The sequence below is a fragment of the Salmo salar genome, chromosome ssa09 (genome assembly GCF_905237065.1).
Source record: "Salmo salar chromosome ssa09, Ssal_v3.1, whole genome shotgun sequence".
NCBI classification, from domain to species: Eukaryota; Metazoa; Chordata; class Actinopteri; order Salmoniformes; family Salmonidae; genus Salmo; species Salmo salar.
In genome coordinates, this window is record NC_059450.1 from 70,005,394 (window position 1) to 70,257,788 (window position 252,395).

Genomic DNA, 252,395 nt, shown 5'->3' on the forward strand with positions numbered 1-252,395 from the left:
GGGCAGGGAGGAGATCTAGGCCTCAACAGAGAAGAGGGAGAGGCAGTGGGAAGCAGCACAACAGAGGGAGATGAAACTGATGACAGGTGGCATACATTCCTTGAAGATGATGAGGAGCCATAACAATTTATGTTTAAACCCAAATGACCTGAAGGCCTAGTTGGTTAGTGATGAAACATACACCCCCTTACAGCTGTTTCTCCTCTACTTTACCACCTCTGTACTAGGAACACAAATTAGTAATACCAACAAGTATGGGGACAAGAAGCATCAGGGGGGAAGGAAGATGTCCTGGAAACCTGTCACCATGGGTGACATGCTCAACTACATTTCCTTGGTGATTTACATGGGACTGGTAAAGGTATCAAGACTAGTTGACAACTGGATCAAGTCCCCACTCTATCGGTTCCAGTTCCCCACCTCCATCATGAGTGAAAACCGATTATTGGCCATCAACCGTACTCTTCACATGAGTGACACTCAAAAGGATCAGGAGAATGACCAGAAGAAGGGGACTGCTTAAAATCTATCTATCACACCCACTGGTATGGGCCTTAGTTATCTCTGTCATGCAGCTGATGGACTTGCCCTTACTTGGAAGTAGGTACAAGCTCTTTGTGGACAATTTTTATACTCCTCCCATGCTTTTAATAGACCTCTTGAAAAAGAAAATAGGGGCTTGTGGCACCATTCGTCCTAACAGAACCGGTTTCCCCAAGACCAAGGTAAACAACATGACACAGACATCGGAGAGGGGGACCATACGTTGGATCAGGACTGACAAGCTGCTTTTTGTGAAATGGAATACTTTTTTTCTTTAACCATTTTGTGGACATTGCTACAGCAAATTCAGTAGGGCTCCTGAGTGGCGCAGTGGTCTAAGGCATTGCATCTCAGTGCTAGAGGCATCACTACAGACACCCTGGTTCAAATCCAGGCTGTATCACAACCAGCTGGGATTGGGAGTCCCATAGGCCGGTGCACAATTGGCCCAGCATTGTCTGGGTTTGGCCAGTGTAGGCCATCATTGTAAATAAGAATTTGTTCTTAACTGGCTTGGCTAGTTAAATAAATCTCCACAAGCAGATGGCCAAAGCAAAAGGTCAAACCCCTCTCTCCCAGTTGGCCTTCTGAGAGCAGCTGGTGCTGGAAATGGCTGAATTGGGGGCCCAAAGCAACCTCACAAACATCACAATACCCCCAATCAAGGTGAGTGCCACTATCCAACACACAAGCCAAAGAAAGAACTGCAAGTATTGCACAAAACACAGGGGTAAAAAAATGGTGAAATGCCTGTTTGCTTTTGTTTCCTGGCAGAGAGGGACTGCTTCAAAGACTATCACGACGTGCACAAGCTATGGTGAAAGTGAAATCTAATCATCTACACCTGGGATGTAAAACCAACACGAATGCCATTTGTAAATAGTTCAGCTCATTTCTATTTTCAGTGAGGGACACAAGGCGAGTGTGTAACTATCATGACACAAGGCGAGACCCAGATTCAGACACAGGAGGCAGATGGTTTGAGTATTACAATATTTATTAATCCAATAGGGGAAGGCAAGAGAATGGTCGTGGACAGGCAAAACGGTCAAAACCAGTTCAGAGTCCAAAAGGTACCGAAGGGCAGGCAGAATCAAGGTCAGGGCAGGCAGGATGATCAGGCAGGCGGAAAGTAGTCCAGAGTCAGGCTGGGGTCAAAAGAAGACTATCAAAAAGAGAATAGCAAAAGGAGTACGGGAAAAACACGCTGGTTGACTTAACTAACATACAAGACAAACTGGCACAGAGAGACAGGAAACACAGGGATAAATACACTGTGGAAAATAAGCGACACCTGGAGGGGGTGGAGACAATCACAGGTGAAACAGACCCAGCACCTCTCCTCTGGGCCATAATCCTCCCAGTCAACCAGGTACCCCTGCCCCGTGGTCGAACCTTCAGGAGGCGTCTCACCGTATACGCTGGCTGGCCACCGATAACCCAGGGGGGAGGGATGGGCCTGGAGACAGAAGACAAAGGACAGTGAGACACAGGCTTAATCCTAGACACATGGAAGCTAGGGTGAATACGGAGGGTACGGGGTAACACAAGACGGACAGCAGTGGAACTCAGGACTCTGGAGATGGGAAAAGGACCAATGAAACGAGGGGACAGTTTGCGGGACTCTACCCGAAGGGGCAGATCCCGTGTGGACAGCCTTACCCTATGCCCAATGTGGTAGTGGGGAGCTGGGGTCCGGCGACGGTCCGCTTGTCGACGATACCTGGAGTTGGTCTTGAGAATAGCCGCCCTGGCTCTTCTCCAGGTACGTCGACATCGGCGGACAAACATCTGGGCCGAGGGTACACTGACTTTTTGCTCTTGTTCAGGGAAGAGTGGAGGCTGATACCCCATGGAGCACTCGAAATGGGAGAGTCCCGTTGCAGAACTGGGAAGAGCGTTCCGGGCATACTCCACCCAGACCAGTTGACAGCTCCAGGTAGTGGGGTTGATTGAGACCAGGCACCTTAAGGTGGTCTCCAGGTCTTGGACTGACCGTTAGCTTGGGGATGGAATCCGGATGACAGGTTGGCCGACGACCCAATAAGGGTGCAGAATGCCTTCCAGAACTGAGACGAGAACTGAGGACCCTGATCAGAGACCATGTCGACCGTGAGTCCATGGATACGGAAGACATGCTGCACTGTAAGCTGGGCCGTCTCCTTGGCAGCAGGTAGTTTGGGGAGAGGGATGAAATGGGCCTTGGAGAACCGGTCGACTACCGTCAGAATGACAGTGTTGCCATCAGACGGAGGGAGCCCAGTGACAAAGTCCAGAGATATATGAGACTAGGGACGATGAGGAACCAGTAGTGGCTGCAGGAGGCCAGAAGGAGCTTGCCGTGGAGTCTTGTTTTGAGCACACACAGTGCATGCGGTGACGAAGGCAGAGACGTCAGGGACCATTGTGGGCCACCAGAAATGTTGTCGAAGGAAGGCTAGTGTACGACGGGACCCTGGATGACAGGTCAGCCTGGAGGAATGAGCCCATTCCAGGACCCGGGACCGGACTGGATTAGACAAACAGCCGGTTAGCCGGACCCCCTTCAGGTCCAGGCTGGGAGCGTTGTGCATCGTGGACCAGGTTCTCAATACCCCAATCCACAGTGGCAGCAAGGCATGAGGTAGGGAGAATGGTTTCAGAGGTTGAGGGTGTGGCAGAGGAACTGTATAGGCGGGAGAGGGCGTCAGGCTTCACATTCTTTGACCCTGGGTGGTAGGAGATGGTGAAGTTAAATCTGGTGAACAGGAGGGCCCACCGGGCCTGCCTGGGGTTGAGGCACTTGGCTGTACGGAGATATTCCAGGTTTTTATGCTTGGTCCAGACCAGGAATGGCTGTTCTGCTCCTTCCAGCCAGTGCCTCCACTCTTCCAACGCCATCTTCACCGCCATTATTTCTCGGTTGCCAACATTGTAGTTCCTTTTAGCAGGATTGAGACGATGGGACAGGATGGCACAGGGATGAAGCTTCTGGTCCTGGGCAGATCGCTGGGACAGAATGGCTCCAACATCCGAAGCATCCACTTCCACCACAAATTGACGCGAGGGGCCAGGATGGATGAGGATGGGTGCTGTTGTGAACCGATGCTTCAGGTCTACAAAGACTTTGTCGACAGCTGGAGACCATTTGAACAGTACCTTGGGAGAGGTGAGAGCCAAGAGGGGGGCCGCCAGGGTGCTGTAGTCCTGAATGAAACAGCGGTAGAAGTTTGCAAAACCAAGAAACCATTGCAACTGCACCCTGGACGTTGGTTGAGGATCCATCTGAACATTGCCCTCAGCAATGACATATCCCAGAAAGGTGATTGTAGAGAGGTGGAACTCACACTTCTCAGCTTTCACGAACAGCGCTGAAGGACCTGTCTGACATGAAGAAGGTGTTCTTGTGCAGATTGGGAAAAACCAGGATGTCGTCAAGGTACACGAACACAAACCGGTTTAGCATGTCCCGAAGCACATCATTGACCAAAGCCTGGAAAACAGCAGTTGGTGAGTCCAAATGGCATGACCTGGTACTCATAATGTCCACTGGCTGTGTTGAAGGCTGTCTTCCACTCATCCCCCTCGCGTATCTGAACCAGGTGGTAGGCATTTCGAAGGTCCAACTTGGAAAATATGGTGGCCCCCTTGAGAGGTTCAAACGCCGAGGAGAGGAGAGGTAGGGGTAACGATTCTTGACAGTAATGCCATTAAGTCCCCGGTAGTCAATGCACGGACGCAGGGTCTTGTCTCTCCACAAAGAAAAACCCTGCGCCGGCAGGAGATGCAGATGGACGGACGTACTCCTCCATAGCTTTTGTCTCTGGTCCAGACAGAGAATACAATCGCCCCCGAGGTGGTGTAGTGCCTGGGAGAAAATCAATGGCACAATCATAAGGATGGTGCGGGGGAAGGGAAGTGCCTTACTGAACACTTCCAGGAGGTCATGGTATTCTGTGGGGATAGCAGAGACATCCACAGTTTTGCTAACATACTGAGGAAGATGACTTGAGGAAGGCAGTGAGAATGGCAAAATGGGCTCCAACCAAGGATGGAGCTTGTGGTCCAATCAATCATCGGATTGTGCTTTTGAAGACAGGAAAATCCCAAAACAACCGGAACATGGAGAGATGTAATGAGGAGGAACTGTATTGTCTCACTGTGGTTACCAGAAACCCATAATTGAATGGGCACAGCACTATGGGTGACTTCCCCTATAGAGCGGCCGTCCAGTGCCCTAGCATCCATGGGCACAGAGATAGGCTGAGTGGGAATACCAAGCTCCGAAGCTATTGTAACCGATGTGAAATGGCTAGTTAGTTAGCGGTGGTGCGCGCTAATAGCGTTTCAATCGGTGACGTCACTTGCTCTGAGACCTGAAGTGGTTGTTCCCCTTGCGTTGCAAGGGCCGTGGCTTTTGTGGCGCGATGGGTAACGATGCTTCGTGGGTGTCAGTTGTTGATGTGTGCAAGGGTCCCTGGTTCAAGCCCAGGTTGGGGCGAAGAGAGGGACGGAACCTACACTGTTACATTGATGCTGTTGACCCGGATCATTGGTTGCTGCAGAAAAGGAGGAGGTCAAAAGGGAGGTGAGTGTAACCGATGTGAAATGGCTAGTTAGTTAGCGGTGGTGCGCGCTAATAGCGTTTCAATCGGTGATGTCACTCGCTCTGAGACCTGAAGTGGTTGTTCCCCTTGCGTTGCAAGGGCCGCGGCTTTTGTGGCGTGATGGGTAACGATGCTTCGTGGGTGTCAGTTGTTGATGTGTGCAAGGGTCCCTGGTTCAAGCCCAGGTTGGGGTGAAGAGAGGGACGGAACCTACACTGTTACACTATCGTGGCATCCAAGGTTTTCATCAGCCCCAGAGTCAATGAGTCAATGAGCACTCGGAGAGACATAGATTGACAATTGGCCCAGCGTCGTCCAGGTTAGGGGAGGGTTTGGCCCGCAGGGATCTTCTTGTCCCATCGCGCTCTTGCGACTCCTGTGGCAGACCGGGCGCAGTGCACGCTGACATGGTCGCCAGGTGTACTGTGTTTCCTCCGACACATTGGTGCGGCTGGCTTCCGGGTTAAGTGGGCATTGTGTCAAGAAGCAGTGCGGGGGGGTTGTGTTTTGGAGGACGCACAGCTCTCGACCTTCGCCTCTCCTGAGTTCATACAGGAGCTGCAGCGATGAGACAAGACTGTAACTACCAAATGGATACCACGAAATTGGGGAGAAAAAGGGGTAAAAAATGTATAAATAAATAAATAAAGACAAAATAAAACATAACAAAATGTAAGCTTGAATGACACTGTATTGTTACAGTTAATGCTGGTTTGCCTGAGGCTGATGCCGTGCAGGTGTTTGTACACATGCTATATACACACACTCTCATTCAAATGCACACATGCGCACATTTTATTTATTTATTTATTTCACCTTTATTTAACCAGGTAGGCAAGTTGAGAACAAGTTCTCATTTACAATTGCGACCTGGCCAAGATAAAGCAAAGCAGTTCGACAACATACAACAACACAGAGTTACACATGGAGTAAAACAAATATACAGTCAATAATACAGTAGAAAGAGAGACGGCCAAAGGAGGAATTGGCTTTGGGGGTGACCAGAGAGATATACCTGCTGGAGCGCGTGCTACAGGTGGGTGCTGCTATGGTGACCAGTGAGCGGAGATAAGGGGGGACTTTACCTAGCAGGGTCTTGTAGATGACCTGGAGCCAGTAGGTTTGGCGACGATTATGAAGCGAAGGCCAGCCAACGAGAGCGTACAGGTCGCAGTGGTGGGTAGTATATGGGGCTTTGGTGACAAAACGGATGGCACTGTGATAGACTGCATCCAGTTTGTTGAGTAGGGTATTGGAGGCTATTTTGTAAATGACATCGCCAAAGTCGAGGATCGGTAGGATGGTCAGTTTTACGAGGGTATGTTTGGCAGCATGAGTGAAGGACGCTTTGTTGCGAAATAGGAAGCCAATTCTTGATTTAACTTTGGATTGGAGATGTTTGATGTGAGTCTGGAAGGAGAGTTTACAGTCTAACCAGACACCTAGGTATTTGTAGTTGTCCACATATTCTAAGTCAGAACCGTCCAGAGTAGTGATGCAGGACAGGCGGTCAGGTGCAGGCAGCGATCGGTTGAAGAGCATGCATTTAGTTTTACTTGTATTTAGGAGCAGTTGGAGGCCACGGAAGGAGAGTTGCATGGCATTGAAGCTCGTCTGGAGGGTTGTTAACACAGTGTCCAAAGAAGGGCCAGAAGTATACAGAATGGTGTCGTCTGCGTAGAGGTGGATCAGAGACTCACCAGCAGCAAGAGCAACATCATTGATGTATACAGAGAAAAGAGTTGGCCCAAGAATTGAACCCTGTGGCACCCCCATAGAGACTGCCAGAGGCCCGGACAACAGGCCCTCCGATTTGACACACTGAACTCTATCAGAGAAGTAGTTGGTGAACCAGGCGAGGCAATCATTAGAGAAACCAAGGCTATTGAGCCTGCCGATGAGGATGTGGTGATTGACAGAGTCGAAAGCTTTGGCCAGGTCAATGAAAACGGCAGCACAGTATTGTTTCTTATCGATGGCGGTTACGATATCGTTTAGGACCTTGAGCGTGGCTGAGGTGCACCCATGACCAGCTCTGAAACCAGATTTTATAGCGGAGAAGGTGCGGTGGGATTCGAAATGGTCGGTAATCTGTTTGTTGACTTGGCTTTCGAAGACCTGAGAAAGGCAGGGTAGGATGGATATAGGTCTATAGCAATTTGGGTCAAGAGTGTCCCCTCCTTTGAAGAGGGGGATGACAGCAGCTGCTTTCCAATCTATGGGAATCTCAGATGACACGAAAGAGAGGTTGAACAGGCTAGTAATAGGGGTTACACGAACACACATGTAAATAGTGCCATACATGCAGTCAAACATATTCAGTTGGCCTTGCTGTTATGATTTTTGTTGTCCTTGATGTCTTTTGTTTTTTGCATTGTTGTTTTCTGTTTTCCCTTTGTCTTTCTCTTTTGTTCATTTTGTTGGTTGTTGGTGCATTGGGGGCGGTCTTGGGGGGTGGGGAATTAATTTATTAAAAAAATTCAAGGGGAGGGTGGGTCTCGGATGGTTGAGGGGCACCTCTTGGGGAACTGTGAGCAGGATCTTGGAGGGCTGGTGGCCTGGCGGTTGGGAGCTTGGGCCGATGGCTGCTGGATCGCTGGTTCGGGTCCCTGTTTTTGACCTTGTGGGAGATCTGTCGACGTGCCCTTGAGCAGGGCGTTGAACCTTGTTGCTTCTGTGTGTCGCTCTGGATGGGAGGCTGTTAGATGACTAATGTGATGTAGTTGTTGAGCGGCTTCACTGCAAGTATATTGTATATTTTAAATATTCAATAATATATATATATATATATATATATATATATATATATATATATATATATATATATATATTTTTTTTTAAAGATGACGTACAACAAGGATTATTTTTTAAGTGACATTTTCACACACCTAATGTAAAATGTCACTTTTAGTTAAGAAATAAGCCTAACATTGTTGTACGTGTTGGATTGTGAATCCATCTCTATTTTACAGACTCTTGATTAGACATAACTCAAACCAGGTCCTTCTCCACATCTCCTTTCGATGTGTTGATGTCTGACCCTCCATCGCCTCGGGATGTAAGTTGGCTGTATAATGTCTTCAAACTCTGGTCAAATAATGTTATGGAATACATTATGTGAATTCAGTATTATGGCAGAGTGTTATGACAAAAATTTAAGAAGATTATCAGCTCTCTTATCTACTGTAGTCATCATAGGTTATAGTTTGACATATTCAAGTTTACTTTGATAGCAAGACTTATGTAGTTATCAGCTAGCTGGGCTCTTTTTTCAATCTAGCTAAGTTCTTCGTGTTTTGCTGGCCATCTGTAAAGATAAAAGAATTCGGAGTTTTAGTGTAATTACAGTAACACAGACGTATGCCTTACAGCGCAGCGGTTTATTTCATGTGAGACGATTCACTGACAGGATATGTTTGCGCATAGCGCCCTCTATTGGATTATCAGGCTCACAGGAGCAGGGTTGCCATGTTCGCGGTTTTCCTGAAATTGGGTTACTTTGAAAATTATGTCGCGGGTGAAAATGTATTAGTTGCAGGTTTTTGGGCTACTTATATGTTGCCGTTTCTCTTAAAAAATAAAAGTATTCCACTGTGACCAGCTGCTGCTGACTATCAGGCAAGTGGCTATTTCTAATGGAAGTTATGGAACTCCCTCTCGTGCTTCTGTTATGGTGGAAAGTCCTCAATGAAACTGACCTTAAACGTGGAGAATGATACATATGCATCTGTTGGCCATCAAGTAACCTATTAATTTATATTCCATTGTAGGCTACTGTAGGCTACCATTTGATACAATAAATATGTTGAAATGACAATATCACTGGAGTCATTGCAAATCAATTTGGGCCACTTGTGTATCCAACCTGGAGCTGGCAAACTGATCAAATAAATAGCCTATAACTTCAATGTATTGCTGTTGTAGCCTTGTGTTATTATGCAATTATTAATGGCTACGTTTAGTTTATTAAATTGGAAGTTATCAAAGCTCTATCGCAATTGCCGATCAGTTGTTAATCCAACACATACAACAATGTTAGGATTATTTTGAACTAAAAGTGACATTTTCACACACCTGTGTGAGGCAGAAAATATGTATTACCCAGCTATAAGAGCAAATGTATTTTCTGTTCACATATAGCTTTAACTTACTGATGTACTGGCACTGGGTCAAGATAACTATCTCTCTCATGCTATAACTTTGAAGTGGATTGTCCTACAATCTGTAAAAATGTGAGGCCAGTTCCTTTTGGTTGAGATAAATAGCACTGACTGTAAATCAATTACATTACTACACATAAAAGGAGGCATTACAGAAGTTCAACATCTGAAATACATTACTTATTTTAATTACAGTATATGATAAATATCTACACAGTTTTCCAGACAGAGTTATGATATAGGGAAGATTCATATAAAATAGTCCTCTGGTGATGAAGTGCAAGTAAGAGAGTACTGCAATTTATACAATGTATAGTTCTTTCACTAGTACTTCCTGATTATTAGAAACAGCAACAGTTCCAATGTTTCTAATTAGTCCTTAATTACAGTGCAGTAAGTTGCTGAATGCTTTCCCTTAGTCCAAGGTCCTGAGGCTCCTTGTCACTGACTATCTAGAGTAGGGCTCTTGTTGATACTCTTTAATATTAAGCTAGATTCTTTGGCTTTCTATTAATACTTTGCAATTTGACAGGAAAGTGTGAATCCCTCTGGCCTCTAGCTCGAGATCAGAATTCTACTCAGATGTGGGGCTCTGGATGATCACATAAGAGCTGGTGAATAGAACATTACCCTGCTTCTCTCTCTTTCTGCTCTTGAATGGCTTAGGTGTGAGTTTTATATCAATTTAAGGACTCCAAGTACTCCATTTACACTACTATATAATGCATTACCATTTCATATTGCTGTCTCCACTCAGGGGTGACATAGCTGCTGGAGTCAGAGGTTCCTCTGGAAGCCTCAAATAACTTTGGGTACAGTAGAACTGCTGAAAAAAGTGATATGTCATAGTCTGTTTGTGTTGTGATATAAGTAATTTTCCTGTTCCAGGCTAACTTCTCAGAGGCTCTGGAGTGGTATTACTACTCTATGAGTTTCTACAGATGGAGTCCAACCTGGCTAAGCTTCCTGCACCTGCTGGACAAGGTGACTCAATACTGTGACAACACATACACACAGCATGTTGTAATGGTTACGTAAGAGATCATCAACGAGGGGCAATGCGTTCTATAGAAAAACATTCACGACGTGGAAGGTGCTTTCCACAACGTGGTAGCGTAGTGGAAATAACCTTCCACGGAGTTGCTGCAGTGGTTGCCGTGGTAACCAAACAAACAGACTCGCTAGTTCAGATAACCAAACCATCAGTCAGTCCTAGCTTGCCATTATGATAATTGAATTCAACAATGCCAATAATGTTTTCAATTCGACTTTTGCTTTCAAAAGCATCTCAAACATATGTAACAGTGTAGGTTCCGTCCCTCTCTTCGCCCCAACCCGGGCTCGAACCAGGGACCCTTGCACACATCAACAACTGACACCCCACGAAGCATCGTTACCCATCGCGCCACAAAAGCCGCGGCCCTTGCAACAGGGGCGAAAATCTGATATCAACTTTGGAGGGGACAATTACATTACATTTTCTCAAGAGCAATTCCTGAGGGGGACACCAAAAGTAGTGCTGTAACACATAGCCTACGTTTAATATGGTAAATGTATATTGAGGAACCAAAGAAATAAGGTGTTTGCCGTACTCCTAACTACCGGTACCCAAAACTACACAACTAATCACAACAGCAATACCATTGCCTTTAACAAATCTTAGTTCAGTCACCAGTTTAAGTTGAGAGTGGGGGTATCCATGTCATTTTCCAATTATGTTCCTATTTTACAAGTAACATTTTTTTAGAACCTTTCATAATGTTGCCAAACAAAGACTCAACAAACTTACCTGAGACTCCCTGTCTCTGCCAGTCTGTCCCTGCATATCTGTCCCCAACTCTGCTGTCTGTGTGCCATCTGTTGCCTGCTCTGCCTAATGACATCATTGTGAAACATTCCCATTAGAATTACATTTCTTTCTTATGAACATTTTATCAACTAGTCTTTGAGATATTAGGCTACTAGGGTTCTTACTTTGCGTTTTGGTGTACTGAAAAATACTCTGATGTCCGTCTTTTTTCTGCCATTTTTCTGCAATTTTTCTACCTGGTTGGCTACACACACACAGTATGTAGGTTATTTACAGTAGGAGATGGGCTTCTATCATCTTATCTTCTATCATTCTATATGGGCTTCGATCTAAAAGGTAGCTAGCAAATGTGAAACGGATTGCAGTGACAAGAGTTGACAGCTGTATGAGTTCACCATTTACACAACATATGCTGCAACCTTTTGTAATTTTAATAGTTTGTTTCATATTGGCTGGCTTCTAACAATAGCTGAATTTGCAAAGCTAGCGAGCACCAATTCAGTGGTGTTTGCTATAATCTTTGCTACCCGGGTTAAATAAAGATGAAATAAAATATATAAATAAAAGTTCCCTTGCGACAATTTAGCTTTTGCAACGAGACCGTTAAATATATTTAAAACAATGGTAGAAGAGAGTGTAGTTCTGTTCAGTTTATCGCTAACCTTATCACAGGGACTTTGAAGCACTAACTTACATGCATGCAGATCTTGGAATAAATTAACGATAGCAAAGATTCCATCTTTGACGACGCCACATAAATGGAATAGGTACTAGCTAGCTTAATAGTTCATATTTGCGCGCTAGCTCTGCATATTCAGCTAGTGTGTGCGCGCGATTGACTGGATTAACCTCACGTCAGTTACGTGCATTGAGTGCCTTTCAGACAGTAGATACGACCTCTACGTTACCTCGCAAGCTAAGGAACTGGCAGTGGATCAAACCATTGTGAGGCAAAGGGTGGGGGGGGTCGCAATCTTTTGAAACTTAAAAACAAGCTATTAAGTGTCTATAATCAGCACAATTGCTTTCATTGCGTATTATTAATATTATTTAAATTACATAGTTATGTTTCAGTGATATATTGGGGGGGACAAATCATATTTTTCCCAGGATGGGGGGGTCGTGTCCCTCCCGTCCCCCCCGGGATTTCCGCCCCTGCCTTGCAACGCAGGGGAAACCCTACTTCAAGTCTCAGTGCGAGTGACGTCACTGATTGAAACGCTATTAGCGCGCACCACCGCTAACTAACGAGCCATTTCACATCGGTTACACATAGAGCATGTAAGAAAGAGCTATAGCCATTGAATTCTACCGTGCAAATATACCGTACATTATAGGGAAATAATGCACATTCTAGAATGCCCTTCAAGTCAATCAGAAACGAGTATTTAACAATGCCATGATATAAATAAGAAATAAGGCCAGAGGGGGTGTGGTATATGGGTCAATATACCACGGCTAAGGGCCGTTCTTAGGCACGACGCAAGGGAGTGCTAGGACACAGCCCTTAGCGGTGGTATATTGGCCATATATCACAAACCCCCGGGGTGCCTTATTGCTATTATAAACTTGTTACCAACGTAATTAGAGCAGTAAAAATATATGTTTTGTCATACCCATGGTATACGGTCTGATATACCATGGCTTTCAGCCAATCAGCATTCAAGGCTCGAACCTCCCAGTTTATAATGTATAGTAATCTTTCTGTGTGTACTTTGTGCATTCCTAAGTGTGCGTGTGTGTCAGGCCAAAGAAGCCATAAAGGAGGCAGAGAGACGTGATCCAAACAGCATCTTCACTCAGTTCAGTGTTTACAAGATTGCTGTCCTGGATAACAATGTGGAGGAAGGTTACAGCATATTACATATGTGGTGAGTTTGGGAGTTTTGGGATTGACTACATGTATCCAGGCCCTCTGTACTGCTCAGTCTGAAAACCTGTTTCTATCAGCTTCAGGGGCAGTGAAGGCCATCGGGACTCTGGCCCAAGGTCCTGTGACTAGCGAGGACAGACTGCTGGTGGCTGAGAACGCTGACTCCAACCACCATCAGTCTGGCTGTTCAGATCGCTCTGGAGGTGGGTCCCCATTACTGACCTACCTCTGGGAAGTATGGCGATAATGTTGGCGATTATGGTGATGATAATGATGACAATTCTTGTAGGAGAACATACCCATCATCATCATGAACAACAGAACACAGCCACGAAGGCTCTGGAGAGTTTGAGTGAAAACTCAAAAGATGAAGCTCAGGTCGTCACTGCTCTCAGGACAGTTACTAACACACAAAATCAGTGAACTCTTGTCCAGCAAGATCGGAACACTTTATGTGAATGGTAATACATACATTATGCTATCATAAACATGAGATAACCTACAATGACAGTTGATTATGGCCATCTGTGTCACCAGTCTCCCACCATAAATGCATTATAAAGAATGCAAGCATTTCGCTACACCCGCAATAACATCTGCTAAACACGTGTATGTGACAAATAAAATGTGATTTGATGACACATGGTGCTGTGTAAGGTTTCAGTGAGGTTTCACTGTCTCCCAGATCCACTGACCTACATCTTCTAATTTCTCCTGTGAAATATGTGCCTCTCAGTACAGTGTTAGTAGGTGAAAGGAACTAGGTCCCCAGTCCTCATCATCGTTGTCTTTTATAGGCATTTGGTTCGACTGGTGCCATCAACAATAGAAGCCAGTGAGGAGACAAGGCGAGATTGATGAGATATCGTTAAACCTGATGAATTATATAATGGTGTTTAAATGCTTAATTTCTACCAGGAGTGTGACATTTAAATACATTTGGGATTGTTAACATTTAGAAATAATCCCTAACCCCAAATCCATTTTCTTATTTTTTTAATGAAAATCAGTGCCAAAAATCTAACTACCACTAACAGGTCCCGATCATCATCATAAAGGCAAAACATTTTTTTAAACAAATAATGCAAAAATTCTGTAAATAGGAGATGTGCATCTTTCAAATTATTTGCCAAAGATATAAAGCATTCCGCACGTCCTCTTCGTTAACAGTTGGAAAAATGTCAGAGAGTGAGACAGGGCAGCGACAGCAGAGAAGTCCTGTAGGGAAATACTTTGAGAAGTTAAATGAGAAGAAGGTGATGAAACGCAAACTTTGCGAGGTGGGATTGAGCTACAGTGGCAGTACAGGCGCAAACGTGAAACGGAGGCACAGCGAGACCCAACCCGTTGCTGGCACCAGTGCGATAAGGGACGGAGTGAGAAAAGCACATCGCTGATTACAGAAATGATTGCAGTTGATATGCAGCCATTGTCAATGGTAGAGGATGTCGGCTTCAATACCCTAATGGCATATCTAGAACCAGACTACAAGAGGCCATGTCGAAAAAAACCGTGAAGGCCCTGGTGGAGAAATTGTACAATGATTGCTCTGAAAGTACAAAGTGCAAGCTCTCAAACACCATAAGTGGTGTTAACAACAAACTGTTGGATGTCTATGAACACACTGTTCATACATCACTGCAACGAGCCAACACATTGATGAGAACTGGGACATGAAGTCCCATGGACTGACAACTGAGAACATGGAGGAAAGGCATATAACAGAGAACCTAAAACAGCATTAATACCATCACTGCTGAATGGGTGGGGGACAGCAGTAGGTAATGCCGTCAGGTCCTCTACATATAGACATGCAAATCTGGATGTTCTGCTGTCAAATCTGAAAATGGGTGAGTACAATGTATAACAATCCCACAGCTACATTTTTCTCTTAATAAAAGAGTTGCCTGAGGTAATGCTTTAGCACCGATTCTATTTTTATCTGCTGTGCAATGCTTGGTTTTCACCACAACCAGTGTTTGTTGTCACCAGCACAGAAATGTAGAAAGTATCACAGCTCATCCCTGGGCCTAGCATGGCTGTGGAGCAGCAGCGCAAAGAGAGAGGCCAACTGGTTCACTAGCATGGCTGTGGAGCAGCAGCGCAAAGAGAGAGGCCAACTGGTTCACTAGCATGGCTGTGGAACAGCAGAAAACAGAGGGAGGCCAACTGGTTCACTAGCATGGCTGTGGAACAGCAGAAAACAGAGTGAGGCCGCCTGGTTCACTAGCATGGCTGTGGAGCAGCAGAAAACAGAGGGAGGCCAACTGGTTCACTAGCATGGCTGTGGAGCAGCAGAAAACAGAGGGAGGCCAACTGGTTCACTAGCATGGCTGTGGAGCATCAGAAAACAGAGGGAGGCCAACTGGTTCACTAACATGGCTGTGGAGCAGCAGAAAACAGGGAGGCCAACTGGTTCACTAGCATGGCTGTGGAGCAGCAGAAAACAGGGAGGCCAACTGGTTCACTAGCATGGCTGTGGAGCAGCAGAAAACAAAGGGAGGCCAACTGGTTCACTAACATGGCTGTGGAGCAGCAGAAAACAGAGAGAGGTTCACTAGCATGGCTGTGAAGCAGCAGAACATTATCTGGAGATATGCTGTTATCTATCTTAATGTTGTACATTTATCTGGATCATCTCGCTATTTTACGAGTTACAGTGGCACCGTGAAAGCATCATAGTGCACTGTGCATTTTGTCTCGTTTTATTCCCGTGTGTGTGTTTGCGCCGACGTGCTTGTGTGTGCCCATGTGTGTCTTAGTTTGGAACTCTGCGCTGCAGTGTGAGAACAGCTCTGACAGGATGAGGGATTTCTCTGTGTTACCAGACAAGTCCTCTTATTAGCATCGCTGGGAGAATAGGTCTGTATCTGTGCAGGTGTAGATCAATATAACCCACAGGGAATGAGTGTTGCCATAGATAAAGAAACATAAAGCCCTGCAGCTTCAGTACAAAACAACTTGGTCAGTCATTATATCCTCACTCCCCCAAACATGAAGATATCAAAACTATGAAATAACACATATGGAATCAGAATTAGTATTATAAATATTCTCTTACCTTTGCTGATCTTCGTCAGAATGCACTCCCAGGACTCCTACTTCCACAAGAAATGTTATTTTTGTTCGAAATACTCCATATTTATGTCCAAATACCTCCGTTTTGTTCGTGCGTTCAGATCACTATCCAAAGGCATAATGCGCGAGCGTAAATCCAGACACAAAAAGTCAAATAGTTCCATTACCGTTCGTAGAAACATGTCAAACGTTGTTTACAATCAATCCTTAGGGTCTTTTTAACATAAAACGTCGATAATATTCCAACCGGACAATCGCGTATTCATTACAGAGGAAAAAGAAGGAGCGGCGTGCCAAACGTGCCCACGCAGTAAACAACTCACTGGTCCCAGGCAGTCCACTCATTGACTGAGCTCCTATTTTCTGCCCAGTAACAGGAGAAGGATGAAACACATTTCTAAAGGCTGTTGACAGCCAATGGAAGCCTTAGGAAGTGCAACGTGACCCCACAGACACTGTAGTTTCGATAGGGATTCAAAAGAAGAACTACAATTCTTAGATTTCCCACTTCCTGGTTGTATTTTTCTCAGGTTTTTGCCTGCCATATGAGTTCTGTTATACTCACAGACATCATTCAAACAGTTTTAGAAACTTCAGAGTGTTTTCTATCCAAATATACTAATAATATGCAAATATTTGACTCTGGGCCCGAGTATTACGCAGTTTACTCTGGGCACGCTTTTCATCCGAAAATGAAAATACTGCCCCCTATACCTTAAAAGGTTAAGGAGAAGTGTATCTATAATTCTTTCAATAACTGTTGTAAATTTTATCAACATTTATGATGAGTATTTTTGTAAATTGATGTGCTCATTCACCGGAAGTTTTGGGAGGCAAAACATTCCTGAACATCACACGCCAATGTAAAATGGGTTTTTTGGATATAAATATGAACTTTATCGAACAAAACATACATGTATTGTGTAACATTGAGTCCTGGGAGTGTCATCTGATGAAGATCATCAAAGGTTAGTGATTCATTTTAGCTGTATTTCTGGTTTTTGTGACGCCTCTCCTTGCTTGGGAAATGGCTGTGTGGTTTTTCTTGTCTCCGCGCTGTCCTAACATAATCTAATGTTATGCTTTCGCCGTAAAGCCTTTTTGAAATCGGACAATGTGGTTGGATAAACGAGAAGTGTATCTTTAAAATTGGATATAATAGTTATATGTTTGAGAAAATTGAATTATGAGATTTTTGTTGTTTTGAATTTGCTGTTCTGCTATTTCACTGGCTGTTGAATAATAGTGTGTCCCGCGGGTGGGACGCCAGAGAGGTTAACCAAATATGGCTATCTTCTGTATACCACCCCTACCTTGTCACAACACAACTGATTGGCTCAAACGCATGAACCTGTTATGGATAGGGGGCAGTATTTTCACGGCCGGATAAAAAACGTACCCGATTTAATCTGATTATTACTCCTGCCCAGAAACTAGAATATGCATATAATTATTAGCTTTGGATAGAAAACACTCCAAAGTTTCTAAAACTGTTTGAATGGTGTCTTCCCTGTGGCTCAGTTGGTAGAGCATGGCGTTTGCAACGCCAGGGTTGTGGGTTCGATTCCCACGGGGGGCCAGTAAGAGAAAAAAAAGAAGAAAAAAATGCATGAAATGAAATGTATGCATTCACTACTGTAAGTTGCTCTGGATAAGAGTGTCTACTAAATGACTAAAATGTAAAAATGTGTCTGTGAGTATAACAGAACTCATTTGGCAGGCCAAAACCTGAGAAGATTCCTTACAGGAAGTGCCCTCTCTGACCATTTCTTGGCCTTCTACACTCTCTTTATTGAAAACTGAGGATCTCTGCTGTAACGTGACACTTCCTACGGCTCCCATAGGCTCTCAGAAGGCGGCAAAATGGTGAATGATGCCTTTGGAGCCCCTGGCTGAAAAACAGTAGCGCATTTGGATAGTGGTCGATCAGAAAACAATGAGACTGGAGGCGCGTGCACGAGCCGACACCATGTTTTTATTTTCAGTCTTTGAACGAAAACAACGACTCCCGGTCGGAATATTATCGCTTTTTTACGAGAAAAATCGCATAAAAATTGATTTTAAACAGCGGTTGACATGCTTCAAAGTACGGTAATGGAATATTTTGAATTTTTTTGTCACGAAATGCGTCGGGCGCGTAACCCTTCGTCAGCCTTCGGATAGTGTCTTGAACGCACAACAAAACGCCGCTATTTGGATATAACTATGGATTATTTGGAACCAAACCAACATTTGTTATTGAAGTAGAAGTCCCGGGAGTGCATTCTGACGAAGAACAGCAAAGGTAATCCAATTTTTCTTATAGTAAATCTGACTTTGGTGAGGGCTAAACTTGGTGGGTGTCTAAATAGCTAGCCCGTGATGGCGAGCTATCTACTCAGAATATTGCAAAATGTGCTTTCACCGAAAAGCTATTTTAAAATCGGACATAGCGATTGCATAAAGGAGTTCTGTATCTATAATTCTTAAAATAATTGTTATGTTTTTTGTGAACGTTTATCGTGAGTAATTTAGTAAATTCACCGGAAGTTTCAGTGGGTATGCTAGTTCTGAACGTCACATGCTAATGTAAAAAGCAGTTTTTTATATAAATATGAACTTGATTGAACAAAACATGCATGTATTGTATAACATAATGTCCTATGAGTGTCATCTGATGAAGATCATCAAAGGTTAGTGCTGCATTTAGCTGTGGTTTTGTTTTTTGTGACATTATATGCTAGCTTGAAAAATGGGTGTCTGATTATTTCTGGCTGGGTACTCTGCTGACATAATCTAATGTTTTGCTTTCGCTGTAAAGCCTTTTTGAAATCAGACAGTGTGGTTAGATAAAGGAGAGTCTTGTCTTTAAAATGGTGTAAAATAGTCATATGTTTGAAAAATGGAAGTTTTCGGATTTTCGAGGACTTTGTATTTCGCGCCACGCCCATCATTGGATATTGGAGCAGGTGTTCCGCTAGCGGAACGTCTAGATGTAAGAGGTTTTAAGAAGGAAAGAAATTCCACAAATTAACTTTTAACAAGGCACACCTGTTCATTGAAATGCATTCCAGGTGACTATCTCATGAAGCTGGTTGAGAGAATGCCAAGAGTGTGCAAAGCTGTCATCAAGGCAAAGGGTGGCTACTTTGAAGAATCTCAAATATAAAATATATTTTGAGTTGTTTAACACTTTTTTGGTTACTACATGATTCCATATGTGTCTTCACTATTATTCTACAATGTAGAAAATAGTAAAAATAAAGAAAAACCCTTGAATGAGTAGGTGTGTTAAAACTTTTGACTGGTACTGTATGTATGTATGTATGTATGTATGTATGTATGTATGTATGTGTGTGTGTGTGTGTGTGTGTGTGTGGTAACCCTAGCTGTCCCAGTTCTGCCCCCTGGAACGGGCTGAGTAGATGGACTAGAAGACGTGCCTGTTGATAGCTGCTGCTGCCTGCGGAGCTCTGTAGGAAGTCTCCACACTCTGACCAGGTGCCACCCACTCTCCCTCAATCTCTCTCTGCCTGTCGTCCACATTTAGCTCCCTCTCCATCCACATGGATGGAAATTTACCAAGACCAACAAAGAGGAGAGGTGACTAACCGTGTTATCAGTGCCGGCGTAGGTGGTTATTTTAAATCCTGCTGTTACTGGTAGCGGCCACCATGTGGCGATGATGAATACTGAATGACAATGTCACTGTGTCTTCATGTTTAGACCGAGCAGCTGACACAAGTCCTGAAGATCCGCTGGGAGGTCCGGAAGACTCTTAAAGCCTCTAATTATCCCTCCTCTTTCCATTCCATGCTATGCTTAGTTCTGGCATGATGTTGGATTACGTTGTGCGAGGAGAATAATCTGACATCATCTGACATGCACTCCCAGGGAACTTGTCCAAAGACCCTACAGACATCTTGCTGCTGTTGTATGAGTTTGAGGCTCATGCCAAACTCAACGACCCCAAGGTGGAGACCGTGCTGGAGACAGTGCTGGAGCTGGATAACATTGAGACCAAGGTGTTGGCGACGATGGCAGGTGAAGAGGACACACCGTAGCTGACCGTCTCCTTACATGACTTGTTCTCATCCAGGAGTTGTTTGTTGTGATGAGTTTCTTCTGTTATGGACCCTCCTGCCCACTTCCCTCTGCTGTGTAAGAAGGCCTTGAGGATTGCTCTGTCTCTGTACAGGTAATGGCCACAAGCAGACCTGGCCCGCTGCAGGTGTGCCCATCTCATCTGCCATTCCATCACAAAAAAAATAAATAATAATAATTACAAAACAAAACACCTCACAATTTATAATTGGTCCACTAAACAGGTCCATCAGATACTGGTATAAGATCCAGTCAGATATTTGCTGTGACAGAGCTCCAGTGTGTCCGTGCATAGGTTGCTCTCTCTCTCTCGCTCTTCCCCTCTCACCCAGCGTGTGCACAGCCTGATCCAGCTGTCGCTGCCGAGCAGCGTGTCGAAGGCGGAGGCCTGTGTGCTGGAGGAGGATATGAGGGCTAATATGAGGATGGCCTGTCCATCATCACAGCCGCAGTGAGTCAGCACCAATCACGCCCCCTCACCCCCTCCCCCAGCACCCCCGCACTGTCATTACCACCCCTCATCCCTTCGCCCCCCTCTTCCCACTGCTGCTGCCCTGAAAGCATCTCCTGTTTGTTTTTATCAATGGGCTTTCAGCACCACTTCAATTAGCAGATGCTTCCATTCACCATCCCCTTCCTGCCAATTTGAATGGTAATGTGCTGTACAAGCCATCACTCTGCTGTTGAACAAGCCATCACTCTGCTGTTAAACTAAGAGCTTTATTGAATGTTATTGAAGCATTACCAAGCTTTATGTGCACAGGCACATTTTCATATGCAGTTGCTACTCGAAACCACTGCCATGCAGATTTTCCATTACACCACCTTGAAATTGATACATTAAAACAATGGATGGACAAGTGCCTAAAAAGGACAAGTTTACCCAAAATCCAGAAACTCCCAAGTGATTCCATACATTTAAACTAGTTCAGTGGAGTTTGCCCTCTCCCTCTCTCTCCCTGTAGTGCTGTCACATGACTCGTGACGTTGCTGGCTGCAGGCCTCGCTCCGCTCCATTGTCAGTCAATTCATGATTCAGAAATCTGCGAAGTTTGGACAAATTCATTGTTTTTATAAAGCGTATGGCCGAATTAGCTATTTTTCAGCTTTGAGTCAGGAAATGTGTACATTTCCACCTACGACGTGTGATTATTTTATATCATTATTTTATGTAGCCGACTGCCACAGCAGTAGAGATGGGTAACAACTGTGCATGTGCGCTCTCGGGGGAATCAACGCTACGTAGAAACGGCACGTAATGCCCTAATTCGCAGATCGACAGAAAAGTGAAGACAACTTTACACATTATAAGTGGTGTAAAAATACTTACAAGTACCATTTCAGTAGCTCTCTTTGGTAGCTGTACTTCACTATTTATATTTTTGACAACTTTTACTTTTACTTCACTACATTCCTAAAGAAAATAACGTACTTTTTACTCCATACATTTCCCTGACACCCAAAAGTACTCGTTACATTTTGAATGCTTAGCAGGACAGGAAAATGGTCCAACTTACACACTTATCAAGATAATATCCCTGGTCATCCCTACTACCTGATCTGGCGGATTCACTAAACACAAATGCTTCGTTTGTAAATTATGTCTGAGTGTTGGAGCGTGCCCCTAGTCAGTAAATTAAAAAAACAAGAAGTTGGTGCCATCTGGTTTGCTTAATATAAGGAATTTGAAATTATTTCTACTTTTACTTATCAGACTTAAGTACATTTTAGAAATTACATTTACTTTTGATACTTAAGTATATTTAAAACCAAACACTTTTAGACTTTTACTCAAGTAGTATTTTACTGGGTGACTTTCACTTTTACTTGAGTCATTTTCTATGAAGGTATCTTTACTTTTACTCAAGTATGACAATTGGATACTTTTTTCACCACTGCACATTATACAAAGTAAACAACAACCTACAAATATGTCTGACGATGAAAACTTGTGAGTGATGAAGAAAACTACTGGAGGGGCGCCCAGGTGTTATTGAACCATAATTATTTGAGCCTGAGTATTCAGACGAAGAATTGAGGCAAATTGAGCTTCAGACATCTAGCCACCATAGCAGTAGCTAGACCACAGCCCCAACCCATCCCCAGGATCACCACCCTTACAAAAAGCATTGCAGTTTTGAAACTGCAGTAAAAGTGCAGTAACTGCATTTGACTGTGGTATTTTGCACGCTGTAATTGCAGTTATACTGCACTCTAACTGCAATAACACTGCAAAAGTACTGTTATTTTGGACGCAGTATTTGCAGCATACTGCAGTTATACTGTAATCTTTTTTCGTAAGGGCAAAGACTGGTGGTGCAGTTGTGGCAATTGAGCTCCAATGCCGCGAATGAGGAATCTTTGTGCTGCAGATTATTCGAATATGTGACTACAATTCTTACATAAATGGAGAAACGTGATGATGAGTTGCAGTTAGTTTGCTTTTGTGACGACAGGGATATTGCTGCCCACATAAACCCTGATGTCCTGAAAACATGTTTACATGTTGGAGACAGCTGGGCCAAATGGACAGTTCCCTACCGGGTAAGTAGCTAAATTTTACTTTATAGAATGATCGCTTATCATAAACCTCTATGAACGGGACGTTAGTGGATTTTATGTTTTCATATTAGCCCAAAACACTGAGTGTTCAAAACATTAAGAACATCTGCTCTTTCTTGACAGACAGGGGGAGAGGGGAGTTGCAACTCAATATTAAGAATGTTTGGTAGCCTATGTTAATTTATCACAATGTTTCTCCCCTCGTCATAAATACATAGGGCACATACGCTAACCTGTAGAGCGCCTAGGCCTATGTCTACACGATATGGTGCAATGGTAATAACACAATAAGAACACCTCGAACTTCAAGAATCAGGCTAGGCTACATACCTCCGCACGCTTGCTTTGTCGCTTTCTCTTCTCAAACGACTATTTGTATTTTGCCACAGCGCCAGATCCAGTCCATGGATCCAGTAGCAACATCTGTATTTTTTTGTATCCTTCGGTTTAGTATCCTTCGGCAGGTGGGGCTGTTTTGAGCGCCACATTTTTAGCAACAACAAATATATATATATATTTATTTGGAGCGGGCTTGCCTGTTTTGCATGTTATATTGGCATTAATACGTGTCACATATCAGTTTGCAAACAATTTAAAGAATATATAATTGAGTTAATAAAGCCAAATACAAACATGGACTCTTTTTTGTTTTCTTGAGTAAGGGAGCTCCAAAATGCAGGTGTTTCAGCCTACCTCAGTGCTTTCTGTGGTGGTGAGGCAAGCCAGCAGAAAATACGGAGCGCTGCGCCGTGATTGGCTCAGTGTTCTGTCACTCATGGAGACACTACGTTACCACCAAGTCTAAGGCTAGAGCTTGAAAATGCTAGCCCCTTGGGGCTGCCATATAGTTATATTAGAAGTAGCCATCCAAGAAGTCTCAAGGTCATTGGTCACAGATAAAATGACATTAAATCACGTTATATCTACAGTAGCTTTGATTGGACTGAGGTCAATATCATACTTAGCTAGCAGTCATCATCATGAATCAAGTCGACAAATCTACTGGCAAATCCTTTTTTAATCCTTGTCATATGAAGAGAAATAATGAAGAGAAATTATGGATAAAACGTATCGGTGCTCATCAGCCATTAACATTACACAACAAGTTGGAAATCATAAATTCAACAATGAGTGGTTTGGAAGGAATCAGTGGCTAACTGCAAGCATTGCAAAGCAATCATTAGCCTGCTATTCAGCAGAGTGGCAGTGTGGTCCCAAGTCTAAGATTAAGGGTCTCTTTTCCTAGTTTAAAATGATAAACATTCAACATTGGCCATGTTGTCAATGAAGCATGATTTGTGCCGCGCTCAAAACAACTGTTAACTCGGAACTGCAAAATCTGACTTTCGTGAGTTCAAGACAACTGAGAACTCGGGGAAAAATGAGCTACGACTGGGAAAATACGTTTTGAACTTTCATCCAACTCTGAATTGTAAATCGGGAACTCTGGCCTCTTTCTAGTGCTACGACCTGAAGATCACTGACGTCATCATGATTTGACCTTTTTTTTTCTCCGAGTTCCCAGTTGTCTTGAAAGCACCATAAATCCAAAGAATGCCAGACTTTGATGACAAAGTTTGATGACAAAATTTGCCCACAAAGGACCGCTGTGCCACCTTCCTGTTCAAGTGAGCACATCACAACAAGGTGAGTCCAAAAATGTATTGTATGCTACTGCATAAATTATGTAATATGCCAGCTACTGTAGCTAAGAAAGTAATACTGAGTGTATGTTGTGTAGTAAACTGTTAGTAGCCCATGTACCCCACCCTAATAATTTGGTTTATTTTCACATCTTAATTTCGCCTTCTGTTCTGACTTGGTGGTGCACATGTAGCCTATAACCAGTTTTTGAGAAATGTAATCATCAAATATTGTAGCTTTCATTGTCTGCTTATATGCCCTCTTTATTTATTTTACGGTTCTGACTTGGTGTACATGGAGAACACTGTAAGAACGGCCCATGTTCTGAATGCTGTCGCTGTACATTTCAAAAGTGATGAACAAATACATATATTGACTACGTCGGTCCTAGCTCGCTCATCAATGTCTTAATCGAAATTACGGATGGCCTCTTATCCGCTTGTTTTCCCCTTATGTCATAGTTTGTACATCTCAATTGTCAGTAGAAACCACATTTGTTTAAGCAAGTCAGCCATATCTACTATGTTTTTTTAAATGGCAGTAAATGAGGCTGAATGAACTGTTTCACTGCCAGACAAGGCTCCGCTGATATCTAGGTGTAGAAGTGGTAAGGTGTTGGGACTGCTGTTGGGGCTCTGCTGTTGGGACAGCTTTGTGTAGGCCCTAACAGTTTGTGGGCACCGTTTGTCACCATTATAGTGCAATTAATGTATTGTTTTGTGTTGTGTAGTGGCTTTGCTGGCATGCATACCACTTTTTTTTTTTCACCCCACCAAGATTTACATGCTAAAATCGCCACTGGGTATACCTAATTCTATCAACATTCACATCAGCTCGTCCCTCACGAGCTCCTATAAGGGAATACCATGACGTTTCTAAGTACACATTCAATTACTCAAAACAGGTAATACTTTTGACAAAAATAGTTAATTCGGCCATATGCTTTCAATAATACAACGAATTTGTCCACACTGCGCGGATTTCTGAATAATGAATTCTTTGTCAACAGAGCAGAGCAACGAGTCGCGTGACCCATTTTTTCGTTGTCCAAACACTTAAAAGACACACCCTATCCCCTCAGCCCTCAAATTAAGTGGACACTTCTGATGACGTATCATGACGTCTGAGGAGTATACACTTGCCAGGTAAGGGAGGAATTAATGTTTTTTTTTGGTTTTTTATTCAAATACAGATCAACAATTTACATTCTTACATCATACAAAACAGAACGCAGGTATTAATGAGAAATACTGGAAAAAACTAACAACAAAAAAATATAAAATAAAAACAATTCTAATGCAATTGTAATCACTCTGAAAAAATCTTATTGTAATGATTTAGGAAAATGTTATTCTTGTTATTGTTCACTAGGGTTAATGTTTTAATAAAATAGTTCAATTCAATCAAAAAAAATTGTAATTTTGGTATAGAATTTTGTAATTTTGTTTGTGTATTAAGTATTTGGCAACAAGAATAAAAAAAATTACAATCATTTCAGTGGTCTTGTTATCATTGCAATAGTAACATATTATATCTTTCATGTCAAAAACATGGGCAGTGTTCATAATGGTAAATAAATATTTTGCAAGGTTTTCCCAAAATTCTGACACATTTACATTCAAAGAACAAGTGAGACAGATTCTCACCTTCTTTTTCATAGAAAACGCAGATATCATCAACAGCCACAAATTTGGATATCATAGAATTACATGGATATATCTTATGTAAAATTTTGAAGTGCACTTCCTTAACTTTGTTTGGTATACAATATTTGTAAGGCCTTAACCATGCATTTTTCCAGACAATGCCAAGAATAAGCATGTTCCAGAAAAACATTCCTCTCGGTGTAAGTTGGTTTTGTGAATGAAGAATTTGTCTTATATATTTATTACAACAAGATTTCTCAAGTAAGCCCACACCTTCCAATCTGAGTTCTGGATAAACTTTGTGATCGTTACCAAAGCTAAGATGAGTTTTCATTCATGTAGTTAGACCACTGGGAACGGCTTTGATCACAGAAATAAACTCTCTGAAAGGTATTGGAAACTCTTTCAATGTTATAAATTGTTCATATGTGAGAATATTACCCTGGTTGTCGAAAATATCAAGAACAAAGTCAATATTCCTCTCATGCCAGCTGGGGTAAAACAATGACTTATTCCTTATAGTTATGTCTGAATTATTCCACAAAAGAGTTTTATGTGGGGGAAAATTGTGCAGGAAACATATTTTCCAGGCCATTAAAGCTTGTTGGTGAAACCTAGCCAATTTAGCAGGTAATCTATCAGGAATATAATTACATTTCAGTAAAAATTGAAGACCTCACCATTTATCAAACACATTATTTGGAATGAAATACCATATTGAATCAGTATTGATCAAACATTTTTTCAACCAGTTTATCTTGAGTGTGATTTATGTCAACAAAATCCAACACTTCTAGACCACCTTCAGCTCTTTTGTTAGAAAGAACAGATTTTTTTAGTTTGTGAGACTTTATTTTTCCAGATGAAGTCAAGAAAGGTCTTATCGATCTCTTTACAAGTAGTAGGATTTACACATAACGATAATGAGGGGTACACAAAACGAGACAGTCCCTCTGCCTAGGACAGAAGTACTCTCCCAAGTATAGAAAGATCTCTTTGTAGCCAATTATTAAATATATTTTTAGTTCTCTTAATTTTAGGAGAGAAATTCAAATGTTGTCTGACTAAGTGATTTTTGACAGAGGTATTCCTAAATATTTAACACAGTCCTTTACAGGAATATTTTATATTTCTTTATCATCAGAGTCAAATAAACATAAGATTTCACATATAGAAACATTCAGTATTAATCCTGATGCAATAGAAAATGCAGTTATAGCATTAAGGGCATGGGCGACCTGGTCTTTGTCTCTTAAGAAAAGACTAGTATCATCAGCCAGTTGGGAAATTTTGATTTCTTTGTTAAAAATGGTTAAGCCATACAAATTTGCATTATTCAGAATATCTAGAGATAGAAGTTCCACAACCAAAATGAATAAAAATGGGGAAATTGGGCATCCCTGTCGTACACTTGTTGATACTGAATCTTTTGGAAGTATTAAGGTTTAGTAGCACGGAACTATTTATATCTTTGTAAAACATGTTAATTACTTTAATAAAATGTTCACCAAATCCAAAAAGTTTAAGAGACCTAAAGAGAAATGCATGTTCAATTGTGACAAAGGCTTTACAGAAGTCCAAAAATAAGACAACCGCATCTGAGTCAATTGCATAAAAGGTTTTCATAAAAGGAATTGACAAATTATGATATTCCAATGGGATCTTTGCATAAAACATCATTCATTTTGAGTGCAGTTATTTTCTTTTGTACTTTCTCTTTTCATGTGCAAAAAAGCAACTAGTGTTTCTTTCCCCCTCTTGAATGCATTTTGTTCTTGACCTTACAAAGGCACCCTTTGCCAGATCCGTGTAAAGCTGTTCTAATTCTAGTTGTAAAGACTTGAATACAGACTCCTCTTCTTCAGATATATTATCTTTCTTTAGAAAACTGTCAAGCTTGCTCATCATCTCCTTTTCGTTAAGGTTATTTAATTGCATCAGCTCTTTGGCGCGTTTAATGACTACCACTCTGACTTTATATTTTAAAAATTCCTATCTACTTCCATGACCCAAGTCTTTTCTTGTAAAATGGCGGAATGATTTGTAAATGGGCCAGCCTTGGCCGGAAATTCGTCACTCGTTCATCCCGCGATGATTGTGTTTCTAGCCACAAGTAGCTTGTATTTGCTTTATATGCGCTAGTCAATTATGAGTGCATGTCTATATATAATTCTTAATATACGCCTACTGTATGATAGTTAGAAAACTAACGTTAGCCCGCATAGCTGGAACTTCTGAAGAAGGAAAATTATTTATTTCTACAATTTCCAAAAGATAACCAAACAAAAACATGTACTTTTTACGAGATGTGATTGTGCCGTCATGTGCATTAGAAGGACAATGTCTAACTTATTTGCATTCGTTTTTACTTACACTTGTATGTTGACTTCTCCATTGATGTTGTTTTTAAGTTTTCGCGGATTTTTCATAGCGGATGTACAATCGTCGCAAATTGAATTATAGGGTGTTTCAGGAACCGGAGTGAACACAATTGTACACCTGCAAAACCGACTAAAACGAGGGCTGAGGGGCTTACGTTGCAAACTTCCCTTGCTTGGCTAATCGTTTGGACCACCCGCCAAGATGGCGACGGGGATTTCCCCAAGGGCATAAGGCAAGGGTAAATGGACGTGGGTGTGGCTTTTCAGTGTTTGGACCGCAACCCGGTGTTCCAGCACGGCACTACAGGGAGATGGGGAAACTCCACTGAACTAGTTTCAATGTATGGATTCACTTGGAAGTTTCTGGATTTTGGGAAAACTTGACCTTTAAATCAATATACATCAAAATCACATTTGAGTCTTCCTCAACAACTCTAACACGTGTTGTCGTGTATAAAATCCTATATTTTCTCACATTGTGTCATTCCCAGACTGACTATAGACATTAAAAGCCCATTCATATGCATTCCTGGACTCTGAGGCCATGTAGGTTATCATCAGTCCACCTGCTTCTAGACAGGTGGACTGCGGCAGCATGAATGTGTTTGTTTGTCTCCTCTCCAGCCTGAGGACTTCCCTGAGATGGAGATCTTGTGGCAGCTGACCTGCGCCTGGAACACAGGCATCCTGCTTTACAGCCTGGCCGAGTACCCTGAGGGGTGGTGTGGCCTGGGCATGAGCTTCCTCCGCCACCTGGGCTCCCTGCAGGAGAGCTACCAGACACAGGTACTACTGACTGACTGACTGAGGGAGGGGACAGCAGTGGAGCGTCAAATGAGAGGCCCATGGAATACTGATTTAAAAATAAATAAATAATGTAATCTTTATTTAACTAGGCAAGTCAGTTAAGAACAAATTATTATTACTGATAAGATGTCTTAAGAAAAGTTTGGTTGTATACCTGTAAACGAAAAGAGATATAGACGTAGTCATTTGTTTCTTAGATTGCTAATATCCAGTATTGTTTGTCCACAGATGTCAGATCTGTACACAGGTCCTGGATAGTCTGGACAAAGCCAAGAAGAACCTCATCATGGAGGATTGATTTGAGCTGGTAGAGCTTTGCAGAGCTCTTTTACTGTCTGGTACCTGATATTATTAATGTGGTAGCTGGGATGGTAGTTTACTGTATGATGGGTTGGCGCCCCCCCTTGGGTTGTGCCATGGCGGAGATCTTTGTGGGCTATACTCGGCCTTGTCCCGGGATGGTATGTTGGTGGTTAGAGATATCCCTCCAATGGTGTGGAGGCTGTGCTTTGGCAAAGTGGGTGGGGTTATATCCTACCTGTTTGGCCCTGTCCGGGGGTTTCATCGGATGGGGCCAGTGTCTCCTGACACATCCTGGTGTCCTGTGTGAATTTAAATATGCTCTCTCTTATTCTTTCTTGCTCTCTCTTGGAGGACCTGAGCCCTAGGACCATGCCTCAGGACTACCTGGCTTGATGACTCCTTGCTGTCCCCAGTTCACCTGGCCGTGCTGCTGCTCCAGTTCCAACTGTTCTGCCTGCAGCTATGGAACCCTGACCTGTTCACCGGATGTGCTACCTGTCCCAGACCTGCTGGAACCCTGACCTGTTCACTGGACGTGCTACCTGTCCCAGACCTGCTGTTTTAAACTCTCTAGAGACAGCAGGAGCGGTAGAGATACTCTCAAAGATCGGCTATGAAAAAGCCAACTGACACTTACTCTTGTGTTACTGACTTTTTGCACCCTCGACAACTACTATGATTATTATTATTTGACCATGCTGGTCATTTATGAACATTTGAACATCTTGGCCATGTGCTGTTATAATCTCCACCCGGCACAGACAGAAGAGGACTGGCCACCCCTCATAGCCTGGTTCCTTTCTATGTTTCTTCCTAGGTTTTGGCCTTTCTAGGGAGTTTTTCCTAGCCACCGTGCTTCTACACCTGCATTGCTTGCTGTTTGGGGTTTTAGGCTGGGTTTCTGTACAGCACTTTGAGATATCAGCTGATGTAAGAAGGGCTATATAAATACAATTGATTTGATGACTGACTGGTCTCCAGTTTAGTCAGCTCCTCCAGGATGTCAGTTGCATCCTGCCCTCCCCCAATATTTCCCTAGGGAGAGTTCAGATAACTGTTTCTAGTTAATGTTTTGGTACTTCTGTACATGAATGGACTTTATTTTATGCCTCTCGCATATATTACATTCATATGAATTTTACATGTAAAATTGTATTTGTCTTATTTAAACAAATCATCTTAAACTGCCAATACCAGTGGACTCAAATAAAACACATCAAAATCATAACCGAGTCACATATTTTATTATTTTCAAACAAATAAACTCTTGTCCAAAACAAAACCCCAAACAAAATAGGCTGCAGGACTGTTCCCTCATGACTAGGACAGGGAAGACCGTTCGGCCCAGCGTCCTGATAGGCTCTACCACCTGTGGTGTGACAGGAAGGAAACTACTGTACAATCAAAGGGTTCGCAAGCACTTACTGCACAGGTGTGCTGTCAAACAACTCATCACCCAAAAGGACAAACCATAACCTGACCGACCCCACCCCCCAGAGCTCATGTCTCTCTCTCACTGGAACAAAGACCCTCATCAATTATACAAACACAGAGGCATTTCGGTTCAATCTTGTTCTACCGCAACCGCAATAGAAATAATACAATTAAATCTAGTTCTTTGGGCTTTATTGACATGGCTGACCGAGAGGTATAAATACCAGACGTTAACAGTCTGGTGTTTAGTTGAAACACAGCTGAGGAGCAGTTCTAAAACTTCTAAATGAGATAATGATCAATGCACCTCATGGTTTCTGGAATATCACCTTGTAGGTTGCTGCCTGGGTCTCATCTTCATTTTTTACATAATTGTTTTAATCTATACACCCAGACACCATTTTCCACAAGAAATAACATGTAGACAGGCCCTACTTGAGGGAATTACATTCCCAACTGACAAACATTTTTCCAATAGGCAGCTGAAGATTTGTCTATAGAGAAATACCAACATTACAGCACATTTGTATGGAAATTATATCTCAGAATAGCTCAGTTTACTTACCTGACATTTGTGATCTATAAAACATGTTTTGCCCCAGTTTGTTTCACACATGCATGAAGCACAGGTGAGGGGGATCTGCTGGGGGCATATTTACATTTGACAGCTACCACACCCTTTGAAACAGTCTGTATGCAGTTTATAAATGGCTCTGTTCCCTTCGGTTATTCCCTGAACTCTGGTTTTGACACAGGTAATGACAGCTGGTTTAGCAGTGGTGCCTGGCAGGTGGGCACACCTGTTCAGAAAATGCCTTCAGGTACAGGTGCTTTAGGGGGAAGTAGGGGACCCAGAGGGCTAGGTGACAACTTCCTGTGGGCATATAGAAGATGGTCTGGCTCTCAGGCATCTGAGGAAAATCCTTTCCCCTCTACCAAAAAAAAGGTGGAAAATCAAAATGTTCACAGGGTAGGGGGCCACAGCATTCCTTATTCTTCAACAAGTCCCCTCACATGTACACAAACACAGTGCCAAGATCCGCAAAGGGAGATGGGGCAGGTCATTTCAATCCTGTTGAATCCATACAGCCAACTCAGGCAAGGGTTTACCACAGAAGTGGTCTTCACAAAGCTTCACCGCATCATAAGATAGACATTTTACATTCGCTTATTAAATGCAAATGCCTTTAAAAATCGCTCAGATCGTTCAGTCAATTACTCTCATTCACATTTAACAGCTTTGAACTCTCCATGTCTCCTTTCAAACATGGTGTTTCAGTCACAGGGGAAATTAAATCTGTGTGTTAGATTCCTGAGCTGACCTAGCTCACCCCAGACATGCCATTGGGTTCATAACACAGTGGTTCAACACATGCCCAGAACTAATTCAAAAATGATTTAAAAACTTTAGATACACAGCGCATATACAGTGTATTCGGAAAGTATTCAGACCCCTTGACTTTTTCTACATTTTGTTAAGTCACAGCCTTATTCTAAAATTGATTAAATACTTAAATCTACACACAATAACCCCATAATCACAAAGCAAAAGTTTTTTTAATGTTAGCAAATGTATAAAAAAATAAAACTGAAATATCACATTTACATAAGTATTCAGAACCTTTACTCAGTACTTTGTTGAAGCACCTTTGGCAGCGATTACAGCCTCGATTCTTCTTGGGTATGACACTACAAGCTTGGCACTCCGTATTTGGAGAGTTTCTCCCATTCTTCTCTGCAGATCCTCTCAAGCTCTGTCAGGTTGGATGGGAAGCGTCACTGCACAGCTATTTTTAGTCCGGGCCATTCAGAGACTTATCCCGAAGCCACTCCTGCGTTGTCTTGGCTGTGTGCCTAGGGTCGTTGTCCAGTTGGAAGGTGAACCTTCGCCCCAGTCTGAGGTCCTGAGTGCTCTGGAGCAGGTTTTCATCAAGGATCTCTCTGTACTTTGCTCCGTTCATCTTTCCCTCGATCCTGACTAGTCTCCCAGTCCCTACCGCTGAAAAACATCCCAAAAGCATGATGCTGCCACCACCATGCTTCAACGTAGAGATGGTGCCAGGTTTCCTTTAGATGTGATGCTTGGCATTCAAGCCCAAGAGTTCAATCTTGGTTTCATCAGACCAGAGAATCTTGTTTCTCATTCAGTCTTTAGGTGTCTTTTGGAAAACTCCCAAGTGGGCTGTCATGTGCCTTTTACTGAGGAGTGGCTTCCGTCTGGCCACTCTACCATAAAGGCCTGATTGGTGGAGTGCTACAGAGATGGTTGTCCTTCTGGAAGGTTCTCCCATCTCCACAGAGAAACTCTGGAGCTCTGTCAGAGTGACCATTGGGTCCTTGGTCACCTCCCTGACCAAGGCACTTCTCCCACGATTGCTCAGTTTGGCCGGGCGGCTAGCTCTAGGAAGAGTCTTGTTGGTTCCAAAATTCTTCCATTTATGAATGGAGGCCACTGTGTTCTTGGGGACCTTCAATGCTGCAGAAATGTTTTGGTACCCTTCCCCAGATCTGTGCCAAAACAATCCTGTCTCTGAGCTCTACAGACAATTCTTTCAACTTCATGGCTTGGTTTTTGCACCGACATGCACTGTCAACTGTGGGACCATATATATACACACAGGTTTGTGCCTTTCCAAATCATGTCCAAATCAATTGGATTTACCACAGGTGGATTCTAATCAAGTTGTAGAAACATCAAGGATGATCAATGGAAACAGGATGTACCTGAGCTCAATTTCAAGTCTCAAAGCAAAGGGTCTGAATACTTATGTAAGTAAGGCATTTGCACAACTTTCTAAAAACCTGTTTTAGCTTTGTCATTTTTGGATATTGTGTGTTGATTGAGAAAAAAAGTATTTAATCCATTTTAGAATAAGGCTGTAATGTAACAAAATGTGAAAGAAGTCTGAATACTTTCCGAATGCAATGTAGGTTTTAATCAAACCCCTCTTTAGTGTTATTTTGGGTGGGTGGGGGGGGGGACAATCCAAAAGCAGGTTAAATTGCCTCTTTGTTAGGACATCCAATACAAGTATTGTCTTGTTCTACACGTTTAAGGCCACCTTCATGATGGCATATTCAGGACAGTACCATGTGACCATTCAATCAGAAGAGACACTCCTCTTGGAAGGTAGAGAGTGTAATAGGGTGATCTGCTGCTCAACGTGGGTCAGGGAGCTATGGCTGCCTAAATTGGAATCCAATCAAGTCTTAAATTACAACAGGAAAAGGGTCAAAAGAATACATGGGGAAGATAGAAATCCACAGAAGTGCAATGCGTTCGTCTATTGCACTCACAAGTTAGGCCTCCTGGAAGTCAGGAGACAACGCAGAAAAATTGAACATTTAAAATAAAAAGTTCCATCTGTTTTTTTCGTTGTCAATTATTTATAGCTTCCCTCAAAGTACAGGTAGTAATATAACAATTTGTATTTGATGTAAGGCAGTTTGGTGTTTTGCAGAGAGCCCCGTTACACTTCTCTACCCCCATCCTTTACACAGAGCAGCTAAAAACCACAAGCAAAAAAATCCCCCCGCCAAAAACAATATCTAACAGCCCTCCAAGTAGACAATTCTAGTGAAGTGTAAAACGTGTAGTTTTTAATATGTAGTAAAATCGCAGTAGGATTTGATAATTTACCTTGTGATTTCATTATATAAATGTAGAGATTCATAACTAATTTCTTCCATTGGTTCTGCCTCCCAAGAGGTCTGTATCAGCTGCAGCACCAACAACTGGCAGCTGATCAAACAGCAAGCTGGTAGATCACCAGTCTGTAGGCTTCTCCACCAATTTCTTCAGTAATTACAAAGAAGAGCGATAACTCCAACAGTACCATCAGCTGGGCTTGATATTATCCAGTCCTTGTAGAAAAAAAACAACCTAAGTGGTCTTTGCTTCTCATCTTGCGTGTCTTTTTTTAAAATGTGATTTGATGAACATTTACAAAGTGTTCCAACTTGTATGATTGGGCTCCGTTCCCCTGCAACTTCTCCTGAATCCCTAACTCCTCCTCACTCCAGCGTCGTCTGTAAAACATTCTGATCTTCAACTGTCAGTCCCATTTCACAAAGAACGATTCATTTTGCTTTTCCCTTGTTTTGTTTTAAAATGACAAATTCATTTGAAATGGCATTTCCAGTCTTGAATGGATTTGCTGAGAAACTCATGCAGGGGTGTGCACAGTCACAGAAATGGTGATAAGACTTGTTTTCATTTGAGATTAACATAATGATGACACTAAAACTTGATATGAAACATATCTGCAAAAAAGGGGGAGGGAGGAGCTCTTCGGGGGATGGGCGGGGTGTGGGGGGGGGGGCTCTGCGCCGACAGAGGGTTACAGCTGGGGAGCTCAGAGCTTCTCTGAAGAAGGTATCCAGATGTAGGGGCCCGACTGTTCCTCGATGATCATCTTGATTTTGTTGTAGATCTCCTCTAGCGAATCACCCTGTACAATGGCTGGAGAGAGAGAGAGGGAGACGCACACAAATATCATGAGTGCATCAATGCATTAAGGTTCCTACTCGCACTACAATACAAGCTCATCTAAAATATTTAGCATCTGTGAAAAAAAAATGTAATAACTAGTGGACTTACCTGTGAAAAATTCTCCAAACTCTTGTTCAAGCTTAATTGCTTTATCAAAGACTTTATTAGCTTGCTCGTAAGTCTGTCTCTTATTCATGTCCCTGCAACACAAGACATGATTGTGCAGTACAGGAAGTGATTGTTGTATGGAGTTAACAGTTAAGTGCAATGCTTTTAACAGTATTAGTTCCAAGAACACACACTTACATAAGAGCTTCAATGGATTTTGGTTTGATGAAAATTGCAATCGAATAAAGTTGTGCTTGTTGCAGTCGCTTTATAGCGTTCCCAGACACGTCCAGGATACAATGTTTTCCCTGCAGGAAGAGGAAAGAGAAAACAAACAGGTAAGTATGAAAATACCACATACTCTATCAGGCTCTACATCCATTAAGAATGAATCAGAAATTAACCCTTGATGCAAACTTGTGAGGACCCAAAAAGGTGAAAATTTTTCCACACAGAAACATGCAGAAATTGTGTACGCTGTAAGAATTTCCCTATTTTCAAAGTGGGGTTATCACAATACCGGCATTTTACTAACGATGTGATCCCAGGCCAAGTACCACAATACCAAGTAGTATTGTGATACCAGATTCTGCTTAAAATTAAATTGATTAAGCATACAATTTGCTACCTTTGAAGCATCTTTTTGAGTAGGCTATCACTTTTCTGTTTGTCCTGTGCCATCCAAATTTGTGCATAGCCAAGGTACCATGTTGCTAGCTAGCCAGGTAACATAACTAAACAAGGGTGTTTGTTATCAAACCAAAAATAGCCCGCGACATGGTTCCTTACGTAAAATACGCGCCAATTCGCAGTAGAAAGGGGAGAAGGTAGCTCCGTTAATATGGAGCATAACTTCTGAGTGGTTTGGCCTAGAAACTTTCAGTGATATAAAGGCCAAGCATTACTGTCACTGTGCTCTGTTTTTACTCTATGGCTGCGTGACAGCAAAGCCTAGCAGACTGGCCTGCTTGCTCGAACGGGCGAATTTAAAGGTACGTGTCCACTTCGCTCGCGCTGCGAGCCGCTCCAATAACTAAACAAATGTAACAGAAGCTTCATCACCGTCTGCACACCCCAGCTCGCCATCACGGCTAAATAACATGTCAACCTGATGGAGATGTGCAGACAGAATGGACAGAGAGAAGCAGCTGAGAAGCAGGCTACTCACAGAAGTCACCGGTGAGACTGGATGAAGCATTCTGATATAATCTCTCGTGGACCGACTAAATGCCAAACTTTCGCGTGAAGATTTTACTTCTGGGTAACCAAGATTCATTCTGATGACATATCGGACATTGGGCTCTGAACTTGGTTTGATATTCTACTTGTAGGACGCGTAGGGATGCTGTGCTCAGACATTCATTTATTTGAGAAACGATTGTAAAAATGTAATGTAAATGTGAGTCATTTAGCAGACGCTCTTATCCAGAGCGACTTAAAGTCAGTGCATTCATCTTGAGATAGCTAGGTGGGACAACCACATATCAAAGGCAAGTACATTGTTCCTCAATAAAGTAGCTATCAGCAGAGATAGTAATGGGGAGGGGAAGTCATATTTATTTAGTGATCACACAGGGAGAAGGCAAGATCTGTGTCTCTCTTTTATATCTCAATCACGGATACTTATTTTATTTTGAATACGGATCTACACGATTCATGTGGATTACCTATTTTGAGATCAAACCGGCGAATATCGCAGAAAAGTGACGAGTTTGCATCCCTGTATGCTGTACATTTATGGTGTGTGTGCCTCCATACCCTCTCGGCCACTGCTCTGACAGACAAGATGCTGGTCCCATAGAGGTTCTCGTTGAACTGGCCCGCCTCAATGAACTTATTATCCTGAATGTCCTTCTCCATCTGCTCCCGCGAGCCCACAAAGTGGTAGTCCTGGCCGTCCATCTCGTTCTCCCGCTGCGGACGTGTCGTGTCTGCACAGAGAGAGGGACCAGTTCAAATGGCGGTTAGACAGAGAGTGGTCACTAAAACACAGCGTTTCCATACACTGCTGTGATAATGTGATGCATGTTGCGGAGTGGTCTACTCACGAGGAACGCAGGAGCCAAACTTGTGAGAGAACTCTGAAATCAGATCATCGTTAACTCGGTCTTTCATTGGGCCTAAGATGATCACAGGCCTCGTGTAATGAACTGCAAACGAGAGGAGAGGAAGCAGGTCAGAACTAATGTCTGCAAACACTGGAATAAACATAAGCATGAACCGTCTCCAACCCTCTTCTACACAGAGAACAAATATATACACGTATATTATACTTACTCTCCTGTCGAATCACTGGCTCGTATGAGAGAATTGTGTCTTCCTGGCCCTCTGAATAGCAGAAAGGAAGAAAACAGGGTGCCATCTTTATTATAATCCCATGACAATGGATGACCAGATGTGGATGAGAGTAGTTTAAAGTAGTCTTTTCATGCAGTCACATTTTCCTACTAAGTGCTTGGTACCACCTCAGTGGAATGCCAGCTAACTACAGCACAGAGGACTGAAATAAGTTCTGGATACGGGCATAATGACGTGCAGCATGCTTTTCATTTCGGTGGATTGTCTTAGAAACAAGGCATTAACATTTTCTTTTGAAGAAAAACACGGTTGCTTACTTGAGCTGCTTTCACTGTCGCTGGTGTTTGACGTCAGGCATTCTGCAAGGAGAGGAACATGTTTAGGGTGGGGAAAGTTTAAATCCGTCAGTGGTTGTAGTAGCCACAATCATTTTGGTGAGAAAAAAAAGATATGTTCACCACCGGTCTGAGACATCAAGAAGAAAAAAAGGAATCCCCGTTGTCCCACTGCTTAACCCCAAAGAAAACAACATCCTTGTTCAGAGTGACATCACTCTCTATAGGGGGAAGTGGTTGGAGGTGGCAGCAATAGGAAATGAAGTGTTTCCTTTCACAAAGTCCCAATTGACCCTGCGGTCCCTTGCCTACGTTTCCTACGGAGGGGCCTGAATCTGTGACGACACATATAACGTCAGGGACAAGCAAAAGAAAACAGTGGAGGTTAGCCTGTTAACAAGGATGCATGGGCACTGGGCAGTCAGCTCGGCTGGCTAACAGGGAAAAACAAAATAGGAAAAACAAACCCTGTCCAGTAGGTTCTTCCAAGTAATCACTCTCTGACAATGCCCTGCTAAACTTTTACAGTCAAATCCCTACAGGGGAGGAGGAAGTCAGACGAGGTCTAACGCTTGTACTCTTACCCTAGGGGTGTGTGTGTGTGTGTATGTATATATATATATATATAAGCAAGAGAGAGCGCATGTGTGTGTTGCAGCCATTGCCAGTCGGGTCTGCATTGAACAGGCATTTAGCTCGGCGCTCAGGGGACAGCAGCTGCAGCGTGCCAGTCCAACCACACACTTACTCAAACTCTTTGATCCATAAAAGTCATCGCTTAACCCTGGGAAGTCCTGAGTGTCCCGACAGGTGAGAGCAGAAACAGAGAGAGAAGAGGCAGACAGGAAGAAGAAGAGGAGGTTAGTGAGCGCTGGAACAGGCCGAGAGCAAGGGAGGTGTGCTGTGCTGCTCGCTGGGAGGCAGGGAGATGGGGGGGGGACCAACACAAGGCACTGTGCTCCCTAAACCCTACTCTATTCCCAGTGAAATCCAATGCCCTTTTCAATTGGACACAGTCAGTCCCATTAAGAATGGGATTTTGACCCGTTGGTCTTAATGCTTTTTAGTGCTGCCATCCAGTTAATGTGATTCTAGTTCTGTGGGTCAGTGACTGTGTGGATGAGGATTGACTGGGCAGCAGTAAATAGTGGGGGTGTATCAAGGCCTCTAGAAGCAGTACACTGTTACTGTGTTAGTGCAGCCAGACACACACATGCCCTGGCAGCCAGCAGAACACACCTGGAGTCTCCACCAGAGGACAGACAGACGGACACCAGAGAGAGGCCGACACCTAAACCACAGGCCTGGGTCTGTGTGGGTCCTCTCTGGGTGATTGAATGAGAGGCGAAAGACAGCCACGGTCTGCTCCCAGAGGTGAGTGGAGAGATGAAGCGGAGAGGAAAAGCGCGAAAAGCAAAACCCTCTGTTATCACACGTTGGGTACTCACGTTCAGACTCCATCTCCTGCACAATATTCTCCTTGCTCTTGTAAAACGGGAACTTGTGTGAGAGGTTGAAGCTTTTTTTGCGCTTTATTTTGATTGACTGCTTGGAGATGTGCATGATGATGGGGGGGGGGCGATGGGGGGGGGTGAAACAAAAAACACAACAGAATGTTTTTGTTCAACGAGGACACCAAACACACACATGCAAAATGAAATAAAACTGACAAAAATCTAAAAATGTTAACAATAAATTAAGGCAGATAACCAGGGTGAAATGAATGGAACACTTATGCAAAGGAGAGATGCTACTTCCATTTTTATCCTAGAAACGGTATATAGAAGCTGACATTGCTTTCTTATATCATTACAGGAGTGTGAATGACAGGGTCAAAATATTACATGAACATCATTTCATAACACTTAGCCAATCAATAATTGACCAACGAGAGCCTAGATTTGTGAACCAGCGGTTTCGTACATTGCCTGATTTACACAGATTTTATATCAAAAACACTAATGCACTTAGATAGGACAGTTCTTATTAAGCGTTATAAACTGGGTGGGTCGAGCCCTGAATGCTGATTGGCTGACAGCCATGGTCTATCAAACTATATACCATGGGTATGACAAAACATTTATTTTTACTGACCTAATTACATTGGTAACCAGTTTATAATAACAATAAGGCACCTCAGGGGTTTGTGGTATATGGTGGTATATACCACTCCGCGTTGCATCGTGCCCAAGAACAGCCCTTAGCCGTGATATATTGGCCATATATCACACCCCCCTCGGGCCTTATTACTTAATTATTAAGCATGAGCTGGTTTGGTAGCCTGTCTGCAATGTGAGTCTTTAGTTTCCTGCACTAGTTCCAGTGAGTAGCTTGGTCCCTGCTACATGCCCCTGTTCCCACATTGCCTGCCTCAGGGAGGGGAAGTTGGTCAGCTCCCTGGGTCCCCACTGCCAGGCAGGAGAACCAGAGAGCCGCCCTCCACACTCACCCGGTTGGACTCGATCATGCCCGTCCTGGCGTGGAACTTGACTGTTTTTAACCTCGCTCGCTCTTTCTTCTCCACCCTGCATAGAAAAGACACATTTCAAATCGCTTACTGAGGCACTTTGAAAGTCACAACAGCGGCACATTTTGGGTAGTAAATGGGGGTGCTGAGGTTACCTTTTCTTGCTTGGAATGACCCCGATCTGCTCGCTCTCCCCGTGGGGTGTGACCAGGCGCGCCTGCCACCACTCGTCATCGGAGGCGTTGATGACATGCAGGATGTCCCCATACGAGAAGCTCAGGCCCTGGCTGGGCAGACAGCTGTCTCTGGTCCGGTCGTAGTCAAACAGAGCTCTACACACACACACAGAGAGCGAGAGACAGGGGAGGGGTGTTAGAGTCAATCACTCAACAACATATTACTGCACCATACTAGTAACAGGTTATCAAGTTTAAAACCCACTGCTTCTCATGATGAAACTTGACAATGTTATTGCAAAACAGACACTGGCTTCTTTGTTGCCACAGTTTCTATTGAAGACAGCTAGGCGGCTGCGGGCTGTCTGTTCTCTGTCAGACAGGTCATCCACTGCTATTTTACAGGGAGGAATTCCTGCTCTACAGGTCCCACTGCTGCCACCAATCTGACCTGGATCTGCAGGACACTATGTGGTCCAGTGTGGAGTTACTATTACCAGTGTGTTCTCCCTACTGGTTGCCTGGTCTGAAGGTCCAGTATGGAGTTACTATTACCAGTGTGTTCTCCCTACTGGTTGCCTGGTCTGAAGGTCCAGTGTGGAGTTACTATTACCAGTGTGTTCTCCCTACTGGTTGCCTGGTCTGAAGGTCCAGTGTGTTCTCCCTACTGGTTGCCTGGTCTGAAGGTCCAGTATGGAGTTACTATTACCAGTGTGTTCTCCCTACTGGTTGCCTGGTCTGAAGGTCCAGTATGGGTTTTTCCAGTGTGTTCTCCCTACTGGTTGCCTGGTCTGAAGGTCCAGTGTGTTCTCCCTACTGGTTGCCTGGTCTGAAGGTCCAGTATGGAGTTACTATTACCAGTGTGTTCTCCCTACTGGTTGCCTGGTCTGAAGGTCCAGTATGGAGTTACTATTACCAGTGTGTTCTCCCTACTGGTTGCCTGGTCTGAAGGTCCAGTGTGTTCTCCCTACTGGTTGCCTGGTCTGAAGGTCCAGTATGGAGTTACTATTACCAGTGTGTTCTCCCTACTGGCTGCCTGGTCTGAAGGTCCAGTGTGTTCTCCCTACTGGTTGCCTGGTCTGAAGGTCCAGTATGGAGTTACTATTACCAGTGTGTTCTCCCTACTGGTTGCCTGGTCTGAAGTATTCAGACAACCCTGCTACTAGCTACCTGCAGGTAATGGTATTGAGTCTCACTGCCAGGTTGCATGACTGCCTCCCCTCACACAGGCATTCAGACACACCCTGGTGTGTGTGTGTGTTGTTGGAGTGTGTGTGAGCACTGGAGAGGCCTCCTCACATTCCAGAGGCTGCTGCAGTGGGCTAAAACAGACAGCCTTTTCCTCCATAACTGTATGCTTAGTCACCCACACAGATGAAAGGAGAAGATGGTTCTCCCTGGCTGACAGGAGTCTTATGGAGCATTAGTCATCCTGGTTTATGCCATCTACAGGTGGCCCAGTGAGCTACAGTCTTGCTGGGGGACAACACGAACAGTCAAATCACACAGCAGAAGAATCCTACTTTTTTCATGTACCTTTCCCCCCCCCCCTTTAGGACATTGAACTGATTACACTTCAAGTATTTTGATCTGGCTTGTGTTCATAGTAAGATGCTTCTTTCTCTGTCAAGAATCTCCATCAAATAGGATCTGAAAGTGTTCATATTATTGCAGGGGTTGTAGCCTACATATTGGGCTCACGTGAAGCTGCTACACAGCACTTAACTTGAAATATGGTTCCAGTACTTAGGACATGAGTGTTACATCATAGATGAATCCTTTTCACCATGACCCACCCAGAGCCCTTCCTGTCCTGAATCAGGCAGCTGCACTCATTATAGCAGAGAGAGCGAGAGGCCTGCCTGCCACCTGTTGCTCTTCCTGACTGACTGGCTGGTTGGCTTACTGGCTGGAGTTCCATACAGTTTGGCTTCATGCCCACAGCGTGATAACATTATGATACCGGCAGAACTTTCGCCAGTCATAGGATGTGCTATTTGTAAAATAGTTCATGTGTGGCATCCAACAGAAAAGCTTGCTCATCAAATGAAATCAGATGAGCAGATATTTGGCATCTGATAGTCTAATGATGACCTACTTTGTGATTATGAAAAATCGTAGTATTTGTGAGTGATGTGCTAAATGTGATGAGTTTGGGAGGTGTGTTCTGGTACCTGACGTAGAGTTTCTCGCTGGTGCGCAGGGAGGTTTGTGTGTTCTGGTACCTGACGTAGAGTTTCTCGCTGGTGCGCAGGGAGGTTTGTGTGTGTGTGTTCTGGTACCTGACGGAGAGTTTCTCGCTGGTGCGCAGGGAGGTTTGTGTGTTCTGGTACCTGACGTAGAGTTTCTCGCTGGTGCGCAGGGAGGTTTGTGTGTGTGTGTTCTGGTACCTGACGGAGAGTTTCTCGCTGGTGCGCAGGGAGGTCTGTGTGTGTGTGTGTGTGTCTGTGTGTTCTGATACCTGACGTAGACGGAGTTTCTCGCTGGTGCGCAAGGAGGTCTGTGTGTGTGTGTGTGTGTGTGTGTTCTGATACCTGACATAGAGGGAGCGTTTCTCGCTGGTGCGCAGGGAGCCCGACCCAGAGCTCATGCTGCTGTTCATCATCTGTTCCCTCAGGTCGTGGATCTTGGACTCAAACCGGCTGTACTCTGCAGGGACACACAAATGGTGTCAAGTCAGAATGTCACACACACAGTTTCTCCCCCTTTAAATCTCACACACAATCACATGTACAGTTGATGCACTTGCAGGGACAGCAAAACTGTGTCCATATCCACAATGACACACATTAGGTTTGCAAAGGTAGGGTAAAATACTGGTAACTTTCAATGTTTAACAGTAAACTACCAGAAATGCTTTAACATTGATTTGGCTATTTTCTCTTGAACCATATGGTCTATCCACTAGAAACTCATGAACACAGATATAAGTGAATACTTCATATGAATATTTAAGTTATTCAAATATAAAATTACCGAACACCCTAACACACTCACACTTCCGTGTTTCTCCCCATTTCTTTCTCACATACAGCGCCTAAAAATATCATTGCACCACTTTCCAGCTCGAAGGTTGACAACACTCACAGCCTGCAATAATGTCAAATCAAATTTTATTGGTCACATACATGGTTAGCAGATGTTAATTTGAGTGTAGCGAAATGCTTGTGCTTCTAGTTCCGACAGTGCAGTAATATCTAACAAGTAATCTAACAAATTCACAACGACTACCTTATATACACAATGTAAGGGGATGGAATAAGAAAATGTACATATGAATACATGTACATATGGATTCGCGATGGCCGTGCGGCATAAGCAAGATGCAACAGATGGTATAAAATACAGTATATACACACACACGAGATGAGTAATGTAGGATATGTAAACATTATTAAAGTAGCATTAGTTAAAGTGACTAGCGATACCTTTATTAAATCCATTTATTAAAGTGGCCAGTGATTTGAGTCTGTATGTTGGCAGCAGCCTCTCCATGTTTGTGATGGCTGTTTAGAGAGATTGAAAAACAGCTTCTGTCTCTCGGTCCCAGTCTCTCAGTCCCAGCTTTGATGCACCTGTACTGACCTCGCCTTCTGGATGATAGCGGGGTGAACAGGCAGTGGCTCGGGTGGTTGTTGTCCTTGATGATCTTTTTGGCCTTCCTGTGATATCGGGTGCTGTAGGTGTCCTGGAGGGCAGGTAGTTTGCCCCCGGTGATGCGTTGTGCAGACCGCACCACCCTCTGGAGAGCCTTGTGGTTGAGGGCGGTGCAGTTGCCATACCAGGCGGTGATACACTCCGACAGGATGCTCTTGATTGTGCATCTGTAAAAGTTTGAGGGTTTTAGGTGACAAGCCAAATTTCTTCAGCCTCCTGAGGTTGAAGAGGCGCTCTTGCGCCGTCTTCACCACGCTGTCTGTGTGGGTGGACCATTTCAGTTTGTCCGTGATGTGTACGCCAAGGAACTTACCACTTTCCACTGCTGTCCCTTCGTTGTGGATAGGTGGGGGGTGCTCCCTATGCTGTTACATGAAGTCCGCGATCATCTCCTTTGTTTTGTTGACGTTGAGTGAGGTTGTTTTCATGACACCACACTCCGAAGGCCCTCGCCTCCTCCCTGTAGGCTGTCTTGACGTTGGTAATCAAGCCTACCACTGTAGTGTCGTTTGCAAACTTGATGATTGAGTTGGAGGCGTGCATGGCCACGTAGTCATGGGTAAACAGGGAGTACAGGAAAGGGCTGAAAACGCACCATTGTGGGGCCCCAGTGTTGAGGATCAGCGAAGTGGAGGTGTTGTTTCCTACCCTCACCACCTGGGGGCGGACCGTCAGAAGGTCCAGGACCCAGTTGCACAGGGTGGGGTCGAGACCCAGGGTCTCAAGCTTAATGATGAGTTTGGAGGGTACCATGGTGTTGAATGCTGAGCTGTAGTCAATGAACAGCAATCTTACATAGGTATTCCTCTAGTCCAGATGGTTTAGGGCACTGTGATGGCGATTGCATCATCTGTGGACCTATTGGGGCAGTAAGCAAATTGGAGTGGGTCTAGGGTATCAGGTAGAATGGAGGTTATATGATCCTTGACTTGCCTCTCAAAGCACTTCATGATGACAAAAGTGAGTGCTACGGGGCGATAGTCGTTTAGCTCAGTTACCTTCGCTTTCTTGGGAACAGGAACAATGGTGGCCATCTTGAATCATGTGGGAACAGCAGACTGGGATAGGGATTGATTGAATACGTCCGTAAACACACCAGCCAACTGGTCTGCGCATGCTCTGAGGACGCGGCTTGGGATGCCGTCTGGGCCGGCAGCCTTGCGAGGGTTAACACGTTGAAATGTTTTACTCACATCGGCCACGGACAAGGAGAGCCCACAGTCTTTGGTAATGGGCCGTGTCGGTGGCACTGTATGGCCTCAAAGCGTGCAAAGAAGTTGTTAAATATATCTGGGAGTAAGATGTCGATGTCCACGACAGGGCTGGTTTTCTTTTTGTAATCCGTGATTGCCTGTCGACCCTGCCACATACGTCTCGTGCTTGAGCCGGTGAATTGTGACTCTACTTTGTCGCTATACTGATGCTTTGCTTGTTTAATTGCCTTGCGGAGGGAATAACTACACTGTTTGTATTATGTTATGTTTAAATCATCACAGAGGGTACGACATCTCCAATGCACTTCCTAATAAACTCACTCACCGAGTCAGAGTATACGTCGATGTTATTGTCTGAGGCTACCTGGAACATATCCCAGTCCACGTGATCAAAGCAATCTTGAAGCACGGAATTGGTCAGACCAGGGTTGGATAGACCTAAGCACGGGCACTTCCTGTTTTAGTTTCTGCCTATAGGAGGGGAGCAACAAGATGGAGTAAGATTTGCAGAATGGAGGGCGGTGGAGGGCCTTGTAGGCATCGCACAAGTTAGAGTAGCAGTGGTCCAGTGTTTTGCTCGAGCGGGTACTACAAGCAATGTGTTGGTAGAATTTAGGTAGGATGGTTCTCAAATCAGCTTTGTTAAAATCCCCAGCTACAATAAATGCAGCCTCAGCATATATGGTTTCCAGTTCACATAGATTCCAGTGAAGTTCTTTCAGGGCTGTCAAGGGGGGATATATATGGCTGTGACTATCATCAAAAAGAATTCTCTTGGGAGATAATGCGGTCGGTATTCGATTGTAAGGAATTCTAGGTCAGGTGAACAAAAGGACTTGAGTTCCTGTATGTTGTTATGATTACACCACGAGTCGTTAATCATGAGGCATACACCCCCGTCCTTCTTCTTACCAGAGAGATGGTTGTTTCTGTCTGTGCGATGTGTGAAGAAACCGGGTGGCTGAACCGACTGACAACATATCCCGAGTGAGCCATGTTTCTGTGAAACGGAGAATGTTACAATCTCTGATGTGTCTCTGGAAGGCAACTAGTACCCTAATTTTGTCCACCTTGTTGTCTAGAGACTGGACCTTGGCCAGTAATATGCTCGGTAGCGGTGGATGGTGTGCTCGCCTTCTAAGTCTGACCAGGCGGCCGCTCCGTCTGCCTCTCCTGCGGCGACCACGTTGTTTTGGGTCGACCTCTGGGATTAGATCCAATGTCCAAGGGGAGGTCTGAACAAAAGATCCGCTTTGGGAAAGTCGTATTCCTGGTCGTAATGTTGGTAAGTTGGCGTCGCTCTTATATCCAATAGTTCTTCCTGGCTGTATGTAATAAAACGTAAGATTTTCTGGGCTAACAATGTAAGAAATACATTAAAAAAAAAAAAAAATACTGCATAGTTTCCTAAGGACTTGAAGCGAGGCAACGATCTTGCTTTATGAAGTGATGTGAAGTGAACCCAGTCGACTGCTAGCGTCTCCTGGCCATTGAATGTGTGGCTCAGCACTCGAGTGAGCAGAGTGTGAGAGTGGTGGTTCAGTAGCGGCTCTTTTCAGCCTGATTAATTACCTCAGGACCAGATGGAGCTTCATCATGTCTCTGCCTCACACATCCACTAATATCTCCTGTCAGGTCATTGATTATGCAGATTAATTAAGTAGGTTCAACATGGAACTCAAACATGATTTTTTCCAAAGGAAGCTAGCCACTCCAACATGTTTGAAAGCCAGTCCAACCCGTTTGAATGGATGACCATTTGTCATGGTGTATAATCCACTGCTTCCTGATATATGAATCCACCTAAGCCTCCTCATTTAAAATAAACTCAACAAGATCAAAACCAACAGACGCTGATCGAAAAACAAGTACTCGTGATGAGACCCATGTAAACATCAGAACCACAATGGTGTTAGTGGAGTGGCGCAACCAACATTTGTATCTGGAGTCCCCACCACATGAGATAAGGCAAGATAAAGCAAATATATGTGGAAGCAAAACATTGATTCCAACAGTATTGTGTCAGAGGATCCATTGACAGTAACATGCTGGACAAGATGCCATTCATTCCATTGAGTGATAACCTACCACATACCATTGCCTCTGAAGTCACCACCATCGACAAACTAAGGGACATTTAGTACGTGTCAACTTCAAAAGGTTATACTTTTAGAACAGAGTTGCTTTAAAACAAAATATTGTTGTGCAATGAGTCTGACTCCCATCCCTGTAAGGGTTTCACTCACCTTAGAAATCAGTCGACTGGATGGAAACACTTTCCAATATGAGAATGATCAGAAATCAATGTCCAGATATCGTGCATGGCATTGTTCTAAAGGTAGCCTAACCTCAGAAACAACCTTTCCTCTAATGATGATTTAGGCTACTCCAGTTTCTCCGTAAATAAAAGGTAATTCTCTCTGGCAGTAGGTCCCCAGCCTCAACTCTACCCCCCCAGCCGAAACCCGAAGTAGAGAGGATTCAAAGCAAACAGAAACCACTCCCGAGGCATGATGTGTCGTCTCCGCCCTGCTCCCTCTCTCTGGCTGCGGCTTAACGATACAGGAGGATGGCACAGCAAGGTGAGGTAACCCGACACCACCTGCCTGCCTGCCTGTAACTAGGGGCAACGCCCGGGCACTATCAGGAGCCACAGAGCAGCCTATGCGGAAGCAGCCAGGCAGACTCGTCCACTTGGCTCTCAGACAAGGGAGGGGAGAAAAAAGGAACACTGCCGGAAGCAAGGATATAAGAGGGTGGGAGGGACAAGAAAAAAGACTGAAGGAGAGACCCAGACATTAGTGTCCTATTTCCAAGAATATCAACACACCACATCGTTAGTCAACGCTCCCCAGAGCAATGGAGGAGAGAGTGTAGTGGGTGGGGGTGGTCGGGCCCTCACTCCTAAAGGTCTGTAAGCAGCGCTATATCCGTTGTCAGTCGTCCCTTCAGTCCTAACCACCAGAGAGAGAGACTGAGGGGCAGGACCACCCTGCAGCCCCCCTCCAGCTGCCAGGCTCCACAGGGAACACATGTAACAACAGAGAAAACAGCTGTAGTCTGCAGTTAGCCTGGCTTTCAGAGGGGACTGACGCAGGCTTTCAGAGGGGACTGACGCACCGCAACCTGATATGGAGCTGAGTCCATAACCAAGTCCCAAACACCATAACAGAACAACGACAATCTTCAAATCTACACTACCAAAAAGCACAAACTCTTATCGGAATAAGTACGATAGGAGAGTACATTTTGGAATGATCCCCAAGGAAGAAGTACAGGGAGACAAGAACAGAAACTGGGTCATTTCTGCATCTCGCCATCTCCTACTGCTTGTCCTTATTAGCTGTACTGTCTTTATTTTTTTGTCGGGGGGGCGGAGGGGGGGATGCTGCCTGCTCCGCTCTTGATCCTGTTATGAAACAGCCCGGGCATGTGTTTGTAATATAAGTTTACAGTGCTATGTTGCTATGTTCTCTGGGTTAGTCTAGGTTGGGACTACTTTCCCAGTGCTGTAACATGAACATGTAAACCTGGGCTACCCTCATCCGTGAAATTAGTTGCTGGGGTTGACATTTAACCTAGTCCTGTCGCTGTGAAACCCCTCGCCGGGGCAGGGATAAGGTCTACTGTAATTCTACCCCAGTGACAGAGAGGGAGGGTGGGGCGGGCGTGAGTGGGGGGGGGGGGTGAGAGTACACTATGCACCTCTCCATTCCGCTCCATGTTACGATTGAGAGTTAGAGTGACATTTGGTGGCAGTCCAGTAAGTATGAAAGGGTGCCGTCTCTACTCTCTGCTGTGAGTTCAGCTCATGTATTCTTCAGTGCTGGCCTTCCATCAGAGGTCTGTGGAGTGGACGGCCGGGCTCCTGCCCCTGAGAGAGAGAGGAGTCCAGGCAGTGAGCCCAGCATGAAGCAGCATTTACACTCCACTTACTCCTGACTGACTGTCCTCTACAACGGGCCGGGTCCCTCCTCTCAATAGACCCAGGCTAAGGACATGTCATGTCTGAGCTCAGGATGCCAGCTGAGTTACTGGCCACAGATCTTAGCGCACTCTTGACTCATCCGTCTAGGTCTGGTTAAATATTGCCAGCGCTAGACTTTAACAGATACTGATCAGATTGTCCTGAAGGACACAACAGTAGACAGGCACGATACTACAAAAGGCACTGTTGTATTGTATTGACTTGAGGCATTTTATAAAACAAGAGTTCACTCTGGCAAATACAACATTATTTCAAGATATTGTTTGACCCCTGTACATCAAACATTTAACAGACTGGCTACATTTACTATGGTAGATGGGGCATCATATTAATTATCTACTGTAAAAAGACACCCTTTGCTGTTCTTGTGCATGGAGGCACATCAGCCTAGCAGGCCTGGGCCACTAGCCCAACTGGTTCCAGAGCCAGAATCCAACTCTGATTCAATGAGCTTTTCTGGCCTCCATGGCCTGACCTTTCTTCCCACAGAAATGCCAGACCCGTGGAGAGTAATTAAACCATCCTTGATCCAGGTTGATGATGTGTGTGTTATTGGAGGTATCCGGAATATGGGAGAGAACAAGCTACAACTTAGACTCCTACATTCCTGTCATAGTCCAAGCTGAGAGGAGAGCTGAGACCTAAAGCTCATATCCTTTCAATTGTTGTTACAGCGTGTGCATGCATACCAGATTCTACTTCTAAAGAATGTCATATTTACCTATGACCTGCCCTTTAGGCTTTTGTTATTAGGCTGTGTTCATCTTTGTTACCTGCATATGATAATTGTTCTATGACATTGTATAAACTGCCTTAATTTTGCTGGACCCCAGGAAGTCAGCAGCTAATGGGGATCCATAATAAATACATCAGAACTGCCAAAATGACAATATCAAATCCTACTGACTCATTCACTGCTTTAGGCAGAAAAATGTGTAAACATTATGTCAACGTGACCGGATGAGACAGGTAAATGGTCAAGCCTCACCCTGACATATCAATCAGGTGGTTGAAAATGTTTCCTGATGAGGTCACTTCCTGGAAATGACAGGAAACGTCCACGCACCTGCTCCATTCTGGTCAGGGCTATAAGGATGCAGTTAATGTCAAAGTGAGGTCAACAGTTGCATGTTACAGTCGCGTCCGGAGAATCTTTGCGTTTTAATTAACGCTAAACTAATGATCCTAACCGGCTACGAGAAGCACTTCAGACATTAGCTGCACCCCGTCTACTCTGACCACACCTCTCAGCGTCCACCTGTTTGTCATCTAATGAGACATTTCTTATCGCTAAATCAATAACACTGACAAGAGTAACGTTAGACTGCTAACAATCTACTTTGGACAGTAATTTACTAACTCGTTCACTATAATGCAACATTTATAACTAACGTTACCTAGCTACTAAACCTTTAGAGAACCTCTGACATTATTGGTTGAATAGTAACGTTAACACGCTAGCTAGCTTGATAACGTCCTCAAATCATTTGACTAACGTTACCGTAGCTAGCTAATTTACCTAACTGCATTTGGTGGAAACTGGCGAGCTATGGGCACATAACTAACTACTATAGTTAGTTAGCTACAAATACAATCTAAATTATAGCTAATTCCAAACGGATCCTAGCATCTGGTTAAACTAAGAAGAGTTTACCAAACGGCGCAAACAGGAGCTAATCCACGGCGCAGGTTAAGCTTGGTGGCAAGATAATACTTTGTTTGCCCCGTAACTTGGTTGTGCAACAACAGAAACCCATATAATGGCAAGTTACTGTCGTTAACCGATTCCCCAAAAGCTTGAATGCCGACAAATGTTACAGTAAATGTTCTTGATTCCACTGTATTCTCCACCCTCTTTCCTGTAAATGGGAGCGCGCGGGACAACAACTGCTCCGGTTAATTTCCTCACCTCTGTTCAGTGCAATGCTGTGTTACTTCGCAGCCAGTGGTATCTGATCCTAACATCCAGCCGACTGTGAATTCGTGCCCATCCCCCATGCACATTTGTGTGTAGCTGAAGAAGTTCAAAAGTTCCTCCACCTTTCCGTTCTTCTCCCTAGTATATCCTCGTGCCCCTCTGCCTGCCCTCACTCCAGTTTGTTTTGTTTCCGTTTTCCTTCCCTAGTACAGTGGAAAGAAGGACAACAGCCAGTCCTCCGGTTGCCTGCCGCGCAGTTGTCTCTCCACTTCAGCCTGGCTCTACAGCGAATGTATTCATGTGAGCGGAGCCCCTGAACATGAATCTCGGCCCAGTCAGCCAATCACAAGACGCTCTGTAGTCTACTGTCCTCATTTGCGAACCAAGACTCTCTTCAAGATAACTAAGACAGACCAGGTAAGGGCTTGCATGTAGCCTAGCCTACACTACAGCAGTAGTTTCAACACTTGGGACATTTACATGTCACATGGTTCTGAAAGATTGGTTTTGCTTTATTGTAAATATTTACATTAGTAGGTCTACACTTCAAAGTAAGAAATACAAATACTGTAGAGGCTGGTTTGCTTAATAACTTGATCACCTGTGTGCCCCTCATCTAGCACAGTCCTCTGTAAGACTGAGATGATTATTCAGCACATCTGTTCCACAACAAAGATCAAGATAAAGAAGGAGCTGTTTGTGCGGTTGCCAGCAGCCCCCTTACTGCACATAAACAGACCTTTAGTTGCTTTGGATGACAGCAACTAAAATGTAAAGTGTGTGGGGTAGGTAGGTTTGGGTTGAGAGAGAGCAGAGAAACTCCTACCTTCTGGTCGGTACTGGGCGATGATGGTGACCGTCTGGCCGGCCCTCTTCAGCGCTGCAGCTGCCTGCTCGTGGGTGGCGTTCCGCAGGTTCACACCATTCACCTGAGACACACAGCAGAGGGCAGAACCTCAACCATGGAGCCTTGATTGACAGGTCAATGGACCAACCAGCACTGTTCCTCACAGAGCTATTGAGCCAACAAAGGAATAAGACTACCTGGCTCTGACATAAGGATGTGGAGGAGAGCCTCATCCTGTTTATCCTCTCCTGGATCACCAGCTGGATGATCAGTTTTCAATTAGTGGAGGTATGATCTTGGCATGATGAACAGTTTTGTGACTAGAGAAAATGGCTGATTCACAATCCAATGAGGACCATTGAGCAGATGTGCCCTCCTGAAAGGTACTTATTTGTCATCAATGGGGGGCCTTGCATTAGCTATAAGAGATTATTGGTTTAAATGAGAGCTGTGACCTTGACTGGAAGATGGTCCAATGGTCTCTTTGGATTACTTTGATCCCATGCTGCCCAATTTATCATATTTATCCTGTTACCACTTTGGGTCTACTCCTCTCTCCATTGTTATTGTCTATTGGTAAAGGCAAGTCTTAGATGGTAAATCTTTAGTGCTAAAACACCTTATGCACTAATACTGTATACGCTATGCAACTTGCAATACATTTTAAAGCAATGTGTAAACCCTGCAACAGGTTGGCTGGCTGGTTAGTTAGTTGCCAGGACCGGTAAGCCACTGACCGAGAGGATGCGGTCTCCCCTTCTGAGCTCTCCGCTCAGGTCTGCTGGTCCTCCGGCCAGGATGAAGGAGACAAAAATGCCCTCTCCATCCTCGCCGCCTACGATGTTGAAGCCCAGCCCCGTGGAGCCCTTGTGCAGCAGCACCTTCCGCGGCTCCCTGCCAAACAGAGCAACAGCGTCAGGGCGCGGGGCGGGACTGGGAGAACAGGAGAGAGGCAGAGACAGACAGAAAGAGGGAGAGAAGTGTCTGGTTTATTAATTTGACCGTAAAAATAAGAAAAAAATAACAAAACTTGATGCACATCATGGAGGATAACACACAGTCTGGGACTTATTTACATTGTGGTCCTCTTGAGACAAGATGGCTAGGCAAGATCGGACATGGTTGAACACAGTATGACAGAGAGATAATAAAACATAAAAACAAAGAAGAACATTATCTCATTGCAGTTACATCGTAGGGTACATTCATATGGGCACAGAAGACAAAACTGTTTTTTACTTTATTTTTAAAGCTTCCCAGAGAGGATGTTATTTTTATGGGCAGAGGCAACTCATTTCACTCGGAGGCTCCAATATACAAGAAAGTACCTTTCCCAGCATTACTCCTGAACCTGTATAAGCACACACTAGCAACACCTTGATTTGGTGCTGTGGTTGTGTGCATCCCTAACATGGGGAAAGTGGTCATTCAGATATATGGGTACAGAACCATAAATCCTCCTGTAAACCAGACCCTGTCTAATCTGGGACACCCTGATTAAACCAGATCCAGTCTAATCTGGGACACCCTGATTAAACCAGACCCAGTCTAATCTGGGACACCCTAGCCTGAACAGGCAGCCAGTTGATTCCTGAAAACAGCCTCTGCCTATGTCAGTACATGGACTCACCTTCAATACTACCCTGATCAGCTTATTCTGGGCTATCTGGAGCTTCCCCTTCAGAAGCTTAGATAAGCCTCCAAACCAGGAAGTACTAGCACTGTCTAAATGGTATTGAATAAGGGCAGTGGCTAGCACTCTCATGGAGTCCTTATCAAGAAGCTTGGACATTTTAGCCAGAAACTTGGTCCTGGCATTAACCTTCCCTAGCACTTTAGTGGCCATGGTCACACCCCCCAAGCTTCAATTAAGGATGCATCCCAGGTAGCTAACAGAGGTTTTAGTGGTAGTAGGTTTTAGTAGTGGAAAGTGAGGGAGAGAATGAGAAGAGAGAAAGAGGGGGAGGGAGCGAGAAAGAGGGAAAGAAGAGAGAAAGATAGAATGGGAGACGGAGGTAGTTTAGGAAACAGCCCACACCAACATCTGTTTATACATGGCGCCAACTTGTATTCTGGAAAAGGTGACACATACATCTCTAATTTTGAAGTAAGTATACAATCTTTTGACTATACTGCCGCAGAGCATGAAGAGAAGCGCTTTCTATACATGTTTCAAAGTAAATACTTTCATATACCTTTGCAGGAAAGAAAATCCCAGCATATAAATGAGTAATACACATCATTCCACAAACGGAACCAAAAAAATTGAAAAAGGAAATGAAATACTTAGACGGCACTCTCACGGGTTGAACTACACTGGCAATAGGCATGTAGGAAGAACGTGGTGATTATGATCAGACTTCACCTCGAACAATGCTTTGAATTTCAAGGGACAACTGGGCCCACCAAGACATGCTGTCTGCATGAACAATTTGCCCCCTCGGGCACTGTTCCGTCTCACGCTCATGTGCTCACACACACACAATGAGCAGCCCCATGCTTGACTGCTCCTGCTGCAGCTCTGTTTTAGCTTTAGCTGCTGTGAGTCATCATCAGGCAGGCTGAATTCCAGACTGTGTCGGACTGAGGATCTCGAAGAGGCCAAACCACTGCGAGGGACCATCAAAAACCTTCTGAGAACATGCCTCAGATATAAGGCAAAGACACGCTTTGCAGAGGCTCTGGAAGCTTACACAGACACACACACAGTCGCCCCTCTCAGCAGAGCCCTCCGCATGGTTCCCATTAGTGGTCTTCACTCCCAGTACTCAGCCTGCGGTCCACAAAAACAATTCCTACTCAATCCCTAATGGCTTTGCTCTAAGTTGCTGAAGAGACTCTTTTTACATCAATGGGGGCCAAGACTGCATACAGTATATACTTTCCTAGCATTAGTCTTAGGGCCTGACTGAAAACAACTCTCAGTAAAACATGTGAAGAGGCATGGTAAGTTTTAAATGGTTTCACAAAGGTTGATTAACATTAATAAAAGGTACATAGACTGAATGGTACTTACATAAATACCTCACATTGATCTAAAACCCATATCAGCACATTCTGGATTGTTTCAAGAGGGTTGGAACCAAAATTATTTTCCAATTGTTCCGTTCCGAACAGAAACCCTTATTTTTTATGTTCCATTCCAGTGTTCCAACCAGAAAATAACGTTCTGAACTGGTTCGAACCCCCAAAAAAGTTATGGTTCCTTTGCGTTCTTTTTTAACCTGTGAAATCTACATTTTTACAAAATAGCTCATTAATTTACTTGGCCCATTAGTACAGATAGAGAAGCTTGCTATGGAATGTGTAAGCTACAGTAGTTGTTTGATTGGTCAGATAAGTAAAGGTGTGAGATGCGACTGAAATTTCACTGATGGGGAGAAAGCGAGAGAGAGAGGGGTAGACATGGAGGGGGCTTGGCTTGAAGCGCTGACATGATTTAGAATCTGTTTAGGCTATTACTAGCATTGTAACGTCACCAAATGACAGAATTATATACTAGACATTAGGAATATTTTGGGGATCAAAAAATAACATTATTAACCAGTTCTGTTCCAGAACACTAGAGATCACTTTCGTTTCCCGTTCCGTTTCTGTTCCTCCCCCAAAAATGCTGTTATTTTTCGGTTTTTAGTTCTGTTCCTTGAACCGGTTACAACCCCTGGGTACAATACCCTCCAAATATAATGCATTTCCTCTATTGAGAGTCCCTTAATTTAAGTTCATGCTCATGGCCTCAACCTAGAGCATACTGTATGACTAAAGCTTATTTGGCAGTGAAAGCCTGATGAACAATAGTAGCAGTGGAGTAGGTCTGGGTCTGAATAAGGCAGTATTTTTCAAATGACTGCATTAGGTTTGTTCCCACATGGGAGGGTGAGTCAGAGAGTCATTAAGCCCATACTGACCACATACACACACACTCTTCTTTCGGTCATCCAGCCACAATTCTGCTTAGCAGCGGCTCTTTTCTATATATCTTTCTAAAGGATGAATACCTTTTTGAAAAACGACATAACACTTACATGCACAATTGAGTAACAGACATGAGTATAACACATGAGAAATTATCTTTAAAAGACTTCATAAAATAGCAACAAGCAGCAAAAGAGGACCGTTGTACAAGCAGACCAGGAAGTATTTGATCATCCAGAGGAGCTCTATGTGCTCATTCTGAAAAGTCCCTCCCATTCCAACTCAGACACCCGCATCACCATGGTTACCTGAGGTTCCTATGTTTGCTCCTGATTGACAGTCGCTTCCTCAGCCGCTCGGGGTGAGCTCTCACAAACGACATGGAGGAGGAGATGTTCACCGTGAACATGGCGGCTACTGACTGTGGCACATTATTACTCAAACCCCAGGCATTATTACTTTAACTCCAGGGAGAAGTTACCTATACCTCTAACACCGCTCTCTATCTCTTGCTGGTGAGAGGAGCTCGGGTTGAGTCTCGCTGTGTCCCGACGGAATCGCAGGCTGTTGTGTGATGGGAAACAGCTCCACTTTGGCCTGTCAAACTCCACATCTCATCATCAGCAACAGGACAAGACTTAACCCTCACCCGCCCACACAGAGCAGACCAGAGACATCTCTAAAGAACAGAACCACATCCTACAGGAAACATCCAGGGTAGGTTCCCCCGTGCCAAGCTTCCTCCTCACGTCGCCCAGGCTTCCCTTGAGTGGCTCAGAGGGCTGTGTGTCACAGCAAAAGGTGACGGGAGTGGGATGTTGTCGGGAGGACCTCCAGACTACATGCTGTCCCTCATCGCTTATCTGACGGTGGTGTCCTGGGCCAGCCCACCCAGACGTAGCAACAGCACACCAGCATTCCTGTCCATCAGCCCAGCGCTCTGGAGATTAGGCAGACAGTCTCCCAGCAGCTCCCTGCTAATTTGTGATAGAATAAACAAGCTGAGGAAGTCGTGAACTTAACTTACAAACCCCTGACATCACATCCTCAAAGAATTGATGACAGTCAGGACCCGGAAATAACATAGAGGCCCAAAGTTGTCTTTCAGTAAAACGGCAGGATACAACTGAGGAGAAAATGTGAATAACCAAAGTGACAAGGAGCTTTGATTAAGTTATTTGAGTGTTGGTGGTCTCTAAGTAAAGGTGTGAGTTTGTTTTGTGTGCCAGCACACATGTGTATGGAATCCTGATAACAGAAAAAAGGCTTAGGCAGTGAATTCCAAAGGTTATGAACACAGGGATCAAGCACTCCCTATCATATGACCTCCTCCCCCCCCCGTCTTGTCATCCACGGCAGGAATGTAAACAGTTATGGTGCTGTAAAACCTTTACTCTCTATGCCTGTCTATGGGCCTCTCTCCCCGTTCACCCCGTCTCTCTCTCCTTCTCTTTGGTTGTCTCTCTCTCTTTATATATCACTGCTCCAGCCATCCTCTTCCCCTCAGTGTTTTGGCTGAGGCTGTGAGGCTGAGGCAGCTCAGTCCTAATGCTCTGAATGGAGATGTGGGGTTCAGCAGGTCGTGCCTCCCCAGTGCTGTGCTGCTCTGCTGCTCTGCTCTGGCAGTCTGCCTCTCCTCAGCCCAGTAATTGGCTCTGCTTGGCTGATTAATAGTGGACACTGTGGACCGCCATTTTCCATGAACACAGAGAGACCAAGTCTCAGTGGAAAACATTAGCTCCCTCTCTTTCTCTCTGGCAGGATCACAAGCCCGTTGCGTGCAGGGCTGGCGTATACAGAAAGACTGCTCTCTCGTCCCTCTTTTAGTTCTCCCCTTCACATTCTCCAGTGGATTGTACCACTACTTCCTCCCACTCTCTCTTTCCATTTCATTCGAATTCAGGGGTGTTCAAACTTCTTCAGTGGGGACCCCCTTTTTTCTGCCAGTATTTCTGGGTACCCCATTTTTCCCCAAGGAATTTCTTGCGACCCCACCCCAAATCTAATGACACAACCTTAAATCTGTACATTTAGATTATTAACGACAACAAATAAATCTCAATTAATATAATTTTCATCTCTTATCAAAAAGAAAAATAAATAAATAAATACATTTACTCAAACGTTGTATCTTTCAAATGATCTTTCTCAAAAATGTTTATATTGTCCTATACAATAATCTGTACTCTTAATGTTTTGTTCCCAAAGAAATAAATAAATAAAAAACATTTTGACAACCCCACTGCAGTAGTGGGGCCGCGACCCTGACTTTGAATACCACTGTTCTAATTTGACATTGAAAAGAAAGTCCTCACTGCTTAGGCAACAGATGGTTAAATATATTTCAAGCCTCTCAGAGCAGCTAAGAATAAACCAGACGCAATGAATGATTAACAGTTTAGACTCACTCTGGAGTTCAACTGAACAATTTTTAATGTTTCTTTTTTTATTTACAAGGAGCAATGACGACTTTTTTCTAACCTTCCAGCTGTCTCTGTCCAGACTCACTCCTATCTGTGCTATGAATGGTTTCCAGTGGCCATCGAAGACCCTGCTGCTAATGTGTATAAATCCCTGTGATCCTCTCTAAAAGCTTATCAGGTCAAAGGTTGATCAGAATCCCGAGTGAAGAACAATGTCAAGTTACTGATTAGCTCACCTGCTGCAGGCTCTGTGGATTCCTGTTGTGTTTACAGTAGCTAGTCTCTGGGAAAACAGTCCTGGCCCATAGCATTCTTTACTCTGATAGTACCCAGTTACACAGTTCAGGTGGCAGTATTGGTAAGCTGAGACAAACACACACACATGAGCTGTTCACGAGGTCTCATTTAAAAAATATATTGTATCTCAACGAGGATTAATTCACCTGGATTAATAAAACTCACATAGCCTATAGCAGGGCTCCAACCCTGTTCCTGGAGAGCTACAGTCCTGTAGGTTTCCACTCCAACCCTAATCTAGCACACCTGATTCTAATAATTAGCTGTTTGGCAAACTGAATCAGTTTAGTTACTACTGGGGTTGTAGTGAAAACCTACAGGAGGGCAGCTCTCCAGGAACAGGGTTGGAGGGCCCTGGCCTACAGAAACCAAAGTGATACAGTCGTGGCCAAAAGTTTTGAGAATGACACAAATATACATTTTCATAAAGTCTGCTGCCTCAGTGTCTTTAGATATTTTTTTCAGATATCACTATGGAATACTGAAGTATAATTACAAGCATTTCATAAGTGTCAAAGGCTTTAATTGACAATTACATGAAGTTGATGCAAAGAGTCAATATTTGCAGTGTTGACCCTTCTTTTTCAAGACCTCTGCAATCCGCCCTGGCATGCTGTCAATTAACTTCTGGGCCACATCCTGACTGATGGCGTCCCATTCTTGCATAATCAATGCTTGGAGTTTGTCAGAATTTGTGGGTTTTAGTTTGTCCACTCGCCTCTTGAGGATTGACCACAAGTTCTCAATGGGATTAAGGTCTGGGGAGTTTCCTGGCCATGGACCCAAAATATCGATGTTTTGTTCCCCGAGCCACTTAGTTATCACTTTTGCCTTATGGCAAGGTGCTCCATCATGCTGGAAAAGGCATTGTTCGTCACCAAACTGTTCCTGGATGGTTGGGAGAAGTTGCTCTCGGAGGATGTGTTGGTACCATTCTTTATTGATGGCTGTGTTCTTAGGCAAAATTATGAGTGAGCCCACTCCCTTGGCTGAGAAGCAACCCCACACATGAATGGTCTCAGGATGCTTTACTGTTGGCATGACACAGGATTGATGGTAGCGCTCACCTTGTCTTCTCCAGACAAGCTTTTTTCCGGATGCCCCAAACAATCGGAATGGGGATTCATCAGAGAAAACAACTTTACCCCAGTCCAATCCCTGTACCTTATGCAGAATATCAGTCTGTCCCTGATGTTTTTCCTGGAGAGAAGTGGCTTCTTTGCTGCCCTTCTTGACACCAGGCCATCCTCCAAAAGTCTTCGCCTCACTGTGCGTGCAGATTCACTCACACCTGCCTGCTGCCATTCCTGAGCAAGCTCTGTACTGGTGGTGCCGTGATCCCGCAGCTGAATCAACTTTAGGAGACGGTCCTGGCGCTTGCTGGACTTTCTTTGGCGCCCTGAAGCCTTCTTCACAACAATTGAACCACTCTCCTTGAAGTTCTTGATGATCCAATAAATGGTTGATTTATAGGTGCAATCTTACAGGCAGCAATATCCTTGCCTGTGAAGCCCTTTTTGTGCAAAGCAATGATGATGGCACGTGTTTCCTTGCAGGTAACCATGGTAGACAGAGGAAGAACAATGATTCCAAGCACCACCCTCTTTTTGAAGCTTCCAGTCTGTTATTCGAACTCAATCAGCATGACCGAGTGATCTCCAGCCTTGTCCTCGTCAACACTCACACCTGTGTTAACGAGAGAATCACTGACATGATGTCAGCTGGTCCTTTTGTGGCAGGGCTGAAATGCAGTGGAAATGTTTTTGGGGGATTCAGTTCATTTGCATGGCAAAGAGGGATTTTGCAATTAATTGCAATTCATCTGATCACTCTTCATAACATTCTGGAGTAAATGCAAATTGCCATCATACAAAATGAGGCAGCAGACTTTGTGAAAATTAATATTTGTGTCATTCTCAAAACTTTTGGCCACGACTGTATATTAAGATCTCTGCGTATGATTCCAGTGAGCTAGTAGTGTCAGATGGAGAGGGGAATGGGTCTGTAGCACCACTGAGGGCGACGCATTGCGGCGCGGATGGGCACAGGGCCGACGATACCGGCCCTCTCTCTCACCCTCACACCAGTGGAGGCTGCTGAGGGGAGGACGGCTCATAATAATGGCTGGGTTTGATGTATTTGATACCATTCCAGTTATTCCGCTCCAGCCATTACCACAAGCCCACCCTCCCCAATTAAGGTGCCACCAGCCTCCTGTGCCTCCGCTTTACACAAGAATTCTCAAACTTCAACAAACCCTGAGAATATAACCCTATGGAAATCCACCTGGGCTGCAGGGAGGTCTTTTTACATTTTTTCCCTTTATTTAACTAGGCAAGTCAGTTAAGAACAAATTCTTATTTTCAATGACGGCCTAGGAACAGTGGGTTAACTGCCTGTTCAGGGGCAGAACGACAGATTTGTACCTTGTCAGCTCGGGGATTTGAACTTGCAACCTTTCAGTTATCCAACCACTAGGCTACCCTGCCACCCCATCTCTCTCCTCTGACAGCAGGGAATCTGGATTGATCTGGACGTTGATCTACTCTGACTGGACTGGAAGTCTGTTGGCATGATGTCATCCATGACAACGTCCCTCTGTTTAGGTTTGAAGCAGACGTGACATACTGCAGAGCCCCTGGAAAACAGCGTAGGTCCATGGATGCGTTTGTAGACCAGGTCCATGTGTGTTGATTTATGTGTTGTCTGGGTGGGTATGCATGTATAAGTTGCATCGTGAGGGAGCCTGCAGTAACGTGTGTGTCTATGAGTCAGCACATTATGAGGGAATGTCTGAGTAGATCAGTGTGTTTGATTGGTGCTGGCAGCGTGGGCTGCCTGTGTGAGGGGTGAAGGGGGGTGGTGGACCTGGGTGCATGGCCTGGTTTTCCCAGAGTGCAGATGAATCATGACAGCTGCAGGAATGTCCGGCGTCTGCCGCTCCTCATTTGCTGCCCCGTGCCGGATCAGCCTCTCATTTCCCAGTACATTTATGGTAAGACCACGGCCCAGTGTTTATATTTACATAAGGACAGCAGCAGGCAAAGCATTCCTGTGCTGCAGAGCTGTCTGTGTGTGTGTGTGTGTGTGTGTGTGTGTGTGTGTGTGTGTGTGTGTGTGTGTGTGTGTGTGTGTGTGTGTGTGTGTGTGTGTGTGTGTGTGTGTGTGTGTGTGTGTGTGTGTGAGATAACAGCCTCCAGTTACCCCTCCTCCCAATACTGTCTGTTCACTTTACCCCCACGGTCTATCTACAGCAAAACCTCACAAATACAGTGGCATGCACCCAGCAACATAAAGGCCTCCATGATGACATTGTGATTGATAAGGGAAGTGCAGACAGTGGAGTGGACATGCAACATGAATATACACTAAGTGTACAAAACATTAAGGACACCTGCTCCTTCATTTATATTTGAGTCATTTAGCAGATGCTCGTATCCATAGTGACTTACAGTAGTGAGTGCATACATTTTACATACTTTTTTGTACTGGTCCCCAATGGGAATCGAACCCACAACCCTGGCGCTGCAACTGAGCCATGCGGGACACCCCATTATACTTCCATGACATAGACCGACCAGGTGAAAGCTATGATCCCTTATTGATGTCACTTGTTAAATCCACTTCAATCAGTGTAGATGAAGGGGAGGAGACAGGTTAAAGAAGGATTTTTAAGCCTTGAGACATGGATTGTGTATGTATGCTAGTCAGAGGGTGAATGGGCAAGACAAAGGATTTAAGTGGCTTTGAACAGGATATGGTAGTAGGTGCCAGGAGCACCGTTTGTGTCACAAACTGCAACGCGGCTGGGTTTTTCACTCTCAACAGTATCCCGTGTGTATCAAAAATGGTCCACTATCCAAAGGACATCCAGCCAATTTGACACAACTGTGGGAAGCACTGGAGTCAACATGGGCCAGCATCCCTGTGGCTTTCGACACCTTGTAGAGTCCATGCACCGACGAATTGAGGCAGTTCTGAGGGCAAAAGGGTGGGGTGCAACTCAATATTAGAAAGGTGTTCCTAATGTTTTGTACACTCAGTGTATGACAACACATAAAACGAATCAACTAAACAAACACAGAGACAGGTAGATGACTTAAAATACACAAACATAAACCACACAGACACACACAAAAATTCTATCCATCTATCCACTGTAGAGGTTTTCAGTAGGGCAGCTAGGACAATGACAGTGCCTTGGCTGGGGACTCAGCTCTGGGTTAAACTCAGCTCCTGACAGATGGGATTGAGCAGCATGTGGGAGCGAGCGGCTCTGTCAGTCATACTCCTGTGGAGACGTGTGTTTCTGTGAAGGGCAGGTAGGACTCTCTCATCTTTAACTCTCAGTTAGCCGACTCTGCCTCGACCTCGCCTCAGGACTGGAGGGATGTTACTGTTTCTAATTCATATACATGATCAGTTTGATGACTGATCACATTTATTTAACGCTATTAGCACGTAGTATTTTCACTCTTAATTCACGTGAAATGGTATTTATGAACATTTGCAATAATTGAGTGACATCAGCAGAGTGCTTATACAGAAACCCAGCCTAAACCCCCAAACAGCAAGCATTGCAGATGTAAAAGCACAGTGGTTAGGAAAAACTCCCTAGAAAAGCAGGAAGCTAGGATGAAACCCAGAGAGTAACCAGGCTCTGAGGGGTGGCCAGTCTTCTTCTGGCTGTGCCCGGTGGAGATTATAAGAGTACATGACCATTAAGGCCAGATCGTTCTTCCAGCTATTCAAACATTCATAGATGACCAGCAGGGTCAAATAATAATCACAGTGGTTATAGATGGTGCAACAGGTCAGCACCTCAGGAGTAAATATCAGTTGGATTTTCATAGCTGAGCATTCAGAGGTCGAGAGAGAGAGAAAGAATTTACCAAAAAACAGAGCAAACTAGAATGCTATTTGGCCCTAAACAGAGAGTACACAGTGTCAGAATACCTGACCACAGTGACTGACGCAAAATGAAGGAAATCTTTGACTATGTACAGACTCAGTGAGCATAGCCTTGCTATTCAGAAAGGCCGCCGATGGCAGACCTGGCTCTCAAGAGAAGACAGACTATGTGCACACTGCCCACAAAATGAGGTGGAAACTGAGCTGCCAAATGTATGACCATATTAGAGACACATATTTCCCTCAGATTACACAGACTCACAAAGAATTCAAAAACAAATCTAATTTTGATAAACTCCCATATCTATTGGGTGAAATATGAGTGTGCAATCACAGCAGCAAGATTTGTGACCTGTTGCCACAAGAAAAGGGCAACCAGTGAAGAACAAACACCATTGTAAATACAACCTATATATAGAGCAAACTGCACGCCCACACGCACCATACAGTCATTGCCACGCACATCCCACATGCACACGCACTCTCTCTCACTCACGCACACACACAATAGCTTGGGTATTAAGGTGACTCTGTGCCTCTGGGGCTTTCAAATCAAGCTCTGTGAATGATGTTTCACTGTTTGGCCAAGACGTTGTAAGGCAGAACGAGGGAGTATGGGATGAGAGGGCTTCTTTGAGGTATTTGGGCTATACAGTGCCACCTCAGACAGAACTGAACCCTCCTTGCACAGCTAGTCAACCAGAGACAAACACATTGCCACACCATTGGGAGTCCCACTAAACTACATCTATCTACATACAGCGCCTTCAGAAAGTATTCAGACCCCTTGACTTTTTCACCATTTTGTTACGTTACAGCCTTATTCTAAAATTGATTCAAATGTTGTTATCTTTCTCATCAATCTACACACAATACCCCATAATGACAAAGCAAACATAGTTTTTTATAAGTATTTGCTAATTTATTAGACCCTTACTCAGTACTTTGTTGAAGCACCTTTGGCAGCGATTACAGTCTCAAGTCTTTTTGGGTATGACGCTACAAGCTTGGCACACCTGTATTTAGGGAGTTTCTCCCATCCTTCACTGCAGAACCTCTCAAGCTCTGTCACGTTGGATGGGGAGCGTCACTGCACAGCTATTTTCAGGTATCTCCAGAGATGTTCAATTGGGTTCAAGTCCGGGCTCTGGCTGGGCCACTCAAGAACATTCAGAGACTTGTCCCGAAGGCACTCCTGCATTGTTTTGGCTGTGTGCTTAGGGTTGTTGTACTGTTGGAAGGTCAACCTTTGCCCCAGTCTAAGGCCCCGAGCACTCTGGAGCAGGTTTTAAGGATCTCTCTGTACTTTATTCCGTTCATCTTTGCCTTGATCCTGACTACTCTCCCAGTCCCTGCCGCTGAAAAACATCGCCACAGCATGATGCTGCCACCACCATGCTTCACCGTCAGGATGGTGCCAGGTTTCCTCCAGACATGACGCTTGGCATTCAGGCCAAAGAGTTCAATATTGGTTTCATCAGACCAGATAATCTTGTGTCTCATGGTCTGAGAGTCTTTAGGTGCCTTTTGGCAAACTCCAAGTGGGCTGTCATGTGCATTTTACTGAGGAGTGGCTTCCATCTGGCCACTCTACCATAAAGGCCTAATTGGTGGAGTGTTGCTGTAAGGTTCTCCCATCTCCACAGAGGAACTCTGGAGCTCTGTCAGAGTAACCATCGGGTTCTTGCTCACTTTGGCCAGGCGGCCAGCTCTAGGAAGAGTGTTGGTGGTTCCAAACTTCTTCCATTTAAGAATGATGGAGGCCACTGTGTTCTTGGGGACCTTCAATGCTGCAGACATTTGTTGATACCCTTCCCCAGATCTGTGCCTTGACATAATCCTGTCTCTGAGCTCTATGGACAAATTCCTTTGCTCTGACATGGATTGTCAACTGTGGTACCTTATATAGACAGGTGTGTGCCTTTCCAAATCATGTCCAATCAATAGAATTTATCACAAATGGACTCCAATCAAGTTGTAGAAAAATCTCAAGGATGCTCAATGCTCCTGAGCTCAATTCCAAGTCTCATAGCAAAGGGTCTGAATACATATGTAAATAATGTACTTCTGTTTTTTGTTTTTAATACATTTGCAAACAAATCTAAAAAAACAGGTTTCACTTTGTCATTATGGGGTATTGTGTGTAGATTGAGATTTTTTTTAAATACATTTTAGAATAAGGCTGTCCTGTAATTTTTTTGGGGAAAAAGTCAAGGGGTCTGAATACTTTCTGAAGGCACTGTGCTTATCACCAAAGAAAGCCACAACACCAACACCGGGGAATGCCAGGTAAAGCAATGGTCACCACACCAAAATCAAATAAGGAATATACTAAAGTTCATGACAAAAAGCCTTTTACTGCTCTCTCTGATGGCTCTGTTTTGTCATGAGACAGTGACTAACCCTAGATTGTAAAAAATACTATTAAACCTACATTCACATGGTGAAAACAATATAATACATTTTTGCGTGAATTTTACATGATATATTTCTGTAAAAAAGATGAATGTGCTGTACAAGAATGAGATAATAAGAAAACATGCAAAAATGGTACTGACCTGGTGAAGTCTTCCTCACCCAGCATGTGACGGGGGTCTGGGGAGTACCTGGAGGGCGTGACCTGGGGGGGCTGGCTGTAGACGGGCTTGGGCTCCATAGCTCCCATGTAGGCTATGCCTGAGTTGTGGCTGACGTGGTTGTCCACCATGGTGGGGAAGGCTGGAGGGAGGGCGGGGAGGGCCAGACCAGTAGATGGAAAGGAGGGATGATTAAAACAGTGGTCCACTGAAGGCCGCTGAAGGCCTGGGAGCACTCTTGCCAGGAGGGATCAACTCATACCACTATCATACATGTGACGATGCCTGTTTATGGCCCATAAAATACAGTATTCTCTCTACATTAGATTAGTCAGTGTGGGTAGTGTCTATACCTGAGTCCCCATATTTACATTCCATCATAGGGGGCTACAGTACTTATAACCCATGGGGGGCTACAGTACTTACAACCCATGGGGGGGCTACAGTAGGTATAACCCATGGGGGGGCTACAGTACTTATAACCCATGGGGGGGCTACAGTAGGTATAACCCATGGGGGGGCTACAGTACTTATAACCCATGGGGGGCTACAGTACTTATAACCCATGGGGGGCTACAGTACTTATAACCCATGGGGGGCTACAGTACTTATAACCTATGGGGGGGTACAGTACTTATAACCTATGGGGGGTACACTACTTATAACCCACGGGGATACAGTACTTATAACCCATGGGGGGCTACAGTAGTTATAACCCACAGGGGGCTACAGTCCTTTTAACCCATGGGGGGCTAGAGTACTTATAACCCACGAGGGGCTTACAGTCCTTATAACCCACGGGGTGTTACAGTCCTTATAACCCATGGCTTTAAAAATCAACTGTAGATCATCTGACTATACTGTAGAACACAAGTGTCAATATCATTCCACGGAGCGCCGAGTGTCTGCAGGTTTTCGCTCCTCCGTTGTGCTTGATGGATGAATTAAGGTCACGAATTAGTAAGGAACTCCCCACACCTGGTTGTCTGGGTTTAATTGAAAGGAAAAAACAAAAACCTGCAGACACTAGGCCCTCCATGGAATGAGTTTGACACCCCTGCTGTAGACAAGACTGTCAGAGCTGCTTTAAGTCAGTATGAAGGGCTTGCCCAAACCATGGCAACCATACATACTAAACAACAACCTACTGTGCATTCGGAAAGTATTCAGACCCGTTGACCGTTTCCTCATTTTGTTACATTATAGCCTTTTCTAAAATGTATTTAAAAAAAATCCTCATCAATCTACACACAATACCGCATAACGACAAAGCAAAAACAGTTTTGGTAAAAAAAATTTTTTAGCAAATGTATTAAAATTAAAAAACAGAATAACCTTATTTACAAAAGTATTCAGACGCTTAGCTATGAGACTCAAAATTGAGCTAAGGTGCATCCTGTTTCCACTGATCATCCTTGAGATGTTTCAACAACATGATTGGAGTCCACCTGTGGTAAATTAAATTGATGGAACATGATTTAGAAAGGCACACACCTGTCTATATAAGGAAGGAATTTGTCCATAGAGCTCAGCGACGGGATTGTGTCGAGGCACAGATCTGGGGAAGGGTATCAAAAAATGTCTGCAGCATTGAAGGTCCCCAAGAACACAGTGGCCTCCATCATTCTTAAATGGAAGAAGTTTGACTCTTCCTAGAGCTGGCCGCCCAGACAAACTGAGAAATCAAGGGAGAAAGGCCCTGGTCAGGGAGGTGACCAAGAACCCAATGGTAACTCTGACAGAGCTCCAGAGTTCCTCTGTGGAGATGGGAGAACCTTACAGAAGGATAACCATCTCTGCAGCACTCCACCAATCAGGCCTTTATGGTAGAGGGGCCAGACGGAAGCCCCTCCTCAGTAAAAGGCATATGACAGCCCACTTGGAGTTTGCCAAAAGGCACCTAAAGACTCTCAGACCATAAGACACAAGATTCTCTTTGGCCTGAGTGCCAAGTGTCACATCTGTAGGAAACCTGGCACCATTCCTACCGTGAAGCATGGTGGTGGAAGAATCATGCTGTGGGAATTCTTTTTCGGCAGCATTTACTGGGAGACTAGTCAGGATTGAGGGAAAGATTAATGGAGAAAAGTACAGAGAGATCCTTGATGAAAACCTGCTCCAGAGCACTCATGACCTCAGACTGGGGCGAAGGTTCACCTTCCAACAGGACAATGACCCTAAGCTAACAGCCAAGACAACGCAGCAGTGGCTTCGGGACAAGTCTCTGAATGTCCTTGAGTAGCCCAGCCAAAGCCTGGACTTGAACCCGATCGAACATCTCTGGAGATACCTGAAAATTGTGCCGTGACGCTCCCCATCCAACCTGACAGAGCTTGAGAGGATCTGCAGTGAAGAATGGGAGAAACACCCCAAATACAGGTGTGCCACGCTTGTAGCATCATACCCAAGAAGATTCGAGGCTGTAATCGCTGCCAAAGGTGCTTCAACAACGTACTGAGTAAAGGGTCTGAATACTTATATAAATGAAATATTTCCGTTTTTTATATATATACTGTATATAAATTTGCACACATTTCTAAAAACCAATTTTTGCTTTGTCCTTATGGGTTATTGTATGTAGACTGATGAGGGAAACAATTTAATCACATTTAGAATAAGGCTGTAATGTAACAGAAAGTGGAAAAAGTCAAGGGGTCTGAATACTTTCTGAATGCACTGTACACAGTCCTTTTTTTTGAGGGGGTGGATCAAATTTAATTTTAAAATAGATTGTGGAATTCATTTCAATTAACAGGTATGCCTTGTTAAAAGTTTATTCTTAATTGGGATAGGGGGCAGTATTTTCACGGCCGGATAAAAAACGTACCCGATTTAATCTGGTTACTACTCCTGCCCAGAAACTAGAATATGCATATAATTAGTAGATTTGGATAGAAAACACTCTAAAGTTTCTAAAAATGTTTGAATGGTGTCTGTGAGTATAACAGAACTCATATGGCAGGCAAAAACCTGAGAAGATTCCATGCAGGAAGTGCCCTGTCTGACAATTTGTTGTCCTTCTGTTGCATCTCTATCAAAATTACAGCATCTGAGCTGTTACATGACACTTTGTAAGGCTTCCATTGGCTCTCTAAAGCCGCCAGAAAGTGGAATGGGGTGTCTGCTGTCTCTGGGCAAAGTATAGGAGCAGAGTTTGTAAGTGGTCAGCCTGGGGACAGTGAGACTGGAGATGCGTGGTCACGAGAACTCGCCATTTTTTTCTTTCTCTCTTTGAATGAATACAAAGTTGCCCGGTTGGAATATTATCGCTATTTTACGAGAAAAATAGCATAAAAATTGATTTTAAACAGCGTTTGACATGCTTCTAAGTACGGTAATGGAATATTTTGAATTTTTTTGTCACGAAATGCGCTCGCGCGTTACACTTCGGATAGTGACCCGAACTCACGAACAAAACGGAGGTATTTGGATATAACTATGGATTATTTGGAACCAAAACAACATTTGTTGTTGAAGTAGAAGTCCTGGGAGTGCATTCTGACGAAGAACAGCAAAGGTAATCCAATTTTTCTAATAGTAATTCTGAGTTTAGGATGCCCGACGTTGGCGGGTCTGAATAGCTAGCCTTGATGGCCGAGCTATGTACTCAGAATATTGCAAAATGTGCTTTCGCCGAAAAGCTATTTTAAAATCGGACATAGCGATTGCATAAAGGAGATCTGTATCTATAATTCTTAAAATAATTGTTATGTATTTTGTCAACGTTTATCATGAGTAATTTAGTAAATTCACCGGAAGTTTTCGGTGGGTATGCTAGTTCTGAACATCACATGTTAATGTAAAAAGCTGGTTTTTGACATAAATATGAACTTGATTGAACAAAACATGCATGTATTGTATAACATAATGTCCTAGGAGTGTCATCTGATGAAGATCATCAAAGGTTAGTGCTGCATTTAGCTGTGGTTTGGGTTTTTGTGACATATATGCTTGCTTTGAAAATGGCTGTGTGATTATTTGTGGCTATGTACTCTCCTGACATAATCTAATGTTTTGCTTTCGCTGTAAAGCCTTTTTGAAATCGGACAATGTGGTTAGATTAACGAGAGTCTTATCTTTAAAATGGTGTAAAATAGTTGATTGTTTGAGAAAATTGAATTGTGGTATTTTAGTTGGTTTTGTGTTTCGCGCCGTGCGATGCCATTGGCTGTTGGCTAGGGGTTCCGCTGGCGGAACGGGGTTCCGCTAGCGGAACGTCTGTCCTTTATCGCGTTGGAGCCAATCATTTGTGTTGTGACAAGGTAAGAGTGGTATACAGAAGATATCCCTATTTGGTAAAAGACCATGTCCATATTACGGCAAGAACAGCTCAAATAAGCAAAGAGAAATGACAGTCCATCATTACTTTATGACATGAAGGTCAGTCAATACGGAACATTTCAAGAACTTGAAAGTTTCTTCAAGTGCAGTCGCAAAAACCATCAAGTGCTATAACGAAACTGGCTCTCATGAGGACCGCCACCGGAAAGGAAGACCCAGAGTTACCTCTGCTGCAGAGGATAAGTTCATTAGAGTTACCAGCTTCAGAAATTGCAGCCCAAATAAATGCTTCACATAGTTCAAGTAACAGACACATCTCAACATCAACTGTTCAGAGGAGACTACGTGAATCAGGCCTTCATGGTCGAATTGCTGCAAAGAAACCACTACTAAATTACACCAATAAGAAGAAGAGACATGCTTGGGCCAAGAAACACGAGCAATGGACATTAGACCGGTGGAAATCTATCTTTTGATCTGATGAGTTCAAATATGACATTTATGGTTCCAACTGCCGTGTCTTTGTGAGACGCAGAATTGGTGAACGGATGATCTCCGCATGTGTGGTTCCCACCGTGAATCATGAAGGAGCAGGTGTGATGGTGTGGGGGTGCTTTGCTGGTGACACTGTAAGTGATTTATTTAGAATAAACGAGTTGGACAGCAGAGTGAAGGAAAAGCAGCCAACAAGTGCTCAGCATATGTGGGAACTCCTTCAAGACTGTTGGAAAAGCAGTCCAGGTGAAGCTGGTTGAAAGAATGCCAAGAGTGTACAAATCTGACATCAAGGCAAAGGGTGGCTACTTTGAAGAATCTCAAATATAAAATATATTTTGATTTGTTTCACACTTTTTGGTTACTACATGATTCCATATGTGTTATTTCATAGTTTTGATGTCTTCACTATTATTCTACAATGTAGAAAATAGTAAAAATGAAGAACTACCCTTGAAATAGTAGGTGTGTCCAAACTTTTGACTGCTACTATATATATATATATATATATATATATATATATATATATATATATACTGCTCAAAAAAATAAAGGGAACACTTAAACAACACAATGTAACTCCAAGTCAATCACACTTCTGTGAAATCAAACTGTCCACTTAGGAAGCAACACTGATTGAAAATAAATTTCACATGCTGTTGTGCAAATGGAATAGACAACAGGTGGAAATTATAGGCAATTAGCAAGACACCCCCAATAAAGGAGTGGTTCTGCAGGTGGGGACCACAGACCCCTTCTCAGTTCCTATGCTTCCTGGCTGATGTTTTGGTCACTTTTGAATGCTGGAGGTGCTTTCACTCTAGTGGTAGTCTACAACCCACACAAGTGGCTCAGGTAGTGCAGCTCATCCAGGATGGCACATCAATGCGAGCTGTGGCAAGAAGGTTTGCTGTGTCTGTCAGCGTAGTGTCCAGAGCACGGAGGCGCTACCAGGAGACAGGCCAGTACATCAGGAGACGTGGAGGAGGCCGTAGGAGGGCAACAACCCAGCAACTACCTCCGCCTTTGTGCAAGGAGGAGCAGGAGAAGCACTGCCAGAGCCCAGCAAAATGACCTCCAGCAGGCCACAAATGTGCATGTGTCTGCTCAAACGGTCAGAAACAGACTCCATGAGGGTGGTATGAGGGCCCGACGTCCACAGGTGGGGGTTGTGCTTACAGCCCAACACCGTGCAGGACGTTTGGCATTTGCCAGAGAACACCAAGATTGGCAAATTCGCCACTGGCGCCCTGTGCTCTTCACAGATGAAAGCAGGTTCACACTGAGCACGTGACAGAGTCTGGAGACGCCGTGGAGAACGTTCTGCTGCCTGCAACATCCTCCAGCATGACCGGTTTGGCGGTGGGTCAGTCATGGTGTGCGGTGGCATATCTTTGGGGGGCCGCATAGCCCTCCATGTGCTCGCCAGAGGTAGCCTGACTGCCATTAGGTACCGAGATGAGATCCTCAGACCCCTTGTGAGACCATATGCTGGTGCGGTTGGCCCTGGGTTCCTCCTAATGCATGACAATGCTAGACCTCATGTGGCTGGAGTGTGTCAGCAGTTCCTGCAAGAGGAAGGCATTGATGCTATGGACTGGCCCGCCCGTTCCCCAGACCTGAATCCAATTGAGCACATCTGGGACATCATGTCTCGCTCCATCCACCAACACCACGTTGCACCACAGACTGTCCAGGAGTTGGCGGATGCTTTAGTCCAGGTCTGGGAGGAGATCCCTCAGGAGACCAACCGCCACCTCATCAGGAGCATGCCCAGGCGTTGTAGGGAGGTCATACAGGCATGTGGAGGCCACACACACTACCGAGCCTCATTTTGACTTGTTTTAAGGACATTACATCAAAGTTGGATCAGCCTGTAGTGTGGTTTTCCACTTTAATTTTGAGTGTGACTCCAAATCCAGACCTCAATGGGTTGATAAATTGGATTTCCATTGATTATTTTTGTGTGATTTTGTTGTCAGCACATTCAACTATGTAAAGAAAAAAGTATTAAATAAGATTATTTCTTTCATTCAGATCTAGGATGTGTTGTTTAAGTGTTCCCTTTATTTTTTTGAGCAGTATATATATATATATATAATTTTTTTATGTATTTTCCTTTATTATTTTCCCCTAACCCTACCACCCCTCCACTAATTGGAGTAAACTAATGGATAACAACACTTAGGCTTCTACTTCCAGCTCATACATACTACATACATTTTACGGACACAATATATTTAAATTATATTTAAATTTAAATTAAATATTTTGTTTGTTTTAATGCACAGTCCTACTGTACAGGCCCTTTGATAATAAACCACTGGTTGACATGCATATTGTTTGGTGCCATATAGTATACCTGTAATAATTACATATAGTCAAGTACAGGTGTGTGTGTGTGTTTGTGTGTGGCTCTTCTGTAAATCGATGTGTGTGGCTGGCAAGAGCCCCAGGCCGTGGGTTCTCCTGAGCAGGCATGTGGGATGTGAGAAAGCCTCCCCACTCAGTGGGAGAGAGAGACAGACAGACAGAGCTGTTTCAGTGGGCAGCAGTGTGTGCTCACCATGTAGGAGTCTGGGCACAGCTGCGCTGCGGAGAACACACTGAAGCAGCTCTACCACTCACTAAGATAATCTATAATCATCCCTGTTACAGGGACAATGATGTACACCTAGAGTTAATGCTAATCAACAGAGCATTCTTCACACAACTGTTGCCGGGGTTTGTTTTTGAGGTTGAGGTATGAAATGATAATGAGCGGTGTGAATAGAGAGCCAGTGTTATTACAGCAGGGTTCCTGTGGTCTTCCATTAAAATAAACTGTGGGCCTCCCGAGTGGCACCGCGATCTAAGGTACTGCATCGCAGTGCTAGCGGCAATGAGTTCGATACCAGGCTGTGTCGCAGCCGTCCGCGACTGGGAGACCCATGAGGCGGTGGACAATTGGCCCAGCGTCGTCCGGGTTTGGCCTGGCCGGGATGTCCTTGTCCCGTCGCGCTCTTGCGACTCCTGTGGCGGGCCGGGCGTATGCACGCTGACACGGTCGCCAGGTGTACATTGTTTCCTCCGACACGTTGGTGCGGCTGGCTTCCGGGTTAAGTGGGCATTGTGTCAAGAAGCAGTGCGGCTTGGCAGGGTCGTGTTTCGGAGGACGCATGGCTCTCGACCTTCGCCTCTCCCGAGTGTTGCAGCGATGGGGCAAGACTGGAACTACCAGTTAGATATCACGAAATTGGGGAGAAAAAGGGGTAAAAAGTACAAACATAAAAAAAAATATTAACAAAAAGTGTGTGCTGGTACCATTGAGGCAAGGCCTGGGATATAAAAGTGTAGTTGGATGCATTATAAGCAGTATGAGGGTAGGAGAGTGGGAGTGTTTATGTTTGAGCTACAGTGGACTACAGTTGCTAGCAGAAGAAGGTACGTACTGCTGGAGTAGTCCGGAGGGGCGTACATGTCGTTGAGGTGCACGGGTCCGGGCTTGGCCACCTTGAGGTAGACCATGTCAGAAGTGTTCTTCAGCGCCGCCACCGCTTCCTCGTGACGCACGTCCTGCAGGATGATGTTGTTCACCTGGAGCACACAGACCACAGGGAAATCCTCAGGTCCACAACACCGAGGCTTATAGCTACCTCTCTTAGTTTGCCTGAGCCACACCCAAATCAATCATACACTACTGTTACTGTGTCCTACTAAGATACAACGTGTGATATGCGAGCATTAGATGGCGCCGACGGAGATGGTCCACATCTTACGTGCTCCAACCCGACTGACTCGGTACCGGTACTCCTTGTATATAGATTCCGTATAGTTTTTATTGTGTTACTATTTTAGATTTTTATTTGCTAATTTTCGTACATTTTAACTCTGCATTGTAGGGAAAGGGCTCGTTAGTAAGTATTTCACGGTAAAGTCACCTGTATTCGGGGCATGTGACAAATAACATTGGATATGATTTGAAAATATGTCAAAGGTTTTGAAGAGAGCTGCTTTATATTATAATAGAGATTGTTTACTCCGGGAGCCACCACGTCTGCATCATTGTGTCTACAGATAAAATCATGGATTTGGGAAAACACTTTAATCAAACAGCACAAATGATCAATACGGCCGTCCGCACAGCTCTCCCCCCACAAAGGTTGTAGTGCCTTAATTACTTTGTTTTTATGTAAAACAGCCTTAAACACATCTCATATTCTTCAAACAGCGTTGTCAATCATTCAGCCTGGCAGGCGGTCCAATTTATCTTCTGCCAGTGTGGAATAGAATATGCCCGGTGAGCAGCCGGGAAGTTTGAGCCCGGTCTGCAGCACCGTATCAGTCACACACATGGCCATAAACGCTGAAGAGTGTTGCCTGGCTCTCTTGAGAAACGGCCAGGGAAGGGCACATAGAGGCATGTGTGCAGGGTATGAGTGTAGATCAGTGTCCTGATGTGTGCAGGGTATGAATGTAGATCAGTGTCCTGATGTGCGCAGGGTGTGAATGTAGATCAGTGTCCTGATGTGTGCAGGGTATGAATGTAGATCAGTGTCCTGATGTGTGCAGGGTATGAATGTAGATCAGTGTCCTGATGTGTGCAGGGTATGAATGTAGATCAGTGTCCTGATGTGTGCAGGGTATGAATGTAGATCAGTGTCCTGATGTGTGCAGGGTATGAATGTAGATCAGTGTCCTGATGTGTGCAGGGTATGAATGTAGATCAGTGTCCTGATGTGTGCAGGGTATGAATGTAGATCAGTGTCCTGATGTTTGCAGGGTATGAATGTAGATCAGTGTCCTGATGTGTGCAGGGTATGAATGTAGATCAGTGTCCTGATGTGTGCAGGGTATGAATGTAGGTGGGGATGGAGAGTAAAGATCACATAAAAAAGAACTCTGGTGCTGCTCTGCAAGTGGCCATGGACACGAGTGCTGCTGCTGCCAAACGTTGTTTGTTTGTTTGTTTTGTCACAAACTGGGTAAAGTAATGCGCACTATTTTGCATTTAACGCACGAGTGACTGGCAAGGATTCCTGGACTACTACTAACATAGCTGATTATTTTCAGCATCACGCAATGTTCTACTGCTACGACGCCGCACCTGGCACAGGGTGATCGAGCTTCATGGACATACACCAGGAAGGAGCTCCTAGCACTACGGGACTATGGAGATCAATCCCCGGGCGGCCTGCTGAGTGACGTGCCAGAGGAGCTGCTACACCGGCAGGGAGCAGAGCGATGGCAGCGGCCTCCAACAGCGCTTGCACTTCCTGCGTGGACTCAGGATCTATGGAGTCAACCAGAAGATCATCTCCTCTTCTATAAATCCTCCATTAAGTCAACCCTACACGATGGCATTTTCACATGGTTTGCTAACCTAACAGCTCAAAGCCTAAACCTTGAGAATGACCAAGACAGCAGGGTAGATAATAGGCATGACCTCCAGGACATTTTCCAGGATACCAGAGTTCTAGCTGATGCCATCGAGGAGGCTACAGGGTGTCTATACGCAGGCTGAACAGATATAAACTGTAGGCCTTCATCATGTGGAACTGCCCCCTAGTCACAATTGATTCTATGTACTTATGTGGAAGCAGCAGCATACTTGACGAGTCAAGTTTCTCCTCGGGGACAATACAGTACATCATAACATTACAGTAAGAGAATCAAGAGTGTCCTTGGGCATCCATCAGAGCTCAGTATCTGTGTGATTGACTGTGTATGGAACAAGACTGTGTTAGGCTGCTGAGCTTAAGACAAACCACCTCCGCTACATCAGTTAATGAAGGAAGGACCAGAGTAGATGTGTTCTTACAGCTAGCAGGCGGTCTCCGGTCTGCAGCCGTCCGTCTTTCTGCGCGGCCCCGCCCTCAATGATCTTTGTGATGTAGATGCTGTTGTCTCCAGGGATGTGCTGGTTGCCGATCCCCCCAGCGATGCTGAAGCCAAGGCCTGGGGGTGAGAAGCACACAGAGGACAGTCAGTACTGGTTCACAGGCTGATCTCTAGGGGTTGGGGTCAATTCCACTTCCTTTTAGACAGCTAAGTGAAGAATAGTAACTTAAATTCAGGTTCTCGGAAATAATCTCAATTTATGTTCCAATTTCAGAGTTGAATTGGAATTTCCCAAGGAAACAGGGGTTTAGTTAAGTTATAGGGGCCTAGAAAATCCTGTCCCTCACAATGAGGATTCATTCTTGTATATAGTGTATATCGCTGACCTTTGGGCCCCTTGAGCAGGTTGATCTCCAGGATGGTCTCAGGAGGGGCCTGTCTTCTCCTGACCAGCAGCCTGACCACAGGGCCAGCCTCTTTCAGGGCCTCCACCGCCCGGCTGTGGACCACCTCAGACACATCCACCTCGTTCACACGCAGCACACAGTCATTCACCCTGGGGAGACGAGGGGAAACAAAGTTCATATTTGACAATGTTGCTAGTACTGTTAAAACACATGCATGCTATACATGCAACCCTAGTCAATCCACAGGCTCTACAATACGGACTGAATCAAATACATGCATCCCCAGTCAATCCACAGGCTCTACAATATGGACTGAATCAAAAACCTGTACCCCCAGTCAATCCACAGGCTCTACAATATGGACTGAATCAAATACATGTACGCCCAGTCAATCCACAGGCTCTACAATATGGACTGAATCAAAAACCTGTACCCCCAGTCAATCCACAGGCTCTACAATATGGACTGAATCAAATACATGTACGCCCAGTCAATCCACAGGCTCTACAATATGGACTGAATGAAGTCAAAAATGCGTGCGCACACACACACACACACACACACACACACACACACACACACACACACACACACACACACACACACACACACACACACACACACACACCAGCCCCACACCAAAAGCACTCAATATCATATACATTTTTCTAGGCTTTGGTTTCCCAGTGAATCATAACTTAGTGGAAACACAAACAGAGCCCGGTGGCAGAGAGCTGTAGAGACACACACACACACACATACACACACACACACACAGAGCTCTGGCTGCCAGGCGGGACATGGTAGAGTGACAGAGAGAGAGAGAAAAAGAGAGAGAAGGAAAGAGAGAAGGGGACTAACTCACCCCAGCCTGCCATCCATAGCTGCAGCTCCTCCAGGGATGATCTTGGTGATGAAGATCCCTGGGTCATCTGGGATGTGTGGATTGTCCATCCCTCCAGCGATGCTGAAGCCCAGGCCAGAGTTACCCTGCAGAAGGGTTATGAGGCAGGGATCTTCTTTTTTATCTTTTGTTTGTTGTGTAGTAAATATTTCAGCTCCTACTTTCATTGTTTTTTATTCATTTTTTTTTCCTGTGAAGAACATTGCGCTGCGTTCCATGTCTGAAATGTGCTGTGTAAATAGAGCTTGATTTGACTCGATTACACATACAGTAGAGAGACACAATAGACACACACACACACAAACACGCACATGAGCATTCAGCCGTGCACACGTTCACACGCAGACACAGCTCTACTGCATAAGTGATGGGTTGCGTCCCACTCTAGGAGTGTGGACTCAAGGTCAGTGGGATAAGGGGCTTCTTAATGGTATAGGAGTCTCAGGGGAACATGAGCTCTATTCAGACCGCTCAGGGGAACATGAGATCTATTCAGACCGCTCAGGGGAACATGAGATCTATTCAGACCGCTCAGGGGAACATGAGATCTATGCAGACCTCTCAGGGGAACATGAGATCTATGCAGACCTCTCAGGGGAACATGAGATCTATGCAGACCTCTCAGGGGAACATGAGATCTATGCAGACCGCTCAGGGGAACATGAGATCTTTGCAGACCTCAGGGGAACATGAGATCTTTGCAGACCTCTCAGGGGAACATGAGATCTATGCAGACCGCTCAGGGGAACATGAGATCTATGCAGACCTCTCAGGGGAACATGAGATCTATGCAGACTGCTCAGGGGAACATGAGATCTTTGCAGACCGCTCAGGGGAACATGAGCTCTATGCAGACCGCTCAGGGGAACATGAGATCTATGCAGACCGTTCAGGGGAACATGAGCTCTATGCAGACCGCTCAGGGGAACATGAGCTCTATGCAGACCCCTCAGGGGAACATGAGATCTATGCAGACCGCTCAGGGGAACATGAGATCTATGCAGACCGCTCAGGGGAACATGAGCTCTATGCAGACCGCTCAGGGGAACATGAGATCTATGCAGACCGCTCAGGGAAACATGAGATCTATGCAGACCGCTCAGGGGAACATGAGATCTATGCAGACCGCTCAGGGGAACATGAGATCTATGCAGACCGCTCAGGGGAACATGAGATCTATGCAGACCGCTCAGGGGAATTCAACATTGTTGATGACCACGGCACTTTCTCATACATGTGTGTGCATTTTCCTCCCATTCAGTGTGCTTTATACTATACTGAACACAAATATAAACACAACATCAGAAGTGTTGGTCCCATGTTTCATGAGCTGAGGAGAATTTCTTCTGTAATAAAGCCCTTTTGTTGGCAGAAACTCATTCTGATTGGTTGGGCCTGGCTCCTCAGTGGGTGGGCCTGGCTGCCTAGTGGGTAGGCTTATGCCTTCCAAGGCCCACCCATGGCTGAACCCCTGCCCAGTCATGTGAAATCCATTGATTAGGGCCTAATGAATTCATTTCAATTGACTGATTTTCTTATATGAACTGTAACTCAGTGAAATCTTTGAAAGTGTTGCATGTTGCGTTTATATTTTTGTTCAGTATACATACTGAGATCAGGTCACTTTATTCTAAATGTAAGACAAAGCAGTCCAAATGGTGTGGGTCTAATGTTTTTTTTTCTTACGGACGGATTCATAAGTGGAAGAGAAGATGAGAGTCAGGGAAGTTTCATTTCTCTAAAGACTTGGCACACAACTTTCCTTTCTTCTCTCCATATATCTATGCCCCCCCCCCTCCCCCCCACCTCTCCCTCAGCATGACAAAGCACCCATTTGGATCCAGTGGGGCTAGGCATGCTGTTCTATCTGACAGCTGCAGAGACAGGCTCCAAACAAGACAGCTGAGAAAAGACTTCACTTTATTCTTTTCTATAATTAATGAGCAACGGTCGCAACCAATTAGGACAGAGGGAGGCTGAGGCCTCCCAGTGCGCTTCTCCCAATCCTAAAGGAGTGCACTGGGCCCGACCATCAACTGTTACCCACCCACAGTCCTTTTAAAGTGTGATTTGATCTAGTTTATTTAAGCCTCTGCATGCAGAAATGCCACTCAGAGGGGGAGATGGAGAAAACAGCCCTGCATCTATCTGTGGGTGGAATAACGAGAGTAGGAATATACAGGATGTCTGCCCTCCACTTATTGGCTGAACTCTGCCACTGACAAGTGCAACTGTCAGTGCTTCTGAGAGTGTGTGTGTATGGGGAGAGGACGTAAGAAATATTTAATATGTGTGCTGCTTAAAGATGCAGTGTGAGGCATATAGGGGTCTGACGATGACGCCGCTGTTCCAAAGACTGATGTATACTGACGTCATAATCTTTATCACTCCTACGTATAGAATTACTATATGTAAGATATTCAAAATGTCATATGTGATAGAGAAATCATTTGCTTTGGTTTTCTATAATATATTATACTGAACAAAAATATAAATGCAACATGTAACAATTTAAAAGTTTTTACTGAGTTACAGTTTAAGGAAATCAGTCAATTGAAATGAATTCATTAGGCCATAATCTATGGATTTCACATGACTGGGCAGGGGTTCAGCCATGGGTGGGCCTTGGAAGGCATAAGCCTACCCACTAGCCAGCCAGGCCCACCCACTGAGGAGCCAGGCTCAGCCAATCAGAATTCGTTTTTCCCCACAAAAGGGTTTATTACAGACAGAAATACTCATCAGCACCCCCCGTTGTTACACGTGGTCTGTGGTTATGAGGCCGGTTGAACGTACTGCCAAATTCTCTAAAATGACATTGAAGGCAGATGATGGTAGAGAAATGAACATTCAATTCTCTGGCAACAGCTCTGGTGGACATTCCTGCAGTCAGAGTGCCAATTGCACGCTCCCTCAAAACTTGAGACATATGTGGCATTGTGTTGTGTGACAAAACTGCACATTTTAAAGTGGCCTTTTATTGTCCCCAGCACAAGGTGCACCTGTGTAATGATCATGCTGTTTAATCAGCTTCTTGATATACCACACCTGTCAGGTGGATGGATTATCTTGGCAAAGGAGAAATGCTCACTAATAGGAATGTCAACTAATTTGTGTACAACATTTGACACAAATAAGCTTTTTGTGCGTATGGAACATTTCTGGGATCTTTTATTTCAGCTCATGGAACATGGGACCAACACTTTACATGTTGCGATTATATTTTTGTTCAGTGTATATGCAACATTTATTGTACTGAGAAACCTTCAAGCCAAAGAGAGCTGCTTACTGCCATCTAGCGGGAAAAGCTGATGTGTTTAACAAAAGGCTTTGAAAAGAACACATCTGATCACAAGACGTGAACATAATAAGTGGTTATAAATGTTTTAGTGAACCTCACCCTTTCCAAGATGATCTCGTCATATTTATACATCCCATCACTGCCATTTACCTGTCAACACAGAACACATACATGTAATTTACATCACCATCTTCATCATCATCATCATCCCACATGAAAACACCGTACAAATAATATAAAACAGAAAAGGATAAAAGAACATTGACTGTGATCTTTCATCTCAGTATAATCATTTTTAATTACCATAGACTTGAACACAGACATACAGGTAACTGCCAAAATAAAGGAAACACTTGCGTAAATGAGGGATACAAAGTATATTGAAAGCAGGTGCTTCCACACAGGTGTGATTCCTGAGTTAATTAAGCAATTAACATCCCATCATGCTTAGGTTCATGTATAAAAATCCTGGGCAGGCCATTATTTTGCCTACCATGGCTAGAAGAGATCTCAGTGACTTTGAAAGAGGGGTCTCAAAGGAGCATAGGGGGTTTAAAGGATGTGTGTGTGTGTGTGTGTGTGTGTGTGTGTGTGTGTGTGTGTGTGTGTGTGTGTGTGTGTGTGTGTGTGTGTGTGTGTGTGTGTGTGTGTCTCAGTCACCAGATCTCAACCCAATTGAACACTTATGGGAGATTCTGGAGCGGCGCCTGAGACGGGGTTTTCCACCACCACCACCAACAAAACATCAAATGATGGAATTTCTTGTGGAAGATTAGTGTCGCATCCCTCAAATAGAGTCCCAGACACTTGTAGAATCTATGCCAAGCTGCATTGAAGCAGTTCTGTGTCGTTGTGGCCCAATGCCCTATTAAGACTCTTTATGTTGGTGTTTCCTTTATTATGGCTGTTACAGTGCCTTCAGAAAGTATTCATACCCCTTGACTTATTCCACATTTTGTTGTGTTACAGCCTGAATTCAAAATGAATTAAATAATGTTTTTTTCTCTCACCCATCAACACACAATAACCGATACTGACACATTCATCAAGCTCTGTCACAGGAGGTTGGTGGCACCGTAATTGAGGAGGACGGGCTCATAGTAATGGCTGGAACGGAACAAATAGAACGCTATCAAACTCATCAAACATGGTTTCTATGTGTTTGATACCATATACTTGAAAATATGAAGAGTGGTAGTAGTATTGTGTTGTATTGGATTTGCCCTAAACATTACACTTTATATGTTGTTGATCCACAGTTTTCTCCTATCACAGCCATTAAACTCTGTCACTGTTTTAAAGTCACCACTGGCCTCATGGTGAAATCCGGAACTTATTTAGGCTTGCCATAACAAAGGGGTTGAAAAATTATTAACTCAAGACATTTCAACTTTTAACAAATTTGTAAACATTTCAACAAACATAATTCCACTTTGACATTATGGGGTATTGTGTGTCGGCCATAGACAAAACAATCTCAAATTAATCAATTTTAAATTCAGGCTGTAACACAACACAACGTGGAAAAGGTCAAGGGGTGTGAATACTTTCTGAAGGCCCTGTACCTGTACATAAAACATAGCATTGCTGGTTTGGGCTATTATATCCATATTTTTACAATGAACACAAAAATATGATATTTAAATATGTTGCATTATCATACTAAATGCATAACTGCATCATATTCATGCTGTAGGGACAGTGTCAATAGAAATCATGAAATAGATCCACATGGTGAACACAGCAGGATGCTGCAACTGTGAGACACATCCATTTACAAAGAGAGAAAAACAGAATATATACTCCATCCACACAGAGAGACAACAGAATATATACTCCATCCACACAGAGAGACAACAGAATATATACTCCATCCACACAGAGAGACCACAGAATATATACTCCATCCACACAGAGAGACCACAGAATATATACTCCATCCACACAGAGAGACAACAGAATATATACTCCATCCACACAGAGAGACAACAGAATATATACTCCATCCACACAGAGAGACAACAGAATATATACTCCATCCACACAGAGAGACAACAGAATATATACTCCATCCACACAGAGAGACCACAGAATATATACTCCATCCACACAGAGCGACCACAGAATATATACTCCATCCACACAGAGAGACAACAGAATATATACTCCATCCACACAGAGAGACAACAGAATATATACTCCATCCACACAGAGAGACAACAGAATATATACTCCATCCACACAGAGAGACAACAGAATATATACTCCATCCACACAGAGAGACAACAGAATAGATACTCCATCCACACAGAGAGACAACAGAATATATACTCCATCCACACAGAGAGACAACAGAATAGATACTCCATCCACACAGAGAGACAACAGAATATATACTCCATCCACACAGAGAGACAACAGAATATATACTCCATCCACACAGACCGGCAAAAGAATATATACTCCATCCACACAGAGAGACAACAGAATAGATACTCCATCCACACAGAGAGACAACAGAATATATACTCCATCCACACAGAGAGACAACAGAATAGATACTCCATCCACACAGAGAGACAACAGAATATATACTCCATCCACACAGAGAGACAACAGAATATATACTCCATCCACACAGACCGGCAAAAGAATAGACACTCCATCCACACAGAGAGACAACATAATATATATTCCATCCACAAAGAGAGACAACAGAATATATACTCCATCCACACAGAGAGACAACAGAATAGATACTCCATCCACACAGAGAGACAACAGAATAGATACTTACATAAGGGCCTGCATCCAGTGAGTCTGCGTTGACGATGACGGGGGGAGGGTTCGCCTGCAAAGATAGAGGAAGAGATACAACATTACCTCAGTGTGTGTGTGTGGCAGCTAGGAGCCAGTAAGTGAATGCCATGGGAACAGTCGTTGTGTGTGTCTCGCTGGGGATGGGTGGATGATGGCTACAGTAGGTGTGAGGACTGAGAATGAGGAGCGGGGAAAACAGACCAGTGGTGTTATTATTGCCTGCTTCCTGTGTTAGACTCCATTTGAACAAACTGTGTGTGTGTTGGGACCATTGGGCCATCACCTAGGATATCACAATCACCTCGTCCTGTCCGCTACTTTCACTACCTGTTCTAGATCGCTGGAAATGACAACTTGAAGTCTGGCATCCAACACCACATCTATGTTTTGATGGCCTCCCATAACGCAGACGACGCTGGGCCAATTGTGCGCCGTCCTATGGGAATGAACCCGGGTCTGTAGTAACGCCTCTAGCACTGCGATTTCTTCCAGGGAAGTCCAGATGTTTAAGTTATTAGTTATTCTGAAACACGTCAATTCTGGTCTTCATTTCGACAGTTCGTTGCAAAAGTAAATCTAGCTCTTTTTGCCCCTAGTAGTTCAACTCTATCATTGACATCATGATGTTTACATCATCTCAAGCGAGGGGTTCGGTATGAAATACACTCCCTTCTAGATGTACACTCCCTTCGTAACAAGAAATAAATGACAACGGTGGTCAACTCGTATTTTTTCCTAATGGCTATGAGTGAATTGTGGTGCAGTCCGTTAAGAAAAGTTGGCTCATAGTTCAATGGTTACGAATTCTAATCCCACATGGGCTAGTTATATATTTTGTCTCTCAAATCCTTAATTGACAATATTCATCCCGTGCCCACAAACTTCTAATTCTGAAAAGTGAACGCATACCTGTTGTAGATTTTTATACAGTACCCACGACCAATCTGTCAAAAAAAGAGCTACTGCGTAAATACTGCAGTGCAGGTTGGATTGAATTGAGACCCTAATATTCATTTTCAAGATGATGATTGCACTTTTCTTCCCAACACAATACCGCAATAAATGTAAATCCACACTTCAACGTTTTTTTTTTGCACGGGGGATTCCAACTTACACTGCAAGTGGCAATAGATGGCAGGAACTCGGCGCCTTACCAATGTGAGACGTATATGCTCGCGATGCACATCATTTTATTATCAGAGCATGACAGTGGAATTCTGGTAACTATGCTTTAGTGATAAGGTGTTGGGATCTAATATGTTTAACCACATCCAAAATGAATATCTATGAGCAATTCCCCCCCACCCACAACCTCTCACTTGAAAGCATTTTTTTGTTGTTGATGAGGTTGGACAAGGCTGAAATCGGAGTTGAGAGTTACCCTTTAAAGCAAATTTCCTGCAATTCTAAACATTTTGTCGTGTCTTATGTGTATTCATATAATACCAGGGGTTGAGATCTGACTGAGTTCATAAAGAAATTGTGACCCGTGGCCCGTATTGACCTCATTCTGGGTCTGGATCCGGACCGCGGTCCTCCTGTTGAATATGGCTGGTCTATAGGGTCAGTAAGACACAAAAACTTTTCCATTCCTGGATTTGATCAGAAATAAATCTCTTAGGAAGACAATCCGTCTGTTCAGGCTCCATTACGCCCCCTAGTGGCTGGCGTTCATTTCTCAACATCTCATGCATGTTGTATCAGAGGAGATGTTCTGGTCCTGTGGAGGGGGCACCAGTCAAAACAGAGTGCAGCAGAGGGCACTGCAAGGAAATGCCTGTCACGGCGGCAGTTATCAACATCATTTCTTCTTAGAAAACGTCCCCTCGCAAGGATCTGATGTGAATGTAATTCTCAGTTAAATGTTACGGAAAGACTAGCAGCTCTCAGTAGAGAAGAAGACAGAGGAGGAGCAGGACATAGCACCAGTAGACTGGACTGGACACAGAGCGTAATGGACTCTCCTGATAAGTCTGGAATGCTGGACCACTGGCTGTTCTCTCTATTGATCTGATTGAGCTGTGGGGGTAAGGGGATGATGCTGCTGTGGCAGCTAGGGGACCAAGGCTGCCTGAAGTCCAGCAGAAAGGAGCTACTGGTCCCTGACTACCTCCACATCCCCCTGCCTCCCCTCACTGTCTCCCTCCAGTATTCACACATAACCAGATTCTTGGGGCTTTTTGATGTGGAGTGACTCCTATTGATCCCCTTTGATTCTAATCTTCTTCCACCACACGATGAGCACACATGCATTCTCCATGTTTTGGCTGCGTGATGTGGCAGCCTATGGCCTGTGATATTACAAATGACCTAACTACTTAAAACGCGTCAAGGGGTCGTTGCAGCTACAGGCTGATTGCTTTCGTGGCACAGACTCTCGTTCGTTCATTTATTTCCGTAGTGTCTCTCCACCTTAGTGACGGCATCGAAGGTTCACTTGAGAGAAGTTTTGAAAAAGTTTTTCCCTTACGTACACGGCTCTTGTATTCCTACCTGGCACTTCTTTCACACAGGAGGTGCACGCACGGTGCAACACGCCAATATAACAGGTCACAGCCTGAGAGAAAAGAACCACACAATTTATTACACAGCTCGAGTTATAAATCCTTTGATGCTGGGCCATGGTATATAAATACACAGACATACAATTAGAGGTGTATGTGTGTGTATTTAAGCCTCACTCCCTTTGATTGGCATCATTCATTATCCAACATGCAAGCTGCTAAACCCCAGTTTGTCTCGTTATCGTTCCAGAGCTTCGTTATTTTATTTTCACTCGGTGACTTCTCTTATCACGCAAACGCCACTTAAGATCCAGTGTAAAAGCTACATACTGTAGACGTGACCTCTTCCTCAGATCTGCAGTATAGTTTTATGGCTCTGACGAGCTGTGACGTCCCTCACTCGGCACAAACGTCCCTCACTCGGCACAAACGTCCCTCACTCGGCACAAACGTCCCTCACTCAGCACAATCATGGCTTGTAACCTGCATATGGATGAACAGATGCTCGCGACAGTGCTTGTGTGTGCACGTCTTTCATGTACTGCACACATTTAGGCATTTCCTGTTTATCATAAAAATACAGGGCAGAAATGTTCTTATCAGACCTAAACCAAAAGGTTTAAGGTAGCAGCAGCTCCCTTTACATGCTTTTAGAAGTATGTGTGTGTGTGTTTTAGATATGCACAGTGTGCCACAGCACCATAGACTGTGGGGAGACACCCAGGCCTTTAAGAGGTCTATTCATCCCCCACAGACATAGGTCCCAGTGAACAAGCCGTCTGTAAGGTAGTGGAGAGACGGAGCCTGAGGGCCACAGTGGGGACTATTTCTGCTCTGTCACTGTACTGGACTAAGCTAGCGAACTGAATCCAGTGCCACAGCCAAGGGACCACAAAAGACAAGCACAACAGCAGGAAGAAAATAGTTTATCATAAGCAGCAGAGAGGTTACTTCCTAGCCGGCTAATCAATGATAAAAAAAAAACACTGCATGTTAAAATAATAGCACTATAAACCTCATAGGGTTTCAAGACTGTCCGTCTGAAAATAAAAATGGCATCCTTGTCTGGGATTGAAGTGGGTAATCCCAGTATCTGTATCACCCTTAACAAGCAAACAAAAAGAAAGGGGAAGATAATCTCTGCGTGTGTAATCCTAAATCCGCCATAGACTGGTGTGTTGTCTCTGAAGTGGGAGTTGGGTTGGAGGAGAAGAGGGCTGATCAGCGTGGGGCTGTGGGGCCAGGGCAGCAGCATGGGGCCGTGGGGCCAGGGCAACAGCGTGGGGCCGTGGGGCCAGGGCAACAGCGTGGGCCTGGCCGCACACAGCTTTATGACATAGATACAGTAGCAGACAGCTTGTTCTTTCTGCTGGGACTAAGAGAGCCCTGGACAGGCCACGTCCATGAGAGAGAGAGGCTTACACAGTCTGATCTCTAGGCTCACAGAGGTCAAGATAAACACACATTTACAATACCAGGGTACAGTGCTGTGTGTGTGTGTGTGTGTGTGTGTGTGTGTGTGTGTGTGTGTGTGTGTGTGTGTGTGTGTGTATCAGGGATTGTGGGGGTTAAATGGGGATGGCTGGCGGATGAGGTGAAAGGGCAGAGGGTAACGGGAGGACGTTGGTTAAAAAGGTTGGCGACCGTCCAAATGTGGTATAAGGGTGTGACTGAGCTGCATGGGGGGAATTAACCAAATCTGGATAAAATTATCATAAAATCCCTTAATTTCCTTTTAATTCAAACAGTAATCATTAAGTGCTGTTTTCCCAGCCATCTGTCGCTGTTCACTTTTGTCCACCTGCAGCTCAGGACTCAGGGCAGGCTTGGAGAGGACACACACATATAAAGACACACCCTGCTCAGGCTGCTCTCCCAACAGGACTGACTGTACAACCATTACAACCAACCAATCCCAAATGACCAACATACCAGACAAAAACACTCATGTCTATCTGTATACATCCATCTGTTCACGTTAGTGTCCTCCAAATTGTTATCTATTGATTTATTGATCCATCCCTCCCTCCCTCCCTCCCTCCCTCCCTCCCTCCCTCCCTCCCTCCCTCCCTCCCTCCCTCCCTCCCTCCCTCTCCTCCTCCCTCCCTCCCTCCCTCATTCCTTCCTTCCTTCCTTCCTTCCTTCCTTCCTTCCTTCCTTCCCTCTCTCTCTCCCTCCCTCCCTCCCTCCCCCTCCCTCCCTCCCTCCCTCCCTCCCTCCCTCCCTCCCTCCCTCCCTCCCTCCCTCCCTATTTTCATCCATCCATCATCCCTCGTTCCATCCCTCCCTCCCTCCCTCCCTCCCTCCCTCCCTCCCTCCCTCCCTCCCTCCCTCCCTCCCTCCCTCCCTCCCTCCCTCCCTCCCTCCCTCCCTCCCTCCCTCCCCCTCCCTCCCTCCCTCCCTCCTTCCTTCCTTTCATCCGTTCATCCATCTATTAATCTATGATTCTTGTTTCCTCATGTATTATCTCAAAACAGCACTGCACCTTACAGCACTGAGTTGGCTCGGGACTGCAAAGCTACAAAGACTCCCACTAAACCTTGGCAAGCGTAGGGCACAGGCTTCGTCCAAATTGTTAAATAATCAATGTGTTCCCATGACAACCCGTGCTCGCCCCGCATTGGCTGCGTGGCCCGCTTAGCTGCCTCTCCCTGGTTCACCTCTCAGGACGCTGACTGCAGCTTATGTGTCTCTGTCACACATGCGTGGCCATGGGCTCAGCATCAGCTTGGCTGGCCTACCTGCACACTGCCTGTCTGTCCACATCGCGTTAGGACTATAGCTACAATCCTCCCCCTGCAATGAATGAATGAAACAGCAGAGGGGCCAGCAGGAATGGTCTGACTTGGGGAGAGACTGTCAGTTATGTTGGTTACACATCTCTACTAAATACTGCCAATCAGAGCCCACATGCCCAGACGCCCTCTGTCTCCACTACCTAGCTAGAGTACAACTTCAAAAAAAATCCTCTTTTGTGAATGAAGTGTGAGGCTACTCCTTTAAATTGTTCATCTGATTCCTTCCCGATTTTTCATTACAGTTACGATTCATTCTCTGAATAATTACATGAAAATACCTATTAATTTCATATAAACTCCATGTGAATACCAGTGAAAACAGTATCATAAAATAAAGTACAAACAATATTAGCCTATATATGATGATGTCATATGTTGGCACTGCAATAGATATTGAGGCCACGCCTCAAATGAAATCCAAGCTCCTCCTCTTGCAGCAGTATTTCTATGGTGTTTTTAACTCCTTGAGTTCCCTGGGGTACAGGAGGGTTCGGCATGAGCATAGCAACAAGATGCTGACAAGACAATAACCCTCAGTTCCTTAGCAGACATCTCCATCCTCCTTTACAGAGCACACTGATACTGTATGGCAGCCCTGTACGGCAGCCTAATGGCAACATCCCAGTGAAATATGACAGTGCCTCTGATCCCTTACAGGGTAATGGAGGCTGTTCTGTCTGAAGATATGTGTACCATTAGGAGATGCTTTCCCTCTGCCTTCACTCATTCGTGCTGATTACTAATATATAGACATTGTGTGCCCAAGACCAATAGAGTCAATCTTAACCTTCCCTACAGTACCTAGTAGGCTTGGGCGGTATCCAGATTGTCATACCTTCATACCGACCTTGTGCCATACCGTGATATTCTGTAATACCGGCACTGAACACAAGGGGTGCTGTTTTCAAACCTCACTAACACTATGTAATCTAATGTTTAGTAATGCTAACAAGTACATTAAAATAGTGAAAAAATTATGAAACTATACTGAATATATTCATGTCACAAATAATTGATTAAAACACACTGTTTTGCATTGAAGGTCTACAGTAGCCTCAACAGCACTCTGTAGGGTAGCACCATGCTGTAGCCAGAGGACAGCTAGTTTCCGTCCTCCTCTGAGTACATTGACTTCAATACAAAACCTATGAGACTCGTAATTCCATAGTCTTACTCAGTAATTATGACAACTTCCAGAGGACATCCTCCAACCTATCAGAGCTCTTGCAGCATGAACTGACATGTTGTCCACCCAATCAAAGGATCAGAGAATGAAACTAGCAGTGAAAGCATAAGCTACAGCTAGCAAGAACTGCAGTATTTAAAATGTGGTGAGTAGTTGACTCAAAGAGAGAGAAAGACAATAGTTTAACAGTTTTGAACAAATACATTTCATTAAAAATAAAGGAGAAGCAAGAGAGAGAAAGAGCTAGCTATATTTCATTTCCCCCCTTTCACTTAGCTAGCAAATGCAGCTAGCTAACTAGTTTAGCCTACTCACCCGGCTGAAACAGAGAGGGATGCTATGTTAGCTAGCTGGCTATGGCTATCCAACACTGGAACTCTTCCAAGTCAAGGTAATCTTTTGGTTTTATTAATTTATTGCCACAGGGGCCCACCGGTTTAACTGCTAAACTGCGTGCTAACTGTACACTGTACTGCATGATTGTAGAGGGTTTACTAATGCGTTAGTTCTATTAGCTATGTTGTTGACTTGACGGTAGCTAATATGGTGACAACGATGTAAGTGGTGTGTAGCGGTTATGATATGAAGGTTTGGCTTGGAAAGGTTTTTCGCCTGGTCACAGACCAACAGCTGATGCATTGTGCACTGAAGTCCACAAGCAAAGGGAAAAGGTGAGCGGATGCAAGAAGCAATTATACAATGATCTAGCTGCTATGAAAGTGAACTGTGTTTGCATGTGATCAAGGGTGTATTCATTCCGCCAATTCTGTTGAAAAAATATCTTAAACAGTTGCAAACGGAACATACCTGAATTTGACCAATATATTGTTTGAACTGTTGGACTAATGACTACACCTTAGATCAGCTAGATGCAAGCAAGATTGTGCACGGTGGTATTGAATGTGTCAATGTCTGTCACCTTGATTACTCAAATTTATCTCGACCTGTGCACCTATGTTGTAAACTTTCATTCATAGGCTAGGTTGTAGCAACCTCATGATGGGTATAGGGAAAACGTTTGTATCATGTAGTAAGTAGCCTAAACCTATCATTTTACATTGAGCTGGGTGAATGGAATATGAATGACAGTCATCCAATATGCTGTAATAGAAATAATGCTGTGCTCAGAAAAAAAAAAAAAATCCCTCATCTTAAACAGCCCCGACCACCACTGGTATACAAGTAACAACAAAATGCTACTCACAGTATTCTGCATGCACAAAACAAATATTAGCCAGCAAGGCTCTTGATCCAGAAGGGGATTGTCTGCTGTTACCAAGTGAATGCTTGATTTTGGAAGAAGCTAACCACTTAGCAAATAAAATGCCCAACTGCAGAGCATTTAGCACATTTGAAACAGTTAACTTAATAGTTCTAAGATATCTAGCAGGAAAACATATAGTAGTGAACTCCATACTGTAATTAGATCACCAGGCGCATGCTGCACAACAGTGAGTGACAAGGCTCCGGTCTCTTGTCGTTGTGTGCTTGTAAACAAACACCATGTGACACGTGACTGGGGACCACCATGAGCTTCATAATGATGTGACACGTGACTGGGGACCACCATGAGCTTCATAATGATGTGACACGTGACTGGGGACCACCATGATTTTGTATTGCCCAAGTTGATTGCAGGTATTTCCTTAAAAAGTAATCAAATGTATTAAAACATTTAAAATAAATAGCTTGAAGGTATTGAAAAACCATCCCGTGGCTATTTCCAAATACCCTGGTATCCGGTATATCCTGTATACCGCTCAAGCCTAGTACCTACTGATGTTTACAAAGGTCACACCTGTTGCTGACAGGTGTATAAAATCAAGCACACAGCCATGCAATCTCCATAGACAAACATTGGCAGTAGAATGGCCTTACTGAAGAGCTCAGTGACTTTCACTGTGGCACCGTCATAGGATGCCACCTTTCCACCAAGTCAGTTCGAAAAATGTCTGCCCTGCTAGAGTTGCCCCGGTCAACTGTGAAGTGGTAGGCCACACAAGCTCACAGAACGGGACCACTGAGTGCTAGAGCTCGTAGCGCGTAAAAATCGTCTCTCCTCAGTTGGGACCGCCGAGTTCCAAACTTCCTCTGTAAGAAAAGTAACCACAAGAACTGTTAGTCGTGAGCTTCCTGAAATAGGTTTCCATGGCCGAACTGCCACACACAAGCCTAAGATCACCATGCGCAATGCCAAGTGGTGTGAAGCTCAGTGCTATTGGACTCTGGAGCAGTGGAAACACGTTCTCTGGAGTGATGAATCACACTTCACCATCTGGCAGTCTGACGGACGAATCTGGGTTTGGTGGATACCAGGAGAACACTACCTGCCCCAATGCATAGTGCCAACTGTAAAGTTTGATGGAGGAGGAATAATGGTCTGGGGCTGTTTTTCATGCTAGGCCCCTTAATTCCAGTGAAGGGAAATATTAACGCTACAGCATACAATGACATTCTAGACGATACTGTGCTTCCAACTTTGTTGAAACCGTTTAGGGAAGGCCCTTTCCTGGTTCAGCATGACAATGCCGTGCATAAAGCGAGGTCCATACAGAAATGGTTTGTCGAGATCGGTGTGGAACAACTTGACTGGCCTGCACAGAGCCCTGACCTCAACCCCACCGAACACCCTTGGGATGATTTGGAAGCCCGACTGTAGGCCATACCTAATCGCCCAACATCAGTGCCTGACCTCAGTGCCCGACCTCACTAATGCTTTTGTGGCTGAATGTAAGAAATTCCCTGCAGCAATGTTCCAACATCTAGTGCAAAGCCTTCCCCAGAAGACTGGAGGCTGTTAAAGCAGCAAAGGGGGGACCACTCCATATTAATGACCATGATTTTGGAATTAGATGTTCGACAAGCAGGTGTCCACATACTTTTGGTCATGTAGCGTATCAATACAACATCATCTACAATTACTTGTCTCTGTGAGCTGGTCAGTGTGTTGTAAGCCGTGTTGGGTTTGTGTGTTTTCTGCAGAAGGTGGGATGAGAGGCACAGTCAGTCGGTCGGTGGTGCCTCATCTGTTCCTCGGGCCTTCATTGGCCTCTCGTGTGCCACGCTGCAGTGCAATCAATACCTATTCAATTACCATGCACCCAACATCTTATTCACGCTGAGCTGAGGCCCCGCTCACTATCGGAAGGACCAGGGGAGAGGAGGAGGGAAGGAGAGGAGAGGAGAGAAGGAGATAGGAGGGAGAGAAGGAGGAAGGGAGCGAGAGAAGGAGAGAAAGAGCGAGAGAAGAGACAGACGGATGGACAGTATATAGAACCTGCTCTTGTTGAACCTTAGTGTTGTATTCTCCATTAGTGTTCCATTCTCTCTTAGTGTTCCATTCTCCCCTTAGTGTTCCATTCTCCCCTTAGTGTTCCATTCTCCCCTTAGTGTTCCATTCTCCCCTTAGCGTTCCATTCTCTCTAAGTGTTCCATTCTCCCTTAGTGTTCCATTTTCCCTAAGTATTCCATTCTCCCTAAGTGTTCCATTCTCCCCGTAGCATTCCATTCTCCCTTAGTGTTCCATTCTCCCTAAGTGTTCCATTCCCCCTTATTGTTCCATTCTCCCTTAGTGTTCCATTCTCCCTAAGTGTTACATTCCCCCTTATTGTTCCATTCTCCCTTAGTGTTCCATTCTCCCTAAGTGTTACATTCCCCCTTATTGTTCCATTCTCCCTTAGTGTTCCATTCTCCCTAAGTGTTACATTCCCCCTTATTGTTCCATTCTCCCTTAGTGTTGGAGAGCCAGTAGGAGTCACTATTTTCTATGGTCCAATAAACGGGTGTCCTGACTCTCTGTGGTCACTAAAGATCTCATGGCACTTATCGTAGGAGTAGGGATGTTAACCCCGGTGTCCTGGCTAAATTCCCAATCTGGCCCTCATACCATCATGGTCACCTAATCATACCTAGCTTCCAATTGGCTCATTTCTCGCCCCTCCTCACCCCTGTAACTATTCCACAGGTTTTTGCTGTAAATGAGAATGTGTTCTCAGTCAACTAACCTGGTAAAATACTGTATATGTATTTATTTTTAAACAAGGAAATGAATTACTTCACTCATAAAGCAGGTCTATTAAACAACATGGTTTGCATGGGAAGAACAGATTTGATGCGAATGATTGGGCATTGTGACACGCAAACAGGCATGATGCTCTTTCGCTTTCTCACAGAGTGAGAACAACACGCACACACAGTCAGAGTTTTAGGAAAGGATAATTAATAGGCGGTCACAGCTGTCAGCAGCAGTCCCTCCTCATCTTGATGTAATATCACTAAAGTGTGCTCAGGCTTAGCTTCCTGTTTGGTCACGGTGAACGGCTCCAAATGAGCCTCAGAGAGGTGGCTAGTCTGACCTTCAGCCCAGCAGACACAGCCACACTCTGAAATGGTATTACTTATCACGGGCCCCCCACACTTCACCACTCCCAGTGGATGCTTCAGAATTCATGATCCTGTTATTACGTGGTAATCAAGTTGGGGCATGGGAATGTGTGTCTGATGACTCCATGTACTGTGTCTAGGCTGGTATATAGAGTAGGTGTGTATATGAATGGACTGTGTGTGTGTGTGTGTGTGTGTGTGTGTGTGTGTGTGTGTGTGTGTGTGTGTGTGTGTGTGTGTGTGTGTGTGTGTGTGTGTGTGTACTAAGCCTTACATCTGAGTGTGTGTTTGGGTGTGTCAAATCAAATCAAACCCAATCCTTTTTGCCACATGCTTGGTAAACAACAGGTGCTTACTGACGGGCCCATCCCAACAATGCAGTGTATGTATGCGTGAATGTGTATGTGTTGATGCGTTCATGTAAGCTCATATTTAAACGTGTGTTGTATTGTGGTTGTCCCTGTGTTGTAATAGGGTTGTCCATGTGTTGTAATAGGGTTGTCCATGTGTTGTAATAGGGTTGTCCATGTCTTGTAATAGGGTTGTCCATGTGTTGTATTGTGGTTGTCTATGTGTTGTCAGTGTTTATTTCGTGGGATGCCCAGGGCAGTGGCAGCTGCTGCCTGGTCTGTGGATTACGCTGTGTGGTAAGAGAATCAGCAGAATCTGGGTTAATAATTTAATCTACCCCCCCCACACCTCCCTGTCCGCCTGATGCCTCTGGTGCCAGGTGACCCACCGCCATCCGTCCACACTACTCTAATCATTTCCACTCGCTATTACACGGAACCTGTCGGAATTGGCACACTATTCCCTATGTAGTGCACTACTTTTGACCACAGCCGGACTGCAACAGGCTGTGTCACTCCTTGATTGACGGGTTGCTTACAATGACCACAAAAAGGATGTGCGTCATTACATCGTTACGGGAAATTATGACAAATAAATCGAATTAATACACATTATTATTGCTAGAAATTCGGAGAGAACGGTGGATGACCTTTCAAATCCATTAACATGGCCCACTGATCTGGAGGGGAGAAAACGTGTCATATGTACGCATCATCCTCAGTATGCTTGGTATGATCCCGCCCCCACTGCGCCGTCTACATCAGAGGTCTCTGCAGATTGCTAGCTCGCAGGCAGCCCTCTCTCGGCTGGTTGCTACCCCTTGTTGCTAAGCTGAGAGCAACACGTGTTCCTCTGTGCTGTTTGGGATTCTGCCTGTACTGAGTGAGAGCCAGCGACAGTGTACAGCCCTACACTGCCATTTTGAAGCTATCTGATGATTATAGTGTTATAATATTGTTTTGCCATCCATAGTCAATTACATTACCAAATAAAGGACTTTGTGTTCTGGTCATTGAACATAGTCCCTTTACGCGGGCTGTTTCTCTGGGATGCTAAGTGTCTCGTGATGTTATAGCCTTATTTTGGCAGCTTATTTTGGCACCACAGTGTGACCTTTGACCTTTGATTGTGTTGGTGTGCTGCTTTCGGGGCATTAGCCGAGCTGACAGCTACCAAGCCATCCCTGCCTGAGCACCAACATACACAGTACCACCTATTTAAACACAAAAACACCCTTGGCTCCAAAAAAACCCCACCAAAACAAATGATTCATTCGTTTCTTTAAAAAAAGACCATCATTTGAATCATTAAGCTGAACCTGCGAGCCATGGGGAGATGGGGAGGGAAACAGAGAGAGGCAGTTGTTCGGTAGGGAGAAGTACACTGTACAGGAGAGGCTAAAAGGTGCTGCATGGTCAATCTGAAGTCTGCACTGGCCGTGCAGCATTTACGGTGATACAGCCTCTGCAGAAGTCAAGGCATTCATACTTCTTGCGCTTCGCGGAGCAGCGCAGAGCTGTTGTGAAGGAAGTTGTCAAGGAAGTGAGTTTGTGTTTATACAGGACCTCCCGCCCCCACCTACTGTCAACCAATCAAAGCTAAACGCATTGTTACAAAATTTGGGAGGCGCACGGCGATGCGGTACAGGGCTCAAATTGGCTTCTGTATGCTTCCGGAGGCGCCGCGATTGCGTTACACCCTCCATACGGAGCTTCCAACCACATTTCCAGATTAAACATAAATTGGTCGGCACATACACCACAGATCCCCCTTGAAGAGCCACTGTTAAAACAACCAACGCCGATGACAGAGCCACCTATGACCCTGGCCAGGATAGAGAGAGGATGGAGGGGCTGGTCCCAGGCAGTTCCCCGTGGTACTAGAAACAGCCCAGCAGCCCTCTTCCCCATCCCCTTCCTCCCCTCCAGTCATCATGGCCCACAGAGCTCAGCAGGTCGACTGTGGAACACCCACACGCTGCTCCATTCACCGCCTGCCCTCCCGGGCTCTGCCCGCGTTCACTTTGGCTGGCAAAGAGTGTAGGTGTTGAAAGTGATGAAGAATTACAGTAAAGTAGGACAATGGCGAGGCAACAAAAAGTGTGACACTACTTTCTACTGCGCAATTATGAATACATTCATGAGCACGTTTGTCCATATGCTGGTGTATTTACTGCCAAATGAAAGGGCGGTGAAAAAAGAAATGTCCTTTTGTTTCAAACGTTTGCATTACTTTGGGGATTGCCAAGCCAATCTGCCTCCTGTTGAGGTTCCAGACTTCCCTGTCTCTTCTTCTCCTGTAGAACACCTCAGGTTGGATCACGACACACAGGCTTCATGGAAGACCGTGTCACAGCACAGATCAGAGCACACTCAGAGCAGACATCATTTGGGCATGGACCCATGACACAAACACTGATCAGAGCAGACAGACAAGAGGCTTAAAAGTTGGAACATTTCAGCATCTAGGCCTCAGATCTGATAATAAGGCATTTGTTCATAGAGTCCTTCAGTCAGACCAAGGGAAACGACATTGGAGCATGGGGCAAAAGTAAAACATTCAAATTCAATAATATTCTATGCTTTAAATCAAGATTTTAATATACACTGAGTGTACAAAAAATGTGGAATATAGACTGGCCAGGGGAATGCAGGTGAAAGCTATGATCCCTTATTGATGTCGCTTGTTAAATCCACTTCAATCAGTGGAGATGAAGGGGAGAAGACAGGTTAAATAAGGAATTTTAAGCCTTGAGACAATTGAGATATGGATTGTGTATGTATGCCAGTCAGAGGGTGAAGGGGCAAGACAAAAGATTGAAGTGCCTTTGAACGGGGTCGGGTAGTAGGTGCCAGGAGCACCGGTTTCAGTGTGTCAAGAACTGCAACGAGGCTGAGTTTTTCACGCTCAACAGTTTCCCGGGTGTATCAAGAATGATCCAGCCAACTTGACACAACCGTGGGAAGCATTGGAGCCAGCATCCCTGTGGAACGCTTTTGACACCTTGTAGGGTCCACGCCCCGACGAACTGAGGCTGTTCTGAGGGCAAAAGGGGGTGCAACTCATTATAAGTAAGGTGGTCCTAATGTTTGGTACACTCAGTGTACATACAAGAAGGTTACGATAAACAAGATCATTCCTTTAAGTGTGCTAAGATCAAAGAAGCTTATCGTGGTAATTTAATATCTCCCATGAAGCAACTATGTGGTAATTACATACGGTACATGACTCCAGCTGCTCATCGCTACCTAGTTCTCTCTTGAGGACGCTTAGAGGAGAGAGGAATAAGTGGATGTTTATAATTCTTTATATTGGCACAACACAGAGGAGGGTCGTGACCTAAACATGAATAAAAATACTTTGGTGTATTCAATTGGAGTAGAAACATAATATGGATCTGTTATAACAGACATGAAAAGATGGCTAATACTATACTCCCTATGGCCATTCTAGCTGGGATGAGAGTTTTCATCTCCTGGGCTCAAGAGAGAGCAATCTGGCGCTGCGGTGTCGTTGGCTTCGTTTTGATAATGCGCTGTAAATAGCAGCGCAACCACATGTAACCATGGCATTACCTGGTCAGCCTGCCTAGCGGAAACAGCATTCACGGGAGATGACATTCCAGGGTTCAAAGTGCACGGCCTGATATTGCATCATTCCTCTCACTTCCAAGCTCCCCCCCCCTCCTTCCACCCTCTTCTCTCTCTCTCTCTCTCTCTCTCTCGGCCCATCCGCCCATCCCTGCCAGGCACGTCATCAGGCTCAGAGATATTCCAATGAGCATATGCCTCGCTTGGATTTGTCTGATTACATCATTTGAATTTTAAATGGGGAATATTAATCCACATGAGCCCATATTGGGTTTTCTAAACTGTCTGATCATGATCTGCAGCCTCTCCAGCAGCCTATTCACAGCAAGGCTCTGGGGCTCGGCTGCCTGGAAGACCTCTCTGTGTTACACAAGTGGTACGCTAGGTAACACAGGAGAGGAGAGGAGAGGGAAGCAGCACCACGACTAGAACCAGAATGGCTCCTCATTCCTCCACTATCTGCCTCTACCTAAAACAGCATCCTTCTCTGCCTGTGCAATAGTAGTGGGAGCCTATAGGATTTATACTCTACATCTTCATTTTACATGTTTGTGAAATATATTTTTATATGAAAACATGTATGTGTGTGTACTAGCTACATGTACTCCATATCTAAAGTGGCATGAAAACATATTTCGCTAAAAAGGCCCTTTGCCCTGCTGCATGCTTGCCTGCCTTACTGCCTGCCTACCTTACTGCCTGTCTGTCTGCCTGCCTGCATTACTGCCTGCCTACTTGCCTGCCTTACTGCCTGCCTGCCTGCCTTAATGCCTGTCTGTCTGCCTGTCTTACTGCCTGCCTTACTGCCTGTCTGCCTACCTTACTGCCTGCCTAACTTACTACCTGTCTGTTTGCCTGTCTTACTACCTGTCTGTTTGCCTGTCTTACTGCCTGCCTGTCTGCCCACCTTACTCCCTATCTACTTGCCTGCCTTACTGCCTGCCTGCCTGCCTGCCTGCCTTGCTGCCTGCACGTCAACATTGCAGTCCCTCTCCATAATTAACTGAGCAGCAGAGCTTATGTACAGCTCTGGTTAAGATTGCACCATGGCAACACACTGGCTCCCCTCCTCTCCCCTCCCCTATTCTTTCTTCTCAACTCCTCTCCTCTTCCCTCTCCTCAACTCCTCTCCTCAACTCCTCTCTTCTCCTCTTCTCCTCTTCCCTCCCTCCCCCTCCCCTCCCCTCCCCTCCCCTCCGCAACTCCTATCCCCTCCCCTCAGCTCCTCTCGTCTCATCTCTCTCTCCCTTCCTCTCCTCTCCTCAAGCTCCTCCGCCCCAGCTTAAGACACCTTATGACTTCACATGTGGGAAGGCAGCGCTCAACATACTGCCTTACTGATTCTAACACAGGGATATGTACTAGGATATTATGACATTCAGTTCAACTACAAATTAGGGCCATCTCCAAGATACGGTGCTTAACATCAGTGCTTAGACATCACGCAGTTGCCCTCAGTGAATCTTTGTTTGTAAAAGGCTGGCAAGAGTGATATTGAGACACATGAATGATCAGGCCATTCAACTGATCGTTGATCATTTTCTGGGATTCATTGACACGACTATCCCTGCACATTCAGGGACCAACGCTAGGAGCCTGAGCTCTGTGACATTACCATGGGCCAATAGACAGACTGAGACGACTGAGAGAGCAGGCAACCAACCCCAGGTTCAAGCCCATCCAGCCCTGGCTTTGCTGCTCCGAGTGTAAATGTAGCGAGCAGGCTGAGGCATCTCGCTATTTCGAAGGTTTTCTTTTCCTGTTTCCCGAAGCAGCCCTTCTGAAAATAGCGATCACTAACGTCACATAATAAACGTCTCTTCTTCTTTTATTCTGTTTATGCCAGATGCAACATGAAACACAAAGCAAATATCTATTTTGTGCTTCTTCAAGCATCACAGCCCTTTCCTCACTTGTCACGAGTTTTGGGGGACTCGGGTTTCATCAGCCTGAGGTTAAAGAGTCCACAGTTGACCCTCAATACCCAACAGACAACAGGCCTATACTGCATTCACTAGTGCTGGGCACTAATATCGATAATTTGATATGATATTGATATCGTTTGAGGGATATCAGTTTATCCTTTCTGCATGCAGGAACATGACTGTTCCTGCATGCACAAAACCCTCTCAATTTAGCAAACTTAAAAGGTTAGTGTGACACTTTGGTAACTAAGCCTTTTTTTCTACTTACCCAGAGTCAGATGAACTCAAGGATACCATTTTCGATACTAGCATGCTAGTTGTTCCTGTAGACTTCCAGTCATTGTACTAACGCTAGTTAGCAATGGCTCCAGAAAATACCTTCAACTTCCTTCAAATTGCATGCAGAAACATACAAATGGTATCCATGAGTTCATCTGACTCTGGGGAAGTAGAAAAAATGAATCGCCTAAATGTCGCACTGTCCCTTTAATTGCCTGCTCATGGTGCGTTGATTGACAGCCATTGCATTCAGACTGGTTGGGTAGATCTTAGGCTCCCAGGACATTCACACCTGGTCTAATGGGCAACTAGTGAACAGTCACACAGTGGCAATGTTTTACTGAGGAGGGGAGTACGATATTGATAAAAGGAAAAATGTGACTGATCTCAATATGGACTTTCCATTCGGTGTCCATCACTAGTCCTTACGAACAGCATTCAGAATGGTTACACACCGTCTCCATGGCAAGGATTTTCCCCTGCAGTCTGTGAAATATCTGCCTCCAGAGAAAAAACTCCAAGGCTACTGCTTAAGTGAGGTTCAACTCGAGAGAGAAAAGACAGAATAAAGGTAACATTTCCACAAATTCCATCCGCATGTCACGTGCCCATGCATGCCGCACCATCCCACCATTGTATTGGTAGGAGACTCACAAAAGCCAGTGTTGGAAAGGGAGACGACATACTTGTGGTGTTTCCAGGTGGTAGTCGTGTATAAGCCCATAAAGATCTGAGGCATGGCTTTCTAGTCCAGCAAAGTCATCCCAGTCACAACTCCTCTCTGAGCTACGTCTCATTAAACTAGGTCTTTATACTAGTCACCACTCAGATAGGCAAACATACATAGAATATATATGCAGTCTCTCCTAAGACCAGCTCTTCAGACCAACTCTATAACAGTAAAAAAAGACAGTCAAATCTACACTGGGATTTACAATAATCCATGTTCACACCTCAACTACAATCCAAAACGTATTTATTTGGAGAGTGAAGCTAAAACTTTTCATTTGACTCCAGCATTTTGGATTTGAGATCATATTTTTTATATGAGGCGACAGTACATAACGTCACCTTTTATTTGAGGGTATTTTCATGCTGTTGATGCATCTCTTCCCATGTGCAGCGTAGTCACACTGAGTGCCATCCCCATAATGCATTATCCAAGCAGCCCTTCAGCCATTTGGTCTGTTGGCCTCTCCATTTTTTTCCTTCAGTTTTTCTTTATTTCTGTCATCCTCCTCCTCTGCCGTCTGTCTTTCTTATACATTGTCAGAATCCAAAGTTCCATTTCAGGGTGTCGACTAGCTACACAGTGAGGGTATGTTGCAGCAGGCTGCTTCAGCTCTGTGCTTCTGTATAATTAGCACAGCTTTTCTCTGCCATTTTAAGAGGATGTGCTCAAGCTGCCGTTTCATTAAAATACAGCCGCTATGCCTTTAAAACAATCACGTCTTTAATCTTTCAAGTCGCAACTGAATACAGCTTTTTTTTCTTTCGAAAATGAGGCCTTGACCAAATGTAATACATTAAAGGAAATGTTGAAGGTTGATCCGTAGTTGAAATACGTGAATTACTTTTGACAAATCTAACAATGAAACTGTGGATAGATCTTTCTGAACCTGCTGTTCATTGCACATCTGTTTAACATAGCGCAATTGGTCTGGAATTATTCCTGTTTTCAACGCCATTCCTGTAGTCCACGTGTCTCTGCAAAATCAGTCAGCTCCTAAAGGGATGGACACAGTACAAGCACCATATAGCCACATATAGATGCATATGTTTGTCTGCCACTGCATTCTCCCTCCATCCCTCTCCTCCCCAGTGAAAAGACAGGATGAGTGAGAGGGTGACTGACGTTATCCAAGCATTTGTCTATGCTAGAGCACAGACCACATAATATCCTTTAACAGGCCCTTGGTTCATTATCAGTCATTATTGCCTAGTGGATATATACTGTGTCTACCCATTGACCTTAATGTGCTCAAGATAGTGTCTCTCTCCCCTCCTCTCTCTCCCTCCTCTCTCTCTCTCTCCCCCTCCTCTCTCTCCCCTCCTCTCTCTCCCCTCCTCTCTCTCTCTCTGGGAAATGGAGACAGATATCCCAGCCTAGAGACAGAGAGGGCGAGAGAGATAAAGACAGAAAGAGAGAGCACAACCCAACCCGTTCCTGGTTACAAACAATACAAACAATCCCATCTTAATATCCTACGTCTCATAGCACTGTAGATGGGGTACACCGGCCTTGACATAGCTTATTCTGGATTTATTACATATCTCCCTCTGTTCATCTAGGGTGTCTGTGAATATGCCATATTTGAGTGGAGGTTGGATGTCTGTCTGTGTCTTGTCTACACTGTATGATTCTATTGTTGTCCCTCAGGTACGCAGCTCTCTCCCTCATATTTCCTTTCCTCCCCTGGATTTGCATTAGTTCTGCAGTATTGGTATATTTTACTGTGTTCATTATGACCCCTAAGACACTGTCCTGCCCAATGTCTCAGGACTACAGAGCTGTACTATGCCTACGTAATATTTCCCTGTACTGTATGGGCCTAAGTGTCATCTCTGCATCTCTCCATCCCCTGACTACTGTAGTACTGTATTTAAGATTTAACACAAGCAGAGTCTGTCCAGATTACGTGCTGGATTACCATGGTATGTTATCAAAGTTTGTAAGTAGTACATGGTCAGCAGGCAGCAGTCCAACGTTGGAGCTGGCAGGGCTCAGCGGGCCACACACAGCAAAACAATAAGAACTTCATTGGGCACTGATGTAATTGTCTTTATGCATCAGTGTAGCACCTCTGCTGCTCACTGCTATTGTGATCTTCTTCATGACTGGCGGCCGAGGCAAGGCACTCGTGGGTAATTGGGTGTGTGGTTGATTTCTAAGTATTGGAAGTATAGAGCGTTGGCACCATGACTCAGTGTAACATTATCATGCCATCTTTATACTAACAGAACAGCATCCATTTTGTAGTCATTACTTCAATGTTATGATGTTTATTGTTCAATATCAAAAAAATGTGGTCGACTGCCAATCCTCAACGTCAACCATGGATATACACTCCCCTACGTGTTTATTTGGACAGTGAAGTTGAAACTTTTAATTTGGCTCTATATTCTAGCATTTTGGATTTGAGATCAAATGTTTGATATGAGGGGACAGTACAGAATGTCACCTTTCATGTGAGGGTATTTTCATACATATCTGTTCTACCGTTTAGAAATGAAAGCACTTTCTGTACTGTATTTAGTCCCCCCAATTGAAGGTGTCATAAGAATTTGAATAAATTCACTTATAGTGTATTACATTTAGTCAAAGTATTTGGTCCCATATTCCTAGCACGCACTGACTACATAAACTTGTGACTCTACAAACTTGTTGGATGCATTTGCAGTTTGTTTTGGTTGTGCTTCGGATTATGTTGTGCCCAATAGAAATGAATGATAAATATTGTTTACCATGATTACGGATGCTACCATGATTACAGATAATCCTGAATGATTCGTGAATAATGATGAGTGAGAAAGTTACAGATGCACAAAGATCACGCCCCCAAAACATGCTAACCTCTCACCATGACAATAACAGGGGAGGTTAAGCATTTTATATCATACCCCAAAGACATGCTAACCTCTCACCATGACAATAACAGAGGAGGTTAGCATTTTATATCATACCCCCAAGACATGCTAACCTCTCACCATTACAATAACAGGGGAGGTTAGCATTTTATATCATACCCCCAAAACATGCTAACCTCTCACCATTATAATAACAGGGGAGGTTAGCATTTTATATCATACCCCCAAGACATGCTAACCTCTCACCATTACAATAACAGAGGAGGTTAGCATTTTATATCATACCCCCAAGACATGCTAACCTCTCACCATTACAATAACATAGGAGGTTAGCATTTTATATCATACCCCCAAGACATGATAACCTCTCACCATTACAATAACAGGGGAGGTTAGCATTTTATATCATACCCCCAAGACATGCTAACCTCTCACCATTACAATAACAGGGGAGGTTAGCATTTTATATCATACCCCCAAGACATGCTAACCTCTCACCATTACAATAACAGGGGAGGTTAGCATTTTATATCATACCCCCAAGACACGCTAACCTCTCACCATGACAATAACAGGGGAGGTTAGCATTTTTGGGGGGTATTATATTTATGCCTCTGTAACTTTCTCACTCATCATTATTCACAATTTGTTCAGCATACACATTCATGTAGAAGTGTTCAGAAACATATTCACAATAAAAGTGACTGCAAAATGACAATACATTATTTACCATTAATTTCTATTGGGCACAACATCATGTGAAACACAACCAAAACAAACTGCAAATTCATCCAACAAGTTTGTAGAGTCACAATTTACTCAACTTTTGACTCAATTGAGTACATCATAAGTGAAGTTCTGTACTGTTGCCTCATATCAAACATTTGATCTCAAATCCAAAATGCTAGAATATAGAGCCAAATTAAAAGTTTCAACTTCACTGTCCAAATAAACACGTAGGGGAGTGTATATCCATGGTTGACGTTGAGGATTGGCAGTCGACCACATTTTTTTGATATTGAACAATAAACATCATAACATTGAAGTAATGACTACAAAATGGATGCTGTTCTGTTAGTATAAAGATGGCATGATAATGTTACACTGAGTCATGGTGCCAACGCTCTATACTTCCAATACTTAGAAATCAACCACACACCCAATTACCCACGAGTGCCTTGCCTCGGCCGCCAGTCATGAAGAAGATCACAATAGCAGTGAGCAGCAGAGGTGCTACACTGATGCATAAAGACAATTACATCAGTGCCCAATGAAGTTCTTATTGTTTTGCTGTGTGTGGCCCGCTGAGCCCTGCCAGCTCCAACGTTGGACTGCTGCCTGCTGACCATGTACTACTTACAAACTTTGATAACATACCATGGTAATCCAGCACGTAATCTGGACAGACTCTGCTTGTGTTAAATCTTAAATACAGTACTACAGTAGTCAGGGGATGGAGAGATGCAGAGATGACACTTAGGCCCATACAGTACAGGGAAATATTACGTAGGCATAGTACAGCTCTGTAGTCCTGAGACATTGGGCAGGACAGTGTCTTAGGGGTCATAATGAACACAGTAAAATATACCAATACTGCAGAACTAATGCAAATCCAGGGGAGGAAAGGAAATATGAGGGAGAGAGCTGCGTACCTGAGGGACAACAATAGAATCATACAGTGTAGACAAGACACAGACAGACATCCAACCTCCACTCAAATATGGCATATTCACAGACACCCTAGATGAACAGAGGGAGATATGTAATAAATCCAGAATAAGCTATGTCAAGGCCGGTGTACCCCATCTACAGTGCTATGAGACGTAGGATATTAAGATGGGATTGTTTGTATTGTTTGTAACCAGGAACGGGTTGGGTTGTGCTCTCTCTTTCTGTCTTTATCTCTCTCGCCCTCTCTGTCTCTAGGCTGGGATATCTGTCTCCATTTCCCAGAGAGAGAGGAGGTGAGAGAGAGGAGGGGAGAGAGAGGAGGGAGAGAGAGAGAGAGGAGGGAAGAGAGAGAGAGAGAGAGGAGGGAGAGAGAGGAGGGGAGAGAGACACTATCTTGAGCACATTAAGGTCAATGGGTAGACACAGTATATATCCACTAGGCAATAATGACTGATAATGAACCAAGGGCCTGTTAAAGGATATTATGTGGTCTGTGCTCTAGCATAGACAAATGCTTGGATAACGTCAGTCACCCTCTCACTCATCCTGTCTTTTCACTGGGGAGGAGAGGGATGGAGGGAGAATGCAGTGGCAGACAAACATATGCATCTATATGTGGCTATATGGTGCTTGTACTGTGTCCATCCCTTTAGGAGCTGACTGATTTTGCAGAGACACGTGGACTACAGGAATGGCGTTGAAAACAGGAATAATTCCAGACCAATTGCGCTATGTTAAACAGATGTGCAATGAACAGCAGGTTCAGAAAGATCTATCCACAGTTTCATTGTTAGATTTGTCAAAAGTAATTCACGTATTTCAACTACGGATCAACCTTCAACATTTCCTTTAATGTATTACATTTGGTCAAGGCCTCATTTTCGAAAGAAAAAAAAGCTGTATTCAGTTGCGACTTGAAAGATTAAAGACGTGATTGTTTTAAAGGCATAGCGGCTGTATTTTAATGAAATGGCAGCTTGAGCACATCCTCTTAAAATGGCAGAGAAAAGCTGTGCTAATTATACAGAAGCACAGAGCTGAAGCAGCCTGCTGCAACATACCCTCACTGTGTAGCTAGTCGACACCCTGAAATGGAACTTTGGATTCTGACAATGTATAAGAAAGACAGACGGCAGAGGAGGAGGATGACAGAAATAAAGAAAAACTGAAGGAAAAAAATGGAGAGGCCAACAGACCAAATGGCTGAAGGGCTGCTTGGATAATGCATTATGGGGATGGCACTCAGTGTGACTACGCTACACATGGGAAGAGATGCATTGTCTGCGTCGCCAAATGTCCTCTTCACAAGACACAACTCTCTAGAAAATGGAAGACATCTAAATCTGTGCATTTCAGCTCTTCAGCTTTAGCATCTAGTATTCATTCAGCAGCTAAACGCCTCACAATACTGCATGAATAACAGCGTCCCGTTAATGCTCATGTAGTAGAGTGATGTTGTTCCCCTAGATTATGCACCAAGTTGCGCACAAGGACAGTTCAAGTAGGCCAGGTCAAGAGGGGATGTTAATAAGTTAATAACAATAATAATAATTCAATGTGCTTTCTTTATTTAATTACAGCAGCATAGTTAATGTTATTTTTCGGTGTACAAACATTTTTGATATCTATATTGTAAATACACCTAATTGTAAAAGTTTGTATATTTTGGTTTGGTCCATCGCGGGTTATCCGTACTTACGTACCCTTTTATCGTTCTCTTTTGCCGGACCTTCAGCTAGCAAGGTATGTTGTCCTTGGCGCCGTAATTTGGCAATATAAAACTGTGGTAAAGTTACATAAAGTGCTGTTACGCAACTATAGGTTTTGTTACAATGTGAACAATTATAAAGATTTATGTTAACAACTTTCACCAAGCTCGCTAATTAGGGTACCTATTGTAACTTGGGAGTATTTGGGACCGTGTTTGAGTGAGTTGCTATGTGCTCACGCAGGTGCCCGAGAGCTGTGACTGCACCGAGGGCTAACATATTGTGTGTTGTCTCTTCGTGTGCAGGTATGTCTTTTATTTTGTTCCGAATATGTTGTATATCATTTTAATTGTATAGTGTGCTGTTGGGCGCTGAATGTATGTATGCAGTTCCCGCTCTTTTGCCGGACCTTCAACTAGCATGGTGCCCGAGAGCTGTGACTGCACCGAGGGCTAACATATTGTGTGTTGTCTCTTTGTGTGCAGGTCGAATAAAAATGATTCTACCAACAGAATTCCAGTTGTGGCAGTGTCCTAAATAAAAATACACAACGCAGAACGAACAAAGCTACAAACTGGTGCCGTGACCTGCCGACTGGTCAGCTCAAGCCGACCCCCGGGAGCTGTGCATGTGGCTGAGGCGCACGACCTGCGTATGCGCATTTGTTGATGGTTTGCTGTAAGCTGATATATACTGTGAACAGTGAATGTGAGTGTAGCATACTCATTAGATACAGGTATTCGTGCTTATTTGTATGTTTTTGATGAATTTGTTTATTGCAAAAAAAAATTGTATTTGAATGCAGTAAATTACATTGTATTTTAGTGCTCTGTTGAGCCATGGAAGACTCTCAAGTCCACAAATTTAGTTATGCTGGGGATTTTAGTGTGGGTAGAGGGAGGGGTGTCCTTGCATTTACACCACTTGTACAGTCAGCTCCTGGGAGTAGAGCGTTTGCTAGTCCTGAGTTTGCAAGCGCTGGGAGGGGTAGGCTGTTTGTTCCACCTGACCAGGGTATCCCACCTCTGTCTTTTGATGTACCGTCATCCACAGTCCTCAGTGATAATGGGACGCCTCCGAGTCAGCTTAGTGACATTATTAAGCAGATTGGTTCAGAGATAGGTGAATCGATCAGAGCGAGTTTACTGCAGTCTGGGGTTTCAAGTCTTGCTCCTGCCCGTCCCCCTCACCAACCCCAGCAGTTTCCCCTGCCTGACCAGTGTGGGTCAACCTTTATTGATGCGTCCAAGCTGAATCTGGTTGTGAAGTCCGATGTTAGTCCTCCACCTTTCTTTAGGGGTGATGGCTCAGATAAGTACTCTGTCCTGGAGTGGGAGGAGTTAATGGGAGTCTACTTAGAGAAGAGGGGTTACACTGGGTCTGAGAATGTTGGGGAGGTGATGTCTAGGCTCATGGGGAGGGCACGGGATGTGACCAAAGTCTGGATGCGTAACAACCCTGTTGTCACAGATGTTAAGGCGGTGTTCAGTGTTCTCAAGCAACACTTTGGGGATACTGTCTGCTCAGGTATGCCATTAGCTGATTTCTATTCAATCAAACCATATGCTAATGAGGGTCCAATAGATTTCTGGATTAGGCTTAACAAAGCTGCAGAGGCAGCCAAACAGTACCTTGTGAGTGAGGGCAGGACCCTACCCAATGAGTGCTCAGAGTTGGCAGTCATGTTTGTACGCAACTGTCCTGATAAAGAGTTGGCCCAAGTGTTCAAGAGCAAAGCCCTTCGTGACTGGACAGCCAGTGAGGTACAGAATCAGTTGGATGAACTGTTAAGGGAACGTAAAGCATGTAGAACACAACTTTCACAGCAGGTGGCTGCCGTCTTTGACTCCCCCAGGAGGGAGTGGGTCCTGTGAACAGACCTAAGGTGTCATCCTTTTCTCAATGTGGCCGTGAACCAGACCAGGCACCATCTATATCTGAGGGTGAGACATTAGAGAAGGTTTTGACTTTGTTAGAGAAGGCTCTGGTCAGCAATACTCAGTCTGTGAACAGAGGGCCCCGTAAACAGTTCCACAAACGTCAGCGTGCGCCGTCTGTGGAAGCACTAATCACTGGACCAAAGCTCACTGTCAGATGCACCAGCTGTGCTTCAAGTGCTTCTCTCCGGGCCACATGAGCTTTGACTGTAGTGAGGCTGGGCAGCGACAGAGCCCTGGATGTGGACAGACTGGCAGGTCTCAGGAAAACTAGAATGCCTCCATTCTGAGGAGGGCAATGTGGGGCAGTCTTGTTTTTCCTCCACTGATGATGATATCGAATCTGTTTATTCTTACTTTTGTGAGTCAGTACCCAAGAACAACACAGTCATTTTTCAGAACACAATGAGAATTACTCAGAATGACAGTTTGTTTTACACCTCTGTGCTAGTACAGGATAAAGTTGAGCTGAAGGGGATGTTAGATAGTGGGTCCATGGCTACTACTCTGCGCGCAGATATTGTACCTCGGTTGAGGGAGGCAGGAGTGGTAGAGGGGAACTTTCTAGCTCCTTCAGATATCATCCTGGTGGGTTGTGGTGGGAAGCAAACTAGCCCAGTGGGCATGTGTGATTTAAAAATTCAGCTTTATGGCTTCAGCTATGTAGTCCCAGTGCTTATTGTAGATGGGCAGGTTGATGAACTCATTGTGGGCACTAATGTGTTGAAGTCTTTGATTAGACAGTTCAAATCGAATGACAGCTACTGGCGGGTGGTGGGTACACCAGGTTCCTCTAGCCAGTGCGATGACAGCCACTTCCTGCGTCTCCTGTCAAATCTGGAGAGATGGAGAGGAGACTCCATCCCAGATAAAGTAGGCACCATTAAGTTGAAGAGAGCAGTAACGCTCCAACCCATGAGTGAGCATCTGGTGTGGGGCCGCCTACCCCCAAAGACAAAACTCTCTGTGGGCAGTACTGTTGTTGTCGAGCCCAGCACGTCTCGGTGTGTGAATCGACACATACTAGTGGGGAGAGTAGATACGCCTCTGTGGGGGGATGGATGGCTACCTGTGAAGATAGTGAATCCAACAACATCACCAGTTACCCTGAGACGAAATGCTAAAGTGGCGGATGTGTATCCTTGCATTGCATTAGAGGATTTTGATGATGTCAAGCAGCAAGCAGCTTACCAGAACGTGGCTAAAGTTCAATGTGACAGCTCACACGGCAGTCTGACAGCTAAGAGTTCAGTTGGTGGCAGTGTAGTTCATGGCAACAGTACACTGAGCAATCTTGGACTTCAAGGCCTGTCTGTTGAGGAGTGTCCAGTTTCACAGTTCTGGAAGGATAAACTTGTCAATTTAATTGGGAAGTATGACACAGTGTTCTCTAGACATAGCCTAGATTGTGGTGAGGCAAAGGGGTTCTGCCATCGCATACGGCTGACTGATGACCGCCCATTTCGATTACCTTATTGTAGGCTTTCTCCAGCTCATTACCAAAAACTCAGGGAAACACTGGATGATATGGAGGAAAAGGAAATCGTCAGAAAATCCAGCAGTGAGTATGCCTCACCTTTGGTGCTGGTATGGAAAAAGAATGGGGACTTGCACCTATGTACTGACTTTAGGTGGTTAAATGCACGCACTGTAAAGGACGCTCATCCCCTGCCTCATCAGGCTGATGTACTGGCCGCGCTGGGAGGTAATGCCTTCTTCAGCACAATGGACTTGACGTCAGGGTATTATAACGTGCCACTGCATGAAGAGGATAAGAAATGCACTGCCTTTTCCTCTCCTTTAGGTCTGCACGAGTACAATCGGTTGCCTCAGGGCCTATGCAACAGCCCGGCTACGTTTATGAGAATGATGCTGACCATCTTTGGTGACCAAAACTTTCTAAGTCTCCTTTGTTATTTGGATGATCTGATGGTTTTTGCTAAGACTGAGGAAGAGAGTCTGCAGAGACTTGAGATGGTTTTTCAGCGGTTGCAGGAGCACAATCTTAAACTGTCTCCGTCTAAGTGCAAGTTTTTGAGGAGGTCTGTTAAGTTTTTGGGTCACATCATTTCTCAGGAGGGTGTAGCCACTGACCCTGCTAAAGTTCAAACTATTTTGAACGTGACTGAGAGCGAGATGATGGAAGCTGATGGTGTCACTCCGTCTCCTAGCAAAATCCGTTCTTTTCTTGGTATGGTAGTATACTATCAACACTACATTGAGAATTGTTCCATGGTTGCTAGGCCGTTGTTTCAGCTAACTACAGGTCAGAAGAAGCCTAGGAGAGGCAAGGGTAGGAGGAGGCCTGGTCCCTCTCGCAGGCTCACTGCTGCAGACTGGACTGCCGAATGTCAACTCGCTTTTGAAGCTTTGAAATCAGCACTAGTTGACCAGGCACTGCTGGCTCATCCAGATTTTTCTCAGCCATTTTTACTTTCTGTGGATGCATCTACTAGTGGTTTGGGAGCTGTACTATCCCAAGTGCAAGATGGGACGGCAATAGCCAGGCCAATAGCTTTTGCTAGTAAATCTCTTAATCATGCACAATCCAAGTATCCTGCTCACCGGCTGGAATTTCTAGCCATGAAATGGGCCATTCATGATAAATTCAGCCATTGGCTGCGAGGGCATAAGTTTACTGTGTGGACCGACAACAATCCACTCAAATATATTCTTACAAAGCCGAGACTTGATGCATGCGAGCAGAGATGGGTCGCAAAGCTGGCACCCTTTGACTTTGATATCCAGTACATACCAGGTCCCAAGAATGTCGTTGCTGATGCCTTGAGCAGAGAGCCATTTGTCCGCTCCACAGTTTTGCACCGACTGACAAGAATCCCATATGATGTCCTGCTGGAGGAAGCCAGAGGTCTTCGAGTGGGTGATGTTCAAGACATGTTCCGCCTCTCCTGTGAACAGCCCGAGGCTGGCTGTGGAACGTCTATGGCTCCTGGGAGTGAGTTAAGTAGAGCTGGAGACGATGTCAGTGGGTTGGTTTCCTGTGAAGAGGTGTCTGCTGTCCTCCATGCTCACCGCCGATGGGATGATGGTGCCACGGTGAGGGCCATTTCACATGCGCAGCACCTTGAGAAGTTGATGTCCATGGGTCAGAGCCGTTTACCTGTCTTTACACACAAGGAGCTGTATGATAACCAGTCACTGGATCCTGTCATCAGCAGAGTCATGTTCTTTGTAGATAGAGGCCGGCGCCCATCTAGGAGAGAGCGAGTCCTTGAAGCGAATGAAACAGTTTATACTCTAAGACAGTGGGGAAAACTCACCACGCGGTTAGGGATTCTGTATCGTGTCTCAAAACACCCAGTGAGTAAGAAGAAAATATTCCAGTATGTTGTACCTGTGTCTTTGAGAGGCCTTGTGTTGAAGGGAGTTCATGATGATGCTGGTCATCAGGGTCAGCAGTGCACATTGTGGCTTACGAGACAGCGGTTTTACTGGGACTCTATGGAAAAGGATGTCAAGGAATACGTGGCCCACTGTAAGAGATGCGTGTTGAGTAAAGCACCTGAGCCTGAAGCAAGAGCTCCACTTGTCTCCATTGTGACAACGGCACCTTTGGAACTTGTGTGTATTGATTTCTGGACTGCAGAAGATTCAAACAACAAGTCTATTGATGTGTTAGTAGTGACTGATCACTTTACTAAGCTGGCATGTGCGTATCCGTGTCCAAACCAGTCTGCTAAGACTGTGGCTCGTGTTCTCTGGAATAATTTCTTCTGCGTTTATGGGTTTGCTGATTGTATCCATTCTGACAGGGGTGCTAACTTTGAAAGTTCACTTATTGCAGAATTACTTCAGTTATCTGGTGTTGGAAAGTCCCACACCACACCTTATCATCCCATGGGGAACGGTCAAGCAGAACGTCTAAATCGCACGCTGGGTGGGATGATTAGAGCTCTGCCAGCTAAGTCCAAGGCTAAATGGCCTCAGATGTTGAACACATTGACATTCTCCTATAACTGCACTGTTCACGAGACTACTGGGTTTCCGCCCTTCTTCTTGATGTTTGGACGCACCCCTAGGCTGCCAGTAGATGTTATGTTTGAAAGTGTGCTGTTGGATGGGGACACGGTCGATGTGGATAAGTATGTCCAGTCTTTGGGTGAGGATCTGAGAGAAGCCATGACATTGGCTCAGCAGCATGCAAGTAAGCAACAAAAGAGACAAGCCGAGGTCTACAACAGACGGTCGAAGGGTCATTCGGTAGAGAAGGGAGACAGAGTTCTACTTGCTAACAAGGGAGAGAGGGGCAAGAAGAAACTGGCTGATCGCTGGGACAGTGCGGTGTACATAGTTGTTGCGAAGAACTGCTCACTGAACACATATCGTATACAGCACCCTACCACTGGACGCATCAAGACGGTGCATAGGAACCTGATTATGCCAGTCAACTTTCTGCCTTTGCCTTCTTGGGAGGAACCTGAGAGTCACGGATATCTATCGAGTGGTGACGTGTTCTCTGAGATGTCTGCAGCATCCAGCAAAATGGATGGGAGTGACGCAAGGACTGTCCACTGGGTAGCAAGCCTTCCTGAGTCTTCTGGGAGGATATTCCAAGAGGATGGTGTAGTCCCAGTTGATGGAAGTGAAGTGGAACGGCCATATGACGTCCCCTTGAGTGAGGTGTGCTCAGTAGAAGTGGACCAGAGAGAGATCCCCAAAGCCTACAAGAGTTCTGATGGCGAAACTCCATTCAGTGGGGATGGTGCTGTAACAGATGTTGTTAACTTGGTTGAAGATGCTTTGTCAGTGTGGTCTGTGGCAATTTACCAGGATTCTGATCAGTCGTCTGACACTACTAGTGTTGAGTCTGTAACTGAAAGTGTGCTGGCTCCGGATAGGCCGAGTTGTAGTATTCCCCAACCTGAGGTTAGACCTCTGAGCACGGTTAGTGCTGTCCATGACATTCCTGCTAGGTTTTTGGGTGAGGGTGTTCGGACTAGACTAGGTAGATTTATTAAGCCAGTGAATAGGTTAATCCAAACTATGTCTACACAGGAAATGAAACCGTTCTTGGTTTCTCAGTGACGGTAGGATATTGCCTACCTTTTCATTTTTTGGGGTGTATATGGTAATCTAACTGGGTCTTAGAGTGATTTGTGGGTTGGTCTAATATTTTTGACAATTCATGTAACTTTGTGTGTAGTTCATCAGCATAAAATGTATTTGGCATTTTTTGTATACGGTTGAATAAGGGATTAGCTACCTCTTATTTTTCCTAATCCTTCGCGGGATAGCTTTCCAGCTGATCGACCATTTGTGGGTCTAGACTTAAGGGACTACACTGGGTTACTCCGTCGCTCTGTGGGTGTGAATTTTTTTTTCTTTCTTTGCTTTGTTACCTTCGAGGTAATGTGTTTTGTTTTGTGCCTATAATCTAGTGTAAAACATTGGGGGTTAATGTAGTAGATGTTGTTCCCCTAGATTATGCACCAAGTTGCGCACAAGGACAGTTCAAGTAGGCCAGGTCAAGAGGGGATGTTAATAAGTTAATAACAATAATAATAATTCAATGTGTTTTCTTTATTTAATTACAGCAGCATAGTTAATGTTATTTTTCGGTGTACAATTTTTTTTTGATATCTATATTGTAAATACACCTAATTGTAAAAGTTTGTATATTTTGGTTTGGTCCATCGCGGGTTATCCGTACTTACGTACCCTTTTATCGTTCTCTTTTGCCGGACCTTCAGCTAGCAAGGTGCCCGAGAGCTGTGACTGCACCGAGGGCTAACATATTGTGTGTTGTCTCTTCGTGTGCAGGTCGAATAAAAATGATTCTAACCAACAGAATTCCAGTTGTGGCAGTGTCCTAAATAAAAATACACAACGCAGAACGAACCACGCTACACTCAGATGAACCAAGCGACACCGTACTGCTACAACATTCTAGACGTGCAGGCCCTGGTCCACGCCGCTACAACACAGTACATGCATCCACTGGAGCCAGAGCTGCGTTTCTAAAATTGCGAGCCACGGAACAATAGTGCGAGGGCTGTTGAAAGCACCCACGGACACCCACAAAAAAAGAATTGGAGTCAGAAGGCTTGGGGATAGGCCCACTCTTCAGCGTTATCGATTGTGATGCATGCAGATTCCGTGGCAGCGTGGGGGTGTTCTAGTACGCTCTGGCCAGGATGTTAGTGCTGCGATCTGAAGCATACCCAGCCAAGAGCAATAGGATAAGACTGTAGAAGCACCCTACATAAACCCTAAAGCACTGTTTTCTGTACATATCCTTCAGTATTCATCATAGATTACAGCAGTAGGGGGTGTGACCATGTCCCCCATCATCACCCAATGAAAGGCCTATTCCTCCTCTTTTGTCTTCCTGTCAGAACAAGGGAACGATGGTTCCATTGCTGAATCAGGAAGTACAGTCCCGTTTTCTAGGCCAGTCGCTACTGTGATCAGCAAAAACAGCGAAATAAAACAAAGCAGGCAAGCAAACAAACAGCCCTTCCCCTCGCTCCTATCGTCCCTGGCTGATTGGCTGGCTGGCTGGCTGGGAGAGGCAGAGGGTTGGGCCCAGGCAGGGGCTCTGACAAACAGCATAGAAAGCAGACACAGCTGTGTACAAATACTGTACAAACAGCCCAATAAACATGTCACTCAAATTCTGCAGTATATGTTTTTATAAAGGACTCCACAAGATCGCTATGTTTTCATGATGGTTTGGTTGCATCTGAGAAGCATATTTGTACTATATGCTGAGTACAATATGTATATTTACAGTACGCCTAACGTTGAAACAAAGCAGGTCCACCTCTCTGTGAATGATGTGAAAAAGCAGCAGGTTTTACAGGAGGTATGGGAGGTGAGGTTAGACCGCTCCAGTCCAGGGTCATTGTTAGACCAACACACCTAGCCGCCGTTCAGAGACTAAGCTGCAAAAAAACATAGAAAAAGTTTGACTTTTGTAAAAGTGCACATTAATATTGCAGCACACCTTCTGCCCTCTGTTTCATAGTGCATTTGCAGTGATTCACCGTGCTGCTCTCCTTTATGTGTCTTGTTGGTACATTTGGTTTTAGGCAAAGGTGTGTTACATGGAGGGGTGTGTGTGTGTGTGTGTGTGTGTGTGTGTGTGTGTGTGTGTGTGTGTGTGGGAGAGATCGAAAGAGACAAAGAGGGGAGACATATTGATGGATAAATACAGTATTGGACAGGCAGTATCCACAGGCAATAAGTCATTGTAAAATGACAATTGATACTGCAAGTGAGCATCAGTGTGCAGCCAGCCGCTGACAGGCAAGTCAGACAACATAGCAATTACTTACAGGGGAGAAAGTCTCGTGGCTGTTAACCAGACTAGCAGATTGTCAGAGCTAATACGATTATGGCGTAACTGTGTTACACTGGACCACATCAGCTAGCTGGACGACTCCTCTCCTCTCCCATCCCCTCCTCTCGCCTCCTCTCCTCTCCCCCGTCTCACAGGGCAGGGCACTGCTGACCATCTTGGCATAGAGGTTATACAATACCAATTTGTTTACCCAAATCCAGCTTTATTTGCACAAAGACAAACCGACTGACCTACTGTTCTATGTTGTATCACATCAAAATGTTCAAGGCTGAGATCCCATGAGTCTCACCTATAACGTAGCACTATGTAGCAAATGCATTTCGTAGAAGCTACGATTAACACAAAAGTGTGTAGGCCTACAGTACATGTATTCCAATAACTATCAAACCAAGCACAGAACATCCCACACTGTCTGATATCAAGCGGACTTTGAACATCCAGTTCTGTAACCTCTGAGCTTCCACCCAGCACTCAGCCCCAGTGATTAGTCAGAAACAGGCACACTGAGCTCTGCTTTGAAACAAGCGCGTAGACCTCCATCCATCCCTGTTTCTTCCCTGTTCATACCCCCCTTTTGTACAGACACCCACTACATTTCAAATGACATCATTCTCCCGATGCCAAGCTGTCTGGCCTTTTAGAGTCACCAGAGATAACGGTCAGGGAGGATGGAGGATGTGTGTGTGGGGGGGGTATAGGCCCCTCTGGGATCTACCCCAACCCCATCTCTGTCTGGGGCGGCCTGTGATCAACACTCTCTGTCTGCCACCCCTGTCTCTGTCAAAAGGAGAGGCAGCACCTCACCAATCCACTCCACTCACTGACAGACAGGCTTTACCACCAGGAACCTAGCTGATCCTGATTCTTACGGCTCCCAGTAACCTTCCAGATGTACTGTTAGAAAGCTATGCATTATTACTGACTTTACATGTCCCAGGGGTGACATCTCAGGCCAGACAAATAGCGAAAACCAACTAACCAACCCCGTCTTCTCCTCTGCTCTCCTATCATCTCCCTTCCATCCTATCCCATCTTCTTTCTCTCCTCTCCTCTCCTTTCCTTTCCTTTCCTTTCCTATCCTCTCCTCTCCTCTCCTCTCCTCTCCTCTCCTCTCCTCTCCTCTCCTCTCCTCTCCTCTCCTCTCCTCTCCTCTCCTCTCCTCTCCTCTCCTCTCCTCTCCTCTCCTCTCCTCTCCTCTCCTCTCCTCTCCTCTCCTCTCCTCCATGGAGACCAGCCCAGAGAGCAGCCCACTGCCGAGGCCCCAGTGACAACATGGTACTCTGGATATCTGCTGACATATGTCATATAGATGGGACATATCTTCCTCGTCTGAGAGAGGAATAATAGCCGGCGTGTAACGTTACACGCTATATATGAAAATGACCCCTCCTCCTTGATAAAGACACTTAAAAGACAACCATGAAGGAATCATCTGTAACAATGGCCAGGTTGTACAGCATACATGTAACGAAAAGCCATACATCTGGTCCTTATTGCGTGTTCCTGTAATAAGGATGCTACGACGCTCCGGTCCCAGTCTAGTGTAGCCGTAGCCTGTCGAGTCAACATCACCTCCTCCTTGCTCCCCATTTTCAGATCAGCTCAGAGATAAATCCCTCTTGAGCTGATGAGAATATTGCTGCGTTCAGATGGAGGCTGTCTAAGTCACGGTAGGGGTCTGAGCTTAGGACATTTTTTTCTCCTGTAATAACCCCTGGGCTGGGCCTCCTGTTATAGGCCTGGCAAATGACATCAAAAATGGACCAAATCTCACATGGATGTACAAACACAACAACAACACACAAAATCAAATTGCTTTATCTACACATACTGCATTAAATGTGGTATCATACAAACACACCGATATGTGGATTTAATAAGTATCAAAGAAAGACTTGATCAAAAGCACAAACGTTGGACCATCTGTTAATTACTGTTCCTTTCCTATTCAACTAGATGCAGTTGGTGGTTGGATCATCGAAAATGGAGATACTGAAGAGCGATCCAAACACTTCAGTGAGGGACAATAACAGCCAAGACCACCCAGCGATAGATAGAACTATAGAGGCAAAGGGACATTTCTGATCCAACCCTAAAGGCTCTCGACAGGAGACCACCTATGGGAGTGTTCATGAGGTAAGCCCACCCAATACCCCTGCATTACAATGATCCTGTACGTCCACAGAGCACCAATCATCCGGTAAACAATAGACCCACAACGGTGCATGAGGGATTTGGAGAGCAGTTTGGAAAATATTTAATATCTCGCTCGTAATAAATAAAGTAAAATCCAATTAACATTTAAAGCTAATCATAGGCACAGAGCTGGAGAGCACACACAGACAGATTGGAGCCTGGGGGGGGGACGGAGCGTTCTGAGTGAAGCCCCCCCCCATTAGGCAAGAGTCTCATCTCTCAGATGGAAATTCAACTGCTCTTGTTTAAAGGAAATGCTCCTTTTAATCCCAACTGGCTTCATGAACATCCATCCATAATTAACCTAACCAACCCCCTGACAATAGACCGTTATCTTGCTTTAAAGGAGATATGGTGGGGAGGGAGGTGAACACAGACATGCGGTTAATTGGAAGGTAATATACTGTACTTTGGTTAGTTTGGAACAAGGTCTTGGCCATTTTCGGGGAACACTTGTGTCTATCGAAATCCTTTGGAACAAATATATGATATGAAAATAGGTTACCCGACTGTAATCATTTATTACTTTTGAGAGATTATGTCAGATGACTACTAATGACTATTTCAGTCTCCTAAAAATCTTCAAAAAAATGCATGTATCAGAAAGATCAGTGTGGTTGAGTGGCTGTGTATAATATGAGCATTACACATGTCCATGACCTGGTCTCTGGCCTCTTGTGAGTTCTGCAAAGGTGGTGGTAGAGGGGGAATATTCCCGCCCATGGATGTCCAGTGGGGACCGAAGAGAACAGAGGCTACAGGGTCCATCCAAGGCTATGCTCTGTGGTGTGGGCGGCCACAACAAGCAGGGGGGGACGGTGCTACTGTATGTTGATGCTGTACTAGAGAGAAAGAGGGGGTAAAACCTGACCCTGGAGAGGGCCTGTTAGGAGGCTGAGGCCTCTCTCTCTCTCTCTCTCTCTCTCTCTCTCTCTCTCTCTCTCTCTCTCTCTCTCTCTCTCTCTCTCGCTCTCACATAACCCCTCCCCCTTTCCATGCCGGCCGCCTTTATTGGCTTATTTCTCTCTTTTTTTCGACATTCGTTTTTTTCACCTCTACTATCACCACTTATTCTGTTTCTGTGTTTCCGGTTCTGTTGTGCCGGTTACATGGCAGATTATAACTATTTGTATGTTGTATTTGACACACGTTGAAAGGTTTCTATGCACACCCAGACTACCTCCTAACAAAGCTGTGTGATAATGTGTAACTGCCTGAGCTACAGTACGTGCAGTACGAACCATCCCAAAGATCCTCTGATAGGATGACAGAAGAGGAGCAGGACCAATCATTTTTACCTCCCCTGATTTCATCTATCAAAGGCTGTGGCTATAATGCGATGATGCACGCTGTAAAATAACCCACCCTCCTTTGCATGAATTAACAAGCCGCTACATAAATGAACGAGCGACCGGAAAACATCTCACATGAGATATTGGTTCCAATTCATTTGAAATCGGGACATTCAATATACGCTGGGAACGAGCAGTTGGCAGGAGGACATTTGTACTGATGATGGTAAATAAATAGTAGCCACGAAAAATGCTTACGCAATCAAAACTGCTGTGAGGTTTTAAACGTGTGAGAAGTGAAATCTGTCTGATTGGTCTCTGGGTGCAGCTGAAGGTGGATGAGGACTGGTTAGAATACTGTAGATGATCATCACGGTACTATTATGTCAAGGGTGCAGCAAATCCTGGACTACTTCACTGTTTCTGTTACAGTTCCAACCTCTCCCTCCATGGTTGTAGAGCAGGGATGGGCAACTTTCTGTTACGGGTCAGCAGTTTCTCTCTTCTTATGTCAGTCACTGATAGTTACTTAATTAGCCCATGTCAGCTAGATTTTTATAGATTGGTAAATTAGTCTAGCGGACAGCTATCTAAACTTGTAGTAATGTCGAATTAGAGCCCGGGGGGCCCCCATTGATTTTGTTACTCAGTCTCATTCAGATATCATAGTAAAAACTGCAAACATGTCTCTCCACCCTATGGCAAATGTGTAGAATTGCAAGAAATTAGCTGTAAAACGGCTCATTTTTCTCCCCACCCCCATGGCAAAATGAGTAGAATTGCAGGAACTAAAAAATGTGCATGAAAGTAGTTATAAAATTGCTAAATATTCTCTCTGCTCCATGACAAAATGTGTAACATTTTTAGCAAACTAGCTTAAAAAAAATACGAATTGCGGCCCCTCATCATCGGATTCAGATTTTTTTTGTGACCCCCATCCCTGCTGTAGAGGAAGGCTAGCTAGTAATATCAGTCAGGTTGCTGTTCATCTGTGCTCTGTGTTCAGTAGAATTTCTCCAACATTGCCAGTGAGATTTCAGCCTCCATTTTACCCCCATGATGTTTCTCACTCTCTCACTCTCCTGCCATTCTATGCTCTTTGCTCAAATACACAAACAAACACACACTGACTTCCTGGCTTTAGTCAAAAGCGATATGTCTAGACTGAGACGATAGAGGCCCCAGGAAAATGAAGGAAATGTTAAATGGAGAATATGAAACGTGCCGGTTTAGATGGTCCTAGATACGTATCATATTCACCCAGTAGGATGGATGCTTCTTCCCTTTCGTCAGTCAGCTTTTATCCAACCCTCCATCTCAGGACAAATGAACATTTTAAAGGGAATAACAAGCCGCATACAGAAATAAGACATCTTAATGGAGCTCTTCCTTCTCTCCTCTCTCCTCCCTCCCTCTCCCCTCGCTCCTCTCCATCTCCTCTCCCTTTTTCTACCGTAATTCTGTCTGATGAGAGACAACCCTTTTATTAGTTCATCTGTGAGAAACATGCATCACATATGGGGTGTTCGGGTCAGGCAAAATGTTTTTCTTTGGAAAGCGCCGATGCAGGAGAAAAAATGTCTGTCTACATTTCAGTGTAATGAGCCGGCTTTAGCATCATTTAGCTTTCAACGCATATCTCTCTATCGCCTCTACACCGTGGCTGTAGGATGAAAACCAATGCAGGGCTGTTTTACTCTGTAATGTTAACGTAGGCCTTAGATGAAATAAAAGAAATAAGCAAATTCAATCCCATCTGACCTTTATGTAAGGCATTACATTCTTATGATGAAGTGAATGGAGAATAGTCGGCCTGTTCTGTATAGTTGAACAATGTATAGGAAACAGACCACTACTCCCTAAATGAATGAATGAGAATGACCAGATGAACAGAGAATCTGTATTAGAGCAGAAGGCTGGGATGAAGGAGTGAATATGAGGCATCAGCGCCGGCTGCTCTCTACCACACCACAGCACAACAGGCTCCACCAAGACAGATGAGCACCTCTAAAGATGTACACACTCGTGTCTGTTCCAACCCAGCAACCTCATATCAACTCCCACTCACCCACTGCCTCTCTGCCTAATCCCAGAGGCATGGGACAGAAGGCCATGAGGCCGGCTGAGGAAGTTGAGGTAGTTACCTGGTCGTACCACTCCCGGTTGGAACAGGTGCACTCCGGCCACCAACCTGCTTGACCACCAGAATTGTTGCCATTCACCTTGGTGCCGCCCTTGGATTGGCCCTTGGGGTTTGGGCCTCCGGGACCCCCGGCAGACGTCATCTTGCCCTTACTTCTCCCCAGAGTGCCCCCTCCTCCTCCCATGCCTCCTCCTCCTCCTCCTCCTCCCCCTGAGACTGGAGGCTGGGGTAAGGTCTGCCCGCCTCCGGGCCCGTACCCGGCCGGGTATCCATAGGGCTCGGCCTGCCATTCTTGGTACTGAGGGGCGTCCATCCTGCGCAGGGCGGCCATGCGGGTCACCTCGTAACATTCTGGGCACTTGCAGCAGTGGTGGTGTTTGTGCATGCTGGCTGGGCTGGCGCTGGGCTGGCGCTGAGCGGCGTGGTGTGGCACTTTCTCTCTGCTGCCTCCTCAGATCACACGCAGCACGCTGCGATCGGCTCGCAGACCGCTAATACCGACGGAAATAACACTAATCACAGCAATTCGACAGATTTTCCCTTTTTCTCCAAATCCTGTTACTCTCCTCTCTTCATTCCCCTCAGATGACAAAAAAAAGAGCGAGGAGGGGGGGAAGTAGCAACAGGAAAACAAAAAATGAGTACGTAGTCTTCCTTCCTCTTGACGTAGAAGATAAAAGAAAAGAATATTGAAAATATTGTATACGATCACACAATCAGAGACCAGCCCCGATGGTACATTTTCCTCTCGCCGCTCTTGTTTCACAGTGATATGTATATAAATTCATAGATATATTAATTTGTTTATATATATTTACACACACACACACAAACACATATAAAAATATTAGTATAAACAGACAAGCACAAATACACAGATATATACAGAGATATAGGTATATAAATATCTATATGCGTGTGTACAAATATATATATAAACAATATGTACAGGTATAAATGATATCCTCAGATGAAATCTTCCTCGGTACTTCTCTTCCCTTTTTCCAAACCCGTTTTCTTCCTCCTGTTTTTCCTCCTGCGTTGAGAAGCAGCGTTTCTATGTCTTTCTCTCTCTCTTTTCTCAGCCTGCAGAGAGGAGCTGAGCACTGGATTGCCTCTGAATCAGCTTGCCCTAGATGTGGATTATACAGAGGGAGGCGAGCAAGCGAGATGGAGAGAAAGAGAGCGAGAGGGAGAGAGAAAAGAGCGAGAGGCAGAGAGGGGGAGACAGAGCATCCCTCCAGCACCTCAGCCCTGACAGCCACAGCCAATCAACTGGCAGCACTGCCATCATCAGCAGCAGCAGCAACAGGACTGAGCGCTTCACTGGCTGCTCTTAAAGGGGCCATGCCATCTACAGTACCAGTCTACAGTTTTGACACACCTATTCATTCAATGTTTTTTCTTTACCTTTACTATTTTCTACATTGTAGAATAATAGTGAAGACATCAAAACTATGAAATAACACATATGGAATCATGTAGTAACCAAAAATGTGTTAAACAAATCCAAATATATTCTTCAAAGTAGCCACCCTTTGCCTTGATGACAGCTTTGCACACTTTAGAATTCTCTCAACCAGCTTCATGAGGTAGTCACCTGGAATGCACTTCAATTAACAGGTGTGCCTTGTTCATTTGTGGAATTTCTTTCCTTCTTAATGCGTTTGGAGCCAATCAGTTGTGTTGTGACAAGGTAGGTGTGGTATACAGAAGATAGCCCTATTTGGTAAAAGACCAAGTCCATATTATGGCAAGAACAGCTCAAATAAGCAAAGAGAAACGACAATCCATCATTACTTTAAGACATGAAGGTCAGTCAATCCGTAACATTTCAAGAACTTTTAAAGTTTCTTCAAGTGTAGACCCATCACGCACCATGATGAAACTGGCTCTCATGAGGATCGCCACAGGAAATGAAGACCCAGAGTTGCTGCAGAGGATAAGTTCATTAGAGTTAACTGCACCTCAGATTGCAGACCAAATAAATGCTTCACAGAGTTCAAGGCAACAGACACATCTCAACATCAACTGTTCAGAGGAGACTGCGTGAATCAGACCTTCATGGACAAATTGCTGCAAAGAAACCACTACTAAAGGACACCAATAAGAAGAAGAGACTTGCTTGGGCCAAGAAACACGAGCAATGGACATTAGACCGGTGGAAATCTGTCCTTTGGTATGATGAGTCCAAATATCACATTTTTGGTTCCAACCACCGTGTCTTTGTGAGACGCGGAGTAGGTGAACGCTTAGCGCTTAGTTGGACTATAATTTGTTTTTCAACAGGACAATGACCCAACACACCTCCAGGCTTTGTACGGGCTATTTGACCAAGAAGGAGAGTGATGGAGTGCTGCATCAGATGACCTGGCCTCCACAATCACCCGACTTCAACCCAATTGAGATAGTTTGAGATGAGTTGGGCCGCAGAGTGAAGGAAAAGCAGCCAACAAGTGCTCAGCATATGTGGGAACTCCTTCAAGACTATTGGAAAAGCATTCCAGGTGAATCTGGTTGAGAGAATGCCGAGAGTGTGCAACGCTGTCATCAAGGCAAATTTTTGATGTCTTCACTATTATTCTATAATGTAGAAAATAATAAAAATAAAGAAAAACCCTTGAATGAGTAGGTGTGTCCAAACTTTTGACTAGTAAACCATACCGTTCACTGCATAGGGAGGAAAGACACTCCCTCACACATGTGTCTCCTTCATATGTGTGAACTGTGTTTTGGGGGTAAAAGATAGGCCAGATCATAACCTCTGCTAATCGAAATCCATGTTTTCCCTGGTTCCAATGCAGCCAAAATCCAATAGACAGCCTCCAATTTACAGCCCTGTTCCTGGGGCCGGTCCCTGGGCATCTACGGTCATCTCTGGTTCAATGATAGGAGCTTTGTTGTCTTGGGCCATTGATTGACACCCTCAGGGCTAATGTCATGCTGCGGCGCTGAACATCTAGACGTAATGTAACAATGAAACAGGTGTTATTGCGCCTCACATTCACATGTCAATCCTGTTACAAATGGTATATTATCAACAAAAATACTAGGGGTTATGATACAAAAATCCATTACCATTATAAGGCTTTGCCTTGTAATAAAGGGTGCCTCTAAATCACTATATTATAGATCCCTCCCTCTTCTACCTATACCAATGTATTCCATTTTCAGCAAGCCTCGAACAATATTGAATCACGTATTTCTAAACACGAGATCAAACATAGTATGATGAGCAGAGCCCTGTACTGACAGGGAGAGACTAGTATACCTATTAGAAAACAATCCTGTTCAGTACATCTAAGACTCCATGGTACACTGAAGAACCATGGGGGAAATATCTCACATGTTCACAATGATGACATCAACACATGTGTACGCAACCAACAAGATTACACGCTTGGGCTTCGAGTGGGTGGAGGAAGAGAGCGAGTGAGAGAGGGAGTGAGAATGTGGAAGAGAGACGGCGAGGAAGAGAGAGTATGGATGGACATGTATTTATGTGTGTGGTTACGTTTTTTAGTCAGTGATGACTGCCAGTGTACTATTTATGCAAGCTTATAAGCGTACGTGTTGATAAGAGCTCCATCTAACAGACACCACGGCTCATGGTCTTTTGGATAACTGAAGTGTGTGTGTGTTACAGTATCTGCATTAAAGACCTGCATATGTACATTATTAATTCAATGTGGTGGTGAGATGGAACTGGGTGTGTGGGGGAAGAAGGTATATTTACAGTGTCTGAGTTGTGAGAGAGAGAGAGAAACTATCTATGAAGAGAGTACCTTAGAGCACTGGTTCCCAAACTGGGCTACTAGGACCCTTGGAGGTACTTGGCCTATCTACAGGGGGTACTGGGGGTACCCTGGAGGTACTTGGCCTATCTACAGGGGGTACTGGGGGTACCCTGGAGGTACCCTGGAGGTACTTGGCCTATCTACAGGGGGTACTGGGGGTACCGTGGAGGTACTTGGCCTATCTACAGGGGGTACTGGGGGTACCGTGGAGGTACTTGGCCTATCTACAGGGGGTACTGGGGGTACCGTGGAGGTACTTGGCCTATCTACAGGGGGTACTGGGGGTACCGTGGAGGTACTTGGCCTATCTACAGGGGGCTGGGGGACCGTGGAGGTACTTGGCCTATCTACAGGGGGTACTGGGGGTACCCTGGAGGTACTTGGCCTATTTACAGGGGGTACCGTGGAGGTACTTGGCCTATCCACAGGGGGTACTGGGGGTACCCTGGAGGTACTTGGCCTATCCACAGGGGGTACTGGGGGTACCGTGGAGGTACTTGGCCTATCCACAGGGGGTACTGGGGGTACCCTGGAGGTACTTGGCCTATCCACAGGGGGCGCTTGAGATGACTCATGAGACCATAAGCCTACTGGTAAGGTGCACATGGGGGGGGGGTACTTTGTGGGATCTCCGGATATAGCAAAATGTGATTCGGGTACAGTAACCAAAACAGGTTGGGAATCACTGTCTTAGTGTGTACATGAAGAATATATGTATGTACCTTTGTGTGTGTCTGGGGACATATCTTAAGAGTAGGGTGTGTGTGTGTGTGTGTGTGTGTGTGTGTGTGTGTGTGTGTGTATATCCAAGTGAGTGCTTACAGCCAGTACACAGCTACTGCAGCCCTACCCGGAGGCACAAACAGCAGGCTCAGCCACACTTAATTACATGCAACAGTAACTCACTTCATTATCATGATATTCTATTCCTGTAACTTCTGGAGATTCTGCAAGAGGAGCAGAAAGAAGGGGGAACGTTTACATTTTTAACAGAGAGAGAGGTGCCACTGAGAGCGCCCATCTCGGTTACGAAGACGCAGTCACAACTTCTGTCAAAGCCAATCACGGCTTGAAGGCGCTGCTTGAAGGAGCTGCTTGAAGGCGCTGCTTGAAGGAGCTGCTTGAAGGAGCTGCTTGAAGGAGCTGCTTGAAGGCGCTGCTTGAAGGCGCTGCTTGAAGGCGCTGCTTGAAGGAGCTGCTTGAAGGCGCTGCTTGAAGGCGCTGCTTGAAGGCGCTGCTTGAAGGCGCTGCTTGAAGGCGCTGCTTGAAGGAGGTGCTTGAAGGAGCTGCTTGAAGGCGCTGCTTGAAGGAGGTGCTTGAAGGAGGTGCTTGAAGGAGCTGCTTGAAGGAGCTGCTTGAAGGCGCTGCTTGAAGGCGCTGCTTGAAGGAGCTGCTTGAAGGCGGTGCAAGCATATCCATCACGGCACACATGACCGAGCACATGTTGGAACCATCCTCCCTCTGCCTCTCTTGTCTCTGTCTCTCTTACCCATCGCCTGCATCATATTTACCGTCCAGCGGTATGCAGCGAGGGTGTTTGCAGTATAAAAGGCACAATATGACAGAGGGAATGAAAATAGATGGATACAGTACAGGCAGGAGAGATGGAGGAGAGCAGCAAAGAAACAGAGATTGCCTGCACTGTATGAACACAGATATGGTGTGTGTGTGTGTGTGTGTGTGTGTGTGTGTGTGTGTGTGTGTGTGCGTGTGCGTGTGCGTGTGCGTGCGAGTGCATGTGGGCGTTTGTAGTACCTCTGGGGAAAAGAATCCTATTCCTTTAAAGATTATATAATATGAAATATAAAACATTTTGCTAGTTCTCCTTAGAACCAATCAATGACCAGTACTCTCTGTGTAAGCAGGACAGGGAGATGGAGTGTGTGAGAGAGAGAGGGAAAGAAGGAGAGGAAGGAAGAGGGGAACAGGGATACAGGAGGTTACCAATGGCAAATCAGACCAGATGTTCTATGAAATGGTCTCCAACACGACATAGTGTGCATTATATTAGCTTATACGGTAGCATGGATGTGCCTTTAAGGTTATTATTACTGACTGACATGGATGCATTGTATATACAGTCATTCTAATCAAATGCTTTAGTGGTCCTTGAAGCTTGGGAATAGTGAGTATAGCAGTATACTATCCTAAGAGTGGGTCCATATCCCGGTGCAGTCCCACTCACACGCCGAGGGCTCAGATGCGTCTGGGAACAGATGCCTCAGCTAAGAGGGTAATTTCTAAAAGCTAAATGTGTTCACTGTGTTGTTACCACAGCTGCACTGTCAAACCAGTGGTCAGGACTCTCCTTAGTTTACAGGAGTCAAGTAGGATGTCTACAGAACACTTACACAGAGGAGCGTTTCTACTGAGATGGAACACATCTATAAAGATTGTTTACAGTATGTCATGTTTCATGCTGAGAGGGATATCATAAACTAGGTTTCCATCCAATTGGCAACAGATTGTAATGTGAATATCCTAAAATCAGCATAAAAACAACATGCTCATTTTCCCACCAGAGATGTGTTTCCATCAAATTGACTTGTTACAGATAAAAGACTGTGCGTGATGACGTATGGCACATAAAAACACCTTTTGCGGTGAAAAAAGTGAAATGGGTTTCCATCGCATTTTCAACTCTACCGATGGTTTTCTCACAAAAAATGTTGCGTTATGAAGTGAGTGTGCCCACTCTGGTATGGGCACACGCGCTCTAGCAACAGCATGCTGTTGGCCAAAGTGTATGTATAGTCTACACGATCAGATTATTATGGACTAAAGAGAGAGATTATTTTTACTTGTCAAACGGCAGCCAAGCATCAATGATCATGTCACCAGAATAAGACCATTGATATTTATTGGAAATGAGCATCAAGCTCATCACTGCACTTTTTTTTCAGTTCTTCATAACTTATTTCATCTGTAGTCTAATAAACCACTTGCTTTCCTGACGAGTCGTAATGGGAGGACCTCACAACGTCATCACGTGACTCCAAGTTTACTTTGATATGATGTTCATTATATCAATATCAAATCCAATTGTATTTGTCACATACACATGGTTAGCAGATGTTAATGCGAGTGTAGCGAAATGCTTGTGCTTCTAGTTCCGACAGTGCAGTAATATCTAACAAGTAATCCACCGATCCCCAACAACTACCTAATACACACAAATCTAAAGGGGTGAATGAGAATATGTAAATGTATGTATATGGATGAATCATGGCCAAGGGCCACAGGCAAGGTGCAATAGATTATATAAAATACAGTATATACATGTGATATGAGTAATGTAAGATATGTCAATACTATTAAAGTGCCATTATTTAGATTGGCATTGTATAAAGTGACTAGTGATCCATTTATTAAAGTGGCCAGTGACTGGGTCTCAATGTAGGCAGCAGCCTCTCTGAGTTAGTGATTGCTGTTTAGCAGTCTAATGGCCTTGAGATAGAAGCTGTTTTTCAGTCTCTCTGTCCCAGCTTTGATGCACCTGTACTGACCTCGCCTTCTGGATGGTAGCGGTGAGAACAGGCAGTGATTCGGGTTGTTGTTGTCCTTGATGATCTTTTTGACCTTCCTGTGACATCGGGTGCTGTAGGTGTCATGGAGGGCAGGTAGTTTGCCCCCGGTGATGCGTTGTGCAGACCTCACTACCCTCTGGAGAGCCTTGCGATTGAGGGCGGTGCAGTTGCCGTACCAGGCTGTGATACAGCCCGACAGGATGCTCTCGATTGTCCATTTGTAAAAGTTTGTCAGGGTTTTAGGTGACAAGACAAATTTCTTCAGCCTCCTGAGATTGAAGAGGCACTGTTGCGCCTTCTTCACCACACAGTCTGTGTGGGTGGACCATTTCAGTTTGTCTGAGGAACTTAAAACTTTCCACCTTCTCCACTGCTGTCCCTTGATGTGGATAGGGGGATGCTCCCTCTGCTGTTTCCTGAAGTCCACAATCATCTCCTTTGTTTTGTTTATGTTGAGTGAGAGGTTGTTTTCCTGACACCACACTCCGAGTGTCTTCACCTCCTCCCTGTAGGCTGTCTTGTCGTTGTTGGTAATCAAGCCCACTACTGTTGTGTCGTCTGTAAACTTGATGATTGAGTTGGAGGCGTGCATGGCAGGGAGAACAGGAGGGGGCACACACCCTTGTGGGGCCCCAGTGTTGAGAGTCAGAGATGTGGAGATGTTGTTTCCTACCTTCACCATCTGGGGGCGGCCCGTCAGAAAGTCCAGGACCCAATTGCACAGGGTGGGGTTGAGACCCAGGGCCTCCAGCTTGATGATGAGCTTGGAGGGTACTATGGTGTTGAATGCTGAGCTGTAGTCAATGAACAGCATTCTTACATAGGTATTCCTCTTGTCCAGATGGGTTAGGGCAGTGTGCAGTGTGATGGCGATTGCGTCATCTGTGGACCTATTGGGGCAGTATGCAAACTGAAGTGGGTCTAGGGTGTCAGGTAAGGTGGAGGTGATATGAGTCTTGACTAGTCTCTCAAAGCACTTCATGATGACAGAAGTGAGTGCTACGTGGCAGTAGTCGTTTAGTTCAGTTATCTTTGCCTTCTTGGGTACAGGAACAATGGTAGCCATCTTGAAGCATGTGGGGACAACAGACTGGGATAGGGAGCGATTGAATATGTCCATAAACACACCAGCCAGCTGGTCTGAGCATGCTCTGAGGACACGGCTAGGGATGCCGTCTGGGCCAGCAGCCTTGCGATGGTTAACACTTTTAAATGTTTTACTCACTTCAGCCACGGAGAAGGAGAGGAGGGCAGTCCTTGTTAGCGGGCCGCGACGGTGGCACTGTATTATCCTCAAAGCGGACAAAGAAGGTGTTTAGCTTGTCTGGAAGCGTGACGTCAGTGTCAGTGACGTGGCTGGTTTTCTTTTTGTAGTCTGTGATTTCCTGTAGACCCTGCCACATACGTCTCGTGTCTGAGCCGTTGCATTGCGACTCCACCTTGTCTCTGTACTGGCGTTTCGCTTGTTTGATTTCCTTGCGGAGGGAATAACTACACTGTTTATATTCAGTCATATTCCCAGACCTCTTTCCATGGTTAAATGCAGTAGATCACGCTTTCAGTTTTGCGCGAATGCGCACACATACATGTATGTATGTATGTATGTATGTATGTATGTATGTGTGTGTGTGTGTGTGTGCATATGTTTGTTTAGGTAAACACTGTGTCCAATTAAAGGCTTAGGGACTGCTGGGAAGATTTGTATCAACAATATATGGTGATTTATCTTCTGAAATTAAATCGGTAACCCTTGACCCTCCCTTGACAAATGAAAGGGGGAGACCAGTGATTTACGGTGTCTTTTCCTCTGGCTTATTGGAGGGCTACAGCATATCCTACCTCACAGCCTCACAGCACATCTGCCTGTCAGCGTACTGTCACCTATCGCTCACATCTCCCATTATATAAACCCACCTGGAAGAACCAACACACTCACACACACACCCATTATCACCATAGCAACACCCCCACCCTCTGCACACACAGCATGTGTAATGTGTAGAGAGCATTTCGGTCATTTCTATGCACTCTCCGAGAAGCAATGTGACTACTCCCTGGTCACCTGACAGGATGCATGCCCATGTAAGGGGAGAGGACGTTGAGGCAGTCTTAAAGGAGCAGTCACACCATAACCCATCCGTATCCTCTCCTGTTGTCTTAAAGGAGCAGTCACACCATAACCCATCCGTATCCTCTCCTGTTGTCTTAAAGGAGCAGTCATACCATAACCCATCCGTATCCTCTCCTGCTGTCTTAAAGGAGCAGTCACATCACAACCCATCCGTATCCTCTCCTGCTGTCTTAAAGGAGCAGTCACACCATAACCCATCCTGATCCTCTCCTGTTGACTTAAAGGAGCAGTTACACCATAACCCATCCTGATCCTATCCTGTTGTCTTAAAGGAGCAGTCACATCATAACCCATCCGTATTCTCTCCTGTTGTCTTAAAGGAGCAGTCACACCAACACCCATCCGTATCCTCTCCTGTTGACTTAAAGGAGCAGTCACACCATAACCCATCCTGATCCTCTCATGTTGTCTTAAAGGAGCAGTCACACCAAAACCCATCCTGATCCTCTCCTGTTGTCTTAAAGGAGCAGTCACACCAAAACCCATCCTGATCCTCTCCTGTTGTCTTAAAGGAGCAGTCACACCATAACCCATCCTGATCCTCTCCTGTTGTCTTAAAGGAGCAGTCACACCATAACCCATCCTGATCCTCTCCTGCTGTCTTAAAGGAGCAGTCATACCATAACCCATCCGTATCCTCTCCTGTTGTCTTAAAGGAGCAGTCACACCAAAACCCATCCTGATCCTCTCCTGTTGTCTTAAAGGAGCAGTCACACCATAACCCATCCTGATCCTCTCCTGTTGTCTTAAAGGAGCAGTCACACCATAACCCATCCTGATCCTCTCCTGCTGTCTTAAAGGAGCAGTCATACCATAACCCATCCGTATCCTCTCCTGTTGTCTTAAAGGAGCAGTCACACCATAACCCATCCTGATCCTCTCCTGTTGTCTTAAAGGAACAGTCACACCATAACCCATTCTGATCCTCTCCTGCTGTCTTAAAGGAGCAGTCACATCATAACCCATCCTGATCCTCTTCTGCTGTCTTAAAGGAGCAGTCATATTATAACCCATCCGTATCCTCTACTGTTATCTTAACCTGTTATGGATAGGGGGCAGTATTTTCACGGCCAGATAAAAAACGTACTCGATTTAATCTGATTATTACTCCTGCCCAGAAACTAGAATATGCATATAATTATTAGCTTTGAATAGAAAACACTCCAAAGTTTCTAAAACTGTTTGAATGGTGTCTGTGAGTATAACAGAACTCATTTGGCAGGCCAAAACCTGAGAAGATTCCTTACAAGAAGTGCCCTCTCTGACCATTTCTTGGCCTTCTACACTCTCTTTATTGAAAATTGAGGATCTCTGCTGTAACGTGACACTTCCTACGGCTCCCATAGGCTCTCAGAAGGCGGCAAAACGGTGAATGATGCCTTTGGAGCCCCTGGCTGAAAAACAGTAGCGCATTTGGATAGTGGTCGATCTGAGAACAATGAGACTGAGGCGCGTGCACGAGCCGACACCATGTTTTTATTTTTTCATCTTTGAACGAAAACAGGGTTTCCCGTTCGGAATATTATCGCTTTTTTACGAGAAAAATCGCATAAAAATTGATTTTAAACAGCGGTTGACATGCTTCGAAGTACGGTAATGGAATATTTAGACATTTTTGGTCACGAAACGCGTTGGGCGCGTAACCCTTCGTCACCCTTCGGATAGTGTCTTGAACGCACAACAAAACGCCGCTATTTGGATATAACTATGGATTATTTGGAACCAAACCAACATTTGTTATTGAAGTAGCAGTCCTGGGAGTGCATTCTGACGAAGAACAGCAAAGGTAATCCAATTTTTCTTATAGTAAATCTGACTTTGGTGAGGGCTAAACTTGGTGGGTGTCTAAATAGCTAGCCCGTGATGGCGAGCTATCTACTCAGAATATTGCAAAATGTGCTTTCACCGAAAAGCTATTTTAAAATCGGACATAGCGATTGCATAAAGGAGTTTTGTATCTATAATTCTTAAAATAATTGTTATGTTTTTTGTGAACGTTTATCGTGAGTAATTTAGTAAATTCACCGGAAGTTTCGGTGGGTATGCTAGTTCTGAACGTCACATGCTAATGTAAAAAGCTGTTTTTTGATATAAATATGAACTTGATTGAACAAAACATGCATGTATTGTATAACATAATGTCCTGGGAGTGTCATCTGATGAAGATCATCAAAGGTTAGTGCTGCATTTAGCTGTGGTTTTGTTTTTTGTGACATTATATGCTAGCTTGAAAAATGGGTGTCTGATTATTTCTGGCTGGGTACTCTGCTGACATAATCTAATGTTTTGCTTTCGCTGTAAAGCCTTTTTGAAATTGGACAGTGTGGTTAGATAAAGGAGAGTCTTGTCTTTAAAATGGTGTAAAATAGTCATGTGTTTGAAAAATTGAAGTTTTCGGATTTTCGAGGACTTTGTATTTCGCGCCACGCCCATCATTGGATATTGGAGCAGGTGTTCCGCTAGCGGAACGTCTAGATGTAAGAGGTTAAAGGAGCAGTCATACCATAACCATCCTGATCCTCTCCCGCTGACTTAAAGGAACAGTCACACCATAACCCATCTGTATCCTCTCCTGTTATCTTAAAGGGGAATTTCACCATGGGGAATCTGGGCTTGTTTGAGGCATTTCTAGGACAGTGAGATGTGTTTCACACATAATTGCCCAGGAGGAAGGCAGTTCAGGGCTTCGCACACTGAATGATACACCCTAAAATCTAAAAATACATGTAGTCCTGCTTTGTGGCATTTCGCGATGGCTCTATGTTCTACTGATCGTACTAAACATTTTTGTGGGTGTCGGTATGGTTGTCCTTGTTCGATAGAGCCATTGGACTTCTTTCAGCGATGATGCTATCGGCGGATTCATTGCTAAATATACAAGCAGACACAATTTCCATTCGCTGAAAGACTACAACTTGTGTTGCTCTGGCCCCTGTCCCTCCCTCAAGGCAGGTTTCATTTAAAAGGAGGCAGACACTAACAACAATCCTTTGGGCACAACTGAAATTGGTGATATTCAAGCATACATGTTTCACCCGGAATATAGCAAAGAGGATTCGAAACAAAAGGTTGGATTTAGCTTACGTTAGAAGCTCACTACAGCCGATACCAGCACCAAGAGGGCAGATAACAAATACGATGCCTAGCTAAGTAAGTTATGTTTCCTGCAAAGCACCGAGCTAACTTTAGTTTATCTACTGAAACCCATATTGTGTATTGCTGCCTAACATACTACTGTGTTACAGTCGGGTGAAATTAAATTATTTTTTCTGTTTGCTAATTTAGCTAGCTAAACAACTACCAGTAGCCATATATATGACAAATATATAGATTTTGTATCGATTGTAAAACCTATTCTCTTTTTAGTCATAGGTATGGCTAGCTACTAAACAGCAAGCTACAACTTTACAACCAGCCACCTAAAGCTAGGTTTACCAGCAAACATTAGTACATGACTGGAGTCGGCTAGCTAGTTAGCCTGGTACCTGCTAAGTTGTTATTTAAACTTTATTTAACTAGGCAAGTCAGTTAAGAACAAATTCTTATTTACAATGACGGCCTACACCGGCCAAACCCAGACAACGCTGGGCCAATTGTGCACCGCCCTATGGGACTCCCAATCACGGCCAGTTGTGATACATGACGCAAGATACGATTCCAAACAGATGTAAATAACAACTATTGCATAGCCATAGATAGCTAAGTTTACAAGCAAACAGTGAGGAGAAACAATAATACAACAATTTAATATTGTAAATCTCTAAAACTGAAGCTGGTTTTACTATAAAAAATATTTGCCTAAGCATGCCTGATAGACATGGTTGTAGGTAGATACTGTCTGCCTACCTACAGTACCTAGGCTTATTTGTACGGTCTGGTCACTGTGCAAAGGTTGAAGGTTATGCCCTATTTCTTTTTATTAGGCTAGAGATTGTTGTATGTTCAACTAGTCTACCCTAATGTTGATGTTATGCTGGCATGGTTCAACTGTTGTTCAAACTGTACAATAGAGTACAATTTTGTTTGTTTTTTGTCTTACACATAATACCGTGTGGTGCCTGGGCTTCTTCCTGGACTGGATTATAGATACAGAAACAGAATTCCTTTGCCTGCGTGTGCCATTGTAGCAGAACTGTTTCCTGTGAACTGTATCCCTCTCGAGGGATTAGACATTATGCTCAATTTCAAGCACATGACTCATGAGGAGCTGAATGGCAGTTTGATCAAAACACTCCTCTCACAGCTTTACAAGTATTCCCTGAACTTACTATATGTCTCCTTGGAATAGCAATTTCATCATGACCACCTCTCCCATCATCTGCTGATCACCAGTTACATTTACATTTTTTACATTTTAGTCATTTAGCAGACGCTCTTATCCAGAGCGACTTACAGTAGTGAATGCATACATTTCATACAATTTCATACATTTTTTTCTGTGCTGGCCCCCCGTGGGAATCGAACCCACAACCCTGGTGTTGCAAACACCATGCTCTACCAACTGAGCTACAGGGAAGAGCTACAGACTGTTACACCAGATAATGTGATTTAACCAAAATGGTTGCTATCTCTTTACTGGGAGTTACAGGATAGGTACTGTTTGGTGTAGCACAGATACGTTTTGACCAACCTTAGTGTCGTGTCTGTGGACTATTCATTAATGTAACAACTGTTATATCAAATCAGTTATCTATGTGTAATTATTATTACGTGATTAAATTAATCATGCAAACATTAAGGAAGTCAGGGCACCACGGGAAAATGTTGTTTAAAGAGTTACTGTACACTTATTAATGTATTTATTACCTCATCAGTCATATTCTGAATGTCGCAAAACCCTTGGAATCTGCACGAACCCTAGCATAACCCTGCACGAACCCTAGCACAAATTGGCTTAATTTATTTACTAACTAAATAATGACACAGAATTACATAAACACACACACAGGATTGGTTATACATTGGTTACTACATAATGCAATGAAAAGTCCCTAGTGGACTAAGCCAGATATGATGGCTTGGTAGACAGTGGAAAGGGGTGGGGACAGATAAAGAGTGGGAAAGACAAAGGACTCCACTATCGTACACACATCTGATAAGTAGGCTCATGGAAATGCTAACACTTTGCACATGAACAGCCTCTCATTCGAAAATAAATGGCAATTTAAATATTTACAACTGTAGGTCTTTTTTGTCTCTCTCTGTGATCGCCGGTCCCTTTGCTGGAGAATCAGTTGACAGAAAGTCTCTGGTTTGTCCACTAGAGATCAAAGTCTTTCGTAGTTGTAGCTTGTTATAATGGATACGTCAGGCATACCAATTGTCATTCGATAGTGAAATCTTCTCCAGAATGGATCATTCAGAGTACCATTTGGTCGTTCGATCGGTCGCATTTACCAGACTAATGTACTCAAACAGCTGCAGACTGAATGCGTAGTCTTCAGTTTTGTCGAGCTTTTCTTCTTAACCATTTGTAACGTATGGACAGCGTCCCTACGTCCTCTGGTCTGTATTTAAATTGCCAACCATTTCAACATGTCGCTACAGCTCCATGCTCTCTGGTCTAATGTACATTTTGTCGCGTTTTTTTTTAACATTGGAGTAGAAAAGGGAGCGTTTCCTCATTCCCACCCAACGTCTGTGTTCACTTGGGGCGGGGTCACTGACTGATCATAAGTTACTATGAAAAACAATTCTCATTTAGGAAACTAAAATCACATTGTTATCTTTCCAAAAGTATTCTTATACTTAATAATTTATTCTATACAACATTCCGATGCAAACCCCATAACTGAGAAGTGTATACAAACAAAGATACAGTAATGTGGTTATACTGTCTTTCATGAAGTTACAAAAATAAACAAATTCTACATGGTCGTTCTTTGATTTCCCACCGACCACCTACCACTTTCTCTTTCATTCTTCAATTTTGGGATGTAGGAGTCTTGGTGGGAACAGTGTCTTTGTTCTCCATAGGTTCTGTCCCTCAATACTCCATGGCAGTGAAGAGAGAGTTTCTGCAAGGAATTTACGACCTGTCGTTAAGTCATAAAACTGTGAAGAGAGAGAGATGGGGGGCCTATGATCCTCCCCCCAAGGGCACGTCATGACATTAGCGATGCCGTCTTCGTCCTCGATTTGGGAAAACAGGAGTCTCATAAAATGTCTGTGTCCAGTTGCAAGGGGTCAGTTTGAATTTAGAAAATGCTCCGTTTTGAAAATACTTTTTTGCTCCATAAAGTCGTCCAGCAATACAGTGCATTCGGAAAGTATTCATACCCCTTGACTTTTCCAGTTAGAGCCTTATTCTAAAATGGATTAAATAATTTTCCCCCCCTCATCAATCTACACACAATACCCTATAATGACAAAGCGAAAATAGGTTTTTAGAAATTTCTGCACAGAATGTCTGCAGCATTGAAGGTCCCTAAGAACACAGTGGCCTCCATCATTCTTAAATGGAAGAAGTTTAGAACCACCAAGACTCATCCTAGAGCTGGGCGCCCGGCCAAACTGAGCAATCAGGGGAAAAGGGCCTTGGTCAGGGAGGTGACCAAGAACCCAATTGTCACTCTGAAAGAGCTCCAGAGTTCCTCTGTGGAGATGGGAAAACCTTGTAGAAGGTCAACCATCTCTGCAGAACTCCACCAATCAGGCATTTATTGTAGAGTGGCCAGACGGAAGCCACTCCTCAGTAAAGGCACATGACAGCCCATTTGGAGTTTGCCAAAAGGTACCTAAAGATTCTCAGACCATGAGAAACAAGATTCTCTTTGGTCTGATGAAAGCAAGGTTGAATTCTTTGGCCTGAATGCCAAGAGTCACGTCTGGAGGAAACCTGGCACCATCCCTACAGTAAAGCATGGTGGTGGTGGCAGCATCATGCTGTGGGGATGTTTTTCAGCGGCAGGGACTGGGATACTAGTCAGGTTCGAGGCAAAGATGAACGGAGCAAAGTACAGAGATCCTTGATGAAAACCTGCTCCAGAGCACTCAAGACCTCAGACTGGGGCGAAGGTTCACCTTCCAACAGGACAACGACCCTAAGCACACAGCCAAGACAACGCAGGAGTGGCTTCGGGACAAGTCTCTGAATGTCCTTGAGTGGCACAGCCAGAGCCCGGACTTGAACCCGATCTAACATCTCCAGAGAGAGCTGAAAATAGCTGTGCAGCGACGTTCCCCATCCAACCTGACAGAGCTTGAGAGGATCCGCAGAGAAAAATGGGAGAAACTCCCCAAATACAGGTGTGCCACGCTTGTAGCGTCATACCCAAGAAGACTTGAGGCTGTAATAGCTGACAAAGGTACTTCAACAAAGTACTGCGTAAAGGGTCTGAATTGACTTATGTAAATGTGATATTTCAGGGGGGGTTTATACATTTGCAACAATTTTTAAAAACCTATTTTTCTTTGCCATTATGAGGTATTGTGTGTAGATTGATGAAAAAAACTATTTAATCAATTTTAGAATAAGGCTGTAACGTAACAAAATGGTGAAAAAGTCAAGGGGTCTGAATACTTTCCGAATGTACTGTACGTGCGCCGTCATCGTGTCCAATTCAAGTCTTCTCACACATTGATCGAGACAGGTCTATGTCATCATGACATGCAGTACTTTGGGGTGGACATACACCCGTCTCGATCAATGAAAGAGGCCTTGGGATAGACAATATGTCTGCGAAAGTCTTTGGCGAATCACATTATCTGGTGTAACGATAAGTAACTACAGTTCTCTGCACTTCTGTGTCTCTGCACCTGACACACATTTGGACACACTGAACTGTACTACTGTACTTCATTAAAAAAAAAATGTGTATGTTACTTTTACCATATACCATTGTTGTTGAATAACCAGTTATCTTGAGGTAACATTAAATAGTGTACACTCCTGTATTGTAGATATCAAAAGAATGTTTGTTCATTTGTCAATCTGAATGTCAAGCATATGTTTGGTGCAACAGAGCCATGTACAACTTATATAAATATCTTCTATGAATCCATAAGGGCCGACATATTCCGAAGATTCATAGAAGATATCCATATTTATTTTATGGTAGTTCTACAGCAGGGCTCTCCAACCCTGTTCCCGGAGACATACCGTCCTGTAGGACCTACCCAATTATAATAATAAACTGACCCAGGTTAGTTACAACTGGGGTTGGAGCAAAAACCTACAGGAGGATAGCTCTCCGGGAACAGGGTTGGAGACCCTATGTTCTACATGGTCTTAGGCCAGGAATTCCCAAACTCGGTCCTGGGGATCCCAAGGGGTGCACATTTAGATTTTTGCCATAGCACTACACAGTTGATCATCAAGTTTTGATTATTTGAGTCAGTTGTGGGCAAAAACTAAAATATGCACCCCTTGGGGTCTCCGGGACCGAGTTTGGGAAACACTGTCTTATGTTGTGCCACACTGGCTGCGTTTACACAGTCAGCCCAATTCTGATCTTTTTTCCACTAATTGGTCTTAATCACATCAGATCTTTTCCAATTTCTGAAAAATATCAGAATTGGGCTACCTGTGTAAATGCAGAATAAGTCTTTTTTCCGGCTTCGGTACACTGGCAATGGTGGGCTGGGGAAGCTGGGACTCTTTATGCTTATGGCGATGGTCTTGTCCGGTCTGCAGTGAACGGCCAGCTGGATAAGACTCTGATGAAAGTGGTGTAGGGCTTCTTAACCACCAACTGTTTGGTCCTCTTGCAGAAGATTTGCTGGTACTGCACGTCTCCTGGAAAGACATGGTTGTGTTCTTAACATTTTACACTTTTTGCGGAAGGGACGTAGGGCAACACGCCTTTGTTGGTAAAGGTGTCAAACGAATGGAACCAGATAGCGTATTGTTTAGGGACAATGAGGGGGACATTGGGAGCTGCTTTTGAGAGGAAAGATCAGTCAACAAAGTGAATGGGCTAAAGAAGGAGTGAAAAGTCTTAGGAAGACAGTTCTTACACAGTATGAATTATTGTGTATGGGAGATTGAGGAGAAATGGCACCCCAATCCCTCTCATACACAACAATGCATGTACTGTCTAAGCACAACCCTGCACAACCAAAAAACCCTTTCTCATCTCAAAGTACTGTCTGTAAACCTTCCCCAGCCCATTGACTTTGACATATCATTCTTGTCAATAGCAGTCAGCTTGTGTTTTATAGATAAGGGTGGAATAGATAGCTACCAAATTGAGACTCGTATTTGGTAACAATAGCTAGTTTACGTTAGCTAACATCAGTCAGAGATAGAACATGTTTACTCTGCTGAAGGTAGCTAGCAGTCTAACATTGACTACCATGGCATAGGCGAAATTGATTGACAGTGTGTATACCAAAAGATAGCTCCATGATTTAGCTAATGGCTTTCAGTGTTCAATACAGGACTGTAACGTTAGCTAGCTAACTTACCCAGCTAGGCTAGCAAGCTAGCTAACACTAGGTTAACTCTAATTGAGAATCTTTCATTTTGAAGAAAATAAATTGATGGTATATCGCATCACTTCTCCGCTGTCGTCGAAATGGATTTCCCATAATTTCAGCCTGAAAATTCCTCTGATAATCTTTGGTCACTGCATCATTCGTGATAGGCGCAACGCAAGCAACTGGCAGAATCTGGGTTAATTGGGTGTGAATCTCTGGAATGGTCATTTCCACACTTGTTTGTAATTAGCACAGAACACCACACAGGCATGATGACAACCATTAGTGAAAAACAAATGTTTTCAAAAATATCTTGCCTAGAGAAGTTCTGAGATTACTGTGTGTTGGTCGTTCTAAGTAAACAACGCCATTATTCAAGTTTGTGGACACGCCCCCTCTAACTAGCGGATGGTGTTAGGATTCTGTCACGCCCTGACCTGAGAGAGAGGGTTTGTTTCTCTATGTGGTTAGGTCAGGGTGTGGGGTGGGCATTCTATGTGTTGTATTTCTTTGTGTTGGGCCGAGTATGTCTATCGTTGTCTCTGATTGGGAACCATACTTAGGCAGCCTGTTTTTCCTTTGGGTTTTGTGGGTAGTTGTTTTCTGTTTTGTTCCTTGTAACCTGACGGAACTGTTGACGGTCGTTTTTGTTGTTTGTGATGTAGTGTTTTCATTTTGGTTTGGATAATGTTGATGTTTATGATAAAACATAATGTTGTTAATATAGTAATGACTATATGCCATGGCAGAGCCAGGGTGAAACTCCCCTTTAATTAACTGCAGGGAACCTTGGAGATGGCTAGAGGCACAGGTCTGTCTCTCTCAGGATGAATGTCTACATCAGAGCACTATCCACTATCAGAAGAAGAAAAGGGATATAGCAGGACATCATATCTCAATATAGCAAGACATCATCTTCCCAGCAATATGAAAAAGAACAACCATACAGCAAATATTGTCAACATGGTCAATAGGAATGTATCCAGAGGAATTGACATAAGACATACAATTGATCAATGGTCAAAACTCTGGCACACACACACACACACACACACACACACACACACACACACACACACACACACACACACACACACACACACACACACACACACACACTAGACTCTGCACTGAACCAGAATATAACCTGCCAAGGAGGCTACAGTTTGCTCTACCAGAAACACAGAGACAGGAAACAAAGGCTCCACGGCTGTGACTCCTATTAATAGGCCCCAGTGGCAGAGAACAGCTGCTCCACCAACACAGCACATCCCACTGATAGAATAATGATAGAGGGAGAGAGAGAGCCAGAGAAAGGGAGGGGATAAGAGAAAGAGAGAGAGAGGGGGGTAAGAATAAGAGCAAGAGAGAGAGAGCGAGATGGAAGAAAACATGAGGATAAGGGCGAGTCAAGAGAATAGTATAGGTAAGGTATAGTGGTGGAGGGGTGTTGGATAGATAAGGTATAGTGGTGGAGGGGTGTTGGATAGATAAGGTATAGTGGTGGAGGGGTGTTGGATAGATAAGGTGTAGTGGTGGAGGGGTGTTGGATAGATAAGGTATAGTGGTGGAGGGGTGTTGGATAGGTAAGGTATAGTGGTGGAGGGGTGTTGGATAGGTAAGGTATAGTGGTGGAGGGGTGTTGGATAGATAAGGTATAGTGGTGGAGGGGTGTTGGATAGATAAGGTGTACTGGTGGAGGGGTGTTGGATAGATAAGGTATAGTGGTGGAGGGGTGTTGGATAGATAAAGTGTAGTGGTGGAGGGGTGTTGGATAGATAAGGTGTACTGGTGGAGGGGTGTTGGATAGATAAGGTGTAGTGGTGGAGGGGTGTTGGATAGATAAGGTATAGTGGTGGAGGGGTGTTGGATAGATAAGGTATAGTGGTGGAGGGGTGTTGGATAGATAAGGTGTAGTGGTGGAGGGGTGTTGGATAGATAAGGTGTAGTGGTGGAGGGGTGTTGGATAGATAAGGTATAGTGGTGGAGGGGTGTTGGATAGATAAGGTGTAGTGGTGGAGGGGTGTTGGATAGATAAGGTGTAGTGGTGGAGGGGTGTTGGATAGATAAGGTATAGTGGTGGAGGGGTGTTGGATAGATAAGGTGTAGTGGTGGAGGGGGTGTTGGATAGATAAGGTGTAGTGGTGGAGGGGTGTTGGATAGATAAGGTGTAGTGGTGGAGGGGTGTTGGATAGATAAGGTGTAGAGGTGTTGGATAGATAAGGTATAGTGGTGGAGGGGTGTTGGATAGATAAGGTGTAGTGGTGGAGGGGTGTTGGATAGATAAGGTGTAGTGGTGGAGGGGTGTTGGATAGATAAGGTATAGTGGTGGAGGGGTGTTGGATAGATAAGGTATAGTGGTGGAGGGGTGTTGGATAGATAAGGTATAGTGGTGGAGGGGTGTTGGATAGGTAAGGTATAGTGGTGGAGGGGTGTTGGATAGATAAGGTGTAGTGGTGGAGGGGTGTTGGATATATAAGGTGTAGTGGTGGAGGGGTGTTGGATAGATACGGTATAGTGGTGGAGGGGTGTTGGATAGATAAGGTGTAGTGGTGGAGGGGTGTTGGATAGATAAGGTATAGTGGTGGAGGGGTGTTGGATAGATAAGGTGTAGTGGTGGAGGGGTGTTGGATAGATAAGGTGTAGTGGTGGAGGGGTGTTGGATAGATAAGGTGTAGTGGTGGAGGGGTGTTGGATAGATAAGGTGTAGTGGTGGAGGGGTGTTGGATAGATAAGGTGTAGTGGTGGAGGGGTGTTGGATAGATAAGGTATAGTGGTGGAGGGGTGTTGGATAGATAAGGTATAGTGGTGGAGGGGTGTTGGATAGATAAGGTGTAGTGGTGGAGGGGTGTTGGATAGATAAGGTATAGTGGTGGAGGGGTGTTGGATAGGTAAGGTATAGTGGTGGAGGGGTGTTGGATAGATAAGGTGTAATGGTGGAGGGGTGTTGGATATATAAGGTGTAGTGGTGGAGGGGTGTTGGATAGATACGGTATAGTGGTGGAGGGGTGTTGGATAGATAAGGTGTAGTGGTGGAGGGGTGTTGGATAGATAAGGTATAGTGGTGGAGGGGTGTTGGATAGATAAGGTGTAGTGGTGGAGGGGTGTTGGATAGATAAGGTGTAGTGGTGGAGGGGTGTTGGATAGATAAGGTGTAGTGGTGGAGGGGTGTTGGATAGATAAGGTGTAGTGGTGGAGGGGTGTTGGATAGATAAGGTATAGTGGTGGAGGGGTGTTGGATAGATAAGGTATAGTGGTGGAGGGGTGTTGGATAGATAAGGTATAGTGGTGGAGGGGTGTTGGATAGATAAGGTGTAGTGGTGGAGGGGTGTTGGATAGATAAGGTATAGTGGTGGAGGGGTGTTGGATAGGTAAGGTATAGTGGTGGAGGGGTGTTGGATAGATAAGGTGTAATGGTGGAGGGGTGTTGGATATATAAGGTGTAGTGGTGGAGGGGTGTTGGATAGATACGGTATAGTGGTGGAGGGGTGTTGGATAGATAAGGTGTAGTGGTGGAGGGGTGTTGGATAGATAAGGTATAGTGGTGGAGGGGTGTTGGATAGATAAGGTGTAGTGGTGGAGGGGTGTTGGATAGATAAGGTGTAGTGGTGGAGGGGTGTTGGATAGATAAGGTGTAGTGGTGGAGGGGTGTTGGATAGATAAGGTGTAGTGGTGGAGGGGTGTTGGATAGATAAGGTATAGTGGTGGAGGGGTGTTGGATAGATAAGGTATAGTGGTGGAGGGGTGTTGGATAGATAAGGTATAGTGGTGGAGGGGTGTTGGATAGATAAGGTGTAGTGGTGGAGGGGTGTTGGATAGATAAGGTATAGTGGTGGAGGGGTGTTGGATAGATAAGGTATAGTGGTGGAGGGGTGTTGGATAGATAAGGTGTAGTGGTGGAGGGGTGTTGGATAGATAAGGTGTAGTGGTGGAGGGGTGTTGGATAGATACGGTATAGTGGTGGAGGGGTGTTGGATAGATAAGGTGTAGTGGTGGAGGGGTGTTGGATAGATAAGGTATAGTGGTGGAGGGGTGTTGGATAGATAAGGTGTAGTGGTGGAGGGGTGTTGGATAGATAAGGTATAGTGGTGGAGGGGTGTTGGATAGATAAGGTATAGTGGTGGAGGGGTGTTGGATAGATAAGGTATAGTGGTGGAGGGGTGTTGGATAGATAAGGTGTAGTGGTGGAAGGGTGTTGGATAGATAAGGTATAGTGGTGGAGGGGTGTTGGATAGATAAGGTGTAATGGTGAAGGGGTGTTGGATAGATAAGGTATAGTGGTGGAGGGGTGTTGGATAGATAAGGTATAGTGGTGGAGGGGTGTTGGATAGATAAGGTGTAGTGGTGGAAGGGTGTTGGATAGATAAGGTATAGTGGTGGAGGGGTGTTGGATAGATAAGGTGTAATGGTGGAGGGGTGTTGGATAGATAAGGTGTAGTGGTGGAGGGGTGTTGGATAGATAAAGTATAGTGGTGGAGGGGTGTTGGATAGATAAGGTATAGTGGTGGAGGGGTGTTGGATAGATAAAGTGTAGTGGTGGAGGGGTGTTGGATAGGTAAGGTATAGTGGTGGAGGGGTGTTGGATAGATAAGGTGTAGTGGTGGAGGGGTGTTGGATAGATAAAGTATAGTGGTGGAGGGGTGTTGGATAGATAAAGTGTAGTGGTGGAGGGGTGTTGGATAGATAAGGTATAGTGGTGGACAGAGAGAGACAGAGAGAAAGAGAGAGAGAGAGACAGAGAGAGAGACAGAGGGAGATAGAGAGAGAATAAAGACAAGTGTGTGCATGAGACTGCATAATCATGTCCGTATATTTACACATTTAATTCCTGCAGTGAAGCAATGTATTTAAATCACATGATCCATGCTAAATACAGCATCATTTGAGGATGTACAGATGCGTGTGTGTATAGTATGGCTGGAAATGTGACTGGGAATAAAAGAGAGATGCAAAAGAAGGAATGAAAAATGGAGAGAGAGAGAGAGTCAGAACTGTCTGTAGGGATGCATGCAGGGGGAGGAATGTGGTTACCATGGCAACCCAATGAAGGCTGAGCTCTGGGTGTCCGTTCCAGCTCTGACTGCGCGTTGCACTGCACCGGCCCTCGCTTCTCTGCCGCCTAACTCTCTCCATCCTCCCCCACGCTCCCTTTCTCCCTCTATTTCTCCCTCGCTCACTCATCCCTCCCCCGCCGCCTCCTCGGCTCCCTCCCTCCATGAGAGAGAGAGGAACTCAGCACTACCCACCCAGCTCCATATTATCCAGCCCAGCTATTCACTGAGCACCATTGAGTCAAACTGTACTGTCACTGTGCTTTTATGCTTATATTACATTACCATAGAGCACAGTGATCCTGTACCACCGTGCCTCAACCCTGGCAGCAGCCCCTTACCCTCTACCCCCCGAACCCCTCTCCTCACGCCCCCGCTCCATGCACTAGTTCTCGGCTCAGCTGAAAAGCCAGCGCCTGTGGGTATTATGCTGCCGTGTGCCGCTGGGCGTATTGTGATTGGGAAGGCATGTGAAAACAAGGCCTTCCATGGTACTGTACTGTTGTACTAGGGAACATGGACAGGAGGCGTCCCTCCCCCACCCTGACAGACAGACAGACAGACAGACAGACAGACAGACAGACAGACAGACAGACAGACAGACAGACAGACAGACAGACAGACACAGGGGCTGTGTGACAGCAGGTGAGTCACACCCCTCCATTCTGAGGTAACGTGACCTGCTACAGATTACACTAACATACAGTAGAGAGCAGTGGAGGCTGCTGAGGGGAGGACGGCTCACAATAATGGCTGGAATGGCATCAAACACATGGAAACCATGTTTGATGTATTTGATACCATTCCACCTATTCCACTCCAGCCATTACCACGAGCCCGTCCTCCCCAATTAAGGTGCCACCAACCTCCTGTGTTATAGACATATTTTCGATCTTTGATGATTCATCATACATTCATGATTTACAGAATTTACATATTGTCTCAAAACATTATTTTTTTTAAAGATAATCGAAAGTATGACAGTTTACCAAATTAGAAGAGGCTAAATACCATGAACTACCAGGCCCCATCATCTGCCCAGTGTTTACATATGAAGTTGAAACGGCTGTCAACATGCTTGCCACTTCCTTATTTGACATAATGAACCGAAACTAAGCAATTTTACAGCCTCCATCTCCACAAATATCTAATTGCAAAATAGAGGTGGAATTTCAGAAACCCACACCAGCAAAATCTACAACAATTGAAAATATTCTCATATCAACAATATGATGAATTGTACTAAAGGCTGTGGTCATGACAACTGATATCACTGATTTGAGTCTCTGTGATTTTTCTGTGATTCCTTGTGATGCAGGAGCTGTGACATCCTTCTCTGATTATTAAAATGTTCAAAAAGGTCATTGAGCTTAATGAAAAAAACCGAAAGGTTACCCATGTCACGCTTCACTGAGCAAGCTGGGACAGAAGTGTGAGAGAGACACTCTGATTGGGTGAAACATTTTGGGCTCCTTTACGTTATGGAGCGTTCATTTGACCCATGGGTGACCCAGGGTGACTGACCTTAGGCGTCTCGATGTGGTAACGGCTCACCAGCCCCAACACATGCTCCACCTTCTGAGGGTTCCTCCTGCTGGTCACTCGTACCCGCGACACTCCCTCCTCCTCAGAGTTCTGTAGGAAGGACAGGACGGAATGGATCAATACCTGATTAAAATAGCAACACGCATGCCCCAGCCCACCCGAGAAGCTGTCTTTTTCTGCCATCTATTTCCTGTGTTTGAGGGGTGAAAATTCAATTTGTCACTTAAATGGTCGCTGGATTGATTGCTTTCATTTGACTCCTGCATCTCTTTCATACTTGCTTGTGCCCAACGTTTTTTCCAATTAACGTTATGACCGTGGAAATGTTTGTAATGACCTGTCAAGCCCATCCCGGTCATGGTGGAAATGGGATCAATGGAATACATTGTCTTATTGTTGAATCTACAAGAACGCTAAACCTTCGTCAGGTATTTAATGCACCGTCACAACACTTACATCACAAGAAAGACAACTTTATTTTGATGGTAGTTAATTTTGTGTGGAATTGAAATAGAGTATTAATTTAATACAGTTGAAATGTTTTCAAAATTAGATTCCGAAAATGAACACTCAGATAGTGATATTATGTCTGCTCTCGCAAAAGTATGTATAGCTCGGATTAATCGAGAGCCAAGAGTGTTGATCTTTAAACCGAGGGTATCCTGCTATTGACACACTTTAATTAATGAGGCAGTCTAGACAGAGCAGGTGAGTGCAGGTAGGTCTAGACAGAGCAGGTGAGTGCAGGTAGGTCTAGACAGAGCAGGTGAGTGCAGGTAGGTCCAGACAGAGCAGGTGAGTGCAGGTAGGTCTAGACAGAGCAGGTGAGTGCAGGTAGGTCTAGACAGAGCAGGTGAGTGCAGGTAGGTCTAGACAGAGCAGGTGAGTGCAGGTAGGTCTAGACAGAGCAGGTGAGTGCAGGTAGGCCTAGACAGGGCAGGTGAGTGCAGGTAGGCCTAGACAGGGCAGGTGAGTGCAGGTAGGCCTAGACAGGGCAGGTGAGTGCAGGTTGGCCTAGACAGAGCAGGTGAGTGCCGGTTGGCCTAGACAGAGCAGGTGAGTGCAGGTAGGCCTAGACAGAGCAAGTGAGTGCAGGTATGCCTAGACAGAGCAGGTGAGTGCAGGTAGGCCTAGACAGAGCAGGTGAGTGCAGGTAGGCCTAGACAGAGCAAGTGAGTGCAGGTAGGCCTAGACAGAGCAAGTGAGTGCAGGTAGGCCTAGACAGAGCAGGTGAGTGCAGGTAGACCTAGACAGAGCAGGTGAGTGCAGGTAGGCCTAGACAGAGCAGGTGAGTGCAGGTAGGCCTAGACATAGCAGGTGAGTGCAGGTAGGCCTAGACAGAGCAGGTGAGTGCAGGTAGGCCTAGACAGAGCAGGTGAGTGAGGGTAGGCCAGACAGAGCAGGTGAGTGCAGGTTGGCCTAGACAGAGCAGGTGAGTGCAGGTTGGCCTAGACAGAGCAGGTGAGTGCAGGTAGGCCTAGACAGAGCAGGTGAGTGCAGGTAGGTCTAGACAGAGCAGGTGAGTGCAGGTATTCCAGACAGCGCAGGTGAGTGCAGGTAGGCCTAGACAGAGCAGGTGAGTGCAGGTAGGCCTAGACAGAGCAGGTGAGTACAGGTAGGTCTAAACAGAGCAGGTGAGTACAGGTAGGTCTAGACATAGCAGGTGAGTACAGGTAGACCTACACAGAGCAAGTGAGTACAGGTAGACATAGACAGAGCAGGTGAGTGCAGGTAGACATAGACAGAGCAGGTGAGTGCAGGTAGGCCTAGACAGAGCAGGTGAGTGCAGGTAGGCCAGACAGAGCAGGTGAGTGCAGGTAGGTCTAGACAGAGCAGGTGAGTGCTGGTAGGCCTAGACAGAGCAGGTGAGTACAGGTAGACCAGACAGAGCAGGTGAGTGCAGGTAGGCCAGAGAGAGCAGGTGAGTGTAGGTAGGCCTAGACAGAGCAGGTGAGTGCAGGTAGGCCAGACAGAGCAGGTGAGTGCAGGTAGGCCTAGACAGAGCAGGTGAGAGCAAGTAGAACCAGGCAGAGCAGGTGAGTGAGGGTAGGCCAGACAGAGCAGGTGAGTGAGGGTAGGCCAGACAGAGCAGGTGAGTGCAGGTTGGCCTAGACAGAGCAGGTGAGTGCAGGTTGGCCTAGACAGAGCAGGTGAGTGCAGGTTGGCCTAGACAGAGCAGGTGAGTGCAGGTAGGCCTAGACAGAGCAGGTGAGTGCAGGTAGGTCTAGACAGAGCAGGTGAGTGCAGGTATTAGGACAGCGCAGGTGAGTGCAGGTAGGCCTAGACAGAGCAGGTGAGTACAGGTAGGTCTAAACAGAGCAGGTGAGTACTGGTAGGTCTAGACATAGCAGGTGAGTACAGGTAGACCTAGACAGAGCAAGTGAGTACAGGTAGACATAGACAGAGCAGGTGAGTACAGGTAGACCTATATAGAGCAGGTGAGTACAGGTAGACATAGACAGAGCAGGTGAGTACAGGTAGACCTAGACAGAGCAGGTGAGTACAGGTAGACACAGACAGACCAGGTGAGTACAGGTAGACATAGACAGAGCAGGTGAGTACAGGTAGACCTAGACAGAGCAGGTGAGTACAGGTAGACCTAGACAGAGCAGGTGAGTACAGGTAGACCTAGACAGAGCAGGTGAGTACAGGTAGGTCTAGACAGAGCAGGTGAGTACAGGTAGACCTAGACAGAGCAGGTGAGTACATGTAGACCTAGACAGAGCAGGTGAGTACAGGTAGATCTAGACAGAGCAGGTGAGTACAGGTAGACCTAGACAGAGCAGATGAGTACAGGTAGACCTAGACAGAGCAGGTGAGTACAGGTAGACCTATACAGAGCAGGTGAGTACAGGTAGACCTAGACATAGCAGGTGAGTACAGGTAGACCTAGACAGAGCAGGTGAGTACAGGTCGGTCTAGACAGAGCAGGTGAGTACAGGTAGACATAGACAGAGCAGGTGAGTACAGGTAGGTCTAGACAGAGCAGGTGAGTACAGGTAGGTCTAGACAGAGCAGGTGAGTACAGGTAGACCTAGACAGAGCAGGTGAGTACAGGTAGGCCTAGACAGAGCAGGTGAGTACAGGTAGACCTAGACAGAGCAGGTGAGTACAGGTAGACCTAGACAGAGCAGGTGAGTACAGGTAGACCTAGACAGAGCAGGTGAGTACAGGTAGACATAGACAGAGCAGGTGAGTACAGGTAGACCTAGACAGAGCAGGTGAGTGCAGGTAGGTCTAGACAGAGCAGGTGAGTGCAGGTAGACCTAGACAGAGCAGGTGAGTACAGGTAGACCTAGACAGAGCAGGTGAGTACAGGTAGACCTAGACAGAGCAGGTGAGTACAGGTAGACCTAGACAGAGCAGGTGAGTGCAGGTAGGTCTAGGCAGAGCAGGTGAGTACAGGTAGACCTAGACAGAGCAGGTGAGTACAGGTAGACCTAGACAGAGCAGGTGAGTGCAGGTAGGTCTAGACAGAGCAGGTGAGTGCAGGTAGACCTAGACAGAGCAGGTGAGTACAGGTAGACCTAGACAGAGCAGGTGAGTACAGGTAGGTCTAGACAGAGCAGGTGAGTACAGGTAGACGTAGACAGAGCAGGTGAGTGCAGGTAGGTCTAGACAGAGCAGGTGAGTACAGGTAGACCTAGACAGAGCAGGTGAGTACAGGTAGACCTAGACAGAGCAGGTGAGTGCAGGTAGGTCTAGACAGAGCAGGTGAGTACAGGTAGGTCTAGACAGAGCAGGTGAGTACAGGTAGACCTAGACAGAGCAGGTGAGTGCAGGTAGGTCTAGACAGAGCAGGTGAGTACAGGTAGACCTAGACAGAGCAGGTGAGTGCAGGTAGGTCTAGACAGAGCAGGTGAGTACAGGTAGACCTAGACAGAGCAGGTGAGTACAGGTAGACCTAGACAGAGCAGGTGAGTACAGGTAGACCTAGACAGAGCAGGTGAGTGCAGGTAGGTCTAGACAGAGCAGGTGAGTACAGGTAGGTCTAGACAGAGCAGGTGAGTACAGGTAGACCTAGACAGAGCAGGTGAGTGCAGGTAGGTCTAGACAGAGCAGGTGAGTACAGGTAGACCTAGACAGAGCAGGTGAGTGCAGGTAGGTCTAGACAGAGCAGGTGAGTACAGGTAGACCTAGACAGAGCAGGTGAGTGCAGGTAGGTCTAGACAGAGCAGGTGAGTACAGGTAGACCTAGACAGAGCAGGTGAGTGCAGGTAGGTCTAGACAGAGCAGGTGAGTACAGGTAGGTCTAGACAGAGCAGGTGAGTACAGGTAGACCTAGACAGAGCAGGTGAGTGCAGGTAGGTCTAGACAGAGCAGGTGAGTACAGGTAGACCTAGACAGAGCAGGTGAGTGCAGGTAGGTCTAGACAGAGCAGGTGAGTACAGGTAGACCTAGACAGAGCAGGTGAGTGCAGGTAGGTCTAGACAGAGCAGGTGAGTACAGGTAGACATAGACAGAGCAGGTGAGTGCAGGTAGGTCTAGACAGAGCAGGTGAGTACAGGTAGACATAGACAGAGCAGGTGAGTACAGGTAGGTCTAGACAGAGCAGGTGAGTACAGGTAGGTCTAGACAGAGCAGGTGAGTACAGGTAGACATAGACAGAGCAGGTAGGTCTTGACAGTACAGGTGTTTGGTGGTTGCAGCCCTGTTCCACTCATTTCTGTTACTTTATTCATATATGCATGTTTATGTAAAGGAGGTACATATCGTTTTCTTTATTTTAACACAAAATGTATACTTTTAAGTTCCTGATACAATAAGCACATTTATACATGAGTGAAATCAACAACAACAAAAAATGTGTCTTTGACAATAAATTGAATACCTGAATTCCCACCAAAATCCCTGAACTCTGTGCCTGTAAAATGTTTTATCTGCATTAATTAAGCCAATATCTGATTACAACAATTCAAAACGTTTGGAGTATCTTCCTCCAATATCCAACTGCTGCATTTATTAGAATAGTTTTTAAAACCTTTGAACAATTTGGATGAGCGTTGCTAGATGAATATTCACACAGTGTAGACTGCCAGAGAAGAGTCCAATACAGTAGAACCAGTAAAGAGACAATGTTTATGGACCTTTTTATGGACAACGTTTATGGGTAGCTATGAGTAATGTAGCGGCTGGGCACTCTTTCTACCTGCCTCTCTGCTAACGACCATTGACTGACTCATATTTGTTGTGCAAACTGTCACCGGGGCCCCGCAGAACAAATGGAGTAAAGCCAGAGTATAAACTGGACTGGATGGACCAGTCTATCAAAGATCTGTTGAACATGACAAACATGAGAGGAGTAATTCCTACACACTAAAAACAAATGGTTGTATATAGTGTCAAATAACGGTTATTTGGATTGTGACCATATCGGATCCCTTTTTGACGCTATACTGAACCCTTTTTTGAAGGTTCTATAAAGAACCATGCTCATATGGTTCTAAATGGAACCGTTATGGTGCTATAAAAGAGCCCTTTACTAAGGTTCTATAAAGAACTATTACAACAGGTTCTATATAGCTCCAAAAAGGGTTCCACTATCGTTAAAACCCTTTTAATGGTTCTTTATAGAACCTTAATGGAGAATGGTTCTATACAGAACCTTTCTCAATCTCAAAGATTCTACAAAGAACCTTTTGAAGAATGAGACAGGCTTACTTCTCCTGGTTAGCAATAGTATATTGTTTAAAATTCCATAGGTTTTATTATTGTGTTAATTGACAAGTTGAATCAGTTGTTCTAGCTATGGACCAGCTTGGGGCCCCTGAGGAGAGAAACGAGGACCACTGATTCAGACAATAGTTCTCAACTGACGCTCAATGAGTCTTTCACAAGACACCGTCACTGCCAGAGTCATATTTACATGTAATGGCATAACACAACATATTGGATCTGTGCGCAAACCACACCCCTTAATATTCGAAAGAGCCGCTGCCCCTACATCATCACTAAAAGAGGAAAGAACCCTTTTCTGAACTGCAAAGATCCATTGAAGGGCTCAAAGGGTTCTTTGGGTCAGTATGGTTCCACATAGAACCATCCCCTCTCCCGAGGAACCCTAATTTCTTGGTGTGTATGATCCAGGCTAATACAGGACAGGCTGGTAGCCTTAAAACTGTAACTGTATGAAAGGATATGAGGATGTTGGCAGCTATTGATTCTTACACACCACGTATGTATTATTCAATGTTAAATCTGACACAGAGGCTTTGCCTACCTGTGAGCTGCTGAGGCTACTGCCACAGTTTAACCCGCACAGACCCTTAACAGACAGCAGAGGGCAGCCTTCAGACTAGGCCAAGGTCACTAAAGGCTCCGGACAAAATTGGATTGATTACGATCCTGATGATCAAGGCTCCAGCGCTTCTTTGTCCTCCCGGCAGAAGTGAAAGGGTGTCCTGAACTTACCCTTGACACGAGGCTGATGTGTGTAATATAGACACCACACTAACAGAAGCATGCAGGCTACTTGACCCCAACCACACCCACTTGAGCAAGAGCTTGAGTTAAACACATCCCTCATCCCGTAAAAAGCAGGACATACAGACAGCTGTATCATATTTCAAATGAATGCTTGTAGACTGTCATTGCGGTTCGGTACTTTAACAAAACATGTAGCTGAGTCGCTGCATGCTTCTGAATATGTTATCGGTGAGATGATAAGTGAGTTTTGCTGTGACGGCTCTGTTCCCACACGGCAGTGCTGACAGGCAGGTCAACTGACACCAGCAGGGTCAAGGGTGCCCCCTGCCCTCTCAGTCCAATGGTGGCAGCTAGGAGGACGGCCTCGGCAGCACTAGCAGGTCACTCATCACACACAGGAAAACGCATACACACACAGACACACACACACACAGACACACACACACACACACACACACACACACACACACACACACACACACACACAGACACAGACACAGACACAGACACAGACACACACACACACACACAAGCACACATGAACACACTGTACGCACACGCACGGTCGAAAGATGAGTCTATGAGTTACTTATCATGAGTCAACAAACAGTATGCAGTATTCACTAGAAACATTCCTATGAACAGTCATGGTAATGAAATAGACCAAATCACACAAGTATGACATTCCATATTTACAGTATCAGGAATCACATTTTTAGATCGGAACTAGATTCAACTCTTTGTGCTCTCTGTCACCTGGGGCTGCATGGCCAACAGCCCAGGAACACAAGGAAGACACAAAGGACAATGATTTAAGGGCCAGTACTCACTTACCCCCTCTGAGGGGCCAAAATGTATCGCTCTCTCTCTCCAACAGTAACCAGAGAATTGACTACAGAAATGTGTGTTAGAATAACACTATTGCTGCCATGTCTGGTATCTATCTGAAACTTGTTCTCTGGAGGATAACTTTGATGTCATCTACAGTATATGGATGGGGGATCTCTGTGTTTACTTGTAGTTCTTCAGAGTGAACTCTGATGATACTGTACGCAATTGTCTTCTCAGGAATGCTGTCTTGTCTCTATGGTAACCAGCCTACCCTGCCAGGTCATCACAAATAGACGTGACCCCTCCTTGGCTGGTTCGATATATTAGTTTTACTACTTTTGGTTTGGTCTGTGGACTGGTCACCAGTTGATTTTGTATACAAACAAGTCAGATCTGGTAGAAATGGAATGGTCTGTTGTCCTCTCTCTTATCCTGTATCCAGTCCATTAGAGAATGGTCTGTTGTCCTCTCTCTTATCCTGTATCCAGTCCATTAGAGAATGGTCTGTTGTCCTCTCTCTTATCCTGTATCCAGTCCATTAGAGAATGGTCTGTTGTCCTCTCTCTTATCCTGTATCCAGTCCATTAGAGAATGGTCTGTTGTCCTCTCTCTTATCCTGTATCCAGTCCATTAGAGAATGGTCTGTTGTCCTCTCTCTTATCCTGTATCCAGTCCATTAGGGAATGGTCTGTTGTTCTCTCTCTTATCCTGTATCCAGTCCATTAGAGAATGGTCTGTTGTTCTCTCTCTTATCCTGTATCCAGTCCATTAGAGAATGGTCTGTTGTCCTCTCTCTTATCCTGTATCCAGTCCATTAGAGAATGGTCTGTTGTCCTCTCTCTTATCCTGTATCCAGTCCATTAGAGAATGGTCTGTTGTCCTCTCTCTTATCCTGTATCCAGCCCATTAGAGAATGGTCTGTTGTTCTCTCTCTTATCCTGTATCCAGTCCATTAGAGAATGGTCTGTTGTCCTCTCTCTTATCCTGTATCCAGTCCATTAGAGAATGGTCTGTTGTCCTCTCTCTTATCCTGTATCCAGTCCATTAGAGAATGGTTGTATGATATTTTTTCATTTCCTAGGCTTCTAGGCCTCTTTGTCCTGTAAGTTAACCATAGGATCTATATGCCTAGAATTAAGCTTTGTGTAATGTCAGTATTGCCTTGTAACTTAAGATTTGTACCTTGTATGTGAATCCATTCATTTTACAGAGTTATTAAATAATACTTGTGTTTTGCATTCACTTCTCATGACCATATATTGATCTTAGTCAGCTATATTATAGTATGGTATTACTATAATATTAAATGTAGTCAGATAACCTAATATATTCCGCTCTTACATCAGGCCTCTCTTTAGCCAGCTTTCTTCATTCCATCTCTACAGAAGCTATTCTCCCCCTAACCTGCCTCACTGCACCAAATCAGTGGATTTGCAGACTCATTTAATGTCCCTCCCATCCTCCACTCAGGTGACAGCATGCCTGGAATGCTGATGAGTGCCTCCTCACTGGCCAGCCACTGAGCTGAGCTGTCCCATTCACTGGCCCCCACTGCTAGGGCCTCCTCACTGGCCAGCCACTGAGCTGAGCTGTCCCATTCACTGGCCCCCACTGCTAGGGCCTCCTCACTGGCCAGCCACTGAGCTGAGCTGTCCCATTCACTGGCCCCCACTGCTAGGGCCTCCTCACTGGCCAGCCACTGAGCTGAGCTGTCCCATTCACTGGCCCCCACTGCTAGGGCCTCCTCACTGGCCAGCCACTGAGCTGAGCTGTCCCATTCACTGGCCCCCACTGCTAGGGCCTCCTCACTGGCCAGCCACTGAGCTGAACTGTCCCATTCACTGGCCCCCACTGCTAGGGCCTCCTCACTGGCCAGCCACTGAGCTGAGCTGTCCCATTCACTGGCTCCCACTGCTAGGGCCTCCTCACTGGCCAACCACTGAGCTGAGCTGTCCCATTCACTGGCTCCCACTGCTAGGGCCTCCTCACTGGCCAACCACTGAGCTGAGCTGTCCCATTCACTGGCCCCCACTGCTAGGGCCTCCTCACTGGCCAGCCACTGAGCTGAGCTGTCCCATTCATTGGCTCCCCACTGCTAGGGTCTCCTCACTGGCCAGCCACTGAGCTGAACTGTCCCATTCACTAGTCCCCACTGCTACTTCTACTGCTGCTGCCTCCCTATATAGCCCACACTGGCCAGGCCTGAGGTTAGGGATGGGGCTGAGGCTAGGGTTGGGGCTGAGGGATGGGGCTGGGGATTGGGCTGAGGGATAGGTCTGAGGCTAGGGATGAGACTGAGGCTAGGGATGGGGCTGAGGCTAGGGATGGGGCTGAGGCTAGGGATGAGGCTGAGGGATGGGTCTGAGGCTAGGGATGAGGCTGAGGCTAGGGGTGGGGCTGAGGGATGGGTCTGAGGCTAGGGATGAGGCTGAGGCTAGGGATGAGGCTGAGGCTAGGGATGAGGCTGAGGCTAGGGGTGGGGCTGAGGGATGGGTCTGAGGGATGGGTCTGAGGCTAGGGATGAGGCTTGTGTTGAGTATGGGCCGGGGTTGGGCATGGTGACCAGCTGTAATGCAGGGAGGGAAGGCTGGGGAGGGAGGGAGGGCTGGGGCCCTTGTGTGGCTGATGTAGTTGTAAGCAGCACCAGAGTGTATCAGAGGAAAGGTGGGTGGGGCACTAGGTCTTTGGTTAAAGCCTTTGACATGATGTGACTCGTGACCACAGTGTGTGTTTGACATGGGCCAATAAGATGAGGGATTTGCAAAATGATATCTGTCACGTGAGCATTAAATCTGACTGTAATTCATTGAATGAATGAAAATCTGATTATGTCAGGGAAAGGATTGTTTCATGACAGTGCAATACTACTAAGGTTGAATAGTTTAAACTAGAAGGTACATATAGGAATCCCTAGAGCCAACAAATACATTGAAGATCTTTCTAGAAGCATTCACACCCTCAACAAAGGAATCAGGTTCCTCTCTCCAGGCTTGGCTCCTAGTTATGTCTTGTCAGACACTAAGATACGTGTAGCAGCCATGAACAGTACAACACAATCTTCTGCGTTAACCCGTCCATTCAATTCAATATGGTAAGCGATTACTGACATTTTTATTGCACATTCCCTATTTGACTGACCATACGTAATGCTATTAATGCATGGATTTAAAAAACACATTGCCATTACTTGATTGTTTTGGGGGCTGGTTAAATCATGACGGGATATAAGACCCAATTTTGGCAGAATGAACATGCCAGGTAAACGAGATTTCTATCGGATGTCCTGGATTGATTTATTATGGACTATCAATATTACATTAAAAACCACTTCACTTAAAGCAGGTGAAAAAGCGGTTGTAGCAGATGCACGAGTGCGCACACACACACACATACACACACACACACACATACACATTGTGTAATACGAGGCCGTAGTATTTCATAATCCCAGTGCTAAAGCCAGGCCAAAAAGTGTTCCCTTAATGGGGCATAGAAATCAGCCAAGGATCAATTTCATTAACATTTTGACTTAGCTGGAACAAAGTTATGAGGCAATATTAAATCATTCAGGTGACATGAAATCAGGCGTCACCTCCCATTCAGGGACCATTACAACATCAATCACAACAAGGTAGTACTTTAGAGCAGATACATAGGGACCTGATTCACAGGCGGTTGTCTAGAGTAAATGGCCTGTATTTACTGTAGTGTACACCCTACTAGAATGCTTGTGTTTTATGCTCTCCTGCTTTGAATTGAATTACTTTCTAACAAACTTCTCAGTGTTTATTCTTCCTGAGCTTGTCTATAAATATTACCGGTGGTGACCATGTGATGCAATTGCAAACACTTGTAATGAAAGGTCTGTGTGATATCGTCATCATGTGACATCGTCATCAGCAGCCCACTGATGAGCACATGGTGTTACCACTGTTGAACTGACTAATGCTGTGATGTCTGTCTTCCTCTATCACTCCCAGACAACCACTACTTTCTCTCTCTCTCTGCATATCACTGTCACTCTCTCTATATATATATATGTGTATGTATAGTATCACTCAGTCTCTCTCTCTCTTTCTGCCTCTGTCTGTCTGTCTCTCTCTCTGTCTCTGTCTGTCTCTCTCTCAGACAACTACTACTTTCTCTCTCTCTCCACTTCTGACACCAGTGTAGCGACAGGAGAGCGAATCTGTGTTGCTGGCGTGAAAGGTAAACACCCTATGCATAGCACCAATAGAGTTGGCTCATATTAGCAAGGATCGCTACAATCTTTTGTGCATTATGCAACATGTGTAGAGCATTTTTAAAGGGATTTCTTTTAATCTGGTTTACAGATTTTTACATTGTGTACAAGTTGACTGAGAAAGTGAAGCAGGACTTTCTCGAAGTTTCTCACCTCCCCCGCATCCTCAGCACTGCCCTCCTTCACTGCGTTCTGGGTTGTGTTCAGTTGCAGGGTCACCTCGTAACATTCTTGGATATCTGCAAGGAATTGAATAAACTCCAAGTTATAGAAATAAAGGCCATTGTCCCCTCAGATGTGAGTACTTGAATGACAATCCACAAAAATGTTTTGCTTGTTTCCTTCAGTGTGGTTCTCTGTATGGGTGGGACATCTCTTCACTATTTCTCATTTATGTTTTTGTCTAAAACTTTTCTAAATGTTGTTGTATGACTCAAATCCTGTCTGCTCAATGTCAAAACTGCCCCAACTTCAACAACAAGTCATCCTTTGTATGGTCTAATAAAGATCAGCACTCTGCCTCCTACGGAATTGAGTTTAGACTAAATTAGATGGGAGAAGTAGAGATTTCTCCACACATACCCCATCTGCACGAATGGTATGGCATGAAGATGTTGGACTGTCTGTGATGTCCATAGACCCCCTGAGGAAAAACTCCTGCTCTGTGTCACTTCCTCTCACTCCATCACCACTAGGCCATGCTGTGTTCCACGGTGGCCAGCTCTGTACTGCAGGCCTCCCTCACTGCCAGCCCAAAACTTCTCACCCTCCCAAATCCTGCTTACTCTCCTACCATGACCATTGCCTTCATTTCCTCAACTCATCCACCTACTTTAATTGAGTTTCTTAAACACCCCCCTTCCTCTCCTCCCTCCTCCCTCTCCTCCCTTCCCCTCTCCCTCTCCTCCCCCCTTCCTCCTATCTCTCCTCCTCTCCTCCCTCTCCTCCCTTCCCCTCTCCCTCTCCCTCTCCTCCCCCCTTCCTCCTCTCTCTCCTCCTCTCCTCCTTCTCCTCCCTTCCCCCTCTCATCCTTCTCCTCCCTCCCTCTCTGCTACCACCTCTCTCTCCTCCCTCTCCTCTCCCTTCATCACCTCTCGGGTCATTAAGCTGCTGTGTCCTGTGGTCACCTATTGACTGGCAGCCACTTGATGAGAATGCGGGGAGACATTGTTGCTGATGTCACACACTGGCCCCCTTGCTGAACTGTTGACATAAAGAGATCCCTGTTCTCATAAGAGCTCCTGCTACAACTTTGTTAGCTTCAATGTCAGGACACATGGACAGAAACAATGTGTAGAAAGAAGACCAACAATAACTTCAAATGTATAAATATGTATTTCTGTATAAATATGTTTTGTGTACAAATATGTATGTGATTTCTGTGAACTAGAGCTAAAGGAGTGAAGGCACTGTATGTACCAATATGTGTGTGTGTGTGGTCGGTGTATCCCAACAGTGGGAACAAAAGTGGAAGAAGGGGGCATGTGAATCATCACTGTGCAAGAGTGTCTGACTGTGTAGGAGTAGAAGCAGAGATTTTTGCTGCCCAGCTGGTTTGAGAGGCACGAACACACACACACACACACACACACACACACACACACACACACACACACACACACACACACACACACACACACACACACACACACACACACACACACACAGTATTATTTAGTCCTATGATTTTACAATGTAGTATTTAGCTTTGTTGTAAACATTGTACAAACAATGCAAAAACATAACTTGCCCTGATAGTAAAACCAAATAATTGAGATAAATATATTACTGCATATCGCTTGTGTAAATTGTTAAATTTATGTGAAATTACTTGGCTCTAACCATCACTTATATGAAACCATTATCACACGGCAAACCCTTTAAAAAGGTGCATTATCAACAGAGAACAGTGTGTTCAGAGCTATGAAGAGGTGCAGTGTTTTCCCAAAACCCACAGTCAGATGAAACCTCAGAGGCTGCAGCTTCCTCTTTCTCCAGCTTTCCAAAACATTTTCCAACCCTCGAAGCCCACATCAATTCCTGGCCACGGAACAGAAAATACAAACCCTGTTTTATCCCGGTTACCTCTTTCACAGGCCGTCTCTCACAGATCTCTGTACTGTGGACCCGTTTTGGGATGTCCTGGTGAGAATGTGAGCCTCAGTTAGTCTAGAATGTCTCCAGCTGTTACTTCTCTCTGTTCTACAAACGACACCGTGGGCTTTGTGTGTGTGTGTGTGTGCGCATACACCCATGTTAGACCCGCCTCTACGTATTTCCGGTAGACCTATTCAAGTGTACTGGAGACATCTCACCACTCATAGCCAGCTCTGGGTGAATCAGCCTGAAAATAATGTGGCCCGGAGTGCTTTCCATGGGATGACAATGAGCAACAGACAGACACTCTGCTCATTAGAATCTAACAAAATTGGGTCAGAAGTAAAGGGGCGTACAATTCCAACCTTCCTCCTCTCCTACCCTACAATAATATCCTGCTCAACTACTTATGGACTAAGTTGTGGGAATGTGTGTGTGTGTGTGTGGGTGTGTGTTTGTGTGTGCCCAAACCCCCCCCCTCTAGCCACGACCTCTTCCTGCATGTTTGCATGTCGGGGAACAAAGAGATGAGTCCGCAGTTAAGGCGACCTTTGTTCGTGATTGTGCAACCATGCAAAACATCCAATCAAGCGCTCAGTGCTCCAACTTCCCACAGTGCATCACAAGCAAGGGCACTCCCATTCATTCACACATCAAATACTCAAATACTGTACAATGCTGCCCACAGCTTAACTGATGAACACTTCTTCACACCAGTCATGCCAGTTTCATTCACTTTCATAATACCTTGTTTGACACAGTGCCAATACTATTCATTTACACATTTTCCCACTGTGACAGAGCATACCGCTAGCGATACATTGGCAACAACAAATATACAGCCAGTGCAGAAATACCTTCACCACTCCAACAAGTAGCCTAAACAAAGTCCATCTACCTCTATTTAAATAGGTACTGTACAAATGTACAGTAGTGACAGTAGCAAACAAACCTCGGCCCTGAAGGAAAACAACAGAGAGCATCTGGGAGGCTAATGCAGTGAGTAATGTTTGAATAACCCCGTATTCCCGTTAGCTGTGTAAACGTTCAGCACCTCCCCGGTGCCTGGGCGGATGATTAAAACCACATGTTGAGTAGAAAACCCGGGCCTCATTTGACCCCGCTCTGCCCCTGAGTCTAAGACTCTCTCTCTCACCCACAGACTCTCTCAGCTGTATCCTCAGGCTGAACTCAAGCCAGGAGAAACAGAGGGTGAGGATGGCGCGGGCAAAGGCAGCCATGAGCTGTTTTTTCTACAGTACTCTACCCTAAAGTACCTCCAGCCCCAGACTATGGCTGCACATTCCTGCCCCGGGATCCAGACTCTTTGGAGTGGAATGCTTGGAATCCTAAACCCCCTCGCTGTACCCCAGCCTGCTCTTTTGACATGGAGGCAACCTCTTTAATAAATCACACATAAACTGTTGGGATAGTTATATGTGGTTTACAAAGCCATCCTTTGAATACTGGAGATACTGACCACACGAACAGGCTGACAGAGCAATATATCTGGTCTTTTCTGTGTTGGGATTAACCCATCGTTTTCTAGTTAGACCGCAGCAACAGTTTCGCTAACAGCACATTATCATCAATGTATCTGTTCAGCGAGTTCGGACAGGCAGGCAGGCCTCCACGTCTGGAGAGACCGCTGGTCATGGTGGACAGCCTCCTCAGTCTACCCTCTTCTCCAGTCCTCCCCCCTGCTCCATGGACCCCCATCCCCCACGGAGGCTCCAGATTTCTGGGTTGAGCAGCCGTAGCAGCAGACCCACAGGGTAGCATCATTCGGGCGTGGCCATGATAATTAGAGGGGCCACTCAGCCATTGGTTAAATGGAACTAATTTGTCTCCTTCGCAGGGTAAAAAGACTAAAGTGAAATATCGTTTCACAGGAGCTGATTTGGTGCCGTAACTGCTGGTATCGTTGCAATACACTCGAGAGTCAGTTTAGTTGATGGTTCCAGTTAAGCAATGATACTGTCGAGGTGGTGAGGTCATGCACATTCATGGTAATGCAAAAATCTATTCTGTACTGGTAACACCCTGTTATTACAGCTCATAAAGCAGTGTTTTGGCTGTTGAGAATTAACCATATCTAGGAAGTCTTTCTAGGAGATGATTCTGACCAAGTCAGGATACGATGGCACAGTGCAAACACTGATTGATGTGCAAGTTGAGAAAATATGTGTAACTCTTTCACAAGGTAAAGAAATGTGAGCCTCGGGTAAAACGTTGAGCTCTCTGAGAGGGCCGGCTTGTGATCAGCCCATAGATAGTGTCACGGGCATGTTTAATAGGATTTCATTACCATCCGAGTACATTAGAGAGAGGGGGGGGTATACAGCAAAAACCTTTTGTGAGTTGAACTGAAAGGCCTCTTTCATGGGACTTGACTGAAAAACGTTTAGGCTCTTCCCACAGAAATGAACATAACCTGACTCTGGCATCTACGTCTCTTAGCTCTGGTCAAGAACAACCCTCCACACAAAAACAACTAGTGAGTCGTCGCTCGTCTTGTTCAAACCAAACGCACTAGTTGAGTGTTTCCCAACTCTGGTCCTCGAGTAACACCAACAGTGGACATTATTTATTGTAACCCTGGACAAACACACCTGATTCAACCTGTCAACTAATCGTCAAGCCCTCAATGAGTTGAATGAGGTGTGTTTGTCCAGGGCTGTGATGAAAAAGGTGTACTGTTGTGGGTACTCGAGGACCAGGGTTGGGAAAACACTGCACTAGCTGATTTGAAAATGAATGTGCTTGTATTGTTGTGGGGCTGGACTAAGACTTTTTTATACCTAAAATAACAATAGTGAAAGCATGTGTGTATTTTCCTTGTCTTACCAAGTAGGGCGTGAAACAGTTGGCTGCCGAAGATGGCGGAGACCTTCCCTACGCTGGTCTTCAGGGCTTGTTCCTCTGGCCTGGTCAGACTGTCCTGGTACTGTCTCAGCAGACCCACTGCCCTCTCTGTGTCTGACAACATGGATGCTTCATGTTAACACCCTCACAGAGCCAGTCGTAGTGATACAAAGTTAAGAAACTGATCAGATGTGCAGTGCAGTGCACATTATCATTATGGTCCTTCAAACATTTGCCGATATTATTCCACCATTAGCATAACACAAGTCTAAGTGTACGTGAAACAGTAGGAAAATCCTAAAATTAGGGTTTAGCGGCACACTTGTGATAGGCTACTATACAATTTAGGATCGAGTTGGTTTTGTTCATTGCTCAAGAGTTTGTCTGACTTTTGGTGCTGCTATGTGCAGGAAAGGGGAGTGCTATCAGAACTAGAATATAGTAAGCCTACTCTATACTGTATAGCAGCCATACTCTATACTGTATAGCAGCCATACTCTATACTGTATATCAGCCATACTCTATACTGTATATCAGCCATACTCTATACTGTATATCAGCCATACTCTATACTGTATAGCAGCCATACTCTATACTGTATATCAGCCATACTCTATACTGTATAGCAGCCATACTCTATACTGTATATCAGCCATACTCTATACTGTATAGCAGCCATACTCTATACTGTATAGCAGCCATACTCTATACTGTATATCAGCCATACTCTATACTGTATAGCAGCCATACCCTATACTGTATAGCAGCTATACCCTATACTGTATAGCAGCCATACTCTATACTGTATAGCAGCCATACTCTATACTGTATAGCAGCCATACTCTATACTGTATAGCAGCCATACTCTATACTGTATAGCAGCCATACCCTATACTGTATAGCAGCCATACCCTATACTGTATAGCAGCCATACTCTATACTGTATAGCAGCCATACTCTATACTGTATAGCAGCCATACCCTATACTGTATAGCAGCCATACCCTATACTGTATAGCAGCCATACTCTATACTGTATAGCAGCCATACTCTATACTGTATATCAGCCATACTCTATACTGTATATCAGCCATACTCTATACTGTATAGCAGCCATACTCTATACTGTATATCAGCCATACTCTATACTGTATAGCAGCCATACTCTATACTGTATATCAGCTATACTCTATACTGTATATCAGCCATACTCTATACTGTATAGCAGCCATACTCTATACTGTATATCAGCCATACTCTATACTGTATAGCAGCCATACTCTATACTGTATAGCAGCCATACTCTATACTGTATATCAGCCATACTCTATACTGTATAGCAGCCATACTCTATACTGTATAGCAGCCATACTCTATACTGTATATCAGCTATACTCTATACTGTATAGCAGCCATACCCTATACTGTATAGCAGCCATACTCTATACTGTATAGCAGCCATACCCTATACTGTATAGCAGCCATACTCTATACTGTATATCAGCCATACTCTATACTGTATAGCAGCCATACTCTATACTGTATAGCAGCCATACCCTATACTGTATAGCAGCCATACTCTATACTGTATATCAGCCATACTCTATACTGTATAGCAGCCATACTCTATACTGTATAGCAGCCATACTCTATACTGTATAGCAGCCATACCCTATACTGTATAGCAGCCATACCCTATACTGTATAGCAGCCATACTCTATACTGTATAGCAGCTATACTCAATAGGCGGGTCAATATATATTGATATTTGGGGAATTTGGTCGGGATTTGACTCCTGGTATCATATGAAGAAACATAGGACATGGAAAATGTGTAGAATTGCAGGAAATTAGCTTTAAAATTGCAAAACTTTCTCTCGGCCAACAAGAGGGATGTGAACAGTTTGGGGTCAGATGGGTTCCGAACTGGGGGTTTGTTACTACGCCAATAAATGACGTTATCCATCCGGACCTTAGCTACTTAAGAAATTTGTGTGACCGGACCTTCTCAAATATACTGAACAAAAATATAAACGCTACATGCAACAACTTCCACGTTTTTACTGAGTTACAGTTACAGTTTATATAAGGAAATCAGTCAATTGAAATAAATTAATTAGCCCTAATCTATGGATTTCACATGACTGAGCAAGTGCACACTGGGGAGCCAAGCCCAGCCAATCAGAATTAGTTTTTGCCCACAAAAGGGCTTTATTACAGACATAAATACTCCTCAGTTTCATCAGGTGTCCGGGTGGCTGGTCTCAGACGATCCCGCAGGTGAAGAAGCTGGATATAGAGGTCCTGGCGTGGTTACACGTGCTCTGTGGTTATGAGGCCGGTTGAACGTACTGCCAAATACTCCAAAATTACATAGGAAGTGGATGATGGTAGAGAAATGAACATTCAATTCTCTGACAACAGCTCTGGCGGACATACCTGCAGTCAGCATGCCAATTGCACTCTCCCTCAAAACTTGAGACATCTGTGTCATTGTGTTGTGTGACAAAACTGCACATTTTAGAGTGGCCTTTTATTACCCCCAGCACAAGGTGCATCTTTGTAATGATCATGCTGTTTAATCAGATTCTTGATATACCACACCTGTCAGGTGGATGGATTTTTTTGCCAAAGGAGAAATGCTCACTAACAGAGATCTAAACAAATTTGTGCACAAAATGTAAAATAAATAAGCTTTTTGGGCATATGGAACATTTCTGGGATCTTTTATTTCAGCGCATAAAACATAGGACCAAAACTTTACACGTGGCGTTTTGAATTTTGTTCAGTATAGTATTTGAGTACCCCTGCTGTATACATTGCGTGAGGGTGCACAGCTGTTTGCTGAAGCCAGGTGGGAGGTGTAGGTAGCCTAATTAACAGCCTTGAGATGATCCACCCTCACTTACTACAACCACATAAAGTTTATTATGAATAAACTGAATTACTTCCCTTAGCAGTGTAAAAGTGCTTCATGGCAGTAGCCTATATATGAATTCATGGAAACATACTTCCTGTTTTTGCTTAGAAGATTTCAAGTTTCTTCCAAAAATGCACTAGTTCATTCGGTTCAGGCTTCATAGTTGGCAACACAGTGCCAAAACCACGGACAACCTACATTGTAGTTGCTATTTTCGACTTGTCATTACTTTAACAAATATGACAGCGAATACGCCTAAACGTTCTAAAAACTGTCTCGAATAAACTTTTAGTTTACAACTTTTCCTCTAAACTCCTGAGAAACATTATGTAGGCACTTACCATACTTGTGGACCATGGTGTAGAAAATATTTTGAGAACTACTATTCGAGGCAAGCCGAAAACTAATTTACAAACCAGAAAAAACAAGTTGAAATTCGGCGTAGAATGATGTACCGTTACTCTTCACCAAAACAACTGTAATCCCACAGTTATAAACGCAACCACCAAAACAGACACTCCCAAATTCGCTCTACACTGAACTGTTACTTTAACCGTAGCAGCAGCAGGGCACTCGGCAAGAGAAGGATTTCTTTCATGTGAAGTTCCCGGGAATTCTGTTGAAATAGTGAAAGTGTTTATGCGTCACTGTCGCGCCCTCGTCCCCTCGCCTAAACATGTGATCACTGTATAGGAATGAGTCTTTAGCCCCCCCCCCCCCCCATGGGGATGTGGGTCTATAGACAGCCCAGCACCGACAAATTCCTTTTCATTCAAAAATACATCCAGGTTTTTGTGGGATAATTTTTCTAGACTAAAATCATTTCCATCATCATCATTCATCTCTGCTAATTCTGTTCTCATGTCCTCCAGATCTGATGACACCTGTATATAGCTTTGTTTGTTGCCTGTGTTCTATGTTCTGGATTGTTTTTATAATTTGTATTAATATTTCAACAACAACAAAAATTGTTGTTGCCCCTTGGTGTGAGAAAAGTGCTTTACAAATTAACTGAATTACTATTATTAATGATTATTATCATCATAATCCTCGTCTTCATATCCACCACCACCAACGCGATTACTATCATCAGTATCACCTAGGAACAATTACTTAAATTCCCACTTTTTCAAATAGCCAACCAAAAATATTCAATAGTTTGACACTTGACCATCGCACAAAAACGTGGTTACTCCTGCCATCTAATGGTTGTAGAAGAGACGTTCATATTGCCAAGGAGCAGCATCTGCAGCAATTGAATCCAACACATTCCAAAAAAAAATTTATTCACACGGACAAATAAATCATTACATGTTTTTTTTCTGAAACACACGCTCTGTCTCTCACGCACACAACTACTCACTCACGCACGGGCGCGTACACACACGTTCTCTTCGGCGTTAACACACAGGTGTCAAATCCAGATACGATTTTATAAAAAAATATAAGATGATTTGTGATCATTTGGTAAATCTCTCATTCAGAATGTAAGCCCCAGTGGAAATAGTGCTGACATTTATCAGTGAACCCAACACCAGTAGTTTCCAAATAAAGACTAAACTTAATATATACAGTGAACCAATAAATGTTTTCTATAGGAAAACACTATTTACAAATAGTCACAAAAAGCATCTAAAATATATTGAAATAAAACGACAAGAAAATGACTTCTTGAATGGCCATCCTTGTGGCAACACATGGATGTGGTATTTACACCTTTGTTCATAAATTCTCATAATGAATGTAAAATGTACTTTACGCATGTGATCCACAATTTTTTTAGATACTGTCTTTTCAATTAGCCTAATTACTTCCTGATTCAAGGCTGAGCCATTCAGACAGTAGGGTGGGGTGGGATGGATTTCTGGATCCAGGCTGAACTATTCAGGTGGTAAGAAGAAGGATAGCTCTCTTGATTCCAAAGCAGAACATTTCCTTCTAGAGATAATCAGACACAAACCATTATTCCACTTCCTCATTATAGAATGTCTCTTTATGATGCCCTTGTGTCCTAGTTTATAAATTCATAAGCACAAATACAGCAGTTATTTTCTTTGCATGTCATTAATGCAACCGAAACACTACAAATTAAATGATTTACACCATCAACACAAGAATGAAATGTATTATGGTAAGAGAGCATGGTATAATCCTTATTTATCAGTCCATATCAACGTTAGCAATAGCTATTGTAAAGATTCATCATTCAAGATACATACACTGCCTTCAGAAAGTATTCACACCCCTTACATTTTTCCACATTTTGTTGTGTTACTGTGTTACAGCCTGAATTTAAAATTGATTACATTTAGATTTTTCTTATCACTGGCCTACACACAATATCCCATAATGTCAAAGCGGATCTTTTTGTTTGTTTTCACAAATTAATAATTTCAAGCTGAACTGTCTTGAGCCAATAAGTATTCAACATGTACTTAACTAGTTTCGTAATAAGTTGCATGCGCTCAATCTGTGTTCAATAATAGTGTTTAAAATTATTTTTGAATGACTACCTCATCTCTGTACCCCACACATACAATTATATGTAAGGTCCCTCAGTCAAGCAGTGAATTACAAACAAAGATTCAACCACAAAGACCAGGGAGGTTTTCCAATGCCTCACAAAGAAGGGCACCTATTGATAGACAGGATTTTTTTTTTAAAAGCAGACATTGAATATCCCTTTGAGCATGGTGAAGTTAATAATTACACCTAACTCAGTTGCCTGAGAGGAAGGAAACCACTCAGGGATTTCGCCATGAGGCCAATGGTGACTTTAAAACAGTGATAGGAGAAAACTGAGGATGGATCAACATCATTGTAGTTACTCCACAATACTAACCTAATTGACAGAGTGAAAAGAAGGAAGCCTGTACATAATAAAAATATTCCAAAACATGCATCCTGTTTGCAACAAGGCACTAAAGTAATACTGCAAAAATGTGGCAAAGCAATTCACTTTTTGTCCTGAGTACAAAGTGTTACGTTTGGGGTAAATCCAATACAACATATTACTGATTACCACTCTTCATATTTTCAAGCATAGTGGTGTCTGCATCATGTTATGGTATGCTTGTAATCTTTAAGTACTGAGGAGTTTCAGGATAAAAAAAATGAATGGAGTTAAGTACAGGCAAAATCCTACAAGAAAACCTGCTTTACACCAGACACTGGGAGATTAATTCACCATAACAATAACCTAAAACACAAGGACAGATCTACACTGGAGTTGCTTACCAAGAACAAAGTGAATTTTCCTGAGTGGCCGAGTTAAAGTTTTGACTTAAATCTACTGGCAAGACCTGAACATTCTGTCTAGCAATGATCAACAACCAATTTGACAGAATTTCGAAAGGAATATTGGGCAAATGTTGTGCAATCCAGGTGTGGAAAGCTCTTAGAGACCCAGAAAGACTCACAGCTGTAATCGATGCCAAAGGTGCTTCTACAAAGTATTGACTTAGGGGTGTGAATACTTATGTAAATGAAATATTTCTGTATTTCAGTTTCTATAAATGTGCAAACATTTCAAAAAAACATGTTTTGTCATTATGGGGTATTGCGTGTAGATGGGTGATAAAAATATATTTAATCAAATTCAGGCTGTAACACAACAAAATGTGGAATAAATAAAGGGGTATGAATACTTTCTGAAGGCATTGTAGATAGCAATTATCTTAGTAGTTAGTACTGTACAGAATTACTGTAAACATTGCTAAAAAGGGAAATCAATTTGAATTTTTTCCTATTGATTATATTGATCATCAATGTCTACAAACAAAACCCATCTTTAGCATGACTGAGACAGCACCTTTTTCAAAGCAGAAAACTCAAGGGAACAAATCAAGTCCTAAAATTCCAGACTGTTTCCATTGTCTTTTACAAACAATACTAGTGTGCTACTCACCTCTTTAAGATGAAGAGTGCGAACATTATGAGTAATGACCCCAGGTCCACTGTGATCCATATGCATCTGTATGTATCAGGTCCCTGAAACACACAGACACATATAATACGTACCAGCAAACCGAGTAGATACATTTATATGACCCATAGATGGCACACAAGATGAAAAATATGTAAGAAAATGTCAAGTTCAATGCTACACATGGATATCATGATACAGTTGAAGTCGGAAGTTTCATATACATTTCAGCTTTTATTTATTTCATCACATTCCCAGTGGGTCAGAAGTTTACATACACTCTATTAGTATTTGGTAGCATTGACTTTAAATTGTTTAACTTGGGTCAAATGTTTCGGGTAGCCTTCCACAAGCTTCCCATAATAAGTTGGGTGAATTTTGGCACATTCCTCCTGACAGAGTTGGTGTAACTGAATCAGGTTTGTAGGCCTCCTTGCTCACACACGCTTTTTCAGTTCTGCCCACAAATGTTCTATAGGATTGAGGTCAGGGCTTTGTGATGGCCACTCCAATACCTTGACTTTGTTGTCCTTAAGCCATTTTGACACAACTTTGGAAGTATGCTTGGGGTCATTGTCCATTTGGAAAGACCCATTTGCGACCAAGCTGTAACTTCCTGACTGATGTCTTGAGATGTTCCTTCAATATATCCACATAATTCCCTCCTTCATGATGCCATCTATTTTGTGAAGTGCACCAGTCCCTCCTGCAGCAAAGCACCCCCACAACATGATGCTGCCACCCTCGTGCTTCATGGTTGGGATGGTGTTCTTCGGCTTGCAAGCCTCCCCTTTTTCCTCCAAACATAACGATGGCCATTATGACTAAACAGTTCTATGTTTGTTTCATCAGACCAGAGGACATTTGTCCAAAAAGTACAATCTTTGTCCCCATGTGCAGTTGCAAACCGTAGTCTGCCTTTTTTATGGCGGTTTTGGAGCAGTGGCTTCTTCCCTGCTGAGTGGCCTTTCTGGTTATGTCAATATAGGACACGTTTTACTATGGTTATAGATACTTTTGTACCTGTTTCATTCAGCATCTTCACAAGGTCCTTTGCTGTTGTTCTGGGATTGATTTGCACTTTTTTCACCAAAGTACGTTCATCTCTAGGAGACAGAATGCGTCTCCTTCCTGAGCGGTATGACGGCTACGTGGTCCAATGGTGTTAATACTTGCGTAGTATTGTTTGTACAGATGAATGTGGTACCTTCAAGCGTTTGGAAATTGCTCCCAAGGATGAACCAGACTTGTGGAGGTCTACAATTTTTTTCCTGAGGTCTTGGCTGATTTCTTTTGATTTTCCCATGATGTCAAGCAAAGAAGCACTGAGTTTGAAGGTAGGCCTTGAAATACATCCACAGGTACACCTCCAATTGACTCAAATAATGTCAACTAGCCTATCAGAAGCTTCTAAAGCCATGACATCATTTTCTGGAATTTTCCAAGCTGTTCAAAGGCACAGTCAACTTAGTGTATGTGAACTTCTGACCCACTGGAATTGTGATACAGTGAATTATGAGTGAATTAATCTGTGTGTAAACAACTGTTGGAAAAATTACTTGTGTGATGCACAAAGTAGTGTATGTAAACTTCCGACCAACCTAAGTGTATGTAAACGTCCGACTTCAACTGTATATGTTAACTAATGTTTAAAAGCAACATTGACTTTGTGAGAATTACAATGTCCGGGTGGGGTGATCTGTTTGACCTTTGAAGAGGGAGTGACTATGGGAGAGGGAAGAAGATGGGGTTTGATGTGAGTCCCTCACCATTGTCCAGTCAGGCTGGTTCTTGTCCTGTAGGACGGAGCAGGCGTTGGTGGTCACAGAGCTGGCCCCCGAGCACCACATTAAAGAGAAGAGCCATGGTTCATTCACCACCCACAGGTTCACCGACACGTTCCTGTTCCGAAGCTCCCTGTCTCACACAAAAACACAAATTCAGTAGCGAATTAAAATATTAGGTGAAAGAGCTGGCTCAGATCAGCAACACAGAATCAGTAGTAGGAGTTCAGCTTAGAGTTACTTCAGTAAACAGGACACCTGTTAAAGACCACAGACAGGAGTGGTTAATCATAGTGTAAGATGTCATACTATTCAAGGAAACATCATGCTTGTTCAGACAACACTTTCCCATTCATTTCACTAAGTCAACCCATCGTCCCATGAGGAACTTTCCCCACTGGGCTCTCAGCCATTAAAAATCCACCTGTGCAAAAGCATGATTTGAATCTCATTCCCCCTGAGGCATTGTGTGTGTCTCAGTCTAAGATAGTGCCATTTCCTTGTCTCAGCACGCCAACATAAACACTTGTAATTATGAAACCAGTACACCTGCAGCTGTCAGCACAGACAGGTAGAATGTGGTTTTAGAATGAAGGTTTATTTGGCCACAGCTCTGAGAAAAGCGTGGGCGCTTTGAGGTAGGCTACTCACCTGATCTCTGTGGTGCTCAACGCACTGTACTTGACATTCAGATGATCTGCTTCGTCACGGTTCATCTCATGCACATCGTTGTAAACCTGTTTGAACCCTGGTGCGACCTTCTTCACATACTCCCTATGTCTGGGGGGAAGCCAGAGGATCTAAAGAGAGAAAAAAAACACACTGTCAAACAACTGTAATAAGAGTATAACTACACAGAACTGGTGAAGTGGTGACACTGATGGACATTCCCCTAACCTTGTCGTGGGGGATGCTAGAGTTGAGGATGGTTTGCACAGTGTCATAAGTGTCATTGTTGTCGTCATTCTTCAAGTCAAAGATGACAGAGGTGTTATGAGTCTTGGCCAGGTCAAGCAGCTGCAGAAGGGAGGGAACACTCTGGTTCCCAGCTGTCTTCTTCTCCTGTTCTGAGAGCTGGGACACTGAACGGAATGGATCTGTCTGAAAGGGAGATATCCATAGTATATATGTCATCATGTCAATTATTTTTTTAATTTAACCTTTATTTAACTAGGCAAGTCAGTTAAGAACAAATTGTTATTTACAATGACAGCCTAGGAACAGTGGCTTAATTGCCTTGTTCAGGCGCAGAACAACAGATTTTTACCTTGTCAGCTCGGGGATTTGATCGAGCAACCTTTTGGTTACTCACCCAACGCTCTAACCACTAGGCTACCTGACGCCCCTAGTCAATGAGTTGGTATAGTTCAACTAAAATGAAATGATTTCCAACTAATAATAATTTGGGGGGTGCTTATACTGTGTAATAGAAATGTGTTTCTTTAATATCCCAACTCCCCCCTGAGACATCTGCAGGGATGGGGGTCACAGCCAGGGTCACCATTGTACAGCACCCTTGGAGCAATCAGTGTAACTGCCTTGCTCAAGGGCACAGTGGCATATTTCTCATCCTGTAGGCTCCGGTATTCAAACCAGTGACCTCTCGGTTACTGGCCCAATGCTTTAACCTCGAGGCTACCTGCCACCCCACTACAACATACAAGGGAGGCTGGTGAATCAAATCAAATCAAATGTATTTATATAGCCCTTCTTACATCAGCTGATGTCTCAAAGTGCTGTACAGAAACCCAGCCTAAAACCCCAAACAGCAAGCAATGCAGGTGTAGAAGCACGGTGGCTAGGAAAAACTCCCTAGAAAGGCCAAAACCTAGGAAGAAACCTAGAGAGGAACCAGGCTATGAGGGGTGGCCAGTCCTCTTCTGGCTGTGCCGGGTGGAGATTATAACAGCACATGGCCAAGATGTTCAAATGTTCATAAATTACCAGCATGGTCAAATAATAATAATCATAGTAGCTGTCGAGGGTGCAACAAGTCCGTAACACAAGAGTAAGTGTCAGTTGGCTTTTTCATAGCCGATCTTTGAGAGTATCTCTACCACTCCTGCTGTCTCTAGAGAGTTGAAAACAGCAGGTCTGGGACAGGTAGCATGTCCGGTGAACAGGTCAGGGTTCCAGCAGGTCTGGGACAGCAGATCTGTGACAGGTAGCACGTCCGGTGAACAGGTCAGGGTTCCATAGCTGCAGGCAGAACAGCAGGCAGAACAGAACAGAATCACCCTTACCTTCAGGAACCAATCACCAGCGTTTAATTCCTGTAGCTCTTCCCAGGTGAGGTTTGTGCTGTGGTTCAAGTCTTTCCCAGGGAACTTCTGTAGAACATCTGTAGTCCTCCTCAGGAAATGGCTGTTGTGGTCGTGCATCAGGTAAGGAACTCTGTCCTTACTGGAGGAGAAAGAAACGTCAATAAACTGCCTCTTTGGGTCTTTGAAAAGCGCTATATAAATCCCATGCATCCTTATTATTAAACTGAAAACAATTTGAAACAGCAGTGCACTTTTGATCCGTCTCTGCCACGTCTATGTATACAGGAAGCCGCCCTAGTCCCCCGGGTACCTGAGCTGCACGTCCGTCTCAAAGGCGGTCACGTTGCACCCCACACTCCTCCTGAACGACATCATGGTGTTCTCTGGGGCCAGCTGAAAACACAGAGAGAGAAGACAGATGGGTGAGAAACACTCCGGTGACTACCCTGACACTGTGTGAACACTGAGCCATGCTGCATATGTCACAGCTGAGCTGAGTGGGCCTATGGTGGCGATAGTGGAGAGGACTGGAGCAACATAATGGGGGCAGAGCAACATGCCGTGTGGTGCCATCACATAACTGGACAGCAATTCAAGCTTCAGCCCCCTGGTTCATATATATACACTGAATCATAAGGGATGATTATGGAATTTATGTCAACAATAAAAGTGTAACATATAAGCCATTTTTGGATGATGGTCTTATAGCTCTGTAATCAAGTCGTATCCACTGTATGACTACGGTAGCCAATCACCTTTAGGTGCTTAGCATTTCCCAGCTTAGCACTTTAATATTGAGACCATAGAACCAATGTACAGTATGATCAATAAAGTGGGCACTTCCTCACCATTGGTGCTCCGCGATGACCAAAGAGGGCAGGTTTAGGGGGCAACCGTTTCACGTCCACCAGACAAGGGGATTGGATGAGGAGGGGGCTGAGGAACATTGCCAGTGACGCGCCAGCAAACGCTACCATGATGAGGATCTTAGAGGCTGACAGGCACAGGTTAACAAACGAATCAGTCGTACTTTAACTATTGTTGTAAATACAAAAAGGCAAGGAAAGAAGTTAGTCAACTGATTTGAAATCGTTCATTCAGCTGGTGGATGTATTATCGTTCCAGGGTTCAAAGAACTCAATTACATTCTATCAATATTGAAATCATATCTATAGGTGTGTACTGTACATCTCATATTATTGACGTCACGGTGAGCATTTGTGTATTTCCATTGGACAAGTTCAGCACTGACCTACTCCGCGGGACCTATGGAAGCCCTGGAACACCAGCCTGCTGACCAGCGTCAGGGCTCCAACCCCTCCCATCTGTAGGAATGGAGCCGTGGCCTGAGGGAGATCAACGTTACATACAGTGTATTACACAGAGCATGGAGCTTCATACTGCTGCCAAAGCGCTGACCCAAAACACACAGGCTTACTCCACACCTCACTCTCGCTCGAGCATTCTCACACACACACACCTAACAGACAGTTCCATGGTGCTGTACATTGTCCTTACCATACCTGCAGTGACAGAAGAACAGTGTGCCACTCTTCTTTCCACTGTTGATTTATTCCAGCGATGCCCAGGGCGATGAAGACCACACCTAAAAACAGGAAGAACTGGGCAGAGCAAACCACAACACAATATAACGCAGTCAACACATGTCAATACTCAAGCTACACCTGAAGTGACTTACTATCGTTAATCAGCCATGCTATTGCCATTCATGTTATGCCACTATAGCTGTGCACTTCTTAAATAACATGTAAAGGGAAACATTCTAGGAAATAAAGAATGTCCCGAATACCTTGTGCAGACAGTGTAAGTCCAAAGGCTCTTTCAAGGCAAGTTGGAACAGCGCAAAGACCTGCAATTGAACAGTCATTACATCTCAGCTGATGTGAACGACATACTGTAAATACATTGACAGGTGTGTGAATTGTGTCTCTCACCAGTAATAGGGTGCAGTAGATGGTCAACACAGCAGAGATGATGATTAGCACCATGAACCAGTTCACCCACAGTTTCAGAATGGAAAAGGCCTTCCTGGTAGGGGAGAATAGAGGGCAGATCACAGGGTTTGAGTCCATCGCTGTCAATGTGCGCGTGTTTTTGTGTGTGTGTGTGTTTGCGTTTGTGTCTGCAGCTGTATGTGCACACATGCACACAGAGTGTATGATCAAGCTCACCAGTTGACATCCTCACGGTCATTGAAAGCCATCAGACAGACGTACATCCAGAACAGAGTGAGGAGGGACACAGCGGTAAGGACTGACAACCCGCTGCAGGAGCACTACAGCAAGGAGAGTCAACAATTACTCCTGGAGCCCTAAACCTGTTCTTATTTCTACCGACATTGGAAGATCTCATTACTAAACTTCTTTGTCAGGTAGACATTTAACTTCCAGGATGAAATAAAAAGTATGCAAACAGGTTGTTTCAACAGTCAGAAACTGTATGCAGGACTTGCATCCAATGAATTTGATTGATCTCAGGGGTACATTTAAAAATAATGAAAATAAATGTGTATATACAACCCCTAGCTATGGTTTACAAATACATATTCTGAGTGTTATTGTACTGCTGGTCAACAAGTGTGTGTTTGTTGTGTGTGCATGTGTGTTTGTGTGCGTGTGTGCGCGTGTGTGTGTTTGTGTGCGTGTGCGTGTGTGTGTGTGTGTGCGCGTGTGTGTGTGTGTGTGGTGAGTCTGAAGGGCTCAGTGGTTAGCTCCCTCAGGGCTCTTGGAGTCTCTCCAATGCCTCTTCATGTTTGGTTTCGCCTGCTATTCCATTCATCCATAAAGGGAATCAAAAACACCAGCATCCACCAACCCTTAATTGTGTCCAAACAGAACCCCCCCCTCCCCCCACATACACACACACACACACACACACACACACACACACACCAACGGTTTGTCCCTTTTTTACTTCTGTCCAGTGGTGTAAAGTATATCTGAGTGTTGGCGTGTGCCCCAAGATATCCGTACAAAAGAAAAAGGAAATGGTGCTGTCTGGTTTGCTTAATAATATAAGGAATGTGAAATGATTTTTACTTTTGATACTTAAGTATATTTTAGCAATTACATTTACTTTTACTCAAGTAGTATTTTACTGGGTGACTTCAACTTTTACTCAACTCATTTTCTATTAAGGTATCTTTACTTTTACCCCAGTATGACATTTGGGTACTTTTTTCGCACTTGATCTATCCCAGATAAGCTTTTACCCAGCCTGTGGGAGCCTGTGAGTTCAGTTCAGAAAGTAGTCCTGGCACACAAGCACATGCTCTACATCGCAATCTCCCTCCCAATTATCCTGCTCTTATTTACACAACAGGTCTGAATGAATGGATGCCTCTCCAATAACATCCAGCCACATCTCACTGGCCTAGGAATGAAGGCTTCCTATTATACAGCCACGTTGAGTTTATAAAGGGGAAAAATCCTCACGCTTCCACTGAATGCTGTCCAATGGAATGTTAATCCATTATAATCACGTTAATGCAGGTACAAGAAACTGAACTTTAGAGAAGGCACAAGCAAATTCAAAGCTGAATTCCCTTAGCAATGTCTCAATGACTGCTGCTGCTGGGTGACGATGACGATTTTTATTGCAACACATATCAAAGCCGTGTGAACATTTCCTTGTAGACCAACTGTAGCTCTGACCCGAGAGAAGCCACTAAAACAACATTTGAGCTACTGTCACGTCCTGACCAGTATAAGGGTTATTTGTTATTGTAGTTTGGTCAGGACGTGGCAGAGGGTATTTGTTTTATGTGGTTCGGGGTGGTGGTTTATTTAGTAGGGCGTTTGATTTATTATTTCCGGGTTTTGGTTTATGTTATATGTTTTGTACTTCTATGTACTTTCTGGGTTGGTGTATTTCTATGTGTAGGTTAATGGGGGGTTGGACTCTCAATTGGAGGCAGGTGCTTTCTCGTTGCCTCTGATTGAGAGTCCTATATATGGGTAATTGTTTGGTGTAGTGTTGTGGGAGATTGTTTCTTGTTTTGCCTGTGTGAGCATGACAAGACTGTTTTGTTGTTCGTGCGTTTTTCATTCATGTTATTTTGGTGTTCTCTTAATTTTAAAATAAATACAAGATGAGCATCCACATTCCTGCTGTGTTTTGTTCCTCCATTCCAGACGACAACGTTACAGCTACATGGAATTACAGTATATAGTAACACACTGATTATAGGTCGCTCTGGATGAGAGTGTCTCCTAATTGACTCAAATGTGAGTGTCAAATGTACATAAACGAAAGGTGAGGATAGTGAGAAGTTAGTGCCAAAAATCGTAACTGTCTTAATGAATGTCCTATAGTTACAGTATATTCTACACACAATACAATTCTAGGCATACAGTACTCACTTTTCGTTTCCTCTCACTGGGGTGCCTCCAGTAGCAGCTATACACCCCCCTGCAGCATATTCGGCAACAGCTGTCCTCTGGCATCACCTTATCCGTTCATTCACAGTAAACAAAAATGAGGTCCTGTCCAGAGGAGTGTGGATCCTGTCTGTCCTAGAGGGTCTGGATAGAGCGGTGGGGCGTGTGGGGGGGGGGCAACACTCCTGGAGAACACCTTGTCTGGCAGCTCTGTACGTGAGGAGAGGGGCTCCGCTCTGCTGAGGGCTGACTCACCACTCTTAACCTACACAGTGTAGGAGGAGAGAGAGACGAAAAGAGTAAGGACGGGAGAGTGAGGGATAAAGAGGGAATATCTGTGAGTATTAGAGCCATCCCTGTTCAATACATTCCTGAATAGAGCTTCTATGTTGGGGGCCGGCCTGGCTGGCTGCTGACAGAGCTGACAATGGCCGACCCTGTGGTGTTCTGTAAGAGGCCTCAGAGTGAAGTCACACCGTAAGACTATCCGTCTCATTACAATATGGGAGAGCTGACAGTGACAGGCACATCCATACACAGGGTGGGAGCCGGGACGGAGAGGAAGGAAGAGGGGGGGGTTATTGTCACTAGGGGGTTGCAGTGGGGAGACTTCAACCGGGGGTTTAGTATGGGGGACTGGCATCCTGGTCTTACCAAACTAAGACATAAAGCTTCACAATATTAAAATGTTACTTTATAAAGATGATTAATGTCACGTCCTGACCAGTATAAGGGTTATTTGTTATTGTAGTTTGGTCAGGACGTGGCAGAGGGTATTTTGTTTATGTGGTTCGGGGTGGTGATTTATGTAGTAGGGTGTTTGATTTATTATTTCCGGGTTTTGGTCTATGTTTTGTATTTCGATGTTCTTTCTGGTTTGTTGTATTTCTATGTTTAGGTTGATGGGGGGGGTTGGACTCTCAATTGGAGGCAGGTGCTTTCTCGTTGCCTCTGATTGAGAGTCCTATATATGGGTAATTGTTTGGTTTGGTGTTGTGGGAGATTGTTTCTTGTTTTGCCTGTGTGAGCATGACAAGACTGGTTTGTAAATACAAGATGATCATCCACATTCCTGCTGCGTTTTGGCCCTCTATTCCCGATGACAACCGTTACAATTAAAAGATGGTTGAACAGGCTGAGGCAGATCCATGCTGTTATTCTCTTTACTGGGGTGTTGATAAGAAACTAGGGCAGGGTTCCCAAAGAACAACAAAATGGTGAAATACACATTTCAAGTTACAGACTCGTAGCTCTTCTACCTGCGGCAGTGAATTTCTAAATCGTTCTACAACATTGTAAAAGCAAATTGACATTAGACCATCTATTGATCAAACATTTTTTTTAAAGCATGAGCTGTTAAGCCATCAAGTTAGCCTTTATAGAGAGGGGCACATGCAGTGTGAAGGTATTCTGTGCTGTGGAAAGCCCTCCGGTCAGACTCATGTGAACCTTATGATCACACAGGAGCATGTCTGAGCAAGTCGGCAATAAGTGAAACTCAGAGAAATCTGAATAGATTTTACCGCATGAAACCAGATGCCTTGCCATTGTGTCATGTAAGATGACTAGGCTACAACTGAAGAGACTAAAAATGTATGTACGGGATTGAATTTCAGGATGGTGGGGGGGGGAACTCCCTTAAATCCACCACCTCTTGCCCAGGGCTCGCTTGAAAAAGAGACTTTGTCAGCTGCTACAGAATCAGTGTTCACAGAATGTCATCAATACAACACAACAATGAATAATCAGTGTGTCCGTGTACATCCAGTCTGGCATCAATCACTATCAACAAATATGAGAATAATCCATAACATTCAGCTTCAAGTCGAGTGACCATCAACTCACACCTTAGCTGTGTTTACACCGGCTGTCCAATTCAGATCTTTTTTCACTAATTGGTATTTTGAACAATCAGATCAGCTCTGAAAAAGATCAGATGTGATTGATCAAAAGGCCAATTAGTGGAAAAAAGATCAGAATTCGTCTGCCTGTTTTAAACACAGCCCTTGAGTGTCACAAATTAAACACCTTATGTTTATGTTTATTAGAGAAAATCTGAATATGCTAAACATTGTGTTGATCAGTCTAAACTAAATGCGAACTTTAGTGATGTTAAATTACCCCATTACAATAAGAATAGATAAAAACAGATTACAAAACATCCGACAATGAACAGGAAGATGGCAACAGCATCAAGAACATTCCGAAACGTGTGTGGTCCTAAAACAATATCCATATTTGTTAGAAACATCTCATTTACTCCTAACAATATTAAGTTATGTTGTCAGCAGTGTTACCAGTGTGAGAAAGCATGATGTACACCTTGCCACACATCAAGCACTGGGACTTGGCAGTTACATAGTAACCATTCTTTGTTTCATGCAGAGGTAAGCATGGTAAACTAGCCGACACGGAAATAAGGGAGGCTTACTGATCGGAACAGATAAGGGGAACATTTTATTTGAGCCAAGATTCCAACATGTTTTATCAACTACCTGTCTACGAAGACTGTTGCAATTTAATCATGGTTGTCCTTTTTCACTTCAATATTTATAATGTGGTCATGATCCATAAGATCCTGGTCATGACAATAGATGTCACGTTTTGAGAGTTCTCATCATATTAAGTAATGACTTCTTCAAGCCATGATGTTGGATCTAAACCTGATTGTTGCCCTTTTAAATATGAGCACATGAAATCAAATGAAATGTGCCTTGACTGTCCTGGATTTTAACATTTGGAATGCTTTTAAAATACTTAATTAAACCCACTCATGATGACATAAAAATTGTAATAAAATGCCATACAAAAGTGACAGAAATCACTTCGCCGACTATTTAGCTATTTCTATGGTGAACCCTGCAATGAGTAATGTGATTCAGAAGTTTTTTTTAATGTGGTAGTTAGAATGTGACCTACTGCATCACAACCACAGTCTACACAGCACATTTCACATGTTCTCCTCATTTGACCAAAGTTTAAAAACAACAGATAACTATCTCAGTTCAATACTGATACAGACTGAATGTGTTTTAGATCTATTAGTCAATCTGAGTTAATTTGACAACGCATTAAAATGTAGTAGGCTAGTAAAAGCTGGAGGCATGAGATGCACCATACCTTTAGATCATAGAATGTGTGCATCTCTATTGCAACACCGTAACAGCCGGTGATGTTCTGTTCATCAACTTGTTCTAGTCCAGTCCACTATATTTCGTTACCTCTTTTCTGTGCCTGTTGTTCTGTCGTCCACTCCGGTTCTTTTGTGGAAATCTGTGGCAGGAATGTTAATGAATCAGAATGAATGGGTGCAAGTTCCTAAAGTAGCAAGGGGGAGGGGTATGCCTATTCGGAGGGAGGCACTCAAACGCAGGTAGCCTACAACTGCAGAGAAAGCATTGTCAGGTCTGTCAAATTAGAATGAACATGTGTAGGGGTAGAGGCATGGACGTTTTCACGCACCTCATCAATGTACTAAATATATGCTATTAACTACATCATTTGAGCGTCAGAAAACCAGGGCTTCTGTCTGAGGATGTCTACAGCTGTGCTACTGCATTTCAATGAACTCTGATGAAACCAAGCATATTTGAGTCAGTTATTACAGTAAACTAAAAGTGAAACTAAAACTATATAATTAAAAAAACGATTCAATAAACTGAAATAAAATAAATAAACCTGTTAGAAAAACAAAATATACTGAAACTATACTGAACAAAAATATAAACACAATACGCAACAATTACAAAAAAAATCTGACTTACAGTTCATATAAGGAAACCAGTCAATTGAAATAAATTCATTAGGCCCTAAATCTATGGATTTTTAGGATTTTAAAAAATATCTATGGATTTCACATGACTGGCAATATAGATATGCATCTGTTTGTCACTGATACTGTGTCTTTAAAAAAAAGTAGGGGTGTGGATCAGAAAACGAGTCAGTATCTGGCGTGACTACCATTTGACGCATGTTTGTGGAACAGGGAGAGTAAGGGAAGACACCTGTATAAGATCCAGGAAAAGGTGACGGCAGGGAGGTCCTCAGGCCAAGAAATAAGGAAGGAAATTGTAGACAAGGCTGAGACTGGGACACATAAGGCTAAATAGTACATTGAAAGTGGTGGGGAAACATCTGACTGGGAGGTGTGATCATTGTCAGGAGGTGATGGAGACAGTGGAACATGTATTTCAGTGCCATAAATATGTGAGAGAAAGGGAGCGATTGTTATTAGATTTGAGGAGTAATGGGGTTGAAGAGCCAGGATTAAATGAACTGCTGGATAAATCTTCAGGGAATATAGTATTTATTTACGTAGTTTCCTTAGGGAGACAAAATTATTGGGTAGGATTTAGACCTTCACTGTCTCTGGTCCACACTCCAGTCCAGTTGGTGACGGTAATGCAGCTTAAAGTTGGTTGCCAACCGCCATATAAAATCCACAGAAGTAGAAGAAGAATTTGCCTTGTGCAGTGCAACACATCTCCATCGCATAGAGTTGATCAGGCTGTTGATTGTGGGCTGTGGAATGTTGTCCCACTCCTCTTCATTGGATGTGCGAAGTTGCTGGATATTGGCGGGAACTGGAGCAAGCTATCATACAGGTTGATCTGGAGCATCCCAAATCTGCTCAATGGGTGACATGTCTGGTGATTATGCAGGCCATGGAAGAACTGGGACCTTTTCAGCTTCCAGGAACTGTGTACAGATCCTTGCGACATCGGGCCATTCATTATCATGCTGAAACATGAGGTGATGGCGGCGGATGAATGGCACGACAATGGGCCTCAGGATCTCGTCACGCTATCTCTGTGCATTCAAATTGCCATCGATAAAATGCAATTGTGTTTGTTGTCCATAGCTTATGACTGCCACCATGGGGCACTCTGTACACAACGTTGACATCAGCAAACCGCTTGCCCACACAACGCCATACATGCTGCCTGCCATCTGCCCGGTACAGTTGAAACAGGGATTCATCCGTGAAGAGCACACTTCTCCAGCGTGCCAGTGTCCATCGAAGGTGAGCATTTGCCCACTGAAGTCGGTTACGATGCCGAACTGCAGTCAAGTCAAGTCCGGTGAGGACGACGAGCACACAAATGAGCTTCCCTGAGACGGTTTCTGACAGTGTGTGGAGAAATGATTTGGTTGTGCAAGCCAACAGTTTCATGTTGGAGGAGAGAGAAACAAAGAGTAAGAAAGGGAGATTGAGGGATAAAGAGGGAATATCTGTGAGTATGCCACGAGCAGCACCGCACGTCATCAACTTTACCGTCGGACACCAGATTGCTATAACATATGATGTGGTTAGGGAGTGAACGTTATTTATAATAAGGGTTACATGGAGAAAAAGCAGACCTCTGAAGTGAAAATGGATGGCCTTCCCTTCAACAAAATACATTTGACCTTACCCTCCCACGCTTGAAAAAAAACCAAATGACCCTCCCGTTTACCCCAAAATAATAATTCAAACAAAGTGGACAGCAGAGATCTACCATTTACCCTCACTTCTTAGACAGACCAGAGCCTTAGATATGCAGGTTTCGAAACTGTTCTTGGTCCTGTAAGCATTACATGGCAAACTAACTACATTTGATGACGCACAGGGCTGCGAGCCTGAAGGTTGAGGGTTCGCAGACCACTGTGGAAAAGAGTAGGAGTGGAAAGATCACCTTTATAGTAAAAAGGTATTGCATGAATCTATCCTCGTATTTGCAGAAAACATTCACTTCCATAAAAATGTCATGCAATTCTACATATTAACAGAATCCTTTTTAATACCATACAAATGACCAAAATGGCAGACTAAGAATGGACAGAGATTTGCCTACGTGTTCATCTTATCACAGTTCTCCAATGCCAAATCAGTGTCTTGTTTGCAATGAAACTCTTCCTGTTGGTAAATTATTAAATCTGAGACTTCATTAGGAATCTGAGCATGATACTTTCAAAAGTTAGGCCTACCTTTCAATCCCAGACAGAATAGGCCTTACAACAGAAACTGTAACCTTTAACTGCTGGCAACTCTTCTCTGAATGTCAAAGAAACTAAACAACGATGTTACGAATCCCTTTGGCCCTGCAGTCTAGGGGGGATGGAAACGAGACCCGTAACATAACTCATGCAAATTAGAATAGTGAAAAGGAACAGCACAAACAAAATAACCACAGACAACTTAAATCTACCGTCAAACACTATTGGTTTATTGCTTAAACACACGGTAATCAAATCAAATGTATTTATATAGCCCTTCGTACATCAGCTGATATCTCAAAGTGCTGTACAGAAACCCAGCCTAAAACCCCAAACAGCAAGCAATGCATGTGAAAGAAGCACGGTGGCTAGGAAAAACTCCCTAGGAAAAACTCCCTAGAAAGGCCAAAAACCTAGGAAGAAACCTAGAAAGGAACCAGGCTATGAGGGGTGGCCAGTCCTCTTCTGGCTGTGCCGGGTGGATATTATAACAGAACATGGTCAAGATGTTAAAATGTTCATAAATGACCAGCATGGTCAAATAATAATAATCATAGTAGTTGTCGAGGGTGCAACAAGCACGTCCGGTGAACAGGTCAGGGTTCCATAGCCGCAGGCAGAACAGTTGAAACTGGAGCAGCAGCATGGCCAGGTGGACTGGGGACAGCAAGGAGTCATCATGCCAGGTAGTCCTGAGGCATGGTCCTAGGGCTCAGGTCCTCCGAGAGAGAGAAAGAAAGAAAGAGAGAAAGAGAGAATTAGAGAGAGCATATTTAAATTCACACAGGACACAGGATAAGACAAGAGAAATACTCCAGATGTAACAGACTGACCCTAGCCCCCCGACACATAAACTACTGCAGCATAAATACTGGAGGCTGAGACAGGAGGGATCAGGAGACACTGTGGCCCCATCCGATGAAACCCCCGGACAGGGCCAAACAGGCAGGATATAACCCCACCCACTTTGCCAAAGCACAGCCCCCACACCACTAGAGGGATGTCTCCAACCACCAACTTACCGTCCTAAGACAAGGCCGAGTATAGCCCACAAAGATCTCCGCCACGGCACAACCCAAGGGGGGGCGCCAACCCAGACAGGAAGACCACGTCAGTGACTCAGCCCACTCACGTGACGCACCCCTCCCATGGACGGCATGGAAGAACACCAGTACGCCAGTGACTCAGCCCCTGTAATAGGGTTAGAGGCAGAGAATCCCAGTGGAGAGAGGGGAACCGGCAAGGCAGAGAAAGCAAGGGCGGTTCGTTGCTCCAGGCTTTCCGTTCACCTTCACACTCCTGGGCCAGACTATACTTAGTCATAGGACCTACTGAAGAGATAAGTCTTCAGTAAAGACTTAAAGGTTGAGACTGAGTCTGCGTCTCTCACATGGGTAGGCAGACCATTCCATAAAAATGGAGCTCTATAGGAGAAAGCCCTACCTCCAGCTGTTTGCTTAGAAATTCTAGGGACAATTAGGAGGCCTGCGTCTTGTGACCGTAGCGTATGTGTAGGTATGTACGGCAGGACCAAATCGGAAAGATAGGTAGGTAATGGGGTGTGGCAAGAGGGGCTGAGCTGGACCAAAGGAAAGAAACAATAATCCAAAAACACCCCTAAGCTAGACGAGCCTGCTTTAAGAACAGCTATCTAACTAACCAAAAATACAGTGGGTGGTCCGCCCAGTTCTAACTAGTGTATTTAGACACTGTTTTCCTATGGGTAATGTAGGCCCATGGGCGACTGGTCTTGGAACCCCCTTTTCCCACCATCAGACAAACAGTCACACAACAAAACAATACTCACAGGATAACCGGACAAATGTGACATGTAGGAGCAAAACAAAAGAGGGATCAATCCAGAGAGAGAGAGCAATGGGGACACAGTGCAAAGGGGACACAGTGCAAAGGGGACACAGTGCAAAGGGGACACAGTGCAAAGGGGACACAGGGTGTGAGATTGAACTATTGAGAAAACTACTGACTGGGTTTTTAAACCAAGGGAAAGGGGATGTGATTGGTTGAGGGAAAAGGAGCAGGTGTCTTGGTTGGTGACTGATTGGGGAATGATGATTGTCACCTGTGAGGGGAGAAGGAGAGAAAAGAAACACACACAGAATACTCACACCGGATACCTGTATCCGTAACAAATTATCTTCCCATATGCAGCTTGTTTCATTGCCGTGGGAAGTAAGTGTGCTGAGGGTGCTGCAACCACTGAAAAATCTGATTTGAAAAAATATATATATTTATATTTATATATATATATATATATATATATACACACACACAATACCAGTCAAAAGTTTGGACACACCTACTCATTCAAGGATTTTTCTTTATTTGTACTATTTTCTACATTGTAGAGTAACAGTGAAGACATCAAAACTATGAAATAACACATGAAATCATGTAGTAACCAAAACAGTGTTAAACAAATCAAAATATATGTTATATTTGAGATTCTTCAAAGTAGCCACCCTTTGCCTTGATGACAGCTTTGCACACTCTTGGCATTCTCCCAACCAGCTTCATGAGGAATGCTTTTCCAACAGTCTTGAAAAAAGCATTCCACATATGCTGAGCACTTGTTGGTTGCTTTTCCTTCACTCTGAGGTCCAACTCATCATAAACCATCTCAACTGGGTTGAAGTCGGGGGATTGTGGAGGCCAGGTTATATGATGCAGCACTCCATCACTCTCCTTGGTCAAATAGCCCTTACACAGCCTGGAAATGTGTTTTGGGTCACTGTCCTGTTGAAAAACAAATGATAGTCCCACTAAGCGCAAACCAGATGGGATGGCGTATTGCTGCAGAATGCTGTGGTAGCCATGCTGGTTAAGTATGCCTTGAATTAAAAAAAAATCACTAACAGTGTCACCAGCAAAGCACCCCACACCATCACACCTCCTCCTCCATGCTTCACGGTAGGAACCACACATGCAGAGATCATCCGTTCACCTACTCTACCAACTCTACAAAGACACGGCGGTTGGAACCAAAAATCTCAAATTTGGACTCCTCAGACCAAAGGACAGATTTCCACCGGTCTAATGTTCATTGCTCGTGTTTCTTGGCCCAAGCATGTCTCTTCTTCTTATTGGTGTCCTTTAGTAGTGGTTTCTTTGCAGCAATTCAACCATGAAGGCCTGATTCACACAATCTCCTCTGAACAGTTGATGTTGAGATGTGTCTGTTACTCAAACTCTGTGAAGCATTTATTTGGGCTGCAATTTCAAATGTTATTAGTCACATGTGCCGAATACAACAGGTGTAGACCTGAGAGTGAAATGCTTAGGCTTCCCCTGTGGCTCAGTTGGTTGAGCATGGTGTTTGCAACACCAGGGTTGTGGGTTCGATTCCCACGGGGGACCAGTACAAAAAAAAATAATGTATGCTTTCACTACTGTAAGTCGGTCTGGATAAGAGCGTCTGCTAAAATGACTAAAAAATGTAAAAAAATCTTACTTTTGAGCCCTCTAACCAACAATGCAGTTAAACAAATATGGATAAGAATAAGAAATAAAAGTAACAAGTAATTAATTAAAGAGCAGCAGTAAAATAACAATAGCGAGACTATATGCAGGGGGGTACTGGTACAGAGTCAATGTGCAGGGGCACCGGTTAGTTGAGTTAATATGTACATGTAGGTAGAGTTATTAAAGTGACTATGCATAGACGATGACAACAGAGAGTAGCAGTGGTGTAAAAGGGGAGGGGGTAATGCAAATAGTCTGGGTAGCCATTTGATTAGGTGTTTGGGAGTGTTATGGCTTCGGGGTAGAAGCTGTTTAGAAGCCTCTTGGACCTAGACTTGGCGCTCCGGTACCGCTTGCTGTGCGGTAGCAGAGAGAACAGTCTATGACTAGGGTGGCTGGAATCTGACCATTTTTAGCGCCTTCCTCTGACACCGCCTGGTATAGAGGTCCTGGATGGCAGGAAGCTTGGCCCCAGTGATGTACTGGGCCGTTCGCACTACCCTCTGTTGTGCCTCGCGGTCGGAGGCCGAGCGGTTGCCATACCAGGCAGTGATGCAACCAGTCAGGATGCTCTCGATGGTGCAGCTGTAGAACCTTTTGAGGATCTGAGGACCCATGCCGAATCTTTTCAGTCTCCTGAGGGGGAATAGGTTTTGTCATGCCCTCTTCACGACTGTCTTGGTGTGCTTGGACCATGTTAGTTTGTTGGTGATGTGGACACCAAGGAACTTGAAGCTCTCAACCTGCTCCACTGCAGTCGGTCCTCTTTTTCCTGTAGTCCACAATCATCTCCTTTGTCTTGATCACGTTGAGGGAGCGGTTGTTGTCCTGGCACCACACGACGGGGTCTCTGACCTCCTCCCTATAGGCTGTCTCGTCGTTGTCGGTTATCAGGCCTACCACTGTTGTGTCATTGGCAAACTTAATGATGGTGTTGGAGTCGTGCCTAGCCATGCAGTCATGAGTGAACAGGGAGTACAGGAGGGGACTGAGCACGCACCCCTGGGGGGGCCCCTGTGTTGAGGATCAGCGTGGTAGATGTGTTGTTACCTACCCTTACCACCTGGGGGTGGCCCGTCAGGAAGTCCAGGATCCAGTTGCAGAGGGAGGTGTTTAGTCCCAGGGTCGTTAGCTTATTGATGAGCTTTGAGGGCATTAAGGTGTTGAACGCTGAGCTGTAGTCAATGAATAGCATTCTCACATAGGTTTTTCTTTTGTCCAGGTGTGAAAGGGCAGTGTGGAGTGTAATAGTAATTGCATCATCTGTGGATTTGTAGGGGTGATGAAGCAAATGACAGATGTGGTGTACTCCTCAATGCCATCGGAGGAATCCCGGAACATATTCCAGTCTGTGCTAGCAAAACAGTCCTGTAGCTTAGCATCTGCTTCATCTGAACACTTTTTTATTGATCTAGTCACTGGTGCTTCCTGCTTTAATTTTAGCTTGTAAGCAGGAATCAGGAAAATAGAATTATGGTCAGATTTGCCAAATGGAGGGCAAGGGAGAGCTTTGTATGCATCTCTGTTTGTGGAGTAAATGTCACGTCCTGACCCTAGTAAGATGTCATTTTCTATAGTAGAGTAGGTCAGGGCGTGACAGGGGGTGTTTTGTGTTTTTCTATGTTTTCTATTTCTATGTTTGTGTTCTATGTTTTCTATTTCTATGTTGTTGTTTTTTGGGTTGATCTCTAATTGGAGGCAGTTTGTCCTCGTTGCCTCTGATTAGAGATCATATTTAAGTGTTGTTTTTTCTTCCTGGGTTTTTGTGGGTAGTTGATTTCTGTTTTGCCAAGTGTACCTTACGGAACTGTTGTCGGTCGTTTGTTGTTTTGTTGAAGTGTTTTTTTCATTAAAGAAAAGAATGAGCACTATACACGCTGCGTCTTGGTCTCCTTTGTACGACCCGCATTACAGTAAAGGTGGTCCAGAGTTTTTTTTCCTCTGGTTGCACATTTAACATGCTGATAGAAATTTGGTAAAACGGATTTATGTTTCCCTGCATTAAAGTCCCCGGCTACTAGGAGTGCTGCCTCTTGGTGAGCGTTTTGTTGTTTGCTTATGGCGGAATACACCTCATTCAATGATATCTTAGTGCCAGCCTCTAACTGTGGTGGTATGTAAACAGCTACGAAAAATACAGATGAAAACTCTCTAGGTAATTACCTACCTGTGAATATACACTCTTTAAAATATCCACTCAATGTTGTTGCTAGCACTTGCCCCCCAAAAGTGTACCATCTGGGTTCATTTGGTTGAGTTTACAAAAACAGATCAGCTTTAGATCAACCTCACTGACTGGGGTCTACCATATTTTTAAATTTATTTTATATATCACCTTTATTTAACCAGATAGGCTAGTTGAGAACAAGTTCTCATTTCCAACTCTGACCTGCCCAAGATAAAGCAAAGCAGTGCGACACAAACAACACCGAGTTACACATGGAATAAACAAACATACAGTCAATAACACAATAGAGAAAAAAGTGGCGACTAACATGAAGTGAGGGCCAGCCAACGAGAGCATACAGGTCGCAGTGGTGGGTAGTATATGGGGCTTTGGTGACAAAACAGATGGCACTGTGATAGACTGCATCCAATTTGCTGAGTAGAGTGTTGGAGGCTATTTTGTAAATGACATCGCCGAAGTCAAGGATCGGCAGGATAGTCAGTTTTACGTATGTTTGGCAGCATGAGTGAAGGTTGCTTTGTTGCGAAATTGGAAGCCGATTCTAGATGTAATTTTGGATTGGAGATGCTTAATGTAAGACTGGAAGGAGAGTTTACAGTCTAACCAGACATCTTTGTATTTGTAGTTGTCCACATATTATATGTCAGAACTGTCCAGAGTAGTGATGCTGGACGGGGGGGAGGGTGCGGGCAGCGATCGGTTGAAGAGCATGCATTTAGTTTTACTTGCATTTAAGAGCTGTTGGAGACAACGGAACGAGAGTTGTATGGCATTGAAGCTCGCCTGGAGGTTAGTTAATACAGTGTCCAAAGAAGGGCCAGAAGTATACAGAATGGTGTCGTCGGCTTAGAGGTGGATCAGAGAATCACCAGCAGCAAGAGCGACATCATTGATGTATACAGAGAAAAGAGTCGGCCTGAGAATTGAACCCTGTGGCACCCCCATAGAGACTGACAGAGGTCCAGACAACAGGCCCTCTGATTTGACACACTGAACTCTGTCTGAGAAGTAGTTGGTGAACCAGGCGAGGCAGTCATTTGAGAAACCAAGGCTGTTGAGTCTGCCGATAAGAATGTGGTGATTGACAGAGTCGAAAGCCTTGGCCAGGTCGATGAATACAGCTGCACAGTATTGTATCTTATCGATGGTGGTTATGATATCGTTTAGGACCTTGAGCGTGACTGAGGTGCACCCATGACCACCATCTCAGACGATACGAAAGAGAGGTTGAACAGGCTACTAATAGGGGTTGCAACAATTTCGGCAGATAATTTTAGAAAGAGAGGGTGAGATTGTCTAGCCCTGCTGATGTGTAGGGGTCCAGATTTTGCAGCTCTTTCAGAACATCAGCTATCTGGATTTGGGTGAAGGAGAAATGGGGGAGGCTTGGACAAGTTGCTGTGGGGGGTGCAGGGCTGTTGACCAGGGTAGGGGTGGCCAAGTGGAAAGCATGGCCAGCCGTAAAAAAACCCAGCCAGGTCGATTAGAAAGGCCTGCTCGCTGAAGTGTTTTAGGGAGCGTTTGACAGTGATGAGGGGTGGTCGTTTGACCGCAGACCCATTACGGACACAAGCAATGAGGCAGTGATCGCTGAGATCCTGGTTGAAGACAGCAGAGGTGTATTTGGAGGGCAGGTTGGTTAGGATGATATCTATGAGGGTGCCTGTGTTTACGGATTTGGGGTTGTACCTGGTAGGGTCATTGATCATTTGTGTGAGATTGAGGACATCGAGCTTAGATTGTAGGATGGCTGGGGTGGTCACCTAACAGCACGAGCTCTGAAGATAGATGGGGGGCAATCAATTCACATATGGCGTCCAGGGCACAGCTGGGGGCAGAAGGTGGTCTATAGCAAGTGGCTTCGGTGAGAGAGTTGTTTCTGGAAAGGTGGATTTTTAAAAGTAGAAGCTCAAATTGTTTGGGCACAGACCTGGATAGTAAGACAGAACTCTGCAGGCTATCTCTGCAGTAGATTGCAACTCCGCCCACTTTGGCAGTTCTATCTTGTCGGAAAATGTTATAGTTAGGCATGGACATTTCAGGGTTTTTGATGGCCTTCCTAAGCCAGGATTCAGACACAGCTAGGACATCTGGGTTGGCAGAGTGTGCTAAAGCAGTGAATAAAACAAACTTAGGGAGGAGGCTTCTAATGTTAACATGCATGAAACCAAGGCTTTTACGGTTCCAGAAGTCAACAAATGAGAGGGCCTGGGAAATGGGAGTGGAGCAAGGCACTGCAGGGCCTGGATTAACCTCTACATCACCAGAGGAACAGAGAATGAGTAGGATAAGGGTACGGCTAAGGGCTATAAGAACTGGTCGTCTAGTACATTCGGAAAAGAGAGTAAAAGGAGCAGGTTTCTGGGAGCAGTAGAATAGATTCAATGCATAATGTACAGACAAAGGTATGGTAGGATGTGAATACAGTTCAGGTAAACCTAGGCATTGTGACGATGAGAAAGGTATTGTCTCTAGAGACATCAATTAAACCAGGTGAGGTCAACACATGTGTGGAAGGTGGGACAAGAGGGTTAGCTGAGGCATATTGAGCAGGGCTGGAGGCTTTACATTGAAATATGACAATAATCCCTAACCAAAACAGCAATGGATAAGGCATATTGACATTAGGGAGAGGCATGTGTAGCCGAGTGACCATATGGGTGTTATCCATAAAACAATTACTTATAATTAATGTGCACGTTACCCATTATGACAACCTGAACCTCCTTGCCATCCAAGTGAGAGCATAAACCCACAAGTACGCCACAGATTACATGTTATATCTGCATAAGTACAATGGAATTTAGCTACTTAAATGAAGTGCATCTTGAGAGGCACTTACTTGTCATTTAAAACACAAGGCCCAATATACACTGGAGTTGCTTACCAGGATGACATTGAATGTTCTTGAGTGGCCTAGTTACAGTTTTGACTTCAATCTACTTGAAAATCTAGCCTTAGAGACTTAGCCAGAAAGACTCACAGCTGTAATTGCTGACAATGGTGCTTCTACAAAGTATTGACTCAGGGGTGTGTATACGTATGAAAATGAGATATTTCTGTATTTAATTTTCAATAAATTTGCAAACATTTCTTAAAACATGTTTTCACTTTTTCATTATGGTGTATTGTGTGTAGATGGGTGAGAAACAAATATATTTCATCCATTTTGAATTCAGGCTGAAACACAACAAAATGTGGAATAAGTTAAGGGGTATGAATACTTTTTGAAGGCAATGTAGCAAACTAGGCTCTGGGCCTAGCTAGCTAGCTACCTAGCTAGTCGTTGTGTTATCCAGCTAGAAATAATAGCTAAGATTTTTATAACTAACCCAAGATAAGCCACAGCTAGTCGTTTCCAATGGGAACAAATGAGTCAAGCACGAGCTAGTGAGATCCTATTGGCACGTTCTAGCATGTATTTGCATATTTCCTTTAGGAAATGCGTACTCTGTGAAGTGCATGTGTGCAATAACTCAATTTGCCCTTGCACTCCTAAACAACCCAATTTTGTAGAAGGCAAAGGGTAAAAGCTACAAAACTTAGTCCACTCTGTTCGTAACAGATTATAGTTTTGGAAACAGAAAACTGTATTGAGATAAAATATTTCATCAATTAGAAAATTAGCATAATGCCAGTCAAAATCCATCTCGCTCCATCTTCTCCCACTGCCGGCCACTGGGGTTCCTCTCATTACCATATTTGGTAGTGAGTGGAAACGCCAACCGGATGCTTCACAGTTATAGACCCGGTGAAATATCTGGCTCATTGTTCTATCTGTGATAATAGTGCTTGCAAACACTAATAAGTTAACAAGTGTTTAGTTACATTGAAAAGGATCTAACGTTACTCATGGGGCTTTAGTTTCCGCTGCCGTTAAGGCGGTGCTAGCATCAAACATGTTAGTTTGTAATTTCTTAATGTAAAAACTGGCGCACTAGCATTTTCCAGCCCTAACATGCTGACCAGATCGGACACGTTGTGTGCGCGAGGGTCGCAAAATAAATTTAGAAATCCATGTTATTCAATTATTGCACCCACACTGCTAAGCTAAAATAGAAGTCCTTTCTATTTCTGACACAGATCGCGCTGAAAGTCCTGCCTCTCCCATCTCCTCATTGGTTTATAGAAGCAGGTACCCACGTGCCATCTCCTCATTGGTTATACCCATGTGGGTGATTGAAAGACGAACTGTTTTGCCGGTAGTCTTGGTAATACTATGAAAGTTTTAGATCCCAATCAACATATAAATTCAAAGATGAAAAAGCCTGGAAGGAAGAGAGATGACTAGAAACGATTCGTTTGGCCGTATTATGTGTGGATTAATTGGCGGAGTAGCGGAGCTTGTGCATTTCAGGTAAAATAACAACTCTATGTTTATATCCCAGGACAAATTAGCTAGCAACAGCAAGCTAGCTAAATAGGACAAATTAGCTAGCAAGTGCAAGCTAACTAGCTACATTGCCATACATGTTTAATGCTTTTTGACCTGTCCCCAAATTAATGTAATTGGTTCAGAGTTTGTTTTGATATTTAACCTGCGTGTCATGATCGCGTTTGGTGTAGGGGGACAAAATACATTTATGCACGATAGCGCACGCGCGCAGCCGGTTTGGGTTCCGTGTAATCAAATCAAATAGAATTTATTTATATAGTCCTTCTTACATCAGCTGATATCTCAAAGTGCTGTACAGAAACCCAGCCTAAAACCCCAAACAGCAAGCAATGCAGGTGTAGAAGCACGGTGGCTAGGAAAAACTCCCTAGAAAGGCCAAAACCTAGGAAGAAACCTAGAGAGTAACCGGGCTATGAGGGGTGGCCAGTCCTCTTCTGGCTGTGCCGGGTGGAGATTATAACAGCACGTGGCCAAGATGTTCAAATGTTCATAAATGACCAGCATGGTCAAATAATAATAATCATAGTAGTTGTCGAGGGTGTAACAAGTCAGTAACACAAGAGTAAGTGTCAGTTGGCTTTTTCATAGCCAATCTTTGAGAGTATCTCTACCGCTCCTGCTGTCTTCTAGAGAGTTGAAAACAGCAGGTCTGGGACAGGTAGCACGTCCGGTGAACAGGTCAGGGTTCCAGCAGGTCTGGGACAGCAGGTCTGGGACAGGTAGAATGTCCGGTGAACAGGTCAGGGTTCCATAGCCGCAGGCAGAACAATTGAAACTGGAGCAGCAGCACGGCCAGGTGAACTGGGGACAGCAAGGAGTCATCAGGCCAGGCAGTCCTGAGGCATGGTCCTAGGGCTCAGGTCCTCTGAGAGAGAGAAAGAAAGAAAGAGAGAAAGAGAGAATTAGAGAGAGCATATTTAAATTCACACAGGACACCGGAAAAGACAAGAGAAATACTCCGGATGTGACAGACTGACCCTAGCCCCCCGACACATAAACTACTGCAGCATAAATACTGGAGGCTGAGACAGGAGGGGTCAGGAGACACTGTGGCCCCATCCGATGAAACACCCCGGACAGGGCCAAACAGGTAGGATATAACCCCACCCACTTTGCCAAAGCACAGCCCCCACACCACTAGAGGGATATCTCCAACCACCAACCTACCATCCCGAGACAAGGCCGAGTATAGCCCACAAAGATCTCCGCCACGGCACAACCCAAGGGGGAGCGCCAACCCAGACAGGAAGACCACGTCAGTGACTCAACCCACTCAAGTGACGCACCCCTCCCAGGGACGGCATGGAAGAACACCAGTAAGCCAGTGACTCAGCCCCTGTAATAGGGGTAGAGGCAGAGAATCCCAGTGGAGAGAGGGGAAACCGGCCAGGCAGAGACAGCAAGGGCGGTTCGTTGCTCCAGCCTTTCCGTTCACCTTTACACCCCTGGGCCAGACTACACTTAATCATAGGACCTACTGAAGAGATGTGTTTTCAGTAAAGACTTAAAGGTTGAGACAGAGTCTGCGCCTCTCACATGGGTAGGCAGACTATTCCATAAAAATGAGAGGTATGGACAATGAATGGGGGAATTAAGTGTGTGTATGTGTGAGAGAGACTGTAACGCAAGGTTCGGCAAGTTACCTGTCTTATAAAAGCTCCTTGTGCTCAGATGGGCGGGGTATGATTTGTTTAGTTGTGTCCTTAAAAACATGATCCAAAGTGCATATTTTGGACAGCGCTGATAGGGATATTTATGACCAACCTAAGCTGGTTTTAGCAGTAACGCAGTTGGTTATGGCATGAATTTTGACAGCGGAAACGCAGCCTATCCAGTCATGACGCACTCTGCCAATATATATGTGCATGGAACAAGCGTAGCCTAATGTGCTTTTGGGGCCTGTACACTTCGTATTTATGAAACATAAAAAAACGACAGTTTTTCTCCCATTTCGTTTTATTTGATTAAAAACCAAGCATAGCCTCCCCTCCACTCAATGAAGGCTTTTTTTGTCTGCCCAATGCAATCGGAAAATAGTCAAGACTGTCGATAAAGGGTTTGGCTCCTGAGACCGCTTGGAAATAAATCTTAATCACGAAATCTTTATTAAAATATTAAGTTTAAGAGGAGTAAAACAGTGAGCTGACATTCCCTTTTTATCTATGCATTGTAGGCAGGCCCATATTATTTTAGCCATGCAGGTCCTGTTTTGGATGTGCGTAAAACCCTCCAGTGTCTGCGTTGTTCTAATATTACATGCCCACAGGGGGAAATGTTCTATTTTTTTTATTTAACCTTTATTTAACCAGAAAAAGTCATTTGAGACCCAGAGTGTCTTTTTCAAGGGAGACCTGGCCAAGATGGCAGCAACAATCAATACATTACAGAATTAAAACATACTACAGTACAATAACATGATCCAGCCTAAAAAAAAGCTTTTACACTCCTCTGTAAAGGTCTCCCATCAACATTTTAAATTAATTCAGTGGCACTAACATATCTAGATGAAGCATGGATTGTAGACTATTCCATGCCTCAGGTGAACAAGAGGAGAAGGCAGTATTGCCCTATACTGTAAATGTCCTGGGGACTTTAAGTAGAAACCACCTAGCAGACCAGGTATGGTAACTGCTGGTGGTGAAGGAGACCAGACTACAGAGGCAAAGAGGGAGTTTACCCAAAAGGGCTTTGTAGATGAACACATACAAATTTAGCTTTCTGCGCATTTAAAGTTAGCTCCAATTCACCATAGTGGGTGAGTGACTTGGCATTTGTAATAAAGCGCAATGATGCATGATGAACAGAGTCCAGTCTCTGTAAGACAGAGGAGGCTGCATGCACATACAACAAGTCACAATAATCAATTGCAGCGAAAAAAGTGGCCTGAACAAGCTTCTTCCTAGCCATAAGTGGGAAGCAAGCCTTATTACGAAAATAAAAACCCAATTTCAATTTAAGCTTCCTCTCAAGATTATCCATATGAACTTTAAAGGACAACTTGTTATCCAACCATATACCTAGGTATTTTCAATGGATAAGTCACCAGATGTGACAATGCTAACATTCTCTGACTGAGTGCGAGCTCTGGTGAAGGTCATGAATTTTGTTTTTATGTACATTCATGACCAGTTTGAGACCATAAAGGTAGGCCTGCAGTGACTGAAAAGCAGTCTGGAGCTCTTCAAGCCTGAACCAGACAAGGAGCACATGCATATGATTGTATCATCTGCATATAGATGTAACTTTGCTGGTTGCGTCCCATTTCCCAAATCATTAATAAAAGTTTAGAACAACACAGGAGCTAAAATGGAACCCTGGGGCACACCTCTATTAATCTCAAGAAAGCTAGACTTGTGATTGTCAGTACATACACATTGTGTTCTGTCGGAAAGACACCAAAGTTACTAGCTTTTTAACAATTCATGGTCAACTGAATCAAATGCCTTTGATAAATCAACAATGTTGCTTTTTATCAAGTGCATTTATGTCATTTGCCACTGCTATAGTTGCAGTTGTGGTGCTGTGCCCTGATCTAAAGCCAGACTGAACCCTGCTCAGTATGTTCTTTTCAAATATGAAGTTTAACTGCGAGTTCACTAGGAATTCATAGACTTTGGCCAGGATAGGGAGTTATTAGTAGTTATTAGCATCTGAGGGATCTCCACCCTTTAGCAGTGGGAAGAGATAAGCTGATTTCCAAAGGCTGGGTATGGAATTAGTCAAAAGACTCAAGTTGAAAATGTGAGCCACAGGTTCAGTAATAATACCAGCTGCTATCTTTAAGAGGTAGGGGTCAAGGTTGTCTGGACCTGCAGACTTTTTAGTGTCTATAGCTTTTAGTGCTTTATAGACCTCAGCATAAGACACAGGCTCAAAGTTAAAATGGTTCACATAAGGGCCTATATCATTGACTGTAACAGAGCTTACATTAGAGGCCTGGGCCCCACCATTATCAACAACTGAACTGGCAGATATGAAGTGCTTGTTAAAAACCCCTACAATATCTGCTTTATCCTTCACTTCATTAGAATCCATCATTAAATGGTCAGGAAGGCCAGAGGATACATTAGAACCTGACACTGATTTGATTAGCTTCCAGAACTTGGTAGGGTTGTTTAGGTTCTCTGTGACTGCATTTAAATAGTCATCTGATTTGGACTTCCTGATCAATCCTGTGCATTTGTTTCTTAGCGCTCTGAAGGAGGCCCAGTCAACAGGAGCATTTGTATGTCTAGCTTGAGCCCAAGAGACATTTCTCTTTCTAATTCGTTTTCTGAAAACCAAGGATTGTCCCTTCCACTGATTCTACATTTCTTCACAGGGGCATGCTTATCACAAATGGACACAAATTTCATATAAAAATAGTCCCAGGCAGCGGTCAACATCGGGAATCAGACTTAACTGTGTCAATATTATAGTACAGATCATGTAAGCACGCTTGCTCACCAAACTGTCTAAAATGTATTTTAAAAAATATAATGGGGTTTGACTTTGGTATTTATTTATTTTCTAACGCAAGCAATTGCACAGTGATCACTGACATCATTACTGAATATCCCAGTCGATGTGTATTTGTGAGGGGTATTTGTTAGAATAATGTCCAATAGTGTTGATTTGTTAGGTGCTCTGGGATTCGGTCTTGTAGGCACATTAATTGAGCAAGATTCAGAGAGTCACACAGATCTTTAAAAGAGTCCGATACAGATGTATCGGATGGGGCCACAGTGTCTTCTGATCCCTCCTGTCTCAGCCTCCAGTATTTATGCTGCAGTAGTTTATGTGTCGGGGGGCTAGGGTCAGTCTGTTACATCTGGAGTATTTCTCTTGTCTTACCCGGTGTCCTGTGTGTATTTAAATATGCTCTCTCTAATTCTCTCTTTCTCTCTTTCTGTCTTTCTCTCGGAGGACCTGAGCCCTAGGACCATGCCTCAGGACTACCTGGTATGATGACTCCTTGCTGTCCCCAGTCCACCTGGCCGTGCTGCTGCTCCAGTTTCAACTGTTCTGCCTGCGGCTATGGAACCCTGACCTGTTCACCGGACGTGCTTGTTGCACCCTCGACAACTACTATGATTATTATTATTTGACCATGCTGGTCATTTATGAACATTTTAACATTTTAACATTTTGACCATGTTCTGTTATAATATCCACCCTGCACAGCCAGAAGAGGACTGGCCACCCCTCATAGCCTGGTTCCTCTCTAGGTTTCTTCCTAGGTTTTTGGCCTTTCTAGGGAGTTTTTCCTAGGGAGTTTTTCCTAGCCACCGTGCTTCTTTCACATGCTTTGCTTGCTGTTTGGGGTTTTGGGCTGGGTTTCTGTACAGCACTTTGAGAATATCAGCTGATGTACGAAGGGCTATATAAAAATAAATTTGATTTGAAATTTGATGTAAGCATTTCCCAGTTCAAATCTAAAAGAATGAATTCAGAGTCATTTAGCTTGTGCAGGACATCAGAAAGAGAGTTTAGTGCGTCTCCCAAAGCCGAGGGCGGTCTGTAGCAGCCGACTACAGTGACGTGGGAGTCCTTATTTGTTCACTTTAACCGCAAGCAATTCAAAATGTTTGGCTTTGGTAATCGAGAGAATTTCAGAGGTGTTAAACTTGGATTTCACATAGATTGCAACCCTTCCTCCTTTACTCGTCTGATCTGTTCTAAAAACCGCGGACCCATCAATAGAAATCAAGTTATTTGACACAGATTTCTTTAGCCAAGTTTCTGATAAAAACCATTATGTCTGCATTTGTCGTATTGGCCCATATTCTCATCGTGTCTATTTGGGGAAATAGACTTCTGACATTAACATGCAAGAGGCCAACACAACGCTATGTTTGTAAAATCCTAAGGAGTCGGTAGAGATTGCATGGTATCTACCGGCCCAGAGGTTGGTCCACATTACCAGTGATAAACAATAAAAGCATAACAATATATCTCAGTTGCCCAATGCATGAGGACTTGGTGGAGCCAGCACCATTGTCAATAAAACGAGCTGAGTCTTTTCACAGAGAAAAAAAGTAATTCAAGAGTTTGAGATTTTGGAAGTATGCCATCATGTGTAGGTCCAGTTGCGTTTGAGAGTGGTACAAATGTAATTGCAGAGAGTGTCAACCAAGGGCTCTCTATGGTGTAGTAGGTCAGGGCGTGACTAGGGGGTGATCTAATATATCTATTTCTATGTTGGTGCTAATATGGTTCCCAATTAGAGGCAGCTGTTTTTCGTTGCCTCTAATTGGGGATCATATTTAGGTAGCCTTTTTCCCACCTGTGTTTTGTGGGATATTGTTTGGTTTTGTGCTTGTTGCACCACGTAGTCACGTTTTGTTGCTTGTTAGTTGTTTTGTTGAAGAAGTGTCACGTTAAATAAATATGTGAACCTCAACACATGCTGCGCCTTGGTCCGTCTCTTACAACAACCGTGACAGAGAGAGACCAAGTTCCTGGTAGTATTGACACGATGGTCTCGTCGGAGTGTTTACAAATTGTAGCCCATAAAGCGACGATAATTCGCTCACCCGACTAGTGAGTTAATCCTTAATTTAACCTTTATTTAACAGTTAAGAACACATTTTTATTTAGAATGACTGCCTACCCCGGCAAAACCCGGACAATTGTACGGCTGCCCATAGGGTCGAACCCGGCTCTGTAGTGAAGTCTCTAGCACTGCAATGCTTGTAGACCACTGCACCACTCAGGATCCATGAGGAAAGCATCTCTCTCTTTTGTGGCTTGGGATGTGAAGCAATAAATGGGCTTTCATAAAGATACACCATTAGTAGTTATTTTACTCCCATACATACAAGTTTGATTACACGACAAAGCGCAGGCACAGTAACAGATACATAATGCCGGTTATTAGAGGTCCTTCAGCACAGGTGTGCAACGACCAGTCGATGTTGTGTAGAACGGTGTAGATTTTCCCACGGCCGACGGTGCATCAGGTTTTCCAATCTGGCAACCGCTTCTCACACATGCTTCGAACACTCCGACAGCCTCACTGTATTTTGGTACACCAGAATTACATTAATTTCCAATGAAACGCTGCGTTTGCCTTGCAGCATTGTGTTGCAGAGGCAGTTGCAGTGCGTTCGGTGTGGTGCATACATTGGATTTATCGAAGGTATGTGTCAAACTGTATGTGTGAATGGTTTGACAGAAATGGTAGCAGAAGGTGAATGTTGAACTTTTGCTAAATAGATATCCAGATGACGCTGCGTACCATTTTGCGCGATTGCTCGCAGACAGACGTTCCTGACTCGGCGCGCGCTCCAACTCCAAAAAGGTGTAGGCTACAGTTTACGAGCGACCCGAGGCAGAATAAATGCCTTTTCAATCAGATGTATTTGTACAAGCAAATTTCGTAAAATAGAAACTGAGATCTAAAAAGAATGTTATATACAGCATCAACCTTCACATCAAAAGTGTTTGCTTCTGTAGACAGCATCAAGGTCATTAAAACATAAACAATGTCTGATACAGTTTGGAAAATCTAGTCTCCATTGTGGTCCTATGTAGTAAACCCCACATAAATGCCCCATGTTATAATTGTGATGTTTGTATATGTTTTAATGACTGCATTTTGTATAATGTTTTGCTCTACCCTAATTAATTTGATTGTACTTGGTCTGTGTGGTGCGTTTTGTTTGGTTGTCTGTGTAACCCCTGTTAAAAGAAAATAACCTTATAATGAAAAGATAATTACAACAACAAAAAACATAAACAATGTTAAAACTCAGATCTCAAGGATCAGACATACAAACGACAGACTGATTGGCTGCCATCTTGGATTGCCTGGAAATTATGGTGCCTGTAAGTGTGACATAGACTATTTAAAACAAGTTGTTGTTTTGTTTAGAATTTGATTAGAATTTGATTCATTCTCTTTTTAGTCCTTATTAATAATGAATTGAATCTTGTTTATTGACAATGTTTGGCATGTCCATGTCCAGCTATAATGCTCAGCTATAATATCTAGCCCCTATATCAGTGTGAATGCTATTGAATTACAATTGCAATTACTTAGAACAATGTGGACTGCAGGTGGGTTCAAATTAATTAACCTATTTAGCAAAGATGGGATAGGTCTACATTTTGTTATTTAGTTTCTATAAGCCATTTAACAAATATAACGGACTAACATTGGAATTGGAGTTGATTCCAAGACAATATATAAAAGACCCTTAATACACAACCTGAAGCGACCCCATACAATACTTTAAAATGGAGCATGTTCTGATTGAGGGGCCAAGTCTCAACACACCCACAACTTGTTAATTCATCAAAACCCAGCCTTTTTGCACACCAACGCCAGCAAGTTCAGCGATAATTGTGGTAGTGAAAATAGCTCAAATATTTCAGACACACCCCTGAACCTATAGCGCTACTGCCTGTGCTTAGATCTACCATTGTGTTTGTTAAAATAGAGCCCATAGTGTGTTGACACAAGTAACTAGCTAAACTTTAACATGCTGGGTGTGTCTCACGTAAATAAGACCTTCGAGCTCAGCTAACGTTAGCTAGCTAGATAGTTGCTAGCTAGATAGTTACAGTATTTAGCGAGTAGCGACCATAGCATATTTGCCAGCTTTAGCTAGCTAGCTAGTCAAGGTTAGAAACGAATCCAAAACAACTCCACAGATTGCATAGAGAGTGTATTCTAAACTAGCTAGCTAGCCTAGTTTGTAGGCCCAACAAAAACAACAGCTAACCTTAGCTACCTATGCTAAATCGTCCAGCAGTATTCATGTATGCAGAATTCATGTATCCAAAAAGGCTAAACAAATTGCAACGAAAGCGTACTTTCTCTATCCTGTTTTGACATTTTTGACCTACAACACTAGTGGCAATCTTTAATGTCTGGATTTTGCACACTGACCTTCTTGACCCAGTTCTTTGCACACTGTTACATTATGTCAATGTCAACACGTGGGCACATTAGAGGTTGTCATTATTTCGTGCCTTCTGTGCAGATGGGCAAGATCTTGACGTGATGTGAGAAATAAATAATTGCACCAATGCATCACATCTAATTGTGAGAATGTTCCTCAATAGTGAAACTCTTGCAGGGTTTGTCTTATGACCATTTTAAGTGCATTAATAAAACATTATTCAACCAAGCTTATTACAATTTAGCCAACACAAATTACTATCTCACAATTTTAACCATAATTCGGTGCTATCCGGGATCCTTGGGACGCCCTACCCTAAACCCTAACCGTAACCCTTACCGTAACCATTTGAAATGTCAACTTCAATGGGGTAGAGACATCCCAAGGATCCAGAATTGCACAAACCTTTGGTGCAGAGTTGGTCAATGAGGTGGTCAGTTTTCAATTGGCTAACACTTATCACATGGTTTTTGCAGGCTGAATATGGTGCATTGGGATGTTATCGGAAACTTTAACATTTGTAACAACTATGGTAACAAGTACTTGTTACACCCCTGTAAATAGATTGCAGTTACCATCAGTTAGTTACAGTACATGTTGTTATTACAGTGTAACTATGAATTATTACAATTAATTACAATAGTTGCCTCATGTTTCAAAGCTATATGGTTGTTGCGGAAATTGACCCACTACTACTGTTTACTTTGTGCATCTACGTCATCTGTCTACCTTTAAACCTAACCTAATCTACCTGAGGCTCACTTTATGCATTACTGCCCCACAGTGGCAAGACGTGACATCTCCAAAAACACAAACCCTACACAACACACATATGGCTCCACGACTACCACACATAGGATACTTTCTGTTCTTTAATTAACACTAAAACTGAAACTAAATAATATAAAAACAACATTGGGATAAAAATCTAACTAGTAAATCGGATCTGAAACCTAACTGAAATAAAAACTCACACATAGGCTACTTTCTGTTCTTTAACACTAAAACTAAACCTGAAACTAAATAATGTAAAAACAACAGTGATAAAATTCCAACTAGTAAATGGGAACTGAAACATAACTGAAATGAAAACACAAAACTATAATAACCCTGGAGGGAACTGACCTGACGTGAGAGTTGTTAATGAGACTTAAAGTCCTTTCAACAACATCACCTACACTTTTAACCTTTTAAAAGCTCAACAGAATACATTTAATACTTTGTTTCTGTTGGAAATGGTCTCATAAATTATTTTATCCTGTGCTCTTGGCCAAGATGAACATGTAAGCTACAAAGGCAAAAAGCACAGAAGGTATGAAAGGATGATGGGCCTAATGCATTTCTTTCATCTAGCTGATCTTTGGAGTTTAGCCTAATTGATCTATTTTCAATGTGGGTGTCATCTGCCTACTGGGGACCACCCCTATACCAACTTCATTAATTAACCCATCTAGGCATAATACATCTAGGCATAATACCCATCTAGGCATAATACACTTCAAGGCTACACCTTGAAGTGCAACAGCACATAGGCTATCTTATGTCTGGAGCATATGTTATGGACACACACACAGCGTCTCGGCATCGTAACTGAGCACTTGACCATGTTCGAAAGAAATAAGAAACTCATACAATACCAGTCAAAAGTTTGGACAGACCTACTCATGCAAGGGTTTTTCTTTATTTTTTACTATTTTCTACATTGTATAATAATAGTGAAGACATCACAACTATGACATAACACATATGGAATTATCTAGTAACAAAAAGTGTTAAACAAATTAAAATATATTTTATCTTTGAGATTCTTCCAAGTAGCCACCCTTTGCCTTGATGACAGCTTTGCACACTCTTGGCATTCTCTCACCCAGTTTTACGACTTTACAACCACGTTGTAAATTCCTTGCAGAGACTCTTGTCTCCCTGACCATGCAGTATGGGAGAGAGACCAAAGGAACTCTCCCGCCAAATTCTACTACATTCCAGAACAATATTCCTATTTTGGAGAATGTGTAAACGGTCAGTGGAGAAGCCAGTCCGTTTTGTTTTGACATCATCTATGCGTGACTTCTTCTCGCTGAGGAGGCCGAAAGTCTTCCCCTCCAGATTCTCCTTCTGAATCCTCACCATGTTCTCCTCCACGGGGTCCTTCACTATGAACTTAGTGATGACAACGTCTCTCTTCTGGCCGAGGCGGTGACAGCGGTCCATACCCTGGTCCTATGTTGCTGGGTCCATGAGGAAGACGCACGAGGCGGCTGTGAGGTTTAGCCCCACACCTCCGGCTTTGATTGAAAGAAACATGAATTATGGTCTGCCGGGTGCATTGCTCTGAAACTCCTGGATGACCTGCGCCCACCTCTTCTGGCTCAGTGCCGTCCAGGCGCACAAACCTGAACACCTCCTCCCAGAGAGGGACCTCCAGTAGAGTGAGGAAGTAGAGTTAACCAGATTCTTTCTGCTGTTGTCCTCACTGTGCGGTCTGAGCAGGCTAGACATTAGAGTCTCCACTTTGGAGGTTGCTCTCTTCTTCTTCCTGAGGAAACTCCACCAGCTCACTGGCCTTGATCTGGCCTCTGCACAGAGGTCACTGCGTCTGTTCGCTTGTGCTGTACAGTTTATGACCATTGCAATAAATAATACAAAGTCCACCTTTCTAACATGTAGCATTTCACTATCTCTCAGTTGATGAGAAACCTTCACTGGTCTTGGTGGCTCTACTACCATTGCTTCTTCCCTGCCACTCGTTCCTTCCAATTTTCCCCTTGCCACCTCATTCTCCCTCACCCTAACAGGGCACTCCAAGAAATCAGGTGCATGTTCACCTCCACCTCAGCCCTGATACGAAAATCCATGCAGGAAACATTCCACTCCATATCTTTTTGAGTCTTAACACATGCTTCTTCTGCTGCGCAGACACATAAAAAATCTAAATAAGACCACTTCTTGTAACTCTCCCCGACTCCACACTTTCTTCCAACACATTCCAGATTTTCCTGGAGACGTTAAACGGATTTCCCACGTAGCAGTCATTCAAAACCCTGACTCTTGATCAAAAAAATAGTCTAGTGGCTTCCTATTTTCCAACATAGCTTTACTTCTTGTTTCCCTTTTTCTTCGCCACTGTAACACTCTCATTCCCATTTTCTGTACTATTAGCTTCACTCGACACTAGTTTCAAACAAAACCTCAGTTTCCGCCATCTTCCGTCCGTCTGCTCTCTTCCCAGGTCCGATTGGCTCACGGTCTTAAGTGAAAACAAATCTTCCAATTAGCTGATTCACTTTCTACACCCACTTCTGTTGACACGCCCACGTCCAGGCACCCAACTGACCAGAATTGTTAACACAGCCAGCAAAGTAATTGGTCGACCAAAGGCACATTTGAGCAGTCTGTTACACAAGGCAACCAAAAAGAAGGCACTGGCTGTCATTGGCGACCGCTACCACCCTCAGTTCGAGAGTCTTCCCTCTGGCCGGCGCTTCAGAATGCCCAAGGCCAAGAAGAATGTGTTCAAACATCCATTTGTTCCTTGTGCTGTTGGCCTGTGAAATGCAAACTAAATTATATCAGTATATGTACTTATCTATCCAGTGCAGTTGGGACAGCGGTCGGTTGTGAGTGAATGTATCAATGTTTTTGGTGTATGCAAAATGGACTGACTGGTTTAAATGTATATGATGTGACCCTTTTAATGGAAGGTGATTCTGAAGAAACATTTCCATCCTTGATGGACAATAAAGTTTTATTATTTTCTATGCAGTTACCCATGACTCGTCAACAGGGCGTGGCTTGAAGGGGAAGTTCTCTTTTTTGCCTGGTAAGATTGTTGCTATTTGTAGCTAGCTAACAGTAGATTACATTAATAAAATAACGGTGTTTATATTTTGGATTCATTGTAACATTTAAAGTAATCTGTAGTTTACTTGCTACACTTGCGTTATTTTGTCAGAATGACGATGGTACAGCTTGTAATCACCGCCTAAGCTAGCTAGCTAACTGGTGATAGCTAGCGAACAACAAATGTCAGGACAGGTTGCGAACATGGAAAAAGCAGGTACTAATGGCTGAGCCAGTAACGTTTATGGAATTTGATGCGAGTCCCTGTTCAATAAGTTTTTGTCTCGCTTATACTGTTATTGCAGAGGCAAACCTCCTGTGATTATTTATTGCCTTATTTAGCCAAATTGCCTGTACATCTGTAATCTTGCCAGTGTAGAGTAATGTCTCTGAAATCCTCTCGCCTGTCCATGACCAAATTAACCCCTCCCTTTTCGAAAAAAAAAAGTAAGTTGCACCCCAGCAAAATCGTGAATCGCTAATTAAGCAGTGACGCAAAACAACGCAGCGCACTTGACGGGTAGAATTTTTCCTCGTTGAAACCGCTAAGAGCCAATTTATGCTTGATCTGAAAATATAGTCCTCTGGAGGTACGCAGAGGCCAAATATCGCATCGTCGTGTGCTTCTCAAATGTTTTAACAGTGCAGCGACGCATTGTAACAATGCCAAATTGAGCACTGCATCTCAGTGCAAGAGGCATCACTGCAGACCCTGGTTCGAATCCAGGTTGCATCACATCCGGCTGTGATCGGGAGTCCCATAGGGCGGCGCACAATTGGCCCAGCGTCGTCAGGGTTTGGCCAGGGTAGGCTGTCATTGTAAATAAGAATTGTTCTTAACTGACATGCCTAGTTAAATAAAGGTAAAAAAATATATATGTATATAATTAAATTGGTTGACAGTAGATGAAGGCGGGAGGTCCTGTATAAACACAAACTCACTTCCTTGACAACTTCCTTCACAACAGCTCTGCACTGCTCCGCGAAGCGCAAGAAGTATGAATGCCCTGACTTCTGCAGAGGCTGTATCACCGTAAATGCTGCACGGCCAGTGCAGACTTCAGATTGACCATCCAGCACCTTTTAGTGTCCCACAGCCTCCAAACAGACATAACATATTGTTTTGGAGAGACTATTGCATGCTGTAATGATCATTGCCTATGCTTTTTTTTAACCAATAGGTTTTGAAACCATGGACCAAAAGATCCCGTATGATGACTACCAACTCCCAGTTGTCTTTTTGCCTTCCTACGAGAGTCCCCCAGCATGGATAGCCCCGCAGGAGGTATGATCCTGACATGACATCCATACCCTGTCATAACACTGCCAACGTTCAGACTAGGGCGCCGCCCCCACAGATCTTCAACGATGTTCCCTCTGTGTCTGTCTGTGTAGCGTATCCACCATCATGACTACAACAATGAGCTGACCCAGTTCCTGCCACGCACCATCGTGTTGAAGAAACCTCCAGGGGCACAGTTAGGCTTCAACATCCGTGGGGGCAAGGCCTCTCAGCTGGGCATCTTCATCTCCAAGGTGTGTGTGTGTGTGTGTGTGTGTGTGTGTGTGTGTGTGTGTGTGTGTGTGTGTGTGTGTGTGTGTGTGTGTGTGTGTGTGTGTGTGTGTGTGTGTGTGTGTGAGAGAGGATGAGGCTGGTGCTACTGCCCATGCAGGGCTGATCTACCTAGCCTACACTTCTAAGGCTCCGAAAGGTCGGCATCTCCTTCATCTCTCTGTGTGTGTATGATAGGTGGTCCCAGATTCGGACGCCCACAGAGCAGAGCTCCAGGAGGGAGATCAGGTGCTGTCTGTCAATGAGGTGGACTTCCAGGACATAGAGCACTCGAGGGTCAGTGATGTACTGTAGAATGTACACACCAGTGGAGGCTGGTGGGAAGGACTATGGCTGGAATGGAATCAATGTAATGGTACCAAACACATGGCAACAATGTGTTTGACTCTGTTCCATTGATACCATTCCAGCCATTACAATGAGCTCATCCTCCTATAGCTCCTTCCACCAGCCTCCTCTGGTACACACCACACTATACCTCTTGATAAATCTCATTACTTCATTTTGTACCGCAGCACTAACTTATGTTTATAAAAAGGTTCACACTTTTCGGGCATACATTTGTCACTCATAGAAAACATTTCTTCTCCTCTCAGGCTGTTGAGATTCTGAAGACTGCCAGAGAGATTCTGATGAGGGTGCGCTTCTTTCCCTACAGTAAGTGTTGCCATCACCTGCTCCGCCAGCTAATATTTTAGAAGGTACCTAAATTGTATCTGATGCCATTATTGCCTCAGTTTCTCCTCTCCAACCTGTGAAGTTTTTATAACGGTTGTTATATAACTTCCTGTTTCCCATAGACTACCAGAGACAGAAGGAAAGGACTGTGCACTAGGTGGCAGAAGAGTTCCCCGGGAGAGAGTATGTGAGTGTCCGTCTCGTAGGAGTTGATGTCCTTAGTGGATAGACCTGCACTTCACTAGTGTCCGCCTCCCACAGACTACAGCCCCCGTCCTCCGTTTCAAGGATGAACGAACGCATGACTAACTGGATTCATTCACATTTACACCCCAGGACCACGTAAAGACAGTGCATTCCCCTTCTGCATACTAAACGATGCACACTGCTTCAGATGCTGAAAGGATGTTGTTATATCAGGTGTTCACTCACTTACACAGTGAGTCGTGCACTGAAGACACTGTTTTCTCTGGTGTTGATGCTTAGTGTTTCTTTTATATGCAGGGGACCTGGAACATTATGGTATGCAAATAGTATACATTACTCTAAGTAAACTACGTCAACTGAAGTGCATGTCAAAGGGACACATTCTTAAGGGAAGATATCACTTTCACTCACCTCTGACCCGAAGCGTTTTGAATACTAGGTTTTAAACTGGTTACCCCAATTGTGTATATATATATCTCAGCAAAAAAAGAAACGTCCTCTCACTGTCAACTGTGTTTATTTTCAGCAAACTTAACGTGTAAATATTTGTATGAACATAACAAGATTCAACAACTGAGACATAAACTGAACAAGTTCCACAGACATGTGACTAACAGAAATGGAATGTGTCCCTGAACAAAGGGGGAGTCAAAATGAAAAGTAACATACAGTAACAATCAGTATCTGGTGTGGCCACCAGCTGCATTAAGTGGTGCAATCCTCATGGACTGCACCAGATTTGCCAGTTCTTGCTGAGATGTTACCCCACTCTTCCACCAAGGCACCTGCAAGTTCCCGGACATTTCTTGGGGGAATGGCCCTAGCCCTCACCCTCTGATCCAACAGGTCCCAGATGTGCTCAATGGGATTGAGATCCGGGCTCTTTGCTGGCCATGGCAGAACACTGACATTCCTGAGCAGTATGGCTGGTGGCATTGTCATGCTGGAGGGTCATGTCAGGATGAGCCTGCAGGGAAGGGTACCACATGAGGGAGGAGGATGTCTTCCCTGTAACGCACAGTGTTGAGATTGCCTGCAATGACAAGCTCAGTCCTGATGCTGTGACACACCACCCCAGACCATGATGGACCCTCCATCTCCAAATCGATCGCGTTCGAGTACAGACCCTGGTGTAACGCTCATTCCTTCGACAATAAACGTGAATTTGACCATCACCCCTGGTGAGACAAAACCGTGACTCGTCAGTGAAGAGCACTTTTTGCCAGTCCTGTCTGGTACAGCGACGGTGGGTTTGTGCCCATAGGCGACGTTGTTGCCAGTGATGTCTTGTGAGGACCTGCCTTACAACAGGCCTACAAGTCCTCAGTCCAGCCTCAGCCTATTGCGGACAGTCTGAACACTGATGGAGGGATTCTGCATTCCTGGTGTAACTCAAGCAGTTGTTGCCATCCTGTCCCGCAGGTGTGATGTTCGGATGTACCGATCCGGTGCAGGTGTTGTTACACGTGGTCTGCCACTGCGAGGACGATCAGCTGTCCGTCCTGTCTCCCTATCTTAGGCGTCTCACAGTACGGACATTGCAATTTATTGCCCTGGCCACATCTGCAGTCCTCATGCCTCCTTGCAGCATGCCTAAGGCACGTTCACGCAGATGATCAGGGACCCTGGGCATCTTTCTTTTGGTGTTTTTCAGAGTCAGTAGAAAGGTCTCTTTAGTGTCCTATGTTTTCATAATTGTGACCTTAATTGCCTACCGTCTGTTAGTGTCTTAACGATCGTTCCACAGGTGCATGGTCATTAATTGTTCATGGTTCATTGAACAAGCATGGGAAACAGTGTTTAAACCCTTTACAATGAAGATCTGTGAAGTTATTTGGATTTTTATGAAATATCTTTGAAAGACAGGGTCCTGAAAAAGGGACGTTTCTTTTTTTGCTGAGTTTATAGACATATACACGCTTCAGAAAGTATTCAGACCCCTTGACTTTTTCCACATTTTACGTTAGCCTTATTCTATAATTACATAGTTAAAAAAAAAATGTTGCATTTATATTTTTGTTCAGTGTGTATATACACAGTTTAATGATATTCAAAAAAACGTTATAATGGACCGAGGACCTGATAATGCCTTGATACTGTGGAAAAGATTAATTACATTTAATATGAAATGTTTTGATTATCTAAGATAAACATTTTCCAGACTAACTATTACACAAACTGTAGAACTATTATTAACTAACTTAAATTATATTTGACCTAACGTGTCGACTAAGGTGCCAACATCCTTGTCCATGGCGACACCATAATCTCATATAAATTAATACTTGCCTTGTATGAAGCTCAATACATTAAACAAAATCACATTGTTCCCTGTGCCGTAGTTTATGGTCCATCACTTATAAAACGTCAGCACGGAATGAGTTCCAAATTTGTTTTAACATGTCAAAATAGATTAGATAGTGTAAATAAATCACTCGTCCCTTAATGACCCTAAAGATGGAGTCATGATAGTAGAACCTGTTTTCACTGTCAACTCTATCTTCTGTCCTGTGACCCACTTCACAGATCATGCTCTCGTAAAACACTAAATAAAACACGTGTCAACTCTCAAGCCTTGTTATAACTTTATTTGATATTCTGTGACACATTTGGTTTCCTCTTTCAATGAAAGAATCATTACATGGTTACAGAAGCTTAATCTGGGGTAAATCAGGTCATGTTAGTTAAATCAGGTTGGGGTGGCAGGTAGCCTAGTGGTTAGAGCGTTGGGCCAGTAACCGGAAGGTTGCTAGATCGAATCCCCGAGCTGACAAGGTTAAAACAAAAAAAGGTAATGTAGGCTAAATCAGGTCATGTAGGTTAAATCAGGTCAGTCATGTAGGTTAAATCAGGCCAGTCATGTAGGCTAAATCAGGCCAGTCATGTAGGTTAAATCAGGCCAGTCATGTAGGTTAAATCAGGCCAGTCATGTAGGTTAAATCAGGTCAGTCATGTAGGCTAAATCAGGCCATGTAGGTTAAATCAGGCCATGTAGGTTAAATCAGGCCATGTAGGTTAAATCAGGTCATGCTCCACAGGCAACTACAATATGTTCCCTGAAACCCCAACACCCTCCCTTCCTGAGAAAAACAGGTATTGCTCCAGTGACACCACAGTAGATTAACTTGTTGCTCCACTTTGAGTTTCTGTTTTGGGGGGGTTGACTGACTGTCACAGACATCCTGGCTGTCCCATCAAAACACTGTAATTACACACACATACACGTGAACCTTATCTGAGGTTTATAAAAAAAACGACTTTACAATCATTTGTCTTCAAAGTCAAGTTCAAGAGCTGTATGCAAGGCTAACTTCAGGATCCTTGCTTGCTCTGTCATGATTACTTATCAGGAACTTTATGAAAATAAATACACTTTAAAAGGGGTAAGATCTATGGTGATTCTTCAGGTAATAACACAAACAAAAAAATCCTACAAGTCACTGTGTACATTTGTTAAAATACTAAGTGTGATATTTTGCTAAACATATTTCAATTTAGTTAAGTCACCATTGGATCCTATATTCAGTGCCTACAGTAAGACCAAAGCATACATACCAAGGGTATATAACCAGCAATGGAATGAATTCCATTGTCTCCCTCCCAGATTGCACAAACTTTCAATAAATACCAATAGAATGACAAGGCACTTTCTGTCTATCCGTACTCATGGTTTCCAGTCAAAAAGACAATAGTGAAATACAATGTAGCTCAAGAAACAAATATTCCATCAAATAGAAAAGTAAAAAAACATCATACACAAATACATCTTTTCACATGAATTTATACTCAGGAAATCAAAACAGCCAATCCTGGCTTTTCTTTAACTTGGTTCTGAATTATTCCAAACCTCATATCAAATTGTATAAAAAACTATGAAGCATTGCTGGTAATATAAAATACCTGATGCTGCCGTTTCTAAAAGTAGCTGTACATAACAACCAAGTCCTTCTAGCACCTCTGCCAGTGCATTGTCTGGAGTTGGCACAGTTCGTTGTCAAAAACTGGCTGTATTATCAGTTCAGGCAGAGGGGAAGAAACAGAATTTCCACTCGTTGGTATGTTGTTCAGCTCCATAAGGCCAAACAGATGTAAACAGTTCATTCTCTCATCCTCCATAGAGGCATAAACTGTGGTTTATAAGGCAAAAACTGGATAAGTACAAAATAAATTGGGGGTGGATCTTAAAACTTTAAAGATTGGGATCATGTGCTATGGAGAGGTTGAGGACTTGAGTCTTTAGGTCTGCGTGAGCTTGTCCATCCATCCTCTCTTGTCTAGGCTTCATCCCCTCTGACAGATGTGCTCAGCTGCTGTCCTCTGCTTTGTTACTCTCCTGAATGTCCAGCTGGGAGCTCTCGTCTACGTTCTCCAGAGAGTCTGCCCGCTGGATGGTCAGCTCGGCCGGGTCCATCATGGGCAGGGTGCTTTGCTCTGGGTACAACCAGGGCTTCTGATCTGGAGAGTTCTGCTCTTTCCACTCTGGGTAACTCTGGCCTGCCTTGTGCACACACTTCAGAACCTGCAGGGAGAGAGGAGTGTGTCAGAGAACGAGAGCTGAGTCTCAGCCTAGTTTTTCCCCTTCACTTCATTTTTTTTACAGTTCTGCCCTGAGTCATATGCATGTACAGTCCTTCAGAAAATATTCGCACCTCCCAAACCCTTGACTTTTTCCACTTGTTGTGTTACAGCCTGAATTTAAAATGGATTCAATTGAGATTGTCACTAGCCTACACACAATACCCCATAATGTAAAAGTGGAATTATGTTTTTAGAAATGTTTACAAATTAATTCAAAGTGAAAAACGGAAATGTCTTGAGTCAATAAGTATTCAATTGTTATGGAGGATGGATCAACAGCATTGTAGTTACTCCACATTACTAATGTAATTGACAGTGTGAAAAGAAGGAAACCTGTACAGAAAACAAATATTCCAAAACAGCCATCCTGTTTGCAATAAGGCACTAAAGTAAAACTGCTAAAAAACATGGCAAAGAAATTAACTTCATGCCCTGAATACAAAGTGTTATGTGTGGGGCAAATCCAACAACATATCAACTGAGTACCACTCTTAAAAAATGTCAATTTAATCAATTTTCAAATTAGACTAACACATCAACATGTGTGGGAAAAGCCAAGGGGTGTGAATACTTTCTGAAGGCACTGTACATAATGTAATGATATTACAATGAGCGTAAGTGGGGTGCAATTTAAGATGAGCAGCTAGCTGTTAATCATTAATCATCAGGTTTCCATTCAATCACAGCTATGAGCCACACACACAGTCTTGGTTTCGCACACAAAGACACACCTTGCCCTGAATAGTTTCACGCTGCACATGTTATGAAACCAGAAGAACAAGTTCTACAGGGCTGTTGAGAGTCATTTTCTCTTCCTGAGAGACTTAAAAAAAACAAAAAAACAGAGCTGGACTGGACCTTCCAGTGGGTTTTTGTGGTTACCATGGTGATTTAAGAGACTTGAAACCCACACTCAATATTCTTAGATGGCAAGCTTTTACTACCTAGTTCAGGACAAGAATTTTCCACCGTAACACGCACAAACACACAGAGGTATTGGCTTATTGTATAACTGTTAAAAACCAGTTATAACTCTGTCGTCAAACAGAATTTAGCTGAAGGAAGATTAGTAACAATGTTGGCTGATATTATTCATACCCTGGGAGCCAGAACCTGAGACGCTTTGTTCACCACCCACTTTGGAAGAGAACCTGAAATACAGAATAAACCAAATAATCAATATTCACAGCAACTCTTGGTACCTGTAGTGTAACATAGCCTGTATTAAATATCTTTCAATAAAGAAAAGACAACTGAAGCATAGGATCTGAAGATGGTCTGTGGACAGTGGGTCTCACCTTTGGGGTCAGCCTGTGAGAGGTAGGTAAAGGAGCAGCTATTGGGTCCTGTGGCCTTCACCAGGTAGCCAGTCAGGAGGGAGATGGCTCTCACAAGGTCCTTTTTGGGAGGATATTTCTGTGACGGAAGAAATAAGAACCAAATCAGATGAGATTCTGGGCGTATGTAGACCGATGTAACATTCAGTACCTATTAGTAACAATGTATCATTGCAATAAAAACATGATTTCTTCATCCACATTAGAACCACCTCATCGTGTTAAATATACACAAGGTGGTTCTGTTATATGACTCATCTACAGTGTCTTTCAAAATAATTCAGACCCTTTGGATTTCTTCAGATTTTATTGTGTTACAAAGTAGGATTACAATGAATTTAATTCTTTTTTTCTGGCAACAATCTACACAAGATACTCTGTAATGTCAAAGTGGAAGAACAATTTATATATTTTTGTTAAAATTCATAAAAATGTAATAAATAATATATAGTCTTTGCATAAGTTTTCAGCTCCTGAGTCCATACATGTTGGCAATAATTAGAGCTGTGAGTCTTCTTGGGTAAGTCTCTAAGAGCATTGCAGACCTGGATTGTGCAATATTTGCCCATTAATGTTTTCAAAATTCTTCATGCTCTGTCAAGATGTTAGGGATCATTGCTAGACAGCAATGTTGATGTCTTGCCATAGTATTTCAAGCAGATTTAACCCCATCAGTCCCGAGACCCCAGCAAAATTCAGCTTTTCATTTTTTCTGACTTTTCATTTTATTTTCAGGACAACCAGGTTTATCTGCATGTCCAGCCCTTATATTTAGCTTCACATTGAAGTGTTTTACCATTTTATTTTCAGGACAACCAGGTCTACAGGTAGAACATAAAACTATTTGACATGAACAGTTGCATTCAAAAAAGGTTCTGCAAAAGCAAAAATTTGATAAAAATAAATGTATGTGAATGTTGTAAGTACAGAAATTGTTTGCTCAGTGGGAAATGAATATCCAACTAGTCAGTGACAACTGTGCTGAGTTTGTGACAGCAACTATGTGAGTTTATTACAGTAGTGTAGACGCTATGTCCTGGGATTTCCTATGATCTTCTATGTAGAAGAACCCCTTAGCTTCTAACGACTTGTGTAGCTTGTGAGGGTCATAGAGCAAAACATGCGTGTTCGTGAGTCTCAGCTTTTCAGAAATACTGTAGCTTTAATACTTTGTAGCTCAAACCATTCTGACTCTACAGACGTTTTTTCTAAAAAAGACCCAGCCCCGGCCCCCTTCGAGATCCGCCCTTGTAGGCTTTGCATTTAGGCCAAAAAGTGTATTTCTTTGCCATGTTTTTTTTCTTCAGTATTACTTAAGTGCCTTGTTGCATACAAGATGCATGTTTTGGAATATTTAGCATATTTGTGTTCTTTTCACTCTGTCATTTAGGTCATTATTGTGGAGTCACCACAATGCTGTTGATCCATCCTCAGTTTTCTCCCATCACGGCCATTGAACTCTGTAGCTGTTTAAAATCCCCAATGGCCTCATGGTAACATCCCTGAGCAGTTTCCTTCCTGTGCTGCAGCTCAGTTCAGAAGGACGACTGTATCTTTGTTGTGTCTGGGTGGTTTAATACATCATCCACAGCATAATTATTAACTTGACCATGCTTTAAGACATATTCAATGTCTGATTTGCTATTGTTACCCATCTACCAATCACTGCCCTTCTTAATGATGCTTTTGAAAAGCTCCCTGGTCTTTGTACTTGAATCTGTGCTCGAAATTCAATACTTGACTGAGGGACCTTACAGATGTTGTATTTATGGGGGACAGAGGAATGCTTAATCATTTAAAAACCACGTCAACCCTATTATTTCACAGAGTGAGTCCATGTAACTGTTTATGTGATATGTTAAGCCAAATTTGGCTCCTGAACCAATTTAGGCTTGCCTAAACAAAGAGGCTGAATACTTATGCAATGACTATATTCTAGTCTTTTCTTTCTCAAATGTTTCTTAAACTTTGACATTAAAGTATTTTATGTGTATTGTCAACAACAACAAAAAAGACAATTAAATCCATTTGAATCCCACTTTGTAACACAATAAAATGTGAAGAAATCCAAGGGGTCTGAATACTTTTTCAAGGGCCTGTATGAGGACTGAACTATAGGAATGGTAGAGTGGAGACAGACAGCTGTATGTACTGGATGGTTGCTAAGAGCCAGAGAGTCTACAGACCGAGGAGGTGAAAGTGCATGGCATACGTACCAGGTGTTTGACTGAGTAGTTAACGATCACGTACTCGTCGTCCGTCACCTGCCACGAACGCAGCGTCACCACATCTCTGTTCATCAGTGGCTTCGGACATAGCCCTGAAAACCAAAATGGACAACAACAAATGAAAAACTACTTGAGGAGAGCTTTCCTACAAACACCCCCGTCATGGTAACCAAAGATTCCGAAGACCTACAATGGCAGCAACTGCACTCTCATGTTGACTACAAATACACTCTAAAAGCAGCTCCCTCATGCCTTATCTGAACTCCTGAGGGCAGAATAAGAAGTACACTACAACTGCTGATGGAACCAATGCAATATAGTGTAATGGATGTCAGTGAGAGAGGAGGCAATGGAAACAGAGACGCAGTGGAGGGGCACCATGGAGAAATGGGTTCCTCAAAGCAATGGGACAGTGGAAGGAATGTAAATAAAATACTTTACACCAGATTTACTGCACATTTTCACCTGTGGTCATCTTTGAACCACAAACGTTTAGTAAATTTGACCCGTCAGGTTTTTGCACTGTAAAGAAAGAGACAACAACAGAGGAATGTGGAATAGCACTTTTAACTCAAGCAAATAAGAGGCACGCACATGAGTAGTAGCCCACATCAGCGTTAGGGGAGAGACGGGCAATGTCAAAGCTCTCCAACATGGTGGGGTCCCACTTTTTGCGATACAGGCCATCATGAAGGACGTCGTACATGGTGGCGGCTGACACATCTTTTATGGTCATTCTGCACTGAAATCCAAACAGCAAAAGAGAGCATTGAAGTAAATTGATTATTGAAGTAATACAATAAATTAAGTCCATCTCAAGATCAGGTCTTATCTGTTGAGTACTCACTACAATAAAACATGACACCAGATAAACCAATGGTCATGGAAAACCGGAAACCCCTAGGTGTTCTTGTAACAATGCCGCTACACAAAAACAAAAGGGTTGTGGTGGAAATGTGTAACAGAAAACCTGTGTTACGCTGTCTCCAAGGGACATTGAAATGTCAAAAGACTACTTAGCGCAGGGCTCTTCAACCCTGTTTCTGGAAAGCTACCCTCCTGAAAGGTTTTCGCTCCAACCCCAGCTGTAACTAACCGTATTCAGCTCATCAACCGGCTAATTATTAGAATCAGGTGCGCTAGATTAGGGTTGGATCAAAAACCTACAAGACGGCAGGAACAGGGGTGGAAAGCCCCGATAGAGATACATTGGAAAAAGTCAGGCAAAGGACAGGAATGGGTAAAAGTTAGTCTTTTAATGCAATGTCTATTGCTCTATTCAGACTATGGGATTCATAATAGAAAACAGGATATGCCCCTATTTTGTTAATATAGTTGACTATATATAGTTGACTGGAACGAATTGCAAAAATCACTGAAGTTGGAGACTTATATCTCCCCCACTAACTTTAAGCGTCAGCTGTCAGAGCAGCTTACCGATCGCTGCAGCTGTCACAGCCCATCTGTAAATAGCCCATCCAACCAACTACCTACCTCATCCCCATATTTGTTTTTCTACTCTTTTGCACACCAGTATTTCTACTTGCACATCCTCATCTGCACATATATCACTCCAGTGTAAATTGCTAAATTGTAATTACTTCGCCACTATCGGCCTATTTATTGCCTTACCTCCTTACTTCATTTGCACACACTGTATACAGATTTTTCTATTGTGTTATTGACTGTACACTTGTTTATGCCATGTGTAACTCTGTGTTGCTGTTTTTGTCACACTGCTTTGCTTTATCTTGGCCAGGTCGCAGTTGTAAATGAGAACTTGTTCTCAACTGGCCTACCTGGTTAAATAAAGGTGAAAATAAAAATATATATATATATATATATATATATATATATATATATAAATAAAACATATTTTGGTCAAACAACTCAACTGATCCATGACCATATACTGTTTAGTGTTACAGTGCAAAAACATTAGGCTACACTACTGTGTATCAAATCGACAGATAAGTCAAGCCAAAGTGTCCTCACCTTTATCTTGTGAACTTTAGGGATGTTTTTGTTTCCTTGAGGGGATGATGCTACAGGGGCCACCTCGACCCAAACCTCCATTCCGTTCTTGTCATATTTACTGTACCAGTTGTCCGTTGACAAGGCTTGTCTTCTGAAGTCTGCGAAGACTGCCTCGTCTGGTATAATTCCCGAAAGAATTCGAGACATAATAACGTTCTGAATGAACGGGGAAAATGGTAGCTACTTAACAAGCAGTAAAGCAAGTGCGAAAGGCAACGCTAGTAAAGTCACTGAATTAATGTTGTGTATCCAGTCGGATCCTCCTGCCTCCAAAATGTTATTCTATTATGACAGTGAGATCAATCCCGATATACTCACTATTTATCATATCAAGTTAGACTGGATTTTTGTGTTGGATTCCTGACCCACCCAGCTTCCAGCCGAAAGTAATGCAGAAAAACTCTTCACGTCACTGCTTCCGGAATTCACACAGGTATCCTACTGGAATCTTTTCTGGTCTACACAGTGCACACCTAGGTTTGGAATGAGAACAACTACTCCTAGCTTGTTTTAGCTCAACTTGGCTGACATTGGGAATGATGGTATCCCTAGATTTAATTCGTACATAAAGTCCAGGGCCCGGTTTCCCAAAAGCATATTAAGGCTACGTCAATCGTTATAACCTTGGTAGGAGCATCGTTAAATCTCCGAGCTGTTTCCCAAAACCATCGTTACTAAAGTGGTTCTTGAAAACGCTCGTACCCAAGTACGTCGTTAGATGCTTTTTTGCCCTTCCGTGACACTTCATACACAGATTTCCGCAAAACATATAATCAAGATGTTTATGTCTTTTGTACTGACAACTTCAGAAGGAACGTGACAACTACAATGTTGCCAATTTCTTTGCATAACAAGGGAAGGATATAAATACGCTTCAAATGAAAACCGAGATTACTGTATTAAAATATAAATAGGCCATAGTTTAGGCTACATAGACCTATATATTTCAATGATATTTAAATCAGACATGTTAATTCAATTAAGTTTTATTTAGCTATTTGTACACTACTGTCAAATTTTCGCTTCGATTTATTATTCATAATGTGTAACGTGCGCAATGTGACAAATCTTGATTTTGGTAATTAATTATTGCTGGGTATTAGAATAAGCCACCTCAATAGTTGTAGCCATAGGTGATATCTCGAAATAATTATAACGTTCAGGTGAAAACGAAAACGGAGAACGCTGATCCTATCAGTCATAAACAGTGTATGCTTGGCCAATAAGTCACTCTCAAAGTCTAAATACTCTATATTGTAAATGCACAATATCTTATGCAAAAATAAAATGTCCTCCTGGCACAGAAACGGTCACATTGTTGGTTGCAATTATCACTAATGCATTGTGGATTACATGACAAGGCCCATACATCTATGACAAAAGGCAACATTCCATTCATTAGGGCCAATAACCTTTGACCTGTAATACTATATTACATGGATAAAAAAGAAAGAGGTAAAATAAGATATTTTAAAGACCACACTGACAAATAACAAATCTGACATTCTTCATTTTGTAGGAACGAAGTTAAAAATGAAAATGTCTAAAGTAATGTGTATGCAAAGGTAGGCTTATCCTAATAATAATAATATTCATAAAAATAATTAGCAAGAAGCTTGGAACAATTTTGGTGAAATACCTTTACTTCGTGTGATACACTTTAACTATCCTTTTTTTTTTTACAGCAGAGTAATACTAACAGTACATTATTATTCACAAAAACGTTGCTAAACACTAGTAGACATTTCAACTGGACAGACACTTCAGAAAAGCAGAGCTGAGTATTCAGTCAGCGACAGGTAATATAATTAACTATTAAGCTAAAGGTTGTTCGATGTAATTAAATACGTATCTACATTTGTTTAAACATTTTAAAATGTTTACATTTTCAAACAATCTACAGCTATTGGTGTGTGGTGGTGAGGATGGGACATTTTTGACTGTGGTTATTTGGTTTGTGTGTATGCCACTGTGTGTACGTGTTAAAGGACAGGGGTGGAGTGATGCCTTTTCTGTACCTAAACCAATCCACTGACTATACACACTGCAGGGAGTCAACATCATCAGTGTGACCGTGGTGACTTGAGACGAAACAACCAGGCCTGGCTTTTGCTTTGAAATTCAGCATCCACGCAGAGACACGGAAATAAATAAAACACTAACTTCCACGTGCGTGCCAGCAACTGTAATTTTGCCTAGTATACAATGCGATTTTACGGTTGCTTGTGTTAAATAAATTTAAAAAACAGTCATACACAGACAATAGCAATAAAAATGATCTTCACTGCACTTGTTTTTTTTACAGCAAGGGTGTTAGGAAGCGTTAGTTGATCATCAGATACAGCTAACTGCTCTACAAAACAACTACCGAAGCCAGAGGCCCATCAGCAGGCCTCTCGATCTTCACAATATCGGGACTCGATTCAGTACACAACGTTGGTGAACAAACAAGCAAGGCATCTGTGTTCTTAACTGTCTATAAATCCTGCATGATGAGCACGCTGTTCCTGCAAGTGTGATGAAAACAAGACAATATATATCAATTGGGGGTTGAGTAGGAGACTTCGTATGGGCAAAGTGACATGTTTCCATTTAGTGTGTAAAAGGGTTGACACCTGCTCACGCCATAGCCCCACACATGGACTTTAAACACCTTCTCTCCTCAGACACAAGGAGATGTTAGTATGCGTGTAGATAACTGAGGAAAGTTCCTCTGACAGAGCGGCTATAGTTTCAAAGTGTACATCAGTAGATTTAAGTTAGTATTTTCCAGTACAATGAATTGGGATGATGTCCCTTTTCTAAAAATGCATACCCTTGTTTCCTATCGGGTTGGCTACACGTACTTTCTGAAGCATCCACCTGGAAAACCTGCCGCCATTTAAATCTTCAGTCGACTAACTACAGTCATCCTAAATGAAGTTATTTGGCTGTTCTTGCCCTTAAAAATGTCCCTTATTCATTAGGCTTAAATTAATAGATTTGAGCCAACAATGATTCAAAATAATGTTCATCAAGTTGAGGGGAATCTTTCTGCAACGAAGTACTTAAAATAAAATCATGGGAATCAGTAACAGACACTTTGTTGATCACTATATAGAATACTGTAGCTGACCCACTCCAGACTCTCCATTGGAAATAAAAGCAAAGAAGCAAAAGGGACTGAGACCTTTCATAGTCACTTAAATAATCTCAAACAATATCACTTTACAACAATGACATGTGTGATGGCACTGATGCTCCAAAAAGTGCAATAACCCAGGAGCAGTTAGTTATGTCAGTCTGCAATCCTAGATAATGCCATGCAGTTGGATGACAATCTGATCATAGTCAGCATTTAACCTATTCTGTGTTTGACAGTTTTACCTTTAATATTATCTTTAGATGATCTGTTTAAATGCAGAGTAATAGCACATCCACAGTTACTCTGAAAAAAAATCACTCAGTCGAAAGAGCAGCCAATGGCAGTGAGCCATGGGTGGGGAGAGTGGCCACTGAGAGACAAGCTGTTGGTGGGGAAGAGGCAGGTCAGGTGGGGGTTTAGGTGTTTACTAGCAGGAGCAGCTGCTCTCCGTCACAGCCATCTCCGGCGGCTTCTCCAGTTTGATATCGATCACTGAGAGAGGAGGTGCTTAAGGAATATTCTCCATTAGTCATTTCATGCATCATAAACATTTTGGGGGAATTTGAAGAATATTATGCAAGTTTAACTCAATTAAAACCATAAGCAACAGATAACATTACAACAGACACTGAAGCATTTCTGGAGTGTTGATTACATGTTGAGCTCAAACACGCTCCAAACTATTCTGCCTCGGGGATAACCCTTTTGTGAAAAGATACTGTCCTCTTTGCTCTTCTCTGGTGTGCTATCCATCCCAGGTAGGGCTGCGGCAACACGGCGAAACAGCTGAGGAATCACAAGAAAGGAATCAGTGTTGCAAAACATCCGTACCACACAGTGCATCAATAATGTTAATGTTGACCACATAACAGTGACGGCCTAGATGGTAAGTCAATATTTATAAGAGCCAATTTAATGTAAAAAATATATATATATACACAGTATATTTGTACATGGGGCTACACACATCTGACAAAACTCATCCTGATATTTATTACACATTCATCTTGGAAGATGTCTCAATAACACGTTAAGAGCTGTTAACTTGCATCAAAAATGTTCATGCGATTATTTAGATTCTATGCCCATTCAATAGGCCTGTTGATGGCTCCATGCCAAACAGTGAGAAACACAAGCAGACATTTTGAGGAACGAGGCAAAATAAGAGAAAAACCCAACATGGAGCCAGACAGTGCAGTACAATTGATGCCGAAGCGTTCTAAAGCAATGGACATGAACAACAACAACACCTGAGCACTGAGGTGAATCACAATGCAGAGAGGACAAGGAGGACAGGCCACGAGGATTCAAGTGAAAAGAGAAGGGAAAACGAGAAGTTGTGAAAGTAGTCTAGGAGGGAAGACTGGGCTGGACTATCCTGAGTGAACAGAAGCTCTACCTGTTTGACATTGTAGCCAGTCTTTGCGCTGGTTTCAATGAACATGACATTCAGTTCCTTAGCTCTCTGCTCGCCCTCCTCCGTGGTGATCTGTCTGCTCAGGCCACAGCCGAGATGGAGGGATAGACAGACATGAAAGAGGACAGGCCGAGAGGGAAAGGGGGAGATGGAGAGAAAACGGAGAGCTCAGAATTTTTGGTTAGAAAGAGAGAGGGTTAGTTCGGTCATGCCTCTGAGAGACAAACGGATAGGAGAGGGAGAAGCTTTGCTGAGAAAAGATGAAACAGCTTGACACGCAATAAAGGGAATCCAAAGTCACTTGGTCCACATTAAACATCTAATCCATGTAGTACATGACAAATGACTCTTCCTAAGGGGGGAAGCATAATGAGCAGTTCTGGAGGCTGTTTGTACACCTGCTGGTGGTAACTGGACACCCACCTGTTTGACGTTATAGCCAGCCTTGGCACTGGTCTCTATGTACATCACATTGAGTTCACGAGCTTTCCTTTCTGCAGTCTCTACAGACACTTGTCTGCCATGGTCCCAGGGGGAGGGACAGGAGGGGAGGGTGGTGTCAGGGGGTTGGGAGTGGACACCAAATCAAAGTGACATGGGGAGACACCGGGGAGAGGGAACAAAAAAATGTTGATAAAACCAAAATTTGACAAAAAAAAAAAGGTTTAACCAAATAGTAAGCAGGGTGAACATGGAGTAAAGTTCAATAGATCAAAAACTGAAAACACTTAAATGAATGTTATGCCCAATATACTCATATCTAAATAAGATGGGATGCCAAATACAGTCGAGGGAGGAGGAACCAGGTTTCGAGACAAAGTGTTCACACATACAACAGTTGTCAAATAGGTCAATATCCAGTTCAGGGACCACATTGCCATTTACCACCCCAGCAACTGCTCTCCACAAAGACACACACCATGTACCTTTTATCAGCCAGGTCTGTTTTGTTTCCCACAAGCATGATAATGACATCACTTCCTCTCTCTGTTCTGACATCATCAATCCACTTTGAGGTTTGTTGGAATGAATTGAGGTCTGAGGGGAAGAACAGTAGCAATTCAGAATGCATACAGAGTGAGCATGATCACTTTAAATATCTTATGAGGTTTGAACTCCGAGTGAAGGGGATATGAACACATTAGATACATTTGCAAATCAGAACAGTCATTGCTCATCATTGAAAGTACAGTTGATTTCAGCGGAGGAGTGAACGCCCAGTAGCCAGGTGTTAGTAAGCAAAAGTAAACGGTAAGTTAAGTTTAAGCACATAGAGGAATAGTAGTACCCACACCACTGTTAATACAAGGGAAAACTCCCTAACCTCCATGAAGTTGCATCATTAAAGTCCCTACATGGCGACACTAAATGCCTCCAATAATAGCAACACTACTCATACATTAGAAGCTGTTGAGGTTTGCTACTGTGTTGACAGCATCCTTCCCAATGTAATGTCCCAGTTGACCCTGCCCCCCCCCTTACAGTGATGAGAGCAGAGCTCTAACTCACTGGTGATGTCATAAACCACCACAGCGATGGTGGAGTCGCGGATGTAGCTGGGAATGAGACTACGGAAACGCTCCTGTCCAGCAGTGTCCCAGAGCTGGAGTCGGACCTGGGGAGTGGGACGGAGGAGAAGGAAACGGGACAGACGGAAAGGGAAAATGGAAAAGAGGAACGACATAAAATAGTTGCAAGAGAACATCAAGGCAGCAGAGGCGAAAATGCTCATGCATCCTGGAATAGGAAAAAGCTTTCCCATGTAGCTAGCAGATGACCTGTTCCCAATGTTGACGCTTTTTAGTTACCTAGTACAGATGGCAAATGTTCCAAATCAATGCTTTTGTAGCAAGGAAAGCATTTCCCCCATTCCTTAGACAAGCCCCTTTAGGGACAACATTTCCACAAGCACAATCACCACTGGATGTACTGAGAGGTCTACCACTCCACTCCTATTTGGAACCATTGCACCAACAATGTCATTTATAATATCTACTGACTTTAGGGTTGCACAAAATTCTCAGACAATGGAAGCCCTGAAGCACCAGGAGGCTATTTTCTGATCTGATTACTCACTGACCGCAAGTCGGGTTCAACTCATTACTACAGTCCAGTGACGTTGCCAAGCTGCAGAAATGCTGTTTGCCCTGTTCTCCCCTTCCGTCCACTGAGGGAAAGGCAGGGAGGTGATACCTACTTGCTATGTCATAAACCACCACAGCAGCGGCTGAGTCTCTGATGTAGCTGGGGATGAGACTGCGGAACCGCTCCTGCCCGGCCGTATCCCACAGCTGGAGCCGAATCTGTGGCCAACCACACAAACCGAGGAGCGGACACAATTCGAAACCCAGCCATGGGGATGGAGGGGAGGGGTGGACAGAGACAAAAACGTATGATGATGGAACTAAAAACAGAATCATGGCAGGAAAGAAAACATGGGCTAAATGAAAACTGATAATGAAACTGCAACTCATAGTGCATCTACGTCCATGCTTTAAACAAGCAGTCTAGTCAGGATTAGATAAAAAGGAGACTACCTAAGCCCCTTTTTGACAGTGGCTTGGAGGGGGATATACAATGATTACATATGGGCACAAACTCAAGGGACATGTGAAATGGTTTCAAGTGATGCAGATTATATAGAAGTCAAGTGGTACTGACCGTACGATCTTCCAGATACATCGTTTTCGATAAAAAGTCTATGCCAATTGTTGCCTGCAAGACAAAAAAACATTCTCCTCAGATATCACTGACAAACTGCATGTCTGTACTACATTCAACAATATGCCAAAGAAAAGTATGGCCTTGTGTCCTTGTTTCCCCCCAGTTTTGTAGCAGATTGTATGCGAGCTATAGTCAGGTTACAAAAAAATAGAACATGGCTCTCATAGGCAGACATTTCCACCAAGCAAAACAACCCAAAGCTCAGAGTGGTGTGGATGCCAACGAATGTTACCCTTTTTTTCTCTCTCTCTGAGGACCTGAGCCCTAGGACCATGCCTCAGGACTACCTGGCCTGATGAATCCTTGCTGTCCCCAGTCCACCTGGTGGTGCTGCTGCTCCAGTTTCAACTGTTCTGCCTGCAGCTATGGAACCATTACCTGTTCACCGGACATGCTACCTTGTCCCAGACCTGCTGTTTTAAACTCTAGAGACAGCAGGTGCAGTAGAGATACTCTGAATGATCGGCTATGAAAAGCCAACTGACATTTAGTCCTGAGGTGCTGACCTGTTGCACCCTCTACAACCACTGTGATTATTATCTGACCCTGCTGGTCATCTATGAACATCATGGCCATGTTCTGTTATAATCTCCACCCGGCACAGCCAGAAGAGGACTGGCCACCCCTCATAGCCTGGTTCCTCTCTAGGTTTCTGCCTTTCTAAGGAGTTTTTCCTAGCCACTGTGCTTCTACACCTGCATTGCTTGCTGTTTGGGGTTTTAAGCTGGGTTTCTGTACAACACTGTGCCACTGGGTTTCTGTACAACAGCTGATGTAAGAAGGGCTTTATAAATACATTTGATTGAAATTTGATTGATATGTTAGTTGGGGCGGCAGCGTAGCCTAGTGGTTAAAGCGTTGGACTAGTATGGTTGCAAGTTCAAATCCTCGAGCTGACAAGGTACAAATCTGTCTTTCTGCCCACTGTTCCTATAAATAAACATGCAATGAATTACCAGTACTGTACTTGAAATAAGATAATATACCTGATAGGTGTTGTCAAAGCTGTCATACATAAACCTGGTGATAAGCGATGTCTTTCCCACTGTAAAGACAGAACATTGCGTTTACATTGACATTTTCTAAATTCTGCATGATCCTCTACAACTGTAATTCGTGAGGAAAAGAAATAAAACGTACCTTTATAAAAAAAACATTTAGCTATTTAAAACAATACTGACAGTGATAATATATGTTATTATATTGTTTATTTCCATGATAAATCGAAAAACTAGGTTCTGGAGTACTGACCCACGCTGAGCTGGCAAAGGGTGGAGCCACGAATGGAGGCGATAACTAGCTAACGTTAGCTAGCTAAAATGGCCCAGAAAATCGATACACCGTTTTGGGGCTATACAAATCTGAATTAATATTTGAGGAAATAATATAGCATATGTCTGGTTTATTTCTCTGAATGTTGACGTTTGTCACGGGAAATGGCCAAGGTTGAATAAACGGCTCAGTGAATTAGCAAGCTAGCTAGCTCAACTGGCTCCCCTCTGACAGACGTGGCTTAGCAAACTGACTCCACCCACACAAGCTGAAGTTAGATACCAAGTAAACAGAAAAACATTCACATCAAATGGAAAGAATGTAACTTGAACTCGTGAATGACACCGACAGTTCAGTATCTTAACGTTAGTTAGTTAAGGGATTTGCATGACCAGATATATTACCAAGCTAACGTTAGCTAGTACTTAAATTAGCTAGCTAGCTTTATCCTCCAACATCTTTGGCAGCATGATCTCAAGCAACCAATTTTTGCTGATTCAATGGGATAACGCTAGCTAGTAAGCAAGTTCCCTTGGCTAAAATATAGCTAACTAACATAAGGCGTCGTTTAGCATAATCTTTCTGTTTCGGCCTGGCTAGCTAACGTCAGCTAGCGGTACTCTCACCAAAACAAATACTTACATGCTCTGCTGAAAAGACCTCCACTTACCACTTTGTTCGCCTAAGAATACGAGCTTGAATTTCCGCAGGGGGTTGCCAAACTCTCCACCGCCGGTCGTGGTCGACATCTTTATTAAACGATAAATAACAGCTAGCTATATTGCCAATGTCCTATGCTGTCTCGACTGGAAAGAGACACAGGGTATCGATAGCCTAGCTTTTGTTGCGTTCTGTGTGTATGCTAGCTCTGTATGTGAAATTGTGACGCGCGAGCTAGCACCCCCTGACGGACAGACTAGGAGTACCAAAAAGTGCAGGGTTACGTTCCAAACACTTAAAAGACACACCCTTTTCCCTCAGCCCTCAAATTAAGTGGACACTTCTGATGACGTTTCATGACGTCGGACGAGTTGACACTTGCAGGGCAACGGGCGAGGGAAGAACTAACTAATTTCAAATGGATCTCTCTTGCCTGGAAATGTGTCACTCGTTCATCCCATGGTTGTGTTTTCAGTCATCATGGAAGTGTTGTGTGCCTTATATGCGCTACAGTCAATTATGATTGCATTTCATATCTTGGCTAAAAGAGAGCTCACAAAATGAGTTAATGTCATTTTTGCTATATTAAATACATGCTTAATCATGTGGACAAGTATCCTTCCTCTATTGTACTGTGTTTTGGAGAAAATGGGGGTCATGTTAGCAGTAACTGCATAAAGTTACTGTGAAACCAAGTTAAATACAAGCCATTTTTCTCATTTCCACGCTATGAGCAGTTACTGCCTTTTTGCTTGGTAGGGCAGCACAGTCCCTGTGCCCAAGAACAACAGTGGTAGGCCTGATAACCGACAACGATGAGACAGCCTATAGGGAGGAAGTCAGAGACCTGGCCGTGTGGTGCCAGGACAACAACCACTCCCTCAACGTGATCAAGACAAAGGAGATGATTGTGGACAACAGGAAAAGGAGTGCCGAGCACGCCCCATTCTCATTGACAGGGCTGTAGTGGAGCAGGTAGAGAGCTTCAAGTTCCTTGGTGTCCACATCACCAACAAACTATCATGGTCTAAATACACTAAGACAGTCGTGAAGAGGTCACGACAAAACCTATTCCCCCTCAAGAGACTGAAAAGATTCGGCATGGGTCCTCAGATCCTCAAAAGGTTCTACAGCTGCACCATAGAGAGCATGCTGACTGGTTGCATCACTGCCTGGTATGGCAACTGCTCGGCCTCCGACCGCAAGCCACTACAGAGGGTAGTGCGTACGGCCATGTACATCACTGGTGCCAAGCTTCCTGCCATCCAGGACCTCTATACCAGGCGGTGTCAGAGGAAGACTCCATCCACCCTAGTCATAGACTGTTCTCCAAAAGGCTTCTTAACAGCTTCTACCCCGAAGCCATAAGACTCCTGAACACCTAATCGAAGGGCTACCCAGACCCCGCTTTTACGCTGCTGCTACTCTCTGTTTATTATCTGTGCATAGTCACTTTAACTCTACGTACATGTACATATTACCTCAATTATCTCAATTAACCGGTGCCCCTGCACATTGACTCTGTACCGGTACCCCCTGTATATAGCTTCGCTATTGTTATTTTACTGCTGCTGTTTAATTATTTGTAACTTTTATTTTCAATTTTTGACTTAACACTTATTTTTTCTTCACTTCTTAAAGCATTGTTGGTTAAGGGCTTGTAAGTAAGGATTTCACTGTAAGTTCTACACCTGTTGTATTCGGCGCATGTGACAAACACCATTTGATTTGATTTGATTTGATCCGCAGACATCGAATGTTAGCCATCCTACTATATCAGGTAAATGGAAAAGGACAATGTATAAGAGTGATGTCAGGGAAAGATATGTGCGCAAGTTGATGTTTCCAAAAGCTAACCAAACAAAAACATCATTACTTTTATATACGTGTTTGAGTCGTCATGTGCATTAGTAGCACAATTTTACATTCATTTTTACTTACATTTGTATGGTGACTTCTCCATATTAACGTTGGTTTTAAGTTTTGGCTAACTTTTCTTAGCGGATGTACAATCATCGCGAATTGAATTATGGGGAGTTTCAGGCCTGGAGTGAACATAATTGTACACTCGCAAACTCGATCAAAAACTAGAGCTGAGCGGCTTACGTTGCCAACTTCCCTTGCTTGCCTAATCATTTGGACCAACAAAAAAAATGGCCGCGGGGATTCCCCCAAGGGCATAAGTGGAGGAGTGTGTGTCTTTTATGAGTTTGAAACGCAGCCCAATGGACAAGTCTTCTTATTTGATAAGGTTTAATGGCGGTTGGCATCCGATAAACTTTGCATTACCGCCACCTACTAGACTGGAGTATCACCTTATACTTTGCTTAAAAAAAATATTTAGGAAAATCAACAAATCCCATATCATCTAACCCTACACTCACAAAATAAAACACCACCCTAGTCCACTATTTAAATATATCTAGTCCTACATCAGGCCAACAGCCAACAGGCACCACCACTCAACACACCCTGTAACTCATCTGACGTCAAGTCTCGTACACCCAAATATCTCTGCAGCTGCCACTACAACCTCAATTTCCGGAGACTTACTTTCTGTCCCTGCAATACAGTTGACAACCATTGCTGTAAACGCAAAAAATCCAATCTTACTGAAGCATATATCACTTGTTGGCCTATCACTCTGGACTGGTACAGATCTACTACTCACACCACTTCTCTCAGGATCCCTCCCCTTGAGCCATCTTCCTATATTTTCTTCACTGACACAGCATATGGCAACTTCTGCACTACTATAACCCTGGAAACCTCAACCTGCCTCTCTCACACGGGACATTTGTGATCCCCAGCCCCATGGGCACCATTACAATTAGCACATACCAGTACTTTACCCAATGCTACCCATTCCTTTGTCTCATGCCCTTCTGCACACTTCTCACACCTAGAAACATCCCTCCTACACACTGCTGCCACATGCCCATAAGATTGACACCTGTAACAACATAATGTTTTCGGCACAAAAGCTTGTATGGGATAACTTATATATCCTAACATCACTTTGTCAAGCAAAGACTCAACATCAAAACTTAAAAGGACAGACAATGACTCGTGCCACCCTGTCTACGTCTCACCAAACAACGAGCATCACAAACACTGGGTACATTTACCGCTATCCCAGTAATCACTCCTTTCAATGGCACCCTTTTCTTGAGAGCAAAACAATTCACATCTCTTGTCCCCATTCGTTTAACGCGGAGTGCCTGCTCCCTCTAGCCAGCAGAAACACAAACAATTATCACAAGAGCACTTTTGGTTACTTTGACTGATTCCACAGCATCCAACTCTTGTTTTCACCCACCCTGAAATCACAAATGGATCAGCCAAAAGGCAGGGCTCCACTTTTTCCAAAAATGTCATTTCTACCATCACAGACTCCTCTTTATCCTGACCCTCGGTGCAAGCAACAATGGACAAGTGATGGTGCTACAATTTGCTTTGTTGCAAGTTATATCTTATGTTGTAAAATGTAACACATAGCTAATGGTTTAAATGTTCTGAATTATTCATCTGTGGGCCTATGTGACTGCATTATCCATTGTCCATGTGTGACACGCTAGGAACCATAGTTTTGGTCCACGTTTCCCAGGGGCCTAATTAGTGTGAAAGATATAAAATCACCGCGTTCCGGTTTGTGCTTGTGCTTGTCATTTGTTTCAGACCCATTTGAAACCCCATGCTGTCGTGATAATTGTTTGGGGGGTATGGTTGATTGTGTTCAGACATTGTTTGTTTGAGGTTGACAAAATGCAAGAGTTTATTGCATTGGAAGACTTCTGCAATTGGCCCAGCATCCTTTGTTGGTTGCAGATTGTCATGTGTTTGGAATGGCTTTGATGGCTGTGGGGAATTGCTTATCGTAATCAGAGGAAAGAAGCGGTGAACTAACAGAAGACAGTGAGGAGATACACATAAAGATTTGACACAGGAAGTAGGAGGTAAACATCTTTTTATTTTTTTGTTGTTGGAATAGACATGGTCCTGTGTAGCTCAGCTGGTAGAGCATGGCGCTTGCAATGCCAGGGTTGAGGGTTCGATTCCCACGGGGGACCAGCATGAAAATGTATGTACTCACTGCTGTAAGTCGCTCTGCATAGGTGTGTTTGCTAAATGGCTGAAATGTAGAGTGCCACAATCAGGGTTCCCCACAGCCATCTCCCCACCCACTGCTGTCCATCTGTTCATATAACACTCAAATGCTGCTACAGCTCCTTTTGAGATACCATCATGTGTGCAAAAAAATAAATAGCTGTTATATACTCTTTATTGTAGAGTTCACTTGTAAAAAGCAAAACAATTTAAACTACAGAAATTACTTTTGGACCTATGGTGGCTAGTAATTCAATGTGTTTCGTTCAAGGGGACTCAGAGCCCTCCCATCTATCTGCTATATGATGCCATCCCAGTGTGCCCTCATCAGTAGGTGTAATGTTGACGAAGGGTCTAAGGAAGAGAGAAAGAAATGTATATTGTTGTGATCCTCTTGGGTCTCTGCTATATGTTATTGGTGCTTAGTTTCTTTGGTGTCAGTTGGCCTTTCAGCGAGTCTGCTGTTTCTCTTACTCATCATCCTTCTGCATCTTCTGTTGGGGAATCTACTCAAATTTTATATCCGTTCTAGAGGGGGAGACATGGACAAACACAACATCACATCAGCTATCTGACAAGGAATTGCTTGAATATGTGGTTGTTCTGTTCAATAGCTTTTCTCTCTTTTGAGTCCACTATCAAACCATGATATCTTGTGCATTGTACTACAGTAGTCATAGCCGTGGAAAGTAGGGGTGTTGAGGGTGCTGCAGCATCTCCTCCCGAGTGGCGCAGCATTCTAAGGCACTGCATCTCAGTGCTAGAGGCGACACTACAGAACCTGGTTCGATCCTGGGCTGTATCGCAACTGGCCGTGATCGGGAGTCCCATAGGGTGGTGCGCAATTGGCCCGGGGTTGTCTGTCATTGTGAAATAAGAATTTGTTCTTAACTGACTTGCCTGGTTAAATTAAAATAAAATATTTATTAACTATTATTACCCAATCCAAAACATCTTCCCATGGCCATGACAGTGGTATCTCTATATCATCCTAATTGGCATATGTATCCAAGTGTATGATCATTCTGTAGCACAATACACAATCATATCAAGAGGATACATTGTGTTGACATTGTGCACTTCTTTAAGAGCTATTTCTATACCTTGACAGTATATCCAATGAGCAACAATGGAAAATGTTTCTTTAACTGAAACTATTTCAACCCTTTCCCACTATTACCAAATAATAATGCTTTTGTATCCCTTGAAGAAGTGAATATTGGGCCGAAAACGTGACATTGAGAGTGACCTCACCTGCACTACCGAAGCGTTTACTCCACTGGGCTGCAGTTTAAGAAATGCACAAACACACATAAGATCAACATTCTTATGGAAACAATTAAAAACTATAGACTCAATAGAAAACTGAAATTGGCATGCGTGCCAGAATATCATCACGTATGAATCCCCCATTTCACACTGATAAAACAGGTAGTAGAGTTGTACTTACACATCTGCAGGTTTGGGAGACATCAATACCAAAGGTAATTCTACTCCGACATCACTGTGGCGAAAAAAAATGTGCATTATCAGTGGGCAACATAATCATGTTTCTCCAACAAAACCATGCTGACATTCATGTACACTGAGTGACAGAACATTAAGAACACCTGCTCTTTCCATGACTTAGACTGACCAGGAGAAAACTATAATCTCTTATTGATGACACTTGTTAAATCCACTTCAATCAGTGTAGATGAAGGGGAGGAGACAGGCTAAATAAGGATTTTTAAGCCTTGAGGCAATTGCGATATGGATTGTGCCATTCAGAGGGTCAATGTGCAAGACAAAAAATGTAAGTGCCTTTGAACGGGGTATGGTAGTAGGTGCCAGGCACGCTGGTTTGTGTAAAGTACTGCAACGCTGCTGTGTTTCTCACGCTCAACAGTTTCCCGTGTGTACTCTGTGTATATGTCATATAATAAAGTGCATATGTCATATATCAACTCCTGTTCTTACCTGGCTGTTAGGCCTCCCAAGAGGCCTCCGCTGGAGACCAAGAGGTTCACCTTGATTTTGTAATCGACTAAGATTCCCTGCATTCCTTTATCCATGCCAGGACGAATGCTAGGAGAGGGGAGGACAGGACAGGGATGGGTTACCTCAGGCTTTTTGACAATAGATGATGATGTAGAAAAGGGTTTTTATCATAATCTACAGAAGGAGAGCGGGGTGTGGTGGAGCTACACTACCGTTCAAAGGTTTGGAGTCACTTAGAAATGTCCTTGTTTTTGAAAGAAAAGCATATTTTTTGTCCATTAAAATAACATCAAATTCATCTGACATACAGTGTAGACATTGTTAATGTTGTAAATGACTATTGTAGCTGGAAACAGATTCCTTTTTTATGGAATATCTACATAGGCGTACAGAGGCCTATTATCAACAACCATCACTCCTGTGTTCTAATAGCACGTTGTGTTAGCTAATCCAAGTTTATCATTTTAAAAGGCTAATTGATCATTAGAAAACACTTTTGCAATTATGTTAGCACAGCTGAAAACTGTTGTTCTGATTAAAGAAGGAATAAAACTGCCCTTCTTTAGACTAATTGAGTATCTGGAGCATCAGCATTTGTGGGTTCGATTACAGGCTCAAAATGGCCAGAAACAAGAATTTTCTTCTGAAACTCATCAGTATATTCTTGTTCTGAGGACTGAAGGCGAGCCATGCGAGAAATTGCCAAGAAGCTGAAGATCTCGTACAATGCTGTGTACTACTCCCTTCACAGAACAGAGCAAACTGGCTAACCAGAATAGAAAGAGGAGTGGGAGGCCCCGGTGCACAGCTGAGCAAGAGGACAAGTACATTAGAGTGTATAGTTTGAGAAACAGATGCCTCACAAGTCCTCAACTGGCAGCTTCATTAAATAGTACCCGCAAAACACCAGTCTCAATATCAACAGTGAAGAGGCAACTCCGGGATGCTGGCCTTCTAGGCAGAGTCTGCAAAGAAAAAGCCATGTCTCAGACTGGCCAATATAAAGAAAAGAACACAGACACTGGACAGAGGAACTCTGCCTAGAAGGCCAGCATTCCAGAGTAGCCTCTTCACCGTTCACGTTGAGACTGGTGTTTTGCGGGTACTATTTAATGAAGTTGCCAGTTGAGGACTTGTGAAGCATCTGTTTCTCAAACTAGACACTCTAATGTACTTGTCCTCTTGCTCAGTTGTGCACCGGGTCTCCCACTCCTCTTTCTATTCTGGATAGAGCCAGTTGGCGCTGTTCTGTGAAGGGAGTAGTACAGTACACAGCGTTGTACGTGATCTTCAGTTTCTTGGCAATTTCACACATGGAATAGCCTTCATTTCTCCCCAAAAAATATATACTGTCGAGTTTCAGAAGAAAATTCTTTGTTTCTGGCCATTTTGAGCCTGTAATCGAACCCACAAGTACTGATGCTCCAGATACTCAACTAGTTTAAAGAAGGCCAGTTTTATTCCTTCTTTAATTAGAACAACAGTTTTCAGCTGTGCTAACATAATTGCAAAAGTGTTTTCTAATGATCAATTAGCCTTTTAAAATGATAAACTTGGATTAGCTAACACAACGTGCCATTGGAACACAGGAGTGATGGTTGTTGATAATGGGCCTCTGTACACCTATGTAGATATTCCATAAAAAATGAATCTGTTTCCAGCTACAATAGTCATTTACAACATTAATAATGTCTACACTGTATGTCAGATCAATTTGATGTTATTGTAATGGACAAAAAATGTGCATTTCTTTCAAAAACAAAGGCATTTCTAAGTGATCCCAAACTTTTGAACGGTAGTGTATGTCTTGGGTAACTCACTGACTCACAGTGTGGTAGAAGCCAGGTTGGTATCTTCATCCTTTAGTCTGCCGTCCACGGCCAGACCACGCTTCTCTTTGTTGTTGGACAGCAGAGGGATCACCGTGAACGTCTTCTCCAGGGTGGATTCTCCTTTTACTTCCTCCCTGCGCAGGACGACCACACAAACAGGACATTGTGATTCACCAACAGTGAGAATCAAAATATACTTTATTGTTTGACTTCAGTATTGGGTTATAGACATAAGGTTTGGTAATTCGACATTACAGTAGAAATGGAATGAATGTGTTCTTGACTTACGCAAATTCCTCATTCAGAACAGTCTTGGTATATTTGTCTGCTTGGTAAAGCAGCACCTCTGTTGTCTGGTCAACTGGTCAGAAAGATGTGTGTTGGTCAGAAACAAGAGTTGAAACACACACACACGCAATCATGACAGAGAATAATATATATATATATATATATATATATATATGCAGACATTATTCTCCAAAGCGACTTACAGTCATGTGTGCATACATTTTACGTATGGGTGGCCCCATGAATCAAACCCACAATCCTGGTGTTGCAAGCGCCATGCTCTACCAACGAAGCCAATCAGGACAGAGAACTCACATCACAACCACTTTTACGTTGACTCACTTGTTATTTTAATTTTCTTCACCACTTTTGCGGTTTCATTGTTGATTTTGACTTTTACAGGGATTGGGTCTCCATGGAAATAGAGCTGAAAGTCACCAAAGGAAAGCAAACATGTTCAAATAAACAGGTATCATACAGAATGATCCATCAATAGAAAACCAGCACAGTAATCAACGTTCTCCTATGCTGACAGGATACAAGTCTAATCAATGGAAGGGTTACAGGCCTACCTCCTTCTCTATAGAGGCCTCCAGGTGGACTAGCTTGTCAGACATCATGAAGTTCTTGCTGATGTCAGCCTGGGGTCCAGCAGGTATTGTTCCTGGGGCAAACTGGATCTTCCGGATGATCAGACGGCAAGTGTCCCTGACAGGAGAGAGGAAGAGAGGGAGAAAACCATCAGAACACACAATCATCTGATTACTAGCAACAGCAAATGGTATGCACAGTAGTGGAATTCCACTAATACACACTTCTTGTTAATTTTCTCATCAGGGTCGTCTGCCTCATTGGCGATGTAGGCTTTCACCTCATAGTCGACACCACAAGCCTGCAGAGGTAGGAAACAAAGGAGTGATTTGTCTTTGATGAAATGTTAAAATCGAGAGGGTGAAAAAGAAAAATAAGAAATAGAGAGAAGATTAGAGAGTGAGCGGAGGAGAAAAACGTACCTTGCCGACATCCTCTGGTGCTGGCTGAAGGCCGACTGAGCATGGTAGGTTGTTATCAATCTGAAATGGACAGGAAGTAAGAAGTGATCAGGTGTGGATAGATACAAACCAACAGGCTAGGATGTCCATTTCCTTCAAAGGTCCAATGTAGCCGTTTTTATCTCAATATCATATCATTTCTGGGTAACAATTAAGTACCTTACTGTGATTGTTTTCAATTAAAATGGTCTTAGCAAATAGCAATTTCTCAAGCAAGAATCTTGCTAATCTTGTCTGGGAGTGGTCTTAGTAGGGAGTGGAAAACTGAAAACTATCTGTTATTGGCAAAGAGGTATGGAACTGTCTTTCTTATTGGTCTATTAACTAATTTACTTCATTTATTTAATTTACTGCTGATGTCACCAGGCAGGCCAAAACTCCCTCCCACCAAAACATGCTGAAATTTCAGGCAGTCTTACACTAAAAGGGCATTATCATAATTTTACCAATTTCACAGTATTATTCCAACTTCACAGTGTATATATAAAATATATATAAAACACAGGAAAATCAAGTTTTGGACTGCACTGGGCAATTAATGGGAATGTCCATTGTGACAAAAGTCTTTGATGTCTTTTGCAACACCAGCTAAGAGCGCGGACCGAGATTACACTTTGTGTGGCTGAACAGTGAGCAATGCACAGACATAATATATTTTTGTATGATGCCGTGTGAAGGATGAGACGGAAGGAAACACACAGTGAAACTCACATTGAAAGTGAAGGCATGGCCTTGGTCCTCACATTTCTTCAGGAGGGCCTCCTGCATAGGGGTGTTGGCTGGTTTGGTGCCAACAACAGGGTAGATCTGCTGCCTCTTTATCCAGATGTCTTTTCTGTAGTTCATCCCGATCAGATCTAGGTCGTCACTACCATAACGGAAGGAGCATGCTAGATACACCCATACTGCAACGAGATTAGAGATAGATCTTTGATATCAAGATTGAACCTCGATGGGCTGAATTTGACTTCATGCATCTTTCCCGGTTCAATAGACACAGTGAAATCAACTAAATGTTACCTTTCCTTCCTTCAAGTTCAGCGGGGTCAACCTTGACCACCCCATCTGCAAGAGAAGATATATGTATGAAAAACACACACACACACACACGCACGCACGCACGCACGCACGCACGCACGCACACACACACACACTACTCTTAGATTAGTAAAGTGCAAAGATGTTCAGAGATAACTTTATAACACACCGACGATATCAACAGTCTCCACATGGTCCACGAAGTCTCTCTTCCCCAGGTAGAGAGCAATCTGGGAAAAGGAGAAAGGGAGAGAGAGAGGTTACTTCCTATCTGTAATCAACACCATATAGATAGGCCTAATCTCAGTTATCTTGATGGAGCCTGAGGAATCGCAGTGCCGTTTGTAAATTGGCTCGGTTAGAGGAAGCCTATGGATTCCTGCTCTGGTATGCGATAAGTGCATCAGAGCAGGCCCCGACCAGTGTGTCTCACAGTTATGATATCAGAGGGGGTCCTTACCGATCCGTTGCCGCTGGTCTTCTTGTAGATCCTACAGAGAGAGGGTGATATGAACTTTAGACACTAGATTGGATTCAACAAATCTGTATCATGCAATGTAACTATTCATTGTGTCCTCCATCCATTGTAGGACACATGGTGTCTTAACCTAAACCCTGTCATCATTACAATCTTCCATAGCTTGCTCCCATATGCCCTCCGTCTAATTCCACTTAGTGGTATTAGTTAGTTATCGTCCCTAGTGGCAGTGGGTCTTTACAGTCTTAAAACGCACTGCACTTTTTGTGATTGCTATCCTTACTGAGCCATCCCAGTACTTTGCTTAGTGACCTACCCTAACTAGCCTGCTGTCAGCTCCAGTTTAATTAAAAGATGAGGCCTCTACTCCCCCTCCCTCCATCCCTTCCTCCTCCCACTGAGGCCCTGGATTGATTAGTACCCAGGGTGGCATGGGAGCCACTGGCATGACTGGTACAGCCAGCTATCTTCACGTAACAATGAGGCAACCACAGGTCTGTCTGAAGGGGAACCTGACCTATGCTTTGATCTGGTCACAATAGAGACACTGCTGAGGGTGACTCCACAATGACTTGCGTAGCATAAACATTTTCTCACAAATGTTATTTCATATGGTATCTCATAATATAATCCTATCAGTTCAATATTCCTAATATCCTTTTTTACCTCGCCTAATCCCTTATATCAGTTTATCAATCAATATAGCATGCATCGCTTGCCTATTTGCTCACATCTTTGCTCGTGTATGCTGTTAATTCTAAACTGCTCTATTCCGGATCTAATCCAGAGATGATCCGTCCTAATCAGGTTCTTTCTGGATCCTCTTAACCTTAGAAGTATCACACATCCTTACATGACACAGGCAATGTGCTAAAGGTAGCAAAGTAATTACATTGACATTTTAGTCATTTGGCAGACTCTCTTATCCAGAGCGACTTACAGGAGCAATTAGAGTGCTTTGCTCAAGGGCACATCGACAGATTTTTCACCTAGTCGGCTCTGGGATTCAAACCAGCGACGTTTGGATTACTCGCTCTTAACCGCTTGGCTACCTGCTGCCCTAATAGATATTCATAATCTAGCGTCTAACTGTTCTGTAACACAGTCTATGGTTTAGTATGTTCTGAAAATAAATTCTGCCTCTATATATCTATAGAAATTAGCCATTGTTGGTAGGTGATTGGTGAATTTAAAAGATACTCACTTTGCCATGTCTGTGATTAATTGGATGAGGTTGTCTGTAGAGGTAGAAAATACAGTTTAATGAACTGCATTAGGATACAATAACAAGAAACACTCTTCCAAACAAGATAAGAGTCCTCCCTGGTTGCAAATTAATTATATGGTGGAAGCTGGACAATTTCAGCAGAAAAAAAAAATAGTATTTGATTTGATTAGTCTAAACCAGTGTAACTAATCAGTGGGAGATAAACATGATGCATTGGTACCTTAATCTGATTAGCTAGGCTGGTAATTAGACAGATCAAATCAAAGACAAATTACCCACTGGGCAAAAACTGCTTGAATAAATGTTGTTTCCACATCATTTCAACAAAAAATGTTTTTTGGCGATGATCTTAAATCAACGTGGAAATCTGATCGGATTTACAACAAGTAGACAAGGGAATTTCATCTTTTTTTCACCCAACTTTTAACCTAAATCCAATGGCACGGTGACATTTGTTGTTGATTTCACATTTAATTCACGTTTAGTTGACAACTCAACCAAATGTAAATCAAAAATAGACCTTGAATTGACATCTGTGTACAGTGGGTAGTTTGTTCCAACTCTTATTTGCAACCAGATTTAGCTAATGCCTAAATGAAATTGGCTACTGCAATGTAAATATGCTTAAAATGAGCTCGGTCCGAGATAACTCTCTGCACTGTCTATTTCTGACTGAGGCTGCCATTGTCAATACAGGTGACAGATGAATATATTTCAAAATGGGCACATCACATGTCCTGTACATTCAAAGAAGTTGGTCAAATCCACCCTGTTCTACAACAGTTTTTTGATAATACTCTGTGCCTAGTATCAGTTTTAAAGACCCTTGATAAATGATATCTGTAATGAAAGGTTAAGACAAATGTTCCTTCCATTCCATGACAACAAAGCAAGGTGGGCAATTCCAGCCCTGGGCAGCTTCAGAGTGTAGGTTTTTGATCCAGTGGATCCCTAACCTGAGCAGGGCTGGAACTAAAGCTTGCTCACACTGAAACCCATTTTCAATCCTTGCAGTAAAGGCTACATTGGCACGTCCATCCATCTCCTAATCAGTCATTCCTAGAATCAGCATGATAGTTATCACTTAAGATATAAATTAGATGCAGATACAGTTTTCTGAGATGTTGACAAGATAAGATGTCATGCACGACATGATCCTCCATGCATGATGTCATCTTTCCCCAGTAGGCTATGGTGTTGATGTGAAGCAGGGTCCGCCGGTCTTGCGTTGTACTCACCTCAGTGTCTTGACTGTGTCTGTTGTCTGGTGTTGCTGTCCCTGTAATCCGTCACACTGTGCCTGCGTAGCGAGTTTTAGCATCCACTACCTTCCGTCCTCCACCTTTATACCTCGACCTCTCAACCTCGCCACCCTCCCCTTGGCTTCCCCTGCCGTTATAAGAAGCTACTTTTAGGCCATATCCTATTAATTCATTAGCTGGCAGTGTTTTTTGGGCTACAACAGGGTTACAAATAAGCAGAGAAGGTGACTTAAAAGGATTAAATCCTGAGTACCTTGTTGAATAGGTGGGTGTAAGGAGTGGGGCTGTTTGGTTGGATTAAAGGGAATATGATCAAATCAAATGTATTTGTCACATACACATGTTTAGCAGATGTTAATGCGAGTGTAGCGAAATGCTTGTGCTTCTAGTTCCGACCATGCAGTAATATCTAACAAGTAATCTAACAATTTCACAATAACTACCTAATACAAACAAGTGTAAGGAATGAATAAGAATATGTACATTTAAATATATGGAGGATCGATGGCCGAACGGCATAGGCAAGATGCAGTAGATGGTATAGAGTACAGTATATACATATGAGATGAGTAATGTAGCGTATGTAAACATTATATAAAGTGGCATTGTTTAAAGTGACTAGTGATACATTTATTACATCCAATTTTTAATTATTAAAGTGGCTAGAGATTTGAGTCAGTATGTTGGCAGCAGCCACTCAATGTTAGTGATGGCTGTTTAACAGTCTGATGGCCTTGAGATAGAAGCTGTTTTTCAGTCTCTGTTCCGCCTTCTTCACCACGCTGTCTGTGTGGGTGGACCATTTCAGTTTGTCTGTGATGTGTACCCCGAGGAACTTAGAACTTTCCACCTTCTCCACTACTGTCCCGTTGATGTGGATGGGGGGATGCTCCCTCTGCTGTTTCCTGAAGTCCACGATCATCTCCTTTGTTTTGTTGACGTTGAGTGTGAGGTTGTTTTCCTGACACCACACTCCAAGGGCCCTCACCTCCTCCCCGTAGGCCGTTTAACTCACGTTGGCTGCGGTGAAGGAGAGTCCACAGGTTTTGGTAGCGGGCCGTGTCAGGGGCTCTGTATTGTCCTCAAAGCGAGCAAAGAAGTTGTTTAGTTTGTCTTGGAGCAAGACATCGGGGTCCTGCTCCCAGACAAAGGTCTTGTCCTTTGTCAGTCTACACGTCTGTGGGCATGTTATCCTGTCTGGGTCCATTTTGGGCTTGTATTCATTGTGGTGCCTTGGCTTGCACTATGAGTCAGTACAGAAGGATAACAATACCATTGGGGGATGCCACCACACAACTGGCTTTGCTCTCTCCCCCAGTGTGTGTATGTGAGGCATACAAGCCACATGTCTGTCTGTCTGTCTGTCTGTCTGTCTGTCTGTCTGTCTGTCTGTCTGTCTGTCTGTCTGTCTGTCTGTCTGTCTGTCTGTCTGTCTGTCTGTCTGTCTGTCTGTCTGTCTGTCTGTCTGTCTGTCTGTGTGCCCGTCAGTCTGTATCTTTCTGTCTTCCTGTCTGTCTGTATCTGCCTGTCTGCCCGCCTGCCTGCCTGCCTGCCTGTCTGTATTTATCTGTCTGTCTGTATTGTGTATCTGTCTCTCTGTATCTGTCTGTCTGTATCTGCTTCTCTGCCTGTCTGTCTGTATCTGCTTCTCTGCCTGTCTGTCTGTCTGTATCTGCCTGCCTGCCTGCCTGCCTGCCTGCCTGCCTGCCTGCCTGCCTGCCTGCCTGTCTGTCTGTCTGTCTGTCTGTCTGTCTGTCTGTCTGTCTGTCTGTCTGTCTGTCTCCGACTCATAATAAGCCGCTTAGTGGACATGTCTGAATCTAATGGTAGCTGTCACGTAAAGGGAAATCAACAGTGGAAACAACCTCCCCTCCTCTGTTTTGGTAAAAAGCTAAGGGATGGGTCTGGACAAATGTAACCACTCTCAAATTGATAGACAGATCTATGGATGCAAGGGCTGACCATCCAATATATCAAATGATAGTTTTACACATGTTTTCAGGCTATACAGTACAGTGTTTGTTTACATTCACAATGTTTACAAACATTGGAGTAAAACATGCTTATATTTTCGGTTCTAATTGGGTACGACAGTTGAACTAAGCTCATGAGGCATTTATAAGTTATATTCCTCAAGAATCAATGGGTACAATATATATACAACGTATGTGGACACCCCTTCTAATTAGTGGATTTGGCTATTTCAGCCACACCCGTTGCTGACAGGTGTATAAAATCGAACACACAGCCATGCAGTAAAATAGCCTTGTTGAAGAGCTCAGTGACTTTCAGTGTGGCACTGTCATAGGATGCCACCTTTCCAACAAGACAGTTCTATCATGGCTCTGGCAAAGACCTAGATGTAGACATAGGAGGTGGATAGTACGAGTCTCAGAGTTTATTACAGTACAAGGGGCAGGCAAAAGAGTCATAATCCAAATCAGAGTTAAGCAGGTACAGGCGGGCAGGCAATCGGTAGGTCATGGCAGGCAAAGAGTCGTAATCCAAATCAGTCCGGCAGGTAGAGGACTGCAGGCAGGATCAGGACAGGCAAACATTTCAGAACTGGGAAGACTAGGAAAAACTAGCACACATGCAACAAGGGAACACGCTGGTGGGACAAGAGGAACTGGCAACAGACAAACAGAAAACGCAGGTATAAATACACAGGGGATAATGGCGGAAGATAGGAGACACCTGGTGGGGGGTGGAGACAAGCACAAAGGTGAAACACAGGTGAAACAGATCAGGGTGTGACAAGTTGGTCAAATTTCTGCCCTGCTAGAGCTGCCCCGGTCAACTGTAAGTGCTGTTATTGTGAAGTGGAAACATCTAGGAGAAACAACGGCTCAGCCGCAAAGTGGTAGGCCACACAAGCTCACAGAACGGGACCGCCGAGTACTGAAGCATGTAGCGAGTAAAAATTCTCTTTCCTCAGTTGCAACACTCACTGTCGAGTTCCAAACTGCCTCTGGAAGCAACGTTAGCACTGTTTGTCGGGAGCTTCATGAAATGGGTTTCCATGGCCCAGCAGCTGCACATAACCCTAAGATCACCATAAGCAATACCAAGCGTCGGCTGGAGTGGTGTAAAGCTCACCGCCATTGGACTCTGGAGCAGTGGAAACGTGTTCTCTGGAGTAATGACTCACACTTCACCATCTGGCAGTCTGAAGGGCTATTCTGGATTTGGCAGATGCCAGGAGAACGCTACCTGCCCAAATACATAGTGCCAACTGTAAAGTTTGGTGAAGGAGGAATACTGGTCTGGGGCTGTTTTTCATGGTTCGGGCAAGGCCCCTTAGTTCCAGTGAAGGGAAATCTTAATGCTACAGCCTACAATGACATCCTAGATGATTCTTAATACACTGCTCAAAAAAATAAAGGGAACACTTAAACAACACAATGTAACTCCAAGTCAATCACACTTCTGTGAAATCAAACTGTCCACTTAGGAAGCAACACTAATTGACAATAAATTTCACATGCTGTTGTGCAAATGGAATAGACAACAGGTGGAAATTATAGGCAATTAGCAAGACACCCCCAATAAAGGAGTGGTTCGGCAGGTGGTGACCACAGACCACTTCTCAGTTCTTATGCTTCCTGGCTGATGTTTTGGTCACTTTTGAATGCTGGCGGTGCTTTCACTCTAGTGGTAGCATGAGACGGAGTCTACAACCCACACAAGTGGCTCAGGTAGTGCAGCTCATCCAGGATGGCACATCAATGCGAGCTGTGGCAAGAAGGTTTGCTGTGTCTGTCAGCGTAGTGTCCAGAGCATGGAGGCGGTACCAGGAGACAGGCCAGTACATCAGGAGACATGGAGGAGGCCGTAGGAGGGCAAGAACCCAGCAGCAGGACCGCTACCCCCGCCTTTGTGCAAGGAGGAGCAGGAGGAACACTGCAAAATGACCACCAGCAGGCCACAAATGTGCATGTGTCTGCTCAAACGGTCAGAAACAGACTCCATGAGGGTGGTATGAGGGCCCGACGTCCACAGGTGGGGGTTGTGCTTACAGCCCAACACCGTGCAGGACGTTTGGCATTTGCCAGAGAACACCAAGATTGGCAAATTCGCCACTGGCGCCCTGTGCTCTTCACAGATGAAGCAGGTTCACACTGAGCACATGTGACAGACATGACAGAGTCTGGAGACGCCGTGGAGAACGTTCTGCTGCCTGCAACATCCTCCAGCATGACCGGTTTGGCGGTGGGTCAGTCATGGTGTGGGGTGGCATTTCTTTGGGGGGCCGCACAGCCCTCCATGTGCTCGCCAGAGGTAGCCTGACTGCCATTAGGTACCGAGATGAGATCCTCAGACCCCTTGTGAGACCATATGCTGGTGCAGTTGGCCCTGGGTTCCTCCTAATGCAAACAATGCTAGACCTCATGTGGCTGGAGTGTGTCAGCAGTTCCTGCAAGAGGAAGGCATTGATGCTATGGACTGGCCCGCCCATTCCCCAGACCTGAATCCAATTGAGTAGGTCTGGGACATCATGTCTCACTCCATCCACCAACGCCACGTTGCACCACAGACTGTCCAGGAGTTGGTGGATGCTTTAGTCCAGGTCTGGGAGGAGATCCCTCAGGAGACCATCCGCCACCTCATCAGGAGCATGCCCAGGCGTTGTAGGGAGGTCATACAGGCATACTGAGCCTCATTTTGACTCGTTTTAAGGACATTACATCAAAGTTGGATCAGCCTGTAGTGTGGTTTTCCACTTTAATTTTGAGTGTGACTCCAAATCCAGACCTCCAAGGGTTGATAAATTGGATTTCCATTGATTATTTTTGTGTGATTTTGTTGTCAGCACATTAAACTATGTAAAGAAAAAAGTATTTAATGAGATTATTTCATTCATTCAGATCTAGGATGTGTTATTTTAGTGTTCCCTTTATTTTTTTGAGCAGTATATATATATTATTTTTTTACCCCTTTTTTGTGGTATCCAATTGGTAGTTAAAGTCTTGTCTCATCATTGCAACTCCCGTACGGACTCAGCCGTGCGTCCTCCAAAACCAACCCAACCAAGCCACACGGCTTCTTGATACAATGCCCACCTTAGCCGGAAGCCAGCCGCACCAATGTGTCAGAGGAAACACCGTACAACCGTGTCAGCATGCACTGTGCCCAGCCCACCACAGGACTCCCTAGTGCGCAATGGGACAAGGACATCCCTGCCGGCTAAACCCTCCCCTAACCCGGACGATGCTGGGCCAATTGTGCACCGACCAATGAGTCTTCTGGTCACAGCCGGCTGGGACAGAGCCTAGACTCGAACCCAGAATCTCTAGTGGCACGACTAGCACTGCAATGCAGTGCCTTAGACCACTGCGCCACTCGGGAGGCCCCTTCCTAGACGATTCTATGCTTCCAACTTTGTGGCAACAGTTTGGGCTCTTTCCTGTTTCAGCATGACAATGTCCCTGTGCAGAAAGCGAGGTCCATACATAAATGGTTTGTCGAGAACGTTGGAGAAGAACTTGACTGCCCTGCACAGAGCCCTGACCTCAACCCCATCGAACACCTTTGGGATGCAAGCCAGGCCTAATCGCCCAACATCAGTGCCCGACCTCACTAATGCTTTTGTGGTTGAATGGAAGCAAGTCCCCGCAATGTTCCAACATCTAATGGAAAGCCTTCCCATAAGAGTGGAAGATGTTATAGAAGCAAAGGGGGGGACCAACTCCATATTAATGCCCATGATTTTGGAATGAGTTGTTCGACGAGCAGGTGCTCACATACTTTTGGCGATGTAGTGTATATATCATTAATTTACAAGTCCAAAAATGGATGTAGCAAGTGGAGATTGCCCAATTAACGTTTTCACGTGGTTATGTTATGTTAACTCTTTCATTATGCACATTTCTGTCTCCACATGCAAATGGCTCACCGGCATTTCTGGATGGCTAGTAAACCCAACTAGCAACAATGATCTCTCATGTGAATGGTCTGTTTATTCCACTAAAAGGTGGATTGTTGTTCAATCTGGCTTTGTTTAAAGGCAACACCTAAAATGGATTGTCCAACTCGGTGGTGATTTTTGCATGGAAATGTTGGTGGGGAAAACTCCCTCAAAATGTTTTAGATCCATGCTAGCAAAGTCCCTACACAACACAACACGAAACAATACATTAACTGCACTATAACGGTGACAAACGGTGCCCACAAACTGTTAGGGCCTACATAAATCTGTCCCAACAGAAGAGTCTCAACACTTTACCACTGATACATCTGTCTATTAGCAGAGCCTTGTCTGGCAGCAAAACAGTTCGGTTCAGCCTCATTAACTCATTAACTGCCTTTAATCCACATTTGCTTAAACAAATGTGGTTTCAACTGACAATTGAGATGTACAAACTACGGCGTAAGGGGATGACGAGCAGATAAGAGGCAATCCGTAATTTCAATATGACATTAATGAACGAGCTAGGACGGACATATTCAATATAACTATTTGTCCTGCACTTCTGAAATTTACAGCGTCAGAATTCAGAACATGGGCCATTCTTACAGTATTCTCCCTGTATACCAAGTCAGAACTGTAGGATAAATAAATGGGCGTATAGGTAGACAATGAAGGCTCTTACAATATTTGATGATGACATTTCTCTAAATAGGCTATAGGTTACATGCACACCACCAAGTCAGAACAGTAGGCTAAATTATGAGGGGAAAAGGGAGGAAATTATTAGGGTGAGGCACATGGGCTACTAACAGCTTACTACACAACATGCACTTAGTATTACTTTCTTAGCTACACTGTACATATCTCCCTGGCATATTACATCATTTATTCAGCAGCATACAAGACACTTTTGGACTCACCTTGTTGTGCTGTGCTCACTTGAACAGGAAGGTGGTGAGGTGGCCTGTCACGTCCTGACCAATATAAGTTGTTATTTTCTATGGTAGAGTGGTCAGGGCGTGACAGGGGGTGTTTTTGTGTTTGTTCTATGTTTTCTCTTTCTATGTTGTAGTTCTAGTTTGTCTATTTCTAGGTTGGGGTTTATTGGGTTGACCTTCAATTGGAGGCAGCTGGTCCTCGTTGCCTCTAATTGGAGGTCATATTTAGTAGGGATGTGTCTGCATGTTGTTTGTGGATGATTGTCCTTTTATTAGTGTGTTTTTTCCCTCTCTGCGTCACGGTTTGTTGTTTTGGTATTTCAAGTTTTCTGTATTTGCATTACGTTTCACCAATATAATAAATTTGTGGAACACAAACACTGCATCTTGGTCCGCTCCTTATCACAGCCGTGACATGGTCATTCTTGGCAAATTTTGTCATCAAACTTTGTCATCGAAGTCTGGCGTTTTCTGGATTTATGGTGCTTTCAAGACAACTTGGAACTCGGAAAAAACAAGGTTGAATCATGACGTCAGTGATCTTCATGTCGGAGATCTAGAAAGAGGCCCGAATTCCCGGCTTGGAATTCCGAGTCGGATGACCGTTCGAAACGTATTGTCCCAGATGGAGCTCATTTTTTCCCGAGTTCCCAGTTGACTTGAACTCACTGAAGTCTGACATTTCCCAGTTCCGAGTTTCTAGTTGTTTCGAAAGTGGCAGAAGTCATGCTGGATTGACCGCATGGCCAATGTGGCATGTTTCTCCTTTTAAGCTTGGAAAAGAGACCCTTATACCCAGACTTGCACCACACACCCACTCCACTGAATAGCAGGCTAGTGATTGCTTTGCAATGCTTGCAGTGAGCCACTCATTCCTTCCAAACCACTCATTGTTGAATTTGTGATTTCCAACTTGTTGAGTAATGCTTATGTCCAATGGCTGATGAGCACCGATAAGTTATATCTATAATTCTTCTTAATAATTTTTCTTCATAATTCAAGGATTGAAAAGGATTT

At 44.0% G+C, this 252,395-nt stretch overlaps 7 protein-coding genes across 29 annotated transcripts; 2 read left to right on the forward strand and 5 right to left on the reverse strand.

Annotated features, from left to right (window-relative positions):
- Window positions 1-22,332: 22,332 nt before the first annotated feature.
- LOC106611744 (testis-expressed protein 11) lies at window positions 22,333-29,942 on the forward strand. 5 transcript variants are annotated; one of them, XR_001330153.2, is made up of 4 exons: window positions 22,333-22,677; window positions 28,991-29,152; window positions 29,402-29,511; window positions 29,828-29,942. XR_001330153.2 is itself a non-coding variant. In XM_014212285.2 (4 exons), exons 1-3 carry the CDS (start codon window positions 22,540-22,542, stop codon window positions 29,429-29,431), a joined length of 330 nt encoding a protein of 109 aa, XP_014067760.1. In that variant the 5' UTR covers window positions 22,333-22,539; the 3' UTR covers window positions 29,432-29,480; window positions 29,828-29,866. The 5 variants fall into 5 exon arrangements, 2 of the variants coding, with proteins under 2 accessions (XP_014067760.1, XP_014067759.1); XM_014212285.2 differs by having other exon boundaries at window positions 29,402-29,480; window positions 29,828-29,866; XM_014212284.2 differs by lacking the exon at window positions 29,828-29,942 and having other exon boundaries at window positions 29,402-29,771.
- A 4,546-nt stretch (window positions 29,943-34,488) lies between these two features.
- Window positions 34,489-168,916, reverse strand: LOC106611741 (disks large homolog 3). 11 transcript variants are annotated; one of them, XM_014212268.2, is made up of 24 exons: window positions 168,630-168,916; window positions 165,352-165,483; window positions 160,561-160,646; window positions 148,887-148,997; window positions 84,538-84,591; window positions 81,840-81,890; window positions 78,401-78,525; window positions 77,515-77,684; window positions 77,109-77,245; window positions 74,740-74,884; window positions 66,515-66,701; window positions 53,148-53,343; window positions 52,390-52,492; window positions 43,321-43,435; window positions 40,766-40,942; window positions 40,593-40,668; window positions 39,592-39,688; window positions 38,126-38,167; window positions 37,788-37,838; window positions 37,559-37,660; window positions 37,269-37,441; window positions 35,709-35,818; window positions 35,511-35,602; window positions 34,489-35,372 (listed from the first exon to the last, which is right to left on the reverse strand). In XM_014212268.2, the coding sequence occupies exons 1-24, from the start codon at window positions 168,643-168,645 to the stop codon at window positions 35,266-35,268; spliced, it is 2,655 nt and encodes an 884-aa protein (XP_014067743.1). In that variant the 5' UTR covers window positions 168,646-168,916; the 3' UTR covers window positions 34,489-35,265. The 11 variants fall into 11 exon arrangements, with proteins under 11 accessions (XP_014067743.1, XP_014067744.1, XP_014067746.2 ...); XM_014212269.2 differs by having other exon boundaries at window positions 165,352-165,477; window positions 168,630-168,906; XM_014212271.2 differs by lacking the exons at window positions 39,592-39,688; window positions 148,887-148,997; window positions 160,561-160,646; window positions 165,352-165,483; window positions 168,630-168,916 and adding exons at window positions 38,892-38,937; window positions 123,438-124,723.
- Window positions 168,917-169,557: 641 nt separating this feature from the next.
- LOC106611742 (glycerophosphoinositol inositolphosphodiesterase GDPD2) lies at window positions 169,558-184,119 on the reverse strand. Of its 3 annotated transcripts, none has more exons than XM_014212280.2 (15): window positions 183,883-184,119; window positions 180,644-180,926; window positions 178,454-178,557; window positions 178,217-178,310; window positions 178,072-178,131; window positions 177,785-177,883; window positions 177,514-177,607; window positions 177,110-177,255; window positions 176,572-176,654; window positions 176,241-176,400; window positions 174,895-175,098; window positions 174,649-174,797; window positions 173,983-174,130; window positions 172,196-172,278; window positions 169,558-170,226 (listed from the first exon to the last, which is right to left on the reverse strand). In XM_014212280.2, the coding sequence occupies exons 2-15, from the start codon at window positions 180,725-180,727 to the stop codon at window positions 170,169-170,171; spliced, it is 1,566 nt and encodes a 521-aa protein (XP_014067755.1). In that variant the 5' UTR covers window positions 180,728-180,926; window positions 183,883-184,119; the 3' UTR covers window positions 169,558-170,168. The 3 variants fall into 3 exon arrangements, with proteins under 3 accessions (XP_014067755.1, XP_014067756.1, XP_014067754.1); XM_014212281.2 differs by having other exon boundaries at window positions 169,558-170,223; window positions 183,782-183,962; XM_014212279.2 differs by having other exon boundaries at window positions 183,782-183,962.
- A 24,986-nt stretch (window positions 184,120-209,105) lies between these two features.
- On the forward strand, window positions 209,106-212,472 carry pdzd11 (PDZ domain containing 11). 4 transcript variants are annotated; one of them, XM_045723292.1, is made up of 6 exons: window positions 209,106-209,409; window positions 210,611-210,714; window positions 210,825-210,965; window positions 211,180-211,278; window positions 211,599-211,703; window positions 211,803-212,472. In XM_045723292.1, the coding sequence occupies exons 2-5, from the start codon at window positions 210,622-210,624 to the stop codon at window positions 211,698-211,700; spliced, it is 435 nt and encodes a 144-aa protein (XP_045579248.1). In that variant the 5' UTR covers window positions 209,106-209,409; window positions 210,611-210,621; the 3' UTR covers window positions 211,701-211,703; window positions 211,803-212,472.
- Window positions 212,473-214,460: 1,988 nt separating this feature from the next.
- LOC106611740 (START domain-containing protein 10) lies at window positions 214,461-222,467 on the reverse strand. The gene is made up of 6 exons (XM_014212265.2): window positions 222,026-222,467; window positions 220,625-220,772; window positions 220,019-220,122; window positions 217,764-217,881; window positions 217,564-217,616; window positions 214,461-216,406 (listed from the first exon to the last, which is right to left on the reverse strand). Exons 1-6 carry the CDS (start codon window positions 222,212-222,214, stop codon window positions 216,191-216,193), a joined length of 828 nt encoding a protein of 275 aa, XP_014067740.1. The 5' UTR covers window positions 222,215-222,467; the 3' UTR covers window positions 214,461-216,190.
- A 1,222-nt stretch (window positions 222,468-223,689) lies between these two features.
- rab6c (Ras-related protein Rab-6C) lies at window positions 223,690-231,568 on the reverse strand. 4 transcript variants are annotated; one of them, XM_014212148.2, is made up of 8 exons: window positions 231,275-231,568; window positions 230,319-230,377; window positions 229,270-229,323; window positions 228,118-228,223; window positions 227,535-227,646; window positions 227,032-227,125; window positions 225,911-225,977; window positions 223,690-225,683 (listed from the first exon to the last, which is right to left on the reverse strand). In XM_014212148.2, the coding sequence occupies exons 1-8, from the start codon at window positions 231,351-231,353 to the stop codon at window positions 225,619-225,621; spliced, it is 636 nt and encodes a 211-aa protein (XP_014067623.1). In that variant the 5' UTR covers window positions 231,354-231,568; the 3' UTR covers window positions 223,690-225,618.
- Window positions 231,569-235,528: 3,960 nt separating this feature from the next.
- On the reverse strand, window positions 235,529-244,621 carry LOC106611797 (arrestin-C-like). The gene is made up of 16 exons (XM_014212383.2): window positions 244,506-244,621; window positions 243,244-243,277; window positions 242,022-242,052; window positions 241,731-241,791; window positions 241,544-241,588; window positions 241,235-241,428; window positions 240,485-240,544; window positions 240,287-240,363; window positions 240,044-240,179; window positions 239,814-239,898; window positions 239,472-239,544; window positions 239,180-239,317; window positions 237,331-237,438; window positions 236,822-236,875; window positions 236,626-236,655; window positions 235,529-235,899 (listed from the first exon to the last, which is right to left on the reverse strand). Exons 2-15 carry the CDS (start codon window positions 243,249-243,251, stop codon window positions 236,643-236,645), a joined length of 1,083 nt encoding a protein of 360 aa, XP_014067858.1. The 5' UTR covers window positions 243,252-243,277; window positions 244,506-244,621; the 3' UTR covers window positions 235,529-235,899; window positions 236,626-236,642.
- Window positions 244,622-252,395: the final 7,774 nt, after the last annotated feature.

Excerpts from the sequence above, each read along its gene's own strand:
- LOC106611744 (XM_014212285.2), top strand. The coding sequence starts at position 22,540 with ATGGAGAAACGTGATGATGAGTTGCAGTTAGTTTGCTTTTGTGACGAC. Across the intron at positions 22,678-28,990 it reads AATGGACAGTTCCCTACCGG|CCTGAGGACTTCCCTGAGAT; the intron begins GTAAGTAGCTAA and ends TCTCCTCTCCAG. Across the intron at positions 29,153-29,401 it reads AGGAGAGCTACCAGACACAG|ATGTCAGATCTGTACACAGG; the intron begins GTACTACTGACT and ends GTTTGTCCACAG.
- LOC106611741 (XM_014212266.2), bottom strand. The coding sequence starts at position 123,821 with ATGCACAAACACCACCACTGCTGCAAGTGCCCAGAATGTTACGAGGTG. Across the intron at positions 39,689-40,592 it reads GCATGATCGAGTCCAACCGG|TCAATCAAAATAAAGCGCAA; the intron begins GTGAGTGTGGAG and ends ATCTCCAAGCAG. Across the intron at positions 37,661-37,787 it reads GCCAGTGATTCGACAGGAGA|TTCATTACACGAGGCCTGTG; the intron begins GTAAGTATAATA and ends TCTCGTTTGCAG.
- LOC106611742 (XM_014212280.2), bottom strand. The coding sequence starts at position 180,727 with ATGCCAGAGGACAGCTGTTGCCGAATATGCTGCAGGGGGGTGTATAGC. Across the intron at positions 175,099-176,240 it reads CTGGTGATTGGTTCCTGAAG|ACAGATCCATTCCGTTCAGT; the intron begins GTAAGGGTGATT and ends TCTCCCTTTCAG. Across the intron at positions 174,798-174,894 it reads CTAGCATCCCCCACGACAAG|ATCCTCTGGCTTCCCCCCAG; the intron begins GTTAGGGGAATG and ends TTCTCTCTTTAG.
- pdzd11 (XM_014212155.2), top strand. The coding sequence starts at position 209,613 with ATGTCAGGACAGGTTGCGAACATGGAAAAAGCAG. Across the intron at positions 209,647-210,610 it reads TGCGAACATGGAAAAAGCAG|GTTTTGAAACCATGGACCAA; the intron begins GTACTAATGGCT and ends TTTAACCAATAG. Across the intron at positions 211,279-211,598 it reads AGGACATAGAGCACTCGAGG|GCTGTTGAGATTCTGAAGAC; the intron begins GTCAGTGATGTA and ends TTCTCCTCTCAG.
- LOC106611740 (XM_014212265.2), bottom strand. The coding sequence starts at position 222,214 with ATGTCTCGAATTCTTTCGGGAATTATACCAGACGAGGCAGTCTTCGCA. Across the intron at positions 217,882-220,018 it reads ACTACTCAGTCAAACACCTG|AAATATCCTCCCAAAAAGGA; the intron begins GTACGTATGCCA and ends CTTCCGTCACAG. Across the intron at positions 217,617-217,763 it reads CTCACAGGCTGACCCCAAAG|GTTCTCTTCCAAAGTGGGTG; the intron begins GTGAGACCCACT and ends TCTGTATTTCAG.
- rab6c (XM_014212148.2), bottom strand. The coding sequence starts at position 231,353 with ATGTCGACCACGACCGGCGGTGGAGAGTTTGGCAACCCCCTGCGGAAA. Across the intron at positions 225,978-227,031 it reads CTGGCTATAACGTCAAACAG|CTGTTTCGCCGTGTTGCCGC; the intron begins GTGGGTGTCCAG and ends GTGATTCCTCAG. Across the intron at positions 225,684-225,910 it reads AGAGAAGAGCAAAGAGGACA|TGATCGATATCAAACTGGAG; the intron begins GTATCTTTTCAC and ends CTCCTCTCTCAG.
- LOC106611797 (XM_014212383.2), bottom strand. Across the intron at positions 239,899-240,043 it reads AGGCCTCTATAGAGAAGGAG|CTCTATTTCCATGGAGACCC; the intron begins GTAGGCCTGTAA and ends GGTGACTTTCAG. Across the intron at positions 236,876-237,330 it reads TTGGGAGGCCTAACAGCCAG|TGATGTCGGAGTAGAATTAC; the intron begins GTAAGAACAGGA and ends TTTTCGCCACAG.